The 272,052-nt window shown below is 37.9% G+C and overlaps 4 protein-coding genes across 5 annotated transcripts; 3 read left to right on the top strand and 1 right to left on the bottom strand.

The window, feature by feature from the left end:
• Positions 1-30,856: 30,856 nt before the first annotated feature.
• LCA5L (lebercilin LCA5 like) lies at positions 30,857-42,655 on the top strand. Its single transcript, XM_087937907.1, has 7 exons — positions 30,857-31,280; positions 34,339-34,847; positions 36,488-36,625; positions 38,509-38,638; positions 39,677-39,774; positions 41,505-41,628; positions 41,916-42,655. Exons 1-7 carry the CDS (start codon positions 30,857-30,859, stop codon positions 42,497-42,499), a joined length of 2,007 nt encoding a protein of 668 aa, XP_087794033.1. The 3' UTR covers positions 42,500-42,655.
• Positions 42,656-51,738: 9,083 nt separating this feature from the next.
• Positions 51,739-58,321, bottom strand: GET1 (guided entry of tail-anchored proteins factor 1). Of its 2 annotated transcripts, none has more exons than XM_026700501.2 (6): positions 57,976-58,321; positions 57,122-57,246; positions 55,548-55,713; positions 53,850-53,917; positions 53,150-53,264; positions 51,739-51,964 (listed from the first exon to the last, which is right to left on the bottom strand). In XM_026700501.2, exons 2-6 carry the CDS (start codon positions 57,242-57,244, stop codon positions 51,891-51,893), a joined length of 546 nt encoding a protein of 181 aa, XP_026556286.1. In that variant the 5' UTR covers positions 57,245-57,246; positions 57,976-58,321; the 3' UTR covers positions 51,739-51,890. The 2 variants fall into 2 exon arrangements, with proteins under 2 accessions (XP_026556286.1, XP_026556285.1); XM_026700500.2 differs by having other exon boundaries at positions 58,214-58,321.
• On the top strand, positions 57,755-61,204 carry HMGN1 (high mobility group nucleosome binding domain 1). Its single transcript, XM_026700504.2, has 6 exons — positions 57,755-57,905; positions 58,377-58,397; positions 58,511-58,540; positions 58,624-58,674; positions 59,111-59,242; positions 60,114-61,204. Exons 1-6 carry the CDS (start codon positions 57,891-57,893, stop codon positions 60,156-60,158), a joined length of 294 nt encoding a protein of 97 aa, XP_026556289.1. The 5' UTR covers positions 57,755-57,890; the 3' UTR covers positions 60,159-61,204.
• A 5,298-nt stretch (positions 61,205-66,502) lies between these two features.
• BRWD1 (bromodomain and WD repeat domain containing 1) lies at positions 66,503-150,843 on the top strand. Its single transcript, XM_026700506.2, has 42 exons — positions 66,503-66,913; positions 67,138-67,196; positions 67,326-67,355; positions 67,521-67,580; positions 69,305-69,455; positions 72,862-72,960; positions 77,036-77,196; positions 79,120-79,341; positions 80,431-80,531; positions 80,814-80,884; positions 81,200-81,300; positions 83,825-83,865; positions 84,808-84,906; positions 85,095-85,248; positions 86,909-87,043; positions 88,882-89,010; positions 89,808-90,033; positions 93,849-94,034; positions 94,943-95,126; positions 95,569-95,662; positions 96,062-96,202; positions 103,440-103,525; positions 104,171-104,360; positions 108,509-108,607; positions 111,185-111,292; positions 118,064-118,188; positions 118,275-118,357; positions 118,967-119,078; positions 119,787-119,848; positions 124,893-125,048; positions 125,239-125,359; positions 129,078-129,203; positions 130,377-130,449; positions 130,645-130,680; positions 130,830-130,976; positions 132,463-132,615; positions 133,856-134,028; positions 135,228-135,463; positions 139,593-139,760; positions 141,743-142,636; positions 145,429-146,292; positions 148,205-150,843. Exons 1-42 carry the CDS (start codon positions 66,841-66,843, stop codon positions 149,230-149,232), a joined length of 7,557 nt encoding a protein of 2,518 aa, XP_026556291.1. The 5' UTR covers positions 66,503-66,840; the 3' UTR covers positions 149,233-150,843.
• The last annotated feature ends 121,209 nt before the right edge of the window (positions 150,844-272,052 follow it).

The raw sequence follows: 272,052 nt of genomic DNA, 5'->3' as shown, positions 1-272,052 counted from the left end.
TTGGCCAAATTATGCCTAAGCAAATATTTAAAATAGAGATACATACAGTGAGATACTAGGGGGAGTTATGCAGTGAAATGTAAGATCTCTGAAGAACTGACATTAATACAATAAACTATATTATCAACATACATTTAATAATGCATTTCTTTAGGAAAGAGAACGAGAACTAAGCATAACGAATATTTATGCACATTGGATACGTAAAGGTCAGCCAGAGAAAAGTGATTCCTGTTCTTCTCCAAAAGGTAGCACCGACTTTTTTTCATACTTTATTGTGAAATAAGAAATATGATAATTCTTTGCTGTGTCAAAAAATATTTCAACTTCTATTTTCTCTTTTACAATGGCAATGCTGCATTTTGTCAGCTCATTATTTAATAGTCATCAGTGCTGATTAAGAAAGATCATTCTCATCATTCCCTCTTAGAAGCAAGAGATAAGGGTTAAAAGAAGAGAAGAGTTTTATGGATATTTCCTAAGAAATCCCACTAAATTCAAAAGTGTTACAGGATTTTAGTGTATATTCTGCTATATAGATCATTGTTGAAATCATACCTATCAATCAATCAATCAATCTAACTTATATTTTGATGACTTTTATACAGGGGTGGGATTCAAATTTTTTAACAACCGGTTGTGTGGGTGCGGCTTAGTTGGTGGGCATGGCTTGGTGGTCATGTTATTGGCTGGGTGTGGCCAACTCAATATCACTCACATCGAGGCACGCATCTCCTCGCCTGGCCTCTCGGGACTGTGGGGATGCTGCAACAGTCGTAAGTGTGAAAAATGGTCATAGGTCACTTTTTTCAGTGCCATTGTAACTTTGAAGGGTCACTCCACACAAGCATAGTACCAGCAAAGGAGGGGAAAAAAGGGGGGGGGAAACTCCAGACATGTTCCTGAGATAGGAAGTCTAGCCCTGCAAAGAATGTAATAAGGGTTGACAGAGAGGCAGTTTCTGTAAGCAACACCAGAATGTTTCCTTCCTGCCTTCCTTGCAGGATTAGGCCAGTAATTTCTCCTAACCACCGGTTCTCTGTACTGCTTAGAATGTTAACAACCGGTTTTAGCGAATAGGTGCGAACTGGTAGAAACCCACCCCTGCATCAGCAACTGAAATTGCTTTATTCCCTCGTGCCATGTTGCCATTTTACAAATGAGTTAAATCATATATTTTGAAGCAAAAAGTAGTAATAAAAGTCTAATTTATTTATAGATTTGGAGTTTCTTCCTCCAAATTATAAAGCCGCACACATTTTCCCCAATCCTGCCTCCCTCATACATATTCAAAATATAGGTTGAATTAAGAAGGACAGTATGTTTCCCACCCCTTTGTGTATCTCTTTATTTTTGAATGAAATACAGTAGTTTATCATTGCCTTGTCCCATATAGTATAAAATAATCCCCTTGCTATTGCCACTGAAGGGATTGCCTAACATCTTCCTATCATGCTGCTCCTATCCAATATACACAGTCCTCAAATTATGACCATAATGAAGCTCAAAAGTAACATTTATGATGGTAGTAAATGAAGGCACCCACATAACCAACCTGATTTTAAAACCTTTTTTGTGGTATTTGTTAAATGAACGTTTCAATTGTAAAGCAAATGATTATTAAGATTAAAAGGATCATTAAGGAAACATTGTGTTTGTTAAGCAAGATCACGAATTTTTATGGCCCCGTTTTCCAGAAACCGGCTCAAAAGGCTAGCAACACAGCAATTTGCCATAAAGAGAGTCATGTGACAGTGGGGGGGGGGCAGCATCAGAACTCTGGAACTGGGTCATAAATATTTGGGGAGGAGCATCAGAACTCTGAATGCAAAGCAACTGTTGTTTAAGTGAGGAATATGTGCAAAAAATATGTGAAAATTTTTAAATCAGGGTTATCCTTCAACAGGTCCTTTGGTCAACCCCAAGATACCATGCAGCAGAAGACCAATGTTATGTCTTTGGGACCGGTTGGAGTCCCCAACCAGGTCCGCTGTTTGAGCGGGAGCACCAGCCGCTCCCATTGGCTGACACCGTTTGACAGCCGGCTATAAAAGGCGGCTGTCAAGCAGTGTCAGCCCCGTTGCCGCCAGCTAACCTGCCAAGTTAGAAGGCAGACGCGGCAACCCTTTATTCTTGCAATAAAGCCTTTAACGTTCACTCTGGCTCAGCCTCGTTCCTCCGCCGCTCTACAACACTGGCGACGAGGATGGGATGCGATCGGAGGCTGCCAGACGTGCGATTCAGAAGAGCTGTAGCCACTAAGAGCGAAGCCACGGGCGCTGAAGCCGCAGCCGCCGGCGCTCACAAAGAGCGCGAAACTCAAAAAGCCCCTCAGCCGGGGAGACAGACACTGAGCGGTTGCCACTAAGAGCGAAGCCATGGGCGCTGAAGCCGCAGCCGCCGGCGCTCACAAAGAGCGCGAAACTCAAAAAAGCCCCTCAGCCGGGGAGACAGACACCGCCTGATAGGCGCAGCCGCAAACGCTCTTCTAAGAGCGCGAATTTTTGAATCACAACGACTAAGGTGACAGGCACTGCCGCCTCAAAAAAAAATGAATGCCAATCCGACATTTCCACCCTTCAAGCCTACCGAGGAAACGTGGGATTCATATAAAAACCGTTTCAGCTACTTCCTCGACGCTATTGGTCTAACTGATGCTGCTGAACACAAAAAAAAATCTTTCTTCCTCAGCTACTGTGGGGCTGCGGTTTTTGACACCGCTACAGCACTAGTTGCCCCTCGCGCTATCAGGAGCGTACCTTGGGATGAACTCCAAGAGATCCTCTCCAACCACTACTCACCTAAACCATCCCAGATAGCCAGGAGATATGCCTTCAGAACTAGAAGGCAGGCTGAGGGGGAGTCAATTAATGAGTATATGGCAGCTCTGAGGACAGCTGCCTTACAGTGTGGTTTTAGAGACTACCTAGAGGACATGTTATTAGACCAGATCGTCTGTGGGGTTAGAGACCTTAGGCTTCAAAGGCGCTTGCTAGCCAAAAAGGATTTAACCCTAGCTTTAGCTGTAGAAGAAGCTCAAGCTGCTGAACTCTCTGCCCAATCAGCAGCTGAGATTCAAGGAACTCCTTTAAAACCCAGCAGCTCCACTATTCATTCAGAGGAAGTTTCCCTCGAAGAAGACCCCATAGACTCAACAGACATTAACCGCCTTAGGCAACAAAAGCCCTCACAGGAAGGAGCGGGGCAGAGAAACAGCTTCACCCCCAAGCAACCTCCCATTTGCCTAGCTTGCGGGGGTTCCCACTCTAGGGCATCCTGCAGGTTTAGGAATGCCATCTGTCTAAATTGTCAGAAGAAAGGCCACCTAGCCAGAGTCTGCCAAGCAGGGCGAAACCTTCCTCAGAGACCTCCACCACCTGCTAATTTCCAAAGGCAAGTGGAGGACTGCTATACTTGCTACCACGCGAACCATACTTCCAAGACTCCTAATAAAATCAGTATTTTTGTTTCTTTAGAAGGTAAGCCTTGCAGAATGGAGGTAGACACGGGATCTGCACTTTCGATCATCTCCTGGGAAACCCTAAAGAAGATTCATCCCAGATTCTCAAAGAAGAAGCTGCAGAAATGCCACCTGACACTGTGGGACTACCAAGGCAAGAACATCCCTGTCCTCGGGAAAGGCAAGTTTTTAGTTCAGTTCCAAGGTTTTAAAGGCCATTTGCCTTTGGTGGTTGTTAATGGTGCCCTCCCCAGTCTGTTGGGACTAGATTGGTTCCCTTCTCTCGGCCTTAGTGTAACGGGGATCCATGCTTTCTCAACCTCTGACGTAGACGCCCTATTCTCTGACTACTCTGATGTTTTTAGCAGCGAGCCTGGCTGCTATTCTGGCACCCCCATCTCCTTCACTGTGGACCCCCAGGCAATTCCCCTTCGCCTTAAGCCACGCAGAGTGCCCTTTGCCATCCGTCCTAAGTTAGATTTAGAATTAGATAAGTTACTGAAGCAAGGGGTGTTAGAACCAACTGACTGCCAAATGGGAGACCCCCATAGTCACCCCACTCAAGAAAGTTGGCAGCATAAGAATCTGCACAGACTATAAAACCACCCTCAATCGTTATCTGCAGGTCAGTGCCTACCCTGTCCCTGTTATTCAACACCTGTTACACACCTTCGAGCCCGGCACCATCTTTGCCAAATTAGATATGCCCCAGGCATACCAACAGTTCCCTGTTGATGATCAGACAGCTGAATTACAAACCATAGTCACACATAGAGGGGCGTTCAAGTGTAAACGCCTCCAATTCGGTGTAAGTGTGGCCTCGGGTATATTCCAATCCCTCATGGAAAGGATTCTCCAAGGTCTCCCGGGGGTTGTCCCTTATTTCAATGACATTTTAGTCTCAGCAGTTGACAGACCTCAGCTCATACAAAGGGTCAGAGCAGTCCTAGAGAAGTTTAGGCAGCATGGTCTCAAACTTAAAAGGGAGAAGTGCGCCATCGCCACTAGGCAAGTGGACTTTCTGGGGTATAGGATAGATGCCTCTGGCATTCACCCAGTCGAATCCAAAGTAAAGGCTATCCATGAGGCACCCACTCCAACTAACAAGACGGAGCTCCAAGCCTTTTTAGGGCTACTAAACTTTTACGCTTCATTTCTCCCGCACAAAGCATCTATTGCTGAACCCTTACACAGACTGTTAGACAAAGAATCCCCCTGGCATTGGGGACCCAAAGAAGCCCATGCTTTCAAGTCAGTCAAATCCTTACTCACATCTGATGCAGTTTTAATCCAATATAATCAACGACTCCCCCTGGTCCTAGCTGCTGATGCATCCCCCTTTGGGATTGGGGCTGTTCTGAGCCACAGGCTTCCCAACGGTTTTGAGGCACCAATTGCCTTTTTCTCTAGGACCTTCTCTACTGCAGAAAGAAACTACAGCCAAATAGATAAGGAGGCCTTGGCTGCAGTAGCTGCAGTGAAAAAGTTTCATGAATTTTTGTTTGGGCACCATTTTGAACTTATAACTGACCATAAACCACTCCTGGGGCTTTTATCAGGGGATAAGCAAACCCCACAGGTACTATCACCTAGAATGACCAGGTGGACTTTGTTCCTGGCCGCTTACTCATTCAAGTTGGTGCATCGCCCTAGAAAAAACTTGAGTCACGCTGATGCCCTTAGTCGCTGCCCCCTGCCAGTCCCAGTCGAAGACCCAGCACCCGTTCATGCCATCTTTGAAGTTAATGAACTGAAATTGCCGGTTACAGCCGAGGACATTGCTGCGCACTCAAAAAAAGACAGAATAATTGCCCAAGTCATTGACTGGGTGGGAAGGGGGTGGCCTGAAACACAATACACTTCTGACTTTGCTCCTTTCAAAACCCGTAAGCAGGAATTGTCGAAGCTACAACGATGTCTGTTGTGGGGAACAAGAGTAGTCATCCCAGCCACCCTTCGGGTACCCATCCTAAAGGTACTTCACGAGGGCCACCCGGGCATCGTAAGGATGAAGGCTCTGGCCCGCAGCTACGTTTGGTGGCCCGGCATGGATGCCCAAATCTCCAACTGGGTAAGCTCATGCCAACCTTGCCAAGAAACCAGGGCTGCCCCACCAGCAGCCACGCCTACCAAGTGGGAAAGTGCTAGTGGTCCTTGGTCTCGCCTGCACATCGACCTGGCTGGACCAGTACATGGAAGGACCTTCTTGGTTGTAGTAGACTCTTATTCCAAATGGATAGACTTGGCCCTACTACCTTCAACATCCACTCAAGCAATTGTTAAGGCTCTGACCCGTTTCGTCACCCATGGGCTCCCTGATATGCTGGTGTCTGACAATGGCCCCCAGTTCACGTCTTGCGAGTTTAGTATGTACGTTGCCAACTTGGGCATCAGACACATCCTTACAGCCCCTTTTCACCCAGCTAGCAACGGGATGGCTGAGAGGGCAGTCAGGTCAGCAAAAGAGGCACTTGCCAGGTTTGGCCAGGAAAACTGGCACTCCAAACTGTCCCGTTACCTCCTGAGCCAACATACAACGCCATGCACAACTACAAATAAATCCCCAGCAGAGCTCTTGATGGGGAGACGCCTTAGGACCACCCTGGACAGGTTGCACCCCCACTACTGCCCTGACACCCCTATAGGATCTGACAGTTTGGTCAGGGACTTTGCCCTGCATGACCTGGTGTACGCCAAAAATTATGCAGGGGACCCTCTGTGGGTACCTGGTCAAGTGGTGTCAGTCACAGGTCCTAGATCCTACAGAGTCCTCCTGGAAGATGGACGCCTGTGGAGTAGACACGTGGACCAGCTCAGAAGGCGATGGAGAAGCACAGCTGATGCCAACCCAGCCCAATCTCCTAGCACCGAGGGCTCCCTGCCAGAACCGGTCTACCCAGACGAAAGATCCTTGCAGGACCCAATCTACCCCATCGACCAAGAGAGTTCGCTGGAGGACCCGGTCTACCAACAAGGGACCCCGAGCCAACAACCAAGCGTACCTGTCTGCCGTCCGGACCAAGCAACTCACCAAGGTCAGCCCGAACAGGGGTGCTTACCTAATTCGCAGAGCGCCCCACCCGATCGAGCCCGCTCCTCAACAACCACCGAGACGCTTCCTGAGGGCGAGGACTTGACTCCAGCTAGCAGCTTGCCCGGACTACGTCGATCCGGCCGCCAGCGCAGACAACCAACCTACCTGAAGGACTATGCATGCTCCCGGCTGGGGGTAAGGAGTGTTATGTCTTTGGGACCGGTTGGAGTCCCCAACCGGGTCCGCTGTTTGAGCGGGAGCACCAGCCGCTCCCATTGGCTGACACCGTTTGACAGCCGGCTATAAAAGGCGGCTGTCAAGCAGTGTCAGCCCTGTTGCCGCCAGCTAACCTGCCAAGTTAGAAGGCAGACGCGGCAACCCTTTATTCATTGCAATAAAGCCTTTAACGTTCACTCTGGCTCAGCCTCGTTCCTCCGCCGCTCTACAACAACCAAGGAACAGGCAACGTGGTGAAATAGCTGACGTTGTAGGAGATTCTGTCACCAATTATGCGCCCTCATTTGCCAGAGTTCCAAAGGAAAGACAAAAAGACTCCTCTTCAACTCCCAGTGAAGCAAACAGTCCCAAGATACCGCCTGGAAAAAAAAGAGTTCTTTTGGAAAAACTGTTTGGTCCAAACTGCATCTTAAATACCAAATGATGGCTTGATTTTGTGACTCCAGTCAAGGTCATAGATCTAATAGATATTGGATAGTGTTAGAACTAGGACATATTAGATCATCAATGTTGGCATTAGAAATGGGACATGCTACATCATAGATATTAGATGTTATTAGTACTAAGCGATATTAGATATTTGTATTAGAACTAAGCAATGTTAGATAGTAGATATTAGTGTTAGAAATATGATATGTTAAATAATAGATATCAGATAGTATTAAAACCAGGGCATATTAGAAAGTAGATAGTGGATAGTATTAGAATTAGGTGATATTACATAGGTATGAGATAGTATTAGAACTAAGCAATATTAGATAATAGATATTGGTATTAGAACTGGGATATAGTAGAGTAGATAGTAGATACCAGATAGTATTTCAGCTAGGAGATATTAGATAGTAGTAATTACGGTAGTATTAGGATGTATTAGATAATAGATTTTAGATAGTATGAGAACTAGGAGTTTCTGTAGTTACTATTGAAATAACTGTCACAAAAAATCTATTTTATGATCTTTTTGAACACTTTTATAAATCATAAATATAAATGGAATTTTGGAAGAGATATTTTATGACTTATGCTTATCGATTTCTACCTCCAAATAAGATTTCCTAGAAGTCTCTTTTGTTCCTACTTGAAACGAATAAAGAATATTTCTTTGCAGCTTATATTCAGAAGTGGTGGTTCACCACACGAGGGAGCCAAAGACTAATCTTTTAACTTGTCAGCTATATATCTGTAGTTATATTTACTAGACTGTGTGGAATTAATGTTATAGGCTTTTAATTTTTAAATTTTAGTTATGTTTTTGGACAATGGTTACACATAAGAATTGATACAACTGAAATTATCAGGTGAAACTGAATGCTCCAATGTTTTTTAGGATAAATATACAGAAGTAATTCAGGGAATGGAAACAAAGCTTGAACTGCATTCTTACCACTAAGCCATGTTTGTGGACCCTCCTGATGTATTCCTTTGGCGTTGACTCTTTGACTTTTCCATTCAAGATGGTATCTGCTTCCCATGTGCCAGATATTTGTAACAATCATTCTTTGCTAATGCTTTCACGATGCTTCCATTTCCCTGTTCTATTCCTTCTATTTTTTCCTTTTTTCCTTGCTGCATGGATAATATGACACATTCTTCAAGTCCAAAGTTCATTCTGATGTCGCTGCTGAACGAAATGTATAGAGTATTGATTGATGTTCTGTGGGACTTTTCGCATACAGTTTAAGTCATCCATATATAGTAGCTGGTAGATCTTCCCATGTTGGCTTGAGACCTGGTAGCCCCGTTTTGTGTTTTATTGGATTATTCTCAGTGGAATTAATGTGATGTTGAACAGTACTGGCGAAAGTGAGTCCCTTTGAAAGATTCCTCTTCCGATGTAAACTTCCCCAATGTTCTCCCCATTTGCTGTTACAACTTTCATTTTTCAACGTTTGCTTTCAAAAATGGATGTTTTTGCTGATTCCAAAGTTTTTCCGACAGGCGTTAATCCAGCTGTGGGGTAATGAGTCAAATTTCTTGAATTAATAAGGAGAGTGTGATTCTCATCCTTCGGTGTACCTCTGTATTTCTGAATGAAATACAGGAGTGGTTATCATTGCCTTGTCCCATGGAATATGTGACACCATATGACCAACTTTATATTACACCCTTCTTTGTGGTGTTTGTTAAATGAACAATTACTAGTACTTGCAATCACTCACTCTGGGACCAAAGAAAGGACGATTACTCTTTTCTTGCTTGACACAGCTGAAGTGGTAAAAGAAAAGAAATATAGAGGAAAACATCACAGGCTTTACAGGATTTTTTGGAGGATAACATTCGTCATTAAAGTTGGGATAGTAAGCATTGCCCTTGATTCTGTCAGCACAAATCAAACCCTGTTTGATGGTATCTAATTAACACACCAAGAGCTAGTTTGGTGTACTGGTTAAGGCATCCATAAGCAAACCACCATCTATAGGTTCTAGTTTTGCTTTGGATATGAAGCTTGCGGGATGACCTTGAGCCAGTCATTTCTCTCAGTACTAGGAAAGAGGCAATGGCAAACCAAGAAAACTGCAGGGATTCTCCAGGCAATCTCTGAGGAATGGACATGACTGGATGAAATAAAAATAACAATTATTGCTCTCCTGATGTGAAGACATTCCAGTAAATCTTCTTGAAGCATGTGTCTACCTGTCCTCACCTGAACCTTCAGTCAGTCAGGGGCTAAGGCAGCCAAGGATGGGTAGGTAATCTTCCATTTTATGGGTGTTTTTATGGTTTCCTGATCGCTTCTTCAGTCACCCCATGCAGACAAAGTGGGTTGCGTTGATGCAGAGGAAGCACCTGCAATAATGTGTTTGGAGTTAGCAATCTTGTGACTCCTACTGGCTTTGTCAAAGTCATCTTGGCTGATCCCTTTTCTGGTCCCTAGCCACTGCTCTTGTTGTGCAGCTGATGGATTTACTACTTGGCTCTATGGATAGCATGGCCAAAGAATGTTCAGAAACAATTACAATTGTTACAATATTTGCTGCTGAGCCTATCCTCCAGAATCCGGAACCGACCAACCCTTTTATAGTCCAAGCTGATGTTAGTGATGTTGCAGCAATTCTTCTACAAAAGAATTCTCAATACCATTTAATGCCTTGCACTTATGTGTCCAAAAAGCTGACAGACACAGAGTGTGGGTGGGCAGTTTGGGAAAAAGTGGTGTTTGCCTTATGGTGTGTTTTACTATCTTGGAGGCATTTCCTGGAAGGAATGAAGGAGCTTTTCGAGGTGTGGACTGACCATAAGAACGTCGAGGCTCTAAAGACACCTTGGAAGCTATTGCCTAAACAAATGCGCTAGGCTCAATTCTTCAAGAGATTCAACTTTAACATGAAATATATCCCGGGGCGGGGGGGGGAAACATATTGGCGGATGCCTTGTTGAGAAAACCCCAATTTGACAATCGCCAGGAAGAGGTAGTGCAAACCATGATATCAGAAGCCCAACCCACAGGCCAAATTATCACCCGAGGCCAAGCCAAACGCAGTCCCAGATGCCTAAAAGAGAAACTGACAAGTGAGTTGAAAGCAGCACTTTTAACCGATCCATGGTTTGTTGATCATCAAACCGATTTGACAGTCAACAAACGATTGGCTTGGAAAGGAACCAAGCTGAAAATGAAAACTGATGTCAAGGACGATGTGAAAAGCTGCTCAATTTATGCCACAATGAAACACAGAACTGGAAAAAACCTTGGCCTCCTCGAACAAGTAGCTGAACCAACAAAGCTGTGGGAAGAAATCACGATTGACTTTATCGTAGAGTTACCAGAGAGTGTAGCAAGTACCGTAATTTGGACTGTTATCAACTTATTTGCTAAGCAAGCCCACTTTACAGCATGTAATGGACTACTGTCAGCTAAGAAACTTGTGAACTGTTTGTGAAGCATATCTATAGGCTCCAAAGAGTACCTCATAGAGTAATCTCAGATTAAGGTGTACAGTTTACTGCTAAGTTCTGGAGTTTTTGAAGTCCATTGGGTCATCTGAAGGGATTTCCTCAGTGTTCCCTCCTGCGTGCAATGGTGCAGCGGAGAGAGAGAATGCCATGATGGAACAATACATTAGATGCTATGTAAATTATCAACAAGAGAACAGGGCGGAATTGTTACCATTTGCAGAAGTTGCTTACAATAATGCAGTACATAGCAGCACAGGCTTGACTCCGTTCCAAATCAACACCAGCATGGATTTTGTCCCTATGCTGGAGTTACCTAGGGAACCCCCAAACATCCATGTCTTTAACAGAGTGAATGGAATCATTAAAGAAAGGTTGGGAGGATATGAAAAAACCTTTAACTGAAGCTGCTGATGAATATAAATAACAAGCAGACAAACATAGATCCCTTCAACCACCGTTTAAAGTAGGGGACAAAGTGTTTTTGTCAACTAAATTTCTCAAGTTGAAACTTTCCAGTAGGAAGTTTGACCCTAAATTCTTGGGTCCATTCCCTATATCTAATATAATCAATCCAGTGACAGTCCAATTAAGTCTCCCACAGCTGTTGGGGAAAATATACCCAGTGTTCCACAGTAGTTTGCTGAAACTTGCTGTAGGGTCAAATCTAAGGTTGATACCAGCAGCTCCCCTAAATGTCTGATTGTACGGGGTGAGACACATTATGAAATAAAGAAGATCCTCGATTCTAGATTACATAGAAGACAATTACAATATTTGGTGCTATGGAAGGCTACCCTTTGTCAGAAGCTACTTGGGTGAAAAGTTGGGATATACATGCAGATAGAGTGGTTAACCAATTCCATGAAAAATTTCCTGACAAGCCAAAAGGTCCCCTTGGAGGGGGGAGAGAGGGTTAAGGGCATCACATTAACCACTGGTTGTGTTTTGTTTATTGTATCTTCCAGGATGTGATTTTTTTCAAGGGGGGGACGCCTGTCAGCTTTGGAATCCATATTGAGATTTGATGCTCCCATGCTGCCACAATTGAGTCTGAGAAAGTGGGAGGGAGGAATTCATTTGAGTATATCTAGTTAGACAAAATAAAATTCTTTTGTTTGGTTCAAGGTCAGTGAGTGTGGCTTATAATGAAATGGGAATCTTAGTTTAGGATGGATAATGATTGGACCATGTGATGTGGTAATGGCTAAGCGGGGATGGATTTGTAGTTTTGACTTTTTCAAGGAAGCCCGGAAGTTTCAGTTTCGGGATTCCACAGATGCATCAGTTACTATTTCCAAATAAAGGTACCTTTGAGATATGTCTGTCTTGAGGTTATTGACTGGAATGGAGGTTTGCTGGAATGCTGACAAATAAATCATTCATATACACACTCACAATCTTTCCTTATCAGTACTACACACATTCCAGCAACATGCGTTTCCCAGTGAGTTCATGAAAAGGCTGATGGTTGTATTACAGGTCCTCTACATTCATAATTTGTATTTGTGATATATTCATAATATATAACATAAAATATGTAACACATTCCCTCTCTTGAGCTATTGCGAGTGAGACCAAGCAGTAGTTCACTATTTTTCTGTGAGATTATTAGGTGTGGTTGGTTTAAACAAATAATAAGTATCCATACAGAGGGGAAAACATTGAATACAACAAATGACAAAAATAAAAAATATCAGAAAAACAATTCCAACAAATACATTTTTCAACCATCGCCCCAAATGATAGAACTGTTTTGGAAACCAGCTCCCCAAAATAGCATAATACAGGGTAGGCATCCTGAGTAAAAAAGAAACAAAGCAAAATCCCTAATGTATCAATCAAAATTCAAATTCAATCAAAACACCAAAATGATGCCAACTATGCCAAGCTAGATAACCAGAAAGGAATAAATTTCATTTTAAAAAATGAAGCGAAAAGAGGCATCAACACTTACTCCAATATAAAACATACCATAAGTTAAAATTTACAGAAACAGTGAACTCTGGTAATTGGCATAACAACTAGAAGTATTTAATCTAAATGTGCCCATAAAAAATCTAGGGCCATGTGATTCCAAATAGCAATTAAAGACACAGAGGAGACCTCAGTTGGTATTATCCTAATGGCATTAACAATAGCATGGGCATAGATTACAAGCAATCAAGAAATAAAGAGAAGGACAATGGCAATTGAACAACTTCAAATTAAGCAAATACCATGTATGAGGTAACACCGTATAAGCAACAGGACCATAAGTCCAAAATTAACCATCCTTTGGAGCTGTTCTGTTTTTTTAATGCAGCAGAGATGTTAAAATTCCAATGTTAATATACATGTCCAACAAAAATGATCATTATTTGGGGGGGGGACACTTGTGATATACGCAAGAGGTATAGATCTTTCTGAGACGTTCTAGTGACTAAGAAATAAGATGCATCAAGAAAAAAATGAAAATGAAAAAAATGAAAAGTTAAAGAACTCCCAACAAAAAAGGAGACCCTCCAAAAGGAGACACTCAGAAATCTGCCAATTTTAAACATACAGCAAGGTTGGAGGGCATTTGAATAGGTGACCTTGGTGTAATATCAGCTGTCTAGTTGTCCCTATTCCATGCTATTCCACTGTGCTATGGAGCAAGAAATCCTTTTGTAGCAAGAAACTGTAAATACAAGGTTAATTATCCCATAAATTACTACCTCCCAATCTGCAACACCCAGTCTTCCACAAGTATTCCCTGGAGATTCACTTGATGGGGTTTCTCTAAGATGTATCTTGCCTATACATACATTTTAAATACATGGAAGACTGACAATAAATACACATAAACAATGAAATCATACAAGTAGTTTCACACATACAAATACCCAAATGTCCCCCATCCCACTGTTTCATGAAGCTAATATAGCATCAGTCCTAGGACAAGGTCAATAATTATATGGCAATGCAGCAATGCCAATCTTGTTGTAGCTGAAATGGTGATCAGTCTGTTCAGTATCTGTAGAGATCAGCAGGAAAAAAAGTAACCAGATCCATTGTTGTATCGTTTTCAGTAGTGTGGAGAACTTCTCAAAGAAGCTCTACTGGCTGTAGGGTTCTATTAGCACTCACCACACTATTGGTATTTCTACTCAAGATCCATTTTGGTGTTAGCGGGCATTTTCTGTTGCTATAGCTCTCCGTTTTGTGTCCACCAGCAGGAAAACTAGTTTCCTAGTATGATTTGATTGCTTATTTATACCCTATGACTATATTAAGTGTTGTCCCTTATGATTCTTGATGAATGTATCTTTTCTTTTTATGTACACTGAGAGCATATGCACAAAGACCAAGTCCTTGTGTGTCTAATCACACTTGGCCAATAAAGAATTCATTCATTCAGTCAAACAGATTCTTCCTTTCACACATGAGATATGCAAACCTTTTCCTCTGGGGGTTTCACTTGCATAGACTAGGTGAGGTGCACGGCTTCTCTTGATTGAACGACCCATTGTTGGACAGGAGACAAACCAGCTGTTAAAAAAAAACAGAAAAAACAATAAATGCCATAACTGACTTGGTCTATTTCCAGCCTCTTAATCTGGTAAATCGCCTGATCATCAGCCTGTTGCCACAGGTGCCCCAGAAGTCACAGGTACAGTGAGTGCAAGCCACAGCTCACCAGAACCTGAAGTGTCCAGCTTCCTTTTGCCACGATTCCTCATATTCCTTTTACCTTTTTGGCAAAATGCCTATAAATGGTTCAATGTTAAAGTCCAAACAGATTAATTCAAAATGTTAGGGATGAAAAAAAAAATCCCACACTTAGTTGAACTTAACTAGCAAGAGGAGCGAGACCGCGTGGTAGACCTAAACAACGCTGGATGGACACGATCAAGGCCGATCTAGAGATCGCGAAGGCAGACCCGACACACGTGGCAGACAGAGAGGTGTGGAAGCAGTACTCAAGGACATTAGCGGACCTCGCCCGAGCGCGAGACAAACGCTGAAGAAAAAGAAGAAGAAGAAGTTAGCCCTTGAAACTTGTTCGACTTAAGTACATAATCACGCAGTGTAAGACAAAGCTTCCAGACAGACTTTGCCTCTCCTCTTAGAAAGACAAATCAGGAGAGACTGGCATATCAGCACATCTGCAGGGCAGGCTCCCATATTGTGATAGGATTATATGCAGCCAGCTATAGCTAAGGCAAGACTGGGAGCAGCCGTTACCTGAGTTGCAAAAGTATTCAATACTTTCCAATTTCTTGATAATTCACAAAATAAAATCTGGGAAGCTACATGAGAATGTATTTAACATCTTCTGGATTGCTTCAACATCTAAAGAGGTTGATGGGGGGAAAAGAGGCTCTATCAAAGATTGTCAAATTTTATTTCCTCCTCCCCCCTTTCACCCTGATTAGATGCTATGTTAAGGGAAAAATATAACTCAGTAAACTTGTAGTAATTTACACATTTAAAAAATAAAGCTCACAGACTTCACTGATCAGCAGTGAGCCAACATTTCTGGATTGCCTTTTGTGTTAAACAGGTGATGTAAAAATCACTCTTGGGGGCAGCACAGCAAGAAAGCAAGATGATATAGCTGGGAAGACGAAAGATTGTGTCCTCCTTCTCAGGCAAAAGTTGTAAGCAGAAAAAAAAAATGGTTAAAAGAAACAGAAAAAAATCCTGCAGCCCTCCCCCTTTTGCACTCAGATACAATTTCAAAGGCAGAATGAGATTTGCACTACCTTAAATATTCTGTCCAGCAGTTAATCTTAACTACATCCCTTGGGTCTTTTGCAGAAAGAAAGAACCACATTCAGATGTTAACAAGGTGTAGGGGAAGGGAATTCTCCAAAAGAATCACCCACAAATATAATGCAAATGTTTCTTAATTTAAGAAAGGGAGAGTAGGAAATAATCCCTTCAGAAAAGATCTCAAATACTATGTAACCAGTGAGTTAGTCCAGCAATAATAAAATTACAGGCAAACACACACAAAATTTTCAAAACAAAACAAAATTTTGCACCAATAACAGATTTCTTACATTCACTTTCAATTGTCCTTTGTCTCACACATTCCATTTAGAAAAGATTGGGGACACTGTGACTGAATGGTTTTGTTTCTTCCTGGAGTGGGATAATGATCGAAAAAGCTTTTCCCTCTCTTCTCACCCTCCAAACTATAGGAACCTAAATACATAGCTTTCTATGACTTTCTATAGATCAACTATAAATTTAACTCATCAAGTCTTTCACACAAAATGAAATATCAAAGTTTTCACCTTTTATCCTTGACAGGCACAAAACTCCATACTTTATCTCTCAATCTCTCTCTCTTGTGTTGCACTTACAGCCTCACCAAACAGAAACAATTTCCAAATACTGTCTCTACATCTACCTCTCGCTGCCAAACCTTCCATACAACTATCAGTGACTCTATCCACACTTCAGGAATATCTTTCTGTTTATCCCGTTCTATTTTTTGATCTCTTAATGTATAAGCTGCCTGATCTGTTTCATAAGTTTTTATTATTGCTTTCTTCTCCTTGTCTTCTTGTTTCATTTGTTGTTTTATCTGATCTATCCTTTCCTCTGTTCTTTCGATTTTCTCCTCTATTTCCTGGGTTTCATTATCGCAGGCTGAGAGTTTTCTGGTCTCATAACTATATCATGTATCAGATCCTTTATCTTCCTATGGTTCCTTGTTATAGTTTCACGTGTGCTTTCAAACATCATTAATATTTCTTTTGGAAATACGCTTATTGTTCCCCATTGAAGCATTTTGCCTTATTTTAATGGATCAAAAAATTACTCAATAACCTACCAAAATCTCAAAATTTCAGTTATCTGTAATACCAAAAAGCCAATACTGGTACAGTTTACTCAGTTCAAAATTATTCCTCAGAATACACAATGTTCTTTATAGTCCTCATTAGTTCACTCCTACTAAATTCTCCCACCCCCCCCAATTTTTTTAAATTTTTCTTCTTTCGCCTCTTAAGCAGTCATCAGACAACATTTATGATGCTAGATGCTCCATCAGGTTTCCCTCTGTCTTCTTAAGCTACGTAGTCAACTCTTCAGTTTCAGTGAAAATTCCTGTTATTTGTAATCCATTCTATTTAGAAATTTTCAAAAGTCTCACAATTTGTTCCCCATCAGTTGTGAAGTAAATAAGTACAAAACAATATGCAGAAAGGAGTCATCCAGGTGTTGCTTGTCTTCGCTTTCTTTTCTGCCTTACCAATCCTCAGGTTATTCCAAGGTTATTCCCAGCCTTGTAAAAATATAATATATATTCTTCCACCAATAGATGGCACCTTCACCTAAGATTTCAACGTTACCCAAATCTAGCAGCTGATTGCTCTTCCGATTTTCTTCAAGCAATTTCTTCCATTAATCAACCAAATATTCCCAGCATTTTAAAATACCCTTTGAAAATATTACCAATAAAATATTCCAGTCCAGTCTTTCTATCTTTTAAAACTTTGCATTCTCCCCCTTTCTTTCAGGTCTGTAATCTTTATCTTCATGTTTATTAGCTGCTTTCTCCTCGCTTTAGCGTCTTTGTTTCAGAATTTCTTTTCTTTGGGATTAAATCTCTGATATAGAAGTTGAAAATCACCTCACCCAGTTCCAATCCACTGTTCACTAACTGCTCCAGCACATTTCTTGGTTCTCCTAGTTTCACAGCGGCCATAATGGCCTCCTCTCCTCTTTGTTGTTAGATGGGAGGGAGCCTCGGATCAAGCAGAAGAGCCACCTCTCTCCGCAATCTGCAAGGCACTCCTCCTTTCTTAATCACCCCTTCAGAGTGACTTTAGCCCCTTAGGGCCTTCCAACATTGAGGATTTGGCCTGAGTTCATGGGGCCTCACTATCCACGATCGTTCCACAATAACGCCAAACCAGACATCAATCATTATTATTTTCATGGAGCTCCTTAACAAGTTAATAAGCTCCATTTTACTACTACTACTACTACTACTACTACTACTACTACTTCTTTTATTCATGAAACTTAGTCAACTGAACATTTAAAAATGTATCACATATATCATTGACTGGTGTTGATGGTTGATACAGGTTGCTGCCAGCATCCTAGGTATCAACCAAGTATCTTCTTAAAATGTACGATGTTCCGAGTAGCACAGTTTTTTGCATTTCTGCTGGTGTTATTGCAGGAAGCTGCAATTCCTTGTATTTTGTAAAATTCTTGGACATAGTACCAAGTGCCCCAATGACAATGGGTATAACTGTTACATGTTTAATCCATAATTGCATAGTTTCGATGGCCAGGTTCTGATATTTCATGATTTTTTCCAGTCCTTTTTCTTCAACTCTGGCATCTCCTGGTACAACGATATCAATAAATTGTATGTTTTGGTTTTGAACAACTGTGATATCTGGCATGTTGTGTTCTAAATCAGCGGTCACTAGCTGGTGGGCTGTGAGAAAATGTTGGTAGGCCGCAGAGAACTCTTACCCCCAGAGCAACCCCCAAAGCAATTAATCCAGGCTGTGCAGAAACACAAGGCTGCACAGCCCACATGGCCTGCGGGAACCCTCCCCACCCACTCACTCCTTACCCGGTAAACTTGCCTGCTAAATTTCTATTTTTCCTTTTTCCAACCATCATCTGTTCTGCTGTGCCAGGAGATTTAGATTAGCTAGGAAGCAGGAAATGATTGGATGTCTTGCTTTCTAGCTAGTCTTTAGATCTTCAGCTCTGCTTTTAAGTACAGCTGAACCTCCTTTAGGACTGAAGGTTTGCTTGCAAGCAAATTCAGTGCAGACTCATGGCAAGCAAATTTGAGAGACTGAGCTAGCCGATGGCAGATAGATAGATCACTGAATGATTCTGTGAGCAACTCAATCTGCCTGCTTTGCTTGATTTTGGGTAAAAGTTGCTCTTCTTTATAAAAAAAATTCAATATTTACATGCACAGTGTGTTGTGAGTTAATTTTGTGTTTGCTTGCAAGCAAATTTTATGTGACAGACTGAGCTAGCCGATGGCAGATAGATAGATCTCTGAATGAATCTGTGATTCTGTGAGCAACTCAATCTGCCTGCCTGCTTTGCCTGATTTTGGGTAAAAGTTGCTCTTTTTATATAAAAAAATCAGTATTTATATAAATATTTATAATATTTGCATACAAGCCATGCCCAACCAGTCACATGACCACCAAGCCACACCCACAAATTAGGCCACACCCACAGATCCAGTTAGTGGTCCCTGGGATCTAAAATTATGAGTTTGGTGGTCCCTGAGGTCCAGAAGGTTGGCAACCCCTGTTCTAAATGATGATCCATCTGAATTTGAAAGTCCCATAAGGACTTCGCCTTCTCATTTTCAACAACTTTTTCCACTTTAGGTTCCCGTGACTTTTCAGATACAAGTAAGTCATATTTTTTACATAATGACCAGCGGTCATATCTAGCTTTGTAATCAGTTTGCGCAATTTGCTGCACTCACATATTAAATGTGAAACAGTTTCAATTTTGTCATTGCAAAGTTGGCAGTTTGGATTGTCAATAGATTTTTGTATCTTTGCTTTCATGGCATTAATTTGTACCATTTGTTGTTCTTTTTTTTTTATAAAAATTTTATTTGGGTTTTCACAAAACATAATACAAGTAAAATTTCCTTTTTTTTTAGAATAGCATGGTCCTGGGTTATCGCTTCTCCATACAGACACAAATTCAATTTCATATTCATCTTTGTGTTCTATTCCATATCTTATTATTATTTTAACATTTTCTCAATAATTTTTCCCTTCCCTTAGTTTTCTCAATCTTTTAATTATCTCATTCCTTTCTAAATTCAATTATATATATCTTTTTCTAAGTTTCAATAACTTTCTAGTCATCATATTTATACTTTTGTCTGTCCTGTTTCAATTTCATATTTTCTTTTCTCATTAAACAAAATTTTTCCCTGTAGTTACTAATTGGAGTACGACACCTTTGTATCTTTTAATTTTTATCCATTCAGCTCTTATTTAAACTTCAATTTATGCCTTTACAATGATAACATTCAATATAACACATAACTTCCAGTCGAATTCTGCTTGGTACATTTTTAAAATACGCACTAAATTCCTAAAGAGAAAATATATATATAACAATAATAAATAAAATACTTATTCTATTCCAATTCAGCTCTATCATTAATGTTAGTTGTAATCTTTGACATCTTTAACATTTCTTTTCAATAGGGTATTATCATATTTCTAGGAACACTTATAATATTTCCATAATTTTTTCATGTTTCTTTCATATTCCTCTTCACTTAAATTTTTATAACACATTTAAAATGTTCCCCATCTTTCCTAATTTCATTCTCTCATTCTCTTTATTTCATTTATTTATTAAACATTCAATTACATTACAATGAGTATTTTATCTATCATTTTAATCACACTTGTTTCATATTTTCAAAGTTCATTTCTATTCCTAATATAACAATACTATCTTATATATCCTTGCAGAATCCCCCTTTCAATTAAGTTTTCACCCATTATCTCTGTGTCTTGTACGTTTTCCGTTTCTGTCCTTTATAATCTCTTTTCCTTTCCCTCTTCTTCCTCTTCTTCTCTCTTCCCTTTTTGACCCCTTCTCTCTCTAATTCTGTTTCTCTCTTTTGTAATCCTCTCTTCTGTTTCTTCCTAATGTTGTAATTACTTTTCAAACTATTCTTTTTTTGAGTTGTTTTTTCAGATCTTAAATTTTTCATTCTCTTTCCCCCCTTTCCTTTCTTTTCCCCACATAGAAATACTTGGTTATTGAAGATGGCTTCTTCTTTATCCCGCCCTTCTTGTTCTACAGGCATTTCTTGTTGTTTCTTATAGTTCAGGATCTCCATTTCTAAAAATTGAAAAACAAAGCCAAAATAACCTCTTCCTTCTTGTGCATCTTCTTTCTGTTTTTTAAGTTCCATTCTCAACTCTTCCAAGAGTGATACCATTTTAAAAACTTTTAAACAACCATCCGATTAATTTTAGTCCTTTAAATCCAATAGCCCAAAATCCAAAAATCACCAAGTAATCCAAAGCTGTTTCTTCTTGCTTCTTTTTTCCACTTTCTCTTCCCGGGGTTCTCTTATCTTGTTACAAGGTTTCAGTTAAAATGTATCTTTTAGGAATCTTGTTAAAGTTTCACTGTTAATTCCTTTCACTTCCAGATGGTCTCCTCCATTTTTCCAGATCACACCCTTTTGTTTTTTTTCCTTTTAAAAGTTTTTGAGAATCCAGAAATCTTTATTATCCCTTTGACATTTTATTTTCAGCTTAAATACCTGTTAATGTCAAAGTGGATTTTTGCCGATTTCTTGCTTAAATCTCTTAGTTGTCAATATAGGGAAGAAAAGAAAAAACCCCACAAATCCTTTCCCTTCCTTCTCTCATTCACCGCTTCAGAGTCTTCTTTGGGAACAATGTTGTTCTTTATAATTCAAATTCCAGGGTACCTTGTATTGTTGTTTTTCCAGTTTGACCCGGTCAGCCAAAACTTTCTCTTCTTATCTTCCTCCTGCACATTCTTTTCTGGTTGAGTTTTCTTTGAGGTGGCCATTTCTGACCACCACTGCAACCACCTCTGGGAAAGGGAGTAAGACCAGCTGGGGAGGAGAGATGCAACTCTCCTCAACCCTGCTGGCAGTCTCCCCCCTCTTCACCACCTCTACGGGGTGGCTTAGCCCCAAAACCAGCTGGCTCGGGGCGCTCCAGCGGTGAGCACAGATCAAGACTGTGCATGATTGCAGATTTCGGTCTGTTGCAGAAGAACGTAACATTTGTTCTTGAGCAGCAAGTATTACACCTTCTGTTTCTTTCTTGATGGCTCCCATCTTAAGCCATGCCCATGTCAAGTTGTTATCACATATTTCTTCAATGTTTTTCAAGTGCATTTTTAGTACAATTTTGTCAATAAGCAGCCAGTCTTTTGTTCCTTAGGCCTGACGGTAACATTTGATGATTTCTCAATTTTCTTTGGTTGTCCAAGTTTTGTGCTTTTGTCCCAGTCACTTTACATTTGCACGCCCTGGTTCTTCAGCAGTAGCAACTGAGCCCTGTAGCCCATTTTTCGATAGATGTCCAGGAACCATAGCATCTGAAGCGGTCCTTATTGACCTAGGCAATGACCAATCCAGTATGGAATTTTATTGATTTCTTCTCATCATTGGTGATGGTAGGTGCCTGGGTTGGTTCATGGTGGCTAAGCCACTACCGATCCAAAAACCAGCAATCCCATAATGATAGGGACTGCATCCAATAGTCATCCACGCCCAGCCACATTAATATTAATATTATTTAATATTAATATTATCATTTTAAACAATAATAAAATATTTCTGATACATTTTAAAATATTCAGTTGACTGAGTTTCATGTTTAATGAATAAAAGAGATAATAATAATAATAATAATAATAATAATAATAATAATACAACCAAGTCAAAAGCTGAATACAACAAGTAAACTGAAAATTGGAAAAGCAAAGCTATGCATGGCCAATACCTGAAAAGTGTTGAAGGCAAAGCTGACCAAAAGCTTACTTGGAACTGGCTAAAATCAGGAATACTGAAAAAAGAAACTGAACGCTTTATTTTGGCTGCTCAAGAACAAGCCTTAGCCACAAATTGCATGAAAGCAAAGATTCAGCATGTCACCACCAACAGCAAATGCCGCCTCTGTAATGAGAAAGATGAAAGTTTACCAGTTAATCAGTGGGTGCAGCAAAATTTCACAAACTGACTATCTAGAACACCATAACCGAGTTGCTAAAATTATTCACTGGAAACTGTGCCAAACGTTTGGATTTGAGTATAGTAACAACTACTGGAAACATCAGGTTGAGAAGGTTCTGGAGAATGAAAAAGTCAAGATCTGGTAAGACTTCAGAATTCAGACTGCCAGGCACTTGGCCCACAACACACCTTGACATAACAATAGTTGAAAAGAAAAAGAGTTGGTTCATTGACATTGCAATACCTGGTGATGCACGAATTGAAGACAAGCAGCAAGAAAAAAATCACAAAGTACTGGGACTTACAAATTGAAGTTGAGCAACTTTGGAAAAAGAAATTGTGTTGTTATCCCAATTGTAATTGGAGCCCTTGGAGAAATACCTAAAGGGCTACCTTGCTATTTGGAAATTCTGAATTTATCAGACTTAAATACCCTGATTCTACAAAAAACTACCCTACTTGGAACAGCTTATATCCTCCAACACTACCTTAACAGTTCCTAGGTCCTTGGTTAGGACTCGAGCTGTGGAGCTACCATCCAGCCCCAAAGGCTGTGAATCTCACCAAAGATCAACAACAACAATAACAACAATAACAACAGACCAGGTCCTGCCTTCCTGACACCAAACAGCCGGTTGGGCTGCCGCTTCTACTCCAGTGGTGGGATTCAAAAAATTTTACTACCGGTTCTGTGGGCATGGCTTGGTAGGTGTGGCAAGGGAAGGATACTGTAAAATCTCCAGTCAGAGGTGGTATTTGCTGGTTCTCCGAACTACTCAAAATTTCCGCTACAGGTTCTCCAGAACTGGTCAGAATCTGCTGAATACCACTTCTGTTCTACCCCCACCGTGGCCGGGTCTGGACGCCTATCTGGTGCAGTCCCTATGGTTATGGGATTACACGTCTTTGGATTAGTCCGTGGTTAATAACAGCAGTTGGTGCCCTTTGCAAACTTCTGCTGGCTTCCTCAATGTCTTTGATAGTGTTAAAGGTATCATCACAAGCTGTTCCAAGCAAAGCTGCCTTTTGCAACTGACTGAAGTTGATTTTTGTCAGTGCCAATGGTGTTTAATCAGTGCTCTTGTTGTTTTGGGATTGCATCCAAGCCACCTATTAATTTGGCTCTTTTTTGTGGCAATCATTGTAATCTGCTTAAAGGTTTTTGTAGTTTTTGTATGCAGCATGATAGTGGTGGGATTCAAATATTTTTTCCCGTGGTGGGGTGGGTGTGGTTTAGTGGGTGCACTTTGAGTGCATGTCCACTTTGTGTGCACGCATGTGCCAAATGTGCACTTTGCACAGGTACAGAGGTGTTTGTGCAGGTGCAGAGGCGTTCTAACTCGCCTCCAGCAAGCCTGCATGATCCCGGTCGCTTCAGCAGCTGCCGCGCAGCACTATTCTGTGCCGTGCAAAGCAGCTACACTTCAAATTCAGCAGATAAAGGTGAGTATGGGAGCCCGGGTGGGCCCAACAGCAGAGTGGTGGAGAGAACTGGTTCGGTCTCTGCTGCTCATCGCTGCTACCAGCTTGCCAGAACCAAGCCGAACCAGTAGAATACCACCACTGCAGCATGACTAGTATGCTGAGATGATCCAGGAGCAAAACGAAGGACACAGAGGCATTGTCTTTGAACAGTGGTTTATATATAAGACTGCTATATACATACATACATGTATTAGGCACATACCAGGCAATCAATCAATCTTCAACTCTACACAGAGGACTACAATGGAGATAGAACATGAGGAGAGAGATATAACCTCTCATGGCCACCCTTATATAGACAGCTTCTTTTTTTTTTAAACAAGTTTTATTGATTTTACAAACAAACAAACAAAACAAAACATCATTAAACATTAAAAACATAAAACCTCTTTCCATTGTAAATCTTTACAAGGCAGGTAACACATTGCTTTATATCACATACTTATAATTTATCCCATTTCCATATAAACACGTAAATTCCCTTTACCAAATTCCACATTGTTTCTCTTTAATCATTATTCAATCATATTTCCTTTCTAATTTATCTGCTATTCAATCATCACATTTATATTTTCCTCTGGCTTGTTTATAATTGTTCTCATCTAGTCTTCCTCCAAGATTTTATTATTTAATTCTTAATTGAACACACACACATAAGACATAAACATAAAAACATAAAACTTTCTTTTAGAAAGTAACTTGGCCCCAGATTACCTCTTTTTGTATGGACTTCAATTGAATTCATGCTCTTCTTATGTACCATTACCTATCTTGTTTACCATTCTATATCTATTATATAACTCCTCTCCACTTTTGCCTCGTCTTAATTCTGTTTTATATATTTAATCTTGCTTTAAAGAAAAATATTTTTATATCCTTTGTCCATTTCTCCATTTACATCTGTCTCATTTCCAATATAAAAAAGAATAGTTTCCCCTGGAATCACTAATCAGAGTATGATGCCTTTCTATCATTCCCCTAAATTAAAATTTAAAATAACACCTAAATCCCAACCAGATTCTGCTTAGTACATTCTACTATTTCAGAAACCAATACTACAATAATAAATCCATAACAGTCAACACATTAATCCATTAAACTCTATATTTAAACTAATATTTTAAACATTCCCTTTAGTATTTTATTAAAACTTAATATCATTCATTATTAAACATTTTAAAGTTATACCTTAATATTTTAGTCTTTTATTAGATCTTAAAAAGTTCTGATTATCTACTTATAATACAAATACCACTATTACAATACTCATGTGTACTTTGCAGAATCCCCTTTTTTTAAAAAAACCCATACATTACCCATTATCCCTAAAAAAATTTTCTTTTCTCCATCTTGTTTTATACCTTTGTAACTTTTTTTCCCCTTTTCCTTTCCTTCTTAGCCCGCCTAAACTTTTACCCCTCCTCTCCAAACCTCTGCCTTCTTGGTTTCCCCTTTCTGTTGCATTCCTCTTTCCTTTTGCTTTCTAGCATTCTGTTGTTTTTGCATCTTCTTTTTCTCTTTCATAAATATTTTTTTATTTCTTAAGTCCTTCCTTTTCGCTCCTCTCTTTCTCCTTTCTTTCTTAGTCACACCATTTAGTTCATTAAAAATGGCTTCTTCTTCCTCGGCTTCTTCCAGCTGTTGTTTAATTTGATGACACATGACAAGCGCCATATCTAGGAAACAAAGGGCTTCTCCCATAACATCTTTGCCTTCTTTCCTTATTTTTAAATATTGTTTTTTTAGTTCTTCAAGAGATAGAGCCATTTTAAACTGTTTCTTCTTCTTTTTCTGTATCCTCTTATTATTATTAAGCCAATCAGTTATTTCCAAACTTAAAACAGTTCCCAAAAGTCCCAAAATCCCGCAATCATCAAACAGTCCAGGCAGAGTACAAACTTCTTCTTTTTACAATTTCTCTTCTAGGGGTGAAGTCAAATTAGGGAAAGAAAAAACGTCCAGTCTGTGCTTTAAATCTTTTTTAGAATTAATTTCTATTCTCTTTATCTTCCAGGTATCTCCTCCAGCAAAGTCTTAGAGTAAGTTTTTTTTTCCAAGCCTCTCCCTTCCCACTTATAACAAAGGAGTTTAGGTTTTCTATCAAAAGGCAGGTTTCCTTTGTCCATTTGTTAATTCCTTAAGGGAGGGAGAATAACTTTCCCTTTTCATCACTTTTCTTCGCCACTGAAAACATCAATCGGGAACATTATAGCGTCCAGAAAAAAGCCAATACTTTCCCAGGTGTTGAATATGTCCTTAAGGTCCCAGTTCGACCAAGAAAAAAACTTTCGTTTTAAAACTCCTTCTTCTTCCTCCTGCACACTCTTTATCCAGTTGCCGGCTTCTTTATGGTGGCCATTAAGACCGCCGCTCCACCGTCTTGAGAGAAGGGGGTTATTGCCGGCTGGGGAGGGGGTTTGCGATACCCCTCAACCCCTGTCCGGATCCCCCGTTTCTTCAGCTGCCCCAACAGGGCAGTCTTAGCCTCCAAATCCGTCAGGATCGGAGGCACCAAGGCGGCTAGCACACCAGGGATCGTGGAGAAAAGCGAATCCCTGCTGTCACCAAAGCCGACAAACTGAAAGTTTCGCCTTATATAGACAGCTTCTTACAGCAGCAATAACCCTGATGACTTATCTTCATTGCATCAGCATTTACAGTAGCTGGACAGATATTAAATCTTCAATACCTTAACACTCCTCCCATTTAAAGCTGAACAGCTGATAATCCAAATGCTTTGTCATATTCCTGATGTTTGTCCACAGATACAGGCTTTGTTAATATAGCACCTATGTTACGGTCAGTAGAACACTGCTGTAATCTTATCAGTTTCTCTTTTATAGCCTCCCTAACATTACAGTATTTGATGTCTACATGTTTACTCCTGCTTCCAATATGATCTCCTGTTGCCAAATAAAATAAATAAATAAGTCTCCTTGTCAGCAACACTTTACTGCCTGCAGTTTCTCTCATATACACACTGTGTAACACCTCCCAGCACTCTTTCACAGATGGAGACCCCTCACATAAGAGGTGATATTCAGCAGGTTCTGACCAGTTCTGGAGAACCGGTAGCGGAAATTTTGAGTAGTTCAGAGAAACGGCAAATACCACTTCTGACTGGAGATTTTACAGTATCCTTCTCCTGCTATACCCACCAAGCCACACCCACAGAACCGGTAGTAAAAAAAATTGAATCCCACTACTACCTCACATGTATCAGCTGACTGTCCTCTAAAGCAAGAATTATATTGGCTAATGCCTTTTCATTTTTTCTCTGGTCCACATCATCCTGGACTACCGGTGGATTAATAACAATAATCCAAAACTCCTCCCTCCACACTACATCTCCATCTTCACATTCCAGGAGAGGTAGTTTGTCTCATTCAATCAAGACACCAAGACACTCCTCCCATTATGCCGACAGAGGCCATGTTGCCTGTTTCCTTCCACAAACCACTAACCATGATTAAACCATGTCAACAATCCCTCTGGCTCTACAAGCTCCCACTGGGCTTCTCTTCTCTTTAGGCTCTCCTGTCACTATGGCTTTCTCTCTGTGCTGGGCCCATAACCTGTCAGAGTGTTGGCAGCATGACTACTATTGTGAGACAACCCAGGAGCAAAACACAGGACACAGAGGCTTTGTCTTTTAACAGTGGTTTATATACAAGACTGCTATATACATATATGTGTTAGGCACATACAAGGCAATCAATCAATCTTCAACTCTACAATGGAGATAGAACATGAGGAGAGATACGCCCTTTCATGGCCACCTTTATATAGAAAGCTTCTTAAAGTGGCAATAACCCTGCTGGCTCATCCTCATTGCATCAGCATTTATAGTAGATGGTCAGCTTTTAAATTTTGAATACCATTACAATTATTTTCTCCAATTCTTTCTCAGCTATTCTACTGGAATATTGCCATGTTCACCTTCCAGACAGGTAATGATCATCATCCAACATCATTCAAATAAAAACCTTTTAGTTTTTATAGTTTTTGTTATTGTCCACAGGGTTGTGTTTTTCTTAAAAACTGGATGGAAAAGGGACATTTTCCTATTGCTTGTACAATAGGAAACACTGTTTGGAAAAACTACACTTTATCTGCCTCCTCTGATTTTTTCTTTGAAATCTATAGTTAAATGCAGGTTTAAAAGCTGAAACACTAGCTAGCATCTTTCTACCTTTTGATATTGGAGAAAATTTCTGAGAAAACCATGGTCAGCCAAGAAAGCAAATTGGTCAAGCATCAAACAAATCAACCCAGAGTTCTCACTCAAGGCACCAATGATCAGACTTAAATTACCCCACCTGGGACATATTATGCAAAGACCAAGTTCTCTGGAGAAGGTTCTAATGCGAGGAAATGTGGAAGGGAAAAGTAGAGGGCGACCAACAGCAAAGTGGACAGACTCAGTTGCAGGAGTGAAGAGTACATCATTGGAGGACCAGAAGGACCAGATTACAAACAGATAATCATGAGGAAAATATATGTGGTTCCTAAAAATTGACCATGTAATCAACCAAAAATCCTTTCTTCTTCTAATTTATCACCTTGCCAAATGAACAATTCTGAAAAATATGAAAAACTCTATTTTGTGATCTTAGATTGTCCAAATGAAGGTGTTCCCTTAACATCTATTTTACCATTCTTTCTATCCTGTGTAAATTTATAGCCTTCATAAATTTACCCCAGAACAAATTTCATTGTACTTGGTGGAACCTATACTAACGTAGGCATGCGTATCTTTACATACTGTTTGGGGCTTGCCTAATAGGATTGACATGTCTCTGCACAAAATGTAGTAAAATTTCTAAAATGCTCTAAAAATTGTGGTTTTGCTTCTGTTTATTTTTATTAAATCAGGGAAAAGGAGCTCCTTTTCTTTCATAGCCCTGGATTGAGCAGTATTGTGCTCAGCAGAAAAACAGGATTTATGGAATGGAGTAAAGAGTGTCAAGCAAACTGGAGATGATGGAATTATGAAAACGCCTCCCTAACTTCTGCCATTTTACCTTTTCCTTCCATTCAACATTGCCCAACAACAAGTCCCATGATGCTCAGAGAAGAAGTTCTCTAGTTGCCATAGTAGCAAAGATCTAAACAGCTACTTCTTTGCCAACAAAGCGCAAGAACCGGATACCATGAATCAACGGACGTCGGGTTGAAGCCCTGCCTGGGCATGGCGGGGGGAGGAAGTTTAAACCCTGGGCCCTTCGTGGGCTCTTAAACTGCTATTCTTTGGGTAATCCAGGAGTGCTTGGCTCGGGTTGTGGGTAAGCAAAGATAGCAACAGTGAAGGGGAAGCTAAAATAGATTATGTTTCATTAATTTCTCATCAATGATAATGGAGCACTAACTGCGCAATATCTGCCTCAGTTGATTTTTTTTCCTTTTCTCCTTTCATGTTTGAACATTCCTTTTTTATTTCTTTTAAAAGAAGTGAAACTTTTTTTCCACTTCTTTCCTTTTTAATTTACTTTTAAATATATATTTAAATATATAAACCTTTCCAACCGCTTTGTCCTTTGTCTTTCTCATAATTTCCATGGTCATATTTTTTTATTTGCAAATGAATTTATTTCAGCAATGGGGACTAATCTTTTCTTTTTTTCATTCCCTCCCCTCAAAAAACCTCAGACTATTTTTCTTTATTTTTTAAAACTGCTATCTTTATCCCTGCTTTTGTTCCCACTTGTATCATTCACTTTCATTTTTCAATACTCTCTTTTCTGCCCCCCTCTTTTCCTTAAACCACCTGTATGTATGTATGTATGTATGTATGTATGTATGTATGTATGCATATGTGTGATATATTATGATACACATGTAACATGTAGCTTTTCTCTCTTTAAAGTCATCTAAAAATTGATGGGCTTATCCAAGGTAAGTAGATAACAAGGCAGGGGAATAATCTCTGTGAATTTCACAAGACTTCTTTTGAAAAGATGAACAATTCAGACTGTTTAACCAAGGTGCCAACTGATTCTGGAAGTTTTTCAAAATTTTGAAACGTACATTGTCACATCACAATGGAAACTGCTCCTCCTATATACAGTATGTGTCTGTTTGCAACACAACAATGCAGATATAAAAGGGGCAGAATTTGCATTGCAACCTCCCATCTTCTCTCCAGGGAAAGAAGTAAGAAAAACAAGAGTTAACATTTTTCATTTTTGGAGTGGGGGCTTGGGGACAAAATGAGTGGTGTAAGCCTTGTAGGGCTTAAGGAACTATCCTTCAAAGTAAAATTCTTCTGAGAAACAGACCCTGCCCATTTCTGGAGGGCTTCTTTTGCTTGTCTATTTATTCAGTATAGCCATATGCAAAACCTGGTTCAGCTCCCAGACCAAAAGAACTCAGACTACCTGAAATAATAGTTTCCAAGTAGGTAGTACTAACCAAAAGGCATTCTGCACCTATTTTAATCTTTCCTTAATACAGTTTAAATGTATGGTTTTTTTTTTCAATTGTAGAAATAAGGCCAACCTTGAATGTAGGAGAGGTTCTGAACTAGCAAGGAATAATTTGCTACTATTTTGACCTTGATTTATCAGGAAAACTTTTTCTCTGTCTGTATGATGTTTTCCATAAGTAGCTGGGTGAAAGAAATAACGTTGCATCCCTATGTGAGCAGGAGGTTAGACTGGAATACCTTTAAGGTCCCTTCCAGCTCCATTCTATGAAATGTAAAATTATTATTTTAGTCTTTTTAGCCCATTGAAAGAAGTCAGGGCTCTGGAGGCATTGCATTCTGTGAATGAGAATGATAAGAAAATAGCATATTAATTAATAAACACACCAGTTCTTCAAGAAGTGAATAATATAATGCATTGGACCAAAACTGTGGTGATCTTTTTGGTACCGAATCACAGCAAACAACTTTTAAATGAATTACATGAAGCCTTAAGTAAACGTTTACATCATTGTTGTTTCTTTTTCTGACTACAGAGGCATTTCCTTTGGGAAATTTAAAGTATAATTGATAAACTTCCCTGCCATTGGTGGAATGATGGCTTCTCATGATACAGCCCTTTATCCTACCATCCAAGAGGATAAGACATCTGGGCAATGCAGGAAAAGTAGAAGCTCAAACAATTCTGGTAGGCTTAGTAAGAGCTCCAACAACAGTCAAGACAGTAAAGGTAGCAAAAGTTCCAGCCAGTCCAGAAGTGCTCAGTTTAACTATTCTAATGACTTTCGGGATAATGCTTCAAGAACAGCTGTCAATGGCAGTAAGGACAGCATTTGTTCAGAAGAGAACAGCTGTGGAACTTCTCAGAAGTACTATCATGAAGATTTTCTCTCAGGTTCCTCTAAAACCTCCATGAGTGAAGAGAGTGGCAGCTGCACCATCCCACTGCCCCAGACACCAAAAACTAAAGAGTGGAACTTACCAGAAAAGAAAAAGAAAAATGATCCCCATACAAAAGGTAAGAAGGCTATTAGTCACACAGAACACTACAGCGTTCGCTGTGGTTGGCAGATTGCAGCCAAACTAATGGCAGCAAAGCTTTTGCTGAAAATCAAGCAGTTGTGCTATAACTGCACTTTTGCTTAGCTATCCTGACACTTCTATACTGTAGAGAGTACACTACCATTTTGGAAGACATATGAATCTTGATAAAATGTTTAAAATGTACATAGTTGATTAATATATCAATGTACTGCTTTCAACACTGTACTGCTGTCAGTAATTCTTTCCTGGTGGTAGTGGGGGTTGGGTTGATGGGTGTAGTTCACCAGTTATTGGTGATGGGTATATTCACCAGGTATCATGGTCATACAAATGTCAGTGTCACATGGTTTTAATAAATAAGCCAAGGGCCAGGGAGTAGGTATTTAAAAAAAAGACTTGGCAAATTTGAGTGGTCTACTTCCATTCTTTCTGAGTCCATTCTTTCACTATTTTATCATTATTTGGATATGGTGTGTATGTATGCATACATCTATTCATCTGTCTGTCTAGGCAGTTTTGTATAGTCGTTAGAGTGTTGGCCTAGCAATCTGGCTTTCAGCAAGACTGACTGAAGAAATCTAGGAGTCCACACATCTTTTTTTTTGAAACTTTTATTTGGGTTTTCACAAAAACAAAATACAAATAAAACATCTTTTTTGAAAATAGCATGGTCCCAGATTATCACTTCTTCATACAGACACAAAACTCAATTTCATGCTCATTTTTATATTCTATTCCATATCTTATTACCATTTTATATTTTCTACATAGTTTTTCCTCTCTTTTAATTTTCTTAACTTTGTTTTAATTATCTCAATTCAAATAATTATATTTATAGTTTGTCTGTCCTGTTACAATTTCACATTATCTTTTCTTATTAAGCAAATTTTTCCCTGTAGTTATCAATTTGAGTATGACACCTTTATATCCTTTAATTTTATCCATTCAAGCTCTTATTTAAGCTTCAATGTATAGCTTTAAGATCATACCATTCAATATAATACATAACTTCCAATCGAATTCTGCTTGGTACATTCTTAAAATAGACACTATATTCTTAAAAAGAAAAAATTATATATATATATATATGTAAATAAAACACATTCTATTCCAGTTCAATTCTATCATTAATATGCATTAAAATCTTAACATCTTTAACATTTCTTTTCAATTAAATATCATACTTCATTGGGAACACTTATAAACTTTTCATAGTTAATTCGTTTTTTCCCATATTTCTCACTTATATTTTTATAAATCATTACTAATAATTAAAAATGTTCCCTTTTAATTCTCTCAATCATTTTAATTCATTTATTTATTAACAAACATCCCACTGCATTACAATAAATATTTTATCCACCATCATATTTTCGAAAGTTATTTCTATTTGTAATATAACAAAGCTATCTTATGTACCTTTGCAGAATCCCTTTTACAATTAAATTTTCACCCATTATCTCTAAACAAACTTATGGTTACAATCCTTATATCTTTTCCCTGTTTCTCCATTTCTTCTGTCTTTTACAACTTCTTTTCCTTGCCTTCTTCCCCCTCTTCTTCTCCCTCCCCTTTTTACCCCTCGTCTCTCTACTTCTCTCATCTGTAATCCCCTCTTCTGTTGCTTTCTAATATTATACTTATCTTTCAAATTCTTCTTTTTGGTTGTTTTTTCTAGTCTTAAACCTTTCACTCTCTTCCCCCCCTTTTCTTTTTCCCCCCACTTATAATTATTTGATCATTAAAGATGGCTTCTTCTTTGTCCCAATCTTCTTGTTCTGCAAGCGTTTCTTGTTGCTTCTCATAGTTCCAGATCTCCATTTCTAAGAATTGAAACATGAAGCCAAAAGAACTTCTCCCTTCTTGTGCGTCTTCTTTCCATTTTTAAAGTTCCGTTTTCAGTTCTTCTAAGAGTGATACCATTTTAAAAACTTTTAAACAACCACCCAATTGATTTTAGTCATCTAGATGCAAAAACCAAAAATCACCAAGTAATCCAAATAATCCAAGGCTGTTTCTACTTGCTTCTTTTTTCCACTTTCTCTTCCTGGGGTTCTATTATTTTGTTACCAAGTTTCCATTAAAATGTACCTTTGAGGAATCTTGTTAAAATTTCACTGTAAGTTCCTTTTAATTACAGTTCCATTCCTTAATTCCAGGCAGTCTCCTCCATTTTTCCAGATCCTGCCCTTCTATTCTTTTTTTTCTCCTTTCCAGCTTTTAAAAACGTTTAAATGTCCAGAAATATTTATTATCCCCTTGACTTTTATTTTCAGCTTAGATGCCTATTAATGTCAAAGTGGATTTTTTTTTCAGTTTCTTGCTTAAGTCTTTTAGCTGTCAGTATAAGGAAGGGAAGAAAAAACACCTAATCCTTTCCCCCCTCTCTCTCCTTCACAGCTTCAAAATCTTCCTTGGGAACAATGTTATTGTTAGTTTAAATTCCAGGGTACCTTATTTGTTATTTTTGCTGCTTGACCCAGTCAACCAAAACTTTCTCTTCTTATCCTCCTCCTGCACATTCTTTTCCGGTCGAGTTCTTCTTTGTGGTGGCCATTTCTGACCACCGCTACAACTGCCTTTGGGAAAGGGAGTAATGGCCAGCTGGGGAGGAGAGATGCGGCTCTCCTCAACCCTGCACGCAGTCTCCCCCCTCTTCACCACCTCTATGGGGTGGCTGAAACCAGCCGGCTTGGAGCGCTCCAGCGGCGAGCACGGATCGAAGCCTCGGAGAGACGAGATTTCGGTCTGTCACTGAAGAACAGGAGTCCACACATCTTAAAGTTGTCTAAATACTCTTAGCATATTAAGTCAATATAGCAGTTCTGTCTTAAGAAAACGAATATTATGAGAATTCAGGTATGATTTTTCACAAATAGTTGCATCAGAGATTGACTCAAAAATGATATAAAAGGAAGTGAATCTATGCGGTGAATACATATTTGAGCATTTGGCTCTGAGGCTTATGTAAAATTAGGTGATTCTTACTTTGCTCAATCTTATATGTCATCTTGGGGGTTTTTTTAATGCAGGAGGCAAAATATTGCCTAAAAAGAAACCTCCGCAGAAGACCACATCTATTACCAACCATACCATCAATGCTCAGGAGAAAAATAACATGGCTTACCGTCTATTGTCAGCAAAAGACCATAAAATTAAAGAACTAAAAAACGAAGCGGCTGTTCTGCAGAATAAATTGAAGACCTTTACTACGGAAAATAAAATCTTGAAGCGTCTTCAGTCTCGACATTTAAAAGCAATCAGTAAATATGAAAATGCCGAGATTAACCTGCCTGATCTTTTGGCCACGCGGTCTAGTGAAGTGCAGACTCTGAAAGCACATCTCAGGACATCTCAGAAAGAAGAGCGCAGGGCTTCCAAGAAGCTGAGAGACGTTCAGGCACAACTCTTAAAAACAACGGACTCCTTGCGGGCATTGCAGAAACTTTCTGGAGACAAGAAACTTGAAGAGAGAGAACAACTTCAGTGTAAATTAACATCACTTACTCAAAAATTGGAAGCTTGTGATAAGAAAACCCAGGTAACGTGCAATGTACATTGCTTAGAACTACATAGCAAGGCTCTTTGAGACCCCTATAAAGAAATGCTTTAAGCTGACTTGTTTCAGCATGCAGTGGGGACCATTTTCTACAGGCACCATCCTCAAGTCACCAAGATTCACTTGATATTGAAATTAACAGAAAACCTCCTCAAGTGGGACCATCTATTGAGCACATACCACATTTAGAAACAAGAACAGCTTATTCCAAGTTCTATTTTACAAGGAAATCCATTCATATTCAGATTCTTAAATTGTTATTAGAGCCACTAGAGACATAGATTTGCTGCATTTGTTTCACATTTCAGTTCTTTGAGAGCTTGTTATTTGCTGGAAGAGATAATAATTTCAAACGTCATTGGTAGAATACTTTTCCCAGCCTTTACCAATAAAACATAATCGTGATAGGCGGTGACCAGTCTAGGTTTAATTTCCTGACAGTCCCAGTCTTGTCCAGCTGGGGATTTTTTACCAATGACTTCTTCCTTGATCCCAGCTCTAGGAAAACAGATACAGTCGGAACTTTCTGTATAATGCCAGCTTTTTACAAACCTTGTATCAGTCCTAAAACACAAAGAGGAGCTACACAACTATTGCAATCAGGAAGATTTTAGTGATAAATTTTTGTATCAATCAACGAAATCAAAATCTTTACATATAAAAAAGATATTATTGGAAAAGTGGACTGTAGGAAAACAATGGGGAGATTATAATTAGACATATGGAATTGTGTATTAAAATTGATACAAGCAGCTTAGCTAAGGTTATTTCTCATGAATCTTATTTTCACCATGCGATCAGAGATGAACGTCGAAAAACACTTCCTGGGTGTTTTGAATGAATGTTGAGCAAAACTTATTGCTCTTCACGCTCCTTTCATTTTTGCACATTAGACTCAGTTTTAAAGAAAATTGAGAGTTTGGGAAAAATGATGCTTCTTTTAACTGGACAGTTGAAATATTCCATTGCTGATGACATCAGCCTAACTAGCACATTGAAAACTACCTATTGGCTAAACCTACCTTTATCTAGCATCATACCAAGGGAAAAAAATAATATATTATGGCTTAGAATTGAAACGAACAAAATGTTACTTGTCTTCTGTTCCTTCGCCTCCTCCACGACTCTTTATGTTAGCATTATGTTTATCATCTGAAAGGTACAGTAAAACTTCTAATGTTGGTATAGTAAATAAAAAAATACTATTTTGCTTTACTGTTACAATGAATAAAATCTAAAGTTATTTTATTCATATTTCTTGACTATTGTGATCTTAATTTAAGGATTGGGAATGGTTATTTCTTCCACTAATAAATAGAAATTAAAAGAATATATTGAAACTTGTAACTAGCTTTCTACCTATTTCCTTTCTCTTTAATCTGCATAATAGATTGTGAATATCACATGACATTATTTTTGATCAGATTCTTTTCTGTTTTTCTTTCAAAATTTGGGCTGATTCCCATTTCAAAAATTTGAGTATTATAACTGAGATTGAGGATTTTCATCTTTTTGGAAATATTTACTAAACTTTCAGTTGCCTTCCTCTAATTTCTCATTCAATATTGTATGTTTGTAAAAATTCAATAATCTTATTGCTGGTTTATTTCTAATGTGTTTAGGATATGGAAAAGCAGCTGTCATCCAACACTATTTCCTTTCGTCATCAATTATCAGTTGAGAAAAAAAAGATCATTGAAGCTCAGTCAATCAGGGCAAATTTACAAGTCGAAATCAAGTCGCTGAAGCTAAAACTTCAGGTATTTAGAAACTTAAATTACATTTTTCTTACCACAGAAGACATCCAAGATGCTATTCACTAAATGCTTATTTAAGGTGAGTCTATCTTGTACTGTGGGTCTTTCTTTTAGCATATAACTATCTAAACTGTAGATTGCAGAAAGGTGTTAATTTATGTAAAGCCATTTGCACGTTACCATTTCGAGACACATATGCTACTTGAAAAGTGTGTCCCAACATGAAAACATGTTAACCAAGGCCTGTATGATAGAAAATTGAGCAGTTTATGTTTACATTGTAATTATAGTACATATTTAATAAGCACGGGTTTGTTAAGAACAGATCATGCCAAACCAATCTTATTTCATTCTTCAACACAGTGACTAAATTAGTAGACCAGCAAAGTACTGTGGACATAATATATTTAGATTTCAGCAAAGCATTCGAGAAAGTAGACCACAACCTTACTTCTTAGTAAGCTAGAAAAAGATGGAATAGATAGCACCACCACTAGATGGACTCGCAACTGGCTGGCAAACTGTACTCAACGAGTAGTCCTTAATGGGTTTAAGTCTACATGGAGGGAAGTAAGCAGTGTGGTGCCACAAGGTTCCATCTTAGGCCCAGTACTCCTCAATATCTTCATTAACGACTTAGATGAGGGAATAGAAGGGGAACTTACCAAATTTGCAGATGATACTAAGCTGGCAGGAATAGCTAACACCCAAGAAGATAGGCTCAAGATCCAGATGGATCTTGACAGACTAGAATACTGGGCCATATCTAACAAAATGAAATTCAATGTAGAGAAAAGTAAAGTGCTACACTTAGGCAAGAAAAACCAAAAATACACATATAGACTAGGTGAAACCAGGCTCAATAGCAGTAACTGTGAGAGGGATCTTGGAGTCCTAGTGGACAACCAGCTAAATATGAGCCAGCAGGGTGCAGCAGCAGTCAAAAAAGCTAATGCAATCCTAAATTGAATTAAGAGAGGGATACAATCAAGATCAAGGGAAGTACTAATATCACTCTATAAAGCCTTAGTAAGACCACACCTAGAGTACTGCATCCAGTTTTGTTCACCACATTATAAAAAAGATGTTGAGACTCTAGAACAAGTGCAGAGAAGAGCAACCAGGATGATTAGGGGACTAGAAACTAAGACATATGAAGAACGGTTGCAGGAACTGGGCTTGGCTAGTCTGGTGAAGAGAAGGACCAAGAGAGTCATGATAGCGGTCTTCCAATATTTGAGGGGCTGCCACAGGGAGGAAGGGGTCAAGCTATTTTCTAAAGCGCCTGTAGGCCAGACAAGGAATAATGGATGGAAACTGAACAAGGAGAGATTTAACCTGGAAATAAGGAGAAACTTTCTGACAGTGAGAACAATCAAGCAATGGAACAGCCTGCCCTCGGAAGTTGTGGGAGCACCATCACTTGAGACTTTCAAGAAGAAATTGGACTGCCATTTATCAGAAATGGTGTAGGGTCTCCCACTTGGGCGGGAAGTTGGACTAGATGACCTACAAGGTCCCTTCCAATTCTGATTATCTGTTATCTGTTACCGTATACTTTGTTAATATCATAACTATTTTGTACCAAAACATTTTGGAAGGACTTTAAGGTCAAATTTAATTAATTGTTTATGACTTGTAAAAATAAAAAACCCTGGTCAAAACTTCACATTTCCAGAAAAAAAGGATATTTATCCTTCAGAATCTTTAGAAAAGGAAGTATTTGGCAAAATTAGGGCTAAGCAAATATTTGAAATAGCAATAAATGAAATGAGATAGTGTGAGGAGTGGGGGGTGTTACGCAGTGAAATGTATGATCTCTGAAGAACTGACATTAATACAATAAACTATATTATCAACATAAATTTAATAATGCATTTTTTTAGGAAATACAACGAGAACTAAGCATTACAAATATTTATGCACACCGGATGCATAAAGGTCAGCCAGAGAAAGGTGATTCAAGTTCTTCTCCAAAAGGTAGAACAGAGTTTGTTTCATACTTTATTGTAAAATAAAAATACGATAATTCTTTGACTTTTCAAAAAATATTTCAAATCCTTGCTCTATTTTTAAAAAAAACGGCAATGCTGCATTTTGTGAGCTTATTATTTAGTAGTCACGAGTCCTCATTAAACAGGATCATTCTCATCATTCTCTCTAGATGTGAGATAAGGGAAGTTTTAGGAATATTTACTAAGAAATCCCACTAAATTCAAAAGTCCTTTGTTGCAGGGTATTAGTGTATGTGTGTGCTATTTAGATTAGAGTTCAATCATACCTAGGCACTACTGTTGTTGCTAGTTTTGAAGTCGTATCCGACCCGTCACAACCCCATAGAGAATGTTCCTCCAGGCCTTCCTGTCCTCTACCATCCCCAGGAGTCCATTTAAGCTCACTCCAACTGCATCAGTGATTCCAGCCAGCCACTTCATTCTCTGCCGTCCCCTTCTTCTTCTTTTGCCCTCAATCGTTCCTAGCATTAGGCTCTCCTCCAGTGAGTCCTTCCTTCTCATTACCTAGGCATAGTCTGACTTGTATTTTGATGACTTCTGAAACCTTTTAATTTGGGATATAAGCCTGCGTGTGGAACTAAAATTGCTCTATTTCCTCATGCCATGCTGCCATTATACAAATGAGTTAAATCATGTGTTTTGAAGCAGAAAGTATTAATAAGAGGCAAATTAATTTATATATTTGTCAAATTTATATAGCATAGCTGTCCATCTTGCTAGAGCTACATGCTCAAGATCACATTATTGCTGTTTCTTCCTTCAAATTTAAAGTCACACACATTTTATCCCCAATCCCGCCTCCACCATACATGGCCATCATATGTTTTTCACCCTTGTGTATCTCTTTATTTTTGAATGAAATTCAGCAGTGGTTTATTGTTGACTGGTCCCATGCAGTATGAAATAATCCCCTTGCTATTGCCACTGAAGGAATTGTCTAACAGTTTCCTATCATGTTTCTGCTATCCAATAGACAGTCCTCAAATTATGAGACTGTAATGGAACTCAGAATTTCCATTTATTTTTTGGCTTTTCATAGTTGTTAAAATGAGCAAAGCAATACAAGTAAATATCAGTCTAAATGCCATGAAGCTTCAGAAACCTGAACCTGAAGTAAGTCCAATGATCTGCCGTGAGGTATGGAACAGCTGAACAATACTTTTATCATTCTTAACTTCTGATCATTTGTAAGCTTTATTTCTGCTGATAGTTGTTTGCTTATAACACGCATCTTATTGTAAGACTTTTGGAGGGAGTTTTTTGCAGACATTTTATAACTGTTACTGAAATGGGAGCTAACAGATGTAACTTTAACATTTCCTAGTAGAAAATCCTTGGGACATTTAAGAAAAAGTTTTAAGAAGAACTAGTGAAGACATGGGACAATGTATGGATTATAATCTTACATTGATTCAGTTTAATTGTGGTTTGCTGAAGAAATAATGGCTAGTTCACACAACATGCCAAAACAAGGCCAACCACAAAGAGTTGAAGCAATTTTTGAAACAAAGCTATTTTACGATCCATTTGCATGCCCAAATTTAGAAGTCCATGGTTTTTGTTTTTTGTGTGTGTACCTGCCTTTTTTCCTTTCCTTTTTTCTTTTTGAGGAGGTGGGAGGCTGGCAGTTTTAACTCTATTCAATTTTGGGAAGCCCTAAAAATATAGTTTTGTCAGTGGGCTTGATGATACTACATAAATAGGGAAATGGCTATATTAGATGTAAGATTTTTAAACAAACTCTCCAAAGGCTTTGATAATATTTATAGTTTTTTAGGTTTTTTAATGGCTTATATTAGCTTTTACTGAATTTTGTGTGTTGTCCAGTCACATGCATGAGATAGGCAGCTTTATAAACACGTTAAAGAAATAAATTAAACATCCCTGCAAGTACTTTTTCTCTCTCTTTCCTGGCTTGTCTGAGATCCAAATAGGGTTTATTGTGCTAGGAATGGTTCCTTTTTTCCTTTCTTTATAACTTTGCGCTTGTTTTAGACAAAGTCTTGGGGATCTGTTTATGAAGGTAGTCAGAGTGATATCTATATATTATTAAAGCTGTTTGTCTCTGTGTAAGTTTTACCTGGGCAAAATAAGGCATGGTAGTGCAATCATTTTTGAACCAAGGTACCTGAAATGGGCGTATAGCCCAAAATCTGGAACCCATGGCTTCTGTGGAATTGAAATTGGGCAAATTTCATGACATAAAATTATCATAAGACACATACAAAATGTCACAAAATATTTCCTTTGGTCAGCTGCCAATCTTTGACCATTGTATACAGTTCAACACAGCTATTTTCAAGACAGATACAACTCCAAATATCTTCCTGAATTGTTAAGAATTTTTCTAGTGAAGGCAGTACATTAGAAGCATTGAAGGCATTAAGGTACATGTTGAAGGCATTGAGGAATGTGGTAAGATGATATATCTGGAACAATGACCCAATGGGTCATGGGTTCTTCTGGTATTAATTAAAACGCTGAATACCTCAAGGGCATTCTAGGTTCAAGTCCACCTTTACTCCCAATACCATAGGCAACTTTGCTTTACTGACTATAAATCAAACAATATGGAGTTTCATTTTAAAGAAATAGGAGGAAATATGGAAGTTTAAAGAAAAAGTGAGATATAAATCTAATAAAGAAATGAAATAAAGCTCTTATTTATTTATGTTTTCCTATCTTGGATTTTAATTTAAATCTATGTTAATATAATGTTGGGAGAGTTTAAACAGATATTTTATTAGACAGAGAAAAATAAAACAGAAGGGAGGCTACTAATGGAGATTTAATGACACTTTATCACTTATACACCTAAAAGGAAACATGCTCTTACAGATATATGCTTTTTTTCTGTGACCTTTTAGGAAATGAAAGCCAACATAGGGGTGGAAGAATTATTTAACATGGCTGAAAATGTTACACCCAAAACAGAAGTTCATCTCTGTGAAAAATTACCAGTGCACAACATTTCAAACCAGACATTCATGGGTAAATGACTATAAATAATGAACCGTAAAAATCACAAGGCATACCTTTTGCTTAAGGATTCACACATAGTAGTATAATGCTTTATTTTACAATCGCTCTGTGTTACTGTTGAATAATGTCTGTTCTTCAGAAGAAATACAGAATTTGGCATGTTTCTTCGATCGTTAATTTAAACTGAAGGTGTAAGTTTAAATAGTTGTAACACTAGATAGAACAATGTTCTTTTGTTACTATTGTTTTCTCTAACAAATAATGTATATTTACTGCTGAAATAACATTTTTTGCAGGATTACAAAGTGAAGAGACCTGCCCAAGGGTAGAAAAAAATATCCACCCTGAAAATACAGAAAGACAGAAGAACAGGAGAGAAAGGCAAGGGCTGGACCTATTGAAACAAGAGTTTGAGAAGTTACAGACAGAGCCATCATTTCTTCTTACACCATGTGTTCAGCCAAAAGAAAACAATTTGGAAGATGTTACGGTTGAAAAACAGGAGAACAAAGACGAGGCAAAAGAAGCTGTTTGTCACAAATTAACAAGGCATAGAACAACATCTACCTTTAAGAAACAGTATGTATTTTCAGAGGCCATTCAAAATTTACATCAGGGATATCCTTCAACAGGTCCTTTAGTCAACCCAAAGATACCGTCTAGTAGAAGATCAAGGAATTGGCAACAGGGTGAAACAGGCGACTTTGTAGAAGATTCTGTCTCCAGTTATGAACCCTCATTTGCCAAATTTCCCAAGGAAAGACAAAAAGACAACCCTTCAACGCTCAGCGAAGAAAACAGTCCCAAGATACCGCCAGAAAAGAAAAGACTTCTTTTGGAAAAACTGTTTGGTCCAAATCGCATCTTAAATACAAAATGATGGCTTGCATTGTGTGATTCCAGTCAAGCTCAGAGAACTTGTACATATTAGATAGTAGATAGTGGATAGTAGATATTATCTAGTATTAGAACTAAGCGATTTTAGATAGTAGTATTAGAACTAGGGCATATTATATATAGTGTATCGTATATAGTGGATAGTATTATAACTAGGCAATATTAGACAATAGATATTAGTATTAGAACTAAGATATATTAGGTAGTAGATATTAGATAGTACTGTATGAGAACTAGGAGAAACTAGTAGTTTCTGTCGTTACTAACCCCCTCTATTTTGTGAACATTTTGCAGTTTTTATAAAACATAAATATTAAAGGAATTTTGAAAAAGGATATTCTATGACTTATGCTTATCAATTTCTACTTCTAAATAAGATTTCCTTAAAGCCTCTTTCTTTCCTACTTGAAACGAATAAAGGAGAATATTTCTTTATATTTAGTGGTGCTGTTTCACCACAGGAGGGAAGGTTACAAAAAATATCCAATGGTTAGAATACAGTATTGCAGGCTAACTCTGCCCACAGCCAGGAATTAAATCTTAATGGGGCTCAAGGATCGACTCAGGCTGCCATCCTTCCAAGGTCGGTAAAATGAAGACCCAGAATGTTGGGGCCAATAAAATAAAAATTGTGAGCAACTGTGTTCCCCTGTAAAATAAATGAATAGATAAACTGGGTGGCACAGAGCCATCCAGACAGGCAGCAAAATTTAACCTTGCTGACTTACATAGTGAATCACAATCACTATGGCATTCATTTTGCATCTTCTCTTTTATCAATATTGTTGGTGATCAAACATTGATGTTATCCTAAAAACATCTTGGACCTAAGCAAACTATGAATAACAGTAATAAACACAGAGGTGGGAGTTGTGATCAATCATTTGCTAATCAATGTTTGAAACCATTGTTTGTTTCAGATGGTGGAATTCAGGGGTGTCAAACGTGCTTTGTCATGTGATCACGTGACATATAGGAACTTTTTTCCATTGCTAAATGGGGGGTAGATGTGGCCAGCATGTAATACATCCGGTCCACAAGTTTGACACTGGCCTAATTTAATAGGGAAATATAGCCAAATGGATCAGAGTAGAACACCCAAAGCTAGAAAGGGATCATAGAATAACAGAGTTGGGAGCTTGGAGGTCAGGGAATTTATATGGGCTTGATGTTGTTCAGAGTTTATTTATAATTGAATGAAATATAATAATTATGTACAAATACTTATCATGTTAACTGAGGACAGTATTCGCACATTTAAACCTTCCCCAAATTAAGGACATCATCTGTTTGACTATACAGACATGCATTCTCTTTGTAGCAATAAAATGGAAAAGTGATTTGACCTGATTGGTGCATTTCCAACCATTTTTAAAGTATTGCCCCTTTTAGCAATCAACACAGGAGTAATATGCCATGGAGAGATGTTTTACACCCGTTTCTCTGAATGTAATCTTTATTGTATGTAATGCTTTATTTGCATTGAAACTCCCATTGCCCATACCAATTGTCCTGTTAAAATTCTGTATTTCTAGCACACCAGGAAATATAGACACCTTTCTGAGAGGCAACTGCTGTTATTTGGTGGACTTCAGACTAAAAAAAAAAACAACCATCAAAACTTGTCTAGTCTTGCCAACTGTTCTTCTCTAGAAGCTTTTTGAGGTTGTCCTCACAAAAGCCAGCACGTGTGACTGCAACCAGTTTATTTAGACATCTCACTGTGAAATATTGTACATCCAGAATATTAAGATAGGAAAGCTTCGACAATTTCAAAGTGGGGAGAGAAAAAGTGGGGAGGGAAAGATGGGGAAAGAGTGATATAAGACATAAGACATAAGAATTTATTTGTCATTACACTCGCAAGCGGGTGCAACGAAATGAGGTGCTCTTCCACAAGTAAAACTGGACACCACCATTGAAAGAAAAATAAAATTAAACACAACAGACCATACAATAATCTCTATACAATTTAAAAATGTAAATACCCCATTACTCTCAGCCATTAAATTCCACAAAATCTTATGACCCTGCATTCAAACTCAAAACTGCACTTGGATAAAAACTGTTCTTAAATCTAGTCGTCCTTGTTCTTAATACCCTGAATCTCCTTCTCAATGGTAATAGTTCAAAGAGCTGATGTCCCGGATGAGAGGAGTCATTCAATATATTAAATATCTTCCTCTTACATCTATTCCTATACCGTTCTTCCAAAGAGGGGAGTGAGCAGCCAATGATGTTTTGGGCCATCTTAATCACCCTCTGAATTGCCTTTTCTCTGCCACTGTGCAGCTCGAGAACCATACACAGAGACAGTAGGATAATATACTCTCAATTGAACTCCGATAGAAGGTAGTCAGTAGACTCTCAGCCAGTTGTTGTTTCCTAAGAATCCTTAGTAAATACAACCGTTGTTGTGCCTTCTTAATTAAAGCAGCGGTGTTTGCACTCCAGGTCAGGTCATTTGTAATGATGGTCCCGAGATACTTACATTCAACCACCTGTTCCACACGAACTCCCTCTATATACAGTGGCTGAATGTCTGCTCTTTTTTCCTATAGTCCACTATAACCTCCTTGGTCTTCTTAATGTTAAATAGAAGATTATTATTTTTGCACCAGTGGGATAGCTGTAATACCTCATCCCGATATGCAGACTCATCATCCCCAGAAATAAGTCCTCCAAGCGTAGTATCGTCTGCAAATTTTATTATCTTATTGTTGGGATGTTTATTTGTGCAATCTGATGAATAAATGGAGAACAGTAGTGGACTAAGGACACAACCTCATGGAGTGCCAATGCTAAGTGTCTTGACAGTAGAAATATAATCATTCAGTTTAACTCTTTGTGGACGATTTGTTAAAAAATCCAATATCCATAAACAAATAGAATCTGGAAAATCTAGATCTTTGAGCTTGGCTATTAATCTGTGCGGTATGATGGTATTGAAAGCAGAACTAAAATCTGCGAACAACATTCTTACATAATTCCCCGGTGTTTCCAAATGGGATAAGGCCATGTGAAGCACAGTAATAATTGCATCCTCGGTTGATCTATTTTCTTTGTAAGCAAACTGAAGCCCATCAAAGGAATCAGGAAGGCAGGAGATAATATAATTTCAACTAGCTTCTCAAAGCACTTCATTAAGATAGAAGTTAGTGCCACCGCCCATAGTCGCTAGGACCATTTGTGGGCAACTTTTTAGGCAGTGGAACGATGGTGGAAGCCTTGAGACACACAGGAACCACACTTTGTGTCAAGGATCGATTAAAAATTTCAGTCCACACCCCAGCTAGCTGATCAGCACAATCTTTTACCACACGACCAGGAATTGAGTCGGGCCCAGCTGACTTTCTGAATTAACCGCCTTCATTGTCTGCCTCACATCCTGCTCATTCACAATGAAGGGGAGGCTCTGCTGAGTAAATGATGGCAAAGGGACAGTTTCAGTTTGATGGATCTCAAATCGAGCAAAAAAATTGTTCAACTCCTCAACCACCACCGCACTACCATCCAAAGAGACCTTTTTGCTTTATAGTTCGTTAGTTGTTGAACCCCTGCCAAACCTGCCTCATGTTATTACTGAGAAAGCAGTCTTCAATTCTCCTCTTATATTCGGCCTTAGCTCGCTTAATACCTCTCAAGTTTGTTCTTGCAGCACTATAATCTAGATCATTCCCAGACTTAAAAGCCTTATTTCTTGCGTACAACAAGCGTTTAACCTTCCCGGTCATCCAAGGTTTTTCATTAGGATACACCCGGATTCGTTTATCCACCGTGACAGTATCAATACAGTGTGCCATATACCCTAGCACTGCAGCCGTGTGTTCGTTGAGATCAGGATGATCAAAAACTTCCCAGTTTGTGCGTTCGAAGCAGTCCTTTAGCTGCTCCATTGCTCCCTCTGGCCAGCTTTTCACCGCCTTGACTACCGACCCTGCCTGTTTTCTCAGAGGAATATACTCCGGGGCTAAAAGCAGGGACAAGTGATCTGACTGGCCCAGATGTGGTAGTTGTAATACCCTGTATCCATTTACAATATTCGTGTAGACCTTATCCAAGGTGTTCAATCCCCTAGTTGCACACCTTATATGTTGATAGAATTTAGGGAGGACCACACGAAGATCTACATGATTAAAATCTCCTGCAATAATGAATACAGCATCTGGAAATTTGCTTTGCAAGTTGCCAATTTCATCACCCAGGTAGTCCAGAGCCAAATCTGCATTTGCGTCTGGCGGAATGTAAACAGCAAGAATAATAACAATGCTGAATTCCCGTGGAAGGTAGAAGGGTCTGCATCTAACAGACAGATATTCCAGCTCCAAAGAGCAGTGACATGTTATAACCTCTGAGTTTTTACACCAAGTCTCTTTAACAAACATACACACTCCACCTCCTCTACACTTCCCCACATTTCTGTCTCTGTCCAGACGATGTAATAAAAAAACCGTCCATCTCAATAACAATGTCTGGTATAGTGGGGTCCAACCAGGTTTCGGTGATTAGCAACACACAACAGCTTTTCACGAACTTACTTGAAGAGACCTGTAGCCTTAAATCATCCATCTTATTTACCACGGATCTAGCATTAGTCAGAAAGAGGCTTGGGAGCGGTAGCCACTTCGTTTGTTTTTTGCAGCCTGTACAAAACACCAGCCCTGCAGCCTCTTTTCTTGCCCCTTTCTCTTCGTCTTCTTTTCCTTTTCACTGGAGCCACAATCCACAGAGAGCCAGGGAGCCTTGCAATCTCTGATGGTATGTTATGTTTCCAAACAAACTTAGCTGTTATCTCTTGTTTACACTGCAGTCCAATCTTCATAAGCTCACAATTGCTGTAGAGTATGTTCACCCCGCAGGAGGTATTCACAATACAAGATAATCCACACAAAAACATCCATAAAAAACGCCAAGTCGAAGAGCACTGAGCTGCAGCATGTGAATGCGCGGCCATCTTACAAGATTCCAATATGGATGTGACTCCACAATATGGAGTCACATCCGAATATGGAGCAGCTTCACACTCCTTTCTTATAGAGCAAACAAGCAAGCAGCTTCCAAAGTCTTCTGCAGAGAAGCATAAATCAAATATTCTTACCGCTGTTGTCCCTGAAGACATTGGCACAAACACTTCAATCACCATTTTGATAACAGCACTAGAGAGAGACTTGCTGGAACCTGTGCAGCTGCCACATTCAGTGCATACTAGTGGCCCTGCAGCAGCTTGGCAAGCCAAGAATTGATAGGGCATCTCCACTTCTGCTAAATTCAGCTGTTCCTTCCTTCCCCTGTCCATTCACCAACTCTCGGGTATTTCCGGGAGATGAACCTAGAGACAATTGGGTTGTGAGAGTATATGTTGCAAGGTCCTCACCTGCATCACTTTAGATCAGGGGTTCCCAACCTGGGGTGCGAGACGATATTTCGGGGGGTGCAAGAAAAGTCCAGGTAAATAATAGGATATTGGCTATATGTTGGCATTTCTATTTATTATGCAATGGATTAACTTTGTTTTCACTTTAGAATTAAGTATCGTTATTTAGTGGCCGTCACATACATAGCTGAAAAGATTTAATCCTACCATATATTTAACGCGTTCAGTAGTTCCTAAAGTCTAAATTTCAGGGAGTGCGAGGTTAGAGTGAAATTTCTTTAGGGGTGCTTTAGTTCTTTAGTTTGTCCAGTTGGGAGCCATATGACTTTTTATCAATGACTTCTTCCTTCAGCCCAGCTGTAGGAAAATATGTATAATGTCAGCTTCTAACATATCTTGTATCAGTCCTGGAGCACAAAAGAAGCTGCATAACTATACAGTGAGGAAGATTTTAGTGATAGATTTTCTTATTAATCAATAAAATTAAAATATCTAGATATAAAAAAGACATTATTAGAAAACAGGAACGTAGGAAAACCAAGAGAAGATTATAGTTAGACAGGTGGAATTGTGTATTAAAATTGATACGGGCAAGCTAGCTAAGCTAATTTCTTATGAATATTATTTTCACCACATGATCAGAGATGAATGTTGAAAAACACTACTTGGGTGTTTTGAGTTCATGCTGTGCAAAACTACCTGCTCTTCCCACTTCAATTCTTTTTTGCACATTTATGCTCAGTTTTATAGAAAATTGAGATTTTGGTAATGACTCTTCTTTAACTAGTCAGATGAAATACTCCATCTCTCATAACATGGGCCTAGCCAGCAGATTGAAAATTATATAATGGCTAATACCTACCTTATTTAGCATCATACCAAGGCAAAACACAAAGCACATTATAACTTTATCAGAACTGAAATGAACGACGTTTCATTTTTGTCTTCTCCTTGTCCTCACCTCTTTATATCACTATTGGGTTTATCATATGAAAGATATAGCATAACTTGTAATGTAGGTATACTAAATACTGTTTTGTTTTATTGTTAGGATGAATAGAATCTAATGTTCTTTTAGTCATATTTATGGACTATGCTGATCTTGATTTAGCCACAGGAGGGCATTTAAGTATTTCTTCCACCAGTAAATAGAAACTAAAAGTATATATTATAACTGGTCCTCTGTCTATTCCTTTTCTCCTTAATCAGATTGTGAGCATCATATGATATTATTTTTGATTACAGATTATTTTCTGTATCTTTCTTTCACAAAGCAGGCCAATTCCCATTTCAAAAATTCTGAGCAGTATAACTGACATCAAGGACTGTCATCTTTTGGAAACATTTGCAAGACTTTCAGTTGCCTACTTCAGATTTCTAATTCAATACTTGTATAATTGTAAATGTTCAATATTCTTATTGATGGTTTATTTCTAACATGAGTATGATCCAGAAAAGAGCTGTCATTCTATACTACTTCCTTTAGTCATCACTTAGCAGTTGCAAAGAAAAACACAACTGAAGCTCAGTCAATCACCACAAATTTACAAATGGAAATCAAGTCACTGGAGCTATAATTTAAGGTATTTAAATGTTTATATTAAAACTGTTTTACTACAGAAGGCATCCAAGGTGCTATTCACTAAATGCTTATTTGAGGTAACCCTATTCTATTCTGTGGGACTCTCTTTCTGCCAGTAACTCTCTAACCAGGGGTGTCCAACCTTGGCAACTTTAAGACTTGTGGACTTCAACTCCCAGATTTGCTGAGGAATTCTAGGAGTTGAAGTCCACAAGTCTTAAAGTTGCCAAGGTTGGACACCCCTGATCTAAACTATAGATTGCAGAGATGTATTAATTTATGTTAGACCATTTGAACATTACCATTTGTAGGAAAAGATACTACTTGAAAACTGTATCCCAACATAAAAATAATATACTTTTAAAGCATGTTAATTAAGGCCTGAATTAAGAGCAAATTTAGAATTATAACATACTTCATACTGTAAATTTTGTTAGTGTCATAACTATTTTGTATCAAAATGTTTTATATCCCCACCACCCCCTTTTTTATCTTGGCCCCCCTGATGAAGGAGGAGGAAGGCTTAGAGGATGGCCCCCACCCCTCAAGATCCACCCCCGCCATTCTCTCCCAGCCATTTGCTCAACAGCAGCAACTGTGAGAATGATCTAGGAATCCTAGTGGACAACTACTTAAGTATGAAGCAGCAGTGTGCTGCAGTTGCCAAAAAAAGCCAATGCAGTCTTAGACTGCACCAACAGAAGGATAGTATCAAGCTCATGCAGTGATAGTATTGCTTTATAGTACACAAGTACATCTGCATTTGGAATATTGGGCACAATGCAAAAAAGATGTTGAGACTCTAGAAAGAGCGCAGAGAAGAGTGACAAAGATGAATGGTTGAGGGAACTATGCATGTCTAGTCTGGCAAAAAAAAAAAAGACTAGAGTTGACATAATAGCAATTTGTCACAGAGAATTGGAGGTTGATCTATTCTCCAAAGCAACTGAGGGAAGGACAAAAAGTAACAGATGGAAGATTACTAAGGAGAGATCCAGCCTAGAATTAAGGAGAAACTATGAGTGCTCCATCACTGAAGGTTTTCAAAAAAAAATAATTGGACAACCATTTGGCCTGAATGCTATAGGATTTCTTGCAGGGGGTTGGACTACAACAGCAGTTGCCAACCGGTGAGCCACAGCCCAATGGTGGGCCTTGAGAAAATTTTGGTGGGCTGCAGAGAAATCTCACCCCTGGAGCACCCTCCCAAAGCAATTAATCCAGGCTGCACAGAAACACAAGGCTGAGCACCCACATAGCCCGCAGGAACGCTCCCACCCACTCACTCCTTACCCGGAAAACTTGCCTGCTAAAATTGCTATTTTTCCTTTTTCTGACCATCATCTGTTCTGCTGCGCTGAGAGATTTAGATTAGCTAGGAAGCAGAAAATGGTTGGATTTCTTGTTTTCTAGCTAGTCTTTAGAGATCCGGCTCTGCTTCCCTTAGGACTAAAGGTTTGCTTGCAAGCAAATTCAGTGCAGACTCACGGCAAGCAAATTTGAGAGACTGAGCTAGCCGAAGGCAGATAGATAGATCACTGAATGATTCTGTCAGCAACTCAATCTGCCTGCTTTGCCTGATTTTGGGTAAAAATTGCTTTATTAAAAAAAATCAATATTTACATGCATAGTGTGTTCTGAGTGAATTTTGTGAGTTTGCTTGCAAGCAAATTTTATGTGACAGATTGAGCTAGCCAATGGCAGATAGATAGATTTCTGAATGAATCTGTGATTCTGTGAGCAATTCAATCTGCCTGCCTGCTTTGCCTGATTTTGGGTAAAAGTTGCTTTTTTTATAAAAAATTCAATATTTAAATATTTATAATATTTACATACAAGCCATGCCCAGCCAGTCACATGACCACCAAGCCACACCCACAGATTAGGCCACACCCACAGAACCGGTTAGTGGTCCCTGGGATCTAAAATTATGAGTTTGGTGGTCCCTGAGGTCCAAAAGGTTGGCGACCCCTGGACTAGAAGACCTCCAAGGTCCTTCCCAACTCTGTTATTCTATGATTATTTTGAAGTACTCTTGATTTCCTGAAATGCTTATGACTTTTTTTTTATAACATAACATCGAGCACAGTAATATTTTATATTCACCATATATCCTACACATCATCTAATAATGAAGGGAAATAACTATATAAGAAGCAAAAGTAATTGATAGTAGTAGAAGTTATATTTCAGTAATCGTATATTCACCTATAAAGTGAACAAGAATTAGGGAGTTGCACATTTACAAATATTACTTCCAAAAGAGTGAAGAGAATTTTAAATATTTTTATTTTATTTTATTTTAAAAGCTGCACCCTTCTAGTCTTTTATGTTCTTGTGATTTATCTCCCATCATAGAAGAATACTGAAAAAATGACAGGGTGTTCTAAATTGTTGAAAGTGAGACTTGTTTGTTTCTCAACTGAATGGGTGCAGCATAATGGCAACAACTTTGTTGCAAACCACCAACCAACATGTAATTCCAACACCACCTAAGGAAGATAAAAAGGTATGCTGTAAATACCAAGTATCAGTACCTCATGCATATGTATAAAAAAGGATTTGCATAGCAAAACTGAGTAACTACTTAAATCTGCCCTTGGGAGTTTAGGAAAAGAGTGATTATTGATTCAAGTGATTACATGGTACAACTAATATGTAAAATCTGGAGATTTTATGCACATTGGCCATAACCAGAGGTGGTATTCAGCCAGTTCTGGAGAATCGGTATTGCAAATTTTGAGTAGTGGAAAACCGGCAAATACCACCTCTGACTGGCCCCACCCACATTTATTCTCTGCCTCCCGAGTCCCAGCTGATCGGCTGGGTCTTCTTTTGTTGCCCTGCACAGGAGAATGGAGCTGGAAAGCAGGTTAGTGGAGTGGGGAGGGAATGGAGATTTTACAGTATCCTTCCCCTGAGTGGGATAGGGATGGAGATTTTACAGTATACTTCCCAAGTGGGGTGGGAATGGAGATTTTATAGTATCCTTCCCCTGCACACCCACCACGCCATGCTCACCAAGCCACATCCACAGAACCAGTAGTAAAATTTTTTGAATCCCAGTACTGCCCATAACCCAGAATTATCTGCTTTACTATAATTTTCATTGGAATGAATGGGAATTGCTCAACAAACTGCTTTTAGCATATTATCTTTTCATTCTAATTCTAAAGGAATATATAACTGGCCCACAATGAGAAATATTCAAATGCATTAAGGAATAAACCAAATATAATATGATTAATAGGTGAAATATACTCTTTTAAATATTTAGCCACAATTATGGCTCTTTAATATGCAGTTTTTCCTTAAATATTTGAACTATGGTAGCTCTATCTTGCAGGCATGTTGTCAGACACAGACAGCTGTCCTAGAATTGAAACACTGATTTATTTGGCCCCATATTATTTACAATAACAGGCAGATGATCATTAGATTTGGAACATTCCAACTCTATGAAAAATTTATTTCATAGAGCTGAAGTTTGTTCTGAAAAAAATGTTAACTTGTGTGCTTGTTTGTTAAATACACATCTATAGAATACAAATACAGGGATATAAATTATGGATCAAAGTTTTGAAGAAAACCCACTTAATGTATTTAAAAACCAGAAAGATGTATTAGATTCATACAAAAGAGCAGGAAGTACAGTATTTTACATGCAATAGCCTTACCTGCCACTCCTGTTGGAAAAGCTACTAAACGTTCCAAAGGGACTAGCCATTTGCTTGGGAGCACAGTAACTGGTTCAGAGTAATATTTCCAAATTAATGATATCATTAAGGCACCCTGAAATTAAAAAAAAAATCAGATATGTGTGAAAGGTGCAAACAAAGCCATTGCATTTTTACTACGGTAACTATAGTATATATTTCTGAAGCTTACTATCATATAACTATACCATTTTGTGAAAAGGACATTTTCATCAATCCAGGTCCCTCTATTTCATATGACCCTTTTTTATTTCAAAAAACATGAGAAACATTATTATATGTTGTCGCACTCTTGATTTTAACCTGCATTTCAAGAAGAGGAACTGAGGCATTCTTTCCTAGCCACATCGGGGTGCACATCATTGAACCCAATATTATATGATTAATTGCTCAAAATACAGGCAGGAAAAAAGAAAAATCATTTGGCTTAATTCACAAATCTGTCTGATTTGACTGTAAATTGCAAGTATTTCAGAAAAATGAATGGCTTTTTATGAAACTGTACCATTCACGTACAAAGCTAACACTAACAGACATATAGAAAGAAGTTCTAATCTTACTTTCTGTTGTTATTTTTATTACTAATTAATCATTTTAAACTCGTATATACAGAATTTATTTTTACATGTATCTTTAGCATACATAATTCAAATTTACTTACTTGCAAAATGTAGAACACAATATTTATTACCCACTTTATTTTGGCTAGTTGAGCAGTTCGTGTTTTCACTGTTAACAGAAAACAATAATAATTTGTAATTTTTATCAACAAAAGTAATATTGTTATGGCAAATTTTATTTCATCCCTAATTACTTGTTTTACTTGTTTATCTCTATTTTAACATTTTTTGAACAATCAAAACAAAAATTCCAAAAAAAACATACCAGTAGAATACTCTGTATGTGTGTGTGTATATGCACATGCACATAGACCTCTGTACACATATATCAGTAATCCTCAACTTACCATTTGTTGTTTGAAGTTACAACAGCACTGAAAATAATAGTTTATGACCATTTTTCACACTTATGACTATTGTAGCACTGGTCATATGCTTAGCAAGTGACTCATTTATGACAATTGCTATGTCCCAGGGTCATGTGGTCACCTTTAGCAACCTTCTGACAAGCAAAATCAATGGGGAAACCAGATTCACTTAACAACCATGTTAGCAGCAGTGATTCATTTAACAACTATACTGTCATAAAATGTAGTAAAACTCACCTACTATCTTGCTTACCAACATATAATTTTGGCTGAATGGTGGCTGTAAAGCAAGGACTACCTGTATCCATCCATCCATATCTATATCTGTGTGGGTGCTTCCCCAAAAATAAGACCCTGCCCCCCCAAAGCACCAGGTCTTATTTGGGGGGGGGGGTTGTCCACTGACTCATTTCACTTGCAGGTGCCGCCCCGGCCTCCTTTTCGCTGTCAGAGGTGTCAGGTACTTCTTCTGCCGCCGGCAAGGCTTTCCTGAAGGCTTCTGTAGCCGATAACTCTGTTATCAGCTACAGAGGCCTTTAGGAAAGCCTTGCCAGATGCAGAAGAACTGGGCTGGCAAGGCAGGTGTTGGGGTGTGCGAGGCCTGGCTGCAACTGTCCAAAGGTAAGTATTAGGGCAACTCCACTCACCCATCCCCACCCTAGCTTAATTTTTAACCATGCAAGTTAATTAGGGCTTATATTGGGCTCATTTGTAAAAAAATCAAGCTAGTACTTACTTTCTGGATAGGTCGTATTTTCAGGTATATAAAACCTGTGTGTGTACATGTATGTGCATAAATACATAAATCCATATATGTTTGTGTATATTTTTCATAATACACACATATACCTCTGTGTGCGTGTGCGTGCATGCACGTGAAAGCGAAATCTTAATATTGCTATTAAAACATTTTTCTACTAATTCAGCAACTCTAGAAATGTCATACCAAAATCAGATTCTTTCAAAAATCTATGCTAAGTTTTGATAACCTGCATTAAAGAACGTTAGATGTGAAATAAATTGAATCTTGGTATGAATGTATACATACACAGAAACCTGTAAAAAAAGTCTTTAAGAAATTCCAATTAATTAAATGAATTAATGAAATGAAAAAATGCATTATTTTCAAAAATAACTCTACAATTAATTTAAATTAAAAGTGCACATATAAGTTTTATTTTCTTCAAAAAGCTAAAGTGTACACATAGGAATATATGATGAGCTAGCATACAGCTTAATCCCCAGAAAAAATGCATTTCAATATCGCCATTTTGTTTTGTAACTATGAAATTATAAGACTGGCAACACTTTTGAAAAAAGCTGGCAAAAATGAATTGACATTATGCAAAAAATAGTTTAACGAATCTGTACCATGTGTTTTAAGCTTATCTGTCATTTTATTAATCTTTCTTTCCAATCGAGCATATCTGGCAAATTCATCCATCATACTAATGGCAGAAAGTTCTTGCTTCATGCTCTGAATATCGGATCGCATTTCAGATTCCTGCTCAGCATCCTTTTGTAGCAACCTAGATATCTGATAAAGAGAAAAGGAAGTCTAAAAGTCTGTTTAGTCTCATTTCATAATTTTAAATGAGTGTCCTAACATAGGGTTATTACATAAAATAATCACAACATCCATAACAAATGTTATTCTGTTCTTTACAATATTTGGAAAAAAATGTTTTTATTTTCAGAATTAGAATTTCATCAAATTTGAACTGTAAGACTCCTGTTCCAAGCTGAATCAGCTTATCTGGTAAAATCTGGGAATGAAGGCTTGCTGTAATAGGATTCTATTACATTTTTGGAGAGCTGTTTACAAGGAAAGCACTCCAGAACAGAAAACATACTATCCCAAATATTAGTACAACCCGTAGCTTGCTGTTGCTTTTCTAACAGTTTTAATCCTATTTTGTAAAATACTTTATAAGCCCTTTGGAGTCTTTGGAAATAAAGTTGCCTACAAACTGAAATTACACTAAAAAAAAATTACAGAAAGGCAGAGTCCAATAAAATTAGAAAGACAACTTTCTAACACTAACAGAAACTTACATGTGGTTCTAATTAGGTGTCATGGATTCCCTTTTGCATTTTGGGGGGGTCAAAAGCAGAAGCTAGACAAGCTAGCTTTGAGGACTGCCTTAATTTTATTCTTATATGAGGATGCAAAATTAGTTTCCTCAAACCTTTGTAGGTACATTTAGAAACTTCAAATGATTATTCAGCTTTAACACCATGATCCAATGGATATTTCCTTGTGAATCTATATACTAAAAACTGTGTGTATCTTTTACCTGGGCAAAGCAGTGCATCATAGGGCAACCATTTTTGAGCCAAGGTACCTCAAATGGGCATAACCTACATAATGTGTCCAAAACATGGAATCCATTATGCCCATGGAACTGAAATCTGGCAAATGTTACAAAGCATTTAATGACATAAAATGTTCATAAATCATTTTATGACATAATTCAAAGTATCACAAGGCATTTCCATTTTTAACTGTGTTATACATAGTTTTTAACTGTGTATAATACAACTGTGTTATACAGGCTATTTTCAATATACATCTCCAAATACCTCCCAAAATTCTAAAGAATTTTTCCAGTGAAGATAGTACATTAGCTCTATCATTGTCGAAGGCATTGAGGAATCTGGCAAGGAAACATCTCTGAAAGAACATGCGTTGGGACTATAATTCGCTGTATCTATGCTAGCTAGCAAATCTTGGACTTGCAGTAGAATACTAGGTTGGAAACTTGCCACACTAAAAAATATAAGGAGAAAATAAAAATGGGGTAGGAAGCGACCTTGGAATGTTTCCTCTCATGCATCTCTCTCCCAACCTCAGGGGACAATTCAATAGTTTCTCTTCTACTGAGAAATAAAAAAGGTCGAAAAGTGCATAGATGCGGTCGCCATGGAAACCCGATGACACTTACAATGGAAGAACAGGAGGGTAGAAGGATTTTGAGAAGGTTGCATAACAACACGGAGCTCAGGACGAGAAGCCATGCGCCACCCTCCGTCGTCAAATGTTTCGTCTCAACACGTAGTTCAGTCATGTCTTGGTTTAGAGATGTGTAAAGAAAAAGGAGAAAGAGAAACACTTTTCTCAGGATAAATAATTACGCGAACGGACAATTAAGGCGGGTGCCCACTTGTCAAAAATGCGCAAGCGCGCATCTTTGTGGCGCGACGGTGCTCCACAGGAGCCGTTTAGCAATACTGCGCAGATGCGATAGCCATCTGTCACACTTCTAACTGTGACGTATGCGGGTGGGCGGAACCCCGGTTAGATCCGCCTCAAGGCATCCGAGTCTCCGAGGTATACCAAATTCAAAAGGACAAATCTGGCCTCGCAGATGAGGCCCAGTGTTGAGGTTTATTAGCTGTCCTACAAATCAGGCGGCCAATAGGAACCAACGCGCCCAGTCAATAGAGGGCGGCGCTGAGGAGAGCGAGAGCGCGCCCTCCCTTCAATCCGGCTGGATCTTGTTGCAGTGCCGCTGGCGCTGCTGGGATGGGGGCGGAGGGGGGGGGTGGCAGCAGGCAAGAAACAGTTTGTGCGCAGCAGTGAGAATCCGGCTCCTGTAGGCTGGAGTAAGAACTGGCAGTCGTCACTGCTCCGGCTGTAACAAGCGCCCGCGCGGCCTGACGCTAAAGGCAAACTATAAAGCACAAGAAAAGGCGAGGGCAGCTTACTCAGCCATGCCGAAGAGAAAGGTTGGCGACAGGCGCGCGCACACGCTTAACAACGTGCGTCAAGGACGCACAGTCTCTTTCTCATCGTTACCTCATCTTGCCGTCTTTTTTTTAATGATTGATAAATTGCATTTTAACAAAATAAGACCGGGAGGGCGTTCTCTTTTAAAATTGTAAATAGCTTTCTGCGACGACTTCGGCGCGAGGCTCAATTTTTCCGTGCTCACGGAGGGAGCTAAGAGGGGGTGGGGGGACGTAGCGATTATTACTGGCCTCCCATCAAAGTAATTCGGAAGTCCGAGAGCTTCGAGCGCACTCCCGGCTCGTACATTTTGCGTGGCCTTTTGGCGCAACTCGGCCTCAGGCTACAGATCCCGAAACGGCGGTGGGAAAGGGGGTGTGCAGTCACGGCTCCTGGTATGGTTTCAGTCTGTTATGCGCATGCGATGTCACCTCCCGCAGTTTTTAATGCTATTAACTGTTTCGTTACAGGTGAATCCTGCTGAAGAAGAGGTGAGTGTCTGTTATGTGGCTGGAATAGTTACAGAAACGGAGGGAAAGAGGTTATGTAGGTGGTATTGAGCAGGCTATTAAATTCACGCTTTTGTCCTTCTCTTTTGCAACAGCCGAAGAGGCGATCCGCACGATTATCGGCTGTGAGTAGAAATTTCGGTTGACTTGAATAATTTGTAGAGAGAGAGAGAGAGGCATAATAAACACGTATTTGTGTTCCTTTCAGAAACCTGCCATTGCCAAAGTCGAGACAAAACCAAAAAAGCCCACTTCAAAGGTAAGGTTTTATTTTTTGTGGGAAGTATATTCAGTTACTTGAAGTCTGCTTTGGAAGTTGGCTGATGATTTTAAAATGTGCACTTTTAACTACCATGGTATCTCTATTATAATTTACGATCTGATTACTTAGTTTTGTAAAACTTTTCAAATTGCAAAACTATTTTCAACAGAAATTTAATACTGTAGTGTACAGGTTGTCCTTGACTTACCACCATTCATTAGTGATTTTCAAACTTACAATGGAACTGAAAAAAGTGATATGATGCATATTCACACATATCACCCATGGTCACACAATCAAAATTTGGCTGCCTGGCAACTGGAATGTATTATTTGGGTAACTATTGAATGCTTTATCCAGTGGTTTAGACATAAAGTTGCCAATCAGTGGTTGACAATTGTCTTTATGAATTATCTATTCTGAATTACTATAGGTTAAGTCTGAGGAAAAGAGAGCTTCAACAAAAGGGAAAAAAGGACTGAAAGAGAAACAAACTGAAGATAATAATAAAAAAGAAATAAAGGATAACTCCCCTGCAGAAAATGGAGAAAGAAAAAGTGAGGAGGTAATTCTATCAAATCATCATAGATATCTGGGGTTTCTTTTAATTTAATTTGTCTGTTTCAAAAGATAGACTTCATTTCACCTCAACAGAGAACCATTGTAGATGCCTCCTACCATACCCTTACAGCTTGCTGTTGGATTCATGTGAGGACACTTTAAAAATTTAGTGTCAGTACTTATTTATTGGGTGAAAGGGGAGTAGGAAAAAGAACAGGGTTCAAGAGTTGAAAATGGCACTGAAGTTCAACTTTTATTCTGGATTCAAAAAGTGGGGTCTTGATCCAGGGTTTGGTACATTAGTCTTCTATTTGCTGTTTCCTTTTCATAAAATATCTAATGTAAAAAATAGATTTGACTTAGTGTCTTACAAATATTCATATTTAACAGCACAGAGAACAATTTTCAGCCTGAATATTCAGAGCATATAAATCAATTCATCAAATTTCAACCATGTATCATTTTATATTATGTTTAATTTGAGTATAATGAAATAACATTCTCTAGCTTAATTATTCAGCAATTGCCTGGTTTCCTTAATAGAATAGAATTACAGAAAACACAGATGGGATATAACTCACACTGTAGCTCTTAGTTATGGAACAGTATTGTATACCTTAAATCTTCTAAATTCAAAATGCATCTAATTGTTTAGGTTCATTGTGTTTCATAGTTTATTTCAAATATTTTCCTCTTGTGGATTGAATCTATAATGGCTACACTGAAGCAAAAATTTAAACTGAAACTATTTAATACATCTTGGCTCATGATATAAAAGTTTTGTTGGCCTATATATCAAATTTGACATGGTTTAAGTGCTTTTAAGTTTGAACTTGAAAATAAAGTATTACTACTACTAAATTTTCTCATTTCAGGATCCAGTGTCTGATACACCAGGAGAAAAAGAAAAATCTGAGTAACAGTCTTTAATCAGTGGTTCTCTCACCACTGCCTTGTACAATCCAGAGGAATATTTTTATCAACTATTTTTAAATGCAAGTTTTTTAGTGATTTTAGCAAATACATTTTTAAAATAGGATATCTTCCCCCATATCTCTTTTAATGTAATTGAATGTATATGCCTTGTTTTAATGAAATTAAAATTATGTACTGGTGATCTCTGTACAACCAGTAATTTAATGGAATGTTAGATGAAGGAATATTTTCAAATTTTACTACTTTACAGTGCAATCTTTTGGATGTCCATTTAGAGGCACTTAATTCAATAAACATACATAGGATTGTAGGTTTAACATTCCAGAAGCCCAGGGTGGACAACTTACAGTATATCTTCTATGTAGGACTTTAGTTTTAATGAATACAGGATTGCTTCTTTAAATTTCTAGCTCTTAATTGAAAACAATGCTTAAGTATATGCTAGTAGAAAATAAGTCCTTATTCCTTCTGAAGACTGAAATTCATAGTTCAATAAACTATGAAGAGAAGCATTGCCTTAAGGAAAATAAGTGTGGGAGGGATTCACAACTCTCATCTTTGATTCCTTGATGGTTGGTCTCACTTTCAAGTTAATCTATGACAGAGTTATTTTTTTGTAGTACAGCTGTAGTTTATTTTTTCAAGTTTTCTAATACATTGTGAAAGACTGGGGATCTGGGTGTGTAGTGTGTGTGCTGTAAAATTTTCTGTTTAACAAAATACGACTTGACATGGCAGCATTTGAGACACTGGTACTTTTTGAATTTGAATGGGTTATCAAATATGATAACATGGAGTTTATGTTCAATTATTGAAAGAACTATATGCATACTTTGTGATTCATCCTATCCTATGATCTAATAAAATATTGACAATTTTATAGTTTTAACTTAACTCTAAATCAGCTTTTATGTAACAGTTTACAAAATTCAATTATGTCTTGTTTTAATACAATAATTGGAAGTTAAATGGTAACTGTTTTTCCCTAAGGTCTGTAAATTGCTACCATTAAAGTTTATTTCTGTTAATGTGAGATCACAAATTCTTGCTGTTACTACTTTTAGTAGTCATTGTAGTGAATTATATTGATGATTTTGACATTTGCAATCTAGCAAGAGGAGTGGTAGTGAAAACTGTTGTCAATTATAGGAATAAAGTCACCAGAAAAGCTTTAACTTCTAGGAGAAAAACCAGGGCAAAGATCTGATCCTCTGCCCTTGAAAGAGAACTTACCAGTCCTGGTTCTGAATTGACAATTAGAAAACAATAAGTGGTATTAGTATTTCATTTTTCTTCTTCCCATAATCATTGCCTTTACAAAGCTGCAGAAGCATTTTTTTTTGGTTGTGATTAGTTTATCAAAATCACTTGATTTTTTTTTTATTTGGTCTCATTGGCTATTCCTGAGTAATTGGTATAATCACAATTCTCTAAAAATCTTTGATGGGAAATAGGATACAAAATAAGTGGGGTTTCATAGGATCAATACATTCTTATGTTAAGATACTGATTATTGTATCAGTATTTTTTATTTTTTTAAATGCATTTATTTGTATGTTGCCTTTATTTATAGATAACTCAAGGTGGTGAACATATCCAACATACCTTCCTCCTCCTGTTTTCCGCATAACAACCCTGTGAGGTGTGCTGGGTTGAGAAAGTGACTTGCCCAAAGTTACCCAATGGGCTTTAGTGGCCAAGGCAGGACCCACTAGGCCAAATTTAAGAAATACATGTTACTTTTCAATTTAATATATTGGTTTTGTTGATAAAACAATTAAAATGTTAAATAAATTAAGGCATGTATTCCCTGATAATATTTGCTAATGTTCATTTGTGTTGATTGGTGGGGAGAAGATTGTTTTCAATCACATTGGGTGAGGTGCTGCAGGGCTTTATTCTCTCTTTGTTTTCAGCATCCACATGAAACCACTGGGCAAGTCAACTGCTGTTTAGTATCACTATGTTAATGATACCCAATTAAGGTAACATTTAAGAATATAGGCAGTTCCATGCATGGTGGTGTTTTATAAAATTAGGGTGTTCAGATTTGATCATTTTTTCCGGGTATCAAGGAAGTCATTTAGATGAGGGGTCGCCAACCTTGGGACCTCAGGGACCACCAAACTCATAATTTTAGATCCCGGGGACCACTAACCGGTTCTGTGGGTGTGACCTAATTTGTGGGTGTGGCTTGGTCATGTGACTGGCTGGGCATGATTTGTATGTAAATATAAATATTTATATAAATATTGATTTTTTTTATAAAAGAGCAACTTTTACCCACAAGCAGGCAGGCAGATTGAATTGCTCAGAGAATCACAGATTCATTCAGAAATCTATCTGCCATTGGCTAGCTCAGTCTGTCACATAAATTTTGCTTGCAAGCAAACTCATAGCATTTCCAAGCAAGCGAACTCACAACCCACCATGCATGTAAATACTGATTTTTTTATAAAAAAAAACTTTTACCCAAAATCAGGCAAAGCAGGCAGATTGAGTTGCTGACAGAATCATTCAGTGATCTATCTAGCTCAGTCTCTCAGATTTGTTTGCTGTGAGTCTGCACTGAATTTGCTTGCAAGCAAACCTTCAGTCCTAAAGGAAGCAGACCGAAGATCTAAAGACTAGCTAGAAAGCAAGAAATCCAACCATTTCCTGCTTCCTAGCTAATCTAAATCTCCTGGCACACCAGAACAGATGATGGTCGGAAAAAAGGAAAAATAGCAATTTTAGCAGGCAAGTTTGCCGGGTAAGGAGTGAGTGGGCGGGAGCGTTCCTGCAGGCTATGTGGGCGCTCAGCCTTGTGTTTCTGTGCAGCCTGGATTAATTGCTTTGGGAGGGTGCTCTGGGGGTGAGATTTCTCTGGCCCACCAAAATTTTCTGCTTTAGATATTGCTCCAAGAGCTCCCATCATGATTGATACAACAATGGATTTATTTTTCCATAAGCATTCAATCTATTTTTTTCCAGTTTTCTCTTAATCCTAGTATCCCCTGGAATGAACCAGATTTTCTTTCTTTCAACAGCTGTTATATCAGGCATGTTATGAACAAGATCTAAAAGTCCCATAAGGTCTTTTTCCACTCATTTTCCCAATCCTCAACTTGATGGTCCCAGTAGTTTTTTATTACATTCAACTCCAAACATCTGGCAAATTTACAATAATTCTGGCAACTTAGTCATGATACTAATTTTACTAGAAAAGTGACAATTGCTGTTTGTTAGATATTTAATTTTTGCCTTCATGTCATTAGATGGCAAAAACTTTTTGAGCCACTAAAATAAAGCCTTCAATTTATTTAATCCTATTGATCTTAACCAACTCCATGTGGGTTTTTTAAATCAGCTTTTCCTTCTAAATCCTTCAGATATTGACCATGCATTGTTTGGTTCTCTCAATTAACATTGATTAACAGAGCTTTGAGATTTTTTTATTATTTCTCCTTCCAAAACAAATATATTCCCATTAACATGGTGGACTTGATGGAACATGGGTGTTAGCGTTCCAACTAAACTCTCCATCTCAAATTTATCACTCGGAGACAAAGTCCATCCAAATAAGAATTTATTAGAGAAGCCATTTATTGAAGAAGTCATATTGGCACATCTGGGGAAAACCCAAATCTGAATTCCCTGTTACACTAAACCTTACACCCAGCCCCTATTGATGATTCTTAAGTCACATTCTCCAATCTGCCTTAATTTTGAACTGCCAAGTTCAGTCACCCCCCTCCAAACTCCAGCAACTTGACCTTGAGCTCTGGCAAAATCTTCCCTCCACACTACTCTCATTTCCACAGCTGCTCATTGTACTGTATATAGATCACAGCAAACTATGACAAATGTTTAAAGCGATGGGAATACCAGACCACCTTACCTGTCTCTTGAGACACTCTGCATGCAGGTCAAGAAGCAACAGTTAGAACCAGACATGGAACAACTAATTGGTTCAAAATAGGGGAAGGAATGTGACAAGGCTGTATATTGTCATCCCGCTAATTTGGGTTTCAGCAACTGGTGGCTCTGGAGCAGCATGTGGCTGTTTGACCCTTCTTCTGTGGCTCCCTGCCGACCCGGTCGCATGACCACTCCACTCCGAGACTTGGTCCAACCCAGCCGTGACCAACGCCAACCTCGCTAATGGGGCTGGTGGGTTGGGAATGGGATCTGGAAGGATGGTACAATGGAAAGGGGGACAGGCCTGCAGCTGAGGAGAGCATGAGCCACGTTGATGGCTTCCCCGAAGATGATCCTCATGTGACCTCCCTGGCCAGTGTTGATTGAAAAGAGTCCTCTGGGTGGTGGAAGTCCCCCATGTGAGTTTTAAAGCCACCCAGAGGACACTTCAATAAATGCCGCCGGAAGCACCACTCAACTTGCTTGCAGAGGGTATATCTGCTCGTGCAGAGTGGGTATCTTCGCTCAAGAGAGAAATGAGAGAGAGAAAAGGAAGAAAAAGAAATGAGGAAATGGAGGGAGAAATGAGAGGGAAAAACAAATGAGAGAGAAAGGGAGAGAAATGAGAACTAGAGGGAGAGAATGAGGGAAAAGGAAAAGAAATGAGATAAAGGGGAGAGAAGAAAAACGGGAGGAAGGGAGAGATAAGAAAATGATGGAGAGAATGTGAGAAAAGAGAAGAGAGGGAGAGAGAAAGGGAAAAGATAGGGAAACAAATTAGAGAAGGGAGAGGAAAAAGAAAAAGGGAGTGGTACAGGAAAAAGAGAAAAACAAATGAAAGGGAAGGAGCAAGAGAGAAAGACCAATTTCCCACAGAAAACACCGGGAGCCACAAAACCTGGGTAGGTGTGGTTGGTGGGGTCATGTGACTGGGTGCAAGTGACACTGAGTTGGCCATGCCTACCCAGGTTTTGTGGTTTCCAGTGTTTTCTGTGGGAAACAGGTCCAAATGGCTCTTTGATTGTTTAACTTTGACCCTGTGCTAATTTAACTTACACGCGGAGTACATCATGCAGAATGCTGGGCTGGATGAATCACAAACTGGAATTAAGATTGCCCAGAGAAATATCAATAACTGCACGATACCACTAATGGCAGAAGTTGAAGAGGAACTGAAGAGCCTTTTGAGGGTAAAAAAGCTGAATTCAAAAGTTGAAATTCAACATTTTAAAAAATTAACATCATCCAGGTAACATCATCAGTGCTAGTAAGGAGTGTGGTTTGCTGTCAGTTTGTATTCTGGTGGCTTGCCCTGTCAGTGTTGTCAGGTTAGGTGGTCTTAGAGATTCTTTGATTGGACTGTTCACTGTTGGCTCTTTAACAGTTTCTTGATTGGGAATATTGTTTACTTGATTGTTGGTCTGATAACTTTGGATAACCTCTATGCTGATCTGGGTGCTGATTGCTGGTGGAAAGGTGCTTGGGTCTTTTTGTTCCCTTTTGGGCAGGTTGATGTCTCTTTTGCAAAGTACTGTATATAGATGTTAATGTCTCTGTGTCTATTGATGCCTAATTTGTTAAGCGTGTCAGGCTTCTAGAAATTCCCTCGCATTTTTTTTTAACTTGGCTGGTTTAGGATTGTCACATTTTCCATATTGAAACTATGGTATGTTGTGAAACAATTCTATTTGAGAGTATGCCCTGACTTTTGAATAAAACCAGGCTGATTAGTTTCAAATAATTTTCAAGGTACTATTTTCTACTCGAAAAAAAATCTTTATATGAGATAAATTGACCATTAAATGGCCATTTCTTATAATCAATCATTAAAGGATTATTGTAATATTAATACGTTGTACTCTCCCTATAATTTGTATTTTGGGAAAAAAAATCTCTAAACAAGCTCCCACACTTTCGCGGAACTGTAAATTGTATAGCAGGTTTTCTTGGGATTATATTATTGAAATATACGATACCAGTAATTTTGGCATAAACCAGTTCGTTAGAAATGGGACTTGAATAAGCGTCGCACTTTTGACAGCGATCTTTATTGACTGTTAATGTTCCGTCAAAGCAGTTCCTGCATCGCTGGAAATGAACACGTAACAAAGTTGTTTCCAAATGTTTTCGATACATATTTAAAATGTTTAAATGCGTTTTAACACCACTCTATCCTTCCCCGAGCCACAATAAGTTTCACCGCCAATACATTTTACGGCTCGTTTTACTCTCTCCCTCTTTGAAGTACTGAAGTACTTTGAAGTGCAACTAATCGTATCTCCTTCCGCGCTTAGGGCACACGCGTTCATTAATTTTCAGTTCGTCCCCTAACGCAAAGTGGATCATCCCACTTATACCTTGTAACCAAAGAAAAACCAATCAATCCCGGGTAGGATTGTATTTTTCTAAGGCAACGTTTTCATTTGTTGCAGAAGATGGACTACTTTTCTCAAGCCACCCTCCTGTCGTCAGTCTTCTCCGCCTCTCCTTGGCCAGCTGACGTCAGAGTCGTGTGCGGTTCCTCGGCAATAATGGCAGCAGCGGGACTGGAAGAGATGATGAATCTGAGACGCAGCGGCTAGGGTGGCGCGCGCAGCAAAGCGCGCGCGTGCCCGCCGGATCGCTGTCCCTCCTTAGATATACATAGGCATAAGAACGGAGGGGGAGGGGAGCGCTAGCAGGTTTATGTCGAACTAGGCCTGGGCCGTCGCGGTAGACAGAGCTCTGAATCCTAATCTCGATCTGGCGACAGCGGCCGCTACGGAAATGGCCGAGTTGTCGAAGGCCTCCAATTCTGCCTTGGCCGCTGGCGGTCTCTCTGTGTCGCTGATTGAATCAGGTAAAACAAAAAGTGAGCGCCGTCGCGAAAGGGGACGAGTAAATGTGCGAGGTAGACGAGCCCAGCCTCTCAGCTCCCCGCACCTCCGACGCCGCCATCTTACTCGTGATCCTGATTATGAATTACAGTCACCTAAGGGGATTCTCCCACCCCCTCCCCTCTCCCACCCTCCTCCAAGTGAGCTCAGCTCTGAATTCATCTCTCTCTCTCTCTCTCTCTCGCAGAACTGTATTTCCTCATAGCTCGCTTCTTGGGAGCTGGGCCTTGTAGAAAAGCAGCCGAGGTGAGTTGCGACTCGGAGCCGTACTTCTCGGCTACCCCCAGTAAAAAGTCAGAGCCGCCCCCCTCAACTCGCTTTGGCCAGCAGGTGCGCTTTTTGATTTTAAAGATGTGGTTCTTCCTTTCCCTACAGGTGCTGGTGCGAGAACTGGAACAATACCAGGTCTGCTTGACTTGTTTTAAAATTCTACTTTTCTTTTGTGACACTCAAATTTTGCTCAGTTCTTGATTTTATTTGTTGACATGTCTTTTTCAAGACATTAGTCCAAATATCCATCGTAACTTTAATATCTTTTTCATGTTCCCCTTTTTTCTCCATGAACTTTAGTTGCTTCCTAAACGATTGGATTGGGAAGGAAAGGAGCATTACAGACGTTATGAAGACCTGGTGAGATATAGTTAGTTTAGAAATGAACTATAAAAGTGCATTTATTAAGATAATTATTACTCTATTAATCATCCTACTTACTGTGATGTGTTAATTATTTTGCAAGATGACAAAAACCATAAATGGGACTGCAAACTGAGAATGTTGTCATCACAAAGGAGGTGGGGTTTGTGAGACTCATACAGAGGATGAGTTGTGAAAAAACATCAGCCTTGTTGCTTTTGCCTCCCAGATTTTCAAAATGAGAAAATATGAAAAGATATTTTCCCCCTGATTTGTTCAGAAATTTCTTAAATAATTTTAGTTTAACAGAGATTGTTGTTTCTGGTTAACTTAAATTTCTGTACTTTTTTTCTGCACCTTTGAAGATATTTTCCTGGATCATTCTGTATTTTGTTTGTATTGAAGAAGTTGATCTTCAAAGTTCCTTTGTTTTTTAAGAATGCTGCTTAGTAGTAGTCTTGCTGAATATTTCTGCTGGTTTTAGGGCTTTCGGTAGCAAGGTATTCTTAGTGAGTTGATTAGAGCCTAAGATCTTTACTTAAAATTTTCTGTCTCTCCATTTCTTTCCTCCAAATGATACACAGTTTCAATATTCTACATAGTGTGTTGTCTTACAAAATCCATGTTTTTAAAACAAATGCCATTGATTGTATTGAATATTCATTGAATATTTTGAGGCTAATACAGTTATTGTATGCTGTGGCTTAGCACTAATTTCATTTATTTCTTAAAGTTATGAGACCTTTTTAAATCATGAAACTTTAAAAATATTAGATTTTAATAAAAGAACAAAAATAAATAAAAATAAACTAAATAAAAATAAAAAAAATAAAAGATTTTTTGTCTAGGATTTCCATGCAGTACATAAAATTGAACTGCCAGGTTTTAGTAATTTATAATTAGAAATATGTATCTGACATTAGTGAGATATCTCATTTGGTTCCATTTGGTTCAGAAATAAATACTACATTATTGTAGTAGTTTCTTAATCCTGAATTTTCTTCTTGTATCTCTCTCTGATATTATAGTAGATGAAAATTTCAGGAATAATAAATTCAGTAGTTAATTTGCTTTATAACAAAAGATTCTTTGGAGACTAGGTATTTTATGCTTACATTGTTTCAAAACCAGATCAATGTATTTAACTTTCATGTTGATACAAAAATCAAAATAAGCTGTATATTTTAAAGTGTTTCATTGTAGCAAGTGACACTGAGATAGTAGTGCCAGGGAGGAAAACATATTCATATGAAATAAAAATTACTAAACTAAAAAGTTTTTAAAAATAAAATAGATTTGGTCAGAAAGTGTTTAAAGGAAGTGATGAAAGAGATTTAATAGATGGGTTGCCACAGCAAAAAAAGTTTCTTGCCCTTGAAGAGGTATCCTCTAGGATGTTCAGATTTAGGGCAAATTATAGGAGTGTATGATTTGTCTTGATTTTATGAAGATATGATAGTGAAAAACAGCGACTATTGGCTTCTAGTATTATGTTCTTATTATGTATTCTGATAGGCAACTAATGAATCTGAAGTTATTTTGTTTAATTATAGGCAAATGAAAGTACCTTTTGGAGAGAGGGTGCTTTTTTAAAAGGTTAAAATATGTGGTATCAAGTATTTGCAATAAGGAAGGGATAAACAATTATTTCTAAAATATTTAGATCATGTAAACATCTTAAGTTATATTGACTTTAAGTTTTAATTTTGTTTGCATGTTAGGTATTATCTAACAAACATGTGGCTCCAGACCATTTGCTACAAATTTGCAAGCGAATCGGTCCTATACTGGATAAGGAGATTCCACCCAGCATTCCAAGAGTGAATTCATTGTTGGGTGCTGGGAAACAGTCCCTGCTGCGAACAGCAAAAGGTATATTCAGATTTTGTATATTGCATGCTTTATTAAATTATAATCAAATATGCCTCAGATTAGTATATGCAAAAGTGCATACATCTTAGTTTTCCATATTAGGATGAATGTTCTTACCCATTTAATGAAAACTGTTAGCACTACATAACTCGAATATACTCAGTTCTTTTGAAGATAAAGTACATTTCTTTATATTGCTTTATGACATTTCATAGTGTTGAAGCATAGAAAAAATTACAGAGACCGTATAGGCAGACTGCCCTAAGTTGTTGTGATAGTTACTTGTTATAGTGCTTTTTAGAGAAATAATTTGTGCTCATTTAAATAAAATTTAATTAATAATACGTATATACTTATATATAAAGCCTTAGCTTAACAAATGGTAAAAGTGTAGAGATTTTCAGTTTCTTAACTGCTTCTCTGGCTCCCTTGCCAATTAATACAGGTATTCCTTATCCCAACTTGAACAACTTCACACCTTTAGAGGTTATCTTCTTGACTTGTTTTAGCTTAGAGACAAAATTGAGCACAGGGTATAGTAACTTTTTTTCCCAGAGCTTTTTGGAACTCAAGCACCTGTCCTTGATGATATCTGGTTATCTTTTCAAATATGGTATTTTCCACCAGCCTCTCTATTCTTCATCTTTCTTTTAATCTTCTTTGTTACTTCTTAGTCCTTGGCTATACAGGTAGTCCTCAACTTACAACCATAATTGAGCTCAAAATTTATGTTGCTAGGTAAGAAATTTGTTAAGTGAGTTTTGTCCCATTTTATAACTGTTCTTGCCATATTTGTTAAGTGCATCACTGCATTCTTAAATTAGTAACACAGTTATTAAGTGAATCTGGTTTCCCCATTGAGTTTGCTTGCTAGAACATTGCAAAGGGGATCAAAATACTCTGGGACTGTGCAACTGTCATAAATGTGACACAGTTGTCAGGCATCCAAATGTAAATCACATGACCATGGGGATGCTGCAATGGTCATAAGTGTGAAAAATGATCATAAGTCACTTTTTTCAGTGCTGTGGTAATTTTGAACAGTCACTAAATGAACTGTTGTAAATTGAAGACTACATGTAATATGTCCAGTCTGTGCAGCCCAAGGACAACAGCAGAAATGTCCAGTGTACAACAGTGACCTCCTTCATTAACTGACACTTTTGCCATTTTATGTATTTCCATCAAAAAGCAGCTGCAGCTGCTCTCATATCTTTAGAGAGGAAGCCTTCAGGTGTCTACACAGTACTGTCTTGGTGCTGATGAGAACAAATAAAACAATCTTAAACTTTGGGACCAATTTGCCACATCTCATTCTGCCATTCTCAGGCTTTTGATAACATCTTATAGTTTTAATTAGACAATCTTTTTTTGCATGCCATGAAAAAAGTCAGTACTATGGTAGTTGAATTACTTTAGCTTGCTATAAAAATGTATCAAGTATATTATTTTGCTTTCTTGTGAATTATTAAGGCCCAGTGAAATGGGACTTTAAACCATGGTTAGATTGAAAATATCAGCATATTCATGTGCAAATTTTTTCTTCTGCTGTCTGGCTTGGTTGGATCTCAATGAATATTAACATAATCACTAGAATGTCTCTTAACCAAAATTAAAAGCCATTCATCAGAAGAACCAACAGAAAGAGCATACAAAAATAATACGTATGCATCAAATATATTACTAGAGTGGATGTTTCATGTAATATTCTCAGCCTTCCTCTCTTGAATCCTCCCTTGGCTCAGTCTCTCTCCTACATGACCCCCCTCCTCAAAATAGCCTTCCCCTTGTCCCATGTTGTCTTCATTGAGTTCTCAAATTTGGGAGGATGGAAGCAAAGTCAACTGAACTGACATTTCATCGATGGCTAGACAATAAAAACAAATTGGGGACATAAAAAGGATAAATGTCAAAATGGGAATTTGTTAAAATGGACAAACAAAACGTTACTACAATATGGTGATGAATGATATTGTAAACACGTTAATTATGATCACCCAAAAACAGTTGTATCCAGACAACATACTGTTTGATTGAAATTGAATTTTTATATGCTATATTAATAAAACAAAACTCGGGACTTTGATTCAGATGGAGTCAAGCCCTGTTTAGTGATTGACACATATTGTCATTTCCCAGGTCTGGACTCTGCACTCAGGGCAGTATACTCTCATACCCTGGCTAGATGATCTTTCTTCTCTTCGAGGGCCTTTGAGTCTTACCATATGTCCAGGATTTCTGAAATAAAAGCAGAGTGCTAGGTCTCCACACCTCTATCTTTCTTCTGCAACTGTTCTCTTTGCCACCTTTATTTGCGTGGGTTCCTCCTCCCCCAACTCAGTCCTGCCAGGCTGAGTGGGGGAAAAGGCTGTATAATGAGATTTTGAGCTCAATTCTCTCTGAATTTCTTCTAGGCATCAAATTTCTCCCAGGCATGCATTAATGATCACACAAAGCTGGTACAGCTGGTCTAAATTCTAAGGAACTCCTTGTTTTATCAGCTTAGTGGGGATTTTAGCATTTAGCCCTTGTCTATACTGAGCAGTTAGGGCTCCTTCATTCTACCCCAGATCGGCGCATTTAATTCAAATTCAGCTACATACAGACTGTCCCTTCTGTTACTCTGTTTAAGCTGGTGGATCTGGACAATAGCTGTCGCTCTTATTGGATCTCCAAAATGACCTGTGAAGTTGTGCATATTCTGATAATTATCCATAATTGGGTCATTCTTTTCTGATGATTGGGAGGTGCTAGTACTCTTAACAGTTTCAAGATGAAGAATACCCTGAATAGTCAGTTGAAAGTTCCACCACTCAACAACTCACACTCTGGAGCCAGAGCAACCAGTTTTTGCACTTGTTGCACTAGCTAAAGTACTGTTGCTCTCAAATTGTATACTTCATTCTCTATTCTGTCACCATGGCACAGTATCCATTACTTCTTCATTTGCTGCTGCTCTCACTTGGGCATCAGTTGCCATCTAGTAGTTGTTACTCTCTGGGAGAAAAGTTGATGTGTCTGAGAACATTAATATCAGATGCAGATAACCAGATCTACAGGTGAAGAGTTCAATTAGCTGTTTTATTGCTCAAGCCTAATACATTTTAAATACATTTTGCTCAAGCCTAAATACATTTTAAATTTAGTCAGTATGTTACCCACATTTTTAAATTCACAAAATTCTCATATGACATATAGAATATTTTATGTATGAAAAAGTATATTACTACAAAGCTCTCAAAGCATTTTTGACATAAGCTTATCTCTTTGGTGATTGCACTTGAATAGTTTTGTTAATAGGATAATGTAAATATTTGACATTACCATTTTTCAGGATATTTTTAATGTTCTGATTTAGTATAGAATCCTAATATTAACTTTGTGTACAACTAAAATACACTTGCAGATTGCAAATATACAAATGGGAAAGGCTCAGGTATTGCTGCCCTCCATAGAGGAAGACCACCTGAAATACCTATTAACTGTGGCAGAAAACCAAGTCTAGGTAAGTGAATGTTTTTTCTATTAATATCTCATGCTCACATTGATTTTTTTTACTTCTTTATCTTACTGAAATGTTTTATTGAATAATTCAGTTACAATGATTAGATATTAAAATATTAGAGGTATCCTTGATATGAATAATCTTAAGTTAAAAATTACTGGAAAAACTTAAAAAAGCTGCATGTTTTGTACTTTCACCTTATCTGTTAACTTCTCTGTTAACTCCTTGCTCTGAAACCTGAACCCAGCATCAACAAAATTTTGTATTTAATTAATCCCCTACCTTAAAACAAACAAATTTTAAAGTTACAGTTATTATAGCTGTCTAGAAAGGAAAGAAAGTAGCTGCCAAACTTTCAAGAATCCCCTTTGTCCAATTAAAGAACTAACTTGTAATTGCTTTGACTTGATTGCTCACTAAGCAGGTTTTTGAAATAAGGCTTTGGCTCAATGGCTGTGCATGTTCTTTATATGCAGATCTGTTTATAGTTCAGATAAAAATGAGAAATAATGTCACTCAGAATAAACAGTTTCAAGCTAGTTAGAGGAAGTTGTAATCTGTCATAAGGAAGCTTCATTTTTTCTGTAAAGAAGAAAAAGGCCAGTTCTTTCTCCATCCACTGTGTAAAGTCTTTTTCCTTTAAAATAGTATGATTTAACGTCCATCTAGATCTTCTTTGTCCTTTCCATTTAACTGTCATTGGATTGTGATCTGCCCAAGTACTCGTTTCAATATTTATTTCTTGAATATTAGTTAGCAATTCTGTTGACATCCATATCATATCTATTCTGGACCATGATAAGTGTTTATTTGAGTAGAAGGTGTATTGTTTAGCTTTAGCATTTCTTTCTCTCCATGTATCTTTTAAGTTTATTTCATCTACCATTTTAAAAAAAGATTTAGGGAGGGTCTTTCTGTTTTGCTTTATTGTTTTCTGTGCTGTATAGTCCAGTTTATTGTCTACAATCCCATTAAAATCTCCCATCATAACTATATTAACATAGTCCAGTTCAATTATTTTCATATGTAATTTTTTATATAATTCTTCTTGATTGTCATTCGGGGCATAGATTGCAATCAGTGTTTTCGTATTATTGTCCATTATTTCCACCATTAATATTCTTCCATCGTCATCAGTATAAATCAATTTCGCTGGAATGGTCTCTTTAATATATAAAACCACTTCTCTTTTCTTACATTGTGTCAAGGAAGTAAATATTTTCCCTAATTTTGGCTGTATCAACAATTGTTCATATTGTTTTTTAATATGTACTTCTTGTAGGCAGATTATATCAAATTTTCATTTCTCTAATATATGAAAGGTTTTCCTTCTTTTAATGGCTGAGTTAAGTCCATTTATATTAATTGTAATCATTTTTTTCTCTTACATGGTTATATTTTGTAGTTAGGTTTGACAGCTCTCGTGGATCTTGGTTCATGTTGTTCTTTGGTTTCCTCCTTTCCACCTACTGCACCTTCTTCTTTTTCAGTCGTCGTTTGGGAGTCTTCTTGGAATTCAATTAGTGAAATTTCTTTTTCTGCCTCTTCCTCCCCTCTGAAAAATTCTGTGTAAAATGATTCAGCTTTCTCAATTGAGTCAATTCTATATCTCTGATCTTGCCATGTGAACATTAAACCTTCTGGAATCAGCCATCTATAATTCACCTCTTTTAAGTAGCAATTTGGTCAAAAATCAGTATTCTCTTCTCATCTCTCTCACTCTTCTGGGTACTTGTTTCAAGACCACAATCTCCTTGTCTTTGTATTTCAATGTTTTCTCTCTTGCCACTTGCAGTATTTGCATTTTAATGGCTTTCTTTGTAAAACTGATGTGAACTTCTCTTGGTAAGTTATTTCTCATCGCATATCTTGTGAAGACTCGGTAAACCTCATCTATTCCATCCATCATCTTCTCTTAAGTTATTTACAGAGCTTCAGCCAGTATTTCTATCATTATCTCAGCTAGATTTTGTCCTTTTTCTTCCTCTATGTTTTGGAATCTAGGATAAAATTTTGATCTGTCCATCTCCCATCTCAGCATACCACTTTTATCTTGTTCAACCACAGTTAATCTGTTACCAATGTCTCCAATCTTCTTGTCTCTTTGTTTATCTTCTTTAATTTTTGGGAGTCTCTCATCATACTTCATCATCATTTATTGGATGTTCTCCACTTTTTCATCAGTTTTCCCTGTTCTTTGTTCAATGTTCTCTATTCTCTTTTCAATATTCTCTGATCTTGTTTGAATATTTTGAATTCCTTGCATAATCATCTGCAGGGTCACTTTTTCTTGTTCTTTTTCTTGCCTTAACATTGTCTGTATTGAACGTTGTCCTCCAGATGGTGGAGAGGAAGAAGTAGAAATTGAAGAACCAGGAGCTGTTAATTTCCTACTCATTTCGAGCAATTCAAAATCTTCAGGTTCTTCTAGATCTTAATCCAATTGTGGAACAACCAATTGCAGTTCCAAATAAAAATAGTAGGAACAAAGAAGCCAAATAGTAATAATAATAAAAGAGAAGAGAAAATTTCTTCAGGTTCTTGTATACCTTAATCCAATCGGTTAGTTAGATGGCAGTAAAAATTCAAAAAATGAAGGAAAAGACCATAAACACACCATAAACACACACAAAAAAGAAAAAGTTGTAAAATCCTAAAAAAGGCGAAAAAGTGAAGAAAAGGGCTAAAAAAAGAAAAGAAATTTTTTTCAGGTTCTTCAACACCTTAATCCAATTAAGAGGTCTCAAATATAAAAGGATGTATAAAAATAAACAACAACAAAAAAAAACAATATGGAAGGTGGATGGAAAGACAAAAATACCAGGAAAGGAGAGAGAAAAAAAAAGGCTACTCCCTTAAAAAGAAAAGGAAGGGAAACGTTAATACTAAAACTTTTCCTTTAAAATAAAAAGCAGGCGTATTTAACTTCCAAAACAAGAAAAAAAAAAACAAGACAAGTTCCAGAGAACCAAAAATCCAAATAGCTATTACAAAAAGAAGTAAACTGATGAGGAGGGGTAGCACAGCTTAGAAGAATAAAAAGGGCACACTGCACTTTGTTTCATTATCCAAGGCTCTTGTTATAACTTTCTTCTCCAAAGACTTATCACCTTTTCTTTTCCTAAACTTCAACACCAGAGTCCAGCTGTTGATAGAAACCCAGAAGAGCACCTGCAATAATACTCTTCCATGCTCTTTCCTCTATCTTATCAAACAGGCAATGTCCTTGAAAAAAAGTCTCAGTTCTTTCTCAGCTTTGTCTGATCAAAAGAGAAATAGAATATTTCCAAGCCTCTAGTTGGCAGTGTTACAAAGTTTCTTTAGCTTTCACTTTCCCTCTCCTTTTCCAAGCAAAATATAATAAGAATTAATTAAAAAAAGGAAAAGATATTTTTAAAAAAATAACTAAAAGGGAGTCTCTAGCTTAAAATATTATAGAATCAAAAAGGAGCAAAGAATAGAGAAAAAGAAGAGAAAAAAAAAGTCCAGTTTCAAAATATAAGATCATGTGTAGAAAATCCAGCAATGAGGAAAAAAAAATTACTTTGACATTCCTGTTTAAAATTGCCGCTTAATCACTTCTGTCAAAACTTTTACAGATTCTTTCTTTCCCTTGGGGTGTCCTTTCAAGTCTTAAAATAAAGAAAAAGTTCTCACCAAACCGGCACACTCTCTCTTTTCATTCTCTTTCGTATCGGAGCTGTCCCAACTTCAGCAGCTTTAATGGCTGCCTCTTTGCCACTGGCAAAAAGAAATTCTCCTGGATCTACCAGGGGCTTTGTGATATCCCTGGGATCGACAGGATGCGCTCTTTACATTCACTGTCTCTTCAGGACGGTTTAGATCCGTTTGGACCGTCCAGGAGCAAAGATATCGGCAGCGATTCCATACCTCCGGGATCGCATGCCGTATTGTTGCGACACCAGCTCTGCCCTCTGGGAAACTTCATTTTTTCTATATTAGTTATTGCAGCATGAATAACCATTGATCAGAAATCCTAAATATAACATAATCTGAATGATTATCCTTTCCCTTTTAAAAAAATACATAATGTTAACATTTTTTCCTATTTTAGTGGAATTAAATTATGCAAAACAGTTGACTGGATGTACACGATACAGTTGTTCATTCCCGGAAAATATGTACCAACATATAAAGATGCATAGACGGATTCTTGGTCATCTTTCTGCAGTCTATTGTGTAGCATTTGATAGGACTGGACATAGGATATTCACGGTGAGTTTATTTATTTATTTGATAGATGTATATGATTTGCCTGATAGATACAGAGTTCTGGATGACTAACAAATACAATAAAATAATCAAAAACATACATAATGTGCATAGAGCAAAATGAGTTCACCCAATATCTAGATCCTATAATTGGTGAAAAAGCTGGGTCTTTAATGCTTCTGAAAGACCAATAAAGTCAATATCATCAAAATCTTGGGGGAACTGATTTTCTCCTGGATCCGATTAGACAGCATTGTTTCATAGAGGGAGTCTACAGCATATCCACCCTTTTGGACCTCATAGGATGACTAGACATAATTGGAAACAGGTGGAAATAAGTTTATTGTTAAAGTTGTATGTTTGGAATTTAGTAGAAAATGGAAAATGTGAATAGCAATCCATACTAAGTAATTACTGCTATTGAAATTCTGGCCTAGATGGGATTTGGTAATTTATTTAACACAGATTATGGTGAAATATAAATTTCCTGGTAAAGTGACTTAAACAAATAGAATTTTTAATGGACCAAATTTCAATTTAGGCTTCATCTCTGAAATAGTGGTTCAGAGATGATCTCCATTTTGAAGTCAGCCCAGACAAATGATGCAATTTACAGCATAGAATTAGAATTAGAATTGGAATGGAATGGAATAGAATAACAGAGTTGGAGGGGACCTTAGAGGTCTTCTAGTCCAACCCCCTGCTTAGGCAGGAAACCCTACACAACTTCAGACAAATCATTATCCAATCTCTTCTTAAAAATTTCCAGTGTTGGAGCATTCACAACGTCTGGAGGCAAGTTGTTCCTCTGATTAATTGTTCTAACAGTCAGGAAATTTCTCCTTAGTTCTAGGTTGCTTCTCTCCTTGATTAGTTTCCACTGATTGCTTCTTGTCCTGTCCTCAGATGCTTTGGAGAATAGCTTGACTTTATTTAATAATAATGCATTTATGTCAATATGTATATGTAATTTTGTTAATACAAATTACAAAAACATCAGTTTTGTAATTTCATTAATTACATCAATTGTACAATTTCAGATTTAATAAACATTTGGCTTTATTGGATATATTTTCCTGAAATGATCCATTAAAGGGAGGTTTAACTGCATATATTATACCTGGTACAAAAAGCCAAGTTATGTCCATTCTCAAAGCTAAGCTGCTTGAGAGCCATAGGATTCAAAACATGATTGTTAATTTCACCAAGTCCTATTTAAAAATACTTTGCTGCATTTATTTTATAGCTCATTATGAAACTGATAATTAATTTGTATGGCTATAAAATAGAAGTAGCTGGAAATAGAACATTCTATCGTTGCAGGCTTTTCTTCTGTTAAGCATTTGCTTTTACGTTAAGATACTCTAAGAAATCAAAATAAGGCAGAGCTAAGGAAACTAGCACTGAGAATAATTGTAAAAATGTTAAAAATATATTATCAGGAAATATATTAGTCTGTGCTAAGTTAAATGCTACTTAATAGCAATATGTTGATTCATTGGTTACCCTTTTGTCTATTTCTTTGGTATATCATTCTATTAAACCTATATTTTAATCAGGATAGACTAATATAGACTGTTGGTTAAGTTTACATTTTTAGCTATATCATGAAAAATCTATACCGCCATCTAAACAAAGCTAAATTATAAACTATAAGTTATATTATAAATGCATAGTGATGTATTCACAAACAACCTGAACCGAAACACATTATGGCTTAGCAGAATGTGTGGGCCAAATTAGTAGGTGAATCAATAGATTGTATCTATTACTCAGATGTGTTCTGTTATTTCAAAACAGTCTTAGTTGTAGAATATTACAAATTGTTATATCGAACTGCATTTGATAATAAATCTATATATACTCCTGTGACACGTGTAAATTTAAGTGATGATTAAATGCTAATTAACTTTTCTTTTTATTCAGGGGTCAGATGACTGCTTGGTAAAAATTTGGTGCACGCATAATGGTCGGTTATTAGCTACCCTAAGAGGCCATTCTGCAGAGATCTCTGATATGGCTGTGAACTTTGAGAACACAATGATTGCAGCTGGTAGTTGTGATAAAATTATCAGAGTTTGGTGTCTTAGAACATGTGCCCCAATTGCTGTTTTGCAAGGTCACACAGGATCAATTACATCTTTGCAAGTAAATTCTTCATTTGTTTATATATGTTTGTTAATGCATGTTGACAAACTCTTTTTAAACTTATACCGTAATACATTTTGGGATCTTTAGTTTGTGTTTCTGAATTTGTAATTAACAGAAAGTTGCAGTTGTATAATTAATGATGTCTGTGAAAATGATGTGATTTCTTCTTGTTGCATGTTTAATTTGATTGAGATGATGGTATTTGCAAATTTATAAAATTATATTTATAGACCACCAAATACATTAAAATAAGACAGAAGATTTGGTCTAGTGGTTTACAATATCGGGTTAGAAAGCAGGAGACCATAAGTTCTGGTGTCATATCCAGTCACTCATTCAGCCCAATTCACCTCACAATATGGTTACTGTGGAGAAAATAAGAGGAGGAGTATTAGGTATGTTTGCTGCCTTGAGTTTTTTTTTATTAAAAAAATATTAAAGGCAGAATGTGTAACACAAACAAACAAATAAATAAATACCTGTTTAGAATATCTGAATTGGCTGATTTTGTGCTGAACATTGTTTTTGTTTTTTTTTGCATTACAGTTTTAGAAGAAAAATCTTATTGAAAATTTCTGTTATCTTACTGCAACTCTGTTGTAATACCTCAGATATGTTTCATAGGATAACAAGGAAACCTTTTCCTAGTCCCCAGCTAGGGTGATAGAAATCGTTGTATCATTAGAAAGTAAGCATTGATTTCACTGTTAGATAAGAACATGTTGCATAGTTTTAGACAAATAAAGCAGTTGCAGTACTACACACTGTCAGAACTCCAAAGTTAATTGTCTAGTATCGTATGAAACGAAAATCAGCTCCAAAATGTGTAAGCCTTGACAATTGTATATATTCATACTGAGCATTTATGTGATTGTAAATCACATTTGCTGTAGTGTGTTAATAAATTATATCACTTGGTGCTATATTTTATTTTTACCTTTGAATGTTTTTAGAGATGGAGTATGCAAACTATTTAGTTAAGGAATTAAACTTGGAAATTTGTACACTGACATAAATGCTGGAATTTCTAACATTTATTCAAAACATTTGTTTTTGTCTATAACACTATAACTGGTTATTTTACAGTTCAGCCCATTAGTCAAAGGTTCAGTGAGATATATGGCCTCCACAGGTGTAGATGGAACAGTATGCTTTTGGCAGTGGGATACCACATCCATGAAATTTAAGTATGTATCTTTCTATGTTACTAATTAATTATTTTGATAAATAGCATGTTTAGTTTGTCAGATTTCTTTTTATGTTTCAATAGGAAAATGAATTTTTATTCCAGAGTATAAAAAGAGAATCATATTGCTACAAAAGGAAGTAAAGAAAAGCTATTTTCTTTGTAATATGGAGATGTCTGGATACATTGGAAATAGGAATTTATTTTTATGAGCTGTTAATGTAAAGTTTCCATACAATTCATAGTGCTACATACATACAAGTAACTCTTGTTGTCTTTGAAGTAACAGGCCACTGAAATTCATAGAAAAACCTAGACCTGGAGTTCAGATGCTTTGTTCTTCTTTTAGTGTTGGTAAGTATATGAGTTACGAAAGCCAAGTGTGTTTGTGCTAGTAACTTTTATTTTTACTCAACCTCAGAGAATACTATATATGTGTGTGTGTGTGTGTGTGTGTGTGTGTGTGTGTATAGATACACACACACACATATTTTCCAGATCTGTAGAAATAGATTAGTTATAGTTCAAGATAGCTAAGAGAACCTATTACAATAAAGGCAGATTGGTTAACAAACCTATCAACTTCTTTAGAAATAATCTAATTTATTTTGATTCCAGTCCATCATTTGCATTTGTTTCCTTTGTTTTAAGCAATTTCTTCTTCTTTAGGTGGAATGTTTTTAATAACTGGAAGTACTGACCATGTTATCAGAATATATTATTTTGGCTCTGAAACTCCTGAAAAAATTGCAGAACTAGAGAGCCACGCTGTAAGTAATGTAGTAATTAAATTTTGTAATATTAACTTTTGCCATAAATTCACATTTTAATATAAAAGAAAGATTTATGACTGCCTATAGTTTACCTGAGGAAAACATTTTATCTCACAATCCAAGTTGAAGTAATTGATATATAATTAGGTGTAGAACAGATACGTTTCTTTATTTCTTATAAAGAAGTTTAATCATGCAGCCATGATCATAATGTACTTAACTTGAAAATAGTCTATGGTTAATAGAACTTGTTTTCATATAGACAACAGAATGGGAGGCAGAGGAGATCTCAAGTGTTAAGGAGTTAAGAAGTTTATTTGCCGCCCTTTGCGTTTGGAGTTTAATTACTATTAAGGGCAACTAAATGACAAAATGCTGCATTTTGTACTGTTTGTAATGCAGGGGTGGGATTCAAATTTTTTAACAACCGGTTCTGTGGGCGTGGCTAGGTGGTCATGTGACTGGGTGGGTTGAAAGAGAGGAACTCATTTAGCAATGCTCTTGGAGTAGGGGGTTGGGCTAGATCAGGGGTCCCCAACCACCGGGCCGCGGACCGGTACTGGTCCGCGGAACATTTCCTACCGGGCCACCAGTTTGCTGGGCGCTGCCACCTTGTTTAACGAGAAAGTGCTTCCGGGTGAGCTTTTCCAGTTGGAAAGCGGTGTTTGGGTCCTGAAGGAATCCTCGCGCCTTAGTTTCATCGGAGGGGGGGGGCTTCGAACGAAACTAAGGCGCGAGGATTCTTTCAGCACCCAAGGCAAGGTGAGCTGAGCGGCCATCCCAAAGCGAAGCCCATCGACAAAGGTACAAAGGAGGAGTTGAAGGTGGCAGGGAGAAGCGGGGGACGGCTGGCTGGCCGGTCGCTCAGCTCGCCTTGCCTTGTCATGCGTGCTGATGCCGCTACTGGGCCGCGGATCATTTTGTGATGCCGCTATCGGGCCACGGCACAAAAAAGGTTGGGAGCCACTGGGCTAGATGACCTCTGAGGTCCCTTCCAGCCCTGGACTGCTGTGCTGTTTCAAAGCATCCTCCAAAGCTGCGTCTAGTGCCAGGGTTTGTGGTCCTTCCTTCCTCTCCTTTTTCCCTCCCTCCCTCTACCCGTATCATTCACTTTGCCTTCCCTCTTTCTCCCTTCCCTTCCTTCCTTCCTTCCTCCCTCCCTTCCCACCCTCTTCTTTCCTTCCTTCCTTCCTTCCTTCCTTCCCTTTTTCTTCCTTTCTCTCCTTTCTTCCTTTCTTTCTCTCTTTCTTTCTTTCTTTCTTTCTTTCTTTCTTTCTTTCTTTCTTTCTTTCTCCCTTCCCTTTCTTCCTTCCTTCTTCCCTTCCCACCCCCTTCCTTCCTTCCTTTCTCCTTTCTTTCTTTCTTTCTTTCTTTCTTTTTTTCTTTCTTTCTTTCTTTCTTTTTCTTTCTTTCTTTCTCTCCTTCCTTTCTTCCTTTTTCTCCCTTCCATCCCTCCCTCTCTTCCTTCCTTCCTTCCCTTTCTTTCTTCCATCCCTCCCTATTTCTTTCTTTTTCTTTATTTCTTCGCACCCCTCTGCCCCGTTTGGGGTCTAGGAAGCCTCCCTGGAGCTTCAGGAGCACCAAAATGGGGTGTGGTAGGGCGTGCCGCTGCCCCCCCCCCGCACACCTTTTTGGGCCTACCGAACTACCAGTTTGCTGAACTGGATGTAAAATCAGCATCAAGTTCGCCCAAACTGGCTCGAACTGGCTGAATCCCACCCCTAGTTTGAAAGTAGAAGTCAGCTTAGCTATTTTAGAAAAATTAAATTTGTGATAAGATGTATTAATGCAGCAAATACTAGATAATACTAGAGTCCATTGAAGTTGGGTGGCCAATACATTTCAATAATAATGTTAGTAATAATAAACTTGTATGCTGTCCAACTTTCAAAGCCTCAGGGCAGTCCTTGAGGAACTTCTGAGGAACTTCTCATAAATAAGGTATTATATACTGGGATTGCTGCTGAAGCAAAAGAGGGCCTTGAAATGGAGTGGGATTTGATTTAGCCCCTTGCCTCTGGATAGATAGAAAGAAATTGAATCAAAATCTGGTGTTTGGACCCATTTCTTTTTCTTTAATATTTGGTTTAAAGTTATCAGATATAGTACAGATTAGCCATTGCAGGGGAAAGGTAAATTGTTTGATGTCTGACCAGGGAACTCAAGATAACAGTGAAAATGGCCACTGGACCTAAAATTTTGCTTTTCGAGACCTGATCAGTTGTTCGTGATTTCATGCTATGTTGAAGACTTCCAAAGCATATCTAATTCCTTCTGATGAAGCTTACAATATGCTGCAGTCTATTTTTTTTAATCAAAAGACTGCTGTTAGTTTCATATTCATATTCAATATATTTGGTACCTAAGAGTGTGAAAAAAAACTAATTCAGTTCTGTTCCTGTATATGGACAATCCTGTTATCACCATGATCTTTCTTTGCTTTCATTAAATAAAAGTAGGACATTTTCAAAATTTGAACACGTATTGCTTGAATTTTATTTTAACTTGTTTCTTGTTTCAGGACAAAGTTGACAGTATTCAGTTTTCAAACAGAGATGACAGGTATGTTTATAAAGATTTTTTGTTAAATAAACTATGTCAAAGTAAGATAGCATTGTTTTTACATTCAAAGAAGATAAATGTTTCCTATGAATTTTTTGGAGGGTGGGAAGTAGCATCTAGATGAAATCCAATGATTACAGGTATTCATCCAGAAAAGAAGTTTAATATGCATATGACTCAGAATTGAATTTTCAGAATGTATTGAATATTTTGCTGGAATACCTTGTAGTTTGGGAGGGACAACCTTTATTGAAGACAGACGGTTATTCATTTGTAGTAGTAAGATCTATCAAAGAAACCTATCATATGGTTAGGGAGGAAAATACATGAAGAAATGGGAAGAATAAGTCCTAGTACATACGTTACAATTTGAACTTGTGTGTTGCAAAAAATGTGCAGACTGTGTGTATTTACCTCCACAATGGCAGTTGTTGGACAGCCTAGTTTTAGAAGATACTGTGCATATCATAGAAGAAAGTACAGGAATGAGAATGCCCATATGCTTGGATCTCACAAAGCTTATTGTAGGTTATTGTACTTTAATGTGTGTATGAGTTTCTTTGTCCCTGTCTTACTTCAGAGTTGCAGCTGTAAACAGAATAGAAATAAATATATCGAGAGAGAAACAAATAATGGCTCAGGAGAAATTCTACTCTCTTCTGATATAAGAATATGTAGACTGGGGTTCAGAGCATTTGTTATAACAGAGAAATTGTTGGTAGGCCCCTACTGTACGATTTGGTGAGCTGTGAATATATCACAAATATTTCTACGCTCATAAGAAACATTTAAATATCGTTGGAGACCAAATTTTGTGGGACGTATTGCTCTTTTATACATGCAATATGCATGGATTCAGCATTTCAGGAAGATGCTACTTAAAATATGAGCAATTGATTTCTATTTTATATGTCATATAGTCTTTTTAAAATTTATGTTAAGGTTCATAAGTGGCAGCAGAGATGGAACAGCTCGAATCTGGCGCTTTCAGCAAGCAGAGTGGAAGAACATTTTGTTGGATATGGCTGACAAATTACCAAGGTAGGTATACCTTATTTGTGAATAGTATCAGCATTAATAGTAGCAGAGCTGGGCCAACAATAGAGAAACAATACTTCTGGGCTTTGGCCCCCAGTAGGAGACAATCAGCTGTTTCTCCCAGCTTGAATTAAATAGCATATTTGAAATGCAGAATACTATATTTAAATGTTTCTTGAATTCATTCAAAGCAGTGACCTGTGTTCAGAGGAGGATAAATTTATGAAACCCAAAGTGACTATGATAGCTTGGAGTCGAAACGATAATGTAGTGGTTACTGCTGTGAATAACCATCTGCTCAAAGTGTGGAATTCTTATTCTGGGCAGCTTTTACATGATCTCAAGGTAAGTAAAAAATTCGGTTTTCTATAATTTTTCTTCAGATTAAATATTATCTATATATATAAAAGCAAAATACCACTCACGCATCATCACAAAATCTCCAGAACTGTAACACCTATAAACTTGAAATTTGCAAGTATATTCCACTTGCTTCTAGGTGCTCACTAAGAAAGGATTTTTCAAAATGACCATCAGAGCATTAGTATTTTGTATATTATTATTAACATGCTCGGATGCTAAGGAGTTCTACTCCCCCTCCCCACCTGAGAAGAAATCAGCTCCAAATGCAAAACAAAAGCAGAGGAGAGGAGTTTCAGTTTTAGTTTCACAGCAGCAACCAGCTTTAGTACAGAACAGTTGAGCTAAGCCACGCCCTGGCTCCTTGCTGTCTCCTTGGTCACACAGCAAATACTGTTTCACTTTCTAAACAGCCCTCAACTGTCACACAGTGACAGGACGCTAGCCAGATGAATACTCATGGATGCTGGTAGGCAGAGGCTGTTCTGACCCAACCCTGACACCAGCAAGAAAATCTCAAACAAACGCAGCAACTCAAACCTTCAACAAATAAACTTCTTTGTAGATAAAAGATGGCTTGCAGCCAATTAGTCCAACCAGAAAAGCCTTGACAGAATTCTTCAGATAATCCAGAGTCTCCACACACTTTTTGCAGAAAAAAAAAACCTTTTGAAAACCAGGCTGATATTCCCTGGAGGGAGGAGCCATTATGTTGCATCCTTACTCCCAAGTTGCCTCTGCTGCTCCAGCTGCTCTTTTCTACAAATCATCCTGTGCTCACACACACTTGGCACAGGCACCTCGGGAACCTCATCACTGCTGCCAGCTCCCACAATCCCTGAAGGCAGCAGTCCACTCCCTGATGATCGTGGCCCCTCATCAGTCATCGCTCTCCTCAGCCATCTGCACCTGCTGCCGGCTAACCACAACAGAGGCACAGTTCTGCCCCTCTTATTTTCCTCCCCCAAAACTAAGCCTGTTCACAGTTTTGTAGCGAAGCACGGGTATGGAGCTAGTTAGATATATTTTCTTAAAATGTGATATATTCATAGGGCACTGAGTGTTAAAAAAGCTGAAACAAACATGAATGTAATTAAGTGGCTAGTAGTCAATAAATGGCACTAGAAATGACGGCACCAAATGGAAGTTAGATAATAACCTTTCTTTAAAGAAAAACTCAGCAAAAATGAGATATGGCTTTATTAAGCAAAGTAACAAAACGCTTACTTGAAGATAGGGAAAGCTGACAAATTTGGAGCCTTTTATTTACACTATAATGTGTAACAGAACAAAATTTCAATGATTGTTGATACCTCTGCCTCAGAAAGATTGGGTTTTCAGAATCTTTTTGGATATTAAATTTGGATAAATGGATAAATAAATTGTCTATGGAGGTTGTCAGACATCCAGGTCATGGTTGTCCCAAAGGTGCTTTTTCAAAAGGCAAAAGAAGTCAGAAGCTTCTTGGATGAGAAGCTAAAAGTCTACAAGGAAAAACAAAAGTCCAGTTGCCTTTTGACAAAGCACCTTTGGGACAACCATGACCTGGATGACTGAGAGTCTTCATAGATATTTATTTGCAATTTAACAATAATGAAAAATCCATTCTTCTCCATGACTAATACATTAATTTCTTTTTAAAAAGGGACATGCGGATGAAGTGTTTGTTTTGGAGCCCCATCCAATTGATTCCAGGATTATGTTGTCTGCAGGCCATGATGGCAATATCTTTATCTGGGATATAGAAAAAGGCATTCAAATGAAACATTATTTTAATATGGTAAATATTATTTCTAAAAGTATTGTTTTAGCAGGCATGCATTTTTTATTTTTACCTTCAACTTTATTACCATTTAAATAATTATTTATTAAAAGCACCAGGCAGCTAATTTAATCTAGGAAGAAGGATTTTTGAAAATACTATAGCGTTTACAATATAAAATTTTCTGATAAAAAAGTAATCTTATAATTCACTTTGGCTATTCAATTTCCCAATTATATTTCTAAGTGCATATCAAATTTAAAATATTAATACCTTAATAATAATTGTCAGTTGTATAGACTTGCAATGTTTTTGTGTTGTTATTCTAGACCAGGGGTGTCAAACTCTATTTCATTGAGGGCCACATCAGGGTTGTGTTTGACCTCGGGGGATCGGGTGGATGTAGCTGGGGTAGGTGTGGCGGGGGAATGCCTGTGGTCGCCCGGGTTGGCCTGGGGGGATCCATTGTCTCCAGTGAAGGAAGGCAAGACCAGGAAGAGGGCCTGGTCCTTCAGAGGAGGCCACATGGAGGAACCCTGGATGGCGGGTGCAGGTTGTTCAGAGCTCTAGGCAGCGGAGGGCAAGCACCCCGCCTGGCCCTCAAGCTCCCAGGGCCCCACAGCCCAGCCCAGCCCCGCTTCCCTGAGGGGGTGCCTGGCTGCGCTTACCTCCTGCTGCTGCTGTGCTCATTCTCCTTGGCCAGGTTGCTCATGGTGTATATGGGAGAATTGACTTTGTAACCAAAGTATCCTCAGTGATAGGATGGGAGACCACCAGTAGAAGTCAGGAGGAGGGGACAAGTTTTTGGCTGCCACGACCTCTTCCAACACGCTGCCAGCATGGCCATCCCAAGCTCCGTTTTTAGCTGTAAAGGCCTACTAGGTTGTAGATTAGCACCTGATCGGCCTGGGCCAGGCCGAGGCACTACAGGACGGTTCTTTGCTGTTTCAGAGTGGCCCCATGGGCCAGATCTAATTGCCCCATGGACAGGATCCGGCCACCGCTGAGACTGAAGAGCTATTTCTCTGATAAAAGTTACTTTCTTTTGGAGCTAATTTGTAAAGGATATATATGTCAGTCGGTATAAATTAAGATTTGAATTCACATCTCCTCTCCCTTTTCTTCTTTATCTGAGGTTTCGTGTCAGAGAGAAAATACTGTTCTTGCTAGTGGTATGATTGCATTTAAAAGGTTTTTGAAATTAGACTGCAATGAAATGTAAGCCTAAGGCCACAGCTATCCTAACTCTGCTTTAATGGAATACCATGTTTCAAGAAGGATAGTGCCTTTATTGTGAAATTGGCATATAAAAGAATGGTATTTTTTTTATTTGCTCAATTTCTGTAGCTGTCCATCTCTTAATGATTCTGGGTGGCCATAGGTCTGATATGTTCAGATATATCTTTTTACGTTAGTTATTTATCAATTTAATCACTCAAAGTTTGAGGAGGAAGCAGGGTTCTCTTTATGCAGCTTAAAATAGTGGTTCAGAGACCAACTAGCTTCTAGCATTCATTCTTAATTCTTCATTTTTAAAATTATTTTTTAATTATTCATACTTAGCATTTGTAATTGAGCTGTACATAAGATACAATTATATTGTCTGGCTATGGTGGATTGTGGCATAGTTAACAAAGCTGAAGTGGCCTAATTAGACAATTGTAATTAGCCAATATGATATCCTTCAACTTGCTATCCATTATTTTTAAGTAACTTGACTGATTCCTAATCTTAGCTGCTTGCTGAGATGCACGTTTTGTGCCTATGGGACAGAGATCATCAGTTACAGATGGACAAGATCTCGTCTGAAAAGCTATAAGCAGTTCTGGAAAGTTTTTGTTTTGATTTTTATTTAGATTGAAGGTCAAGGACATGGTGCTGTGTTTGATTGCAAATTTTCGTCAGATGGCCAGCATTTTACCTGTACAGATTCTCATGGACATCTCTTGATATTTGGGTTCGGTTGTAACAAACCATATGAAAAGGTATTTTTTCAGCTTTTTTTTAGCGTTAAAATATATAATGTTCTAATCTCACCAATCTTGTCATGTATTCATTTATTTCATGTGCAGTCAGCAAAAACTTTAATTGGTAAATTGGTGAAGTTAGATCTCCATCTGTAGAGAGATTGAAAACTGAACAACATACTGTCTTTTTTTAAAAAAGAATGAAGGTACATTACTGCAGGTAGTTGTCTTCTCTAGTCTCAAAAGATGGGCTTTGTTTTTAAATTATAGAAATTATTGAGATTGTTGCTAAACTATTAATCCTTTGTGTTAATATGTAAATGTAAAAATTCAATTTATGAAAAATAACAATTTTGCCAATTTTCCTTTGGGTAAAACACAGACAATTCAGTTATATTTTGAGTAAATATAGATTAAACATTTTTTAGTCTTAGATGCCCAGTCTGTTGTTTTGCAAAACAAAATATTTACCTTGAAAGTCTCAACTGTTACACCGAAAAGTGAAGAAAAAAATTAGATTGGAATTATAGTAAAATACTCCCTTCTTGGAGATCAATTTAAGAGAACATAGAGAAGCATCTTCTGCAAAAGGAATAATTTAAAAAATACTTTGTAGGAGTGATTGTGCTAGAGCAAAATAAGTCTTATGACAACAATTTGCTTCTTAGGAAGCCAATGATTGAAATTTGTTAAATATTTTTCATAAGATAAATTATAATTTTCCTGAAGTTTACCTTTTTTACTTTTCACTATAACATACCCAGTTTAGATATAGTTAATAAAGTTAATTATATATAAGCTTCATTGTTTTCTAGATTCCTGATCAGATGTTCTTCCACACTGACTATCGACCATTGATTCGAGATTCTAACAATTATGTCCTAGATGAACAGACACAACAGGCACCACACCTCATGCCTCCTCCATTCTTGGTAGATGTAGATGGAAATCCCCACCCGACAAAATACCAGCGATTGGTACCAGGAAGAGAGAATTGTGCAGATGAACATCTGATTCCTCAACTGGGATATATAGCAACAAGTATGAAAGGAATGTTTAAATCTATGGCAAAAATATTATCTTTGGAATTGATAAAACCTGATAAAATGTTATTTAAATATATTATTTTCAAATTGTACTTGTATTAGATTCACAATCTTCAAGCTATAAAATATTAATGCTTTCATTACATTAGGACTGGTACCAATATTTTTTTTACTGAGACAGTTTTGGAATTTTCAACAAAAATGCTGTTATACATTATGATTTATGTTTTATATCCTCAAAATGAATGTAGGTTTCCCCTGAAATCAGAGCTCCCTTATACATGCAGTGATATGCAAAAATCTTCGCTTTTTAGGTTTCAGTTGTGAAATTGAAGTATGAAATATGGCATTTAACTGGTCAGACTGCTATTTGAAGGTTCCTGTGGTGCTCCAATCTTGAAAACAGCAAATGAAACTATGACATAGGAGATGCCACAAAATTTTAACTTGAAACATTTTGCACACTGTACATCCATTCTGTCTCCTTCGCTGGAATTAATAGTTGAGGCTTTTAAAAAATTATTTGAGAAAGTACATCACAAGAGAACAGTCAGTTCTCACGTTAAATGAAATTATAATTCATTTAAATCGCTTTCACATTAGAAATTATTTCTCCCGTCTTCGGAAGAATAGTTTTTTAAACAATGTTTTAGCTCCTCACTGTCTTTGTAGTAAGATTTGCCTGTTTACATCTTGACAAAAATGATGAATGTTACTCTTAAAGGCTATTCGTTTAGACGAGGGCAACTTAATTATTTTGCTTTTTAGCAAAGTGGCTGTTTTAATGTCTTGTTATATTCTACCTTTGTAGTCACTTTGTGAGAACAGTAATTGCAAAGAATTAAGGATCTAGATTATATCCATGGGCAACAAAAAGTTTTTGTTTCCTGACCTACCTTCCTATGCACTTTCTCAGTAGCTACTTTTTGCCAATTCTTGAAAAGGATATTTTTGAAGTTTGCCATATATATATATTCTTAAGTTTTTGCCGGTACTTACATGTATGGCATTCAGCTTTGTTCGGGTATTTTTCCACATCATTGTAGTTGTGCTTTTAAAGTTGTAGACTTTAAAACTTTACAACTTTAAAACTTTAAAAGCACAACTACAATGATGTGGGAAAATACCCGAACAAAGCTGAATGCCATGTATATATTTATATTTATATTTTATGGAAAGGAGACTGAAAAAGCCTTTATATACTGAAGATTTCCAATTTTCTTAGGGGTAGAGAAAGTAACATTGAATGATTACCTCCCTAACAGTAGGCAAGAAGAACTTTCAGATTAAATATTTATATAAACTGATAAGAGAGTTCAGGCCCAAAGATACTTCTAAAGTACAGTTTACCACAAGCAGCTGTGGGACACTAATCACTGCATGATTCACCTTGTACCTGCTTACAGACAAAGCACAAAACCAACAATTACATCAGTGAGAACTTGGACTGAGGAGGCAAAGGTAAAGCTACAGACTTGCCTTGATTGCACTGATTAGAATGTTTTCAAAAATACCTCTTGTAGATTTAGATGAACTCACAAATACTGTAACATATGTCAGCTTCTGTGAAGACTTATGTATACCGACCAGAAACCTGCGAATATACAATAACAAAACTTGGTTCACAGCTAAACTTAAGCTGTGACATCGTTCCAAAGAGGAAGCCTACAGAAAAGGTGATAGAATGCTGTACAATCAGGCCAGAAAAATATTAATAAGAGTGATCAGAGCTGCAAAAAGAAGCTACTCTGAAAAGTTAAGGAATCAGTTCTCAACAAATGAATCAGCAAACATGGAAAACTCTTAAGAATATCACCGGCTACGGCAAACCTCCTTCCTAGGCTGAAGGAAACCCAACAACTAGCAGATGACCCGAATGTGTTTTACTGCAGATTTGAAAGGAAACTACAGTCACCTATCTCTACAACCCCCATCTCAGACACACCAACAACAGCCAAGCCTCCTACAACTGATCCCATCTCAGACACACCAACGACAGCTGTTTAAACATACCACAACTTACCCCAATCCATTTGGGTTCACAACCCCTGGTGATCACAGAAAAAGAAGTGCAAAGATCTATTTTACAGACGAAAGTCAGGAAAAGCACCAGGCCCAGACAAGATAACTCTTGCTTAAAAGTCTGTGCTGATCAATTAGCCCCCATCTTTACCCGAATCTTCAATAAATCACTAGTGATGTGCTATGTTCCTTCTTGCTTCAAACCCTCTACTGTCATCCCACTGTCGAAGAAGCCCTCCATCAAGGAACTGAATGACTACAGATCAGTTGCTCTAACAACTCTAGTTATGAAAACCTTTGAAAGGCTGGTGCTGTCCCACCTAAAAACCATCATGGGTCCGCTGTTAGATCCTGTGCAATTTGCATACCGAGCAAATAGATTGACAGATGAAGCTGTTAATATGGCTTTGCACTACATCTGACAACATCTTGAATCTCCAAGACCTACACTGACTTTAGTTCAGCGTTCAATACCATCATTCCAAACAGTCTTCTAACTAAACTAAACCAGCTAGTGGTACCTGAACACACTTGTAAGTGGATCATAAGGTTCCTAACAGACAGGAAGCAGCAGGTGAAGCTAGGCAGAATGACATCTGATACCTGTACAATTAGCACAGGGCCCCCCCCAAGGCTGTATGCTTTCTCCACTTCTCCTCTCCCTATATACCAATGACTGCATCTCAAATGATCGATCAGTTAAACTACTGAAGCTTGCAGATGACACAACAGTGATTGGTCTTATTCAAGACAATGATGAATCCACATACAGATGAATCCACATACTAGCCTCGTGGTGCGACTGGAACAATCTGGAACTGAACACACTCAAAACCGTAGAAATGGTGGTAGACTTTAGGAGAAACCATCCCATACTACACTGTTCAACTATTTACTAAGTCTGCATTGCTATTCTATTAATCTTCTCATCATTCCTATCAACCATCTCCTCCCACTTGTGACTATATGACTGTAACTTTGTTGCTTATACCTTATGATTTATATTGACTGTTTCCTAGTATGATTTGATTGCTTATTTGTATTCTATGATATCATTGTTTTGTACCTTATGATTCTTGATGAAGGTATCTTTTCCTTTTATGTACACTGAGAGCATATGCACCAAGACAAATTCCTTGTGTGTCTAATCACACTTGTGATTAGGATAAAGAGTTCATTCATTCATCCATTGTCAAGGTGCATTATACTTAGCTGTACTTGTTGAGCTTACAGAGGGTTGTATACCTCCAGATATTACACATCTGATACGTGCCACCAGGTATATTACCATCCTAATGCAATAATTTGTTCAGGATGTTTTAATTTGACATTTCATATTGAGTAGGAGATTGGGCTCCTCTGTTCTTTGAAAAAGAATGCATCTTCTTTCAGTTTTGGGGGAATTTTTGCATATCACTTGAATGCCAGTTCTGAAGAAGCTTCTTGGATAAGAAGCAAAATATTTTCAAAGAAAAAAACCAAGAAAGTCCAGTTGCCTTTTGAAAAAGTACTTTTGGAACAATCATGATCTGGATGATTGAAAATCTCCATAATATTCATTTGAATATTATTAGAATTTTGTATGGTCCTAATATACAAAGGAAGTGGGTTGTAAGTGAACACATAGTATTAACATCTGATGCTTGTTCAAAAAATCCAAAAAGGGTGAATTCTTTTTCCAAGAGTATAAATGAAACCTTTTAATTACTTGAGTCTGCAATACTAATAGCAGGTTTTATTGAGAATTCTTTCATATTGAAATAAATATTTCCTTTTAACTTTTGCAAGGTGATGGAGAGGTTATAGAGCAAGTAATAGGACAACAGACTGCTGAGCAGGATGAACAGAATCTGGAGCCCAGCATACTTGATGGCATGATTAGACAGCTACAACAATTGCAGGATCAAAGAATTAGCATAGACCAGGATATTGTTTCAGCTAATCCACACTATGGACAAGAAACACCTAGGAGAGGTTGGTATTTTAAATGAAGCTAATTTTTGCTGTTTCCTTGGTTTTTGAATATTTGCTAATATTTTGAATATTTATTTCTGTTGGTGAAGCCACCAGTTTTTAGTACGTCTGGTGGTGCAGTGGTTGGAATGCAGTATTGCAGGCTAACTCTGCCCCCAGCCAGGAGTTTGATCCTGACTGGCTCAAGGTTGACCCAACCTTCTAGAAAGGACCTTGGATGTCGTCTAGTCTAATCCCCTGTCCAATATATGATTTTGAAATTAACTTTACAAAGCCTTTTCCTCTAAGAAAATATTGATGATTTGGGAGGAAAAACATGACCTTGAAGGTTGATACTAGAAGATACTAGAAAGAGCTCAGATTACAATTAAAGCTGAAGATATGCATTAATACTGAATGAAGCAAAATACCTGGAAGAATTTCAAGATTACTTGGGAACAATATTCTCAAAAATTACTCTGAAAACTGTCTTTATAAAAAGTAAAAAAGGGCCTTATTAAAGAGGAATATTTTTTTTCTGGATAAAATATAAACGGGCAGTTTCAAATTCAGATCTTGATTAGGGCTGAATAATGAGGCTTTAAAGCTTTCTTAATAGAAAAGATGTCTTCTTCCCATATCTTATTTTTGTTGAAATATTAGAGATATTAAATTACTGAACTTATTTGTACTTGTCTTGATGAAAAATGTAGAAGTTATTCTTTGTATGTCTTTTTCTTTTTCTCTCTACTGTTTAAATATTTGTATTAGTTTTTATTAGCTTTTTAATCTTTGTATCTGTAAACCTCAATACAAATATTATTAAATAAATGCTGGAATATGGTAATAGATATATTATCCAGCAGAAGATGCTAAAGTTTTTGTTCCAAGAATATATGTTCACCTATTTTTCATGAATCTTTTAAAAGATTTCCGCAGGCTTAGCTCAGATATTCAGTCACCTCCTAATATTGGACTGAGACGTAGTGGTCAAGTTGAGGGCGTCCGTCAGATGCACCAAAATGCTCCAAGAAGTCAAATTGCTACAGAAAGAGATCTTCAGGCTTGGAGACGAAGAGTAGTTGTTCCAGAAATAACATCCAGTATATTTAGGTGAGCAGACCCATTAAGCTAATAACCTGTTGAAACTAACTATGAGCACTTGCTCATTTATTTTAGTTTGTAACCACAGACAGATACAACAATATTCTTGCTCTTGGGCTTTATTCATCTCTTATGCTGATTTATATGTCATTTTATAAAAACACTTGTATTGCTATAAAGACTTTCTCGTCTTTGCTATCTATTGGTTCTTTTTCTGTAAAAAGAAAAAGTAAAGTTTTTATAGTGTTCTAAATTGAAAAGTTCTGGTGTTGGATTCTCTTCCATCGCTTTTAGTCAAACTATGAAGCTAAGATTGATTGAAGGACTATGTTTGTATAAGGGAAACTAATTTGTAATTGTTCTTTTAGAAATGTTAGCAATAAATAACTTAGTAGTAACTGCTTTCATATTTGAGAGGTTTTTCTGACAAAGTTTCAAAATGGTGTGTTAGAAATCAGGAAGAATATAGGATTTCAAAAGGAGAAGAAGAAAAATGGCTGTATACAATAGAGCAGAAAACGAAGATATTTCAGTCCTCAGAAAAGGTAAGAAATCCACGACTTTTGAAATGCATAATTACACATAGATGTAATTTAAAAAGCTTAGCTTGTTAAGTATGGAAATGTATGGCAGTTAAAAAACCAAAGTCTTTTGCTTGGTGGCTTTAAGTAATGTTAAATTATGTATCATTTCAGCTAAGAATAGTTTAAATAAAATTATTAGGAAAGCAAGAATACTTTGTGGGTTGTACTTTATTGAACCAGCAATAAACCATGATGGCAAATAGTGTGGATAATTGGCCTTTTCTGTAGTTAAGTATGTTACACTATTTTTGAAGGCAAGTGTCCAAAGGATGCCTTCTTTCTGATTGAACTCAATCCATTATTTCAGTGATGATTATTTCAACCCCTGATTTTTATTTTTATTTTCAAAAATTAATTCAGAGTGACTCTGAAGATTCATTGATGCAATCTAAGAGAAGGCTTTTTAGGCGTAAATATGCATTGTATCAATCACGGAACAACATTGAACAATCTGATTCTTCCAGTGAAGATATAGGTGATTCTTTGGGAATCATTGACCAAGTAAGCATTTTTTGTGTACCTTAATGATTCATATTACTGAAAATTTTGACTTTGCATTTTAAATGTTCAGGCTGTTATCTTTACAGATAGGATAGATTGTTAATTAGGCATTTTGCTGTGTTAAACTATATATTCCAGTGGTGGTATTCAGCTGATTCGCACCAGTTCAAATGAACCGGTAGCAAGGATTTGGTGTGGGTCACTGAATCGGTAGTAACTTCTGGCTCGCCATGCCCCCAACCTGGTCACCCAGTCTCTGCTCGCTCCCTTGCCCCGCCTGTCCAATGCTCGATCACCCTGCCCGCCTGACGCTCGCCCCGCCCAGTCCTCACCTATGTGGCTTGCCTCCTACCTTCCCACGTGGTGCCTGTGCCCCAACTGAGCAGCCCTGATTTGACTGCTCACAGGTAAGCCTGCGAGGTGTGCTAGCCTTCTCCCCCCCCCCCGTTCCTGGGACCTTGCCTGGCCTCCCTTGCCGTTCCCGGGACCTTGCTGGGCCTCCCTCACCGTTCCTGAGCTCAGCTGGCTGACAGCTGCCATGCAGCGCTCTACTAAGTCTCCCTACCACATGGCGGCCGCAGCACAACAAGCAGCAGTGGAGGTGTAAGAAGCCTGCTCGTCCAGGTGGGGAGAAAGGAAAGCCAGAACAGATGGACCGGGGCTTTCCTTCCTTCCCATCTGGGTGAGCAGGTTTCTTGCACTTCTGCAGCTGTTCGTTGCACTGTGGCAGCCACATGGTAGGGAGAGCTGGTAGGACCAGTCGGTCAGGCGAGGCCATCCAGATGATCCCTCAGTGCTCGGAGGCTGCGAGGGTCCGTATGGAGGGGAAGCCGCTCTCCATCACTTGGAAGGCCAGGAAAATGATGGGGCCAGGAGACTTATGAGACACCACCTCCCTCTGAGGGTCCCTTCCCGTCTCCCCAGTTCAGAGGGGTGGGTGCCTTCTGGTCCTCCCCTTCCAATACCATCATTTGGAAAGATGAAGCTGCTGCCCCTTTTCCAGAGCAGCCCCATCCCTGAAAGAGGCTCCTCCGAGGGATTCAGCATCCCCCCACCTGACCTCCAGCCAGGATTTGGAGACTGAGCTCCGGTGGGGGCCTTTGCAGCTGGATGGCATTATGAAAAGAACGTGGATTTTTCTATACGTTAATTGTGGGGAATTGAGAAATTGGGGGGGGCAGTTGATTGGCAACAGAGTACGAGGTCGAAAGGGCGATGCAGGCGAAGGCTTGGCATTTCAGTTCCTCCCCAATGAGCGGTGAAGGTGTGGGGCAGCATGGGGCAAGAACTTCAAGAGAGGAGGAGGAGGAGGTCTGTTGCTGGTCGTAGCGGGTGTGGCTGCTCTGTGTCTGAGGGAGCGGGGCCAGGAGAGGCACGCGCCACAGCTGTCTGTTGAGGCAAGGTGAGGGGTGAGCAGGGAGGCGCAGCTGCAGGATGAGTGTTGGGCACGGGAGCTGCAAGGGGTGCATGGGGGTGTGTGGTGTTTGTTGCGGAGCAAGTGGTAGTGGCGGTGCCCCAAAAGGGACGGCAGGAACTCCCGGGGCTGCTTCCCGTAGTCCTGCCACCCACCGCCGCAGCACCTCCACGAGCTTTCTTCGTTCTCTCACTGCCTGTTGCTCTGGAGCTCGCCGGATCAGTTCATTCCAGAGCAGGTGTGTATGTATCACAAGAGAGAATGTTTTGTGTGTGTGTGTAAGAGAGAGACAAAGACAAGAAAGAAAGGAAAGGGAAGAAAGAAAGAAAAGAAGAAGAAACGGGAAGAAAGGTAGGGAGAGAAAGAAACAGAGAGAGAAAGAAAGAAAAAGAAAGAAGAAGAAAGAAAGAGAAAAGGAAGGGAGGGAGAGAAAACTTTCTGCTATTATTTTTAATTGTTCCATTATTTATCATATATTAATATTTTTCACTGTCCCTACACCTAGAGTGATTTTACTGCCTTTCTTTTGCCCAGGTATTTTTCAGGGCTTACAATACGTACATTCAATGTCTATAGTCCAGAGTATAAATACATGTGTGTTTAACAAAGTTGAAAGGGACTTTGGAGGTCTTCTAGTCCAATAGTCCAACCCGCTGCTCAGGCAGGAAAACTGAGGGTGCCAAATTCTGAGTAGAGGTCTTGGGAAAGGTGTCAGAATAACAATAACACTTAAAGGGGAACTTGGGGGGAACCCTATAGCATTTCAGAGAAATGGCTGTCCAGTTTTTTCTTAAAAACTTCGAGTGATTGAGCATCTAGAACTTCTGGAGACCACTGGTTAATTGTTCTCACTGTCAGGAAGTTTCTCCTTAGTTTTAGGTTGCTTCTCTCTTTGTTCAGTTTCCATCCCTTGCTTCTTATTTTGCCTTCCGCTTCTTTGGAAAATACATTGCCTCCCCTCCCTTCTTTGTGGCAGCCCCTTAAAAGCCTCTTGCCTATCACACTCTTGGGCAAAGCATGTGAGCTGTTTCCTCCTTTCAGTGGTCCACGAAAGTACATCTATAGTATGTAGATAATAAAGTCAAAAAAAGGTGAACAACATTTTTACAGAACTATAGATATTAAGTCTGAGTGTGAAAAGGAATGTCTGGGAGGGGAGGGGCCAGGTGAGGCACCTCTTGACGTGAGTGACATTGTGTTGGCCACACTCACACAGTCACATGACCACCAAGCCACACCAACCAAATAAGCTACGCCCACAGAACCAGTAATAAAAAATTTTGAATCTCCCCACTGATATAGTCACTTTATGATAGATAGTACATTACAATTACTACATAGACATAAATGAACTGATGAAATTTGTAATAGAAGTAATCCAATTGATAACTAATTTAGATGTGCTAACTTCAAATAGGCTGAAACTTGTAGACTAGTAGAGGCATAATTGAATATGTTATAATACTATCACCTTTATACATGGTGTATCTCAGCGGCAGTTGGACTTAACATAAAGTGCCATTCTGGTCACCAGGCTAGGAAAAGGTAAAATCCCTTCTTTTAGTCAGAAGAGAGAGTTAAGTCTTCTGCATCCTGTATGGTAATCACTCTCTACTTTAGAAATTCCCTAGATGGGACCTACCCAGGTCTACCTTCTGGTGTTGGAAAAGGCAAAATACAATAAGGGCAATTGTTTTTCTTGATCACCAGAAATCTGAGTTGCCATCTGGTTTGGATGCAGGTTTGGTCCTGGCCCAAGATTTGGCCGTACTGGAAGGTACTATGGTTCTTGTCAGCTCCACTAGGTAGATCAGACCAAAAAATCAACTCCCTAGGATGGCTAAAATTGTTTATATCAAGGTTGGCTATAATAGCAGAATCTTGCAAATAGGATTGTGCTGTACTACCTTCCCCTTACATTTCAGTTAATTAGGGAGATGTCTGAGCTGATACTGAATGTCATTTGGATGTTCTGGACATTAAAAACAAGCCTCTTTAGCTTAGGTACTAGAGCCTGCATATCTCTGGCAATGTAAACTTCCTTATTCTCTTTATCTATACTAATGTTCATGAGAGAGTTTCCTGGACCATAAAGGAAGAATGATCAACATCTAGTATTCTAGATGTGGCTAGTATTCTCTCTTGTACATCATCCTTGCTAAAATGGAAACAAATGGAAATTCATGCAGCAGACTTTATGGTCAAGGGTCATTCAGAACATTGTTGAAACTGGATAGAAGCATTCCTGTCAAACAGACAACAAATGGTCAAAATTGGGAGTGTCCTATCAAATTTGGTACCTGTCAATAGTGGTGTCCCCCAAGGCAGTGTTCTAGGACCAACTCTCTTCATACTCTACATAAATGACCTCTGTGATCATATTAAGAGCAACTGCGTTCTCTTTGCTGATGATGTAAAGCTGTTCAATACCACAGACAATACTGCTACCCTTCACAAAGATCTTGACTATGTATCAGAATGGTCATACAAATGACAACTTCAAATCTCAACAAATAATTCCCTGTCTTACATATTGGCAAAAAAAAATCAGAAAATAAAATACAAGCTGAATAGTCAAGACCTTGTTGATGATCCAAGCTCTGTAAAGGACCTTGAAATACTCATCTCTAATAATCTAAGTGCTAGAGCCCACTGTAACTACATAGCCAAAAGGGCATTAAGAGTTGTGAACCTAATCCTACGTGGCTTTTTCTCTGGTAATATCACACTAGTAACTAGAGCATACAAAACATTTGCTAGACCAATACTCAATTACAGCTCATCAGTCTGGAACCCACATTACGTATCTGATATTAAGCACAGCTGAGAAAGTCCAGAAATATTTCACAAGAAGCGTTCTCCACTCCTCTACTCATTGTAGAATACCTTATGCCACGAGACTTGAGATTCTAGACCTAGAAAACCTTGAATTACTCCGTCTTCGGTCTGATTTAAGTATGGTATATAAAATCATACATTGCAATGACTTACTTGTCAATGAATACTTCAGCTTCAACCATAACAAGACAAGAGCACACAATAGATACAAACTCAAGGTTAACCGCACCAAACTTGATGGTAGGAAATACGACTTCAGCAACAGAGTGGTCAGTGTCTGGAATACTCTACCTGACTCTGTGGTTTCTTCCCCAAACCCCCAAAACTTTAACCTTAGACTTTCTACTATTGACCTCACCCCTTTCCTAAGAGGTCTGTAGGGGGTGTGCATAAGCGCACCAACATGCCTACCGTCCCTATCCTATTGTTTCTTTTATTTTTCTTATATGTATCTATTTCATGTATTCATAACTGTATATACTTATACCTATTATCTTGTAAGCGATAGACAAATCAAATAAATAAATATATATACAAATATACATATACATATACATACACACACATACACACACACACACACATATAAAGTTTTCGTGGGTACTTACATGTATGGTATTCTGCTTTCGGGTTTCGGCAGAATCTCATCTGCCATCATCAGGCTTCTGTATTGTGTTCATCTGTGAGTCAGACTTTCATAGCTGTTTCAGTTTTAAATTTGGGGCTAGCCTACTGCTGTGCCAGAATGGTTTTTTCTTCATCCTGATTGGTTGGAAGTCTCGGTCTGTGTTTATTGGTCTTAGAGTTTGCTGTCTTCTGCTTGATTGGTGTTTCTAATATCTTCTGTCTGTTTTGTGGCTTTTTTTGTCTTGATTGGCTGGCAACATTGTGTTCCTGTATTGCAGGCTTTTAGTGCAACTTGGCTCCGAGTAAATGTTAGAAAGCTAGGTTTCATCTGGGTGCCTGGCTGGGGTGTGTTTGAGCAGGAGGTATCGGGGGGATCTGTTTGTGCCCAGGTGTTTGCCTGGCTTGTGGTGTGGAGATTTTTTTGTTTGTGAGTGCAGGTTTCCAAATAATTGACAGTCTGGTGGAATCATCAGATGAATCAGATGAACCCTGATATCTCCAGCTCTCACAGGAGCAAACAAAACTATCATCTACATATAGCTCCAGCCTATTCATTAGTACCAGGCTTTGTGTTTCCTGAAGAAGCCAGTTCCTTATGTCCTATAATCTTGGTCGCTTTAGTCTTGTATCTGTCTAATGCATGAGTGATATCAATATCATCTTTAAGGGATCCCACTGGTGTACTTATGCCTACAATAGTGAGTGTAGAATGACTCTCACAGACTTTTTTTAAAATGAGAAAAAAGAACGGATTCAAATAAATGCCATGTATTGTCCTTTAATTCCTCTGGAATTAACCAAACAGAGTACCTAGTTGATCTCAGTTGAGTCTTGACCTATCCCCCATGTCTGTGATTCATATTTTGAGTGAGCAGCACATGACTCAAAGGGACACTTAACAGTGTGTCCGCAGGATGATCCAGTTGTCCATGTCTGTAAAAACAATGTTTTTCTCATGGCTATTCTACCATGCAGTTGATCACCATAATCCTGAATATATATGGATTACAAGTAGTCTTCGACCTACAACCACAATTGAGCCCAAATTTCTGTTTCTAAGCAAGATATTCAGTGAGTTTTGCCTCCTTTTACAACATTGTTAGCCACAGTTGTTAAGTGAATCATTGCAGTTGTTAGATGTCATCATATTCATTTCAAAGGCACTTCTGGATTGAAAAGGATTAGCCAGTGACTTCACGGGTACCTGAAAGATACCCAGTTGGGAGCTCCTTTATGTCCCTGTTAATGAGCTCACTGAAGTGGTACCAATTTATCTACTTGCGTTAGCATGTTTTCAAACTGCTAGGTAGGCAGGAGCTGAAACGAATGACAGGAGCTCACCCCATCGCACAGGAGCACTCTGGTCTTGAACATGGGCTTGCATATTATCATTGTAGCATTCTAACCACGTGAGCCACCAAGCTCCAAAGTTGTTAGCATGGTTGTTAAGTGAATCTGGCTTTCCCTTTACTTGTCAGCATGTCACGAAAGGTGATCATATAACCCCAGGATGCTGCAACGGACATAAGTAGATAGTAGTTGCCAAGTGTCCAATTTTGGTCCCATGACCATGGGAATGCTGCAATGGTCATACGTGTGAAAAACGACCATATGTCACTTTTTTCAGTTCTGTTGTAACTTCAAACAGTCACTCAATGAATGGTTGTAAGTTGAGGACTACATGTATTGCTTCTCAGTTCAATGCAGTTGAAGGAACAGAAAATCTCTTCCTCATTAGAAGGTACAGCTAAGACTTCCTTGGATGGAAGTGCCTCCATGGGATAAGAAGTCTTAATCCTGTCTTCTAATTTGAAAAGGTGATTTGGGGGGGGTGGGTTTCATCCTCAGTGACTACAAATAGAGTTTATGTTATCTACATTTTTATTTCTAATCTTTAAAAAATTCTAATTAAATTAGGAGAAAATTCCTAACTCTTAAGAGCAGTTTGATTCTGAAATCAATTATTTAGGGAGATGGTTTATTAACCTTTAATCTGAACACCTGCAATCAGCAGGGTTTAATTTGAAGACCTAAAAGGTCACTTCCATTTTTTCAGTGATTCTAATTTGTACTAAGAATTACTTAAAATGAATATTGTGTATACTCTATTTGAAACACAAACAGAATAGAAATATTTTTGTGTTATGTTTTTAAATGATTTTATGATATGATTTTATGTTTTTCAATAAGTCCTATTATATATATGAGGTATTCAGTATGGCAAAAGATGTTAGCAAAAGGATTGATAAAGCATTCTACTTTATTAGTGAATGATAAATAGTATAACAAAGTAGCAGTGTAATAAATAAATCTTTAAATTAGGATATAATTTAATACTCAAACTATTTGTTAATCTAGGAAACAGAAGAAAGTGGTGGATTGACTTTGACTTCCCATGAGGAAGAATGGATGAGTGACAAGAAATCCAACAGTTATAGTTCCAGGTAAAATTACTATCTGATATACATATATCACGTACTTGAAACTTGGCAATAATGCATTTAGAATTTAAATACGGGAGGAGTTGTATCAGCTTTGTCACTACAAAAGAAGCTGTGTTGTTGTTTGCATGGCTTGCTACTGACTACTGCTGTTGACACAGTCTTGTGTCCGCTAAATGTTTTGACTACAGCTCAGTAATCCTGTCAACTCTTTGGATAAATAGTCTAAAATATTAGTTCGTCTGTCTGTCTGTCTGTCTTACAAGATTAATAAAATGTCTTATATAGCTCCAAAACGATTTGTTTCTGTATTGCCATAATAGAAAATGCAACATGCCCTTCTAAGCTTGTTTAGTATGTAAAGTATGACTAAAATGCATTGTGAAGTTTAATTTATTAATATTACCTTTAGAAAGTTCAATATTGTGGCTTGCTCACTTCTAAATCTATATGTGTAACTATACAGTTTACCAGCAGGACAATAAATGTAACATCTGTTTGTTTAAAAACTCACAGAATTTAAGCTTCGCTTCAAACAATTAATTTACATAATTTAACAGAACAGAATTTAAGCTTTACAGAAAATATTAAGCTACAGTAAAATATTTTGATTTTCAACTTGTACTATATAATATTGTTTCCTCATAGTGATTCCTCAAGTCAGTATTCTGACTGGATTGCTGATGCAGGAATTAACCTACATCCTCCTTTGAGAATGTCTCAACGTAAAATCATTAGATATTGTAGTTCTTCTGAAGATGAAATATCAATAGAAAAAAATTCTCCACCTAAAAAAAGGAGAAAAAGACGGAAAAAATATAAACCGAAAAAACCCGAGGTATTGAATTTTATCTATTTTTGTCTATTGTTAGGAATATAGGCAGTTCTTAACTTATGACCATTCATTTGATGACAGTTCAAAGTTATTACAGCCTTGGAAAAAGTGATTTATGATCCACTCTTGCAATTGCATGATCTCAATTCAGATGCCTGGCAGCCTGCTCAGATTTTACAACCAGTTGCAGCAATCAAGGTTTGCAACCTTCTCAGCCAGTTTCTCTCAAAAAGTCAATTGGGAAAACTAAATTCACTTAACAATTATGTGAGTCATTTAATAATGGTGTTGGTTTGCCTAACAACTATGGGGAAAAAATTAATCAAATCCAGTGCAGTCACACGATGACCTGCTTTACAATTGTAGTAACGTATAAAGGAAATTTTGGTCCCAAATATGGTAGTAAGTCAAAGACTACCTGTACAGTTACTTGGGATTTGACTTTTTTCAGTATTTAGTCAGCACTTAATATCATAAATTATTCTTAGTTCAATTAGTGAACTTAAGAACTAGGCAAAAATAGCTTTCCTTGCAACTAATATGCAAGTATTAATACAAGCAGTATACGCCTGCAAATGAAATGTCTTAAAAAAACAACTTAGAATTTAAATAACTGATAATTCTATAGCATCTTCATGTATTCAAAATATTCCAGTCATGTTACATAGGTTTAATTTTTGTAGGTTTAATTTTTATAACAACTATAAGTAGTCTTCATTACTGACTGCAATTGGGCCTAGCAGTCCTGTGGCTAAGCAGTCTGCTCATAAAAGTGAACTGTCAAATGTCTGACTGACCTATGACATCAGTTTAGCTATATTGGTTAAGTGAATTAAGCTGATTAAGCATGACATCACGGCATGTGACTTCTTGCTAGCTTCCCAAGTGATTTTGCTTGTCAGCAGCTGGCTGTGAAAATTGCAAATGGTGATTCCATGGCTATGGGACACAGCACCTATAGAAAATGAATACTAGTTGCCCAAGCGCCCAAATCATGATGCAATGACTACTAGCATGTGATGGCTGCAACTTCAAGAACTAGTTGTAAGTTTCCTTTTTCAGCATTATTGTGACTTTGAATTATTGTTTAATGGTCAGTAATTCAGGATACTTAACATACGATAAATAATTACTAGTTTCAATATTATAGATGGGGAGGTTATAGCTAAGAACCAGGTTCTCTAAACCTATGTGGGCATCACAACAGTTAATGCAGAAGTGTTATTTCACCTATTCTGTTACCCCAATGCTGTCCATTTTGTACACACATAGCACACATTGGTATTACTATATTTACACTAGAGATTACCTTTGGCAGTTAAAGTGTCACCTTGAATTCCTTTATATTTCTTTGTGTTAATACTTTCTTATTAAAGGGTAGTATGTGCAAAAGTATATATTTTGTATAAATTATATACAAAGTTAAATTTTAAGGAAGGATACAATGTATAAAAATGTATCTCATGTTATAAATATTATTATTAAATTTGCACATATTTGTAAAATAAAATTTGTAGGTGCAGTTCATAAAACTATTAACCATGTTATCGTTTGTGTTATCTGTGTAGTACACGGGTGTCAAACTCACCATGTCACATTGCTATCATGTGACGTTTCACAACGTTTTTCCCATTTGTAGAGCTGGGGTGAGCACATCAGGTCCGTGGGCTGCCAGTTTTTTTTTTTTAAACAATTTTATTGTTTTTTTAACAAACAAACAAACAGACAAAACATAAAAACATCAGCTCTCCCGTATTTATATACAAACAGTGAGTCGGTTGGTTCATCAGTTTTGTGCGTTCATTTCATAGTCACAATTACAATTACCTTATATAATAACTCTTATTATCAATCCAAACTTATATATCCTCATATCATTATTAAAGAAAAAAAGATTTGACTATACTTTTATTCAATCATGCCTTATGATAACTATAATTTAAGTAATTTATTCTATAACAAATCATATAGTCCTACCAGTTCTATCCTAAATAAAAGAAAAAAAAGAAAAGAAAAACCATTTTATAAATATAATATCAAATACCAAAAAAGAAAAAAGAAAAGTGAAATCAATATTATTCCTTATTGTCTAACATTCTAAATATTCTATTTTTGTATTTCATCATTCAGCCATTGATAGAAAAGATCCCAAATTATATAAAATTGTTTATCTTCTTGCTCTCTAATTTGAAAAGTCAGTCTACTCATCTCAGCACATTCCAATATTTTCTTTATAACTTCTTCCTGCAATGGAATTTTCTCATTTTTCCAATTTTTTGCAAATACAATCCTAGCCGCAGTTAATACATTTACAATCAAATATTTCAAATCTTTACTATAAACATCTGGTAAGATTCCCAATAAGAAAAGCTCCGGTTTCAAATCTATATGCTTCTTTGTCATTTTTTTCCAACCACATGCGGATTTTAGTCCAATATTTTCTAGCATCCTCACAAGTCCACCACATATGGTAGTATGAACCAGGTTTCTGATGACATTTCCAACATTTTTCCGATTTGTTCTTGAACATTCTTGCTATTCTTGTCGGGGGAAAATGCCACCTGTAAAACATCTTATACAAGTTTTCTTTATAGGCTGTGGACATTGTCATTTTATAGTTTTGCAACCATAATTTCTGCCATTTCTCTAGGTCAATCCCGTATCCAAAATTCCTCCCCCAAGCAATCATAGTTTCTTTAACTTGTTCTTCCTCTAGCTTAATTTCCAATAAGTAACCATATAGCTTTTTAATCACCTTTTCATCAGTACCCATCAAAATCTTATCTAAATCTGTCTGTTTATCATAAAATCCCTCTGTTTTGGAATCCTCCTCATACCTTGAGTGTATTTGCACATATGAAAACCAATTCATCTGTATACCTTGTTCCTCTAAGTTTTGTATCGATTTAAGTTCACCCTTTTCATCTAGTAATTCCCCATAGCTAACTGTTTGTTCCTTTTTATAAATTATAGGATAAGAAAACGCTTCTATCGTCGATAACCAAACTGGAATTTTCAAATAACATTGTTTTTTTGTCTTCTCCCAGTTTAACTACAAAGACTCCCGTATATAATGTCTTCTAAAATAACCCTGTGTTTTGGTTCCCTTATACCATAGAAAAGCATGCCAACCCAACAACAAAATCATGACCTTCTAGTGCCAACAATCTAGTCTTCCTTAGTGTTATCCATTCTTTAACCCACATCAAATTTGCAGCTTGATAGTACAACTCCCAATTAGGCAAGCCAAACCCTCCTCTAGTTCTAGCATCCTGTAAGAGCTTTAGTTTTATCCTTGCTTTCTTGCCTTGCCATATATACTTCAACACAATTTTATTTAAGTCCTCAAAATAGTCTTTTCCAAGCCTAATTGGTATTGTTTGAAACAAAAATAAAATTCTGGGTAGAATATTCATCTTAATTGTTGAAATCCTCCCTATTAATGACAGTTGTAGGTTTTCCCATTTCTTCAGGTCTTGGGCTATCTGTTGTTTAAGTTTAATGTAATTGTTCTCTTTTAATGTACTACATCTTGGCGTCAAATATATCCCCAAATACTTAACCTTGTTTGTAACTTGGATTTTTAACAATTCTGCCAATTCTTCTCTTTGTCTTAGTAACATATTCTTTGACAAGATCTTTGTTTTATCTTTATTTATTTTCAGACCGGCCACCTCACCATATGCCTCTATCTTTTCCAGCAGCTTCAAGGCTGTTTCTATAGGATCTTCTAAGATAAAGACTAGGTCATCTGCAAAAGCTTGTAATTTAAATTCTTCCTTTTTAATTTTCATTCCTTTTATAGTTTTATCTTCTCTGATATTTCTGTTCAACACTTCCAAAGTCAATACAAATAGCAAGGGAGAAAGAGGACAACCTTGTCTTGTGCCTTTTCTTATATTAATAGGATCTGTAAATTCTCCCTCCATCATTACCTTAGCTGCCAGTTTGACACCCCAAGTGTGGTAGAACATAGTTTTCATCAAATAGTCAGTCTAGATTAAACATTTTTTTTTAATTGATTAGGGTAAAGCTTGGAATATTAACTGTTTTTTGCTATAAATCTGTAAATCAGTGGCTTGTATGCAGTTATGTTGTTATTTTGAGTAATTTTTTAAAATAATAATGCACAAGTAAATGCTTCTCAACAGTCAGCAGACCAAACATTGTCATCTGATTTTCAACCTCCTGACTGGATAACAAACATCAGACTCCGAAGATCTCCTTTTGTCCCACAAATGGGAGATGAGGTGAGAAAATTGTACTATATGATATGATACGTTTAAAGTAGAATATTTAAACTTGGCTCTGTAATTTTAGTTTGTCCCTAGGTGGCAAGCTATACTGTATTAGCATATTCTTGTTACCTTACAGAATTTATGACATTTTAAAATAAAAAAAAATTATAATTCAGTTTTTAAAAAGTTGGTTTGCTTAATTTGTAATGCAGTCCTTTTTTAAATGTTATAATGAGCTGCTGGAAATAAAAAGTAACACACAAATAGGAATATAAATGTCAAATGGATCAATTCTAACTAACACCTGAAAATCTTTTTATATTTTGATCACATCTGGCATTTTATTTATGAATTAAAACGGGCAAAATACTGATATATACTACAGATAGTGAATGTATTTTAATTATCAATTGGTGGTCTTCAGTAACATGAGAATCATTTTGATGTGTACGTGTGGGAGAGGAAGCCATATCTATGAAAGAAAATTCAACAGTGGCATCACTCAAAAATTAAATGGAAATGAATGGTTGAAATAGACATTAAAGTACTCTTAAGTTTGAAAAATAACAAACACTGAAAGTTCATATTTTAAACTAAATGCACTGATTTGGAAATAAAATCATATGCCAAGAACAAATACATTAAGTAATAAAAATCAGTACATAATAACAATCATGAAAGGAGAAAAGTAAAAGAAAAAATCTGAAATAATTTTCAAATTCTCACAGAGAATTCACTAACTCGTCTAGCAGCCCTGGTGGCACATTCGGTGAAAAGCAGTATTGCAGACTAACTCTGCCCTTAATCTGGAGTTTGATACTTAACAGGCTCAAGGTTGATTCAGCCTTTCATTCTTCTAAGGGCAGTAAAATGAAGACCCACATTGTTGGGGGCAATATGCTGACATTGTAAACTACCCAGAGAGTGTTGTACAGCATTGTGGGGTGGTATAAATGTTTAAGTGTTATTGCTATTGTTATTGCTATTGAAAGAACTACTAAGAGTGTGGACAAAACAAGAAAAAATGCTTTGTTCTCCAGTCAGAACAAAATATTAGAAATATTTAACTGGAAAGTTTCAAGCATTGTTTTAATATGGAAGGAATAGGAATTTAAATGAGTATTTTGCTGTATAGTTTTTTCTTAGGGTCAGAAAATAAACTGGAGAGATAGCTTATGTTAATCATTAATCTACAACACAATCTACAAATTTCTGGGACAATTTTTAATTAATTAAAAAAATTCTCATAGCAAACAGTGATACCAACTGAAACAACTATTGCCTATGGAAGCATTTAATAAAAAATTGAATCTGAAATATTAGTGGATTAATTTCTGGGTAGTACATAAATGTAATAATAGCATAATAACATTATACAAGCTAATTCAATGTAGTAATATAGGTGTTGCCTAGAAACTGAGACTGAGTTCTGGGCCTCCCTTAGACATGAAAGCAGGGGTGGCCTTCAGCTGGTTCATGCTGGTTCAGGCGAACCGGATGTTAATTTTACATCCAGTCCAGGAAACTGGTAGTTCCAATGACTGGCTGGCCCTGCCCCACCCCTTCCCATGAGTCCCTGCATGTCCCATGTGGAGCCATGGAGATAGAAAATGGGCCTCCCAGAGGTCCGTGGAGGGCAAAAACAGGCCTATTTCCAGTCTCCAGAGAACCCGAGGAGGGGGAAAATGGGCCTCCCAGAGGCCCATGGTGGAAGAGCGGGGGGTGGGGGAGAGAAACAAAACCTCCTTTGGATGAAGCTGGGTTATTTATGCCTCCTCCACCCCGCTCTTCCTTCCCCTTCTAATAAGATCACGCCGTGGCTTCTGGCTGCCACAATTGGCAGTCAGCCAATTGGCTGGCGGCAAACTGTCCCGGAAAGCCAAATGTCTGAGACAAAATGTACTTCGACAAATGGGCCGCACCAAAGGGCCAGGGATGGAGGGGCCATGGGCTATATGCCAAGGTGAAAGGATGGTAGAGAGCCAGCCTAGGAGAAAAGCTGGTGGATAATAACGCAGAGGTGAAACCCTGGAGAAGAAGCAGGTGCAGCCAATGGTAGGAGCCTAAAAGTCCCATTCTGAAAGTGGATAGCATTTCATTTCCATTGCAAAAGTAGCATTTTGGAGAAGAAAGTTATAGTATGATCTTTCTCAGTAGAGTCAGCTACTTTCCCCATAGAATAAGTTTGTGTATGTTCTATCTCACATCAAACTGAGAATTAAACATTTAAATTTATTATGAAAATTTATTATGCTTTGTTGTGACATAATAAACCCCACCCCACTGCTAATCTGTGATTGCCAAGGACCTTTAAAAAACATCAATTTGGGTTTGTAATAGAGATTCCTCTCTATTTTTCTTTCGTTGTAATTGATTTCTCTGCTTTAAGTTCAAAAGTTCAAATTACAGACAAGGTCATATAACACCTCTCCCTGGAGAGTAATGGAAAATTATCTATTGCAGGATGCCCATTTCACATCAGATAAAATGGGTTAGGATTGTGGTTATTCAGAATTTGTCCTAATGCTTCAGTTAAACTAAATGTATGGTTGTCTTTCATTCTTTGATTTACATTCTTCTTTACATTAGGTGATATATTTTCGACAAGGCCATGAAGCTTACATTGAAGCAGTAAGAAAGAACAATATTTATGAATTGAATCCGCAGAAAGAACCTTGGAGAAAAATGGTGCTTAGGGTAAGACTAACTTAGTACTGGTTGTTTCTATTAAATGCTTCTTTATTTTTAAAAAAAACATATTTCTTTAATAGAAGTATAGAAGAACAAAGCAAGGGAATACAAGTTATAACAACAAGGATATATTATCCAAATAGAATAAACTAGATAGAAAATAGTACAATCCAATAATTATGGCTGGGTGAAAATTACTACGGGTAATCCTTATGACAGGTCACTTAGCGATGTTTTAAAATGATGACAACTTCCCAAAGATACTTAAGACTCAATCCCAAAGTTACATCTGTTGCAGCAACCCTGTGACTGCTGCAAAGATCTGCAGCATGCCCCCCATCTGTCCTCCTTCCCTCATTGGGTTCCCACAGTGAGCCTACCTTGGCCAACTCATTGGATTCCACACACATCCCCCCCATCATCCCATCACTTATCACTTATTTACCTTTTGAAGATCTCGAGAGCTCAGAAATTTAGGGTATGGAAGGAGGACAGGCCATTCCATTGCTGGACCACGTGACAGAATTCCATAAACAGGTGTCTTTTTTTTAATACATTTTTTATTTTTTATTTCTATCAACACATAATTGTTTGAACAGTATGATTCCAGGTCCTTTAACATTCTGAAACAAATATGACCATAGTTTCATATACATACTATTAACTCTCTTATCTGATTTAATATTACTATATATTGTCGATTTTTATCGTTCAATAGTCTCATATGCTATTTCATATCAATCTCTATATTCTTAATATTGTATCTTTTGTTATACATAATAACAGAATTTAACAAAATACATAATTCAAATAATAATTCATGAATTTATATTAATTTACATTGTCCAGTATTTGTCCCCTTTTTAATGTTAATTATGCCACTATTATCCTTTTAAAACAAGGTCCCTCTCTAATCTCATTGTAATACACAAATCATAATTTCCATCCTATTTTCATTTAACAAATTATATATTCTAATAATAATACTATCATTTTTATCTATTACCATACACCATATTATGTTTCATTCTGTTGAATTCCACATGTTGTTTCTTTCACTACAATATCATATTAATTTCCGTACATAGTTCCATTAGCAAGTATAAATCTTAAATAATACTATAATAAGGTCTTAATTTCATATTTGTTCCAATTAAAATATTGAGCCTTATACTTATTATAATTAACAATTTATGTATTTTTAGTAGTAATTCTATAACAAAATATTAACTCAAAGTTTAATAATTGTACATCTTAGGTAATAAAACACCCATCCATGTGGAATCCTTATTCGTCCCATCTTCAGCCATCATCTCTTACTCTCCTTACAATATTAGTTAATCTCTTCCTAGCTTGCCTTCCATTTTCTATCATTTTACTTACATACTTCTAAAATTGGAAGTATCTAGGCAACGTTTCGATGAAGTCTCATTCATCATCTTCAGGCTTATGTCTTCGGCTTTATGCTTCTCGGAGTAATGTGAGCTTGCAGCTGCTTCTTCCTTTTAACTGCTAGTGGGGGTGTGACTTGATTGGGTGGGGGCTTGGCTGTGTTCTGATTGGGTGGGGATGTGTTCTGATTGGGTGGGGGGTTGGCTGTGTTCTGATTGGCCCGGGGTGTGTTCTGTTCAGGTGGGGGCTTGGTTGTGCTCAGGTTAGTCTTAGTTGCCGGGAGATTTGAGCTGGTGAGCTGTGATCCTGTTATTTGGCTTCGCGTTCGTGGTCGTGCCACATCTTCATAGTGGGCGTCAGTTTGCTTCATGTATGGGTCGGAGGGGTTTGAAGCGGGTAGTGATGCAGCTGCGGTACGGCTTCTGGTCCGTGGTCATGTCTCATCTTCTGTGTGGGTGTGAGTCTGCTTTCTATATGGAAGTGTGGTGGTACCATCTTGTGTAGCCCTCATGGGTGTGGGTCTGATGTCATTCTTCATGTTAGGTACTCGTTTGTTAATGAGGGCGGGTTTCCAAACGGCTGGTAGGCGGGAGGTATCATCTCGTTTATTCATGCTGTGTGGGCATTTTTCTATCTCTATGGCTTCTCTGATTATTCTGTTGTTGAAGTGTTCGGTTTTGGCGATAGTTCTGGTATTTTTAAAGTCAATCTCATGTCCTGTGGCTTTGTGGTGTTGGACCAGGGAAGAGGTTGGTTCTTCTTTTTTGACTGAGTTCTTGTGTTCTTCAATGCGTGCACTTATTCTTCTGTTAGTTTGTCCGATGTATGTGGTAGGGCAGGCGGTGCAAGGGATTTCGGATACTCCTTGGTTTTCTAACTCGATTTTGTCTTTACGGTTTCTTGGGATGGTGGATATTTTTCTGTTTGTGCAGAATGCTGTTTTAATGTTGTGTTTTTGGAGGATCTTGCTGATTTTGTCTGTAGTGCCTTTTATATATGGGAGGAGGGCTTTGACGTTCTCTTGTTCTCTGTCTTGGATTTTGGTTGGGGTTTCTTTTTGGATTTGGTGGGTAATCTTTCTTTGGAATCCATTGGCTGTTAGTACGTTAGTAAGAGTGTGTAGTTCGGTTTTTAGGTGTTGTTTGTCGGCTAAGCATTTTGTTCTGGAGATGAGTGTCTTGGCTACGGAATTGATCTGTGCTGGGTGGTGGTGTGAGAGTGCGTGTAGATAGCGGTTTGTATGTGTTTTCTTCTGGAAGATGGTGTGTCCTAGGGAGCCATTGGATTTTTTGTATACTAAGACATTGAGGAAGGAAAGTTGATTGTTAGCTTCTGTTTTCACGGTGAATTGTATTTTGGGGTGTAGGCTGTTGAGGTGTGTGAGGAAGTTGTTCAGTTTTTTTTTCCCGTGTGGCCAGATTATGAAGGTATCATCTACGTATCTGAGCCAGAGTTTGGGTTTGTGACATTATTTTTCTAGAGCTTGTGTTTCAAAGTGTTCCATGTAGAGGTTTGCGATGACAGGTGAGAGGGGTGATCCCATGGGTGCTCCTTCTATTTGTTTGTATTTTTGTCTGTTGTAGGTGAAGTATGTATTGGATAGGCAATGGTTGGTCAGATCTAGGATGTGCTTGGGGGGGTTGTATTTGTTTTGATGGCTGTCAAGGCTTCTTATATAGGCACTTGGGTGAAGAGGGATGACATCGAAGCTCACTAGTAGGTCACTGGGTTGTAAGTTTTGTTTCTGTATGATCTTGATGAACTGGAATGAGTTTCTTACGTGTGAGTTGATGGATTCTGCATAGGGCTGTAGTTGTTTGGCAAGAAATTTGGCTAGGTTTGGTAAAGGTGAGCCTATGGAGCTGACTATTGGTCTAAGTGGGGTTCCTTCTTTGTGTATCTTGGGGAGACCATAAAGCTTAGGGCATCTGGATGATTTCTCTCTGGGTATGATTCTTTGCTGGATTTCTTCGTTGATGGGGGAGGTTTTTATTTTGGATCTGGTGGTTTTTTCTAGGTAGCTGGTGGGGTCTGTGTTTAGGGGTTTGTATGTGGGGTCTTAAAGTAGGTTGGTTAACTTGGTTTGGTAGTCAGATGTGTTCATAACCACTGTCGCGGTGCCCTTGTCAGATGCCCTAAACTTTATAGACTCTTTATAGTGGCTGGTGTTTTCTATAGTGGCTAGGGTTTTGGTGCCATTGAAGTCGATGCTATGACCTGTTGCTTTCATGTGTTGGACTAGTGAGGAAGTGTGTTCCAGCTTTTTTACTGCATTTTTGTGTTCATCCAGGCGGGTACTTATTCTTCTATTGGTCTGTCCAATGTATGTGGCAGGGCATGATGCACAGGGGACTTCATATATGCATATATACACATGAAAGCAACAGGTCATAGCATCAACTTCAATGGCACCAAAACCCTAGCCACTATAGAAAACACCAGCCACAGAATTATCAGAGAAGCCATAGAGATTGAAAAAAGACCTGAAAGCATGAATAGAAGAGATGATTCCACCAGACTGTCAATTATTTGGAAGCCTGCACTCACAAACAAAAAAATCTCCAGGCAAACACCTGGGCACAAACAGATCCCCCCTGATACCTCCAGCTCAAACACACCCCAGCCAGGCACCCAGATGAAACCTAGCTTTCTAATAAATGATTTACTTGGATCCAAGCCACACTAAAAGCCTCCAATACAGGAACACAATGTTGCCAGCCAATCAAGACAAAAAAGCCACAAAACAGACAGAAAATATTAGAAACACCAATCAAGCAGAAGACACAAACTCCAAGACCAATAAACACCGACCAAGACTCCCAACCAATCAGGATGAAGAAAAAACCATTCTGGCACAGCAGTAGGCTAGCCCCAAATTTAAAACTGAAACAACTGTGAAAGTCTAACTCACAGACAAACACAATACAGAAGCCTGATGATGGCAGATGAGATTCTGCCGAAACGTTGCTATAACTTTAAAAGCACAACTATAATGACATGGGGAAAATGCGCGAACAAAGCTGAATACCATACATACATACATACATACATACATACATACATACATACATACAACTATATATCTATATCTATCTATCTATCTATCTATCTATCTATCTATCTATCTATCTATCTATCTATCTGTTTTTGTAGATTTTCACGGGTACATGTATGTAGGTCTAGGTGTGTTGGGGTCTTTTCCCATGTAAAATTAAGAGTATCTTGGTGACGTTTTGGTGAGGTCCCACTCGCCATCCTCAGGCTGGTGCTTTCAGCTTCGTGCCAGTGCATGCAGTGTGTGATCGGAGCTGCCGTCTCTCTATATATACTGGTGGGGGGGCTGGTGTGCTGGGCTGGTTGGCTGCGCTGTTGCCTCTTGATTAGTTGATGGAGTTGATGTTGGTATAATGGGCTGTGTGATGGCCTTGTGAGTTTTGTTGTGGAGATATCCTGGATCTTGTCCTGTAATCTCCTGGGTCATTTGTTTTGTAGTGATCTTTTTTCCATTAGCCTCTTGTGTTTTAACGGCTTGAGTAATGGGGTGTGTGATGGGCTTGTGAGTTCTTTTGTTGTGGTATCCTGGGTCCTGCGTTGTAATCTCCTGGGTTGTGTGTGTTTTGATCTCTTTTCCATTAGCCTCCTGTGTAGTAAAGGCTTGGTTAATGGGTTGTGTGATGACCTTGTGAGATTTATTGCTGCGGTATCCTTGGTCTTGTGCTGTGATATCCTGGGTCATTTCCTGTGTTGCAACTTCTTGAGTTCTTATGGTGTAATTTCCTGAATTTTCTGATGTGATGTCCTGAGCGGGTGGCTGTGATGTAGCATTCTGGGTTTTAGTTTGACTTCAAGTTTGGGGTCTGGGTCTGTGTTCTTGGCTTGTGTCAGCTTGTTTGGTTTTGGGGTCGTGGGGTGCGACAGCTGGCGAAACAGCCGTGGTCTGTTTTCTGGATGGTGGTTGTCCTTCGTTTATAGGATGGGCTTGGGCCTGGATCTGATGAGAGGGATTGGCGGTGGTGTCCCGTGTTGTTTTGGGTCTGGTGTTGGTTTTCGTGGCAACAAATGAGTCCCAGCCAGAGAAAAAAGGAAGTAGAGAAAGACAACAAATAAAATGGATAGATGAGATCACAGTGATTACTGAAATACTTTTGGAAGAGTTATGAGTTAATCACCAAGGGATGGTTTTCATTTATCCATGGAGTCATCAAAAGTTATTTCATACTAGTTCTACTCTCAGTCCATGATGTTTTTTAAGATTGTAGATATCTCAGGTATGACTTAAAAAAGCAATAATTAGCTTTTTTTCAACAACATGTTTTCTTCAAATGGTTTTCACATTACATGTCCGGTTTTTTTACTTTGTTTAAAGAACATATTTTAGTCTACTTTTATTTTTTCATTTATCCCTCTTATAAACCAATATTAGTATTTATTTCTTAAACTATAATTAATTTTAAATAATTGAACAACACATGGATAGGGAGATTGTCCTAGAACCCAGCATTCACTTCTCACATTTTTCATACTGATAGAAGTGAGCGTGCATATGTTAGCGTGAAAAGTAATGTCATTATGAGACTGTACCTGGGAGAATTAATTATATTTCTGAAATTTTGATAACTACCCCAGTTTGAAGACTGAGAAGAATGCAACAAAAAAATTCCATCCAAATAGATTAAAATAATCAGCTAATATTAAAAGGCTTGGTAAAAACCTCTCAGACAAGTTATCCTGGAAAAGAGTAGCTAGGATCCTACAGCAGTGATTGTAGCAAGTGGTTGCTGCAGTGAAAAAACAGTATATTGTCTCTGCAAACGTATGTCAGATTTTACCCCCTTAGTAATTGCCAACATTTTCTCAAATTGCATTCCATTTCTTTAAAAAATAAATTAAAAAAATATTTCTATTTGCACATTTTCCCTGCTGGAAGGCAGTTTGGGCTGCTTCCCAAGCTGAGGATCTGGCTAGAATGTATAGTGCTTGCCCAACTCCAGTATGTACTATATCTGTAAGACTCCAGCCATTCAAGATTAAAAACTTAAAGAGAAACAACCTGTCCCATTAACATGCCAGGTCACTTGCCAAGTTGATGAATGGCATACATTGGGACACAATTCATTATTTTCACAATGTCCTAATATAGTGCAATATTTTATAGTTACTCATTTTTGCTCAATTTATCCTATCATTTACATGCTTTCACATAGAACATATGCTATTCCAATGTTGCTAAACTACAACTAGCATTCTTCAGCATTTTCTTCCCAAGCATGCTGAGAGTGTGATTCAGTGTGATTTGGAATACCATAGAAAATCTATCAGATAAAGACTATAAATAAGTTAGCTAATTGTTGTATTAACAATAAAAATGTTTTGTGCATTTGTTAGGATCAAGAATTGGTAAAAATTGTTGGGATACATTATGAAGTTGGACCTCCTACACTATGCTGTCTTAAACTTACTCTTATGGATCATATTACAGGACAGCTTCAAGACAAATCATTTTCTCTCAAGTATGTATCTTTTTCTTTATGTTATTTTTAAGATTGTTTCCATAGTTCTGGTCAATGAGCATTTGACTAAAGTTTAATCTTTCTAGATACCATGATATGCCAGATGTTATTGACTTCCTGGTGTTGCGTCAGTTCCATGATGAAGCACGACAAAGGAACTGGCAACCGAGTAAGTTAGGTTTTGTTTTGCTATGGAATTAATCACCTTAAAAATCTTGTTTAATTATTTATAGCTTCATTGTATATCCATTTTAAATATTAAACTAAAAGTTTCAGTCTAATCTGCCTTTAAACATTTCTGGTAACCAAACAGATAGGTAGTGGAGATATTAAAAGTGGATTGTTAACTATGCTCCCACTTTATCAAATGCAGGAAATCTGAATACCTGAACCTAACAATTATTTTCTGTAAATAGAAGATATTAAAGATTCTCAGGTGTTCACTTTCTCACAGGTATATAGTTCCAATAATTTACAACTTTAAACCTATCCAATTTTGCTTAATGCTTAGTAAGTAAATTATGTTGCTATGATTGTATTTAAAACATCAATCTGAAGTACAGAATAAACTACAGTGATCATTAGCTATCCTGATAAAGGATGATGGAAACTATTCCAAAAGTATCTGAGGACCAAATATGGAAACTATTCCAAAAATATCTAAGGACCAAATAAAGGGTCTTCCTTAGCACAGTGTTTTAGAGTGGCTATATAAATTTTTACAGAAGAGATTGGATAACTTTAGTACAGTATGTTTTTAGAACTTTTTTTTTTACAGATGATCGATTTCGTTCAATTATTGATGATGCCTGGTGGTTTGGAACTGTTTTAAGCCAAGAGCCGTATCAGCCACAATATCCAGATAGCCCTTTTCAGTGTTATAGTGTTAAGTATGTACATGTTTGCTCCAGAATTGTCACATTTATTAATAATTTTAAAAACTTTGTGTCTCTTTTAACTGCAAATTATAATTTTATGAAAGCATGTTAGTTCCTGTAATGAAGAATTGGCGGTGGATGAGTTGGTTGGAGGTTCCTTTAAATCAGAATTGACTCTTTCCAGAATGTGATAGTGAAAAGGGTTAAATATACAATAGGAATTAGTGGGTGGTGGGGGGAATGCAACCTTTGCTATACCCAAACCATTGAAGTCCTGCACAGTGGAGTTGGGAGCACTGATAACGATAGGAATATAGCAATAGCACTTAGACTTATGTATCACTTCACTTCACTGCCCTCCCTAAATGGTTTACAGAGTCAGCATATTCCCCCCAACAATCTGGGTTCTCATTTTACCAAGCTCGGAAGGATGAAAGGCTGAGTCAGCTCTGAGGATCAAACTCCAGATTGTGGTCACAGCTAGCTTGCAATTGTGGATTCTAACCACTGTATCACCTCTGATGAATATGGGAGAGGTGTATGATGTATGCTTGTTCTAATATAAATACCTGTAACTCCTTTCTAGAATTCTGTTCCCACAAAAAATATCCTACTTTGTATGTATATATAAAATGTGTAACAAAAGTGCAATTTTACATCTAGAATGTGATATTTTCTACATAGAAATATCTTCACTGTTTTTTCTAATTGTTTAAACAGATGGGACAACGGTGAAACTGAGCGACTTAGCCCATGGGACATGGAACCAATTCCAGAGAATGGTATATTAATCTAATTTGTTTGTATAGTAGTAGTTAAGTAGCAGTTAATTACTAAGGAGTTGGCACTGTTTAACTTCCAGGTGCAATTCAGAGCGCTGCTTGTTACCTTTAAAACGCTATATGTATCTGACGTATCTATGTCACACTTCTGAAAGTTGAATCTGCTTGTCCAATGAGCTCTTGGCAACAGGATTTTTAGAGTCGCTCACTGCTGAGGAAATGCCAACTTCAAGGACTCTGGTATTCAACCTTCTTCCTGATTCCACCCCTGCCAAAGGGGTGCCAAAGCTGCCAAAATCTCTGATAGTGTAGCACATATAAATTATAATAAGAAGCAAAAATTGGTATGTCTTTTTAAGTTCAATGTTTGCCATCTGTTTTATTAGAAAATAAATTCACATGTTAGTAATGTTTCTTCACAGCTGTATCTCCGTTATAGGAATAATTAATTTCATGACATTGATTGATAAAGCACATTACTTGTATTCACTATTCTTTTTTATAAATGCAAAAGGTAACTGAGGCATTAATAGTTTTTCTCATTAAAGACATGACAGCAGCAATAGCACAACACATATACCTTTTGATGGTGCTTGAATAATACCATGCTGTGATACACATAACTCTCTTGATCTCAAGTGATGCACTAAAAAATTTAAAGCATAATTTGCATTTGGATAAAATTAACCTTGTACATAGACTGTGTGCATAATTATTAGGCAAGTGAGTATTTTGACCGTATAATCATTTTTATGCCTATCTTCCACCTCTGAACTATATAAACTTGAATACTTAGTGGCTATAAGCATATGATATGTATTTGTGTAATGAGGGAGAGTGTGGCCTAAGAAGATCAACACCCTACTTTAAGGTGTGCATAATTGTTAGGCAGCTTCTTTTCCTCAGGCAAAATGGGCCAAAAATGGAATTTAACTGACTAAAAAAATCAAAAATTGTAAAACATTGTTCAGAGGGATGTAGCACTTGTGAAATTGTTAAGATATTGGGGCATGATCACAGAACTGTCAAACGTTTTGTTGCAAATAGTCAACAGGATCTCAAGAAACACGTTGAGAAAAAAAGAGGCACATTAACTGCCAAATATTTGTGAAGAATTAACTGTGAAGCTGCCAGGAACCCATTATCCTCCAGTGCTGTCATATGCCAGAATTACAACCTACTTGGAGTGCCCAGAAATATGTGGTGTTCAGTGCTCAGTGCTCAGAGACATGGCTGAGGTAAGGAAGGCTGAAACCCAACCACCACTGAACAAGACACATGTTGAAACGGCAACACTGGACCAAGAAATATCTGAAGACAGATTTTCCAAAGGTTTTAGGGACTGATGAGATGGACCAGATGGATGAGCTTATGGCTGGATCAACAAAGAGCCCAGAACTCCACTTTGACTCAGACGTTAGCAAGGTGGAGGTGGGATAATGGTATAGGCTGGTATTATTAAAGATGAGCTAGTTGAACCTTTTTGGGTTGAAGATGGGACTCAAAATTAACTCCCAAACAGCCCTCAGCCCTCAGGGAGCTCTCCTCTACTAGACTCAAATGGTACAAGCCTCATTAGTGAGAAGGCTTTGGTCCTACGGTGTTGAGCTGAGACTTCCTACCTGTACTGAACTGCCCATCTTCCATTAACAATGAGGCGATAGACAGAGTGCCCCAGGCGGATATCAACCACAACCTGGATGCCCCACCATCAAAGACTGAAACCCTACAGGCCATCAGCCAGCTGTCCAATGGAAAGCCCCCAAGATCTGACGTGATCCCAGCAGACATCTATAAGGATGGCGGTGCAGTGCTTGTTGACAAAATCACTCTGCTGTTTCAGTCCTTCTGAAACAGGATCCATTCCTTAAGAACTGAAAGATGCCTACATCGTACCCCTATACAAGAGGAAAGGGAATCAACAAGTCTGAGATAATCATAGAGGAATACCACTGCTTTCCATTGCAGGCAAGATCCTTGCACGAGTGTTGCTGAACTGCCTACCTGACCACCTGGAGCAGAGTTTATTACCCGAGACACAGTGCTGTTTCCACAAAGAGCGTGACACTATGGACATGATCTTCGCAGCCCGACAACTCAAGAGAAGTGTCAAGAGCAGAATTGTGAATTGTACACCACCTTCGAGGATCTCACCAAGGATTTTGACACTGTCAGTCACGAAGGTCTGTGGCGCATCATGTTGAAATTTGGATGCCCTGACAGATTCATCCTAATGGTACATCAGTTCCACAACAGCATGGTGGCTTATGTTTTGGAGAATGGTGAAACTTCAGAGACCTTTCCTGTTACAAACAGCGTCAAGCAAGGTTGGTGTTGGCACCGACCCTGTTCAACATAATATTTCCAGCCATGCTATCAGATGCCTTCCAGAACAGTTTCTTGGGAGTTAGCCTGAAATACACAACCGATGGGAAACTGTTCAACCTGTGAAGAGTCCAGGCTGTCACCAAGATAAAGAAGGCTGTGATACGAGACCTCCTTTTTGCTGACGACTGTGCCCTGAATGCTGGATCAGAGCAGGAAACGCAAGCCAGTGTGGACAAATTCACAGCAACATGCAACAGTTTCAGCCTCCTCATCAACACAAAGAAGACCGAAGTGATACATCAGCCAGCTCCAAAATCCCAACACCAAGAGCCCATCATCACAGTGAAGAGACAAAAGCTGCAAGCAGTGGACCAATTTACATACCTTGGCAGCACTCTCTCCCATGCAGTGACAATTGACATTGAGGTAAACTGCAGAATCACTAAGGCAAGCTCTGCATTTGGTGGATACTGACCAATGTTGGGACTGCCATGGAATAAACCTTGTGTCAGGTTCTGCTAAACCGCAAATGAACAAACCACCAAAGCACACAGTCCTGTGTCAAAATGGCTTTATCGTTGTTGCAGAACCGTGGCACAAACTGACACTCAATAAATGAAATAAAGTCAGAGCTACCCACCCAGTGCTACCCTCTACCTTTTAAGTGTGCCCACCAGCCCCAGCCAGCCACACACGCACCCCACTTCTCATGCGGAAACCATTAAACAGGAAATCATTAAACAGTTAACATGGAGAACAGTCAGGAAATCATTAAACAGTTAACACTGAATGGCGTGCAGACACTCTCTTGCTGACTCAGCTGCTTTGCAGTTGTGAACTCAGCGTCGCAGGCATCCTCACTGCAGCTCTAGTGTTCCACAGCTTCACAGCTGCAGAAGGAGTGTTACGGTCCCAGTAAATATGGCGTGGTAGTGGTGCGTGTGGTCGTACGGCCGTGCAGCTCTCCAAGATGGCCCAACTTGCTTCTCCTCCCACCCCTGCCCCCAGGAATGGCAGCCTTGATGTATCAAGACATCTTGCTACAAAGCTCAAAGTCTGCCAAACAGTAGTGCTAACTACCCTGATGTATGCCATGAGACTTGGACTGTATAAAGGAGGCATCAGGGGTGGGTTTCTACCAGTTCTGTCCACCTTTGTAGAACCGGTAACTCTGAAGAGCAGCAGACATAGAACCGGTTCTATGTCTGCTGATGTTTTTGCCCACCCGCCCACCCGGGCTCTTACCTGATCTTTATTTCCTGATTTTTCAACTTCAGCTGCTTAACGAGGCATAGCTGCAGTTAAAAAAAACAAGTAAAGAGGGCTGTTTCAAAGGCTGCTTCTCGGCATGTAGTGTGCTAATGGCGATTAACAGGCGCTTGGCTCACAGTGGGCAGGGAAGCTCGTAAATCCCGAACTGGTAGTTAACCCTGTCGTATCCCACCCCTGGGAGGCATGCTAGGCAATTGAACCACTTCCACATGGCCTGCCCCCAGAGGCCTTACCTGTGTATCAATGTGTACCAACCTTACAGGTGTACCAATACTGTACCAATGTACAGTATAATTCATGAGTGGAGGGCTGCACTCCCAGGTCCCAGTGATGAGAAGAGTGAATCGTCCTTCCTTAACCGTCCTACCTGTGGACATCATGGACAACCTACAACCTATTAGATATCAAGGTCCTCTTTGAACACGATGGACGAACATCATAATCACCATCAGATGGCCTGTTTTGACACCTCTTTCAAACCAGCAGTCTTCTCTGTCTAAAATGTGGACTTTATTGTCTTCAAAAGAGTAGCCTCTCTTTTTTAAATGCAGGGGGACTGATGAATCTAGTCCTGGTGGGTTTGTTCTTCGATGTTGTTTCATGCGTTTATGAAGTCGTCATTTTGTTTCCCCAGTGAACAGATGCATATCTGTAGCTCATTGCATTGTGCTTCATGTACCGCGTTGCTCAGTTTGTGTCTGGGTATTTTATCCTTGGGGTGGACAAGTTTCTGCCTTAGTGTATTTTGGGGTTTGAAGTGTGCACATACATTGTGTTGGCTGAAGATCCTCCTGAGCTTTTCCAATATCCCTGCAACATATGGAATGACAGTGTATACTCAAAATCATTCCTTTTGCTCAGTTTCCTTTGGATAGAAAAAGTAAATAGGCACAAAACTTTTTTTCTCTAGGAGAATAAAACCAACTGGTACAAAAAAATTGAAACAAAAAATTTCATTGCAGCTGTTATATATATATTTTAACACAGAACATACTCAACACTCTAAATACTTCCATTCCTAGTCCTGAAGAAATTAGTGTGGAAAATTCTTAAGATAAAATATTTAGAAATCTGGAATGATTTTGTTGCTAAAACACCTCTAACTGTAGGAAAAGATCAGGCAGGGCTGAGTGTCCGTGTATGTGGAGATAAAAGTTTCACCAGACTTGATCTCTATAAGATCAAGGCTATAAGCTATACAATTCTATAAGAGATCAAATCTAAGCCCCTGTGATTTCCATTCATTTTTTTCTAGTGCCAATTTAGCACTGACTGTTAATTGACTAGATTTTTGTGTATCGGTTTGAATAAATCTTTGATGCTGCAACTTTATAAATTATCCTGATTATTTGTGCGTGACAATTTCTGACATAAAAGCTTGCATAAAATGAATTGCTACATTTTGTTTTTGTCCTCTTTTTCATTTTGTTTGTTTTTTCTTTAGTTGATCAGCCTATAGAACTGGGAGCAAGTGTTTCTGTTACTGCTGAAGAGATGGCAAAACTACTGTATAAACCTCAAAAGGGAGAATGGCAGGGCAAATCGCAGAGTGGAGAGTGTGAACGAATTATTTCTGGAATTGATCAACTTTTGAGACTTGGTAAGGTTTTAAATACTTGATAGCTGTGTTTCGATAAGCATAAAGACATATGTAATGTTTTACACTAAGTTCAGTTGCTTGGATGTTGTAAGTAGTACAGATTTTGTAAAATAATTTGCAATTTACTGTATTTTGCATTATTTACTGACAATGCCTTCAATTGTTTCAACTAAAGTTATTATTTTAACAGATATTTCAGCAGCTTTTGCTGGTCCAGTTGATCTGAATACATATCCAAAGTACAGTTCAGTAGTAGCTTATCCAACAGATCTTTGCACTATTCAGCTGAGACTGATGAATCATTTCTACAGGTTAGTCTGATTTGATACTAGAAGCCAGTTAATAAAACTAGCTTCTAAAATTGTTCTGAAGTTAAACCTGAGATGATTGATGATCTTTGTGGGGAGATGAACACATATGTGATTTTCAGAGCTTGCATATTTTAAAATATGGTTGCTGTAAAAGAGTAACTTGTGTATTAATAAAATAGTGAAATGTGGGTATCATTATACCAAATGCTAAACTGGTGAAATTGTACCGTCTATCTCCTCAAGTTTATGTTTGTCTCTTTTATATTTGTCTCTTTTTGAAAAAGCTTCACGACAATTTTCTAACAATACCATGATACCAATTTGCATTTAAATTTAAATAAAGAGCCTGGTGACTAGCAGTTTTCTGTTTATTTTTATTTAAAATATAATAAAATTAATATAAGAAATAGAGACAGTGGACAGCAAATCTGAAAGATTCTGACATCTATTTCTACTGACAAGTAACAAATACCCTGCCCACAAACTCTTAGAGGAAAAGTTATGTCCATAAATTGAAAAATGTCCATGAGATTTTGAAACAGATCATCTTCCTTGACCAAGATAAATCAGATTTATTTTCATCTTTAATATAACATAGAAACTGTACAATTCAATTGAAAAATAAACTGAAATCTTGGGGGGCAGGGGCGGAATAACAATAAAAAATGCATAATATTTTCTTTTTATTTCATTTTTTAATAAAAGTTTTAATTTTTTACAAAACATACAAATACAAATAAAATATCTTTTTTGAGAACAGCATGACCCCGGGTTATCACTTCTCCATACAGACATAAACTCAACACATATTTATCTTATACATTCTAATCCATATCTTATAACTATTTTTGCAATTTTTTCAATAGCTTTTCCCTTTCTTTACTTCCTATAGCCTTATTTTAAATTATCTCATTCCTTTCTTAATTCAATTACATATCTTTTTCTAATTTTTAAAACCTTTCTAATCAATGTTTTTATACTTTCGTCTGTCATGTTTACAATTTCATATTATCTTTTCTCATAAAACAAATTTTCCCCTGTAATTACTAGACTGGAGTGTAACACCTTTGTATCTTTTTTCAAATCTTGTTTAAAAATTTAAGTTACACCTTTACAGTTATAACATTCATTTTTTAACTTCTGTTTTATAACACATACCTATTTTCAATCGAATTCTGCTTGGTACATTCCCTTAAAAATACTTTTTTCTTAAAAGAAAAAAGTACATATATATATATGTGTGTGTGTGTATATATGTATAACAATAGTAAATGGAATAATTATTCTATTCAAATACAGCTCTGCCGTTAATATTAATTATCCCACCCTTCTTCTTCTGCCAGTGTTTCTTGTTGTTTTTCATAGTTCAAAATCTCCATTTCTAAAAATTGAAATTTTTAGAAATCCAAAGCCAAAAGGTCCTCTTCCCTCTTGTGCTTCTTTTTGTTCTTTAAGTCTCATTTTTAACACTTTAAGGAGTGATGCCATTTAAAAAAATTTTAAACAACCCACAATTGATTTTATTTTGTTTCATTAGGATCCACCATCCAAAATTCCATGAATCATCCAATAATCCAAAACTGTTTCTTGCTTCTTTTCTCACTTTCTCTTTCCAGGGGCTTTGTTATCTTGTAACAAAGTTTCAGCTACTATGTATCTTTTGCAAGCCTTGTTAAAATTCCACTATCGATTTTTTTAAGTTCCAGGTGGTCTCCTCCATTTTCCAGATTCCACCCTCTTGTTTCTTTTCCCCTCCTCTGCTTTCTTTCTTTTTTAAAGAAAATTTTAAAATTATCCAAGAATCTTTATCCCTTTGACACTTTATTTTCAGCTTGAAATAGCCTATTAATGTCAAAGTGGATTAGTATCAGTTTCTTATTTGAATCTCTTCCTCTTAACATTCCAAGCAATTAAAACTGTCAATGTGAGAGGGAAAAAAAAGCCAATTCCATTTCCTTTCCCTTTCTCTTTCGCCACTTAAGAACTTTTTTAGGAATAGTATTAGCCTTTAAAATTGAGGTTCCAGGTACCTTAAATAGATGTTCTCCATTCAACCTGGTCAGTCAAACTTTCTCCTTTAAACTTCCTCCTGTACAATCTTGTCTGGTCGGGTTCTTCTTTGAGGTGGCCATTTCTGACCACCGCTGCAACTGCCCTTGGGAAAGGGAGTAATGGCCAGCCGAAGAGGAGAGATGCGGCTCTCCTCAACCCCGCTGATAGCTCCCCCTTCTTCACCACCTCTACGGGGCGGCTTCAGCCCAGAATCTGATTTTTGATAGTATTCAATCTTTTGGAATAGAAGCCTGTCAGCATGACACATCTTGTCTTGGGAATCTTTGCCCATACCTTGCAAAAGTGCTCCAAATCTGTCCAATCCTGTGCACAGCCTTCGTCAGGTCACCCCACAGATTTTCAGTTGGATTCAGGTCCCGACTGGCTGGGCCATTCCAAAACTTTTATCTTTTTCTGATGAAGCTGTTCTCTTGTTGATTTGAAGATATGCTTTTGGTCATTGTTCTGTTGAAAGATGAAATTCCTCATCAGCAGTTTAGCAGAGGCCTGAAGGTTTTGTATCAAAATTGCCTGATAGTTGGAACTGTTCATAATTCCCTCCACTTTGATTAAAGCCCCAGTTCCAGATGAAGAAAAGCAGCCCCAAAACATAATGCCACCACCACCATGTTCCACTATGGATATGGTACTTTTGGTGCGGTGAAGTTCGTCATACGCTAAGCAGAGGTGGTATTCAGCAGGTTCTGACCAGTTCTGGAGAACCAGTTGCAGAAATTTTGAGAACTGGCAAATCCCACCTCTGACTAGAGATTTTACAGTATCCTTCCCCTGCCATGCCCACCAAGCCATACCCACAGAACCGGTAGTAAAATAATTTGAATCCCACCACTGATCCTAAGGACATCTTTACTTTATTGACTTAAGATAGGAATAGTAGATTTGGATATTTCATTGGCAGTAACCTGTTCTTGAAAATAGGTGGGTTATCAATGTCCTCTAGCAACTGGGGAAGACTGATGTAAAAAATTTACATCTGTGCTGCTCATTAATTTTACATTGTATAAATTTGGAATAAGTTCTGTAATTGCTTAGGAAACATACTTGAAACGCTAGTTTTACATGATACAATTAAAAACTTAGGAAGTACAATACTGACTTTGTAAATATTTATTGTTTTATCATAAAAAGTAAAATACAAAACAGAAAAACAAAGAAAACAAAACAAAAGCATATATTCAACCCTAACAACCAAAAAACCCAGAAAAAAATAGTGTACAAAAAAAGAGGAAAAGTGATCAAATAAATGTAACATTTAACATTTAACACCATGGTTAGGTTCTGAAAAAAAGAAAAAGTAAATTCTCCTCCCCCTTTACTTACATACATAGATTCACACAGAGAGTGTACACACACACACACACACACACACACACACACACAAATGTATATATAAATAAAGCAGATTTAGCTTAACCTGAAGTACAGCAGTCAATGAAGTATTTTTTGAATTAGATAAGAGAGTGCACTGTTTTGCTAAAATATTTTAATTTTCTTTTGTAGTTATATAACAGTATATACTGTCCACTTTTGTTAGAGTCCTGGTAATATCCAGTAGAAAAAAAGAATGAATTGTTGATAATTTTTTGCTTATAGATTTCCAGTTTTACAGACTGCAAGTTTAACTGTTTATTTGCTAAATATATAGGAGACTTTCTGCATTGATTTGGGAAGTAAGATGTATTGAAAGCAATGCTCGGACTTTCAATGAACCCAATAGCAAAATTGCTGAGACTGCTCAGAAAATCACTGATCAACTCTTAGAATTTATTAGGTAAGCAATATATCCATAGAACAGCAAAATGTGAGCTTGTTGTTTATAGTAATACCAGGTTTATCTGCTATCTATGTCTTTGATGTACAAAATCCAATTAAATCCAGCTTAAAATAATACTATTTACTGTACTTTTCCTTATGTTTCTTAGACCCAATTTGCTTTCATGTCTACATGGTACTATCATTCTCCAAGCTGCATATCCCCATTCCTTCTGCATGCCAGCCTCCCTCTTGCAAGCCAGCATCTCATTCACTCAATCCTTCAGATACGTCCACTGGTTTCCAAATAGCAAACATGATTTTGGGAATAAGGCATTGAAGCATCATGAGAACAGGGTTCTGCTGTTCTAAAAACCAGTGACCCATTCTCACGAGACCTGGGGAAGAGCAGGAGGTTTCTGAGAATAATAGTCCAACGTGCAGAAAGAGCAGGAGGTTGCCTCATAGAAGGAACATGACATTGGTTTGGAGAATGGTGTGAGGCAGGCAAGGCCAATGGTCTGGGGTTTGAGGCAGCATTTCTCAGTGGTAATGGTGGTGCTGGAGCTGAAGTAGTGGCCTGGTCCTACACGCCTGATACTGCTAGAGGCCCTGGCTTCTATTTGCCACCACTGATTACTGCTGTGCAGGTTATCTAAACACATATTGGGGGGAGAGATAGACTGATGGAGGAAGTTGCAGTGCCCCTGTAGTTGTAAGTATTGTAGAGCTAGCTGGTCAGCTGAACCTTCTGTGGTGGCAATGCTACTGGGCCAGTCTGGGGTGGCTGAGGCTTCCATGTTGCAGCATCCCCTAATTTGCATGTGGTCTATTCCATTCACCACCACCACCCAAAAAAATTCCCTTAAGGCACTTCTGCACTCCTTACTGGATCCCAACTTTATAACCTGTAATTTTCACTTCACAACAGCAGTCAGAAGACAGGATTGTGGTTGTTAGCAAAGCAGTCACGTGACATCTCACTTAGTGACTGAGATTCCAGTCCCGATTGTGGTTGTAAGTCAAGGAGCATCTGTACATTTTTGTTGCACTTTGAAATATATCTAATGAATTTCTATTTATTTCTAAAAGCCATCTGCCAATGTTAGTATTCAGAAAAAATGATTTCAAAGTTGCACTGATAAAGTCAAGAGTCATACTTTTGTGTCTAAAATACACTTTTATTTTTCAGGAATCCAAATTGTACTAACATTTTTGAGTTGTGTACTGCAACAAATGAAGACAGCATTGCTGCTACTGAATCGGTAATAAAGCTAGCTTTGTATATGTTTTGCAGTTAATTATTAATATTTCTCTTTCATTGCTATGTTGTTAAGGTTTAGTCTTCCCCATTTGCAATATTAATTTGGATTTAACCTAGTAAACATTTTAAGCAAAATGTTGTTCGCTACCTTAATTCAAAATAAATTTATGGTTAATATATCTGATTCACTTCCTAGGATGATGATTATAAACCAAGGACATCTTCTAGGAAAGTAAGTTAATTTTGTCTAATCATAACTGTTTTCTTTATGAATGAGTAGAAATTTTGTATTTTTAAGTAGCTGAATGCAATTCATTTGTTGTAATTGCATTTTTAAAAGTCATCAAATATTTATGGGTATTTTACTTTTTTTAAAAAAAGAGACAATCCCTGAAGGGAAAAAATACTACAAAATCACGCTACGATGAAAACAGATGGAAGAAACAATGTATGGAACTTGTTAATCTAATTTTCCAGTGTGAGGATTCAGAACCCTTTAGGCAGCCTGTTGATCTGGAGCAGTACCCTGTAAGTAATTATTCTTTGATCAGTTACACTAACATAAAACATGCCATATTTCAATGTCTTCTCTTATCCATTGTACTTCTTTATTCAAAATCAGAACAAAAACAAGTCTGCTTCAGTTAGAAATCTCTGGTGGATGACTGAAGACACCTTTGTTCAATCATAGTACACCTAAGAGAAAGTACAGTATTTTGTTTCCTGAGTGGAAAAGTAAACATAATTCCTACAATTCCATGATGATGTGCAGAGTGTCTCTTGAATATGGTTCACAACACAGCCATAAAACAATACATAACTCTTCTGAAATCTGTCATGATTTTCCCACTGTCCCAAAATCGGTTGTTTTGATGACAAGTCACTCCCTATTTTATACTCTGGCTAAACCTTGAATTTAGTATTTCCTCAGCACAGAAAGTGTAAACAAAAGGAACACACTTTTGCCATGTAGCAATATTACTTTTTCCATATTGTGAGCTTCAAAGCTTGTCATGGAAATGGACACACTAAGCATTTACATTCCATGTTTGATTCTGAGTCACAGAGTACAATCTTAATAAAACAAATATTATCAGCATCAGAATAAAATTTGCTGAAAAGAATTTAATTTACCGTATCCAGCAAGTTAAAAAATATGTAATGTCTGAAGCATGAATCTTCCCAAACTGTTCTGGAGAAGGAAAACTTTAACACTTTGGCGGAAGACCATTGGAGATGAAACAAGATATGCCTTGGTTGGGAGATTTTTGTGAAGAATCTTGAGCACAGTACAGTATATTACATTATATTGTTATTATACTGTACTATACTATACTAAAGCTATTTTAATAAACAATATTCTAAATGATCTCAAATTAAAATGCTTGCTATTTTTTCTGCAGATATATCCAAGATGCTTTCCCTAGCTCTGTCTTCCTTCTTTTTCTCATTTTCTATTCTGCCTTTTCAGTCTTCAGAAAGAAACTGCTGTAGTTTTTGTCACCTGTTTATCACCACAGTTAAGAGAATTTCACTCTTGAAATTTGGATATTTGTGGGCTAAGGGAATGTGTTTCATTACCATGAGACTTGTTAAATAGTCTTGCAAAGGAATGGTAAAAATATAAATAAGAAAAATAAATTATACTGGCAAATTCCACTAGGATTTTAGAGTTTAATAAACAATGATTGGTTATATAAAATATATATCATATAATAATATAATATAATATAATATAATATAATATAATATAATATAATATATAATACAGTTCTTCAAATGCTATTTGAGATAATAGACATACTAATTTCCGTCTTAGACTTCATTCCAAGCTGCATACTCCTATGACTATTAGTTATGCTTGTTTTTAGTCCTTAAAAAAAGTGTACTGAAGTTACTTAGTGTGCCCACTTCCTCTCTGTGTCTGTCTTGTCTGTCTATAGGCTTTCACCTGTACATGAGAAACTCCACCCCAGCCCTTTAATAATGGAGCCATTTGGTTATCTTTATTTAGGACTACAGAGAAATTATAGACACACCAATGGACTTAGCCACAGTAAAGGAAACATTAGAAGCTGAAAACTATGATACTCCAATGGAACTGTGGAAAGATGTCAAACTAATATTTAGCAATGCTAAAGCATATACCCCAAGCAAAAGGTCTAAGGTAACATTTCTATACTATTTCCTGCAATAACCAAATAAATATCATTAGCAGTTAGGCAAAGATTAGAGGGATAGGAAATGAAAGTCATTTTAGAAGATCATGGAAAGTATGAAATCAATCAAAACTCTGTTATGAGAACTTAAGGAACAATTGATAAATAATTTTACTTTAAAAACATATTTGGTTTAAAGGAGAATAAGCCACAAGACTTTATACAGTCTCTGAATGTGTAAGTAGCTTCTTTCAACAATGTGGCTAAATGTGTTTTAGTTAAAGTGTCTTGGATAAGTCTTGGGTCCAGCTTATCTGTGAGTGTATACAGTACTACTTTTTAAAGTATCTATATAGCATATATACTTGTGAATAGGTTCATCTGTGGCTAAGCCAACCTTGATTTTTTTTAACCAAAATACAATTAAAAACGTATTACCAACAGATAAGACACTTCTGAATAATAAAATATACAGTAATTTTTGTAGGTCAGCTTTTTACAGATGGAACATTGGTAATGGTAATTTGGATAAAAAAATCAATGGTTGGTTTTAAAATATATTTTAAAATATATGCATGGACTTATATGTGAGTATATATGGTAATGTGCTCAATTTGGTAACCAGTGCTATCACATGCATACTTCCTCTAAAAATGTCCTGTGATTAAATAGGTCATATAAAAGGTATTAGAAAATAACTATTTCAACAGAATGAATAGCAAGTGGGCATAAGGAAAGAGGATATATGGAATTGATTGTAACATAGTAAAAACAATTATAATTACATTCTACAGAAATCTATGAAGTTATGCTAATACAGAATATAAAATGGATGCTTGGTGGAAAGTAAAAGTGAAAAAGATTATGGATGAAGAAAAGAAGTTTAAAAGATAATTACCGCTGCAAATTTTTTTGAGAAAGATAAAATACTTCATATTTTAGTATGAATGTAGTCAAAGAGAACAGTTAAGTTAATTAATGTGGTAGAAATAAACCAAGCAGTTTGGAAATAAATTGTCAAATTAGATATAGAGAAATAAAAATGGAATTAAAAATAAAAGTGAAAATAATTTCATTATTTTTCTTATACATTTAATTTTTTGTTTACTGTTTTGTTACTTCTTTCTTTGATTTCTTACTGTTTAACTGAAAAAGAATAGTGTGTTAGTTCATACTTTTAAAAATAAATTATTTATGAGTTGCATAACCTCCACAGTATATTAATTCAGTCTGCATTTCCTAATCTAGATATATAGTATGACACTGAGATTATCTGCACTATTTGAGGAAAAAATTAACAGAATTATCTCTGACTTTAAAACTGGGCAAAAGCACAATGAAAGAATATGGAGAAGTGAGAGATCCAGCAGGAAGTTGCAAAGTCTGAATAAATCTGTACAATACTCTGCCAATATATCGAGGTAAATTTTTCAATCTATATTACTTTTAGAATCATATTGGTACTAGATGATTTGGTCCATATTTATTAACCCCAATTACTGACTGGAGTAAATTCTCACTTTCCTTTAGTTTTGTTCTATTTTTTTAAATGTACTTTATCATAAACTATTTTCTGCTGCACAAATATTTTGTGATAAAATTATATCCATGGATGCATTAATAATAATTCTATGGATACAGGAATGGATATTGAAGGAAAATCAATCATAACAAAAACATAATTAAACAGATACCTGGTTGTGATCGTTGCTTACCTCCATGTTTGTTAATTGTTACTATTTTTTGTTTTCCATGGTGAATATAAGCATCAAATGGAAAGCACCATTTGATGGAAAGGCCCTCTAAAATAATTGAGTCCAACCTTCCCATTTCAAAATTAGCTAAAATTAAACTGGGCTGCTTTTTTACCATTTTTTCCTCACAGAAATTTTAGTAAACTGTAATATACCTCAAACAGGTTCCTTAATTAATAGTTATTTTTTCCTTTTCTATTTGTTAGTCTTTAAATTCCAAAGTTTAAATTACAAACAATGAATACTCCTTTTAGGAATATTGTGTATTATGTTGCATAATTTTAATATGATTTTAATATTTATTAATATCTAATAAAGTAATTACATCTTTCATTGAGTGTTTTATTTATTACAAGGAATCTTACCTGTTGTCCAAAGTGTAAGACAACATACATAGCACTTCCTCATCTATTTTTTCCTCCTCCTCCTTTATTGTTGGTGTGTCATAGAGATCATGAATGTCTCAAAATCACCTAGTAAGTTGCATAGATGAGTGAGAATGTAGAGTCAGTTTGGTCTAATGGTTAAGGCACCAGTCCTGAATCCAGGAGGACTATGAATTCCAGTCCTACCTTAGGCATGAAAACCAGCTGGGTGACTTTGGGCTAGTCACCCTCTCCCAACTCAACCCACCTAACAGGGCTGTTGTTGTGCAGGAAAATAGGAGGAGAAGGAGTATTAGGTATGTTTGCAACCTTGAATTATTTATAAAAATAATGAAAGTGGGATATAAATAAATAAATAATGCCTGGGTATCCCCATTCTTCGCCCAAAGTCTTAACCAGTACAGCATAATTAAATACCAAGGCATTTAGAAAATAAATTACATTAATCAAATACATATTGTTTTCATTCTGTATGTTAAGAAACGCAAAACAGAAGCAGTGTAAATCTCAAACAGAAATTCATTCTGAGACAGAAAACTCTTCTAATCAAAATACACCAGGCAAAAAATTCTGTGTCACAAGCCATAAAGTGTATACTACTAGTTGTACTCGTAGTATTGCTGGAATATCTTCTGACTCTACCTCCGCATCGTATTTTGGATCAAATACACGGACCAGAAACACAGCAGTAGCACAGAGTTGTACATTATCAACAGGTAAATGAACTTGCTTTAAGACCCCTCTTCTCAGTTTTTATTAATATTGCTTTCTTCTCTGCTTGGCTTTATGATGAGAGTAAGGAATTTGGTCGGACTCTTTCAAAGAGTTTTTTCTTTTAAAAATATTGATACTGAGAAAAAAAAAATCCTTTATGAATTTACAATTTTTAAAAGTGACGTTATTGATTTGGTAATGAAATATCGGCAAGAAAACAACCAAGCTCAGCACCAAGGACTCCAGCAACATGGGGAAGAGTCTCCGGGTGACCTCATTGATAGCCAAGGACATGAAAGGACTATGGTGGGTTAGACGTCCCTACAAATGTTTTTGCAAGCGGGGGCAGCACTGCCATGTCATTCTAAATTCTTTAAAGCATCCCTTGTTTTCAAAGTTCTTTCTGCTTTTAAGTTATCTTTTTGAAATCATACTGGTCATGAAGTACCAGTTAACCTAGTAACAGTGTCCAGTTTTTAAACAAATATAACTCAATTCAGATTTAGTTTTGACCATCAGTCTTTAGGAATATCTGTCCTTCAGAACATTCCTCCCATGATTTTATGACATTTTTTTGTGAGAGCTAAGCAAGTGCCATGGTTGTTAAGTGAACTAATTGTTCGCTATGGGCACAATTCTGCCCAAAGCTGGAGGTAGATGTTGGTTTTCTACAAAATCATTGGAAAACACGGTCATGGGGCCACAGGAGAAGAACCATTAGAACATTGAATCCTTTGGCATTTTACTTTCATTCTGGTGATTACATGTTTTCACTTTGGGCCATAAATATTACAATGGCGACCACAAGAAAAGCATCAAAAATAGGAGAAGGAAAAAGAGTTTACAGACCAGGGTATCATCAGATATTTTCTTCAATCCTTTTTAAAAAGTGCTTTAATTACAAGCTTAAAGACTTGTAACAAAACATGTTATTTTGTAAAATATATCTTAACAACTTAATAATGAACAACGATCCCATTATTTTCTAGTTAGCATTACTTATTTTCAAAAGTACTTTTGTGAAAGGGAAAAAAACCAAGTCTTCTAAAATAATTGTTCCCTTATCTGTTTCTTTTAAATTAAAATCTTCAAGATACAGTTTTTTTCTTCCTAATTCAAAAAAGAAGGTGACTTGATGAATATCTTGATTGCTTTTTTCCTGCTGGTCACAAGATCACAAGTTGTAAATTTATTAGATCCAAAAGTTGGGTTTTGCAGTCCATCAAAGCTGCCCAATGATTTTGAGCATGATAGTAATAATTTGGCTCCCAAGCCACTCAACTCACAATCAACCATAAAAACTCAGTTCCTGTAGACTCCTTACAAGGAGCTATTATCCAGAACATAGGCATGATCTTTCAATCTCATTTGTAGGGACATGTAACCTATCGTAGTCCTTTCATAACCTGGATGCCATAACTTCTCCAGAAGTCATAATATGTTCTTGTGAATAATTATCTATGTGAATAATTATCCCTGATTTTAGAGAGATAAAGATGAAACTTCCAGGATCTCTTGGCATATCCTCCTAGCAATCGTTTGTAAAGTAATCACATGTCAAATAATCATGGAAGCATTTCTCATTTTCCAATGTTATTATCTTCCCATAAAATTTAATATTTTGCATTTATTTAGAATCCTATTTAAATTACGGTAAAATAAGCCAATATTCCAAATCGTCAAATCTACCAATTGTTAACAAAATGTAGGAAAAACGGTCACTTCTATTGGGGTTTAATGTTTGGTGTTTTTAAGACTTATAATTTTATTTTTAAAATATTACAACTTTATCAACATATTTTTATTTTGCTAAAGTTGATATACATGTCCTATGTTTTAAATTGCAATACTTCTTTTCCCCCCCTATCATTGTATCATAAATATTTTGTAATAGTCTCACAATTTCTTTTTGTATCTCCAATTCTTCCTGATGAGCCATCTTGCTTTATTTTAAAAAATCCAAGTAGTATGCCAATAATCTGTCACTGCTCCAGGGTTTATTCTTTTTGACTTCCCAAAGCCAGCAGATTACGTAGTCTTAGTGGACTTTAGAAGGAACAGATCAGACATCCAGCTCTTGCTTATCATTGGAGAACGAGTGGAGCAAGTGGCCAGTTTTAAGTTTCTGGGTGTTACCATAAAAGAGGACCTGACCTGGGGTGCTCACATTGCAGCATTGGTCAAAAGGCCCAGCAGAAATTATACGACTTGAGACTTCTCAGAAAACAATAACTGAATGAAAAACTGCTGGTTTCTACCACTGCATTATAGCGAGTATCTTAACTTACTGCACCTCTGTATGGTTTGCCAATTGCACAGTGGCAGATAGGAAAGCACTCCAGAGGGTTAATGTCATTGCCCAGATCATTGGTTGCCCTCTCCCCTTTTTGGAAGAGCTTTGTAGCTCTTGCTGCCTTAAGAAAGTTCAAAACATTCTCAAAGATCCATCTCATCCTGGGACACCTTTTTTTTGAACTATTGCCATTTGGCATACGGTACAGGATAATAAAGATAAGGACAAATAGGCTGAAAAACAGCGTCTATCCCAGGGAAGGAACTCTAATGAATTCTACTGTATAATGCAATATTAATGCAATATCAGGGGTTTTCAATTCATTGTATAGAATGTGAAGAATGTGTGTTTGTGTTTATTTTCATAGTCATATTTTTTTGAACACTGAAGATGGTATTTAATTTCATTGTATGAGGTGCAATGGCAATAAACTAAACTAAGCTTAATATTGTTCATCAGGAGATGCCATAATTAGAATTCCTTGTATCCCACAATTTATCAGTAGGTTTTATTTATTTAGTCTGGGGAAGTTTCAAAGTAGTTCTTTAAATCCACTTTTTAGTTTATCAAATAGTTCCAGTATTCAAAAGTCATTTCATTATATATCCTCCAGGTTTTCCAAGGTTTGCATCTAGTCACCATAGAATAGATAAGTATGGAACAGTAAATAATGAAACCAAGCAGACCTCCAGATGTTATCTCCTCTCTTAGAAATTGTCCAAGGTCATTTCCTTTTTAGAGTATGGCTTAATACAAATCCATTCACCAGCAGGTGACACATCCAACTTAAAAATCCGCATTAAAAGTTCACTTTTAAAAATTAACATTAAAAATCCAGTTTAAGTTTCTTCCTCATTAATTCAAGCAAAATATCCAATAAACAGTCAGGATTCCAGCACTTTGGAGTGCCTTTTCAAAGTCCTATCAATAATATTTATACATCCAATTTTCCTTTGTGCTAAAGTTTTATAGGGTATAATTTTCCTTTAATCCTCTTTGATTGCTGCTTAAAAAATATTCCAAAGTCACTTTCATGGATTGAATTTCTTTTGGGCAAATTTTTGACAAAAGTAAAATCACCTCATCCAGTTTCAATCACTGTCCACTCTCACTGCTCCAGCACATTCTTAAGTTGCTTCAGCTGCCCCAGCTTTGCGGCAGCCATGTTGGTCGCCTCGCCTCCATCTTCAGTAAAGAGGGAAGAAACCCTGGGTCCAGCAGGAGAGCCGCTGCTCTCCACAACCAGCAGGGTACCCCTCCTTATCAGTCACCCCTACAGAGTGACTTTAGCACCCAGGGTCACTTCTGACGAAGAGGATTCAGCATGGGGATACGGAGACCGCTCCCCTGTGCTGATCTGCAACATCAACTGGAAGTCTCCTACATTGCAATACTTCTATTTTGAGTCCTAATTTATCACCTCTGTGTTTCATATGTAAGTAATTAAAAAGCAAATAAGTTCCAAGTGTTTCTAAAATGGGATCTAGTTAACTTAAGAATCTTTTAAATCTATAGTTAACATTGATTATTGAAGTTTGAGGGATGTTAACATTAGATTTTATAAAGCTCATTTATGTAGCAATTGTTCTTAAACAGTTGGATTTTGTTGTGGCAGTATTTGATATATTTTTTGTTCTTATTCTATATTGTTTTAAACCTTTTCTGGTGAGCTCCCAAAACTTTATACAGCACATAATAAAGTACTGGTGGCTATTCTGTTGACATAATACATTAAGATCTAGCTATACAAAATTATGCAGACTGTCTGCAACTTCTTGTTATGTTATGAGATAAATATTTAAAATTCTGATTAGCTTTATATCATTTAATTATTCCAGAAAGTGAGTTAGAACATTCATCAACTGCTTCATCTTTGAGTAGTTCAGAGGAGAGCAAAGAGAGTTCTACTGCTCTGTTATCTCCAGTGCTATATAATGGAACTTCTGGCGAAAAACAAAGCATCTTCAGGATTACTAGAAGTAAAGTATATCAGCAAAAACAAATAGGTAAGTATATATTTATATATTAAAATATATGCCATGTCTCTAAGTCCTGAGCAAATTAATGACAATCAAAATTGTTAAAAAATATAATAAACACAACATGAAAACATTGTTACAAGATTTTATTCATTTGAATTATATGGCTACCAATGCATAAAAATGAATCTTGGCAGCTTAGAAATTATTAAAAAGTAAAAAACAATCATCAAACAAAACAAATGCCATTCACAACATATTCCATTTTTTCCATTTGGTTGGGCTCATCCAATACTCTAGCTCAATGCATGGGGGGGAAAGCAGGTTTCCAGGACACTTCTGATGGTTAGCAGGGACAGGGTTTGAAGTGGTTGCAGTAGTAGTAGTGCTGCATTCTGGACCAGTTGCAGCTTCTGAGTGATTTTCAGGGGCAGCCTTAGGTAGAACATATTATAGTAGCCCAAATGGGAGGTGGTTTACTAAGCGAATGTCAAAAATGTTAAGAGATTACATTAAATAATGGAAAAAGCCCAAGAATAATGGAATTCCATAATTCCTGTTCCAAAAGCCTTCTGAAATATTGTTGTATATCTTTTTTTTTTTAAAAATGCCCCATCTAGGATAAAATGGGATAATTACATAAAAGTACATCTTAATGCAATCTTGTACTTGTGGGCATAAAGGCATTTTGATGCCCATGCAATGACACCATGTGTTGTAATGGCACCACCCATTATTTGATGCCCAATGTAATGTGAGATATGTATTATTAAAGGAAAATTCCTGGTGGTAAATTGGACTTAAGATAGTTAGTTAATAAGGTAATTATTTTCAATTAGCAGCTGAAAATTAAATAGAGGTCTATTAATAAAACAAGCACACATGCTCATCACACTATTCCTTTATAAGTAATAAGTTCTACCCTGTTTCCCTGAAAATAAGACCTATCCCAAAAATAAGCCCTAGCATGTTTTTACGAGTGTGCCTAATATAAGCCATACATCCCCAAATAAGCCTTACTTAAGAGTCTGCACAGCTATTGCTATAAAATGTGAGAACTTGTTTCTCTTTTTTAAAATTTTAAAATTTTGAATAAAATTTATTTTTAAAAAAGAGTCTGCACAGCTGGCTGCCACAAGGCGAGGCAGGGGGAGTAGAGCTGCCCCATGCACCCCATACCAGTTTACTTCAGGGCCCACACCCGACACCTGGCTTGCCTCATGGCCATGGCACCGGTGTGTGGCTTGGCCTCCTGCTCTGTTGCAGCCACAAGCAAGCAGAATTGGGCCGGCAGCCACACGGAGCGGGGGAATGGGCTGCTGGAGCCACCACTGCAAGGCGAGGTAGGTGTCAGGACGTGAATGGCCTGACTGTGGGGCCCTGAGATAAGCCAATGCAGGGTGCATGGGGCAATCCATCCCCCCGGTCTCATGATGGCAGCACTGGCACCCCACATAGCATCCTGCCCCACCGCAAGCAAGCAAAAGGAAGTGGGCCTTCAGTACATTGGGGGCAGGGGAGACACCCCTGCAAATAAGCCCTAGTGCTTATTTTGGGACCCAAAAGAAAATAAGGTCCTGTCTTATTTTCAGGGAAACATGGTAGCTTTGCAACCCATGCTTGCTTTCACCATATCAATGCATTTTATTCATTTTACCCTTTAGTCTTTAAAGCTTTTCACCTCTTTGGGGGATTTCATCAACTGCCTCTAAGGACAACTTTCTCGGTCTCTTTTTTTCTCTTAGCCCATTCATCCTTTATGTATTTAAATAATTTTAAAAATTTGAAATCTTTATCTGCATATATTCAGTCAGTAAAAAGTAACTATGGAAAATACTCCTCCAAATGGCTTATAAAAGATGAAAAAACATATACCTATATTTACTTAAAAAAGGCCAGAACCTCAATGCTTTGCATAACTTAAGAGTTTAGTAATAGATAAAGTTATTTTTTAGAATGTTTATTAGAAGTACGTATGTGTGTGTGTGTGTGTGTTCATTCATTTATAGGTCCAGCTTCACAAGAGAATGCAGATAGCCAAAGGACTACAAGGAAAAGGATATGGGAAAGAAAAACTGATAATTCAAATGAGCATTATGAAACTTTGAGCAATAGATTTGGTAGATATAGAAAAATACCACGCAGAAGTGCTACTGTGGCAGCTAATAAACTAAGAATGATGAGTGATGTGGAAGAAGAATTCTTCAGCTCAGAAAGTGGTGGTACCAGAAGCAAAAACAGAAAACTACCTCATCGCAATGCTTCTGCTGCAGCCAGAAAGTTACTATTAAAAGATTCTGAAGAGGATAGTTCCATGCATTCTGAAAGTGACAAAGAATTGGAAAAACATTCTGACAGAAAAAAAGTTTCTAAAACTGAATATTTTACTGTTAAAAAAGGGCACAGTAGTGGATCTGAAAGTGGTAATTCAAATTCTGAGAGTGGGATGAAAAAACCACCAAAAAGATACCCTGTTAAAGATTGTAAAAATCCATTGAGAACTACTTGCCATGTATCTCCCAAAATGAAACACAGCCCAAAATGTTCAGAAGATGACTCCAAAAACCATATATCAGATGATGAGAACATTCAGAAAAGAGTTCATCGGTTGTCATCTTCATACAAAATGAATGCCAACAGCAGCTCTGAGACAGATTCCGAGCAAGAATATAAAGTTTTACCAAGACATACTTTTACAAGGGCATCATTTCGCTTCAGGAAAGCTAAAATATTGAGTGATTCAGAAGGAGTGCAGTCAGGAAGGGATGATGAGACCCCTTCTTCAAAGATGAGAATCTTTTCTGAAACTACAAAACTTGGCCAAAATGACTCATCTAATTTAGAATCTGGAACTGATAGTAGCCACTCAAGAAAAGGTCAGGAAAGGAAAGGCATCAGAAAAGGTGATGTATTTAAAGGGTGCAATGTTATGCATGCTCCATATTTTTCTTTTAGTGTCATTCTGGATCTGCTGATTTATGTGAAATTTATCCATCTTAATTCATCTTAGTAATACAGCCTTAGTCACACCAAACAAATACTTGTAATATATTGTTTGAGAGGTACATATTCTTTAAAAAAAAGCAATAGAAGTTATTGATGCAGGGTTAGGGTTAGCCTAATTCTGACTTTATCCCTCACTTTTTCACCCTATAAAAGAAAGGAAGAGATTGATCCTTTTGTACTCCAGTAACTTGCTTACAGCCCAATCTCTTCAATTACTTCTTGTACTACATGAGTTACATCGACTTTGCCACTGCCTAATTTGAAGGGAGGCTTGAAGGTAACAGCAGGAAAATTAAATGTGTATTGAGCATCACATATGGGAAAGTTGGTGTAATCCTGTGTAGTGCAGTAAGTAATCAAGGAGATTAAGCTGAGAGCAAGTTACTGGAATATACACTGCTCAAAAAAATAAAGGGAACACAAAAATAAGACATCCTAGATCTGAATGAATGAAATATTCTTATTAAATACTTTGTTCATTACATAGTTGAATGTGCTGACAACAAAATCCCACAAAAATTATCAATGGAAATCAGATTTAGCAACCCATGGAGGTCTGGATTTGGAGTTACACTCAAAATTAAAGTGGAAAAAAACACTACAGGCTGATCCAACTTTGATGTAATGTCCTTAAAACAGGTCAAAATGAGGCTCAGTAGTGTGTGCGGCCTCCACGTGCCTGTATGACCTCCCTACAACGCCTGGGCATGTTCCTGATGAGGTGGTGGATGGTCTCCTGAGGGATCTCCTCCTACACCTGGACTAAAGCATCCCCCAACTCCTGGACAGTCTGTGGTGCAACGTGGCGTTGGTGGATGGAGCGAGACATGATGTCCCAGATGTGCTCAATTGGATTCAGGTCTGGGGAACGGGCGGGCCAGTCCATAGCATCAATGCCTTCATCTTGCAGGAACTGCTGACACACTCCAGCCACATGAGGTCTAGCATTGTCGTGCATTAGCAGGAACCCAGGGCCAACCGCACCAGCATATGGTCTCACAAGGGGTCTGAGGATCTCATCTCGGTACCTAATGGCAGTCAGGATACCTCTGGTGAGCACATGGAGGACTGTGCAGCCCCCTAAAGAAATGACACCCCACACCATTACTGACCCACTGCCAAACAGGTCATGCTGGAGGATGTTGCAGGCAGCAGAACATTCTCCACAGGGTCTCCAGACCCTGTCACGTCTGTCACATGTGCTCAGTGTGAACCTGCTTTCATCTGTGAAGAGCACAGGGTGCCAGTGGCGAATTTGCCAATCTTGGTGTTCTCTGGCAAATGCCAAACGTCCTGCACAACCCCCACCTGTGGACATCGGGCCCTCATACCACCCTCATGGAGTCAGTTTCTGACCGTTTGAGCAGCCACATGCACATTAGTGGCCCGCTGGAGGTTATTTTGCAGGGCTCTGGCAGTGCTCCTCCTGTCCCTCCTTGCACAAAGGCGGAGGTAGCGGTCCTGCTACGGCCTCCTCCACATCTCCTGATGTACTGGCCTGTCTCCTGGTAGCGCCTCCATGCTCTGGACACGACGCTGACAGACACAACAAACCTTACCACAGCTCGCAATGATGTGCCATCCTCGATGAGCTGCACTACCTGAGCCACTTGTGTGGGTTGTAGACTCGGTCTCATGCTACCACTAGAGTGAAAGCACCTCCAGCATTCAAAAGTGACCAAACCATCAGCCAGAAAGCATAGGAACTGAGAAGTGGTCTGTGGTCACCACCTGCAGAACCACTCCTTTATTGGAGATGTCTTGCTAACTGCCTATGCTTTCCACCTGTTGTCTATTCCATTTGCACAACAGCATGTGAAATTGAGTGTCAATCAGTGTTGCTAGCTAAGTGGACAGTTTGATTTCACAGAAGTGTGATTGACTGAGTTACATTGTGTTGTTTAAGTGTTCCCTTTATTTTTTTGAGCAGTGTAGAAATAAAGCTAAGAAATTGGGCTCAGTAGCAATAGACAAGGTACATGTTAAGTACAGTGGAATTGTGGGTCACGAACGCTTCTGACCACAACCAAATTAGGTGAAGATCAAAAATTTCGGAAAATGTTTGCATCTGGTCGTGAATACATCTTCGGGTGGCAACCAAATAGTCATGTCGATTTTCCCTGCCACACCATTTTTTTGGGTCCGCGCATGTGCAATCAGTCTTGCTTCTGGTCATGACCAAACTGGGTTGAGACCAAAGTCCTGGAACAGATTATGGTCGTGACTGGAAAATTGCTTAGAAAACCAATTCTGCAAGAAATAGAATTGACAGGGTAAGGTGAAAGCTCCATCTCCCTTATATCCATCACTTTTATTCAGGCTTCCATGGTTTTTCTTCGTATGAATCTCATTGGCAGCCATGTTTTGATACTGCGCTGAGCATTTCTTCAAATTGCAGTGCTCAAAACCTCAACCTTGATTGTCTACTAAATCTAGTATTTAGTGGTCTGACATATTGAAATGTCATTATACATCTTGTTAGCCTTTGCAGTCAGTTCATGAAACTTTCTGATGTTGATAATAATGATGAGTAAATTTTACCTTAGCTGCAAGGATGTCTACTTACCTTTATTATCTTCAACTAGGTTATCTACAGTTGTTAATAAATTGTTTATTTCAACAGTTTTTTTGAGTTTTTAATGCTTCTATATTGTGTATTTTAATGTAATTATTTTGTGTGCCTTTATAGATTCTGTTGCCAAAGCAAATGGGCTCCGCAAATCTACCAGAAAAAGACCATTCCAAAGCGATTGTCAGATAGGAGCTTGTAAATCAGAATACATCTATGGAGAATTGCCCCTTAGAAGCAATGCTGTGACTGTTAATAATTTAAGTCTTGTGAGTGATGAGGAAGATTTTGCCAATTCAGAAACTACTAGAACGTACAGTGACAATAATAGAAAACTGAACTATGACAGTATTGTTTCTGCAAATAGAAAGCAATTAGATAGCTCAGCAGATGGAAGCCAACAGTCTGGTAAAACAAAAAGGAAACAGTACTGTAGAAGAAAGTGTATTCAGTCTTCTACAGCTGCCAGGATATATGGTAGTGACTCTGAAAACAGTTCATATTCTGAAGGTGCTGAAAGAAAAAAAAAGCGCATTAAAAAAGCCGTTAGGCACAAGCTTAGAACTGCATATGATAAAAGTATAAATTCCACACTAGACAAAAGTCTAAAAAGCCAACCCCCAAAGCATAGAAGTCCTGATAAACATCCTGTATTTACACATAATACTGTAGTCACTTCTGAATCTGAGGCAGATTCTGAATTAGACCAACATAGTGACAATATTAAAGAGGAGCACATGTTTCAGAAAACTGCAGACTCTTCAGGAAAATCAAAAAATGAATCTGAAATACAGCATAAAGGAAATGGAACAGATTCTTTGTCAAATAGCAAGGAATCTTCAAAAAACTCAAAATCTAAAGCCAGAGTAGATTCCAGTTGTCCTTCTGATTTGGAAATCAAATCTTACTACAATGCTAGCAACTACAGCGATGTCAAAAACAAACCCAAGAAAAAGAAAGAAAAAATAGATGACGTTAAGAAAGGTAATTTTTATAATACTCATATCTTTTCTTTGATGATATTCAAAGTTATGTTTGTTATGTATAAATTATAATGTATATTATATTTATGTGAAATAAATATAATATTCCTTCCATTAAGGATTGCATTCAAGGGATGCATAATTTATTTGTTTTTTGAAAATGCAATTTTATCTACAAATTAGAAGACTGCAGTGTTTTGGGTTCAGATTTCTTGATATTTTACAATATCCTTTTTCGTCTAGAAATTATTAAATATTGTTTAATATGTAACTGTTTTGCTTTAGATAGTTGATATTCTTTAATTTTTTACTTTCCCTTCAATATGTTACTGCTTTTGTATGTTGGGGTTTGTGCTTCTTTTAATTTTTGTGTTTGTTAAAATTAAATTCGTTGGCTGCCCAACTACTTATGATTACAAATTGAGCCCAAAATTTCCATTGCTAAGCAAGACAGTTATTTAAGTGAGCTTTGTCCCATTTTTATAATCGGGTTAAATTAGTGTCATGCCCCTGGTGGACATTGACTCTGAGGGAGAGGAGGAACAGGGAGTGGAATGTGGCTCTGGAGGTTGTGGAGGAGGCTGGGGAAGGGCAGAGGCTGGCTGAGCAGTCAGAGGAGGACCCAGGCCCATCCCCTATCCATCCTAGAGCGCACAGGGAGGAGAGGATAAGGGAGAGACATGGTCTCCTCGGGAGGAGAGGGCCTTGATCCTCTTCATGGGCTGCAGGTGTGAGAATTGAATAAGAGTTTGGACATACGTACTGGCAAATGCTGGAAACAAAGCGTGTTTTATTTTGGTCTGAAGTTATCTTGGTTGGCGTCATTCCAACAAACTGTGCCTTGTTATCTCCTTGAATTTGGTAAATACTTCTCTTGTTCCATTGTGGAGATTTCGTCATTGTAGTTTGTTTGGTTTTTTATTTCACCTCTATCTACTCGTTAAATTCGGACTGTATTGCTTTCTTTTGAAGACTATTTTTGAGTACATTTTATCTCTGAGTATTATTGAACAGTGGGGCCAAATTGGAGGCATTAAAGGACATTTATTTACATTTTGTTACATTTGTGTTACACTCTGGGTCATCACAGTTAGTAACATAACCATGTTACTATAACCATAACTATTACTAAGTAAATCGGGCTTTTCATTGACTTTGCTTGTCACATGACCCTGGGACACTGCAACAGTCATAAATACATGCTGGTTGTCAAGTGTCTGAATTTTGGGAGTGCTGCAACGGTCATAAGCCACTTTTTTTTAGTATCATTGCATTTCAAACAGTTAATGAATGAGTGCTTCTAAGTCAGGGGCTTCTTGTATTTATTTAAAATAAATGAACATTTGCAAAAAAAGTAAGAGCTTATCAAAAAAGACAGTAGTTAAGGATTGTACAATACAAAATGAACATATGATTTTCATATACAAAGCTATGAAATAGGAAGAGCAAAAAATTGCAAACTAAACTGAAGAAAATTTAAAGAAAATGTTTTTAAATTAACATTACTGATGAGTACCTGCAGTTCCAAAAATCACTTAGAACAGGGCTGTCAAACTCCTGGGCCACGGGCCAGATGCGTCACATGCTGGCCACACCCAATTTAGTGAAGGGGGGAAAAGTCCCGATAGAGCACGTGATGCCACCGTGACGATGTGAGTTTGACACCCCTGACTTAGAAGATTAGCACCAAAAATATCTAAATGATAGTTGAATTTGAGAACTTGATTGTAATTTTCAATATAGTACAGCATGTTTTCACAGTGAAGGGAGAGGCCAAGCGAAGCTGTTAGGCAGAGTACACAACCAAATGTATAACAATTTGGACTAATTATGATAAAAGTATTATATCATTTGTCTTAACTTGTTTGTTTTAGAAATAACAATATTTAATCTATAAATTCTTTCTTCTACAGAATCAGCTTCACAGTTACTGAACCAAAGTCTAACAGTACTCAGGAACAGAAATACTTACAAAAATTGCACAGAGTTGAATAACATGAATATTAAAACTCTTAATGGAAAGAAAATTCCACGTCGAAGTGCTGCTGTGGCTGCAAGCAAAATAAAACTTATTAGTGATGCAAAGGAAGAATTCTCAAGCTCAGAAGTTGGATATTGTAGAAAAAAGAACAGAACACTTCCATTCCGCAGTGCCTCTGTTACAGCTAGAAAAGTACTGGATGATTTACCTTCACTGTCAGACAGTGGAGAAGAACTGAAAGAAGGTAAGATAAAGGGGAGAAATAATCAGACTTGTTCTTACTCAACTAGGCAATCTAGCAAAGCACTAAAAGCAAGATATTTAGATGCCGAAGAAGAAAATGTGAAGAGAGGAAGAGAGAAGATCAGTCATAGTAATGGCTCAAGACAACATCCTATCAAATCTGTATGTAAAAAAACTACAATAAAACATTTTGATGAATCTTCCAGCAGCATTACTTCTGAGGAACAAAAAAGTTCAAGTCAAGATAATGTAACAAGTGACTCTGCTGCAGACACTGAACTGGAAAAGGAATATAATTTTACAAATGTGAGGAACACCAGGCACAATGGAGAAAGGGAGAAAATGGGACAAAATATTTCTTTGTCGAAGAATAGACAATTAGGCATTCCAGAGAGCTCAAAATCTGAACCTGATAGAAGTTCCCATTTTTCTTCTGATTCAGAAACTCAAACAGAATCCAAACCCATCAATAAAAGTAGAGGCATAAAAACAACTAAAAATAAGAGGAAAGCCACGCCAGCAAATAAAAATGGCTTTTCTGAACCTTCCAGGATACCTCAGAGAAGGAAACGGCCAAAAGCGAATGAAGAGAATGATTCTGACGAATTGCATTACATAAAATACAAAAGAATAAATCGACGCTCCAAAATCAGAACTAGAAATAGGGGCAGGCAAACTGTAAGGTATGCAGATGATGAAGAGGATTGTGAAACATGAAGATCCAGCCCACTTTCCTTTTATTAGTGATACCACACTTACGTTGGAACTTCTCTTCCTCTAATTCAGGGAATATATTTATATTTTTCTATGAAAAAGTTAAATGTGGAAGCTCTGTTTTGACAATATGACTTGCACTTGCCTATCTGTGCACATATGCCAAAATGTGCCTCATTATGAAGGCAGAACTGTTGTCTTTACTAATATTTTGTTAGTGTAGTAAGTGACGAGAAGGGATAAACATTAGATGACAGTTATAATGCTGTTTGATTAAATAGTATGGTGCTGCAGATTGAGACTACCTATGTCATACTACATTAGTGTGTTCAGAACCAGATGAATCTGACTACCATGGTGTTTAATATTTAATTGGTCAGTAATGAATAGAATTATCTAGTATATATTGTAAACAAATCTTAATAGTTACTAATTTTAAAGATCAAAAATGTGAAAAATGGCTACCAAATATTATAGCAACTTGTAAAAATGAGTAGTGCTATTGATTTGAGGGAAAACAGCTTGAACAAATAGATAATAAAAATGCTTATTGATTTTATAAATACGTGGATTAAAATTTGTTGTCATATCCCTTTTAATATATGGCATCCATGCTGTAAATTTAAGATCATTAGGATACAGGTGTTTACTTTTTTTGTGAAAATTTGTGTTTTGTGCTTTTTCTTTAAAATGATTAAAGCTTCTGTTCTGTAGAATACTATATTTAGGGTGTTATTGGTAAAGTTTAATATTTACTAAAGTTCTTCAAATTTTATTATTGATAATTCAGACTGTCAGTGCAATTGAACCACTCCACCGCTTGATTTAATTAAATAAAGCACCTTCATGTTGGTGGTGTTTAAGTTGGCATTGTTGAAATAATATAATTACATTTCATGTAGCATATGAAAAATGGGAAGTACATGCTGCTATGTAAGCATATACATGAGATGTTAGTGACTTCCTTTACAAAAGTACTATTAACAACTTTCTTTCCATAGAATAGCATGGTCTTTAAGCCACCTCTTTCTGAGGATGTTCTTGTTGTTCATAGAACACTCATAGAACACCAGTTTTATTTTTCTCTTTGGGCCTCCTCAAATTTTATTTTGAGAACAATTTATTCAGGGTTATGTATGTGATATTTTTATGAAACAAAACCCTGAATGTTGGTTTTGTCTTCCACTTTTTTGATTGCTCAAAATAAAATTATCCAGATAAGATGGTTGTCTACAAATTCTAGTATTCAGAATTCTTTATTTTTGTATGTTAAGTTTAAAATGTGCTTTAGAGAAAAATTGCACATTTCTGAATTTAAAGTGAAGATGAATGTAATAGATTTTATTTAGGAACTTTTAAAAGTGTAATTTTGTTTCTGAAGTAACAAATGATAAAGAGAAATCCCAAAGTTCCGTAATTTATCTGACGTGCACTGCTCATAAAATGCACTTTCGTTTGCCATTTTGAAATAATCTTGAATTTTAACTGTTTGTGTTCTATATATATTATAGAAAACTAATACAACATTAAATAGTTTCACCCAAAACATTTAAGGTATTAGAATGAATGAATTTTCCCAGTGACATACAATAAATGGAATGTTCTCAAATGACATTATTGTAGTAATGGCTGCAAATTACCTTGAAAAATCAAAGGAGTAGAAGTTCTTTTGTTTCAACTGCTGTTTGCGAACATTAGAAGACAAATCCATGTTGTGGTAACTTTAATGGAATACTAGGTTTGGTTGAATAGTTTCTTTTCACGCCTGCTGTCAGGTTTCCGGCAGTTACCCCAATTAAATCATGAGTCTTGAGCCAAACTTCCAAAACTTCAAAAGGATTTTTTGGGAGTTAACATGTCCGGCACTGCCTGGGTGTAGCCAACTGTGAGACACATAATTCATTGTCACCCTAGACCCTGATTTCTCACCCCACCCCCACCCCCTGGGTGTATCATAATTCATATTCTCCAATGAGACACATCCATAGCCAAGAGTCATCAATCATGTTCAGTTAGAATTGTGCATGGTAGAAATTTCAGTCACCTATTTTTGAAAACTATTTATGGAATGCACTTTCAATTTCCAAGCTGCCGCACTGCTCTTTCAAACCCCTTTCTCCCGCCCTTTTCTGTTGGCAATTCTAAAAAGACCATAGAAATATTTTATGAGTTTTTACCTTATATATTACTTTTATGGGCAGTTAAGGAAAAAAGATTATTATTTTTGATGTTCACATTTTTAAAGTTTTTTTTTAAAACACTATCCATACTTTATCTAAGTAATGCTAAAAAAAAACAACAACTCTTGGCTGGAAGAAGGTAATTATTTAAGCCTTAGATTAAAAGAGTGAGCTTCCAATGGGAATTCTTGAGTTCTTAGTATACCTGGAAAGCATAAGATTACAGATAGCTATTTTGCAAAAATAACACATAGCAATTAGTTGCTCTACCATTGTGTCTCCTCCCCCCCCCCCATGTGTAATTTATAAAAAGAACAAAATTGGTGGGAAAAGCGTGGAAATGGCAGATGGTTATGTGTGCAAGTATGTTGGGGTAGAAGCTTGGCGCTGAAACCATCTGTGTTTGCAGAGGATGGGGGATCATCTAGTATCTACCTTAAATCACAGGTGGTATGAGAGGGAGGGCCCACACAACCTTGCTGATTAGAATGTCAAAAAATTGTAATGCAATCCTCTGGCTGTGTAACATAAAGGCACATGGTACAGAGCCTTCCCTCCTTGAGAAACAGGCCAATTGAGATTCTTTAAAAATCATGTTTTCTAACAAAGAAAGATAATATGCTAATGTCCCTTTTAATGCTGGGTGTTAAAAGTATCAACATTTAATTATACGGGAATATAAAAAGCAGTTTCCCAGATCATGGCAATTTAAAAGTCAAAAAGAAATCTATTGTTCTGGTCTCATCACAAGATGGTGTGCATATGCTATAAATGAAATAAATTTTCTGTAAAAATTGCCAGATTGATACTAGAAAGAGAAAATGAATTCAGAATATTATTAATCACAAGTAGATTCTAAAGAAAAAATGCATTTGAACTGAACCTGAAATACAAATAATTTTGCAGTTGGAATTAGACATCCAAGTTCGTAAGTCATGCAGAAAAACAAGACGGGAGATGTGTAGCATAGCAAAAGTCAAGAACCTGACACAAAGTATTGGCTGAATTATTTACCAATGTCTACAGTAACAGAATTTTCAAATGAAAAGTTTTTCTACTTCATTTTACTTGAACTTCCTCCAGACTCCTGAACATCTCAGATTTGATCCAAAGATGTGCGATATGAGGGTAGTCCTACACTTTTCTCAATGCATTAGTGATGATATTTTACCGCTTCAGTCAAACCGGTATCTCTGAGGATCATCTGTGAGTGAACCAGTTCGCTCCGACGATCAGCAGCTGGGCCCTCCCACCTACCTGCCTCAGCTCTATACTGACTTTTATTTCCTGCTTTTCAACTTGAGCTGCTTTGTGGCACAGCCAATTGCTTCACATCAGCTGTTTTACATATAGGGCTTGCAGCAGAAGGTGAGTTGCAAATGTGCAAAGCGCGCACTCACACCAAACTGGTAGGAAAAAGTTTTGAAACCCACCACTGATTTACTTACCTACTTAATTTGTACACAGCTTGATTCAGCAACTCTGCACAGTTCACAGATTAAAAACATAGAAAAATAGCAGTAAAGAAAAAGGAACAAAATAAGTCAACGTTGAGCAACAACAACACACTGTTCAGTTATTCTAGCCAAAGACCTATATAAAGAGCCAGGACTTCAACTGAGTTTGTCCAAATTTTGTTCTTAAGTTCCAAAGGGCTGACCCTTTTCTATTTTCATCAGAGGCAGGACTGAGATACATGGCTGAGATACAATATGATACAATATTGTATAATACAATACTGAGATACAATATGTATTGTGACTGGATTGCAATCCAAAATACAGTGGCAAACAAACTATAGAAAAAATACACAACTTTTTGAAAAAAAAAACTAGGAAATAAAGCACTGTCCTGTCTTCTGGGAGCACTGAAAGGGATACAATCATGTTGATACTACTAAATGCTACTACACAGAACATGGAAACAATACATAAATTAATAGGTCCTGTTCCAGGTTTGGTCTGATAGATAACTGCATTTGGGCACAAATATCTAGTAGTGGGCCAGCTCCAAGAATAATTGCATCTTTTCTTTATAGGCTTCCAATGTCCCATATGACCTACCTGATAAGGCCAATTTTGCATTTCTTGGCTTAATACACCTGTGTCTTTGTAAATCTCTATGTAAACCATTTATCAAGCTTTAGAAAATTCCAGAAGTATTCCTCTTTTTTTGGTATATGTTTTATATGCATTTTTTCTTTTAACAAGATAATTTGTGGACAGTGTAATGACTGGGTCAATACATTTTTTACACAGTGCTGACAATAATAATATAATTACATAATTTTTATCTTCTGACTTCTAACCTTAATATACTCATTATAATTTATATATCGATATATATACTATTTTTCCAATTTGTACCCCCCCCACTTGTTGAGGTTCTTCCATATTCACCTCTTTAAACAATACTATTCTCTATAATACTATATTTAAACATCAATTACATTTCTTCATACAATGTGTTTGTTGACCCCTGTTAAATCATCAATATTTTAGTATTTAAAATATTACTCAAAGTCTACCATGTTTCCAAAATCTCCATTTTCTATAAACACCAATGAAACCATTTATTAATAAAATTCAATTGCTCCTGCGATTATATCTCTGAGTTGTCTGAATTTGTAATCCTAAAAACTATGAGTTCCAATATATTTTTTGTCCATTCTTAATCATGATAGTACATTTAGGTATGCCTAATCAGTCTTCCACCTCCTAATCTGTTTAATATCCATCTGAAGAGGGACACAGTTATTTTGAAACAGTTTTATGTTTGTATTTGTCAGCATAAGTATTTCACCTTTTTCTCAACCCTAAAACCCAACTTTTTATTCAATATATCAATTATCCTGAGAAGACATATTCTTAATCAACATTGTTTTCTGTTTGTTTATTTTGAAACCTGCCAAAGCCCCAGACTCATTCAGTTTCCTCATCAAATATTCTATATTATTTTTTGGATCCTGTAGAAATATAAGCAATTCATCAGTGAAGGCTCTCTATAAACTTCTTTCTTAATATTTATACCCCTTATTTTGTCATCTTATCTGATATCTTTATTCAAAACTTCCAAAACCAAAATAAACAGCAGAGGGCATCCTTCTCTTGTACCCTTTTGAATTTCACATGAATTAGTTAAATCACTATAACAATTCTTGCATTCTGTGATGTGTAGATCGGTTTAACTCCTTGGATAAAATTCATTCCATGGTCCATTTCTTCCAGCACCTTAAACATAAAGCTCCAATTCTCTGCATCTAAAAAAATTAAGGCAGCCTGTTTTCCATTATGATATTGTAAATATTCAATAATATTTAGGACAGTCCTCACATTGTCTCTTAGTTGTCTTTTCAGCAGAGAGCCTGCTTGGTCTTCATGTGTATATCTGTAAAATCATCTTTAGTTTTTCTGCCAGAATCGTGGCAGAGTTTATAGTCTTTATTTAACAATGAGATTGGTCTATAGTTCTGTCTTTGTAACATCTTAACTCTCCTTTGGAAGAACACAATATTGGCTTATTTCCACATCCGGGATATATTTTCCATTTTAAATACCCATATCATATCAATTCTTGAAAAAGATTTATGTTTTCAGAGAAGAAGGTATATTCTCTGGCATCTCCATTTTTATATCTCCATGAGTCTATTAATGCTAGATTATCCATCATCTCAAAGGAAGTCTTAGGTATTGTATTTTTCAGACTATAAGACACATTTCCCCCCCCCCCAAAAAAAAGTGGATTGAAATATCTATGCGTCTTATAGAGCGACTACAAGCCTGTTTTTGACTTCCTAAAACCTCTATGCGTCTCATTTTCAGCTTCCCTGGTGTCCAGAAACACTCTACAGGCCAAAAACAAGCCCATTTTTGGCCTCCCAAACCTTTTGTGCATCCCGTTTTTGCGCTCCCCGCGTCCAGAAGCACTGTACAGGTCAAAAACAGGTCCATTTCTGTTCTGCGGAGTGCTTCTGGATGCCTCCTCCCTGAAAACAGGATGCACAGAGGGTTTGGGAGGATGCTTCTGGGTGCTGGGAAAGCCGAAAACGGAACTCACAGAGCCCCAAAACTATTTCCCGCCCCCCTTTGTTTTCCTTCTCTCAACTTAGGTGTGTCTTATGGTCCAGTGCGTTTTATAGTCGGAAAAATACAGTAATTTATACTCTGTGAGGGTTTAACCCCTTTGATGATGTTCTATCCAAAGCTGGTATATTCACTCCATTCCAATCCCCCAACATGAGCCAGTTTCCATACAAAAAAGGCAGTAACTGATCCATTAAATGATCAAAAAATTTGCTTCTACCATCATTTGGCCTATACATGCTCATCACTACTGATTTTATCCCATTAAGTTCTATTTCTACTGCTATAAATCTACCATGATCATCTGCTATAAGTAGCTTAGGTTTGAATTGGAATTTTATATAAAAAACTCCATTAATCTTTTTTACATCAGCTGATACAAATTCTTCTAATCGTTTATCTGTCAAATATTTCTTGTCTTGTTTCTTAATATGTGTTTCTTGAAGACAGACTATGTCCAAATTAAGTTTTCTCAAATAGTGAAATAATTTTTTATGCTTAGATGTAGCATTTATTCCATTAATATTCCACATGATAGATTTAATCTCCATCTTTAACCACCATAATAGATTCCTGTACAACTAACTTGGCAACATCCATCTTTCTTTCTTTCTTTCTTTCTTTCTTTCTTTCTTTCTTTCTTTCTTTCTTTCTTTCTTTCTTTCTTTCTTTCGTCTTTCTTTCTTTCTTTCTGTCTTTCTTTTCTCTGTCACGTCTTCTTCAATGCCAACGTTAGGGTCTTGCTCAACCACTTTTGGGGGTCTTGCTCAACAACCAACTTCTTTTCCATACCTATTTCTCTATATGGATCTGGAATTAACTTATATCTGATTTTAAAAATCCTTAGCTTTCTCTATAGACTTCACCCTAAATCTTTGCTCATGGTAGATAAGTATCACCCCTTCCAATCTATCCCAACGGAATAAAAATTTTTTCCTGCTTCAGGATATCTGTAATCTCAAAATTCTGATTGGAATTTCTTTCAAAACAATAATATCTATATTTTCCATTTTCAACCTTACTTAAAATGGCAATCCAGAACCTGATCCTTTGTTATTTTTCTTGCAAAGTGAACTAGAACATCCCTTGGTAGCTTTCTCGTGGTGGCAAATCTGGAGTTTATTCTATACATCTTATCTAGATCAATTTCTATTTACCTTTCCCCCTTGTTAGTTAACTGGGCTAGGCCTTCGCCATCTTTGATCTGATATCTTCTTCTGGTATTCCACAAAATCTTAGTTGAAATTCTTTAATCCGAGCTTCCAGATCTCAACTAATTCAGCTTCACAAAAGGCATTTGTCTTCTCCAATCCCTGCTCCATACAATCTACTCTGGTTTACACCTGTTTCATATCTCCTTTCAGATATTTAATTTCTTCCCAGAGTTCTCTTACAAGCGAGTCAATCTTGGTTTCTAGCTTTAACCTGACATTTTGGATATGGTCTTGCGTTTTTAATAAGTACTCATCCATAAATGGCTTTAAAAATTCTGTATCTCCTGATATTTTATCTTCTTTCTTCTAGACATTCTTTGGTTTTGAAATTGAAACCATTAAAGTTTTTAAAATTTAAGTTACAGGTTTGTACAAAGGTTTGTAGCTTTGAAGCCTGTATTTCACTGGATTTAATAAGACTAGGAGTATTCTTAAGCGAAATCAGCAATGTGGTAGACTTTTGGCTCCCTCTTTGATTCCCTGTGGTGAATCAACACTATTATCTGAAAGGGCCTCGAAAACAAAATCAAAGCTTTAGAGCAGGGGTCCCCAAACTTGGGACTTTAAGATTTGTGGACAAGTCCACAAGTCTTAAAGTTGCCAAGTTTGGAGAGCTCTGCTTTAGAGCATATGACCACAAATGACCAATCAAAAATTGTTAAAAATGAAACGGTTCACACTCCTTCACAGCACTCTCCTCACTTTATACAAAAAAAAATCTTATTTAGACTCCAAAAGTCTACGAAGCCAGCTAAAAATATAAAATTCACTGAAAAGCTTAAATGAAGAGTTACAAAAATAGTTCCAGAAATAGTTTCCACATGTTGTAGTTTTAGATTGTATCAGGCTTCTTATTCCGGCTCGCCTATCTCAGCTCCTCCTTCTCACCATCTTGAATCACAAAGCCTCAAAAATGACGGAAATTCCACACAAAAAGGAAACAGCAGGCTACAATTCTTTCAACATGAAAGGTAAATAAGCAAAAAAAACAAAAACAAACCCTAGTGCCTAAGAAGCGGTTTTATTGTCCATTAGAATGGCTGATCCTTCCACAGTGAACTTGTTTGGTTGCTCTGCCCCAACCATGGACTCACCCGATTACTACTTCTTTTTCTTCAAGAAGCAGCCTGAGAGTGCCCGGCTACCTGGGGAGCAAAGGGGTCAATTTCAAAAGCCTCCCCCTATCCCGTGTGTATGTGTTCTTCTGGCTTAGAAAGCACTGTAAGAACTGTGGAGAGCCTACAGGGGAGCTAAAAGTTCCCTTTGCTGCCAAAGGTGAGGATCCTGACAGAAGTGGAAAATCCTTAAAAATTCTAAAACAAATGATACTATTTACAATAAAATAGTATAATAATTTACTCCAAGTCAGTCAATTATTTGTTGGAATTGGGACCAAAACAGGCCTCAACTACTAGAGGGTTGGTTTATCTTCAGTGCCTATATCTTCTTGATTTCTTAACAAATAACCTTTTTGATATACAGTACTGGCTTATTCCTTATTCTATAGTGTAAGTAGCCTGGTTAGAAATCCCTGCCTGTATTGTGAATTATTCTTGATCTACCATAATTGCCTAACCCCCAGTGTCATGGATTTAGAACATTGTGTACTCTGCTATGATAAGAATTTCCCACATATATAATAGCAATACCCAGAGGTGGGATTCTACCATTTGCTAAAACTGGTTGTTAACATTCTAAGCAATTCGGAGAACCGGTTGTTAGAAGAAATTACTGGCCTAATCCTGTAAGGAAGGCAGGAAGGAAACATTCTGGTGTTGCTTACAGAAACTGCCTTTCCGTTAACCTTTATTACATTCTTGGCAGGACTAGACTTCCTGTCTCTGGAACTTCTCTGGAGTGTTTTCCCCCTCCTTTGCTCTTACTTTGCTTGTAGGGAGTGACCATTCAAAGTTACAATGGCACTGAAAAAAGTGACTTATGACCATTTTTCACACTTACAACTGTTGCAGCATCCCCACAGTCACGAGAGGCCAGGCGAGGAGATGTGTGTCTCAATGTGAGTGATGTTGAGTTGGCCACGCCCAGCCAAGTAAGCCACACCCACAGAACACCACAAAGCCATGTCCACCCTGTCACATGACCACCAATCCATGCCTACCAAGTAAGCCACGCCCACCATGGTCACATGGTACAAACCAACTTTGAACTGAGTTCCTGGAAATTCTGAAACTTCAGCTGGTCTGCCATCTTTCTAATCTGTAGAACAAGGTCTTCAAACTTGGCAAGTTTAAGACTTGTGGACTTCAACTCTCAGAATTTCTGAGCTAACATGACTGGAGGAGGAATTCTGGGAGTTGAAGTCCACAAGCTGTCAAGTTTGAAGACCCCTGCTGTAGAACCTTTCCAGGCTGCTTGAGTTTTGATGCTCCCCAGTCTCAGGATCTAATATCTCAGCTTGCACATCTTCTGCATGCAGATTACATCTGTTCCAAAAGACTTTTCTCTCTCTCCCAATCAGCTCCAGTAGCCCTCACATCACTGCATGTACACACAAGTTTGAAAATGAAAATTCCATGTTGTGGAATAGTACAATTGTATATGCAGGTATCTAATTGTTGACACATTCTTTAATAAATGTTCTAATTGTGACATTCACGTTCTACTGAATTTCTTAAATGAGCCATTTATTTCATGATGATAGGGGCTTATCTGACTTGTTCTGTACCATGAGCAGCCTCTTTTACATCACCCTGACAAGAAAATAGGCACTGCATTTTGTTGGGATAGTCAGCAGCCATCTTTTCTTGCCAAAAAATTAAAGTTTAATTTATTCCTAGTATCAGTTTAAGTTAGAGGTACTGTCTTAGTCCAAATCATGACATAGTTCATAAGGATGAATATATATATATTCATAAAAAATGCTGACTATAAAATATAAAAATACTGACTCACCTTACTCAGTATCTTGGGTTGGGTTAGATACTTCCAGGAGGTATATTGTCCCAAATGTTGTTTCCAGGGCTGGAATGGTTCGTTCACGTAGTCCTTGCAGTTCCCTACTTTTTGACAATTACCACTGGATTTTGCATATTTAGTCCCACTGCAGTAAAAATGTTGCTTTACCTTTTCTTTGGTTCAATCTACATCTTTGTGTCTATTGATGTGTTAAGTGTAAAATATGTCTTTAATACTTATTAGACTTATATATCCTTGCACCCTTCCTTGTATCCTTATAGAAGATCATTCTGACACAGTAGTACTTACTTTGAGAAATCTGAAAACCTTGTAGTAGGAATAGTTGTAGTGCTTTATCTTCTCTTAGATACAGGCTTTCAATGATCTCCTCTCTTCAGTGCCTCTGCATTGCATTGAGAACTGTTCTTGGGAGTTCTGTAGATCCTATTACTTCAAGTTCTGTAGATCCTATTACTACTACTGTGTTGTCTAGCTGCCTAATGAAAATCCATTTTTATGGAATTAAATGTAAAATGAAAATTAATAGTAGTTATCTATATGAACTGTGGAATGAAAAACTGGAATGAGTCACTTTGGAAAAACAATGGGTTCAGTAGTTAAGAAATATAAAATGTATTTTTTACTATTTAAAAAAAATCCAGGAGTGCTGAAACCCACAAGCATTTGGTCTTCCTAGGCTTGAGTTGAAGACTATTCTTCCCCATACAAAAATTTTATTTTACAGCTTGCTGTTTTGTTTATATGAAAGAGTAGGTGTTGATGAGAATTAAAAGAGTTAGAAGGACATGATCTGAGATTTGGGTGGCATGGATATTTCTGGTAATCAAGGGATATGTGAATTTTAAAAATCACTATGTTAAACAAGTCGTATTGTGAATATGGAATTGATACGAACTAGATTGTGTCCCAGAACAGTAGCCCTCAGCACAAAAAGCATTCTGTAGACAAATAATAGGCAAACTAATGGCTAATTTTTCACAAGATACTACAATCTGTCAAGGGAAATGTAAAATACTGTACAATAAAAAGAACTGGTGGCAGAGGAATATAGTTGTCCATGGTTCTCTTATTTACAATTATTAAATTTAAAGTAGACAAAATAATTTATGGTTTTGAACATTGTAAGACTGAATTTGAAAGAGTACAAATAATGAACAATTGCTAAAAGGTATAAAATTTTATTGAAATTTGGAAAAAAACAATAAAAATGTATGAGAAAACGGGTAAAATTTTTTGGTTATAATATACATACGGAACAATGAGAAAATAAGTGGATGAAAGGATTAAATTTTGACTATGTTATAATTTTAAAGAGAATTTTTATAAAATTATGTATCCTTGGTATATCACCAGAGAAATTCTCTAGAATATATAAAGACACTTCAAATTTATGTTGTTAACAACAAAATGAACTGTCATTTTTTCATGTTTGGTGAACATGTAAAAAGTTAGAAAATGTTGAATTCAAATATATACACTGATTCAGAAGAGTTTAAAGATTAATATACAACTATAGAACTAGAGGTTTGTTTTTGTACATAATAACTGCATGTACAAGATTCTACTCCATTTCACTTTTTTCTTCTTCTTTGAAGCAAATAATCATTACTCCATTGAAAAAGCAAAGAATACATTATGTTAAAGAACTCTAGATTTTCTACTGCAAATATTGTGATAGATTTTTGGATACAAACACAAGAGGGCAATATTGTTTAAGATAAGTTATTTCCCCACCCCCCACCCCCAGCTTGTGGGAAACGCAATAGGAAATCCATTTTATATGTTTGTTTCTTTTTGGTATTTTTTTTCAGGCAGTAGCAAGAGATAACCACTTTGAATATGCACCTGTAAATAATTTATAAACTCTGCAAACCACATGGACAACTTTATAAAATTTTGTCTTCCTTTCTGTTTTATTTTGAATAGCAGCTGCGAGGTAAATTTATAAAGATCTTTCTCCAAACTAATTTAATGTTGTAAGGTCTTTATCTCCATCAATTATAAGACCTGACAGGGTCTTCTGTGGCCTTATATATATATATATTTTTGTACACTCTGGATCAGTCTTTACCAATCTGAGAATCCTTTAACTGCTTGGACTTCCCCAGAGAGCAAAAGCTGTGCTAAAATCTTCTCACACACTTCTTCCTTTTGTTTTTCCCTGTGCAATTTATAGGGCGACACATACATTTTGGGACAATATTCTCAAAGAATTATCCCAGTCCCTTCACAACTTCTGCTTCACCAGACAATAAAAAATTTTTCCATCATCTTTCTTGATGCTAAGGTAGAATTATTTCTCCAACTAAGTTTGCCACAGAACTTTTTAATACTGATGGTATGAGCAAAAGGCACAGATGCATTGCATTCTTGGATCACTTTTTGTGCAGCATTCTAGGGTGCTATGTAAATCTAAGACTACAAAAAAGGGAAATTGGGAATATTTTCCTTTTTTTACCAGAGGTCCTACGTACTGGTAGTGTATGCCGAGATCATTTGCTGCTAGTACTGAATCACACAATTGCCCACAAACATGCATTGAGAAACAAGAGAAATAGTTAATTTTGAGCATGGCAATTTTATATTTTTCATATGGAAACAGTGCATTGTTCTCTTAGATAGAGATGCTTTCAGGCACAAACTGAAGTGACATAATGCGTGTCATTTTCTTTAATATTGTCATTGTCATTGAATCCTAGAGCATTCAGTTATAATGTTGGTAAAATGGGTCAATTCTCCGTGTAAGGCAATTCCTCCCTCCCTCCCTTCCTTCTTCCCTCCCTCCCTCTGCCAAGCAATCAAATGAAGATGTGTTAACTGAAATGTGTGTGAAGTTTTGCCAGTCTCCAAGACCATCTTTTTTGATATCAGTGGTTACCTGCCTTTACTAGTTTCAGTGCATTGATTTGATGCTATTTGATTATGTATTTGTTTTAAGGTTAACTGTTCCAACTCTTCATTGGGGCTGTTGATCAGTCATTATGCTCTTGATCTGTTCCAGTTCTAGAAAACCGGAATATCTGTTTTCCATTTGTATCTATTGTAGCATTTTCAAGATAGTGACTGAGTTCTCCATATGGCTTCCAGATGGAAGCTTACTGGTTTTGTTAGCCACCTTCGAAGCAGCCTGTCAGCCAGGTCCCTTCTCAGAAACAAATAAATTGTCTAGTGTCTACAGCATTTCCTTTCAGGCTGCACTCTCCACTTTAAACTTGGCTAGGTTTCAGAGCAATCAAAACCCAATCAGCCATTGTGTTAACTCCAAATGTTATATTTCCATATTACTCTATGCAGAGGAAGTTGAAAAAAAAACTAATCTTAAACTGTATTCAAAGTGATGCACCAAAGATCTTGCAGGTTTTCATCTGAACAGAAGTCATTGGTCAGATCATGGGTTTTGTGGCATAAAAGTTGTGAGCTAAATATTGCAATTATGTTAAGAGAAGTAAATCATAGTATAATGTGAATTGAGTCAAAAATAAATTGTAGCTTGCTGGGCATGGCAGAAAAAACAGTTCCCATGATGAATGTTAATTATTGGAATTCATCTTACATACTGTATTAAAAAGTTATTAGGATCAAAATGGGACAGCAGGGGAAAATAAATGTCTCACTAAAAGAAATATTATTGATGCTCCAAGATATGTAGGAAATGATGACAAGGAACCATAAGGAGATAAAAGAATTGATACATGACATAGTTGCGAGACCAGCAAACTATGAGCAAAACACACTGAACAATAAACATGAAATTCAGGAAGTAGAGGAGAAAATAGAAAAAACAGAGGAAAGGACAGGGGAGGGGAAACGACAAATGATACAAAAAGATAAAAAATAATAGATAGTAAAAGCGGAAATAGAAATGGTAAATTACACTTTAAGAGATCAAAAGTAAGAAGGGGATACACAGAAAGACACCCCTGAATTGAGGAAAAGATCATTGAAAGGTGTATTGAAGGCTCAAAAGAGTGAAGAAGTGGCAGAGGTAGAAGAAATAATTAGATCAAACACAAACAAGACAAGAAGATACAAGATCTCAAGAGAGGAGTATGGGAGATATGCCAAGAAGTCAATAATAGTTGAAATATTAAAATGAACAAGAGATGCGGGATAAATGCAGAATACTGTTTAACACAGGAGTTGTACTATTAAGAATTAGTATAAAGATAGAAATTAGAAATGGGGAAATATTACTTTTTTATTCGGAGACTAATGGTTATAAATGTGATGTTTATAATGTTTGAATTATTAACTGATTATAGATAAAATTAAACAGAGGGCTTAATTATTATAAAAAAATTAATAAGGATAAGTGAAGATGAAGGTGAATAGGTATTGAGAATAATAGTCATAACTATTGTGTGTATAAGATTTATTATCTGTACTTTATAGAGATTGTAGAGATTGTACCCAGGGTCCCAGATGGTATACTGTTATTGTGAATATAGAAATTTTATACATAACTAAGAAAATTGTACAATAAAAATAATAATAATAAAATAATATGATCATAAAGGTAAGTTACATTTCAGAAGGAAGCGAGTCATACCCAAAATTGCTGTATACTGTTCCTTAGTTGGACCTAGGGAATTTAAAAATTAAACTTCGTTTGTGATTTAATATTATGTATAATTTTTCATTCAGAATAAATACTCATCCCTATGAAAACTTATTTCTGGATTAAAACAGCTTAGGCTCCATTGGAACTTACACCAATGCTTTTAAGTGTTATCTCTAGTTTGTACACAATGTAGATGCCTTTGGGTGAAGCATCTACACTGGTAATAACAGGATATCCTCATATTTAGGTTTTATCCTAACCCAGAAGTGGAAAACAACAATGCTGTAATTGCCAGGGACCATTGAAACCCTCCTGGAAGAAACAGCCAATAGAAATGAGCCCATAATTTTCTGAGAAATTATTTCATCATTATATTATAATTATTATATTATTGTTGTTACTATATTTTCATGCTTATTCATAAGAACGTGTGGCTGAAGTGCCTTATTACATCAAAAGGTCTTCCAGGTAGCAATTCATTTCCAAAATAAAGTATATTTTTAGCTTTTAGCAGTAAATGCATTGTGGAGGATGCACAGGAAATAGAAAAGATAAAATAAGGTGTGGAGTAAGGAACGGCTTACCAAACATAATTGAGCTAAATGGAGAGAAACATTAAAGCTCATCTGAAATAACTGCATTCCCTTTTAAATTATGATATAGGTTTAATACTATCAGCTACTGTACTATGTATCTTAGAAACCAGAGACATTACATCATGCTACATTGGCTGTAAATCTAGCAGAGTAACCCAAAGAAATAGCATTAGTTGACAGGAGCCTGGCAGTCTTAACATTGGCAGTAAATCACTTGGCAAGAAGTGTTGGGTTGCCTTTGCCAATTGTTCTGGCTGTGTACAGTTCAATTCAAGCCAAATCCTGCTCTGTGTGACAGAGAAAATAAAGCATCACTCTGCTACATGCTGAGGAAAATACTGATGTGATATCTACAAAGTATAAAGCATCCAGTTTATCCCAATAAGCCACACCATTAATACACCCCGAGAAATCAGCATGGAAGTCGCTCTACAAGGTCTACATTTTCAAACATGTGCTTGGACTGCTGTAGCTTAATCTGACCAATTATGGATGCATAATCCTATCTGGTGTGACCTAAATATATCGCAGTTCCTCCCAATTTGATACTTTCCAGATGCATTGAGCTACAACTCCTAGAACTCCCAGCCAGTTTCCCCTGGCTGTCTGAATGCTCTCTACTGAAGTTGCAAACTATTTTTTGAGCAGAAAGTTAACATATCAGGAAAATTTGGGGTATAATATTTGACATACTATCCTATTTTCTACAAACAAGAAATGTATTATATCAGATAAGTTTCATAGATACAAACCACTACCTCAATTAACAAACACACAAGCATTGCAAGAGGTTCTCAAACCCTAGTATACAGATCTAAATTCAGCTTTTTTTTCTCTCCCTTCGTTCTCTCCCTTGAAAGTGTAATGTCATTTGTTATTTCATATCTCTCATTTAAACTGCACCACAGATTTACCAAGTATAGCATTAAAGTTGACATAATTTGTGCAGTCTACTAAAAAGTGAATTACTTTACTGTTGAAACTTAAAAGTGTAAACTAAGAACATACCAATGAGCACCTCTATTATCTACCTACTCCTGGAACAGTGTTTGCCAGCTAAGAATCTGACTGAGTATATTATTGTCAGTTCAATTTTGTATTATCAAGTAGAATGTTAATCTACCACTATGAATATCAATCTGTAATTTATCTGTCTGAATTTTGGAGCAGAGATTTAAATTTTGAATATTTTACAAAAAACAAAATCCAGGGTTTCCAAACATTAAGTTAGTGAATTTGGAAAAAGAGGTGGATGGAATTTGAGGTATTTGATGCTAAACACCTCAAGAATTTTCCAAATATTTTCTTGTGACTAGAAATGATTTTCATGCTCTAAAATATATTGATCACAGTAAATGGGTGACTGCAGCTCAACTTTGCATTAACACACCTGCAATGTTGCCTACAACAATAATGTATTCTAAATTATAGGCAATTCTGTGCAAGCAATATCCTCTTACCTTTCTCCTTCCTGTTGTTTAGTACCTCCTTGGAATCAGAGATCAATACGACTGAAAACAGAACAATTCACTGAGCAGTATTGACAGATATTCTTGATGAATGTATCTTTGATGTACACTGAGAGCATTTGCACAAAGACAAATTCCTTGTGTGCCCAATCACACTTGGCCAATAAAGAATTCTATTCTATTCTTAAAAAACATAATAGGTAACTGCCTGGTAGCTTATGAATTTAGGAACAATGCTTCATTTTTGCAAATAAAGTGGTAGTATTGCGGTCCACCACACACACAGAGAAACTCAGCAAATTATTACTTATAGATCAATATCAGTTCATATTTCATATCCATGGTTAGTCCTCTGAAGAGGATGGGAATTGAAATCCAACACATTGAGATGATTGCATATATCACAACAATAAAAGGCTTGTTCTTAATTTAGCTTTTCCTTCTTCTATTAAGAGCCTTGATCCTCAACAATGAAATGCCTTGGCAAGACCAGGCATGGAAAGTAAGTAGCATGATTATTTGTCATATACAATTTCAGTTTATTGAAGAGTTTTAAAATTACACCTCTAGTGCTTTTGGAGCAGTTTCCATCAAGAGGAGAGAAAAATAACAATTGAACCAGGCAACTGGAAACAATCAGCAAGGTTGCAAACCACATAAGCAGTAGTAGAAAAAAAACCCGTCTGGGACAGTTACAGTCTAACTATAGTCTAAAACTGGGGTAAAAGATGCTTCTCTAGACTCATGTTGGCGAACCTATGCCACGCATGCTGGAAGTGGCATGCAGAGCCATTTCCCCCAGCACGCGAGAGGTCACCTGGAAAAAGTCCCACTGTGCATGCCCATGCGCCGCTGCCCGACAGCTGATTGTCGGGTATCTGGCACTCATGCAGAGGGGGTGGAGGGATGTGTGCGGGAGATGCATGTGCATGCGCAGCTGCACTGCATGCGAGGGGGAATCACGCATGCATGCGCAAAGACACATGGCGTGCATGGAGGGAATTGCGCATGCATAGGCAGAGATACACAGTGCGCAAGGGGGAATCGTGCATGCATGCACAGAGACACGTGGCGTGCAAGCATGCAAGGAGTCATTGACGCATGTGCAGATGCACGGTGTGCGAGGGGGGTCGCACGCACACATGCGCAGGGGGCATGGGGGGGCAGCAAGCAAGCACGTGTGCAATTATCGGCACAGGAGCCAAAAAAGGTTAGCTACCACTGCCCTAAACAATGCTTAATATCCTCTATTATTGTTGTTTCACTATCCTTATGCCTTCTTAGGGAGAACATAGCAGAGTAGATCCATTAAATTCACACTGTAGCAAATGTTTCTGAAAATATCTGAAAATTTAGAGGAACAAGGAAGTGTTAAGCCTTTCCCCTAGGAGGCATTTCCTTGTTATATTTTGTTCTTAAGAATTGTTTTCCAAGCAACTGAAGGGTAGTATGTTATATGCACCTTTAGTGATTTATGTGAAAAAAGCAGGATATAAGCCAGGGGTGGGATTCAAATTTTTAACAACCGGTTCTGTGGGCGTGGGTTAGGTGCTGGGTGTGGCTTGGTGGTGGTGTAACTGGGTGGACATGGCTTGGTGGTCATGTTATTAGCTGGGTGTGGCCAATTCAATATCACTCACATCGAGGCATGCATCTCCTTGCCTGGCCTCTCATGACTGTGGGGATGCTGCAACAGTTGTAAGTGTGAAAAATGGTCATAAGTCACTTTTTCCAGTGCCATTATAACTTTGAATGGTCACTCCACACAAACAAAGTACCAGCAAAAGAGGGGAAACAAACTCCAGAGAAGTTCCAGAGACAGGAAGTCTAGTCCTGCCAAGAATGTAAATAAGGGTTAATGGAGAGGCAGTTTCTGTAAGCAACACCAGAATGTTTCCTTCCTGCCTTCCTTACAGGATTAGGCCAGTAATTTCTTCTAACAGCCGGTTCTCCAAACTGCTTAGAATGTTAATAACTGGTTCTAGCGAATAGGTGCAAACTGGTAGAATCCCACCCATGATATAAGCTGAAGTAATAATGCCTCTTAATAATTTAATTTAACAATAAAGATGAGCATGAAAGTGGATATGAATGTTGATAATTGTAGTCAAGTGCGGTTAACATCAGCTTCACAAAATAAATAATTTACAGATAAAACTCATATTTTTGCAATAATAAACATTTGATGTGATATAAATAATGTCATATATGACAACACATGATTTAATAATTTCAGTGAAGAATAAGATGTTGGAAAGACAGTTTTGCCAAAATAATTTTGCAAGTGTGGATATCATTTGGATTTTTGTTACAAGGGAAATTGTTGAAAAGTTTCAGTAAAATATATTTTGATGGGATGGTACAGAAGAATTCAGAAACCTCTGTGCTAAACCTTTTGCAGATGGTAGACAGCTTAATTATTGTGGTAAACCTCTCTCACATTTTTGGAAAACTTTGTGTTTTCAAATTACTGAACTTGACAAAAATAAGCTTCAAGTTGTACAATTTCGCAGGGACTCTGCAGAATTACAACAGAGTTGCTTGGACCTCAAAAGTGTATTATAAATACTTCCTTCATTTTCTTTCCCCTACTTGACCTATTTGAATTCTACAATGATTTGGCATATATTATTTATAACAGAAAGGGACAGAGGCATGAAATTAGACAACATGATTAAAATAAGTAAATGGGTCTATAATAGGTCCCCACACTGAAAATCTTCTAGGAAAAATGTGACATAGGTGACAGCTGCACAAATTAACTGGAGAAAACACTTTGAGATAGCTTTAGCCTATTATAAAACTTATGAGGAGGAGCATAGCATAAAGAAAATCTCTCATAATGTCATCTTTGTATGCTGAATCATGCTGTAAAGTTGTGATCACACCAAGTATTTCTCTGTATTCTTGATGTACTTTAATGAGTGTTTATACACATAAACTTACAAACCTAAACGAACTGCCCTATTATAAGAAACCTAGTATATTAAGTAGGATGTGGATGAATCTTCTGTCACTTCATAAGAAAATGTAATAACATTTTAGGAAGTCATGACTCTGTGGGAAGGTAAAATAGATTTGGAAGGAGACGTACAGATCATGAAGCTCAACCCCTTGCATAGTGCAGGAATCCAGTTAAAATCATCCCAGAGTGATGTCTTGTTCACCATTTGCTTGAAGACATCCAGGGATAGAGTGCCCACACCTGCCTTGACTCTTTCTCTAAATCTTCCTAATGAAAGCTTTCCCTGGAGAAATTCTTGTTGTTTCTCCAAAGAAATACATTGGTGACCATCTATTTCCCATGTGATCTCATGAAAGCAGACCTTTGCCATGAAAATTCTTCTTGGTGAATCTCTTAAATCACATATGACTTGCCAAGAAGCAAACTGGAAAACAGAACTGTGGCTTTGTAAGAGGATAAAGAGTTCTCTGAATTACATTTGTTATTTAGGAGCACTGCTTCTCTATGTGTATTATTAACCTACTTGCGTTGTTTTTATTTTTCTCTTGCAAAAAACTTATAAAGAATCCTTTGATGATGTCTTAAGGACTAATAGTTTGATTGTGGCATTTTGGCTAAGACAAACTTCCCCAACTTTGCTCCCTGGCATAATTCAAATTCCATAGCAGATGTAATATTATTTCTGGAAATGAACAGTAGCTTTGGTCATGTAATTCATCTAAGTAAAATCAAGTAATGTTCTGTTGGAAGTTAAAACCACCCCTCTCCTAGAAAAATGAAATATTTTAGGATATACTAAAAAGGCAGGATATTTCCCCTAAAGGAGAAGTAGAAACTCAGAGAGGCAGAAACTCAGCCCCCATACCTTTGTTAATGGGCCTTTAAGGCCTGGGGCAGTCTATTCTACATAACAAAGATCTACCTCTTTCAGGCAGAACTATTTTATTGCCCTTCATTGCACCATCCACCAAGTTTCAACCAAACTTAACACACAGACAACCTACAAAGTTACCCCTCATGACCCCATGGGAGTCTAACAACCAATCAGTTCTTGCCACAGGAACAGAAAGCAAGTTCAAAGCCCAACAGAGGATATATATCTCACTCTCCACTCCATGTGATCTGCTACCCAGAATCACATGTGCTTGGTGGTTCTGCTTCACCATTAAACCTTCTTTCCAAGCAATCTCCATGTTTCCAGTGTCTTTTTTCCCACTTGGAACTGAACCCATAAGGACATTTTTTCCAACAGTCTATCAAAGTAAGTCTAAAATCTGTTTTGGGTCAGTGTAATTACAGCAGCTACTTTCATAAGCTAATCTGTGCTACTATACTTGCCTCTCCATTATAATTGTGTTAGAAAAAAACCTAGAGTGAATAAAAATAATAATATTCATACATTAAGCTTAATTGTCAACATGGAATGACTGTTAGAGCTAATCTTCTGTAACTTTTGCTATTTAAGGGGCATTAAGGGGTATTTTTAATCTTATATAATGTTTCCATTTGTTTAGTTGTATTGCATACCTCATCAGAGCTCAAAGGCCACAAAATAATATAAAAAGGTCCACTAGAATATTTCTTTAAAATGGATTGACAGTCAGTTAGACTAAATTATAGTAACTCCCAACTCTCCTGCTGATTTAAATAAACCGCAAAAGTGAAAATGGAAACAATGCAATCTTTCCAAAAGACTTGTGTTTTCAAACCTGCAATAGCTATGAAAAATGATCTTCCCTGGGCTTGAGTTTTGGAAGGCAATCTGTGCTTCTGTATGTTAGAGCGAAATCATATTTGGGATTTCTAAATTTTAATATAGATGAATTAGCCAAGGGAACTTCCGCAGTCTAGCATTTCCACTTCCTAATCTGTTCGAAAGTAATTTCTGACTGGCCTGCAAATTTCTTCATTTCTTCAAACGACAAACCATTGAGAACTCCCAGAAACATCCACCCAGCTGATCAACAAGATAAAAGAATATCATTTAGTCAATATCATTCCCTGAACCACTGCTGATACTTTTGTAGCTAAAAACAAAAACAAAATCCAAACGAACAATCCCCATCCAGTTAAAACACATAAAATCAACTGCTAGTTCAATCACTGCTAGTTTCATTATATGTTTTGAGCTTATGTCTAGTAATTAACATGCACATGCACAACTCAGTAGTTACTTTAAGGGGAAGCTTAGGGGCTACAAAATGCTATTTTCTTGCTTCAAATGTTCTTGTAAATTGTCATGATGATAGCATTATAAACATTTTGTAAGTAGGTACTTTTCGCATCTTGCTGCAATGATTCAAGTGGGTCAGCAGTTCTCAGAATAACAATTGCAGATTGATTCCCGGAAAAGGATACAGAAGCTCTACTATGATGATAGTAAAGGAAATAATGATTAACCTGAGTTCAGATATCAGCATAAGACAATAAAAATAATTGTTTGATTACAAATAGTCATTAACTTACAGCGATTCATTTAGTGACCATTCAAAGTTACCAGGGCACTGAAAAAAGTGACTTATCATCAGTTTTCACACTTATGACTGTTGCAGCATCCCTATGGTCACATGATCAAAATTCAGATGCTTGGCAACTGGTTCATATTTATGATGGAGCAGTGTCCCAGGGCCATGCGAACAGCTTTTGCAACCTTCTGACAAGCAGAATCAATGGGAAATCCAGATTCACTGAACAACCCATATTCCTAACTTAACAAATGCAATGATTCGCTTAATAACTGTGGCAAGAAAAGTCATAAAATGGACAAAACTCACTTGAGGACTACCTGTACTGCAAAAAGAAAAATCAACTCTATTTCAATTTTTTAAAAAAAGCAGAAATAAGCTAACTGAGCAGCTAAAACCGATACTGAGCAGATCCCAAACTGCTTCTGAACTGGAAAAACTTTCTTTGCACCACTAATATTTCGTCTGAGTTTCATTCCTAAGAATATTGTATTCATTGAAGCATTTTCCTTGTTTTGGATACTCATGTAGCTACAGTTTAATTGGACCACCCTTCAGCTTTAGGCTCAGTGCAACTGAAGTTCTCTGAAACCACTAGATGGTGATTGTACTCTGTATTAGTGACTGTATTTCATTCTGCCTAATTTGCTTCAACTTTTCATTCTATAAGATGACTCTCAAAACCAAATTAGCAAATATACCATGTATATTTCAACACATGGATATGGATATTGAAGTTGTTTCTAGCACTAAAACTATTACATTGTAAATTTCTCTAAAATGTTATTAAACACAATAATCTCGTGAGTTTATGCCTAATTGTTTTCATTGTAATACAATGTTTACTGAAAAACATCCCTGCTGAGAGTACTAAGAGAGGACGCTGTGAAGATAACTCCTACTTACTAATCAGGGATATTGAAGTAGCAACTGCTTTGCTCAAAACTACAAGTGGTTGGAAGATAGATGGATGGATGGATAGATAGATTGATTCTGATTGGAAAAACTCAAACTTTGTAAATAGAGTAATTATTAGCATGTAGCAAATATATAATACATGTTGTTTAGGTAGTGCATGAATGGTCATGGCTAGTAGCTCCTTGCCTTTAATAAATAATCCTCAGATCCCTGCCACTAAAGTTCAGAGGCAGCCTCCTGAATTATACAAATTTAATCTTTTATTGTTTATAATGGCTTAAAATTATATCAGTCATATATAATCCTGTTCGGAATTGTATGTGTCAATGAATCTCTAAGTGAAAAGAAATTTACGCCCCTTCTAGAATATACAAAATTAATTAAAAAATTTCTGGAAATGGGAATTTATATTTCAGCAAGACAATGATCTAAAACATGCCTCCCAATCAACCTTTATGTATCTTTAACAAAGTTAAAAATATTGAAATGGCCTTCACAGTCCCCTGATTTGAATATTATTAAAAATCCGAGGGAAGATCTAACACATAAGTTTCATGAAAAGAGGCCTGAGAATATCTCAAGACTAAGGTTCTATAAAGCAAAGTAGGGGAAAAGTTCCAAAAGCAAGAAATTTCTTTACTATAAATTTTTTTTGGAAACTCTTATTTCTGCCAAAACAGGTTTTGCAAAGTTTTCACTAAAAGAAATTCAAACTTTAGCACCTGTCAAAATCACTAATTTTTGAATGGCTAACCAACTGTAAATAGCAAGTATGCATTCAAAGTTGTGGAAATGCATGTTTAACTTTGTACCAAGTGAAAGTTATGTCTGCTTCTATTCATATAGAGGTTCAATGTATAATTAGACTAGAAGTAATTGAACATTTTCATGAAAATCTATGTTTCAATAAACTTAATAAATCTATTTTAGTATGGAAAACATATCAAATGCATTTTTAAAGGGAAAAATCAATGTGGTTGTGCCCCTCCAATCATGCCATTTTTTGTTCATTGATGGTTCTTTGTTGGAAAAATAACTTCTCTGTTATTTCATAGATATATCACTATTTCTTAATTTCAGCTCTGTGCTTATAAAATGAAAAGCTATAAAAATTAGTGATCTTGTAAAACACTCCTGCACATTAGATAAAGAAGACATAAAGAAGACATAAAAATACTGAATTAAGTGCAGAAAACTTCTAAATAATACATTTGACTGTATTCTAGATTTTTTTGTGAAAGAAAATTATATTTCAAAAAGGATGCTTGTGAACTGCAAGTGACTTCTTTCATTTTTACTTCTACAGTTATAAATGCAAAATTCTAGCTGTTTCTTTCTCAGTGCTAGGAATGCCTATATATGGTACTGAAATGTGTGGCTTCTTTGATATTTCCTAGATATTTCTTTAGAACTGTATCTAAAGTTGTACAGTATTGGTGACACATATAGAAATGACATAAATGATTCCATTATCTGGAAATTTTGGAAACTCCCTTTCTTCAGCTTTTGATGTATTTCTTGTTACTGGGAGCATTCTTTTGCAAAGGCATAATGAGAGTACTGTAGAGGAGGGGTCGCCAACCTTTTGCACCTCAGGGACCACCAAACTCAAAATTTTAAATCCCGCGGACCAAAGACCCTGGGAAAATCCCCCCAAAAAGTCTGCAGGAGAATTCCCAACCATGTTTTTCTGCCGATCGATCATTCTTTATTTGGGATTGCAGGATACTGTCTCCACCTCCATTCTCAGGGGGAGATATATACATACATACATACATACATACATACACACATACATACACACTTTTGGCTTCATGCAAGGAAAGCAGTAGAAGCAGCAGAAGTCTTTCTTTCTCTCCCCCAAACTCCACCAGAAATGAATCTTTGTGAGACTTGTCATACTGGTGCAGCCTCTTGGAGCAGGATGCCTTGCAGGGTCCCAAAGACTCTTTTCTGGCGGAGTTTGGGGGAGAGAAAGAAAGACTTTGCTACTTTCCTTGCATGTAGCAAAAGCAGAAGAAGAAAGAAGCGGAAAGAAGCAGCCCAGTGGCCAGGCGAGGCGTGTGGGGCAAATGGGGCAAGTTTCCCCCTCTGCCCTTTCCCCCCTCCCCTCACTACCTTGTGTTGTTCACAATACAAGCAACACAAGCCTTGTGTTACTATGCAGCCTGGATTAATTGCTTTGGGGGGTGCTTTGGGGGGGGGGACATTTCTCTGTGGACCACCAAAATTTTCTCACGGACCACCAGTGGGCCCCGGCCCACTGGTTGGCCACCACTGCTGTAGAGCATGTAAATATTGTTGATCCAACACAGATGCAACATGCTAAAGCCTCATGTCCTTTGAAAAAAGATCATATGAAACCTAATATAAGAAATATTTGACTTTAGTAGACAAATGTGAAATTGCTGTAGGAGACTGCCATTTATGTATTTATTTGAAAAAATTAGGGCATATTGTTTTCATATGATGTAATTATATGTCATATGAAGTTCAGAAGTTGTAGGTGCTTCAGGGTAAATTAGCATTCTCTAAATACTGTTTAACTCTTTCCTCATCAATATTCTCTTGTGTGTATAGTTTCCCATAATAGTTTCGAATGATTTCCTTCTTCTCTTTACTACCATAGCAAACTTGGCCTTGGTCATCTATTAATTGCAATATTTTCCTTGATTCTTTCTCCTTTCTCAATTTGTATGCAAACCATCTACCTGGTTTATTTGCATCTTCAAAATAGTTTTGTTTAGCACCTCTAATTTTTGGTGCTAATTCTTCTTTTTCTATTAGACCCATTTTATGTTTGGTTATATCCATTTTTAACTTAATGTCCTTTTTCTGTGGCATTTTCTGTAGCTCTTTTTCAAGTCCTTTATACTCATCTTTTAATACCTTAGAGGCTAATCTTTTCATGGTATTTCTTTTCCTTGTATAGTCTATTATCAAGCCTCTGGCATATGCCTTCATTGTATCCCATACATTCTGGATTGATGTATCTTCTTTTTTGTTTTCTCTAAAGAAAAAGGCCAGTTCTTTCTCCATCCACTGTGTGAAGTCTTTTTCCTTTAAAATAGTATTATTTAACATCCATCTAGAGCTTCTTCTTTGTCCTTTCCATTTAATTGTCATTGGATTGTGATCTGCCCAAGTACTTGTTTCAATATTTATTTCCTGAATATTAGTTAACAATTCTGTTGACATCCATATCATATCTATTCTGGACCATGATAAGTGTCTATTTGAGTAGAAGGTGTATTGTTTAGTTTTAGCATTTCTTTCTCTCCATGTATCTTTTAAGTTTATTTCATCCACCATTTAAAAAAAAGATTTAGGGAGAGTCTTTCTATTTTGCTTTATTGTTTTCTGTGCTGTATAGTCCAGTTTATTGTCTACAATTCCATTAAAATCTCCCATCATAACTATATTAACATAGTCCAGTTCAATTATTTTCATATGTAATTTTTTATAGAATTCTTATGGATTGTCATTCGGGACATAGATTGCAATCAGGAGTGTTTTCGTATTATTGTCCAATATTTCCACCATTAATATTCTTCCATCGTCATTAGTATAAATCAATTTCGCTGGGATGGTCTCTTTAATATATAAAACCACTTCTCTTTTCTTATGTTGTGTCAAGGAAGTAAATATTTTCCCTAATTTTGGCTGTATCAACAATTGTTCATATTGTTTTTTAATATGTACTTCTTGTAGGCATATTATATCAAATTTTAATTTCTCTAATTTATGAAAGGTTTTCCTTCTTTTAACACCTGAATTAAGTCCATTTGTATTAATTGTAATCAATTTTTTCTCTTACATGGTTATATTTTGTAGTTAGGTTTGATAGCTCTTGTGGATCTTGGTTCATGTTGTTTTTTGGCTTCCTCCTTTCCACCTACTGCACCTTCTTCTTTTTCAGTCGTCATTTGGGTGTCCTCTTGGAATTCAATTAGTGAAATTTCTTTTTCTGCCTCTTCCTCCCCTCTGAAAAATTCTGTGTAAAATGATTCAGCTTTCTCAATTGAGTCAATTCTATATCTCTGATCTTGCCATGTGAACATTAAACCTTCTGGAATCAGCCATCTATAATTCACCTCTTTTTCAAGTAGCAATTTGTTCAAAAATCGGTATTCTCTTCTCATCTCTCTCACTCTTCTGGGTACTTGTTTCAAGACCACAATCTCCTTATCTTTGTATTTCAATGTTTTCTCTCTTGCCACTTGCAATATTTGCATTTTAATGGCTTTCTTTGTAAATCTGATGTGAACTTCTCTTGGTAAGCTATTTCTCATCGCATATCTTGTGAAGACTCGATAAACCTCATCTATTCCATCCATCATCTTCTCTTCAGTTATTTCCAAAGCTTCAGCCAATACTTCTGTCATTATTTCAGCTAGATTTTGTCCTTTTTCTTCCTCTATGTTTTGTAATCTAAGATAAAATTCTGATCTCTCCATCTCCCATCTCAGCATACCACTTTTATCTTGTTCAACCACAGTTAATCTGCTATCAATGTTTCCAATCTGCTTGTCTCTTTGTTTATCTTCTTCAATTTTTTGGAATCTCTCATCCTACTTCATCATCATTTGTTGGATGTTCTCCACTTTTTCATCGATTTTCCCTGTTCTTTGTTCAATGTTTTCTATTCACTTTTCAATATTCTCTGATCTTGTTTGGATATTTTGAATTCCTTTAGATACCTAAATAGATTGAAACAATGTTAGAAAGCAATATAAAGATGATGGAGTTAGCTGAAGCACTCAAGAAGCAAAATAATGGAAAGGCACCAGGCCCAGATGGACTTCCGGCAGAATTTTATAAAACATTACAAGAATCGTTGAACTTTCCATTGCAAGAAGTTATGAATGAAGTTATGTTAAAGAAGAGGATACCTAAATCATGGTCAGAAGCTTATATCACACTTGTTCCAAAAGAGGAGACCAATTCATTACAAATCAAGAACTATAGACCTATTTCCCTACTAAATGCACATTATAAAATCTTTGCTTCAATATTAGCAGAAAGACTTAAAAAATACTTAAATAATTTTATCCATCCTGATCAAAATGGATTTCTGCCAAAGAGACAAATTAAAGACAATATGAGAGTAATCTTGGACACTTTGGAATACTATGAGGCACATCCTGAAAAACAAATGGCTCTGATATTTCTAGATGCATGGAAGGCATTTGATAATGTGAATTGGCGATTCATGTTATTACTTCTGGAACAGATGGGCTTTTCTAGAAAATTTATTCAAGCAATAGAAGCTATATATCATAAGCAGACGGCAAAGGTAAAAGGAGAACTGACAGATTCTATCGATATAAGAAAAGGAACAAGACAAGGGTGCCCACTATCACCTCTGTTGTTTGTGTTAACTTTGGTAGCACTAAATAGAAATATTAGAGATGAAAAGAATATAAAAGGGATGAAAATTAAAAAGGAAGAATTTAAGTTGCAAGCATTTGCAGATGATCTGGTTTTTATCTTAGAAGACCCACTAGAAACAGCATCAAAACTGATAGAAAAGATAGAGACATATGGAAAGGTGGCTGGTTTGAAAATAAATAAAGATAAGACAAAGATCTTGACAAAGAATATGCTATCAAGACAAAAGGAAGAACTGGCAGACCTACTGAAAATTCAGGTCATGAATAAGATCAAGTACTTGGGGATATACTTGACAGCAAGATGCAGTACTCTAAAAGAGAATAATTATATCAAACTTAAGCAGCAGATAGCGCTAGATTTGGCGAAATGGGAAAATTTACAACTGTCATTAATAAGGAGAATATCAACAATCAAGATGAATATATTACCCAGAATTTTATATTTGTTTCAAACAATTCCAATTAGGCTTGGAAAAGACTACTTTGAAGATTTAAATAAAATTGTGTTGAAATATATATGGCAAGGTAAGAAAGTGAGAATAAAGTTAAAATTTTTGCAAAATACTAGAATAAGAGGAGGATTTGGTTTGCCTAATTGGGAGTTGTATTACCAAGCTACAAATCTGATGTGGGTTAAGGAATGGATAACATTAAGAAATACTAGATTGTTGACATTAGAAGGACATGATCTGTTGTTGGGGTGCCATGCTTTTTTATGGTATAAAAGAACTAAAACACAGGGGTACTTTAGAAGACATTATATACGGGAGTCTCTGTGGTTAAACTGGGGGAAGATTAAAAGACAATGTTATTTGAAAATTCCAGTCTGGCTATCGACTATTGAAGCATTTTCTTATCGTATAATATACAAAAAGGAACAAACAGTTAGATATGGTGAAACATTGAATGAAAAGGGTGAACTTAAATCTATACAAAACCTAGAGGAACAAGGTATAAAGATGAATTGGTTTTCATATGCGCAAATACATTCAAGGTATGATAAAGATTCTAAAACAGAAGATTTCTATGATAAACTTACTGACTTAGATAAGATTTTGACAGGTACTGATGAAAAGGTGATTCAAAAATTGTATGGATATTTATTAGAAATTAAACTAGAAGAAGAACAAGTTAAAGAAACTATGATTGCTTGGGGGAAGAATTTTGGATATGGGATCGATTTAGAGAAATGGCAAAAATTGTGATCTCAAAATTGTAAAATGACAATGTCAACATCATGTAAAGAAAATTTGGGTAAGATGTTTTACAGTTGGCATTTTCCCCCAACAAGAATAGCAAGAATGTTCAAGAATAAATCCGAAAAATGTTGGAAATGTCATCAGACACCTGGCTCATATTACCATATGTGGTGGACTTGTGCAGATGCTAAAAAATACTGGACTAAAATCCACATGTGGTTGGAAAAAATGACAAAAAAACCATATAGATTTGAAACCAGAGATATTTTTATTGGGAATTTTACTTGAAATATATAGTAAAGACTTGAAATACCTGGTTGTAAATGTATTAACAGCGGCTAGAATTGTATTTGCTAAAAACTGGAAAAATGAGAAAATACCATCACAGGAGGAAATCATTAAGAAAATATTGGAATGTGCTGAAATGAGTAGATTGACATTTGAAATTAGAGAACAAGATGATAATTTTATAAAATTTGGGATCTATTCTATCAATGGTTAGCCCATAAAATATAGTAATGAAATATGTAGACTTTTAGAAAATAATAAATATATAAAGATGTATTCTTTTCTTATTATATCTACAAAATGATTCTAGGATAGATCTGGGATGATAATATGAATTGTCATAAAACAAATTAAGTAAAATATGATCATTTTGTAAAACATGAATAAAAGTATAGTCAAATGATTGATTAATAATGATATTAATGTATTTAATATTTGAAAATACGAGATTATATACAATGTAATTATAATTGAAGACTATGAAATGGAAGCACAAACAATTTGTAAACCAACTGGCACACTGTATGTACATATATGGAAGATGACTTGATGTTTTTATGTTTTGTTTGTTTATGTTTGTTTTAAAAACCAATAAAAAATTTTTTAAAAAGAAGTTGTAGGTGCTTCGGAAATTGTGGGCGCTTCATCATTGGATGTTTTTAAGAAGAGACTGGACAGCCATTTGTCTCAAATTATACAGGGTCTCATGCTTGAGCAGCGGGTTGGACTAGAAGACCTCCAAAGCCCCTTGTAGCTTTATTCTGATTGATATGTATATTAATGTAAAATTAGCAGTATTTAAAAAGCTTCTAGCACTAACCAAATGTTCTAACTGCAATAAACATAATGTTAGCATGTTTTAAAAAAAAAAAGTGACTAAGTCTTATGTGCTACTGAGAGGATCCCAGATCTGGACCATTCTGAATGTAGTTCTTCCCAAGTAGTCCTTCCATTGCAAGGAAAGGATCTCTTCCAACGATTAAATTGCAAAATCTGTCTGGAGAAAATGGCCTTTCCTTTACTTCATGTGTTATGAAACATGGGGGTCACCAACATTTTTTAGTCGCTGTATGCTATCACAAATAATGAATAATACAATAATCTTTCATCATTGTAAACAGTGGTTTTGACTTTTTTTTAAAAAAAAAAAATCTGAATAAACTGATTAAAATTCACTTTCAAATTTTTAAAAATAACCTTCAACTACTCCATGGGTGTCAAACTCCCAGCCCACGCCCAGTTTAGGAAAGGGGAAAAAAATCCCAATATGTCACGTGATGCCACCATGATGGCAGGAGTTTGACACCCCTGATCTCATTTCAAAAATAACAATATTGTCAATAATCAAAGGTAGGTCTTCTGCCTAAGCAAAAGCCCTCAACTTTTGCTTATATAAACTTTGCATAAGTAATTTAAAACTACAGTACTGAAATGTGCACTTGCTCTGAACCTAAAAATACCCTATTACTAGTATAATTTCCTTATTTAATAGACTGGATAAAGAACTGTTCAAACCTCTTTGGGAATTTTTGTCCCGATACATCTGGCCTTGGCTTGAAGGATTGTACTACATTTTAAGGGAAATTGTGGTTGTATCATGTTTTCAAACATCTGGATCTTAGAAAGCGTATGGAGCTCTGTGAAAGTTTTCTTATGAAAGCATCACTGACTTTAAGCTGAATTCAGTGAATTGCCTTAACTATTAAAATTGCTTTTCTATAAGGGAAGCCTTTTGAAAATATGTACCTATATCAATGTAGTATTCTGATCTCATAACAGTACACTACTATTGTTTTGGAGAGAATTCAGGTGCCTATATCAATGTTATAAGATGTCAAGTATTAGCAGCCCATGGTGGTTTAAACAATTCTGAAGTGAAAACTGTATCACCAAATTCAAAGTATAATTATGGCTTGTTAATTTGGAAAAACTGAATTAGAAATGTGACCTAAGCAAAATTCTCTCCATCCCTTTATCAGAATGAGATGAGGAAACAATGCAAGTGAGTAGCATACTGTATATGCCAAAATGAAAACTCAATGTTGCTGAGCTATTGTAGTTTATGAGAGGAGTACATTTAAAAATCTGAACAGATTTGAAAGGACTGTGAGTCCCTTAGTAAGCGGGCTAAGGCAGTGCAACCCACAACACATTCATAGTACTTCAGAATCTTCTTAAATAATTGCTTTTTATTTTCAGTGGTATGGGTTTAGCTCATTAACATGGAGGCATGATTTTAAATAATCAGCTGTTAATGATTGTTAATTAGCATATGGTTTTTTTTTAACTATGACCAGAAACATCTATTTCCTCCTACATACCTCTCTTTTTCTCTCTTGCTTAATATCTACCCTGAAGAATGGTATTAAGAAGCATAAATGCTTATCCTTTACTTGGGCAACTTACTAACCCCTCCTTTTTTTCCTTGCATTGTTGCATAATGCAAATATTGATGTAAAGCACTATACATAATTACTCAGCAGACAAATTCTCCATTTTTTCCTACCAGTTTTTACTCCGTTTGATGTAGAAAAAATGCTTATTTGCTTTAGACATTCTTTCAAAGCAGAAGAGATTTTCAGATAAATTCTCAGGGGTTGACTGTGGTTCTTGCACAGTTTAATTATAAGATGGCCAAGGAGGCTGTGTGAAGGCCTGTCTTTCCTTGAATCAACATCTCTTTTCACCAGACTGAAGCCTGCCTTGCTTCCCAAACTTCAATTCAATCCCAAGAGAAGATAGCATGAGGGAACTCTCCATCCCTCCCATCTCCACAGCCCACATGCACATTAGACTTTTTCAATAATGGTGCTGCTGTCATTGCTATGATCGGGACCTGCTCTTGAAATCTGGATTGGTAAATTTATTTGAAAAATCTTTGGAGAAATCATAACACCCACCAATTGTTTGATCCAGAAATGCAATGGAAAGTTTTGAAAGCCTATTTAATCTTCTGTATGTAGCAGAATACAGCACTAACCAATGGTTTTCAAGAAGCACAGATGTCTGGAAATAAACTACTCCAGAATAAAAACAACATCCACCACCTAAAATCTGAATTACAGAGCATGTGATCAATAAAAGCCAAACCGAGGTAACTTTTAAATGCTTATTAAGACTATCGCTTTACAGTTGTCTGTGTATATTGTCAGTATCATTCTTTGGTATTCAGGCCAAATTTTTCCATATTCTATTCTAGCCAAAAGTTGGATGATGCTTCTTGAAAATCGCCCCAGGGTTCTTGGTGTTTTTTTTTTTAATTACAGGGATAGTCTCAAGGGAATGCTCAATTTAAAGACTGCTATTCATACTCTGAAATCATACCATTTTTGACTCATTACTTAAAAGCCACTGGAGTTGGAAGAAAGCTGGAACAAAATTTGTTTTGTGACATCTAAAGTAATATATCTGGAAATGTTAAAATGAACTTCTCTGCACATTTTTTTTTTTTTGCTATAGCTAGAATTTGTATGTTGTTGGATACACTAATAGCCTTTTTCGCAGAAGGAATCCATGCAAGAGTGGCCTATCTCATTTCCATATGAAGACAGGATATATTTACATGTGTGAGTCATACAATTCTTTGTAAATGTTGAAAGAAGGCTGAAGGAATGTTTTCATATTGGCTTTCCACAGCAGGGAAGATTATTCAGCCAGTAAACAGATACAGATTTAGGTTTCAATTTTGTAGTCATTTACTTAGAAATAAGACTTGTTGCATAAAGTTTCCCTGAAAATATAATTCATTTAAAGAAAACATATCTTGTCTTTTTATTGAAGGAAGTGTTCCATGTTGCTTGCTATGCTATTATTCAAAATACGCAATAAGCACAATAAAACTACATATAGAATAAAGAATAGAACTCTAAACAGGCATAAAAATGTATAATTTAAAATAACTCTGGATATAATCCAGCCTAACATCCCTCAATTTGGTGGGTTTTCTATGCTGGGATGGTAACTAAAGGTCAAAATCATGCAAATAAAAAATTCTGAGAGGTTGCCAATCCAACCCATCCAGAGGGGGCTTGGTTGGGGATGGCTATGCTACATGTCCTGAACTAACTATGAACAGGAATAAGAAGGTGCATCATGAGCAAAAGTATGATAAAAAATGGGTTTTTCTGCTAGCTTTGGGAAATTGAAGAGACCATTTTTTCTTTTTAAATACTTTCAAATAAGTATTGCTTCCTGAATATGGAAAACCGTACTGAATGAACTGAACATGGAAAAAAATGCCCCAATGCCTTCAAAAGATGAAGAGAATGAAATTGTTCACCAAGTATTGAAATGAGTATGGTGTATTTATTTCAATGGAATGCTAACAGAATCTGGACTAGTGAAGAATTGTATATTCAATGCATTTATAGAATGGAATAGGTTGACAATGCTTAGAATAGATTGTTCCAAGACTGGTTTGTTTTTCAGTTTGTGCTAAATGTCAGGGTTCCAAGTACTAGATCCATAGCAAGCAAAACTCTGAGGCAGGTAGGTTCCTCAAAGAATTACTTTGTTGGATGTATCATATTGGCACAGATCTGGTGAAAACCAACTCTGAAGGTTCCTGCAGTTTTCACCTAATTAAAAGTAAAAGTTTGTAACTTTCTCAAAACAATCAGTCACATGGCCCAATCACGGTGCTGTCTGGTTGCCTGGTGACATTAATCCACCTTCCTCTGACCAAGTGTGAGAATGTCCTTGGTTCTCAAGAGAAAGCATTTGGTGTTGGCTACAAATCCCAGCTATCTCAAATCCCCACTCCCTATCCTTCAGTGGCAACACTGAAGCTGTCAAGATGGCTTTGGTCAGGTCAACTTCAGGGTTGACACTAAGCATCACTTGAAATTGCAGTTCTGAGGTGTTGATTACGCACGTGTGCCTGTTCTCAAGGAATATCGTTCAAATAATTCACAAACTACTGAGCTTGCCGTACAAAGGAATTGAAAATAAAGAACACCTTTCCAGCTTCTTTTGATCAGATCACCAATTTGATCACACAGGAACACATTTAAGGGACATGCCAAATTCACAAGTCCATTGAAAAATTGAGAACTGGGGGATTTGGAGCAATAAAATTAGAAGTTTTTATTTTTAAATAATAATGGCAGAGTTACTGTGAGTTTCTTACTTCAGAGGCCTTGATGGTATTTTCAAAAGTTCCCTAGTGTTTGTGTGGCATAGTTTAAAGTCATATTTTTGGTCTAGAATGACTGTATTACTTTCTTGAAGTCGAGATCATCCTTTGCACAGTGTGTACTCCACACAGATAGGATCAAGACAAAGAATGGGGTCAGTACAATTTTTTTTAAAAAAATATTGATTTAATTCAATGAATTCAATTGAAATCAAGTTAATATGGCTATGTAGGATAACTCCTAATGTATTTAATAATTATTTGCCTTCTAAAGATTAAGAAATATAGTTCAGTGGTAATTTCAGAGCAATTTGGCATGCTACACTCTACAGTTATAGTATCTATCATTAATTAATTTATTTTATTATTGATTGATTATTTTATAAATACTATAGAACTGTGATCTTAGTATGTATGGACTCATTTTCTTGACCATTCTAGTCCAGCCACAAAGAGTTTCCTTGGATGCCTTCTGTCAATATATTTAATTTAATAGCGGGAGCAGTAAAGTATATAATGGGCCAGAACACACAGTTGTAATTGATTGGTTGGGGAGTGCAGGCTCCTGCATAAAGCAATCTATATTATGATTGGTTGCTGGATGTAAAGGGAGAGTTTCCTTTTTATCATACTCTTTTTCTTTTGGGTGCTCTGTATGCTGTTCTGTGATTTACCTGTGGATGATATAGTGATGTACATGACTATCTTGTTTGCTATAAATATAAATGTAAAATATATTTATTTATATAACACTACAAATTTGTGTCAGTGTCTCTGATTGCACTAAAGTGATTAAATTAGTAGACCAGTGAAATACTATGGACATAATATACTTAGATTTATGCAAGGCATTCGACAAAGTAGATCACAACCTACTATATGGTAAGCTAGAAAAAAGAGCAGTAGATAGCACCACCACCAGATGGATTCGCAACTGGCTGGCAAACCGTACTCAACGAGTAGTCCTTAATGGGTCTAAGTCTATATGGAGGGAAGTAAGCAGTGTGGTGCCACAAGGTTCCATCTTAGGCCCAGTACTCCTCAATATCTTCATTAACGACTTAGATGAGGGAATAGAAGGGGAACTTACCAAATTTGCAGTTGATACTAAGCTGGCAGGAATAGCTAACACCCAAGAAGATAGGCTCAAGATCCAGATGGATCTTCACAGACTAGAACACTGGGCCATATCTAACAAAATGAAATTCAATGTAGAGAAAAGTAAAGTGCTACCCTTAGGCAAGGAAAACCAAAAGTACACATATAGACTGGGTGAAACCTGGCTTAATAGCAGTAACTGTGAGAGGGATCTTGGAGTCTTATTGGACAACCAGCTAAATATGAGCCAGCAGTGTGCAGCAGCTGCCAAAAAAACTGATGCAATCCTAAATTGCATTAACAGAGGCATACAATCAAGATCAAGTAAGGTACTAATACCACTCTATAAAACCTTAGTAAGATCACACCTAGAGTACTGCATCCAGTTTTGGTCACCATACTATAAAAAAGATGTTGAGGCTCTAGAACAAGTGCAGAGAAGAGCAACCAGGATGATTAGGGGACTAGAAACTAAGACATATGAAGAACGGTTGCAGGAACTGGGCATAGCTAGTCTAATGAAGAGAAGGACCAGGGGAGACATGATAGCAGTGTTCCAATATTTGAGGGGCTGCCATAGAGAGGAAGGGGTCAAGCTATTTTCTAAAGCACCCGAAGGCCAGACAAGGAATAATGGATGGAAACTGAACAAGGAGAGATTTAACCAGGAAATAAGGAGAAACTTTCTGACAGTGAGAACAATCAAGCAATGGAACAGCTTGCCCTCAGAAGTTATGGCAGCTTCATCACTTGAAACTTTCAAGAAGAGATTGGATTCCCATCTGTCAGAAATGGTGTAGGGTCTCCTGCTTGGGTGGGGGGTTGGACTAGATGACCTACAAGGTCCCTTCCAACTCTGATTATCTGTTATCTGTTATCTGCATTTGGACACCAGCCGTGCAATTCCTTGCCATGCTCTATTGACCAGACATAGACAACTACAAGATTAAAATCAACACAAAAAGGTTTTTATGCATGTTCTTCCAGAAGCCGGAACCTACCTGGTCAGATTTGTAGAATATGCCATAGAATCGTGAATATTGTGACCAATTCAGAATGGGAAGACTTGGAAATATTCTCTTACAGAAACCTAACAGCTTCCTGGGAAAAGGAAAATACCCACTCACCAAACAGTAGAGTCATCAGTTTTCAGTTAATATACAGCCATTATATAATTTCCTTTAGAACAAAACTTGAGGATTACTCTATCTCTGATTTAAAGGTTGAGTATTAAAAAGCTTTGAATATTAAAACTCAAACCCAGTCACTCAAACTAACCATTGGAAAAGGAATACTATATAATAATAGTCACTTTTCTGGAAAGCATTTCTTAATATTAAATATTAAATGATATCTGAATGTCTACTTTTTTGTAAATGCACTCTTTGAAAACACAATTGAACAAGATACATACACATTTAAAACCTAATGTTATTACTGGCTTTTGTACAGCTGGTTGGCTCTAGATAAAGCAGCACTGTGTATATTAGAAATGGGAAGTGCTACTTTGTAATCTGAACTTAATACATTCATGCAAGTGACTTGAACAAGGCATTCCTTCATGGCTAAAACCATTAAAGGCTTTCTCAGAACAAGCCATGAAGTCAGTTGCGTTGTGTTTGTTCACTGATGTTTTATTATTTTTAAGTGCATGTTTTGTTCTATAAAAGGGCTATTCAAAGCTTACTTTTATTTTTAATTAATTGCAGACCCTTTGGAACGCTGGTCTTGTGGGTGCTGGAGACCTTCCAGCCTGGTCTTTGGCTGAAGCTGAGCTTGCTGTGTTATCCTGCCAACACAGAGATGTATATGACTTCAATTGCTTCGTAGATGCTCCCAAAAGTATTGCAGTTCTCCACTTACAACCATTCATTTAGTGACTGTTCACAGCACTGAAAAAAAGTGACACGATCGTTTTTCACATGACAATTGCAGCATCCCCAGGGTCGTGATCAAAATTTGGACACTTGGCAACTGGTTCATATTTATGATGGTCCCTTTTATGACCTTCTGACAAGCAAAGTCAATGGGGAAACCAGATTCACTTTACAATCCTAATTTATCAACTGCCATGATTCAACTTAATAAATGTAACAAGAAAGGTCGCAAAATGGGGCAAAACTCCCTTAACAACTGTCTCACTTTGCAATGGAAATTTTGGGCTCCTTTGTGCTTGCAAGTCAAGGTCTACCTATATTAAGGGCATTTTAAAAATATTGTTAATAATTGCCAACAAAAATTACACTCCTTATCTGTAATTTAGTAATCTCAATTAGATTAATGTTTTCTTAAAAAAAAAAGAAGGTATTGCGGAAAGAGGTGTGCAATAGTAGTAGAGAATGATTTTTCCATTTAAGATACAACTGCTATTTTCCCTCCCAAATGTTGGGCATGAACAAACTTTGCATGTTTTTCTTGTCTTTTCAATAAAAGATATACATATACTAGATGTTGCAACAAATTGGTATCATGTGAATGCACAATGCTAGGACTAGCCCCATGATGGCAAACCTATGGCACGCGAGCCCCAGCCAAACTTACCTGAACTGCGCATTTGTGCGCCTCCCAGCTGATTTTCAGGGAAGCCTCTGCAGCCTTGGGAGGCCGAAAAATGGGGCTTCCGGAAATACCAGAAGTGTCAAAACAGACCCGTTTTCAGCCTCCTGAGGCTCCAGAGGCTTCCCTCGAGGCCCACTGGAGGCTAAAAATGGGCACTTCCGGTATTTCCAGAAAGCTCATTTTTTTGGCCTCCTGAGGCATCAGAGGCTTCCCTCGTGCCTCTGAGGGGGTGAAAATGGCATCAAACAGGCTGAAAATCAGCTGAAAGGCACGCGCATGCGCAGTGCAGGTAAGGGTGCAGGGCAGGGGTGTTGGGCGTGCATGTGCGGGGGGGAAGCATTGCATTGTGGGTGCCAGCATACGTGCGCAGCTTTCGGCACACCACAACAAAAAGGTTCCCCATCACCAGATTAGCCCACCCACTTTTAACAGAGAGAAACTGCTACTAATCCCACATTTTGGGGAGCACCGGAGGAGGGTGACTGCAGAAGTGATACAGCCCTAGCTTTTTCATGGTCTGGCTTTCTGGCTGACATAACAGACTAGAATCCTTCTTGCTAACATTTCAGAAGTTTTTAAGACAAAATTGTCCTGGAGATCCTTATTATGTTACCCATATTTTCTATTTTGTTACTTGCAGTTTTTGTTGGGGTTGGGGTATTTTATGGTTTTATAATTACATTGATGTTTAATTTGGTTTTATAAAGCTGCCAAGAGTTTTTGGACAGTGGCAGGGTAAAAACTTGAAATATAAATCAGTATAATAAATACACTAAAAAATAGTCCGTGTGCCTGATCAAGGCTGCTAAAATAATGAAATTCTGGAAACTCTTTAGCTTAGGGTTCTCTTCTGTGCTAATCAAGGCATTCTGGAACAATAATTTATAGTAATTGTACCATTATTTTTATATGTTAAAAGATGAAATCTCATCATTATCAATAAATGCAGTTATATCATAGCTGGAAAACTGTGAAGTATGCAAATTGAATAGACAAACACCTATTCAATTTGTGCAGTTGCAAATTGTTTGCTTATTATTTTAATGCTTTTATTTATATTTTATATTAAAAGTGTAATGATCACAATAGAGTATCCTATCTGTAACCTCAGATTAGTAATGTAGCCATTTTTATGGCTTCAAGATTGGATTACCACAACACATTTGAAGTTGCCCTTGAAGACAATTAAAGAAACTTCAATAAATGCAAAATACAGTTGCCCATACAATGGCAGGTGAACCTCATTACAGAAGTGCAGCACCAAAATTACAGAAGCTACATTGGCTACCAATTTGCTTCTGGGTGTGTCAGGTACAAAGAACCAAAAGAACAGCCTGAATAAGCCAAAGTAGTTTACTTATTGTTATTCCTCTATTAGTAGCTAAATCTAGTTTATATTTATTGCATATCATCATATTTTTCTACATTAGCGAACCATGTGTGATTTTTTAAAAACATACATAAATTCATATAATGGCTTTTGTTCTTTAAACTTGTCACCTTTCTTTTTTCTAAAGATCTCAGTACCCACCACTGCAGCTTCCTTGATCTCCCTCTTCTCAGTTCATTCACTCTTTTTTCACACATGTTTTGTCGTTCACTCGTAATTAATTTTCTCCATGTGACGAAGACACTTCAGCATACTTCTTTCATAATGGTGACTCACTTTATATTATTCATCACTCATTCATTCCTGCTTGACCCATTCATCTTTTTTTTGGTTTTAATCCAGACATTTCTTACGTGCCTCACTGTTCACTTATCCAACTTTCATTTCCATATAAGAAAATGGGCAGAAGCCTACTCACATAATTTTTCCTTTGTGCACGTGCATATCACACGTGCACAAAGGAGAGGCAGTGAGTTCTAGTCCTGCCTTAGGTACAAATGTAGCAGGGTGACCTTGGCCAGTCACTCTGTCTAAGCCCTAAGAAGAAGGCAAGCTACTGTACTTCTGAAATGTTGCAAAAAAAAAAAAACTCCAAAAACAAAACTGCAGGAACTTGTTCAAGCAATTGCTAGGAGTCAATAATGACTGGAAGAAACAAACAATAAAATACTTTACAAAAGAATAGTTACTACACACTATTTTCTTCCACTACTTTGCACATATTTTCCTAATTTCAGTATATATTCTATCATGGCCTAGAAATGCATCTGATTACTCTAGCTTTTGCCACATACTGTATGAATAAGTTGCAATTGTTCATTACATTTTTTCCTGTCAAACATAACTACCCTAGTCTTCAGTACATTAATTTTATGATAATAATTCATCCCTGCATCATGTAAACCAGGGGTGTCAAACTGGCGGGCCATGGGCCAGATGCATCACATGCAGTCCATGCCCACCCCAGCTCCGCGAAGGCAAAAATGTCACAATGCATCACATCAATGTGACACAGCGACTTTGACACCCATGATGTAACCTATCTGATACTTGCTATGCATCTTTTAAGTTCTCAATCAATATGGAATTAATTACACACAAAAGTACATGCATCCCATCACTGACAAAAATATTTCTAAGATCATCATGAGTATTCCTTATTCCATAACTACAATTACATCAAACAACCAAGGGGACATCAAACAACCATATCTTGTATTTTCCTCCATGATAAACCATTAACTAAGTATTCTATTTATTTTCACATGTGCTTTACTTTCATCATATACCACTTTTATTCAATTCGGCAACTAAGATTCAATTCTATGTTTGCACAGACATTATTCAAGCTTATTTACTTAATTGTATTCTTTCACCAAATCTATACAGTTCTATGGTTGTGTATAATACAATTCCTTTCATTTTCTTCCAATTCTATACACCAGAGTGTGCATGCTGTAGATCCTGAAAGCCAAAGAGTGTCAATTGGCAGGAACTAGAAACAGGCCTTCTCTACTGTAGTTCCTGCTTTGTTGAACTTTCTCCCCTCAGAGATTAGAATGGCCCAACCCTGATGGCCTTTCATAAAGCTTTAAAAAACTGGCTACTTACTTGGGCCCAGGACTCATAATGTGTTAAGAGCCCCATTTCTGGGCTTTACTGTTATTTGGCTAACTACCTTGGCTATTATATATATTAGCCAAGATAGTTAGCCAGTGTGTGTGTGTGTGTGTGTGTGTGTGTGTGTGTGTGTGTGTGTGTGTATTGTTTATTGCTTTTAACTGTTTTTTAGTTTTAGAATTGTACACCACCCAGAATCACTTTGTTGAGGTGGGGAGCTATAGAAAACAAACAAACAAATACTTTACCACAGCTGCCTTCTCTTCATCTATTCATTGTGTTAGGAGATTGTTATCTTCTAATATTTTTTCAGAGAGAACTCTTAGTTACTGTTGTCAGATTAGGTTTACTTCAATTGTCTCCTTTCTTTCTCTTCCATGTCATTTTTTCTATAATTTTATAATTAGAACCTGTGACCACTCAAATATCTTTCAGTACTTGTTTCATGCCATCATAAAAACAACCTAATAGGTTTTATATCAGCAGCATTCTCTGATAACGGAAAGCACATGGCACTGTTATTTGGGGCATATTTTGGGCTGTCTGCCACACCTGCAACCAAAGGCCAATTTTACCCCACATATGCTCACTTTATTCATGCAAGCTAAGATGCTTACTTAGTCTGAAGCATCTATTTTGCAAGCTACAGTCCTATTGCCCATATCTCCCCAGCTAGGAAGTGCATGCAGTAATCTGACACTCCAAGGATACAAGAGTAATTAGATAGCTAATAGAAGAATGAAAGGAAATTAAGAGACAAACAAGAGTCAATATATTATAATGTCTGGGATACCTGGTATGAATGGTTTAAGAATAAAAAGAAATCAAAATGACAATTAGGTAAAGAATAAGAAACTATATAAATACTTATATCTATATTCATATCTATCTATATTTATTTATATATTAGGTTGAAATAGTATAATGAAAGAAATGTGTATATAGAAAGATGATAAGGAAATGTAAAAGATGTCTTGATGTTGCTATAATGATGTATAAAGTTTTATTTCATGTTTTTAAATTTTGAAAACTAAATAAAATTTAATGAAAATAAAAAAGAAGAAAGATGGAAAAGACAGAAATATATAATTAAAAGAATATCCCGGCACACTGTTAAAGAAATCTGGAGATTGCTTACATTTTTATACTACTTGTATGATTTTCACATTTTGAAATTTAAAAAGGTAGACACCATCAGTTTTAAATATGAGTCAATCAGGAACTCATGGTTTGTTTGTATGTTTAATAGGTTTACCGTATAAAATGCTAGGATGAGAAAGACTTCTCTTTGTGACAGTGGGAGGAATATGAATATTGTCTCTATTTAAGTATCTTAGGCTAACTCAACCCACCTGAAAACTAACTGGATCACTGGCCCCATGATTCCCACGTATCTAATGTTCGTGTGAAGTACAAAGTTTTTTAGCCAATGAGAATGGTCAATGATTACCTAGGTTTGGGGAAATGTCTGATCCCCTGCAGCAATTGTTTTTTGTTTTAGCCAGGTAATATGCAAATCATATATTGTATGGATGTTCTTTTAAAGTATCTTATAACATGTCTTTAGCATGTGGGGCAAGCTTCATCATTCTCGTCCCTTCAAGCAGTTTGATTTCAGCTGCCATCATCCACAGCCAGCTCTGTCTCAGAAGTAAAAATCACAATCCAATAAATGTGGAAGGCACCAAATTGGGAGATTTAGGCTACGTCCTTTAAATAAATTATATATATGACTGTGCTGCTTCATCCTCTGTGTTAAAAGTAATATGTATAAAATAATTTTAAACAGAGCTTAACAGTATTTTTTAAAAAAATAAATCAAGACATACATATTCTTAACACATTACCTAACACTTTCTTCCATTTGGGCCATTCTGGTGTGGAAAGGGAACTTCATGAGGACAGTGATGACACCCAAGCAGGAAAAGCCCAAAGGGAACACCAGGCCAGCCATAAAACAAACTTGCATAGGAAAAGAGATTTAATAAAAGGTATTGAAAGAAGCCCCCTAGACAAAAGCCAAGTAATTAAGAAAACTAGGGAAACAAGAAAAAGAAATCCCTTACAAACAAAAGGTCATGCCAAATCAGCAAAACAAATAGACAAAAGATACGAAATAGATTCCATAGCAGACAGGAGATTGCCACCAAACAAATATAAGAAAACATTAGGATGAAACTGATAATCCAATCAAACCACCCCACAGAGTTTACCCTCTGGCGGAAATGAAGACAACCCCCTGACAGGATTTAAAACATTAAGAAATACAAACACAAGCACTCACACACAAAAGGAGAAAAGGTATAAAAATCAGGAGTTTAATATACAAAGATGGCTAGCCCCAGGAACGCAGACTTCTTGCTATCTCTTGCCTTCCTGGAAAATAAACCCGCTTCCAAGCAGTTGTCTGTGCCCCAGCAGGAAAACCGAATCCTCAGAAGAAAGGCATTTTCCAGCCTTTCAACACTGGGAAGAAACACAGAAAAGGAATATAAAAGAGTAAGTCAAAGAAATTGAAGATATGATACTAGGAAAGAAAATGAAACAGCACAAATTAATTTCACTAAACGGTGTTTCATTTGAATTATTAACTACTTCTTTCACATAATAAAAAGGGAGAAAGCAGACTCATAACCACAGCCTTTAAAGCTCTTTTGACAAAGATTCAAACCACATGCTATCTTCTAATTTTCTGACACGATTTGCACAATTTCAAATTTCTCCATTTCCCAATTTTTAGTAGACATTCAACCCAAGTACACAGAGTAACTGACTTGCTCTACTTTTCACTTTTGTATTGATAAATACAAATCCTAAATAGCAGTATCTATTCAAAAAATTCATTCAAATAAAATTATTTTTTAATATCAAATACCCCAAATTTCTAGTACCAACCATATAACCCCTGAAATGAGACTCACAGAGGTTCTGTTGGTGTCTGCAAGATTCTCTGCTCCTTCTAAATTCCTAAACAATATTTTAATTAAAAAAGAGAAAGCAAGTATGATGTAAATCACAGCATTAGAACAGTTTTATTTTCAGGAATACCTACGGGATCTCAATTGAAAAAAAAAAGCTTTCTTAGAAAACAAAAATGATGGGGAGTTCACGGAGAACTTCATTTGGGAGTGTGCTCACATTTCCTGTAAAATAAGAAACATAAATAGGGGGCATTGGAGTGTGTGTGTATGTGTGTGTGAGAGAGAGAGGGAGGGGGAGAGGGAGGGAGCAGGGCAGGGTGGGTGGTAGGTAGATTAAATAGCATTTTGTAATTGTTAGTGTCTTTTACCGCAGCTGTTCTATGAATCAACAAGATATTTGTGAAAGTGCCTTCCAACAAAATTCCAATGTGCCCTGCTACCAAAAAAGGTTAAGCTCCTGCCATTGATACTAGTGCCATATAAGTATAATGCCTATTTTCACATTCATTACATACTTGGAAAACACGTGGAATAGGGACCTAGATTGTAGTAATAAGCATTCTTCCAAAACATGAAAACCATTCAGCCAATATATGAATTAGCCATTAACTCCCCATGTCATCATTCAAACACTGCTCTCTATTTCTTTGGTCACTGAGAATGTTTTTCCCCTCTCCACCTTACCCAGTAAAACAAAAAAAATCAAAAGATGCATATGACATACTGTTTAGCTCTTAGAATGAAACTAGGAGAATAAGCAAGATTTCCTAACCAAGGTTACAATATCATTTCTATAAGTAGTAATTGTTGTTCAAAAGGTACAAACTATCAGAAGGAGTCCCTTCTGTGGTACAGAGAATGAAAGAGATTCCATGTAGGTTTCTCTGGCTGAGATGGATAGGACTTATTTTATCAGAGGTGAATATTACTCATGATTTCATAAAGAAAGGGACAATCTTTTGGGCAACTGATAGGTTATCTTGTTTTGTACCACTGAAGGCTACAGGGATACCATAGGCACAGTAACATATTTGAAGGGTTATGAAGGGTTTTACTTCCGGAGGTTTAAAACAGTTTTAATTTATTCCTACAAACCCAGAATAGTTGCCGTTCTGCTGAATTTTACTGATCCACTTCTATTTGAGGTTGAGAGAAATAGTGATGGAATTGGGTTGCCTTTTCTAGTCCTGGAGGTAATTTGTGCTCCCATTCAATTTATGCTGTTGTTTCAAGAATAAAAGTAATAGAGGCTGTAAATGATAATACCAATAACAAATGATAATACCAATTACAAAAACCTGTTAAATAATGCTGGTTCAGCAAAACTAGCTGTACAATCCAGATCACTTGAATAGAAATTAAGCTGGGCATGTGCGCGCATGCACACACACACATACACATCTGTAACACTGTTTTACATATTACTTTATTTAACCACAGGCAAAGGAAAATTGGAGTGAAGAGAAATTCCTCATTAGCAAAAAACAAAAACACAAAAACTAACAAAAAACCCCCAACTTTCTGTCTTTGGGAAAATAATTTCATCCAATAGTGAATGAGTCACTGTAAACAATCTACAGTTGTACGTAAGAGGCTTTTGTGTGAAATAAGTTTCACATGACATGCAAAACTTCTCTGAATTTGTTTTCCAGTCATTGTTGATGAAATCATACATTATCTTTGAATGCTGGCTCCATTCTTTATTAATTGTGGTTTTCCTGACATGCAGTCAGGAGGTTCCAGTTGCTTTTGTGATGATCAAGGCTACTGTCACATAAATCTATGGTTGTATAACCTCTGACCCTCCTTATCCAATATTTGAAATGCAGTGTTGATGAACAAAGTAGGTAGAAGACAGCAACCACTCATTTTAAGGTAGATTCCCTCTATCTCAAATTGTGTCAGAGTAATTGGATCGTTCACCAGTTCAAGGGCTACTTTCTCAGGTGTATGGGACCTTCAGTTTACTGGCGATAACTCAAGCAATTACTGAAATCTTAACAGAGATCCTATTAGTACTTTGGTAGTAAATGGTTGTCTGCCTCTCAAGACATGGCAGGAAAGATGAAGTTTTAGCTGTCTGCCCCAGTTATCTGACTTTTCTGGTCCAGGGGTTTCTGGCTGACCAGGAGAAGTAATAATGTAAATCATCAATAAGAAAAGTACCAAAAGTGCCTTTAACTTTGTGTTGTGTAGAATACAATATGTGGCATGTTGGTATCATTTTACAGGAAGTCCTTGACTGACAACCACAATTGAGCCTAACATTTCTGCTGCTAGGTGAGGCAATTGTTAAGTGAGTTTTGCCCCATTTTACAACCTTTTGCCACAGTTGTTAAGTGAATCGCTGCAGTTTTTTTAGTAACACAGTTGTTAAGTGAACTTTGGTTCCCCATTGATTTTGCTTGTCAAAGATTGCAAAAGGTGATCATATAACTCTGGTATACTGCAACCGTCATAATTCTGAATAGGTTGCCAAGCATCCAAATTTTGAGCACGTGGCCCTTGGGATGATCATAAGAGTGAAAAACAGTCATAAGTCTTTTTTTCAGTGCTATTGTAGATTTGAATGTTCACTAAATGAATGGTTATAAGTTGAGGAATACCTGCATTATGTGATAGATAGCTGGGTGCTGATGGGTTCCCCTTTCCGTGAAGAAAAGTACGTGACAAGCAAAGCACTTTGAATTCTGTCAGCCTCGAGGGATGGTTCCTCTTTTCAAAAGCTTGGGAAAAAAATAATAACCTAAAAGAACAAGACTTTAACAAGCACTGATATTCCTGCTAAGTTCTGCCTTTTGACATTGAATCAGGCTTATCAGCATAAAAGATTGTTCCAATTCTATGGTTATCCTCCACTTTTGGGTCTATCGTTTCTTTGTCTCTTTCATCTTCAATGAGACGCAAAGGCACGTGAGTGGCCCTGTTGGTCTCATTGTCTTGGAAAAAACTCATGTAGTGAAGTTTCCATGATATCTATTGTAAGCAGAGCTACAGAAATATCTGCTTAGTGGTGTCATCAGTCTTTGCCAGGAGCAAAAAGGAGATTTATTTATTTTTTTATTTGTTTGTCAAACATGTACAGGATAACAAGTGTTATGTCCTGAGGACTCAAGGAGTTCTCACTCAGGTCCACTCACTTTACGTGGGCGTTATTCCCCCATTCCCATTGGTTGGCTCTCCCCAGCAGCCAGCTATAAATGCAGGCTGCGGGGTCCAACCGGTTGCTGATTGCTGCGAGCCAGTTCCAGGCTTGGCAAGCACGGTCAGCCCTTTATTGTAAAATAAAGTATTGTTGCACTCATGCTCTGGTTCAGCCTCTCATTGCTCAAACAAAACACTGGCGACGAGGATGGGATGGCTACCAGAAGCACCTTGCAACCGCTGAGTCACTAGCCACCGATCCACAGCCCAGAGAGAGCGATCGGCTGGCGACAAGGGAAACGCTGATCCGCAGCCAGAGAGAGCGGTCAGCTAACGAAACGAGCGATCAAAAAGAGCAAACGCAGATCCGCAGCCAGAGAAAGCGGTCTGAGTCAAATAGTCAGAAGCGTCTGTAGCCGCTTGTTAGCCCCGCTACGGGGAAAGTGAAGCGCTGCGAGCCGCAGCCGCTCTGCATTTGGCGCGAAATTCAAACGGGTGTCATTTGAATTTCGAGCCGGTAGGAATCACAGCACAGCGCTGTAGAGAGTCACTAACGCCCACTTTTTTTGGCGCGAATCAAGACACCTCCAACGGCTAGCAGCCAACGTGGTAACCCAGAGAGAGAAAGAGAGGGTAGCAAAAAAACCTCTCCAGAGCTGATATCACTAGTAACTCACGAGCGCTCGTAGTCCCAGAGAGATTTTTTCCGCAGGTAGCCCAGCCGTTCCAGCACCATGAGTTCCAATCCAGTATTCCCGGCGTTTAAACCAGACGAAGAGAAGTGGGAATCGTATAAGAACCGTTTCAATCATTACATCGATGCGGTCGGCCTGGCGGATGCGGGAGAGCATCGGAAAAATCCTATTTCCTAATCTACTGCGGAGCCACCGTTTCTGATACCGCTGCAGCACTCGTGGCGCCGAGAGAATTGAAAAACGTTCCGTGGTCCGAGTTGCTTGAGATCCTCACAAACCACTACGCTCCCAGGCCTTCACAAATCGCCAGGAGGTTCACGTTCCGAATGAGGAAGCAATCAAGTAAGGAGACCATCAACCAATATATGGCCGCCCTCAGAACAGCAGCCCTGCACTGCGGGTTTGGAACATACCTGGAGGACATGCTCCTCGATCAATTAGTTTGTGGGGTCAAGGATCTCCACCTACAGAGGCGACTGCTAGCTAAAAAGACCTCAACCTCGCAGCAAGCGTAGAGGAGGCCCTAGCAGCCGAGCTAGCAACGAACTCAGCCACCGAAATTCAGGGCCCAAGCGCCAAGCTAGCATCGTTCCCAGTCCATTCCGAAGAGGTGGAAGCGGAGGAAGCCCACAACGATGAGCGATGTCCATCACCTCACCAATGACAGACGGTCGCAGGTAGGGGCCAAACAAGAATACACCGGTCCACCCAAGCACATCACTCTGTGCCTAGCCTGTGGGGATCACATCAAAGGGCCACCTGCAAGTTTAAAGGAGCCGTTTGCAACAACTGCCATAAGAGGGGCACATTGCGAGAGTCTGCCAAGCCCCCAAAGCGCTGCACACAGACCCCGTCCTCGCACTCGGGACCTCAGAGGCAAGTATTAAACTGTCGCACGCACCGCCTTGCCAGGCGTACTTGCCACACTGTTAGTAAAATTTCTCTCTCCGTTTCCCTAGAAGGTAAACCATGCCACATGGAGGTTGACACAGGGTCAGCGCTCTCAATAATCTCGTGGAACACCCTCAAGAGACTCCACCCCAGCCTATCTACTACCCGGCTTCAGAGATGCCAGTTCGGTCTGAAGGACTACCAGGGAAGGCCATTCCCGTGATCGGCAGAGGCAAGTTCTTTGTCAGTTTTAGAGCTTTTAAAGGCCACCTACCTCTAGTGGTAGTTAACGGCAATCTACCCACCTTATTGGGGCTCGATTGGTTTCCCCACCTCGGCCTAGGGTTAACAGGAGTCCATGCTGTCTCAACCTCAGACACTGACTCCTTATTCGCTGACTACGCAGATGTGTTCAGTGAGGAGCTGGGGTGTTATAATGGAACCCCCATCTCGTTCACCATTGACCCCCAGGCAGTCCCAATCAGATTAAAACCTCGTAGAGTTCCATTTGCTATTCGACCAAAACTAGACGCTGAATTGGATAAGCTACTAAAACAAGGGGTCATTGAGCCAACAGATTTCGCCAAGTGGGAGACGCCCATTGTCACACCCCTCAAAAAAGATGGTAGCCTGAGAATTTGCTCGGACTACAAGACAACAATCAATAAATATTTACAAGTTAGCACCTACCCTGTGCCCGTCATTCAGCACTTATTGCACACATTCGAACCGGGCAGTATTTTTGCTAAATTGGACATGTCTCAAGCATATCAACAGTTCCCTGTTGATAACCAAACAGCGGAACTTCAGACCATCGTCACTCACAGGGGTGCCTTCCGATGCAAGCGTCTCCAATTTGGCGTAAGTGTTGCCCGGGTATTTTTCAGTCCCTCATGGAGCGGATTTTACAGGGCCTCCCTGGTGTAGTACCCTACTTCGACGACATCTTGGTCTCGGCCAGGGACAGACCCCAACTCTTCCAGAGAGTGCGAGCAGTGTTAGAGAGGTTCAGACAGCATGGCCTCAGGTTAAAAAAGAAAAATGTGCCATTGCCACTAGACAGGTGGACTTTCTGGGTTATAAAATTGACGCCTCTGGCATTCACCCCCTGGAGTCCAAGGTTAGGGCGATCCACGAAGCTCCCACACCGACCTCCAAAACGGAGCTACAAGCTTTCTTGGGGCTCCTAAACTTTTATGCATCCTTCTTGCCCCATAAAGCCTCAGTAGCCGAACCCCTACACAGATTACTAGACAAAAAGTCACCGTGGCACTGGGGGCACAAAGAAGACCAGGCGTTTAACGCCGTCAAATCACTACTTACGTCAGAGGCAGTGCTCATCCAATTCGACCCCAACCTTCCTTTAGTACTGGCAGCAGACGCATCCCCTTTTGGAATTGGGGCGGTCCTTAGTCACAGACTCCCCAATGGCGCCGAGGCCCCCATCGCCTTTTTCTCCAGGACGCTCTCGGCCACGGAGCGAAATTACAGCCAAATAGACAAGGAAGCCCTAGCAGCTGTTGCAGCCGTGAAAAAGTTTCACGAATTCCTTTTTGGCCATTTCTTGAACTGGTCACCGACCATAAGCCCCTCCTGGGCCTACTGGCTGGCGACAAACAGACACCTCAAGTCCTTTCCCCTAAAATGACAAGGTGGACACTTTTCCTAGCGGCCTATTCATACAAACTTATTCACCGCCCGGGCAAAACTCTATCCCACGCCGACGCTCTCAGTCGCTGCCCCTTACCGCTCCGGCTGAAGACCCAGCTCCTGTCAACGCCATTTTTGAAATCACCCAGTTGGACCTGCCCATCACCGCCCTTGACATCGCCGCTAAAACCAAGGCAGACCAAACGCTCGCCCAGGTGCTCGACTGGGTGAGGAGGGGGTGGCCGGGAGGCAACGTCGATAACAAATTCGCACCCTTTAAGACTCGCATGCAGGAGCTGTCCAGTTTGCAGGGTTGTCTACTGTGGGGCACTCGAGTGGTCATTCCGACCTCGCTGCGTACCCGAGTCCTGGAGGCGTTGCACGAGGGACACCCCGGCATTGTGAGAATGAAGGCGTTAGCACGCAGCTACGTGTGGTGGCCGGGTCTAGACGAGGACATTGTCAATTGGGTAAGTTCCTGCAGCATTTGCCAGGAATCCCGTCCTGCTCCCCTATCGCCACCCCTACCAGATGGGAGAGCGCCAACGCCCTTGGTCTAGAATCCATATCGATCTGGCAGGCCCCGTGCATGGAAAGATGTTCCTAGTGGTCGTGGACGCTTATTCCAAATGGATAGACGTGGCGCAGCTATCCACAACCACCACACTAGCAATCACCAACGTGTTAACACGCCTGTTCGTTACACATGGACTACCCGACTCCATTGTCTCCGATAATGGCCCACAGTTCGCATCAGTAGAATTCAGCCGTTTTGCTGCCAACCTGGGCATTCGCCACATTTTCACAGCCCCATTTCACCCTGCCAGTAATGGGTTGGCTGAAAGGGCCGTCAGGACCACCAAAGAGGCCCTCGCTAGGTTTGGCAGGGATGACTGGCACCACAAACTCGCACGGTTCCTGATGAGCCAACACTCAACCCCCTGTGCAGTCACCAATAAGTCCCCAGCGGAACTTCTGATGGGCCGGCGCCTGAGGACTGTATTGGACAGATTGCACCCACAATACTGCCCTGACTCTCCCCTCGCTTCTACGTCGGGGTTTAGACAATTTTGTTACAGGAACCGATATTCGCAAGGAATTTCGCCGGGACCCACTTTGGATTCCTGGCGAGGTCATCGCCATCACCGGGCCGAGATCGTATAGAGTCAGGCTGGAGGATGGTCGCGTCTAGAGGAGACATATAGACCAGCTTAGAAGGCGCCTCAGCACCCTTGCCAACAAGAGTCCAGAGTCTCCAGTCGAAGGGGAGCCGCCTCATCCGCCGCCCAGCCACATCGTACCCAGCGACCAGTCTGCACCAGCAGTCGTTCCGGTCAGCCCAAACTCGGACAACAGCGCCCAGAGAGTTGACCAGCCTGATCCAACCCACGAGAGCTCGACCCCAGTAACCAACCCGGTGTTTCCCGAGGATGCCCAGTCCAGAGAGAGTGTTGGCGACACTATGCCGGCTCGACCATCACAGGCTGGTACCGAACAGACAGACAATGTTCCTGAGTTGCGCCGTTCCGGGCGCCAACACAAACCCCCCGTCTACCTCAAGGACTATGCATGTTCGCATCTGGGGGGAAGGGGTGTTATGTCCTGAGGACTCAAGGAGTTCTCACTCAGGTCCACTCACTTTACGTGGGCGTTATTCCCCCATTCCCATTGGTTGGCTCTCCCCAGCAGCCAGCTATAAATGCAGGCTGCGGGGTCCAACCGGTTGCTGATTGCTGCGAGCCAGTTCCAGGCTTGGCAAGCACGGTCAGCCCTTTATTGTAAAATAAAGTATTGTTGCACTCATGCTCTGGTTCAGCCTCTCATTGCTCAAACAAAACAACAAGTATGAACATAAACAAGAACAAAGGATGTAAATACAGATAAATGGGGACAGTAAGACAGGGACGGTAGGCACACCAGGCGTTGACCACTCTGTTGCTGAAGTCGTATTTTCTGCAATCGAGTTTGGAGCAGTTTACCTTGAGTTTGTATTGGTTGTTTGCCCGTGTATTAGTGTGATTGAGGCGGAAGAAGTCATTGACAGGCAAGATGTTATAGCAGACAATTTTGTGAACTATGCTTAGATCGCACCGCAGGTGGCATCATTCCAGATTGTCTAGGCCCAAAATTTCGAGCCCGGAGACATAGGGAATTCTATTGTGAATGGAGGAGTGGAGTACTTTTCTCAAGAAATACCTCTGAACCTGCTCAATTGTGTTAATGTCTGATATACAGTGCAGGTTCCAGGCGGACGAGCTGTATTCGAGAATTGGTCTGGCAAAGGTTTTGTATGCCCTAGTTAACAATTCAATGTTGCTGGAGAAGAGGCGTCGCAAAATAAGGTTAACAATCCTTAAAGCCTTTTTGGCAATGCTGTTACAGTGAGCTCTGGGGCTTTAGATTGTTTGAGATAAGTACTCCTAGGTCCTTGACAGAGTGAGAGTCATCTACGGATCATTTCTGCCCAACTTGTATTTGGTATTCTGTTTTTTTTTTTTTTTTTGCCAATGTGTAGGACAGAGCATTTGTTCGTTGAAATTTGGAGTTGCCAATTGCGTGACCATTCTGACACATAGTCAAAGTTGCCTTGCAGAGCAGCAGTATTGGTGATATTAAATAATTTTACGTCATCAGAGAAGAGGACGCAGCTGCTTTTAATTTTGTCACATAGGTCATTGATGTAAAGCAGAAAGAGTGTGGGTCCTAAGACACTGCCTTGGGGGATACCGCTATTAACTAGTGGTGGCTTTGCTAGGGCCTTCCCTATTTTGACCATTTGTTGATAGAAACGTGGTTATCCACTTGTGCAGGGGTCCGGAAATGCCATAAGAATGAAGTTTCAGCAGTAGCTTGTCAAGCACCACTCAATCAAAGGCTTTGCAGAAGCCTATGTAAATTGCGTCTGTTGCTTTACCCTGGTCTGGATGTGTGGTCCAAATGTTTCTGCGGTGTAGGAGTTGCAGATTACAGGGCAAATTTTTCCTGAAACTAAACTGCTTGTTAGAAAGTAGGTTGTTTGTTTCTAAGTGTAGGATGATGGATTGGTTTATAATTGATTCCATGACTTTATAATTGATTTCATGACTCAATTACTTTATCTAGATTATGCTACTAGATACAGAAGAGACCACAGTTTTTAAGAATAGGTGGGTATAATTTCAGGGTGTCCAAACTCAAAATATATTTTCTGGAGTGAGTATATCCCCCTGTCCAGATATGGAAAGATAACAACAGACAGAAAGGGCTAGTACAAATTACAATCCTATCTTGTTCATTATTTTAATACCTTTCTAAAATAGTTCTCTGAACATATGAATACACAGGTGAATACACAAGAGTACACAGGTAGTCCTCAACTCACAACAGTTCATTTAGTGATGGTTCAAAGTTACAGCAGCATTGGAAATAATGACTAATGACCATTTTTCACACTTATGACCATTGCATCATCCCCATAGTCACATGATCAAAATTAAGATGTTTGGCAATCGGTTCATGCTTGTGATGGTTGCAGCGTCCCAGGCTTATGTGATCACTTTTTGCAACCTGACAAGCAAAGTCAATGCTTTGAAGCCAGATTTACTTAACAGCTGGGTTACCCACTTAACAACTGCAGTGATACATTTAACAACTGTGGCAAGAAAGGATGTAAAATGGGGCAAAACTCACATAACAAATGTGTCAACTAACAACAGAAATGTTTGGTTCTATTGTGATCGTAAGTCGAGGACTACCTGTACTATAAAATTACTGGATAAATCCACCGTGAGACATTACCAGCAATTTGATGAATAAACTGATTTCCCAATGTAAAATTTTGCACTGCTTTGGGGCCAAATTGGAAAAATGTTGGGAAACACGCGAAGCATTCCTACATGATAAATAGGTATAACAACTTGCTTGGGATGTTTCTTTGACTTTGGGGCAGGGATCAGTTTTTCTTGTCTCTTATTTGTTAAACAGGAACAAAAGAGGAGGTGCTGGGTTGTAACTTGCTCAGATTGAGATACAAAAAAATAGGCTTTGAGCTTGACTACGGTAACATCTAAAGTGTTTGAATTTAAAAAGAAAGAGTGTTCTTCTATAAGCCAACACAACTCTTATAAAGATAAAAGGCGATCATCTAGTAAAGTACAGAAAGATCAGATTCCCCAATGTGGAGATCTATGCTCTGTAGTAGAAATTGTTTTATTATTTATATGGGCATTATATGGGTTTTATTATTTGAATGTGTTTGTGTCTGGAGGAATTGAACAAGATTGCTCCAGTGTCATAAGAAAATTAACTGGAAATGGGAATTTGTTTTTGTGCTACTTGATTAAGGGATCCTTGGAGACAGCCTCCACCTCTCTTGTGAAACTATATGGTGTAACAAACCAGTGCTTAGTTAGCTGTCTGAGAAATGTTTTCTTTTGAAGTCTTCAGATTTGGTTGGTTTTTGTCTTTGTGCGAGCAGAAAAAGGCAGCCTCGGCTAAACTGATACCACCTATTTATTTATTTATTTTACTTGGCTCATTTGCTATTTTACTTGTTATCATTGGTGTGTATGCACACACACACACACACACACACACACACAGAGGATACCTTGCTCTCTGTAGGCATATACATTACAGAGTGCAAGTTAGCATATGTAAACTATTTTATCATGGTTTTAGATCATAATACAACCAAATATATAAACAATAAACATATAGATTTTATAAAGAATGAAATGAGTATATGAAATACAGAAAGAAGAGCGACAGATATTTCATTAAGGTAGTCCTTGGGTTATGACAATAATTTCCATCACTAAGTGATGCAGTTGAAGAACAGAGCATCTTCACGGTTTTCAACAACAGAAATTCAAAGAGAGATTGTCTGAAATTGCTTACGATTTATTAGCAAGGGTATTCAATTTGAGAAACACAAAACATATTTTGTTTAATACAAAAGCTGTGAAATTGGCATACCTAAACAAGAAAGATTGCCTTATTATATCTGTTATGTATACCATAATAGATATGATAAACATAATGTCAGATTTCATGGTATTTTATTGCTGATTGATTGCTTAGTCAGTAAGGTATTACCGTGTATGATAACTATAACAAGCAAATGTGGGTCCTGATAATGCTGACTTCTTAAATTTTTTGAAATATTCTTTAGCACTTCAAAATGAAAAGTCTAAAACAGGGATTCATGCCCATAACAAAGCCATGCTTTCTTTGCCATACATGCTGCCTTCTTGGATAAAGCCAGAAGGAAGTTATGCCATCATCAAGTCTGTTACTTCAGACAGTTAACACACTGGAACACTGTATTCAACATGAAGAGGGGGAGGGAACCCCAGCTGCTATTCTCTCCCCCACTTGCGTGCGCAGAGAGCTTGCAGATGCATAAAAATGGTCTGCTTGTGTGCATTCTTTAAGTAATCAGGCTCCATTCATCCTTAGGGAAGTGGATCAGGTGTACAGAGCCTATACGGATACTGTCAATATGTACATAGAGTTTGCGCGTTCAGTGCTAATCTAAATGTAAACGACAGTGGCAAGAAGAATGGGCTTTATCCAGCTCCTACACTGGAATATCCTTAAACTTGATTCATCTGAAAAGGATTAGACTTAAGCTTTTGGATTTCTATCCAGTTGATTTCTGTGATTACTTGTTGCTTGAACTTATTAATATCTAACCATGGGACTGGTTTTGTTTTGAACAGTTATTTTTGAGTGGATGTAGTTGCTTTTAAAGATGCACCATGACCATTGTTTAGGTCCAGCAAAGAATCTCTGATAAGTTAAAATTCTCCTATTTCCACATGATGAGAAACAGAAAAAGAATATTTTTTCTCCCTCTTTGCTTTTTTTTAGCCAAAGATAAAAGCATTTTGTTGGTGACACAATAAAATTTTAAATCCCTCTTTTATATGTAAGGACAAATAAAGGCCTTTCTCCATTATTATAATCACATGGGTTACTTGCAAGGCAATTAAGATAATAAGTTAGTATGTCTCAAGACATTCTAGGAAAGAGACACTGGACTGCATGTTAAAAGGCCATGTATGCACAAGTTTAGAAAGAAAAAAAATACATTAAGCCAATACAAAATGGATGACATTGATATCCACTCCCATGAAATAGATCCAACAGTGATCATTGATAATTTGTTTCTAACAAATTCAGAGAAGAGATGTTATTCTAAGAGGAATACAGCAAATTTAGATAATTATGTAGGAAGTACCAGATTCTATTTCAAAAGAATGGGAACATATTCCAAAACCATTCTGCCAGATGGCTGACTTCTGTTTCTCACTGAGAAAAGGAAGATAGGATTACAGTCCCACTAAATACTGTAGTACCAACTACAATAGGTACCAACCTATTTTACAAGTTTATCCTGGTACCAAATAAAAAGTGTAACATCCCTTCTGCTTGCCATCAAGTCTGTTGCTATAGCGGGGCCATCAAAGGAGGATTCTAACTCCAGAGTATCCTATTGCTTTCTACTGTCTTAGGACTTTTTGTTTTTAAATAATCAGTATTTTCCAGCCCAACTTAAGCAGCCAGTCAAGCTCCAGTGATCTGGTAAGGATTAATTTAAGCAACTGCAACTAAAGCATTTGTTTCATTAATTACTTCAGATAGCACAAGAGTAAACTCCTTAAAATTGTCTGATTGCATCCAAAATCCAATTCATTGAGTAGCCAGAAAAAAGGTGATCATGTTATTTGATCTCATATCAGATCATGCATCAAGAGATTAAAGAAAGAGAGCCATAATTATAATCATTTACAGTATTGAGCAGATTGACCAATACGATGATAAAGCTAATATTTTTTGCTTCTTTGGCAAATAAATTGTCCAATAAGATTGTACAAAGCATGTGCAATTGAAATAACATCCTGTTAAATTTGCATAAAGGACAAAGAAAGATGTCTGCAGTATCTGGGTACTTGTGCTTACAAATCAACTTTGAGACATTAACTTAAAATTGCAGAGATTGTTCTTTTGTTCCTTATACTGTGACTCTTGAGAATTTATACTACCATATTTGGTTTTCCTATCAGTAAAATGGGGAAGTTCTATGGGAGTTCTTTGCTACCCAGAATTAGTTTAAATATAAAAACAAATACAGTAAAATTAGATGTACATCTCATTTTGAAGTTCTGTATACATTGTGGCCACAAAATATGCTTTAGATCTCAAATAATTCATGATAGAAATGATAATCACTGATATGGAGATTGCAAGTAGAACATGGTTGACTCAACCTTCCATCCTTCTGAGGTCGGTAAAATGAGGACTCGGATTGTTGGGAGCAATATGCTGACTCTGTAAACCACTTAGAGAGGGCTGTAAAGCACTGTGAAGTGGTATATAAGCCTAAGTGCTATTGCTACTGCTATTATCTAAAACTTCATTACTAAACATTATTTCAAATGCTTCAGAATAGGCAGGATTCTATTTGCAGATGGTGTAGAACAAAACACCACAAAGTTAAATGCTGATATTTGTATTTCATATACTACTCTAGCCCAAACACCCTCTATTTTCTGTAAGTAGACAACATCCCAGGAACACCAAACATTTTGGTTTGCATCTGCAACAGTATCTCCTTATGCCTCTTGTTTGTACATGAAGGATATCAGAAGCTACAAAACTCACAATCTGAATATCAGAAATTAAGGAAAGTATGACTAATTTAAAAGATTAGTACTATTCCAAAGAATTTGCATCTTTCAATAGAATCTCATCCTTCTTTTACTCTGACTTAATAAAATAAAGTGATAATTGTTTTGTGAATTATAAACCAGTTCTAATGTAAGCAACTGGCACTTGGAAATCTATTTATCCTGAACTAACAAGATTAGTTTATTTCTTATAATCTTTTATTCTGAGAATGGAAAGAGATGAAACCTAATCTTGAAAATCTAGGGGTTTAAAGTTTTATGGGCGTAGAAGTGTGAAAGCTTGTATATACATTTCTGCCTAATTCTTGTAACAGAACTTCTGGCATGTCATATAAATTTAAATTATTTTTTTCTGCTTGGAAGACTGACCTACTTATTTCCCAGTGTAAGTGCTTCCTGCACAAGGCAGCTTACAGATAAAATAAACATTAAATAGATGTAGTTCCAAAGCCAGTCACAAGTGCACCAATGGTTCTTCTACTAAACTCATTGAACTCAATGGTTGTGAGGTATCAAAAATGTACAGAAGAGAATATTAATTCTCCAGTTGAAGTACTATGGAAATTCTCTGCTCTTTCATGACAATTATGTTCAGAAAAGCTGTTTCAATTAAAGCTTTTTTCCAGTTTACTTGTCATACTTGTATTATCGTCAAGGAGGGTCAAAGGGAGGATATGGTTATTTCTTTTCTTTTAGATTTTTTTTTAAATTTTCATTTTTTTTTCCCAAAAGAACTAAGAAAGACTTCAAAAAAAACAAAAAACTGCAAATCTCTATTCATTTATCTGGATATAAATCCTACTGAATTTACTAGAACTTCATATACTAATTATACTATACATGAAACATAATTTACAAACATCTTTTTCAAATAGCAATTTAAGTCTTTGGTTGACATATCATACTAGAAGGCAGTCAGACAGCTTAGGAAAGTGGGTGTAACATACCAACTAAGCATATACAGTATGTGTATTTGAAACCATGAATTATCAGGAGCTGTTTTGTATAACCCAGGTACCTGAGGACAAATGATCAACCAGCTTTTTACAGTACCTCCTTTTTTGTGCTTATACAATATTGCTCATAGAAATAATTACAGGTAGAACTATTTGATGTCCTTGTGGAAATACTAAGGCATTCTCTAATCTTGCATAGCCTAGAAAAACAGCACCCAGTTCTTTCAGGGTAGAAAATGTAGGCCAAAATTATTTACCTCAAAAGTCAGATGATGGAGCAATTGGAATTTTTTACACTGACTGAAGCAAATTGCAAGGTTATCATCTACCCAGACACGACTGAACGGATATCATCATCATCACTATCATCATCATCTACACAATTCAAGCCCCAGCTTTCCCATGATAAAGGGCCATATGAATTTAAACATGTATTCGCAATATTTGCAGAAGACTTTGTGATCTGATGTGATCCCAAGTTGTGGAAAATGCTGTAAAGACAAAGCATAGGCTCACACATTCCACTAAGCCATAATAGATTTGATTTGGTTTTGCGTTCAGACTATATGCGATTCAGATTATGAACCCAGGCATTTAACATTTGTTTATGTATAAACTCAAGCAAAGTGGTTCATGGTTCATTCAAAAAAAAATAGTAAAAGCAACCATAATCTAGTTTAAGGTAACCTTCAAATTATCACAAAGCTGGTTATGCCAGCAGACAAAATCAAGACATCCATAGGAGCTGAGGAAGAGGGAGAGGGGCATCAAAAAGTTGGTGCCTTTGACTATGGGATTGGAGTCCCTTCCCTGTATTGTCTCTGTGACACATGTTAAAAATGAGGCATGGCTTGAGTTGTATAGATGATTACCTTTTTGACACTTCCCCTCCAGAGCCCTCTGACACCCCAAAAAAGCTAATTCAGTGTTCCTCAATTTCCATGTAGGAGTATATAATATTTTAGGTTACCAGAGAGGAGAAGAATGAGCTAAACCATAAGAAAATAATAACGACGAAAATGCTGTTTTCAATATGCTGGTTCTTAGTATTTATGTTAAGCCAGGGGTGGGATTCTACCAGTTTGCACCTATTCTCTAGAACCGGTTGTTAACAGTCTAAGCTGTTCGGAGAACCAGTTGTTAGAAGAAATTACTGGCCTAATCCTGTAAGGAAGACAGGAAGAAAACATTCTGGTATTGCCTACAGAAACTGCTTCTCCATTAACCTTGATTACATTCTTGGCAGGACTAGACTTCCTGTCTCTGGAACTTCTTTGGAGTTTTTTTTCCTCCTTTGCTGGTACTTTGCTTGTGTGGAGTGACCATTCAAAGTTACAATGGCACTGAAAAAAGTGACTTATGACTATTTTTCACACTTACGACTGTTGCAGCATCCCCACAGTCACGAGAGGCCATGCGAGGAGATGTGTGCCTCGATGTGAGTGATGTTGAATTGGCCATGCCCAGCCATCACATGACCACCAAGTCATGTCCACCCAGTCACATGACCACCAAGCCATGCCCACCAACTAAGCCATGCCCACAGAACCAGTTGTTAAAAAAATTGAATCCCACCCCTGTGTTAAGCATTAAATAAAACAGGAATGGCAACATGACAAATATTGAGTCAAGGAGGTGTCATGATTAAATTGCTGGACTGTGACTGGAAAAACTCAGGTTTAGCCTCTCTGAGTCAAGACAGTTTAATGGGTGACTTTGAGCCAGGCATTCTGCCTCGGCTCAGCCTCATAACAAGGTTTGTATGGAAAAAAAGCTGTGCAAAATAGTATTACATGTATCTACTTGAACTCCTAGTGAGAAAGGGAACCCCCCTTCCCAAATGTATAAGTAAATACATACATAATTTGACTGGCCACGATCTTGTAGTATGCTACAAGAGCTTATCGTATGTTTGCCCCAGAAGCAGAAATAATTGTTTAATACACTGGAAATTACAGTACAACGATTCATTTCAATGATATCTAACTATATACATTACAACTTTTTCTACTTTGTACCACATCAGAGCTTGATGGATCTTTTAAACACTCATGAAGCTGCTAGTTTGGACCATGTGCCTATGTTCACAGTGACATATGTGCTAATATCCTTCTCCAATCAATGTGACACATCCTGCATTTGCAGTGTGGTGAACTGACATCCATGATTCTTGATTCTGTTTGAATTCTTGAAGAATGCCAGAAAGCCAGCTTCCTTACTGAATGACAAGATAAAATATTACTAATATAATACAGTTAGTATAGTTTAAAAAGCTGATTTCATTCAAATAATTGTGTATAGAAATGGTCTCTCCAGCCAAACTTTTTTATAAATTTTGCCATAGTTCAAGTTGAAGCAAGTGAAAGCAAGTTTCAAGGCTTGTTATAAACCTGGACAAGCTGACAGTATTTTCTTTATTGGAAGAAAAAAATATCAAGGTTTAGATAGACTGTCTGCCTTCATAAATCAAACATTGTAAAATGCCACAAGACTGTTAATTGTGCGACAATGGACTAATATTTTTAGCTCTGGAATATTTTTTGTTCCTTTGTTATGGAAGAAAGCTTGAGTTTGCCTTTTGAAAGTACTTTTCTTATACAGAGTGAAATGAAAAATCGAATCTGAGATGAACACTTTCCAGTTAAAACTATGAGGAAGTGCAACTCACATACATATAGAGACTAAGGAATTTGTCAAGGCATAATAATTTCCTTATCTCCTTTCTTCTCCTGGTTTCCTACAATGGCTGCAGCTTTTAGAGTGTGGGAACTATGCCTGCGTTAAAATCAAATGAAGTTTTGAGCTTTATTTACTTTCAGAGTCAGCTAAAATAGTTTGTTGATTTTTGTTCTCTTGTTTTTGTAAATCAAACCTGCACAAGGAGATAAGAGCTTGGAAGAAGAAAAGAAGTTAAATAGGAAATCTTTAAAGAAACACTTCTACACACATACACAAAAATATAAACCATCTTTTAAAACTGGTATAATGTAATAAGAAGAACATCGTAATTCAAATTTATTTTGCCGAGTAAGGAAAGGTAAGGGGAGAAAGACATTTTAATTCTATTTCCCCCCGCCCCTATGCTGCTTGCTGAATCAAAGAGTTTGACTGTTGTAAATAATAAATTGTCATTTTTAGTCAGCCTCCCTGATGCTTTTTTCGTTTATTCTTGCAATTTGTAACCTGATGTTCAACAGGTTTCCTAAATGGCTATCCTAAGACCTGATAATCCATGGCATTTGAAATATTACATTTCATTGATACTTTGCACTCTTAGCATACACCTCTCGTTTTCATTTTCACATTCACACTCACATGCAAAATAGGAATCCATGCATGTCACTCGGGGGTGGCAGAGGTCATGTATATTTTTTTATGCCTGGAAATCATATTTTCCTGTCAAGAATACAAAATCCCTTTGCATACGTTATGATGAAATGCAACAGCAGAAAGGTATTAATTGACTCATAGCTTCCCTTTCTATAATATGTTCAAAGTGGCATTACATTACCAAAAGAAACTAGCTAAATGTAATGTGAAAATTAAGGATAATTGCTTCCTTCCAGCAAAAGAAATCAATTAGTATTAAATATTTCATTGTAAGCAATGCAATTAATATACACCACTAAAAAAATAAATACAATAGAGTGTTCAAGAGAATATTTATTCAATGTATTTATTCCAAGAGTAAATTAAAATTATAGAAATAGGACTATAGTTATGTTATGTATACCATGATATAATAGAGGTGTAGCCTAATTTGTTTTAAAATCAATGAAGAAAGAACTAACTTTATGTGTGAAGCAAAATTATAAAGCATAGTTTCACTACTTTGATTAAAAGCAGAAGTTATTTAAACCATCCGCTTTCTGCTGTCTTTGACCAATTTCTCCTGTGCTTCTTAAATGGTTTCTAAACTGTTGACACATGTGTGCAAATGATAGAAATGAGCTTTGCAGATTTTAAAACGGATTGTTAAAGGGAAGTTTACAGCCCCCTTTCAGATTTCCTGTGTTCGCTGTTCCAACTATGTCTATCAGTGTTTTATCTCAATTCAAATTTTCCCTTCTGCTATCTCTCTTTCCAGTACTGCACTGATTTTGGAATAGCATGTTTTAACTTTTCCCCCTGGTGGTTTTGTTTTTTGTCACAAAATAGCATGGCTGGTATATAGGGGTTCTATTTCTATTCTAAGATTAATTGCACCCTCATTATTTTTACATCTGATCTTGTCAGCCTTCACACTTGTGTTTTTCAAACTTTTAATATGTATGGACTTCAGTTCCCAGAATTCCCTAGCCAGCATATTGAAATCCATACATTTTAAAGCTGCCAAGTTTTAGACCTTCAGGAAAATGTTGGCAATGGGGCAGGGCAGTAGCCACTCAAATCATTGTTTATTTATTTTTATTGGTTAATTGCTTACAAGATAATAGGTATAAGTAAAAACATAGTTATGAATACATGAAATGGGTACATATAAGAAAAATAAAAGAAACGATAGGACAGGGACAGTAGGCACGTTGGTGTGCTTATGCACGCCCCCTACAGTCCTCTTAGGAAAGGGGTGAGGTCAATAGTAGACAGTCTAAGGTCAAAGTTTTTGGGGTTTGGGGAAAAAAACACAGAGTCAGGTAGAGTATTCCAGACATTGACCACTCTGTTGCTGAAGTTGTATTTTCTGCAATCAAGTTTGGTGCGATTCACCTTGAGTTTGCTCTACTGTTGTTATGGTTGAAGCTGACAGGTAGGACATTGCAATGTATGATTTTATATACTATACTTAGATCGGACCTAAGTTCCTAGTCCTTCAGCTCTATCAATTTGCACAGACTTCCAGTTGTAAATTACAGCCCTCTAAATTGCTGGGAATAAAATAGAGTTATAAACCCATGGTGATTTTTGTGAGCATGCCCTTTAAATCCAAAATGCAGAGGGCATGGAATGTGGGTAGTAGTTTCAGGGGTGTCTATATTGCTTTACTATGTAGTAGCTGTGACAGTATAGACATTGTAAATAATATAACTGAAGGTTAATGCACAAAATAATTAACAAATCAGATAAAAGAGAGATGTCTTAGTTGTTCTTTTAAAGACAGAGAGAATGGAGTTCAGAAACCATGCCCAGTACACTCAACACCAAGGAAAGAAGCTTCTGAATGCCAGATGAAATAGGTTTCTGACAGCAGGGACATCCTATCCCTATCGAGCAAAGGTGGTATTCAGCAGGTTCTGACCAGTTCTGGAGAACCGGTAGTGGAAATTTCGAGTAGTTCAGAGAACCGGCAAATACCATCTCTGCCTGGAGATTTTACAATATCCTTCCTCTGCCATGCCCACCAAGCCATGCCCACAGAACCAGTAGTAAAAAAATTTCAATCCCACCACTGAATCCACATCTTATTAGTTAAGTTATTCCATTTTACAAAACGTGGCTTGTTACACAATTATGGTGAATTCTGCCTCTTTCTTTTCTGTGACTATTCTATGTTGATATTTTTGCATATATTTCTTCGTTTTACATTTTTAAGACTCAGGAAATATTCAAACGGGATATGGGAGTTAGATAAAGAAACCTAGAAATATTGAATTGAGGCCCTCCCCATTCTTAACACGGGGCCACGAGTTGTGGATGTTTGTCCCACTGGCTGGTAATGCACTGAAAATGGATAAAGGAAGCTAACCACCCTTATGTAAAATGGCTGGCTCACTCACAGCCGCATTCTAGAATACATGCAAGCAGAAGCAAGGAGGAAGCATAGCTCATGTTAAGACACAATTGTTTCATGCTGGTTCAAGGATAGCTCTTTAACTCAGCAGAGGCTAAACACCTCTGCATCTTTCCTAGATCTGAATGTTTGAATTCTGAGCACTGTTAAAACAAATGATGGCGAAGAGAATGCTTTCTGGTGCAATGAAAATATGCAGATACTTTTTGAGTTTCAAGCACAGATCCGTATTTCTAAAGATGCTAAACTATTCCTTTTGTTTACTTTTGAAAATTTGACCCTTATAATCTGAAAAGGTTTTGAATCATTCTTTGCCAATGGGCATTTTAAAAAAAATGTATGAAATGTGTTATGAATGGTGTTTTAATAACTTTCACCTCATAATCAACCATGCATGTTCCCTATTCATCATGCCATCCTTGGCACATGCCTATGGCTGATGATAATATCTCTGTATCCAGTTTTAAATATATGGGTGTAGCTTGTAACAATAATAATGATCCTTTTGAGTCATAAGAATAGTGCCTCCATTATGGAAGCACTTATTCAACTGGAATTTTAAACTAGAAGAACAAGTTGACTGCTACCTTTCCCCCTTATATAGCCAGGATAATTGACAGTGTTTGTTGGGATGTGTAAGATGTCAGTCAGAGGAGCACTTGTGTCAGAAACCTGTTATGGGGTGGAGCACAATGTGCCTAAATGTCAGCATCCGTATAGCTGCATTGTTTCCTAGCCTGATTTCACGAAATTCAAGGAAACTGTTTATATGTAGAGCACTTCTCCTAAGAAACTGTGGCTCAATTTAGAATGTTAAAATTAGATGCTTTTTAAATTCTAAATTTTCCTGAATAGGCATGAGTTGTAGTGGCCCTATTCTAGAGCAGGGATGTCAAACTCATGTCATCACGGCAATGTCATGTGACATATTGGGACTTTCCCCCACTTCGCTAAACCAGGCATGGGTATGGCCACAACGTGATGCACCCGGCCCACAAGCCAGGAATTTGACAGCCCTGTTTTAGAGTATAAGTTCCAATATATTCTCATTACTGATTATATGTCTGAAATTGATGGAGGTTGAGATCCATAACATCTGGAGAATTACATTCAGCTCATCCTTAGCTCCAAGTCAGCTGAAGAAGATGAACAAAGAGAAATGGAAGGCATTAAAAATTATCAAGCAAGAATATCAGATTGTGAAAAGAGTGAGGGAATTCATGGGGAGTTGGCTCAAAGAAGGGCCAATTAATGGTTCAGTGACTAGTATTTTAATATGATTCCATTTTAATAAGAAATGCTATGACTCATTTTTTAAATTTAAACCAAAAGCAATCTTGACCAACCTTTTCAGTAAGTAAGCATCTTCACCCTATGAAGTTATCAAAAACTGTTAGGTAATGCTAAAAATGAAACCAAAGCACTCTGTCCAAATGCTCACAAGTTGGAGCAGAAAGGCAACAGGGGTATTGTGGGAGCGTTCAAGGAAGAATCACTGTGGGAGAATCAGTTTCTTTTAATACACGGAAAATATTTTTCTGTTTGAAGGAGTGTCAGATAGAAGTCTTTAATTGAAAGTATTCTCTACAATATTTTAAAATCTGTCCAATTCAAATATGACTAAAAGTTAAAGGAACTAAAAAAAAAGAGCAGGTCCCTAGATTTGTTCATCAGAAAGCATCTGGATAGCAGTCTGAGCACATCAGGCAGGGTTACAATCTTCTTGGTTCAAATTAAATATATTTATTCCCTACATTTCTGCCAACAGATGGTGCTAGAACAGTTGACAAAAATAAAAAACTCAATGGAATTAAATATGCAATTAAAATATAATGAAAATGTATTGAAAATACAACTACAAAGAACAAAACAATTAGAACAACCTGTAAGTCAAGTCTTTTTAGAGACCTAAATTGAATGACTTTGGAAGGGAATCCCAAAATCTGTGAGCAGTCACCAAAAAGGTTCTCTCTTCCTGTCCTGTCAAGCATACCTCTGATGATGATGGCATTGAAAAAGCATTTTATTTAAATTATATTCATTCCCTCTACATTGTCATCTCTGTTTATAAAGTGACATGCAAATCTTATGCAAATCTATATTTCCTTTTTTTGAGCAGTCTGAAAATGTTCACCCTAGTCACTTAACTGTAGCCTTCTTGAACTTCACTGAATTAAAACTACTATAATCTAGAGAGAAACAGGCACCTTACATTCCATTGATTTTAGTGAGACTATACTGTACTTGTGCTGCTATCCTTAAGACACATTCTGTTATGTCTTTGGAACTGGTTGGAGTCCCCAACCAGGTCCGCTGTTTGAGCGGGAGCACCAGCCGCTCCCATTGGCTGGCTCCGTTTGACAGTTGGCTATAAAAGGCGGCTGTCGAGCAGAGCCAGCCCGTTGTCGCCAGCTAACCTGCTAGTTAGAAGGCAGATGCGGCAACCCTTTATTCCCTGTAATAAAGCCTGTTCGTTGTTCACTCTGGCTCTCGCCTCTTCCTTCCATCGCTCTACAACACATTCCAATATATATTATCCATTTAAGGATCAGATCTGAATATAATAATTCTAACTAGGCAGATAAAAGGGAGGCAGGTTCCATGCTTTTATCAATGGCATCTGCTGAACATCTGATCATCATTAGTTGCATCAAGGAGATAAACAACTGTCTGCAGTAAGTGGCTGAATTGAGAACATGCCATTCTAACATGACAACAATGTTCCAATATTTAAGAAGTTGCCACAAAGAAGAGGGTGTTTACCTATTCTCCAAAGTATCTGAAGGCAGAACAAGAAGCAATGGATGGAAAATAATCAAGGAGAGAAGCAACCTAGAACTAAGGAGAAATTTCCTCACAGTGTGAACAATTAATCAGTAGAACAACTTGTCTCCAGAAGTTGTAAATGCTTCAACACTGAAAGTTTTAAAGAAAAGATTGGACAATCATTTGTCTGATATGTTATAGGATTTCCTGCCTGAGCAGGGGGGTTGGACTAGAAGGCCTCCAAGGTCCCTTCCAACTCTGTTACTCTATAAACATCAAAGCAAAGACGTTAAAATTGCCAGACAGCTAAGTGTAACTCTTTGTCTAATTCCACTGTTGCTTTAACCATCAACACCTCTTCTTTGATTGATTCTTGAGACACTTGAACAGACCTATTTAATGACTCACGATATGCAAACTAAAAGGAAAGATTTAAGAATGTTTTATAGTACTTCCATAAGATAGACATGGGAGTATAAGGGGGCAGGGGAAGGAAGCAAACTTTGGTTATTTACTGGAATTTTAAAATCTGAATAGTGTTTATAAAACACTGCAAGTTAAACAAATGAATAAAAAGAAACATAATAAACAAGGATGGAAAACCAAACGCCGTGCTAGAGGTGTTTTTCTGGAAAACCCCTTGGAGAAACCACTCAATCAGAGGAAACTCTCTCTTCCTCTGGCTCTAGCCTTTACCAGTTTGCTGTTCACTTTGCTGTGGAACAATGTTATACAGTACTGGAAACTTTTTGAAAATTCAAAAGGTGAACTGACACTGTTGAAACCCCAAGTTCAGAATAAGAGAAAAAGAAAACTTTATTTGCCCCCTTTTTGACCACAGAAGCTTAATGTTGCATCCTTGTGCCATGAAACTGAGCATATAAAGGATTGAGTATCATTGACTTCTGATGGATCTGGTGATGGGTGTTCAGATTAAAGGAAGATCAATTCTTGTTGACTGAGAGCTTGTTCAAAGATTTGTTCTGTATTATGGCATGTATTATGTTTTGTGATACTGGTGTAAGAAGATTTTGTGATATTGCCTGAAAATCTTTGAGTATAAAATTTGGAATACTCTGTGTGTTTCACAGAGTGGAAGCCTCATAGAATTTAACATTCAATCCTTTCAAAATATTATATTTGAAATATAAACCCCAAGAAATAGCTGGAATTAGATCTTTGAAAATCTTGGTTTTTATGTTACATGATATTTTCAGAACAAATCCAGTGGAGCTGGTTGGGAATTTAGAGAGAGCTTGGTACCACATTTGTGGATGGTGTGAAATTTGGGAAGGCTGAGTAAATATTTGAAGTGAATATTTTCTACTCTCATCTGAGAGCAGCCTAAAAACTCATTTCTCATTATCTTCTTCGTCTGTCAGTCTTCTTTTCTAGGAGTGAAAACATAGACTAGTAGAAATGACTCAACTAAAACCAAGATTCAAGCCACTGTTTTACTCTTATTATGCTTGACTTTCTATTGAATTAACTCGAGGCCTCGGAAATTTCCACCTTCTTCCTAACCCATTTATGGCCAAAACACCGTTTGGGGATGATCTAATTTAGTTCTATTAAAATCACGAGAAGGTGGTTTCCAGGTCAGTTTAAGTTGGCTGGAAAGTTGAAAAACCACACCCAGAATACAATTGCTCCCACACATCGTTCTTCCTATATTTAAACATGGTGAGCTAGTTATGAAAAGCTCAAGAGGTTTGTTTTGCTTCTATTTCTAAATGCATCTTGTGGTATACACATAACATTTGATAAACCTCTGAAAACTGGGAATATTTGGTTTCAGAAAGCTTAAAATATGTACAGCTACAATGAGGGAAATATATGAAAGGGGGACAATTTAAGTTGTAGAAAAACTATATAACTGCATTTTGATCTTGCTTTTCATTCAAATTACTGATTACAGTGTAAAATAATCCTGAATGAGAAGTTAAGGTTTGGGATAGGACAGTGATTGACACAGGATCACTCAATAAACTGTATAGGGAATCTGAAAATAGGCCATCATGTTACCTGTCCAGGGATTCTCAATTTATTTTGGCCAATGAGCATATATGGAATTTTGTATACTTATTACTTTTACAAAACAGGTGCTTTTTTGTACAGTACTGGGCAATTACAAAATATCTACTTATCAAAAGAAAGATTGAGAAGAAAGTTTCTTGGCACTGCTCTGAGTTCTTCCCAGGACATCCCCATTAGCTTAACTTACCCCTGGCTAGTCTGAGTAGTTGAGCACTACCAAACAGAGAACTAAACTACAATCATTAGTATTTTATATGATTGCCCTGAGAACACGGTTTTTCAAACTTGGCAAATTTAAGATGTATGGACTTCAACTCCCAGAATTCTGGAAGTTGAAGTCCATATCTCTTAAAGTTGCTAAGTTTTTTAAAAAAAACATCCTCTAGAGTCTATATGGGCCCTAGAAATATAGCTGGAAAGATAATAACTAATATTTTTTAAAGGCACAGGAAAGAAATATCTCAGTGGGATAATAATACTCCTGGATGCTACATTGGGGACCAAGGCCCTTGGATAACATTATAATCTACAATGAGCAACCTATCAATGCCTAGAGGTTGCATGAGGATTTTGGAGGACCAAGGACAACATTGGGCATGGCAATGATATAAAGTAAGTTGAGTCTCATCACACTTGTGGACAGAGGTTTTTTTTTAATCTTCTCCCTAGTGTGGAAGGTTGATTGTGGATTTTGTTTGTTTGTTTTGCTTTGTTGGTTGAAAATTATGTTAAGCTTATAGAGATTCATATTTTTGCCATCTCATCCTAGAAGGAACCAGACCATTGATTAATTGGGGGCGGGGGCATTGGTTTGGGGACACATGTATATCCGCCCAAGCTCTAACCCTAGAGACTGCAGGTTGCTACTAGCAACTCGGTGAAGAACTTCGGGAAGGAGGAAGATGAGCAGAACAAAATGTTGGCCACAAGCAAGATAACATTGAATGCTTGTAGTTATTGTTTTCTCTATGCTTAACTGTGTCAGGAGGGGGGGATTAGTATGTTGTCAATACAAAGGGGTCAATTAACCTCAATTGTTGGAAGTGCAAGTCAATGACCCTGATTCTTTAGGACCTCATGGCCTACTAACTTTAAGGAGGCAGAAATGTGAAGACAGACAATTAAGCATTTGTTCCCTGTTTTCCCTTTGCTAGTCTTTATTTGAAACACTGCTTATCTGAGATCATTTCCTTCTCCTAATGATGTACGGTAATTCACTAGGTGGTAGGTTTTGCCTATCCCAAGACAATATTTCCTGTAAATATTTTTATATTAAAATTATTAAAATTCAATCTGAACATTGGGGAAGCTGATGGGAATGGAAACAGGGGAAGATCCCATCATGGTTATGCTTACCTTATTTTCTTGCATGCTTAAACTTGGCTTTAAAATGCCTTGAGGAAAAGTATAGTAAATTTCTTCCCTATGAAATAATGATTTTCTCAGAAACCCTCCATAACTGTCTCTAGACCTTCTCTCAGTTAATGGTAATTGAGGTTTATTTTATTCAATTATCCTTCTAGCATTTTCTATCAATTGGTATCTCCAGTTGAATCTGGAAAGCTGAGCTGTGACACAAGGTTAATCTAAGAGGAAGGACTCTAAGATGCCATTTGTTTAGTGCTTCTAGGTCAGGGGTGGGCAAACTTTTTGGCTCGGGGGTCTCATTGACTTTTAAAATTTGACAGATGGGCCGCCACCTGGTGTCGAAATGCAAGTCCAAATCAAATGAATGCAATCATTCAATCATTCACATCAAACCTTAATTCTATACCAATCTTCAGCGGGCCGGATTAAAAAGACCAACGGGCTGGATGTGGCCCCCATGCCATAGTTTGCCCACCCCTGCTCTAGGTTTTCTTGATGTTGTCCATTATGACCTCCCTGGCTCAAAAACTTTGACTTTCTAAAATAAAGAATTACAAGACTAGTTGTTCATCACTTCTAGATTGTTGAAGCTTACACCATACTCATTTCTAGGCTGAGAAAAACAGATGCTTTTGCTAACTTGTCATCCAGTTTCCTAGCGATTGTAATTATCTATTGAAAGTCTGTGGTAGTAGAGTTGTCATCAGAGTCTGAAGACTTGAACATTTTTTTCTTAGAAAATCTTTATGTATCAATTTAATGAATTTGATTATCAAGAGTTACCAAATAAGTTAGGCCTTAAAGTTCCACTGAATGGAAACAACTGAGCCAAGAAGAGAGAAGGTTCTTATTTGGACTTTCTTCAAGGATAGATTATATTGTCAGTGTGTTTTTGGTATATTATGATGTATATAAGCTTAGCTACTATGCTGCCACATGATTTTGTCTTCTAGGATATTCAAGGTGCCACCCTTATAAAATCAAACATAATTTAATTAATAGATTATATTTTTACAACCTGCCTAATTGGGTCAATGGGTGGTGGTGTGGCAGCATTTTATGTAAACACCAAAAGAGGTCAATGGCCTACTCAATCCTGAGGGGTTAGTTAATTAGATCTACTCTTGCATAAACTAACCCCACCCTGTCAGGTAATCCTCCCCTATCCCTACAGTGTACCAGGGAGATAACTTTCTCTTTTGATGCACAGTTGGGACCAGTCCTAGAGATCTCCAGTGACAATAAAATCTCTCTAGGTATTTCATAGTAGTTTTGGTTTTAAACTCATCTGCAGTGACAGAAAACCCTAACCCTCTCCCTCTCCCTGTGCCCCCTTTCCCCTCTCTCTAAAAATCACTATTACAAAGCTTGCCTCTGGGCACGGAAGAGATTTCCCACAGGTAACGTTTAAAAAAATAAAATGGTGGAAGACTGCAATCCAATATTGGTATACGTCAACTAAATCATGGATGGGAAGGAATACTACTCATTTTCCCATTGGTCGTAGTTACTGTGGCAATTACTTCATCATAACATCTTTTCAAAATTTCAAATCTACCTATCAGCCCAATATAGTTAAGAAACAGTGAAAACTGAGTCACTCAAAAAACATAGTTAAAGTAACATGTGCATCTAGTTAGTCAAGTGTGGATTTGGTTTTCATATTATTGCTTTTGTGGATTATTTTTATAGATTCTGTAGAAGCATGACTTCAGAAGCACTTTTTCTTGGCATCTTATCCCCTATTAACAAACAAAGAAACATAAAACAATAACAATGTTATTGTATTCTCAATAAAACAACAGTTTTATCTGCCAGACACCAAGTGTCCAACTGATAAAAAAGTAAAATATGATGGAACTTGCTAAGATGGCCAAATTGACTGCTTTTCTTAGATATTGTCTAAGTTTAACAATGATTAGAAACCCATTATTGACTTTTTTTCAGGAAACAGAAAAAAATGATATATGTTTTTTATGATTACAACAAAAATAGATTATAGAACAAAATATAAACAATCTTGTTCTATATCCATAAATGTAACCATAAAGTTAATTGAAATTTATACTTATAATGCTGTAAAAAGAAATGGAAGGTTTCTTTGAATTTTGCATTTTGATTTTGTCTTTACTCTCTTTTTCTTTTCTTTTTCATTCTAAATAATAATTCTTGATAGTTTTCATTGTTTTCAAAATCCTAATAAAGTTTATTTTAAAAAAATAAAAAGCAAAAGCAAATAAACCAAAGCCAGTGGATTTAATCATTTTTCTCCTATGACTTATTGTCACATGATTCTTTCTCAACTATATTTGTAGCTGCCTAGCAGCACTAGCTTACTTATCAGTTGCCTTTAAACTTACTTAAGAGAGAGGTGTTGGCTAAGGGAACATTCCTTGTGCAAACATCTGCCCAGGGTTTGCCAGTCATGAGACTCTGTGGTAAACCTTTCTGGTGTCTTGTTGCCTGAATACACATTACAAAGAGAACTTCCTGTAAGTCTCTTCCATAAAGGAAAAGTTCTTATTCTTGACAAGAAAGCACATCAAACAATAGCTAAGCCATAGTTCCATGGAATAGCTCAATACTTGCTGCTCTCTGCTTCACAGAACAATCCTAAATATGTTTATTTAGGATTTATAAAATGCTCAGGGTGGATGACTTTTTAAAATAAATATATTATTGAATGGGATATTAATATTAATATATGACTGAATGGGAAAACTAGCTGCTTTCCCATTCAGTCTGATCAATTTCCTGGATGATAGCTACGATTCAACTCCAGCATGAGACTGTGTAGTGTGCTCCTCACTTGTTTTGTAGCACAGTTAATAGCACAGTTATTATAACAAAAGCTTCTTTGGTAGCAAACCCAGTGACCTGTTTTGGCTGTACTCCAGCTCTAAATTTCCACCCTGTTACTCAGCAGTAGGTGCAACCAGCTAATGACGTCAGCATTATAGCCAGAGGCCCTTTTTCTCTTAGCATGTAATAATTTGCAGATGTTGGCAGCTTGTTCTAGTGCCTGAGTTGAACCTCTGACTGAGTGCCAAACCACAAAAGCACATATCATTTTAACAATCTACAATTCCTGGAACTGAGTGATGCCTTACAACAGTCAATGTATAAAAATGAATACACACTATTCCCATCCCGGCAACTTGCCCACCACTGTTGCTGCTGCCACAAACGGTGTCCTTAATGCAAACCTTTCTTACAATATAGCATATCAAGAAGGTCTCCATTATTCACCTTCTTTGTGAGTTGTCTAATTGTCTAATCTGAGGTGGGGTCTTTTTGGTATTACTACTCATATAAACTGGTATAGGGAAGCTCAGTGGACATCTTCCTCAGTTCTTCCTTCCTTAGAAATTAATATTTTGAAAATATCATATAAAAACCAGTTAAATGAAGGCTTTTCTTTTTTGACCTTTTAAACTTCAGGCCACCTTTGGGCATGAACCAGATAATCATTTTTATCACAGGCTCAATGGAATATGCGAATACATGGTTTTGTTTCCATCATGCACCTTCCATATAGTGAACTCATTATCAATATAATTTATCATGTTACTGATTAGTGGAGATCTCTGAAGTTCCATGAACTTCCAAAAGATGTATCGGTTTTAAATTGGTTTGGCACTTGCCTTGTTTATTTAACAGGTAAAAATACAAATACACAGAAGAGAACTATATCATTACAGTCAGAATAAAGACAATAATAACCAGAGTTTACTTTCCTAAGACAGCTCAAACTAAAGGTTCTGCTAATACACTTTGACAGGAAGGTATTGCTAGAGTACAACCTTCTCTCCTTGTAAGAAACTACATTAAGTTGCTGAGCTCTGATTTCTTTGCCACTTGATGCCTCCTACACAGCGTTTGAAATCCAGTTTACATTGCTCATTCCTCCCCCTCCCCCTCAAAATGATGAAATCTTGCTCAAAACCTGCTCAAGACATGAATCATATGCTCGATATATAGATGAAAAAACGTAAAGTCTAGGCTATATTCCATTCTGTATCAGATTAGGGGAGGAAACCTGCCTCTCTTATTATTGCATCAGATTTGTCTGTAAAGTAGCGACCTGAGTAGAAGAAGTAACTGATAATCTGCAGTAGAAGCTACACGCTTCTTCCATAATACACATGTTAATATTCCATTTCCAAGCATAAATAATGGCACCCATGGCTTAAAGCTCCAAACATTTGGAACCAAAGTGGTATCCATTATGGTTGTCTTTAGGGGCACTTTACTCAACTGAGTTAAGAAAACAGCTTCTCTATAATAAGATATCTATGGAGTTTATGCCTGCAAGGCCTTTTATGCTACCTATTCTTTGGATTTTTTCATTAGGTAAATATCCCCACCTCAAATACCAACTAAACATTTAACATGTATAGGCTTATGGGTGCAATTCAAAGTGCTAGGTACATCTATAAAGCCTTTCAGGGCACAAGGCCAGTGTATTTGTGTGATCTTCTATCTCTGTTTTGGCTGATCCCATAAAAATCTAATAAATTGGGCATGCTTTGTGTCACCTCCATGATGCAATGCTACCTAATCAAACCCTAGAAGTATGCCTGTGCTTTTGAGATTTAAGTGTCCCCAACTTTCTAGTCTTCTCTATGGTTGAAACCCCAGTTTCTCCTTGAAGCATTGGGTTAGCAGGTTAAATGAGTTTGTTCTAATATGATTTGGGGAATGGTAACATGGGTTGACCTTGGTTGTGTTTTATTGCACTGTATTTCTTGCAGTTATTATGTTTATCAATTATTTTGTCTTGTGGCTTAGATCCTATATCAACCACCCAGAATCCTAATTTGAGTGAACCATAAAATTGCTTAAGCAAATAAAATGATCTGTTAGATTTTAATTTCTGTTTACTGGAGCAATTAGAAATTCACTGGTACTAAAACGATAAAATACCTATGCAGGAGGGAGTTATTAAGAAAATTATGGACTGTGCTGAAATGAGTAAATTGACATTTGAAATTAGAGAACAAGAAGATAAACAATTTTATATGATATGGGATTTGTTTTATCAATGGTGGGACAAAAAGACATGGTAATGTAATAGACTAGATAATTCTGTGATAGAAATTTAATAGATTGATATAAAACATAATATAGACATATAACCATTGGTTGAAAGTGTAACATAAATTTTAAGATAAAATTTGGAATATCTTATATAAAATGATGGAATAAATAGTTTAGTCATCGATGATTAATAACTGATAAATATATAAGCATATGTTAGTTTGACAATATGAAAATTGATATAAACTGTGAGTAATGACTACAAAAGGATAGCACAAAAGATTTGTAATCAACTGACATACTGTATGTATATAAAATGAAAGATGGTTTTATGTTTTTATGTTTTATATGTGTGTTTGTTTTAAAAAAATAAAAACTCTTAAAAAAAGAAATTCACTGGTACTTTGTTCTACTTTTAGAGTAATGCATTTTATTATTTCTCATAAGCCATCTTAGTTGCATTCACTGCAGGAAAACTATGAGATAGTAGTTTCTAAATAATTTAATTATTAAATTTATAAACATTTGTAATGTAAAAATCTATAAATTAGCTTCTGATGGCCATTGGCAAAAGTCTTCCCCCTCCAAAGGATTTCTGAAAATAATTTTAAAAAAGACAAAGCAGTTGAAAGACATATTTCAGAAATTTACAGATATTGGCAATATGTGTTAGTTAAAGTGTAAGCTATTTGTTAGATACAGTTGTATATTCATTGGTTACTTTACCTGGAAGTAGGGCACACCTAACATATTTTTGAGATATGGAATTTTGAGAATAGTACTGTTCTGTATGTACATTTGCATTCTTGGAAAACTGCACTTCTGATTGGCTAAATGCACAGCAACCGGATTGGTCGAGTGCGCGGCACTGATTGGCCATCACAAAGCAACCGCGATTGGCCAAGCCGATCGCGGGTGATTCGAACGGCTGTCATTGGCCGCGGTGCCCGGCACCAGTTCCATATAAGCCGCTGCATACCCAGCTGGCGGCCAGATTCAACTTGAAATAAAAAGAGCTTAAAACTAGTCACTGCCTCGCATCTCTTTGTGATCGATCGACCGATACAATACTGGCGACGAAGGTGGGATCCTGAAGCAAGACCCACATCTCACGTGGCACGCGGACAGCAACCGGCAACATGGCCAGCAGCACCGCGCCACCCGCACCCTTCAACCAAGCTGCCGAGGACTGGGAATCCTACATCGATAGATTCCTCATGTTCTTAGAAAGCAGCAATTTGAAAGACGCAAATGGGCAGAAGAAAAGGGCCATATTCCTGACCCATTGTGGGCCCGCAGTGTTCAAGATGGTGAAGGCCCTCGCCAAACCCCTCAATGTAAAGGCAATGGACTGGGCTGAGCTCGAGCCCCTGCTGCGAAGCCACTACGCACCCGCTGTGCCCACCCTCATCCACCGGCACGATTTCTACCAGCGGGATCAGAAGGAGGGCGAGAGTATCAGTGACTTCATGGCTGATCTACAGGACCTCAGGGACCTGTGCGGGTTCACCGATCTCGACGAAGCCCTGCAGGACCGTGTCGTCGGCCTCAAAGACCCCATCCTGCAAAGCTGGCTCATGGCGAGGGGCGACATATCCCTCACCGACGCCCTCGCCGAGGCAACAGCAGAGGAGGCAACCAGGAAATCAGTGGCCCGCATGCGGCAAACGAGCACCACAGATCGTCCAGCAATGGCCGAGATGACCCCGACCCCCGAGAGGCAGACTGAGACCAGCCACCGAGCAACCACCTCCACACATCATGGCGGCCTCGACTCCCCCACCGACTCCGAGGACGACGAGGAAGACATCCACCGGCTCCAGACGGAACGAGACCGGCACGAGCGGCGGAGCCGTAAGTCAAGGTTCCAATGCGCCGGGTGCGGCGGCGATCACCCACGGTCGGAATGCCAGTTACTTGATGCAATATGCCGGCACTGCGACAAATGGGGCCACATCGCCAAAGTGTGCCGCTTTAAACGGAACCACAGCCCCCAGCGCCGAGACAGCAGCCCGTGAAGACGAGATAGCACCCCTCCGAGGAACCGAGACCGAAACACCGAGAGCCGGTGGAGCCGGGAAGGAAGAAACAGGCATTTCAACGAGGCCCAACAATGAGAAGAAACCCACCAGATGGTCGTTATTGACCATTCTTCCAACTGGGATGGCTGGAAGGTCCACATGGAGGTGGGCATTGAAGACCGCCCATGCAAAATGGAGGTGGATTCCGGATCCTACCTCTCCATGGTCGCATAGCGGGAAATCAAGCGTTTGGTGCCAACCATACATCGGCGCGAACTGGAGAGCCAGAAACTCATCCTCAAGGACTACCAGGGGAACCGCATCCCCGTGGTAGGAATCGGACATTTTAAAGTTACATTCAAGGGGCGCACCGAGATACTCCCCTTAACCGTCGTAGAGAAGGACCGCCCTAGCCTCTTGGGACTACAATGGTTCGCGCCACTGGGAATAGAGGTGACAGGCACCAACCACGTCGCCGAGACGGACTTGGAGGAGCAGCTCGCAAGGGACTTCCAAGAGGTCTTCGACGGCAGCCTAGGCAAGTACCGAGGGGCCCCGATAACCTTCAACCTAGACCCTACCATTGCCCCAATCCGCCTCAAACCCCGGCAAGTACCCTTTGCACTCAGGCCCAAGATCGACGAGCAACTAAATAAGCTCATCGAACAAGGAGTACTCGAGCCAACGGACCATGCCAGGTGGGAGACCCCTATAGTCACCCCGGTAAAACCAGACGGGTCAGTGAGAATTTGTGGTGACTATAAGGCCACCCTCAACCGCACGCTGCAACAAAGCGCTTAGCCCATCCCAGTGGTACAGCACCTTCTGCACTCACTGGGGGGAGGCAAGATTTTCGCCAAACTCGACCTGGCACAAGCTTATCAGCAACTGCTGGTCGACGAGGAAACCGCAGAGGCGCAAACCATAGTCACCCACTGCGGGGCGTTCCACTGCAAGAGGCTCCAGTTCGGAGTCAGCGTAGCCCCGGGGGTCTTCCAAAGTTTAATGGAGAGGCTACTCCAAGGCATCAAAGGGGTAGTGCCCTATTTTGACGATGTGTTGTTGTCAGCGGCCGACCAAAAACAACTGGAAAGCCGCCTGAGGGAGGTGCTTCAAAGGTTCAAAGATGCAGGGCTAAAAGTCAAAAAAGACAAATGCCAGCTGCGCACAGAAAGAGTCGAGTTCTTAGGGTACCTCCTAGACTAGCACGGGATCCACCCAACAGAAAAAAAAATCAGAGCCATCAAGGAAGCCCCTAAACCAAGAAATAAAACCGAATTACAAGCGTTTCTGGGGTTGATTAACTTCTATAATGTTTTCCTGCCCCAAAAGGCAACCGCGGCAGAACCGTTGCATAGGCTGCTCGACAAGACAGCCACCTGGAGCTGGGGAAGGCGAGAGGAAAACGCATTCAACCGAACAAAAGACCTGCTCACATCGGACGCTGTTCTCATCCAATACAGTGAGACACTACCCCTAACAGTAACATGCGATGCATCACCTTTCAGCATTGGGGCCATCCTCAGCCACACCCTCGCCGATGGAAAAGAAGCACCCATCATTTCTTTTCAAGGACTCTCTCAAAACCGGAAAGGAATTACAGCCAGCTGGACAAGGAGGCCCTGGCAATCGTCGCGGCCGTAAAGAAGTTCCACAAGTACCTTTACGGCAGGACCTTCTCTGTCATCACAGAGCACAAACCGCTGCTCGGAATCCTGGCAGGGGACAGGGCTACCCAGAACATCCTATCCCCGAGGATGACAAGGTGGTCCGAATTCCTTGCCGCCTACAATTACCGGCTAGACCATTGCCCCGGTAAGTCAATCTCGCACGCAGATGCATTGAGCTGCACCCCGTTACCTGACCTGGACGCTGACCCAGCACCCGCCATGTCCACCCTGAGTATAGAGACCTTACCCAACCTCCCCCTAACCGCGTCAGACATTGCCCAGGAAACCAATAAAGACAAACGTCTGGTGCGGGTTTTAAAGTGGGTGGAGAAAGGATGGCCTGAAAAGGATGACGATGAACAATTCAGAACCTTCCAGAGCCGCCAAACAGAACTCTTCACACAAAAGGGCTGTTTACTGTGGGGAGACAGGGTCATAATCCCTGAAAAACTACAGAAAAGAGTCTTGGACATGCTGCACGAAGGGCACCCTGGCATCGTTAGAACAAAAGCCCTGGCCAGAAGTCACGCCTGGTGGCCAGGGATGGACAAAGAAATCGAAGCCTGGGTGGCATCGTGCAAACAATACCAAGAATCCAGACTGAGACCTCCCGCCGCCCCAGTCCTAGAATGGGAAACCCCCAGAGGGCCATGGTCCAGGATTCATATAGATTTCGCTGGACCCACCAAAGGACACACGTTCCTGGTGACGGTAGACGCTTACTCCAACTGGCTGGAGGTAAGCAACATGAGAACAGCCACCACAGAAGCCGTCATCAAGGAACTCAGCAAATTATTCACAACCCACGGCCTCCCAGATGTAATTGTATCTGACAATGGGCCCCAATTCACCGCGCTACCCTTCGAAAGATTCCTGGCAGAACGGGGGATACGGCATGCGCTGACAGCACCGGCTCACCCGGCGGCGAATGGAAGGGCAGAAAAAATGGTTCAATTTACAAAAAAGACAATTCAAAAAATTGAAACCGGGGAAATACAGGACAAAATCAACAGGATGCTATTCATACAACACATAACCCCGAACACAACAACGAACAAAAGCCCGGCAGAGCTGCTCATGGGAAGAAAGCTATGATCACCACTCGACCGGCTGCACCCCACATACAACCCAGAAAAACCCTCCGACTCCTCCAGCAAACACTGGACGTTCACACCAGGCGACACAGTATACGCAAAGAACTTCACAGGGGACCCACTCTGGATACCGGCAATGATAACCCAGGTAACAGGTACCCGCTCGTACCGGCTACTAACGAACGATGGGAGAGCATGGAAACGACACATCGATCAGCTAAGATCAAGAACCACCACGGGAAATACAACTGACACGCAATCACACAGAAACAGAGAACCAGGAGCAGAGGGGGAAACACCAAAACACCAACCAAGAGGGGAGGGAAAACCCCGAGGAACAAAACAGACAACCCCATCAAAAAAGAAACCAGGAATACTCACCAACCGAAGCACCAGGAAACGACCCACTCGAAGCCTTGCCTGGAAGAAGCAGCCGAGCCATCTCGACCAGCCCGGGAAGCCCAAGTGGGAGCAGCGAAGCCAGCAGCTCAACCAGCCCGGGTAGACCAGGAGGGAGCTGCGGCGAGAGGCCCGACTCACCCTTCCAGGAAGTTCCATCGACGAGGCGGAGAGTGACACAGACCCCGACCGAAATGGCTGGCGGCCAAGAGACAACTAACCTGTGCAGGTCCAATAGGCAAGTACGGAGCCCCACCTACTTACGGGACTACGTCATGTAGGACCGAACCAAGAGGGGAGGGGTGTTCTGTATGTACATTTGCATTCTTGGAAACCTGCACTTCTGATTGGCTAAATGCACAGCAACCGGATTGGTCGAGTGCGCGGCACTGATTGGCCATCACGAAGCAACCGCGATTGGCCAAGCCGATCGCGGGTGATTCAAACGGCTGTCATTGGCCGCGGCGCCCGGCACCAGTTCCATATAAGCCGCCGCATACTCAGCCGGCGGCCAGATTCAACTTGAAATAAAAAGAGCTTAAAACTAGTCACTGCCTCGCGTCTCTTTGTGATCAATCGACCGATACAACAAGTACAATAATGTTTATGATAATCCTGAAACTATGATGTTATTTTGGGTAATTTTTGGAAAGTCTATTAAGTAACTAATTTGCAAAAGATAGTTTCATCAATAGTAATAATTGCATGAAAAAATATTCCATTGAAGCCAAGTTAATTGTTGATTATCATACCTTATTTGTAAGCAATTCTACTACTTAAAAAGTATAGCTCAGAAAATTCATCTTTTTTACTTAACATTCTCAAAATCAAATCTTTTCTGTTTTCAGTGATGTTATAGAATAGCTTTCTCAAGCTAAAGTATTCCAAGTATGTAAAGATTTCTCTTCAGAAGGATTGTGTAGTTATCAGTTCAAATTACCTGTAGGCAACAGTTTGGTAAAGAATGTTATTTAGTTCAGTTGCTGACTTCACGGCCACTGTATGTGATTAAACTGACTATGCCATTCTTCAGTTTTAATTACTGCTGTTTTAAAAACCACTGCTGATTTGCCCAACCTTTTAAAATGCATCATCCAATATGTGGGCCATAATAAACAATCCTATGGGGATTGAACTCCATTTAGTGCCTTTAAACAGGCTAATAAGAAGGTGCTTCCTATGAAATATGACCAATGATAATAGTTAATAAGATGACTTTATCTTGAGAGTTCTCAACCCTCAGGAAAAGGGCAATCAGCCAAATTTCTAAGAGGTGAATGAGCTGTCTCAGGTTTACAACAATAACTAAATTTCTACTTCTCCTCATTGAGAATTGTATTGTAGAAAGAAGTGTGTATTTTGACGCATGCCCTCCAGGCAGGACAACACACCTAAAAAAGAGTTTGGGGACAGAAAAAGGATAATTTGATTAAAATCTGAGCTACTAACATTTGATAGATTATGGCTACAGAAAGGCTACTTCAGGTGAACAATTCTAGCCTGGCCAACTGCCAACATTGCACTCCCAATGCCCTAGGTTAAAGGACAATGCCTTTGCCCCTCTTTTACTCAAGCCTGGGCCTGGTAACACAGTAAAGCACCTTCGCTCCTGATCAAAACCTTTATTTTTAATAATAGAAGAACCACACTTCTATTACTAAACCAGTTTAGGCAAAATGTTCAAATGCAACCCTATATCACTAAGAAGTAGATGGGGTTAACTGAAAAGAAATATTAGCTTTATATGCATTGGCAGCTAACGTGATAAGGCAGGGACTAGATTCAAAAACAGACTATTCTTTTAAAAATGTTCATACTAAGAAACATTGTGAACAATCCTAGTCTTGATATACTAGTTTTGTGTGTGAAAGTAATATTCCAATGTGTGTTTTTCATCTACATATTACTGTATAAAAGAGCCAGCACTGAGAGCTGTCTTGTTTCACTCTTCCTCCTTTTCCCTATTGCTGTTGTCCTTGCTTACAATTTCCTTCTGGCCTAGAAGAAAAAGGGATCAGAGTAATAAATAATATTATATAGAGGAGTGGGCTCATCCACTGACTGACAGTACAAAGGAAATAACCCATGAGGACCTCATAAATGAGGCAGGGATGAAACACACTATGTTAGCAAGACACACTATGGCAGATTAGCAACACCAATGGTCCTGGATCTGTGATTTCCTAGAGACAGTTATTGACTCAGCCTTGGGTAAGTACATTTGGATGCCTGCCAGGCCAATGCTTCCATACTTAGTGATGACTCAGGAAACCAGCTTCATTTTTTAGTTTATAAAGCACTTTCTGATGAGCAATGGCATTCAAATCTACAAAAGTCTATTATTTGGGAAGACTTTCTCTGTTTACAAAAGGGGAAAAGAGGGAAACCTCTTTTTTTTTACTTTTAGCAAGAAGACATTTTAAAAATGATTATTTTAAAAATCAAGTCATTTACAAAAGCATAATCTTACATAGGTGCATTTGAGAATCTAACCATGTATCCTTGATACCATAATTATTATCAGTTTTAAATTCAGAATTTGCATGTTTTGTATGAAGGTGAATTGATAACAAAATTCTGTCCTTCCTGCTTTAGAGGGTAAAAGGAGCAACTGATGGCTTGGTTCAAAAAACCCAATCAAGATGGCAGCCATAGGTAAGCAATCCAAGCCCCACCATTTTTACTTGTGTCAGATGCATGACTCATGGAAACTGAGTGAGGTTTTTCAATGCATATGCTCCTGGAGGCTCAGTGACATGATAGTAACATGTTTTTAGAATATTCTGATACCTCAAAGACAACTAGTGAGATCACATCTTGCAGTCTGGAATTGTGGATTCCAGAATTAAAATTTAGAATCTGAATTATTGTCATCTGGTGCCACCTCTACTGGTCTGTTTGACAGTGGCAGAGGGTTCTCTTTTCTAATCTTTGTTTTCTTCACTTGTTCATATTACCTGCAGAGGTAAAGCCACTTTGTCTCTGAAATGTAGCATTTCTATCTGAAACCAGGGCAAATACACTATGGCATCTATAACCAATGCTCTCCACTCCATCTCAGATTTTTTAAAATCTTTTTCGTGAAGCTCGCATAGCAACTTTTACATATTTGCATTTTTGAATTTCATTTTCCTTTATCTTTCCCCTAAACTACTCTAATCAAAAAGGCCTTTCAATGCAGATGTATGAATGCATCATGCCATTATGACTGCAGCCATAAAGAAAAGTTTAAATGTATATATTCACTGCTATACCACTATGAAACTGCCATGTTCTAGACCGGTGGTGGCTAACCTTTTTGGCTCCTGTGCCAATAATTGTGTGCATGCTTGCTTGCTTGTGCTTGCGTGCCATCATCCAGAAGGCAATGCGTGTGGCCCCCCCATGCCTCCTGCGCATGTGCGCGCAACCTGCACTGAAGCAGTTTGTGCGCTCCACGCATGCGTGAGTGTCTCCTGTGCGCTGTCGCTGTCATGCCCCTGCACATGCGCACCAGATACCCGACAATCAGCTGTTGGGTGGGCGGCACACACACATGCACAGTAGACCTTTTCTGGTGAGTGCTCGCATGCCGGCAGTAATGGCTCTGTGTGCCACTTCCAGGACATGTGCCATAGGTTCGCCACCACGGTTCTAGACCTTTTTACAGCTGAATTTCCTGCCATCACCTCTGAGAATCTCAGAAAGATTCTTTTGTTTTGCTAAATATCAAATAGATGTAGACAAATGCATAGATCTTTGGTGAGATCTATTGTGTTTTTGTTTAGTTTTTTGGTGGTGTGGCAGGCAGAATCTATAGACCAAGTTAAAAGACAGTCAGCTATTGGTCAGCTTAGCATGGAGGCAGCAAGATGAATAATGACTGACTGGCATTCTCTGTAAATTCCAAACCTCCAAAAATACAAATATGCTCACTAGCATATTTACAGATCTGAAAAAATAGAAGTCAGTAGTATTCCAAATGCATTTAAACATGTATTGTAAAGGCTTAATTAAAACTCAGGATGTACTTCCCCATTTAAATGCACATTCATACATATTCTAGCAAATACCATACAAAGTAGATTGATGTGTTTTACACCTGTAGTTTGTTTCAGTTGTGAAGCTGTCCTACCTATCATGTAAGCCCAAATTCAACTGCATGCCTGCTTCTTACTGATACAGTTCCGATTTATGAATGAATAGCAGAATTATAAATTACAAGGAATTAAGTCATGATATCAGTACATTCTAGGTAAAGTGTGCTCTAAGGAGACATTCACACTAATTATAACATTAAATTATTAAAGAATCTCTTTAAATTTAAGTCATGAGGTGTTTGGAAATGTTTTTATCTGCTATTCCTTTGGCAATCTAAATGTATAATATAGATACAATTGCATGTGTTCAGATTCTCAGATCCTTATGAATATGTAATTAATGCATTATTACTTAAAATATAAAAAATTAATGATTTCTTTAAAAAGGCATAAAGAAACATTTAGGGAAATTATTTAGTTTATTTAATATATTCTGCCTTTTCATTTAAATGCTAAAGATAGTTGAAGGAAAAACTCCCCAAAAGATTACCCCCCCCCACTAAATCTGTTAAAATAAATTAGTAAATCAGAGTGTCCACATAAATATGTACAATGAGTATACTGGTGGTTATATAGCATATCTTCATGAAGTGCCAGGGAGGCACTCAGTTCAACAACAATTTAAAAAGTAGGCCTTTGATGAGGCAATTCAGTATATATTTCTTTTCAGACCAGTTCTGAAGTTTTATTTAGATAAAGGTCTTTTTGTGTGGAAAAAAGTGGAAAGCAGCAAGTCGGGATAATACTGAAGTGGTTTTCATATTGTTTTTAATGAAATTTTAAATTGCTTTTAAAAGACATTTTTAATTGATTTTGGTATTTTGTTTATTGTGTTGTTTGGTTGTTTTAACTATGTGAGTCACAAACATGAGTTCGGCATCTATACAAACTGAAGACATCATCATCATCATCATCATCATCATCATCATCATCATCATTTTAGCCATTGTCTATTCGCTTCAGGATGAAGGCCTCTTCCGCATGTTTGCAACCAAGAGGTTTCTTTTGCTGATTGGCCCCACAAAACTTGCTGATGTCGTCACTCCATCTTGCTTTAGGTCTCTTTTGTGGATGCTTTTATCAAGTGGGATCCATTCTATAACTGCCTTGGTCCACCTGCCATCAGTTCTTCTTGCTATGCAACCAATCCAATTTGCAAAGAAAGCCAATCAATCGTTATTAATGTTTCTGTTTCCAACCTAATCTGACAAATAGCTGACTGTCTTTTAACTTGGTCAATAAATCTTGCCTGCCATACCACCAATATTGATTTATTTATTTGTTTGTTTGTTTGTTTGTTTGTGTGTGTGTGTGTTTGTGTGTGTGTGAAAGAGAGAGAGAGAGAGAAAGCTATATATAGATATATATCTCTATATATCTTTCTCTCTCTTTCTCTCTTTTATGTCTAAGGTACTTACATGTATGGTATTCAGCTTTGATATTTGTTTTCTTAAGTTTTCATGGGTACTTACAGGTATGGTATTCAACTTTCACAATATAGAAGCCTGATGATGGCAGATGAGATTCTGCCGAAACATTGCTACAACTTTAAAAGCACAACTATAACGATGTGGGAAAATATCCGAACAAAGCTGAATACCATACATGTAAGTACCCATGAAAACTTAAGAAAACAAATATCAGACCTCTACGGGGAAGAATTAAACAGCCAGACCAATACCAATGAGAAGCTGGAAGTTAAAAGAGCAGGAATACTATGTGACCTCAAATTCCTACGCAGCCGCAGAGACAACAATGCAACACCAACTTGCTTCAAATTAACAGCACAGCATCACAACATCACAGCACAGCAGCTACTAAACGTATCCTGAAAAGAACTGAAATGGCTCTACTCAGGAATGAACTCCACAGAAAGAGATTCCAATTGGATCAGTTAAACAAAGATTTGCTAGCACTACACCTGGAATTGAGCAGCAAAATCTACCCTCTACTTTGGGACAAGATAAAACAACTTACAACTTGGAGAGCTGAAACTGAAATCACTTACAAAAATGACAAACTCTTGAAGAAACTAAAGAAATTAGAACATGACAAGAAAGCCTGCAACAACTCACAACAACACCTGAAACAATTAGCATATAACGTTTCCAACAGAGAACTTACCAAAACAGAAACAGATGTCCTAACCAAAGGATTTAATTATGCTATAGCACCCCAAAAAATCCCCACAGAATCCATCATATGTGCAGTAGAATCCAGCCTAACTAAATTAAATACAGATGAAGCTGATAGAATAAGACACCAAGTTACTAACATCCTATGCACAAGCAAACCACCCAAAAGCAACTTGCACAAAGAAGAACTAAAAGCCCTGCAAGCCCTAAAAAAGGATAGCAGCATAATCATACTTCCAGCAGACAAAGGGAATGCCACAGTAGTAATGGATAGAAAAGACTACGAAACAAAATTGACAGACCTACTCCAAGACTCCACATACAAACCCATAAACACGGACCCAACCACATATCTGGAAAAAATAACCAAGAAGAAAATTATAACCAGCCACATGAGCAAAGAGATCCAACAGACGATCATCCCAAGAGAAGAATCTTCCAGATACCCCAAACTATATAGCCTCCCAAAAATACACAAAGAAGGCATACCTCTCAGACCCATAGTCAGCTCCAGAGGAGCACCACTACAAAACCTAGCTAAACACTTAGCAAAACAGCTACAGCCTCATGCTGAAACAGCAGCTTCACATGTACAAAACTCATACCACTTCTTGGAAATGATCAAAGATCTACACGTGGAACAAGAAGATCTGCTTGTAAGTTTTGACATGGTTTCACTATTCACTCAAGTCCCGATAAAAGAAACTCTTGCTATCATCAAAAATAAATACCAACCAGTTAAACACCTCATGGAACTAGCAGAACACTGCTTAATCAACACATATTTCATATACAAAGGATAAAGATACAAGCAAATTGAAGGAGCCCCTATGGGATCACCACTGTCACCCGTCATTGCAAACCTGTTCATGGAAGAATTTGAATCCAGAACCCTGGCTAATGCCACCTACAAACCCAAACTATGGTTAAGATACATCGATGACACATTCGTGATTTGGCCCCAGGGAAAAGAAAACCTAAACAACTTCCTAACACACCTAAACAGCACACACCCCAAAATCAAATTCACCCATGGAAACAGAAACAAACAAACAACTACCATTCCTAGATGTACTAATCTAAAAAAAAAACCAGATGGCACACTAGGACACACCGTATACCAGAAGAAAACATACACTAACCGCTACCTCAATGCCCAATCCCACCATCACCCAGCACAGATAAACTCCGTGGCTAAAACACTAATTGCTAGAACCAAATGCCTGGCAGACAAGACACACATAAAGACTGAACTATGCACCCTGACTAAAGTACTGACAGCCAACGGCTTCCACAAAATCAAAATCACCGGCTTGATCCACAAAAACACACTGAGACATAATGGAGACCCAGAAGATGAACAGACCTATGGAACAGCTGCTCTGCCCTACATAAGAGGTACTACAGACAAAATTAGTAAGATACTACACAGACATCACATCAAGACTGCCTTCAAAACAGACAGAAAAATAGCAGCCATCCTTAGAAACCCCAAAGATAAAATTGACCTGGAAAACCAAGGCATATACGAAGTCCCCTGTGCATCATGCCCGGCCACATACATTGGACAGACCAATAGAAGAATAAGTACCCGCCTGGATGAACACAAAAATGCAGTCAAAAAGCTGGAACACACTTCCTCACTAGTCCAACACATGAAGCCACAGGTCATAGCATCAACTTCAATGGCACCAAAACCCTAGCCACTATAGAAAACCCCAGCCACAGAATCATCAGAGAAGCTATAGAGATTGAAAAAATACCTGAAAGCATGAATAGAAGAGATGATTCCACCAGACTGTCAATCATTTGGAAGCCTGCACTCACAAACAAAAAAATCTCCACACCACTAGCCAGGCAAACACCTGGGCACAAATAGATCCCCCCTGACACCTCCAGCTCAAACACACCCCAACCAGGCAACCAGATGAAACCTAACTTCCTAACAAATGATAGCCGTCCATTTACCGGGAGCCAAGCTGCACAAAAGGCCTCCAATAAAGGAACACAATGTTGCCAGCCAATCACGATACAAAAAGAGCCACAAAACAGACAAAAGATATTAGAAACACCAATCAAGCAGAACACAGCAAACTCCAAGACCAATAAACACAGACCAAGATTCCCAACCAATCAGGAGGAAGAAAAAACCATTCTGGCACAGCAATAGGCTGCCCCAAATTTAAAACTGAAACAACTGTGGGGGCCTGACTCACAGATGGACACAATACAGAAGCCTGATGATGGCAGATGAGATTCTGCTGAAACGTTGCTACAACTTTAAAAGCACAACTACAATGACGTGGGAAAATACCCAAACAAAGCTGAATACCATACATGTAAGTACCCGCGAAAACTTAAGAAAACATTATATATATATGTGGATCTTTGGTTATTCGGGTTTTCTCCCGCATAAGATTGGAAGTATCTAGTCATCACCTTCAGGCTTGTTTCTTCGGCTCTGTGCTTCTCACTCTGAGAAGCACAGAGCTGAAGAAACAAGCCTGAAGATGATGAATGAGACTTCATCGAAACATTGCCTAGATTCTTCCAATCTTACGCGGAGAAAACCCGAATAACCAAAGATCCACATACTAATACCCGAGAACCTTAGAATGAATATATATATATATATATATATATATATATATATATATATATATATATATATATATATATATATATATATATATACACACACACACACACACACACACACACACACACACACACACCCCTTTGGTTATTCGGGTTTTCTCCCGCGTAAGATTGGCAGTATCTAGGCAACGTTTCGATGAAGTCTCATTCATCATCTTCAGGCTTGTGTCTTCGGCTTTGTGCTGCTTCTCGGAGTAATGTGAGCTTGCAGCTGCTTCTTCCTTTTAACTGCTAGTGGGGGTGTGACTTGATTGGGTGGGGGCTTGGCTGTGTTCTGATTGGGTGGGGGTGTGTTCTCATTGGTAGGGGGTTTGGCCGTGTTCTGATTGGTTGGGGGGTTGGCCGTGTTCTGATTGGCTGGAGGCGTGTTCTGTTCAGGTGGGGGCTTGGTTGTGCTCAGGTTAGTCTTAGTTGCTGGGGGATTTGAGTTGGTGAGCTGTATTAATGAATGGCTCTGAATTGTTCTCTGAAACCAGACTGCCAATTATAATGGAACCAGGACTGGTCTGTGGTTTATATTTCTGAAAAATAGCTAATTTCAATGCATACTAAGAAAGATTCTGTTCTTTGGATTTTATATTAATATTTTGGTAAAGATTAATGTGAGACTAATATAGTGTTTGATGAATACAATCCATGCCTCAGGTATTTTCACTATACTTTAGCTTTTGCATTCATAAAAATATATATAAACATGACTGGACAAGTTATTTCAAGCAACACAAAAGCATAATTGTGGTCACCCACAGACCATTTGCCTGAGTACTTTAGAGCAGACTGTCAACCCGGACACAAACTTTGTTTCTCATTATGGTTTTTCTTATTACACTTAACAATAAATTTGTGGTTTTTAGATTAGCATATGAATATTCATTCATGGTGAATTTGGGGAAAAAACAGTGCAAGATTCTTTTTTAGGCAGAGGAAAGTAACAAATACTGAACATTAAAAGATCCCTAGATAATTTCCAGCTCAAGGCAGAGATTGAGTGATTGGGTTTTCCTAAACCATGGACAGAAGTGATCCAAAGAGGCAATTAAAGCTCATTTCTAGCTGATGGTGGTACCAGTGGTTCAATGCATCTTTGGATAATAGACTAGGTCCTGCATCTGGTGCCCAAATATTTTGCAGAACACTAATTAATTAACTGCAGTCACTACATGGTCAAATGATATTGGTGGGCCCCAGCTTTGTCCCTCAGTCTTTGTGATGTGAGATAAATAGAAAATACTGTCTTGGCTTGGAATTCAAATACAGTGTCCTCCAAACTTGGTGGTGGTTATAACATTGGCCACTGGATTCTGAAGAAGCTGATCATTAGCCAGGGTAAAATTTAGTTGTGAAGTTTGGTGGGTTCCCTCTCAATTAGAATACAAAGGAGGGGGCTGAAAGATTCCTGTTCTCTTTTAAGTAGCGGAGGGAAAATGCTGTTACCAGAGACTATTTATTCAAACAATTGAGTTATGAAGCAAGCCTACATTGTGCAATCTGTAGCACATATGTTCTGGTATGCACAGTAAGTAGATAGAAAAGGGATTTCCCCCCCATTCTTAAATTTCTGAAAAATGAAGACATTTGTATATATTGATTGGCAGCAGATTCAGGAAAGGCCAAAATAAAAAGACTTATTCATGCAATACCACAAAATGGAGATACACGCAGTCCTCAAATTACAATAGTTCATTTAGTGACCATTTTAAGTTACAATGGCACTGAAAAAAGTGACTGTTTTTCACACTTACGACCGTTGCAGCCTCCCCAAGATCACGTGATAAAATTTTAGACATTTCGCAACTGACTCAAATTTATGACTGTCGCAGTATCCTGGGGTCATGTGATGCCCTTTTGCCTTTCTGGCAAGCAAAGTCAATGGAAAAGCTACATTCAATTAACATTCGTATCAATAACAGTTGCAGTAATTTACTTAACAACTGTGGCAAGCAAAATGGGGCACTTAACAAATGTCTCACTTAGCAACAAAAGTTTTGGGCTCAATTGTGGTTGTAAGGCAAGGACTACCTGTACTGATCAGAAAAGAGGCCAAAACAATAGGCACTGGGTCAGATACCTAGTTTGTAAAGTAAAAAGTATATGTTATATACAATAAAAAGAGACACTGAAGGGATTTTATGAGGAAGAACACTTGGTTGAAATGCACATTTCATTCTTTCCAATGCACTTTTAAGTATTGATTTACACCAGAATTCCTGCACACCAGAATTATTAGAAAGTCTTCATTTCCTTAATTCCCTGGACATTTCAAGCAAATAAAATACAAGTATTCAAGCACACCTGGTTCTTAAAGCACACACAACATGGTTATCAAGACTATTTCAGTCATTTTCTGGATTAAGTGTACTGTAGCATTAAATACCAATGTAGTAGTAGAAGTAACACAGAAGAAATTCTATAAACTAGTTGTAATCTCTTTTCCAATCATTCAACTGAAATGGATGTTTGGCCAAATACTACTCCAGAGTAATATGTATTCTTACTGACTCTATTAAACTTCTATCAAGAAGTGTTAAATTATTTGTGACCTCAGATTCTAATTATAAAGAGAAGGAACTCACCAAGTAAACATAGCATCACTTAGTTCCTAAGAAATATTCTGCATCTTATTCTCTCATCCAGATTTATAGTTCATTTGCAATATTCTAGCAGAAGGCTGAATTAATACCATGCACTTAAGTAGCAGAATGACCCATTAAAAGGAAAATGCTCATAATGGAGTTGTCTTGATTTTGTTTAAAGTATCAATGAATGTAATATAGATACGTTATATTTGAAATACAATTAGATTTATTAAGAAATAAATTTTTATTCACATGAAAAAAAAAGAAAGAATAAGTCTGGGGCAGCAACCACTTTACCCCTCTGACTCTGCTAGATGTATGATAATATCAACCCAATGTCAAGATACAGAGATTTTTGTTTTGTTTTCAGAGAATGTGTAAGCCATTAGAAAAGTCCAAGACATTCGAAAAAGATTCCCCAAAGCTTCAAAATCACCTTGATTGCAAACCCATAGGCTCTCAAAAGTTTAACTTAATCTATGTGATATAATGTGGCTACTTGTAATTTTTTTTTAAAAAAAGTACGTAGAATAGCATTGCAGAAATAAAAATCTCTTAATTTCTTAAGAAGGAAAACAAATCAATTTTCTTTACTATTTTTTCAAAATTCAGACTTGAAACCAGAGATAAGCTTGAACACTCTTGAACTTCTTCATGTTTCCTGGTGAAAAGTAATAAGGAACAGTTCTCACTTAAAAAACAAACTTAACAATTAACTACCTGATGACTAAAACGCTGAGCCATAACAACATAGCAATAGGTTGGCAATCAAGGTCGTTTACCTAAAGATAATATTACCTAAAGATAATATTATCAGCAACCGGATTAGCAATGGTGGACTCAGCTGAGTCAAGCAAAAGGAGTTGTTTGCCAGGAAAGGATTGAGAGGACACATAGGAGGCCAGAAATAAGTGACTGTAAGCTCTACTGCCTGATTCCTGGCACAACTTAGAACTGCCTACTTATTTGTCAACAGGGCTACATGCTTGTAGTAGTTGCAGTAAACTTTAATCAATCCTTGTTTTAAATGAAAGATGGGCTAAAATCTCAAATTAACTTTTATAAAAACAAGAATTCTTACCAAAGAAAAAAAAGGGGTAACCCTAGTACCACAATGGCAAATCTATGGTATGCGTGGCATGCAGAGCCATCTCTCCGGGCACGGCAGCCATTGCCTGTTGCTCTTCCAGTTTTCAGCGCGCTCATGCGCACCGGCCAGCTGGTCTTTGAGTATGCATGTACACCAGAAACCGGAAGATGCGAGCCAGAAACCAGCAGCTGAACTGCTCTTCCGGTTTCTGGTGCTCGTGCAACACTTGTGAGAGCCTCTTATACACAACGTGCCTGCTTGTTTCTTCAAAAGATGCTAGACTTGTATTTTTTAAAACCTCCAATATTGCATAAAAAGTCAATTGAAAATGAGAAAGAAGAACCATGTTTTGCTGTGGGCTTCTAGTTCTGCCACCCATGAATGCATTATTGAATTTTACCTTGCTTTTATTGCTTTCGTGATCTTGACTGGGGAAGGCGGCGGGAAGCATATATTGCCTACTACCTAGTGCCATTCATTTGTAACACAAACTGAGAACAGAGCTTAATTACTGATCATTTTCAGCTGCTTTAGTCTTGCCTTTCCTCAGAACGCAGAATTTTTTTCCTGGGCTATTTATTTTAACATATCTTTAGTGATTTTTCAAAGAGCACCAATCTAAGTGTTCAGAACTAGCCTGACTGAAAGGTCACAGATAAGGAGCATCTTTGCACCAGTGACCTATTAATTGACCAAAGGGGCATAAACCTTTTTTAAAACTGAAAGAAGCAACAAAGGAATATTAATAAAGGACCTAGAAACAAAAAATGCCAAGATAGTATTGACATATCCACATAGGAAAAAATGTAATTACATTCAGTATAGCAAGAAAGTATAAGCAATCCAAAGTTTTAAAAATATCATTATTTACCTAACATTTTTGTAAGACAATATGAAAAATATTTTTTTCTCTTTATCTCACTTTCATGAATTATTGCATTAACCAAAAGCTTGTACTGGCAATAGATAATTCTTACTTATCATTTTTATATTAGTTATTATGAACAAATTTCAGCTCAACATAATGCAGAACCTTACCCATCAACCTTAATTCTCCGGAGTTCTTCATTGTTTCTAAGAGAGCACATTTTGAAATGTTGTGAAAGTATCATGGATGCCATCACAAAATTATTGTGCTGTGGCATTATGAGACCTCAACATTCCTGTTGCTATGGATTTTATCAATTCAAATGTGAATTATGGTTCTCAAACAGAAGCCCATGTCTTTAAAACCATCCGCCCCCCCAGTCAAAATTGTCCTGAAATATACCTGTCTTATTCAAGTACATCTACGGTTCCTTTTTATTCCTTTTCATTCATTCCCACAGCACTTTTACAGCCTGGGTTTATTCAGTGCTTTGAATCATTAGCTAACTAATCATATTTTAGTGATTGCATAAACTTTCCTCAGGCTAATTCAGGATGCTATGTGAATAGGGAAACTTTAGTAACTTGGGAGAATCTTAGTTAACCCCATAAATGTATCCCATCTGACCATAGCTCCTGCTTCTGTCTTTTTGTTTTTCTCCACTTATCCATATTTTATCTGCTTTTTTCTTGAAATGTTTCGGCCCTCTGCATTAATAAAATAATTTAGAGCTGACTGTAGGAAAGGCATGAGAGAGTCATTGAGAATGGAAGGAAGGAAACATTAAAGAGAGAGACTTGGGATATGGAGTCCTGAAATGGGAAGAAATGTGAGAAAAACTCAAAATAATCTCATCCTGATTTTTTTTTTAATGATGAAACTTGGACAGGCTTTCTAGATTATGTTTGACTTTCCTACAATCAGGAGCAACCCTGGCAATTGGTTGAAAGGTGGTGGGCACTATGTCATACTGTGGTTCACGAGGAAGTCAGACTTCTTGTAGCAGACACATTTAAAGCAGCTGTTTCCACCACAGAAGTTAATGAAACTTTTGTATCTTAAATTTGAAAAACATTTGAATCTCTAAATTACCTTTATTAATGGCCCGAGTAATGACTTAATCAGAAGTGAAGAAATCCCAGGCACGTGCAACTCACTTGAAACAGGGAAAGACAAGCATGTTTAGGAAATGTTTCATTTGTTTCCACCGAGGCAGCTTTATTCTCAAACATCAGTGACGTGTATAAGGAAACCTCTCATTGTAATTAATGTAAAGAAAATATGCACTCCACCCGAAGAGGTATGGGATAATTTATTATAAAGGCAAGAGAACAACTTGAATATCTATTTTTAAATGTCCCAAATGTACGCAATGCATCTTTAGTTCTTATTCCTTATTAAAAACTGAGAAGTCTGGAAAGAAGGGCATTGTGAAGGCTTACAAAACCTATGTAATGTTTATTCAGAAATAAGTTACATTGCATTCAATGTGCCAGATTCCCTTGGTATATGTTGTCATCTTTGAGAAGGTTATTTTGGATAACTGAAGCATTAATTAACTCATTCACCCATTCATGCAACTCCAAGCTTTGGGCAGTTTATAATTAGGTATAAAAGAAAATACAAAATAGAAGAAAGAATCATGAATAGTCCCAGAAACAACAGAGAAAATCCACCCATCAGAGGATTAGTCTTCACTCAGGGCCAAAGCCTGGGAGAATCTCTGTGGGGGACACCTTTCCAGAGGACAGGTGCTGCGACTGAGAAGGCACATCTTCTGGGTCCCACAAGATGATAACACTTAAGTGATGGGAGCTGGAGCATACCCACTCTGCCTGATTGTTCCATTGGTGCAATCAATGTACCAGACAGAAGAAACAACAGGAGACAATTGGTTCCTCAAACAGCATTACTTTTATGTGGTCTGTTTCATTCATACACAGAGATATTCTAGTCATTGAATATCATCAGTTTAGACTCCACTGACAATGGATAAAGTCATCAAATTGTCCAAGCAATGACTATTCCTTTAAGGAATAAAATAGAGAAATATTTTCCCTTTCTTCTCTAGCTACTTCTGTATAAAAGCTGATTTATTGTCTTTCTTATCCTAAGAGGTAGGAAAGGAGCTAAAATATTGGGACACAGTTTTGAGTGGTGTATCCCACTTGGCTTATGGAATAAAAATACTGCCCATAGTATGGAGTTCTAAGGATGTGTTGAAACACATGCAGATATCTTTCAACCCCAAGTTTTGGTTTGGAGTTGATTTAGTGTTTCAGGAAATAGCCATTTGCCCCTGGATTGAGCAGAATTTACATAAATAGGGCCTGGTTCTGTGTAGATTTACATTCCCATTTGCCTAGGCATGAGAATTTGCTTCAACTTATTAATAGAGGGAATACCACCTTTCCTATAGAGGGCTATAGACAGAAATCATAGTGCAAAGCGCCTTCATATTCTGTTTTTAAAGTAAAAATTAGCATGTGTGGGGAGCTATGTTAAGATGGAATTAAATTATACTTGTATAACTGGTTCAAAATTTACTGACACTGAAGAACTGTTGAGCCTGATCAGATCTGCTAGCCATCAAGAGGACTCTTCTCCCTTTTCATCGAATTCTCAAAAAGCAAAACATGAAAGTTGCTCCTATAAAGGCTGCCTTTTTCCTGAAAGTGGAAAATTGCTTATAAAGTATTATTAGATTCTTAATTCAAGAAATTTATAAAGATTCTGTTCCACTTGTGGAACCATAGAACAGGCTCAAAAATGGTTGAGTTTGATGGAGGATTTGATCACATCTGGAGCAGGTTCTTAATAGGAAGTGTTTGGAACATGTAGGGAATCCACTACATAAATAATTATTACTGTAGTAAATCTGCCATTTGTGGGATTTACAGAACACCCTGCAGTCAATTCACCTGGGTGTTCACTGGGTGGAAGTTGAATTACGATCAGAAGGACATACCTGTCAAAAGATGACTTGTCTCTGTGGCTTGTATAGCATCACACAAACATTTTACTCCTTCCCTCAACACATGCTCTGCCCTAAAGGAATAGTCTTTATATAAATCCAGCCAAACAAGAAATGCAGATGATGAATTCATTATGTTTACTTCCTCAGGTTTACATCAGGTATAGAGAATATTTTATAGCCTAATTCTGGGAATGACTTTGAAGACTCTTTCTCAAATTTGATGAAGGAAAAGTTCAGGAGGGTAGAGGTTAAAAAATGACTACCAAAAGTAAAACAGCATCTTTGTTACCTACACCTTTCGCCATGCATGACTATGCAGAAATAAGTAAGGGCAGCAGTTGAAGAGGAAGTTCCTCTACTTGCTTACTCAGAAGTGAATTTCACTTACTCTATTTCCAGAAAAGCATATATAGAATAATAGGCTGTTTTCTGAGAATTAAAGGATTAACTATACTAACAAAATTTGTCTATTTATTTTAATTTATATGGGCATCCATCTTGCTAGAAAGTGCAGATCATAAAACAAAGGCATATAACATGTAGCATCTTTACCACAGGTGTGATAGTTGATGGCACCACATTCTCAATGAAGTATAGCTTTCAAAATTAAAAATTAGCCCAGTATAGAGTGAAATGCAATGATACAGATGGGAGTTCACCTTAACATAAATTACCACGAACAGTAATTGTTTATCCACAAAAGGATCCAATTGATACACAACCTAAATTGGTGAAAAAAATTCTTCTGTTAATATCTGCTATTTGTTCAAGCAAGAGCCTAGAGACAAGGAAGCATGCACTTAGTCTGCTAGGGGAGTAGAAGGTAGAAAATCACCAGGTCCAAGAAGCCCCCAAACCAAAGCTATTCTATCTTGCCAAAATTAAGCATACCTACAAATTCCAGGTCATCAGGACAGAATGTCCACAGCATTACTCGGTCAGTCTGGAGCAAAGATATGCAACTGAGTATTATCAGTATAGTAATGATGTCTCACTTTATGCCAGGGGTGTCAAACACGCATCGTCACAACGGTGTCACATCCTAAACAATGTCTTTTCTTACATAGAAGACACAGAAGTATAACCAGCTGGACAAACAGGGTCAAAAACAGCTTTTATTATTGGCTATCAGTCTCCTAAATACAACTACAATCATTCCATGCATATAGGGGAACATATGATGATCTCTAATTACTTGTATAAGGACAATTTTCTATATTATTCATGTTGCATTGTATTTTTGTTATGGATAGCATCAGTAGAGAGGCTAAACCAATTTCATTGTATATATGTACAATGACAATGAAAGTTAATGTTATTGTTATTGTTGCCTCTTTTATTCATTAAACATAAACTCAGTCAGCTGAACATTTAAAAATGTATCACAAATACCAGTGATTGGTGCTAATAGTTGATACAGGTTGCTGCCAGCATCCTAGGTATCAATCAAGTATCTTCTTAAAATATACAATGTTCTAAGTAGCACAGTTTTTTGCAGTTCCGCTGGTGTTATTGCAGGAAGCTACAATTTCTTGATGTGTTTTGTAAAATTCTTGGACATGGTACCAAGTGCCCCAATGACAATGGGTATCACTGTTACATGTTTCATCCATAACTGTGTAGTTTCGATGGCCAGGTCACAATATTTTGTGATTGTTTTCCAGTTCTTTTTCTTTGACTCTGGTGTCTTTTCGATGGCCTCATACCATCGATGAATGAATTGTACACTTCGGCCTTAGACAACCATAATATCTGGTGTGTTGTATTCCAAATGGTGATCCATCTGTATCTGAAAGTGGCACAAGATCTTCACCGTCTCATTTTCAACAACTTTTCCCACTTTATCTAAAGTGTGGTACATATTTAAAAGTTTACGTGTTTTCCAGTCCAGGTTTTCCAGTTCAGCCACAGTCCAGTTGGTGATTCCAGCTGGGTAGCGTATCACTGGAATTGTCCATGTATTAATGGCTTTAGTTATGTTTCCAGAATTCAGTTTTGATTTTAACATTTTGCAAACCCTCCTGATGTATTCCTTTTGCATTGACTCTTTGACTTTTCCATTCAAGATATTATCTGCTTCCAATATGCCTACGTATTTGTAACTGTCATCCTTTGCTAATGCTTTCATGATGCTTCTATTTCCCAGTTCTATTTCTTCTATTTTTTTAAATTTTTCCTCGCTGCATGGATAATATAGCACATTTTTCAAGTCCAAAGTTCATTTTGAAGTCATTGCTGAACAGTTGAACTGTGTTGAGTATTCATTGAGTTCAGTGGGGCTTTTTGCATACAGTTTTAAGTCATCCATGTATAGTAGATGGTTTGTCTTGCCATGTTGGCTTGTGATTTGATAGCCAAGTTTTGTGTTTCATTGGATTATTGTCAGTGGAATTAATGTGATGTTGAACAGTAGTGGCAAAACTGAGTCCTCTTGGAAGATTCCTTGTCTGATGTTGACTTCACCAATGTTCTCCCATTTGCTGTTAGAACATTTTTGTATATTTGCTTTCAAAAATGTATGAATATTTTTGTTGATTCCAAAGTTTTTCAGACAGGCACTAATCCATCTGTGTGGTATTGTGTCAAATGCCTTCTTGTAATTTATCCATGCCATATTTAAATTTGTTCTTCATTTTGCATTTTTAGTACCACTTTGTCAATGAGCAGCTGATCTTTTGTTCCTCTTGATTTTTTGTAATTTCTTTTTGTTCTACTGGGTATAAACTGTTTTCCATCAGATGATTGAATACTGAATTTGCCAGTACTCTTGTAAAAAGTTTGAATGTTATTGGAAGACAAGTAATTGGGCGATAGTTGTTTAGTTCTGTGCCCTTTTCTGGATCTTTCATTATCAAGTATGTTCAGCCAGCTGTTAACCATTCTTCGCTTATTTTATTTATTTGATTTGATTGATTGATTTGTCAAGCATGTATAACAGATATAAGTATAATCATGATTATTAATACATGAAATGGGTACGAGTAAAAGAGAAAATTAGGAAAATTAGGTAGGCACATTGCTGTGCTTATGCGTGCCCCTTAAAAACCTCTTAGGACTGGGGTGAGGTCTAAAGTTAAAGTTTTTGGGCTTTGGAAGAAACCACAGGCAATGTATTCCAGGCATTGACCACTGTGTTGCTGCAATACAGTTTGGTGCAGTTTACCTTGAGTTGTATCTATTGTGTGTTCGTGTATTGTTGTGGTTGAAGCTGAAGTAATCATTGATCGGTAAGACATTCCAATTAAGAACTTTATGTACTACACTTAGGTCAGTCCAAAGATGGTGTAGTTCTAAGTTGTCTGAGCCTAAAATTTCAAATCTGGTGGCATAAGGTATTCTGTTGCCAGTAGAGGAGTGGATAACTCTTCTCGAGAAATATCTCTGGACTCTCTCAATAGTGTTAATGTCTGATATGCAATGCAGGTTCCAGACAGATGAGCTGTATTTGAGAATTGATCTAGCAAATGTTTTGTATACTCTAGTTAGTAGTACAATATTACTGGAGAAAAAGCTGTGCAGGATTAAGTTAACAACTCTTAATGGCTTTTGGGGTATGTTGTTACGGTGGGCTCTAGCACTTAGATCATTAGAGATGAGTACTCTAAGGTCCTTGACAGAGTGTCAAAATGAGTAATTTCTGTTATTGTTTTTTCCTCCAGGTTGTATTTTTTGTGTAAACTATTTTTCAGCTTTTTATTCTTTAGTTTTCCTTCTTTCAAGTATTTTAAATTGCTGACATCTCCTCGTAGTTTTTAAATTTTATTTTCAAATCAAATTTTCCACTTTTCTAGTGGGTTTCTTTTTTGACATTTTATAACCCAATTATGCAGTTATAATGGCAGCTATGCTGTATATTAATTGGTTTGTTTCATGTAATGTGCTGGATGGGATGGAAGTTAAAATGTTGTTCACTGCATTTAGTAGATTTATGATGATGATGACAGCAATTGGTATTGGTTTTTCTCTTCAAGGCAAGGGAAAAAGAATGCTAATGATCTAGTTTGTCTTAACTTTTTTCACATATTCATATTATATGAAATATGAATATATTTTATATTAGCAGCTGGCCTCATTAGCAAGGCAAAATAGAAGCCAACCATGTAGCTAGAAGTATGTAGCTAGAACAACTTGTGTCACACCATTCACTTGAAGAAAGCCCATTAAGCAGGCTGTCTTGATGTGTCCTGAGATTACATTAAAATGATTATTTTATAGCTGTGCAGCCTAACAAGCCACTACCTGCTTCACTTCAACTTGAATTCAAAATGAAAAATAAACCAAACAGGCTAATCTGAAAAACAAAATAGACAAACTGAACTTTTAACATCAGTGGAGAGGAATTCAGGAGGAACAGAAGCAATTGTTTATGAGAGCAAAATCCAAAAGACTGTAGAGCTTATGTATCCACTTTTCAATTGCTGTATTGAGACAGGTGACCGTTGAAAAATTAGATGTGCAAGTCAATAGTGACTGCAAAAAGTAGGTAGAAATGTGGCAAATGCAGATGTATTTTTATTGCAAGCTTTATTTAGCTTATTTGAACAAAAAATTTTTTTTGTCATGTCATCTACATTGCCTTCCCCAATTTCAAAATACCCTTTAGTAATATAGCTTTGCTATTTTATGTTTCTGAAACTACTAACTTGAGGCCCTATGAACTTTCAATTGCTTATTTTCTTTTCAATTGGTCATTTTTTGACAGATATGAACCAGCCAATTAGCCAGGATTTATGTACTTTTTCAAGAAATAAATAATTCAAATGACTGTTTGTTCACTCTTCAAGCATCAAATAAATTTTGTAGAACTGAAGCCAATTTTATTATAAATAATGAGTTATGTGGATTACCACATGCTGGGCTTAAACAAAATAACCCTAGACAAGAGAAAAGTATATTGTGTGGAAGATCTTATTGTTATGGTCTGCTTTTATAAATCAAAACCAGCAAAGAGAAGCTACTTAAAATGAATCTTTAAACATCGGAAAAGTAGAATAAGAGGAGAAACTCAGATAACAACAATTTCAAGTATAAAGGAAACCACTGATATGTACCACAGAAATAATAACTTAGAAGAAGTAATAACAACATAACCAGTACAGGCCAGCAATAAAACAACTTATGAATTGAATTCCTCACAAGGAGAATTAAGAGAAAATTATAGTTTATGCAGAATTACCACTAGAAAAACAAAGACTACCATAGTTGAAAATAGTCCCCAAGAAAAACCTGGAATTTATGAAGGATGAGAATAAGGCACTTGTGAGGATTAAAATAATATCTATTGAACAGACCAATCAGCTTGCCTATAGTACAGCAATAGTAGTTACAGAAGAACCAGATATCCAAATTAGAAAACCAAAACCAAAACCACATTCAGTTTAAAGTGGAAGATCAGACTGGAGGCCAAAGTAAAGAAATAAAGATTGGATGCAAGTAATTTAAAGAACATGAAAGAAAAAAATTGAGGAATGTAAAGGTCAAGACAAGCATAAGAAAAAAAAACCTGACTTGGTGCCAGGAAAATTGAAAATCCTTTGGAAATCATAAAACAAGAAACAACAGCAACAGCTTGGAAAACTGAATGCTATGAGGCATGTATCCTCCAATTTAAGCAAAACCAATTATTACAATAATTCAGTGAGACCAGAGGCAATTCTATTGAAGTATGAATAGCAATAGAAAATTTAAAAATGATAAACCAAACAAAAAGGAAACAATACAGTTTTGAAAACATCTATGGAAAACTCAAAAAGACTATTATAAAAATGCTGGATGGATAAAAGATTTGACAATTAATTTAATAAAATCAAATAAGAGAACTAATAAAAGACCAGAAATAGTTAAAAATAAAAAAGGATTTACAGCTATCTATCCAATTTTACCTGGGAGATATTTTCCTTTATAAAGTTTTGTATAGTGGTGACAAAATTATCTTTTTATATTTTTGAAATTTGCATTATCTGTAAGCATAGTATTCCCCTTTAATAATATTAAAACCATTTTCTTCTCTTTCTTTCCTCAATTGGTATAACAAACCATTTCCCTGGTTTGTTTGCTAATTCAAAATTGTTCACTTTAATGAATTTCATCTTTGCTTTCATTTCTTTAATTGTAATATGGTAAGCTGGCATTGTAAAAGTTTAATTTGTTGTGAGATACTTTTTCTTCCTGGAACCTCTTTCTCCTCTTTCTTTTTTATCTCCTTTAAAATCTTTCACATTTCCTCTTCTGTCTTTTCAATTTATTATTTTGCTGTATTACTTTTCCTTTCATAAAGGCTTTATTTGCATGTCATACTCTGTGTCTTCATTTACCTTAAAAAATATTTCAATTTCTTTTTACAGTGCTCAATCATTGATTCTATATAGTTTCATCTGTAAATTACGGTTTTCTCTTTTTCCTTCTTTTTATTTTTTCTTTATATATCTTTATCTTTTATCTATATAAGATCTACAATTATTTTAAAAGAACATTCTTCAATCCTCTGCAAAAACAAAAGAAAAATATTGGACAATGGTTTGAAACATCTAATCATAATTGATGTCTTTTCTCAAAGAGCAGCTTCACTTGTAGAGATAGGCCACGTTTAAGCCTATGATCATATATTTATAGTGTTATAGTAGGATGTTTGTTCTTATATAAATTAATATGAAGCCTGAGCCACAATGAAGGCAATCCTAAAGTAGTCACTAGAGATTCATTGTGGAACATAAAGATGTAAAACTAGTCAATTTTGCCTGTAGTCAATTAGAAGCCCAATAAAAGATTTATTGGACAAGAATTTCCTATTTTGACCTTTGTTTATTTAAAGCAATTTCTAAATTATTTCAGTATCTTCTAAAAGGAGCAGTGTTGAATTATTTTTAATGACTTCCATACATTTAAGGATTTCGATACTAGGATCCACTTTGCTATCTCATTGTATATTCTGTTCATTAACACACCTATGATCCATTGCTGATTTGTCTCATCCTAGTGCCTAAGTCTTCTACATCTATTTGTTTTTTCTATATAAAAGAAGAAAATGACTGTAAGGTTTTAAGATCTTTTTTTAAAATAACATCTAATGTCTGATGGGGAAAATTCATCAATTAAGGTGGATAATTCAGCTTGCATTTCTCATTTCTACATCAGTTGCTGAACAGGTTCTGATATAGCTTGTGATGTAGGAAATAATTGCATTCCAGCGGAGGTGTTGCTATAATACGACTGCACCAGGGAATTAGCAGTGGAGAAGCAATAATTTTCAACCAGTTATTGTTCTATATTAACATTCTTGAAGACTCGCATTCTGATTGGTCCACACGGACCGTGACGTGATTGGCTGACTGAACTCCTGTGATTGGAGCGCTAAGAATCTACTGCGATTGGCCGAGCTGATCGCGGGAGATTCAAAGCGCTGCCATTGGCCGCTGAGCTGCCGGCCGGCTGTATAAAGCCAAGCGGCTCGCAAGCCTGGGTTGTTCCATTCTTTACATACAATAAAGAGCTGAATGTACACTTTCGAGTCTCGCCTCTCAGTGTGAACCGATCTACCCGATCTAACAGTTATTTTACATATACATATACACACAAACACAAACACACACACACACACACACTTTTATTTTCCTACTCTTTGCAAAAATCCCATAAAACTAGTCTTTGATCCTCTTTAAAATTTGGAGGTAACTGGAAAGTTTGGAGTTAGAGTCCCAACCAGTGGTGGGATTCAATTTTTTTTACTACTGGTTCTGTGGGCATGGCTTGGTGGGCATGCCAGGGGAAGGATACTGTAAAATTTCCCGTCAGAGGTGGTATTTGCTGGTTCTCCGGACTACTTAAAATTTCCGCTACTGGTTCTCCAGAACTGGTCAGAACCTGCTGAATACCACCTCTGGTCCCAACACATCTGGAAGGGAAGTCTTAGCAAAGTTACTGTGGTCCCCTGTTTTAAAGACTCCTCATATTAGTCATGCATAATATTTGTGCATATTTCTTGTTTCCAAATTTCTTATTCCTTTTCAGCATATGTCTGCTCTCCACATCTGCTCTCCCCTTTATATGAATTCTGCTGTTTCTTCTTCCATTTATTCTGGCATGTTGTCCCTTGAGGGCTTGGAACTGTTTGCTGCTGTCAGTTGATCTGGCCAACTCCTGTTGCCCTCCATATAGCTGCCTTCCCCCAACCCCACCCCTTGCATACTGTACATTCTTTCATTTTGCCACAGAAACTTTACTGATTTTTGCTTTCAAGAACACATCCTTTCCAGTGTTCACCATTTTGATATCAATCAATTTCCTTCCTTCCTGGCAAAGCTTTTTTCTGTATAATTTATATTGCAAGGGCCAATCAAAAGTAGGTACACATCCAGCACCCCCTTTTCCACCATTAGTTCAGGTTCAGTCTCTACTACTCCAAAGGAGAAGGATCAGGGAATACTTTTGCCAAACTGGCCTTCATAGGCTCATAAAGTAATTTCTCAATGTGTTACAAAGAGCAAGCATAGCTTTTTAGGTACATAGAGGAAAAGCTGGAAAAAATAGGCAACACCTTTATTGGAACCAATTTAAACAATACAAAAAATGTGCACATTTCTAAGATGTTCAGAGTTTTTCATGAGGTAAAATGAAATGAAAAGGACTAAGGAAGAATTGAGGGATTCCAAACAGTTGGCTGGACATTTTAAGCCATGATGTCTCCTATCAGGAGTTACTCTGAGATGAAATTTATGGATGGAGTGCAGAGTTCCCTGTTAGGTCTTGATTCTATTTGCCCTATTTTTGTAATATCACTTGCATAATAAGAAGTTATGGAAAACTGAAAAGTTTATATACCTTTTGTATTATTTGGTCCTTTCTGGTAAATATTATCATCCAACTATATATTTTAGATATTCTTATTATGATGTTACAACGTTCAAGTTCAATTGACTCCAACAGTTCAAAATGTCTGTTTCAAGACTCTTATTCAAATAAAGAAATTTTACCTACCTACTTATTGAAAGATAAACTGGCTGTGATTAGACATTGTTGGCCTCAGAATGATTGGAGTGTTTTGTTTAATAAATAATTAGAGTTTAAGGAAAATAGTCCAGATTTCCAAACTGAATTGCAAAGGAGGCTTTTGGGTATTAAAAAGGGAAGTGATGCTTGAAAAAGAATGACCAAGAGAAACATTTATAAAGTAGATTTGCATATATTTCAATTCTGTCCTGCTCCAAAGGCTCTGAGTGGCTGACAACAAATAATAAAGCTGCAGTTGTTTAGTATACACATTTTATGTTAATTCTTCCTATGGAAAAGATGCTTCCAATGTAGGCAGAGACATAAAACCATATTGTATCCTAGACATTATTCATAGGAGTATGTATATGCACTTCCTCCTTCAAAGGCTCTTTCCCAAATTGTGTAATTTCACAATGTAATTTTGGGCTTGTTCACTTCTGATTATTGGAATGGACATTCCTATGAGTCTGCAATTCCTACTGGGAACTGAGAGACATCAGAGCTTGCCCTCCTTAGCCAACTAGACAATCACCTTGTCCCATCTGCTCAACTTTATGGCCATATACAAATTCCTTCTCTACTGTGAGATTTTAGCTCCAGTCACATATTAGTTGCTAACATATAAAAATTATATTAAAGAAAGATTAGATGTTTGAGAAATCATCAAGTTTAATTCTCCCTCTCCCCTATATAAAATTTTAGACCAGATACTTTATTACAAGGAGAATGTCCTTCTGTTTAGATTAGAATCTAGTGCAGATTTGGCACTTAACCAGCATTATTAGGACATTTTAATTTCCACCAAATTCATGGACTCTGAGGCTTGATCACATCTATGCAAATTTTCAGCTTGTTCCCTTCTCTTTCCTTGCCATCAAAAAGAAAACACTTTTTAATGTTCCAAGGTGGTGTCATGTGGCAGCAAACAACCTTGGATGTGATAAATATGACTGCCTTTGAAGATAAAATGCAAGAGAGTGTGTACACACAGAGACACAGACACACTTCCATTGAAGCTAAAATAGAATGGAAAAGAGAGCCATATGTATACACAGAAGCACGCTTCAATTCCATTTTATCTTCAAAGGCACACAAAGACATACACACACAAACATATTTCATAATGATTGTTTGGCTGTTTCTTGTCTATTATACCGAAGCAAATCATTTGTAGGCTTAAAGGGCAAAGTTCTGTACGTAGGTGATATGGCTCATCTGGTAACCCTGAACTTTTGTTCCGAGAACAGCACCTACGCTGCTGGGCAAGTTGCCAAGACAGCTGCACCCACATAAAACTCGGTGCGGCTAAGATGAAAGAAATCTGTCTTTATCAGAAAGGGGTTTGGATTACCACACCTCCTTCCTCATTTTCTCTTTTCCTTTCAAAACCTATACTTTTATCATCCCCTAATCTTTATAGTTATCTGGAATCTTGAGGATGCATTGATTTTTTTTAGTGCTTAGTACTTTTAATAATTTAATACTTTAATAATTTTTTAAAAATAATTTTAGTAATTATTGTTAATTCTAGGAAGTTTTAATGATACTTCAGGAAGATCTGAAATGACAAAATGTACTCAATTAATTATCAAGCAGCACTACTCACTAGGGTAGGCTGTGAAAGCTGTCAGTCCATCTTCTTCCCAAATAATATGCAATACTGATTTCAGCTACACAGGTAGTCATCAGATGACTTTTGACCGTTTTTCACACTTACAACCAGTGGTGGGATTCAACAATTTTTACTACTGGTTCTGTGGGCATGGCTTGGTGGGTGTGGCATTGCTTGGTGGGTGTGGTTTGGTGGGCATGGCAGGGGAAGGTTACTGCAAAATCCCATTCCCTCCCCACCTCACTAACCTGCTTTCCAGCTCCGTTCTCCTGTGCAGGACAACAAAAGAAGACCCAGCCAATCAGCTGGGACTCGGGAGGCAGAGAGTAGATGGGGGTGGGGCCAATCAGAGGTGGTATTTGTCGGTTCTCCGAACTACTCAAAATTTCTGCTACCGGTTCTCCAGAACTGGTCAGAACCTGCTGAATACCACCACTGCTTACAACCATTGCTGCATCCCTACATCATGTGATCAAAATCCAGGCATTTGGCACTGACTTGTATTTATGACCGTTGCAGTGCCCCAAGGTCTTATGATCACCTTTTGTGACCTTCTGACAAGCAAAGTCAATTAGGAAGCGAGATTCACTTAACAATCATGTTACTAACTTAACAACTGCAGTGATTCGCTTAACAACTGGAGCAAGAAAAGTCGTAAAATGGGGCAAAACTAACTTAACAACTGACTTGCTTGCCAGCAGAAATTTTGGGCTCACTTATGGTTGTAAGTTGAGGACAATATGTAGTCTAACACAGCTGAAGAACAGCAGGATGGGTGGAAGTTTTCTCCTCCCTATTGCCTTCAAACAAAACTGGCTTTTTATGCACATGTCGTATATCTTCCTAACTTTTCTCCGTGCAGATCTTTCTGTAGTACCAAGGGAGATTCTATCTCCCAAAGCATAGGGTTCTCTTCTGGAGCCTTAACCGTTCATTCCAAACAACCATAACAACAGTATTAGCATGAATAATTGTGATATGGATCACTGATTTATGACAGCGCCAGTGTCCAATTACTTTGCATACCGTTTTTAAATGTGGTGGTTTCTGCTTACTATTTTAGATTGTTTAAGATACTCTGAGACATGTTCATGGTTTCCCAGTTCTCCTTTGGGAAACTCAAGACAGCAAGCAGGGTTCCCCTTTCAGACTATATCAGTACACTCCCCCCCCTCCCATGGTGCCAGGGACCATGATTGTAGGCTCAGATCTGTATTCCAAAAAGGGGCCAAAATAAAAGCTACCTTTGGTTTCATTTTATTGCATTTACATGTAATTAAAACTGAATATTGCAGCTATGTTTATTCTCCAGTCATTTATTTAATGATCTCCTATCACATTGCAAAATAATTTATTATTTTATTCTGTGTATATTGACTTGAGTCTCTAGAGCCACACTCAAGGCTTGGGAAGCCACTTGTGGTCCTAGGAGCTTAAGTTGTTCACCTCCAAATATTATCTCCAATTCCATGCATAACGTTAGGAGTTATTCTGGGAATTGCAATCCAGCAACATCTGAACAGCCAAATATTGCCGATTGCCCATCTTCCGATTTAGGCTGTTAGTAGCCTTGCCTAAGTGAGGACTGTACAATGTTGGTGTTTCTTCCATCCTGTTCTGCAATTTGCTGAAGGTATGTGGTTACAATGTGGTATGCCAGTTCAACAAACTGTCCAGAAAGAGGACATCACAGCAAAGAACATAACTCCTGCAAGGGACAGATCTATTGGTTGATGAAGATACTAAATTCTAGATTTCTGCCATATTTTTCTTTCAAGGGCAAGATTTATAAATTTAAAAATATACACAGGAGCTTGAGTTGTAAAAAGCTGGCAACACCCTGATGTAGGCTATTCATCATCATTTCTATGATAACTGCTGCCTTGGGGGAAGAATGTACTCCTGATGTTTTTTTGGTCTTCTTCCTTCCTTCCTTAGTTATGTCCCTTGAACTGCCCTCTTGGCATTTTTGCAGCCTAGTTTACTAACCATACTATTTTTTTTTTATAGTAATTGAATTTCTAGTAATAACTGCTTGTTTTGCCTCTCCCGGCCTCCATTAACAGCCAGGAGGGAGAAACACACACACACACACACACACACACACACAAACACACACACACACACACACCCTAATTGACATCCACACTGGCTGTAATAGCAGGAAGTACATTAGTGTAATGGGATATACCTTAAGAAAGAGGGATAATAGGTATTATCTCTTTGCAAGATTTGCTTATGTAGTTTTCAGTTGGGAAGGAAAAAATAACTTTAAAGCATATTTTTCTCAATCCCCGCGAAAGATCTGACTTCATAATCCCCTTTATCATGTTAACATGCAAAGGGTGACTAGTGACAATTTAATTTCAGCATCATTTTCCAATTAAATTTAATCTGGTAAGCACTGCCTACCTTGCCCCACCCAAGGTCTTAGCTATTTGTTTAAGGGCATACTGTACTTAGTTCAATGATGTGAGAACTAAGATCCAAGCTCAGGTCCAAGCAAAGAACAGCTACTGAAGGTTCAGAAAAGTTTGGAGGTGGCTTGGAGAAAAGTATGGTACAGGTGGTCTCAAAGTTAGCTTCATAAAAAAGCTGCCTTTGAATGAAAGCATACCATGTTGTAAAAGCAAGCTCTGTCTTGTCTGACCATTAACATATCCTTGAACATTCGACCTATTCTTAACTTGCTGGAAGTTGTCAGGGCATACAAAATGGGAACAAGTTTTTACAAGCAAAAGTCATTTTGAAGTGTACAATATATGGCTCATTTCCCATCCACCCCCTTCCTCCTTTACTGATTAAAATAGAACTATTATCAAATATGTGCTAGAAATGAAAGTGCCACTAAAAACCGTACTCAGCTTTGAATGTGTAAATTGTTTCCTCTTTCACCACTGCATCCTGTACGTCACTTGATGGTTTTGTCAGTTACGTTCAGATAAAACTAGTTCAGAGTGCTTAATTTTAGCCAGAGAGGTGAGATACATTATTTGTGATCCCAGCTCCTAGATATGAACAGTTGGGTCTTTTCAACAGCAATGCTCTATAGTAGGGGTAGGGAACTATGACCCCTTTATGACCCTTGGACTTCAATTCATGGCTGGCTTGGCAATTCTGGGAGTTGAAGTCCACAGGTTATAAAGGGGCCATAGTTCCCCACCCCTGCTTCTAAAGGTTTTCCTCAGAGGCTTTTAAATGCTTTGTCTTCTGCAATTCCACATAGATTGCAATATTACATCATACTAAACTATGTTATTTGATTGGTGATGGCTTGTTGTGTTGTGAATCAAGCCACTGGGGGTCAACTTAGTTTAAGCATTTTATTGGACCTAGGTCAGCTGAGTTTAATAAATCATAACTGAACCAAATCACGATTGTTTCATGGGTAAACCTGATTACCAAATTGTCTGCTGAGACATCCTGATTCATTATAGCTGATCATAGGACTTACCCATCCTGGTGGCCTAAGTTGGCACAGATATACATGTGAGCTAAGAGCCATGGTGGTGCAGTGGTTAGAATGCAGTATTGCAGGCTAACTCTGCTCATGGCCAGGAATTCAATTCCTTTGATTCTGACTTGCTCAAGGTTGACTCAGCCTTCCACCCTTCCGAGATTGCTAAAATGAGGGCCCAGATTGTTGGGGGCAATATGCTGACTCTGTAAACTGCTTAGAGAGGACTGTAAAGCACTATGAAACACTATATAAATCTAAGAGCTATTGCTATTGCTGCATAAAATTCAATAGAAAATAAATAATAGTAGATGCAGTGTTTTAATAGAGGTTTTCCCTAAACTCTTCTTATAAGGCAGAGACAGAAAACCCTAAGCATGTTTCTAAGCATGTTTCACAGTATTTGGGGTACAATTTCTTTAGAAGGAAATAATAGGACTGCTATGTTTCTATGCTATAATATTTCATGATACATTTATACAGGCTGAGCAGTGGGAAAAGGCTCACAGCACTGGCATGCCAACAGATTCTATTCCCCATCAGCCATAATGGGATCATTATACCAGAGAATTAAGGTAATTTCCTTTTAAAATCCACTCCAGCACAAATTGATTTCCTATTACAAACTCAGATTACCTTAACCCATTACTGTTCCCTGCGATATCATTAATGTCTCCTTTAGCCATTTTAGTTCAGATTTCTGCATCCTACCAAAATAATACTATCACCTAACTTTTTTCAAGTCTTAAGAGACCTTTCTTGCAGGCATCCATTCAGATATATGTCCTTATGTCCCCCGTGATCCTGTCCTTCCACCTGAAACTGTACAGTATATATCAGCCTTTGCCAACCTAGTAGCTTCCAAATATATTGGAACTCTATTTTCCAGAATGGTGAGAGCTGTGGGGCTACAAACTCTTTCTTACCTACAATATAAGCATTGCTAGGACCTATCAATCTGGATGTGCTATAATTTCATTGACACTCCTTTCATGTAACTGGTCTTGCATCAGTCTTATTGTAACCATCACAGTCATATGTGTTTTGCAATATTTCTCACCACGCACTCCCTGACTCTTCCTAAACGGAAAGCACCACTGAGAATTGTTTGTTTAATTAATCTTTCAGCATTTATTTATTTATTTATTTATTTTTATTACATTTAGCAGTCACCCATCTTACCACAGGGTAACTCCGGACAGCTTACAACATTAAAAAGATAATACTATATAAATAAAATACTACACAAATATAAATATGCAAAACAAAAAACCCAAAAGTTGGGGAGGGAGGGAGGGAGTAGGATGAGAGGTGGGATCTGTTATTAATCTATCAATCAGCTGAAGCCCCTCCTTTGGAGCCCCAAGTCATCTGGCAGAGCCAGGTCTTTAAACTCTTGTGGAAGGACATGAGGGTTGGAGCTGACCTCACTTCGGAAGGGCAGGAATGATGGCAGAGAAGGGTCTTCACCTGGATTTTGACAGCCACAATACCCCACAACATGGTGGGTTGGGCTAATTCCAGTGGGATGAGATAGTCCTGCAAGTAGCCTGGACTCATACCATGAAGGCTTTTAAAGATAATTACCAACACCTTGAATTGCACCCAGAAGCAAACTGGCAGCCAATGCAGCTCATGGAGCAGTGGTATTAAATACACCACTCTTTGTGCCCCAAAAGTTGCCTGCACTGCCAGCACTTTATACTAGCTGTAGCTTATGAATGCTCTTCAAGGGTAGCCCAGTGTAAAATACATTGCAGTAGTCCAATTGTAAGATGACTAGGACTTGAATGACTGACTGCAAGGACTCATACACATTCTTTTCAAGAACTCATCCTGATTAATGTAGAGAAAAGATTTTAAAATAAGTAAATACCAAGAAACTGAGTCATTAGTCTACTGGAGACAGACTGATGACCTGTGAGAAGCACAACAGAATGCTGAATGAGAGCACATGATTTTATGAGTGAAATTCAGACCGGATCAAGTTAACATCAGCCATTATTCTAGTTATCAAGAAACCACATTATGATTCTTGGGAAATATGCACTGTTAAATTAGTAAGATTTTTTTTAATCCTTGTTGTTATTTGACAGGATGACCATGAAAGAGAAAAATACCACGAAAGAGAAGAAAATAGTTTAGAAAACAAAATGGATTCATTGAGAGATTTTAGAACCATAGGGAATGCTAACTTTGACTTTGTTTAACATTTAAAAACAAAAACCTAAAATGAAGTATTAGCAATCCTCCTGACAGAAAGCCTGACTTTTTGTGTGCTAATTTAACTCTTAGAAGAAGCATAGAATATCCTTTGCCCAAGGATATGAGAGAGGAAAGGGACATAAGTGCAGATGAATGAGCCATCAGAACCAGAGCCAAGTCTAAAGATTTGTTTTGTGGTATTTAGACAAAGTTATCCATAAAGTTGTTGACATGGTTCTTTTGATAGGTATGTATGGATTCAAAACCTTAAATAAACCTTGTCTTCCTCCTAAACCAGGAATGGGCAGCCTATGGTTCTAAGGCTATATGTTGTCCTCAGCCAGAAATGTCTGAAGAGTGTGGTTAAAAAAAATGGTCATGGAATCTACAACAGTGCGATCAAACCTCCCCCTGGTTTTTTTATATGTGTTGTGGATTCTGAGTGCCTCTGGTGCATCTCTTAAGACCCTTAGATGAATTTTAAATATACTCTGAGTTGTCTGGGTTTGTACAACATGTTAAGTCACTACTGAGGCTTAGCATAGTGTTGGAATTCAGTTAATTTGTTTTAGTCTGCATATTATATCAAGTAACAACTACAATCAGTAAGTTAAATCAGTTTTGATTTGTTTGGAAGGAATAAGAGTTTATTCATTAACCTTTTCATAATTTGGTAAGCCAACCCTATACTCTAATGAGTTACATTAATCAATAAAAGGAACACAATGTAAAAAAAGAAAAAATAGTTCATACTTTATATAGATCAGGGGTCCCCAAACCCTGGTCCATGGACCAGCATCAGTCTGTGGCATGCCAGAAACCAGGCCATGAAAACAAGCTAAGACCCATCCATGGGATGCAGGCAGCATGTGAAACCATGCCCTCTCCAGTTCTTGCAAAAACCTCTCTCCATGCAACTGGTCCCTGGTGCCTAAAAGGTTGGAGACCACTGGTATAGATAATGCAGTTTGCTTGGTTATGCTTAAGTATATAACATGAACTCAAACCAAATGTTATTATTTCAAACTATAGTTTAGTCAGTTTAGTCAAGACTTTGACCCAGTCACAGTCTCTCAGACTTAGAAAGGAGACAATGGCAAACCAATGATACCCAGAAACCACATTTGCCCATGCAGTCACCAAGAGACAAGACTGACTGGAAGGCCAAAAGAGAAAAAGAAAAAAGAAGCCATATCTTAATGTTGTAGAATATTCTCGTCAGAGAAAGTAGAGGCATAAAATAGAAATGCAAGACATCTTTGCCATCATTGGCGTGTAGTTTTTGACAGAAAAATAAAAGTTTCCTCACCCTTCATGAACTGCTCAAGGATATTTTTTGCAAGAATTGTATATATACTCAGATCAACTAGAATAGTACTTTTCCAATGTCTTTTAGCAGACCAGACAAATTAGCAGTTTTCCTACTAAGCCTTCTCTGAATGAGGTTCTAAGAATTGACCCAGGATCAGCACCCTTTATTCGACATTTGTACCCACTACCCAATCTATTTGTTTTTGGTAAATAATGAACATGTGACCACAGGTAGTGAGAACTAAGAGGTCCCTCCTGACTCCCCATTGTGATCCTCTACTTGCCGAGAGTGAATTTATACAGCTAGGAGTCTTTCCTTGGCTGCAGAAACTAATTTGGAATCCTAAGAAATCCAACTTCTAAATCCTGCTGAAAGACTACATGGATGAAAATCTATACTTGATGAAGAAGCTCTGAATACTGTAAAATGGGTAAATATTAATATCCAGATGATTGTAAAGGGAAGAGAGAAAAGATAACTTGAATATGCACAGTATAGATCCCTCTGGTCTTATATCTGTTATTCCTGAAACCATAACATTAAAACAATTCTGAGTAGCTGGTTCAAGGCAGTTACTCAGTAACTAGTAGCCAAAATTAAAAACCAGCATCTTATCAGTAACCATTAAACAGCATGACTGTTTAGTTACATACATTTGATTGCTATATGAGACTGGCGCTCAACGTACTAATGTATAGAGTCCATCAATAGAAGTGACAATTCTTCAGAGTATACCCAGAACAGATTCAACTTAAAACTAAATTTCCTTTGCCTTTAACCTAATTGGGAAATAATACCAGCAGAAGCTTTTATGAGTCCCCATGGTGATTTGCATTAGTGTCATGGATCAGCAAGGAAGTATAATCATTCCTGACTAAGCCCTGATTAATTTGGACAAGCAATTCTTCAGTTTAGTTGCACTTGGGGACCACTAGGCCTTTTGCTTCTTCTCTGAGATCGTTATTTTGAACATTTGGGCTATTCAGTCTGTTCCATGCAGAGAAATTTATAATTTAACTATTACAAATCACATCCTAGGTGTTTACTCTCCACATATGGTTAACATCAGTTCACTTCAAACTTTGTAACTTAAGTCTTGTCCCTATTAATCAGCACATATGTTATTGTTGCTTTAATTTTTTTAAAATTTGGCCTAACTGCTTTTGCTTCCTAGCATTATTTTGGGGGGAATTCGTGTTATCTGGTCTCCAGTGATTACTTATATACTGATCTATCTATCTATCTATCTATCTATCTATCTATCTATCTATCTATCTATCTATCTATCTATCATCTATTTAACATTCAGCTACACTATCAGAAGGGCACACTTCTAAAACTGAGCATGTTACCATCTGTACACTGAGTAAACAACTGTCCCATTCCTGTCAGTGGTGGGATTCAGCCAGTTTGCACCACTTCAGGAGAACCAGTTGTTAACTTTCTGAGCAGTTTGGCAAGCTGGTTGTTGGAAGAACTCATTAGGGCACAGAACCGGTTGTTAAATTATTTGAATCCCACCATTGATTCCTGTCCCCCCAAAGTTGAAGGCACAGGGTGAAAGGAGAGGGCAGCACTATTAGGTGGCAGGAAAGTCTGTATTTGTAAGTTTTTTTCTGTGATAGTATCCTAGCTACATCAGAGATTGGTGATTTGGGTGATAGGTAAGTCCTAATGCCATAGAATAGATTGCATGCTACATAAGAGTACCTGTTACTTAGCAGCTGTAAGATACTGATCCATATAGCTGAATCCAGTGCAAAAAAGCCATGCAGTGATGGGATTCATTATTTTTTTACTACTGTGGGCATGGCTTGGTGGGCATGGCAGGGGAAGGATACTGTAAAATCTCTAGTCAGAGGTGGTATTTGCCGGTTCTCCAGACTACTCAAAATTTCCGCTATCGGTTCTCCAGAACTGGTCAGAACCTGCTGAATACCACTTCTGATGCAGACAACCTGAAACTTACCACAAGACCATTGGTATTCTAAGACATGCTGACATGATTTAAGAATTTTTTTAAAGGTGCTCTAAGATAGATATCTAAATTCTAAATTGTGTTATATATTTTAAATACAAATGCTTTTACTCTTACTAATGCTTCTTATTATGTACCATACTGTAAAGTCAGGAATCTGATCAGTATGAGCTTTAAATGGTCGCATTAGCTTTCAAGCTACATTATGTATAAACATTTATTTATTCAATTGATATAGTTACCCATCTTGATAATGGGCAGTGAACAATAAAACAAATACATATTTAGAATTAATATACGCAGCAGCTGAGAAAACAAAGCCTCATTAACCTAGCCAGGAATCAGGTACTTTCACAGTCTTGAGGTCAGATATTTAGGGCTAAGCAGGGTGGGAGCCAATCTAATTTCTGGAAGAAGACTGTCTAGAAATGCAGGTATGCTGGTATGCTGATACACTGCAGAGAGGAAGGTAAGAAGTAATCCCCAATGATCGCTATGGCACAGCCTCACAAAAAGGGTCTCACAAACTGACAATGTCCAGAAGAGAGGGGCCCTTGTGGCCCTCACAGACTCACAGAAGACAACAGTCACACCTTCTTCCCCTCCTGGGGTCACAGTTGTGCCACACCCCAAATCCTGAAAGGCACATTTCCGAGAGGGGACACACCCAACTTCCATGCCCAGTTACGTAGATTTCAGTGATTCAGGGAAGGGCAGCATTCAGATCCACAATTAAATCATAAATGAAGGAAACTTTATTGCATAGTGACCTGATATTCAGCAGCAGCACCCGGTGTCCCAGAGCTCCTGAGGCTGAGCACAAGGGGCCAGAATGTGGTATCAGTCCTAAGCACTGAGGCCACCTTCCCCCAAAATGGTCTGCCCCTATTTTTCCATACATATTAATGCCATAATATGTTCTCCTGCCTTGTCTCCTCTATTATCCATCAGCCCCAAGGAATCCATATCATTCATCCACAAATAAATAGGGATAGAGAGGCATATTCCTGGTTAGAAGCGCTTCTGCCTAGCCTTCGATACGCCCACACAGTCAGACCCTTCCTCACCTTTTCCTAAACATATTGATAGTATGGTTTAAAGTTAAAATTGGGGGAATTAATTTCCAAATAAAATTATATATATTCAGCTAAGAATTGTGGCATTATAAGAAGAGAGCCAAGACTCAGTGAATGATTTAAAAATAATAATAATTGGCAACCCTTGCACGTTAAGTTTCCACAAAATTGTTTGAACATATGATATGATACGCTTTATAAACAATCTACTGCTGCATCTAAGCATGCCATAAGGAGAGCATTATTCAAGGTATCAGTTCTGTCTAGATCTGAATCTTTACCTTTTCCCTGTACTAACAGAACTTCAGAAATACTTGACTTGTTATCTAACAATGAATTTAGAAGGTCATGCACTGCCTTAAGGCTAAAATGTATGGTGTGCATTTTGTGCCTTTTTATAAAAGCCAGTCCTATGCTTTAGCAAGACCAAGAAATTAACTGCAGGTTCTGGAGTGGTTTGGGGGTGAATGTGTGTTACTAAGTTCACGTTTATCTTAATTTGAGGTGGTATCTGTTAGATTGGTGGATCGGGTCACATAAGAGGCGAGACGTGATAGTGAACATTCAGCTCTTTATTATAGCTTGAAAACAAGGAACACAAAGGCTTGCGAGCCGCTTGGCTTTATAAAGCCGGCCGGCGGCTCGGCGGCCAATGGCAGCGCTTTGAATCTCCCGCGATCGGCTCGGCCAATCGCAGTAGATTCTTAGCGCTCCAATCACAAGAGTTCAGTAAGCCAATCAGGTTGCAGTCCGGGTGGACCAATCGGAATGCGAGTCTACAAGAATGCTAATACAGAACACCCCTCCCTTCATGGTTTCGTCCGACGCAGTGTCGTGACGTAGTCGCACAGGTAGGCGGGGCTCCGTACCTGCCTAGTTGACCTGCACGGTTCAGTCTGTGTGCGATCGTTGGCCGGTTCGGACGGGCTCCGCGTCGCTCTCAACCCTGTCGATGGAACCGCCTGGAAGGGTGAGCCGGGCCTGTCGCTGCAGCTCCCGCCCGGACTACCTGGGTCGGTCGAGTTGCGGTTCCTGCTGCTCCCGCCTGGTCTTTCCGGGCTGGTTGAGCTGGCTTGGCTGTACCTTCCAGGTGAAGCTCCCGTCTGCGACAGTTCGAGGTCTACTGGTGAGTATGGTTGGTTTATTTGGATGTTGCTGTCTTTTGGTGGGGAGTGTTCGGCTTGCGTTGGGGGGTGTGCCACTGGCGTTTCCGGCCTTTTGTCGTTCCCCTGCTTGGTTGTTGAGGTTCCCCCTCCCTCTCTGCTTTCTGTGGTTGTTGTTGTCGAGGTGTCGGGGGTGTTGACGGCTAGCCTGGACCGTAGCTGGTCGATGTGCCGCTTCCAGCTTCTTCCATCCGTTGTTTGGAGTCTGTATGACCGGGGGCCGGTTACTTGTGTTATTTGCGCAGGTACCCAGAGTGGGTCTCCCGTGAAGTTCTTTGCGTAGACTGTGTCCCTGGTGTTGAATGCCCGGTGCCGGCTGGAGGAATCCAGGGGTTTCTCCGGGTTGTAGGTGGGGTGTAGCCGGTCCAGCGGTGACCTCAGTTTTCTGCCCATCAGTAACTCCGCTGGGCTTTTGTTTGTGGTCGTGCTGGGCGTGATGTGCTGTATGAAAAGCATTCTGTTTATCTTTTCTTGAATGTCGCCGGTTTCAATTTTCTGGATGGTTTTCTTTGTGTATTGGACCATCCGTTCCACCCGTCCATTCGCCGCCGGATGAGCCATCAAGGTTAGGGCGTGTCTGATGCCCCATTCGGCCAGGTATCTTTCAAATGTCAGTGCCGTGAACTGCGGGCCGTTGTCCGACACTAAGACATCTGGTAGCCCATGCGTCGCAAAGAGTCTGTTGAACTTATCGATGACCGCTTCTGTTGTTGTTGCCCTCATGGTGCTTACCTCCAGCCAGTTGGAGTAGGCGTCTACGGTGATGAGGAATGTATGCCCCTTGGTTGGCCCGGCGAAGTCTATGTGTATTCGCGACCACGGTCCTCTGGGGGTTTCCCATTCCAGGACTGGTGCGGCGGGGGGGGGGGGCTGGATCTCGTCTCTTGGCATCTGTTGCACCCGGCGACCCATGTCTCGATTTGCTTGTCCATCCCTGGCCACCAAGTGTAACTTCTGGCCAGGGCTTTCATCTTGACAACCCCCGGGTGCCCCTCATGTAGCATTGCCAGCACTCTACCCTGTAGTGTCTCTGGTATAACTACCCGGTCTCCCCAGAGTATGCACCCCCTTTGTGTGAACAGCTCGGTTTGGCGGTTTCGGAAAGCTTTGAACTGTTCGCTGGCCTCATTTTCCGGCCACCCCCGCTCTACCCAGCTCAATACCCATGCCAGCCGTTTGTCTTTATTTGTTTCACGGGCAATGTCTGGCGTGGTTAAGAGCGGGCTGGGTAGAGTCTCTATTTGCAGGGTCGTTGTTGTGGGCGCTGGGTCGTCGTCTAGGTCTGGTAGTGGTGACCGGCTTAGTGCGTCTGCGTGTGGAATATTCTTGCCGGGCCGGTGTGACAGTTCATACGAGTAAGCGGCAAGGAACTCGGACCACCTCGTCATCCGGGGTGACAGGATGTTTGGGGTGGCCTTGTTCCCTGCGAGTATTCCAAGTAGGGGTTTGTGGTCCGTAATGATCGAAAAGGTCCTACCGTAAAGGTACTCGTGGAACCTTTTCACTCCGGCGACGATGGCGAGGGCTTCTTTGTCCAGCTGGCTGTAATTTCTTTCCAGTCTGGCCAGCGTTCTGGAGAAGAAGGCGATGGGTGCTTCCTTCCCATTGGGTAGGGTGTGGCTGAGGACTGCTCCGATGCCGAAGGGCGATGCATCGCATGTTACCGTAAGCGGCAGGGTCTCGCTATACTGGATTAGGACTGCGTCTGATGTTAGCAGGTTTTTTGTCTGTTGGAATGCAGTCTCCTCCCACTTCCCCCAGGTCCAGGTGGCTGCTTTATCGAGTAGCCAGTGCAGGGGTTCCGCCACAGTCGCCTTCTGGGGTAGGAAAACATTGTAAAAGTTAAGCAGTCCCAAGAATGCCTGTAGTTCCGCCTTGTTTGTTGGTGTGGGGGCTTCTTTGATGGCTCTGAGTTTCTTTCCGGTTGGGTGTATTCCGTGCCGGTCTAGGAGGTACCCCAGGAATTCGACCCTCTCGGTGTCGAGTTGGCATTTGTTTCTTTTGACTTTAAGGCCGGCGTCTTTGAATTTTTGCATCACTGCCCTTAAACGGGTTTCCAATTGCTCCTTGTTGGCGGCTGCGACCAGCACATCATCAAAATAGGGGACCACTCCTTTTATTCCCTGGAGGAGTCTTTCCATGAGGCTTTGGAAGACTCCTGGGGCGACGCTGACTCTGAATTGGAGTCGGTTGCATCGGAAGGCCCCCCGGTGCGTGACAATCGTTTGCGCTTTGGCTGTCTCAGCATCGACCGGCAGTTGCTGATAGGCTTGCGCCAGGTCGAGTTTTGCGAAGACCCGGCCACCCCCCAGTGAGTGCAGAAGGTGCTGTACTACTGGGACGGGGTAGGCGCTTTGCTGTAGCGCGTGATTGAGGGTGGCCTTATAGTCACCGCAGATTCTTATGGAGCCATCGGGTTTGATGGGGGTGACTATGGGCGTTTCCCAGTGGGCATGGTCGATTGGCTCTAAAACCCCTTGCACGACGAGCTTGTCTAGTTGCTCATCGATTTTCGGCTTGAGCGCGAA

Source organism: Pseudonaja textilis, chromosome 7 (assembly GCF_049901715.1).
Source record: "Pseudonaja textilis isolate UNSWEBS1 chromosome 7, rPseTex1.2, whole genome shotgun sequence".
Classification (NCBI taxonomy): Eukaryota; Metazoa; Chordata; class Lepidosauria; order Squamata; family Elapidae; genus Pseudonaja; species Pseudonaja textilis.
Note: the sequence above shows the minus strand (reverse complement) of the source record. Positions and strands in the feature narration are given on the sequence as shown.

What these genes read in the sequence shown, in the direction of transcription:
- GET1 (XM_026700501.2), bottom strand. Translation starts at nt 57,244, where the DNA reads ATGACTGAACTACGTGTTGAGACGAAACATTTGACGACGGAGGGTGGC. An exon ending in AGATAAGCTTAAAACACATG is followed by an intron (nt 53,918 to 55,547) that starts GTACAGATTCGT and finishes TTCTGTTAACAG; the next exon opens with TGAAAACACGAACTGCTCAA. An exon ending in TTTTCCAACAGGAGTGGCAG is followed by an intron (nt 51,965 to 53,149) that starts GTAAGGCTATTG and finishes TATCTTCCTTAG; the next exon opens with GTGGTGTTGGAATTACATGT.
- LCA5L (XM_087937907.1), top strand. Translation starts at nt 30,857, where the DNA reads ATGATGGCTTCTCATGATACAGCCCTTTATCCTACCATCCAAGAGGAT. An exon ending in TTCATACTTTATTGTAAAAT is followed by an intron (nt 38,639 to 39,676) that starts AAAAATACGATA and finishes GGCTTTTCATAG; the next exon opens with TTGTTAAAATGAGCAAAGCA. An exon ending in TTCAAACCAGACATTCATGG is followed by an intron (nt 41,629 to 41,915) that starts GTAAATGACTAT and finishes CATTTTTTGCAG; the next exon opens with GATTACAAAGTGAAGAGACC.
- HMGN1 (XM_026700504.2), top strand. An exon ending in GATCCGCACGATTATCGGCT is followed by an intron (nt 58,541 to 58,623) that starts GTGAGTAGAAAT and finishes TGTTCCTTTCAG; the next exon opens with AAACCTGCCATTGCCAAAGT. An exon ending in GAGAAAGAAAAAGTGAGGAG is followed by an intron (nt 59,243 to 60,113) that starts GTAATTCTATCA and finishes TTCTCATTTCAG; the next exon opens with GATCCAGTGTCTGATACACC.
- BRWD1 (XM_026700506.2), top strand. Translation starts at nt 66,841, where the DNA reads ATGGCCGAGTTGTCGAAGGCCTCCAATTCTGCCTTGGCCGCTGGCGGT. An exon ending in TCCAACAGTTATAGTTCCAG is followed by an intron (nt 103,526 to 104,170) that starts GTAAAATTACTA and finishes GTTTCCTCATAG; the next exon opens with TGATTCCTCAAGTCAGTATT. An exon ending in GAGTTGTACATTATCAACAG is followed by an intron (nt 135,464 to 139,592) that starts GTAAATGAACTT and finishes TAATTATTCCAG; the next exon opens with AAAGTGAGTTAGAACATTCA.